Source organism: Microcaecilia unicolor, chromosome 2 (genome assembly GCF_901765095.1).
Source record: "Microcaecilia unicolor chromosome 2, aMicUni1.1, whole genome shotgun sequence".
In the NCBI taxonomy this organism is placed as follows: domain Eukaryota; kingdom Metazoa; phylum Chordata; class Amphibia; order Gymnophiona; family Siphonopidae; genus Microcaecilia; species Microcaecilia unicolor.
The window spans coordinates 246075961-246348345 of NC_044032.1; the positions used below are offsets into that span (position 1 = coordinate 246075961).

A 272385-nucleotide genomic window follows, 5' to 3' on the forward strand; every position below is an offset into this window, starting at 1 on the left:
GGTTCCAGTCCAGCCTTGCCTCGTCTCTGCTTTGAAGGTGACCTTGCCTGCCACTGCCACTCCTCGACAGTGGTCCAAGGGCTCACAAACCCAGTGCTTCCAGGGAAGAAGCCTGAAAGGATCTTCAGATTTATTGCATCCAGAATGCTTAACTCATGGTTTATATAGGCAATCAGGTGCATATCGCCATTGATCCATCAACAGCCTTTTCTTTCTCTCTTTTTTTGGGATCTTTTTTGTATATATATCTTCCAGTGTTCTTTTGTGTCCTTATAACCTATTTCTATGTATTTGCTGTCTTTATGGGATGTGTATACAATATCTCTTCCTTCACTTCATAACTTTCTTCATAATTTCCATAACTTTCTGAATGGAGGAGTAGCCTAGTAGTTAGTGCAGTGGACTTTGAGTCTGGGGAGCTGAGTTCAATTCCCACTGCAGCTTCTTGTGACTCTGGGCAAGTCACTTAACCCTCCATTGCCCCTTGTACAAAATAAATACCTGAGTATATGTAAACCACTTTGAATGTAGTTGCAAAAACCTCAGAAAGGCAGTATATCAAGTCTCATTTCCCTTTATTTAGTTACGTCAGTGCACATATTGCATACTTTATAGCAGTCACATTTTACTTAACTCATTCCCTTTCTTATTTAGTTACTTCAGTGCACATATTGCATTCTTCCTAGCAGTAAAATTTCACTTAACTGGCAGCAGAATGAAGACTTCTGGAACCTCAACCAACTTGGCCAGGTTTCGACACTTCGTCAGGGCAGAGGTTCTTTGCAAATAATGAAAATTCAGTTACTTACTCTTAGGCTATACGATAAACTTTCCCCACTATTAATACACTGTACGACCTAATAAGATAGGTTTCTCCACACCTACGTTTTACTCTCCTGCTTCAGTCTTCTTCATAGACAAAATGGCTGCGACGTTCTACTGACACCGCTATCAATATATATGCATCAGCTGATAGTGACGATTTCAGTTTTGATAGGTGGAAGCACACAGTTGACTCTAGCCAATCAAATTACAGACCACCAGTTCAACTCCGAGTTCAACCCCATCGGGTAAAATAAGAAAGCAGGAAGTTATGAAGAAAGTTATGACGTGAAGGAAGTTGCTGTTGATGGATTAATGACGATATACACCTGATTGCCTAGAAAACCATGAGTTAAGCATTCTGGATGCAACAAACCTGAAGATCCTTCACACTAGACTATATGTGTAGCATATGAGGTGTGTGCCTGGGATATGTTTTGAAAATATTGATGTACAGTTATCCCTGCACCTGTGTAAGAACTTTTGCCCAGACCTAGGTGATTTATCAAGTAATTGATTATTAGCACTGAATTGACTAATTAGTTTATGTGTGGATCTGGGATCCATGCCCATATGCAAAATCCAGGAGATAGTGCTTAATGAAGAAGAAGGGTAGTATATTTGGAAGTTGGGTTAAAAAAAAGTTTGGACGAGTTCCTGGGGGAAAAGTCCATAGTTTGCTATTGAGACAGACATGGGGAAGCAACTGCTTGCCCTGGGATTGCTAGCATGGAATGTTGCTACTAATTGGGTTTCTGCCAGGTACTTGTGACCTGGCTTGGCCACTGTTTGGAAACAGAATACTGGGTTAGATGGACCATTGGTCTGACCCAATACGGCCACTCTTATGTTCTTATGTTACCTCTGGGTCTTTATACTAAGGTACAGTAGGCCTAATGTGGGTCTACCACAAGCTAAAAGGGCACTACCACAGGATGTGCTGAGGCATCCCATGGTACTTTCCCGGGGAGTAGGCATGCCAACGCTAATCAGGTAGGGCGGGCATATTATCGCACACTACCAGATTAGTGCAGGAATAGCACAGGAGCCCTTTCAGCCTCCTAAATAGGTAGCAGTAAGGGCTCCTGTGGTAATGGCCACACGTTAATGGGGAAATTAGTCCTTGGCAATTAAAAGAAATTATGGCATGGTGGCCATTTTACCTCTATGTTAAAAGTGGCCACAGCGCACGGAAAACCCACACACTGACACCAGTGCAGGCAACTTTGTAGTGTGGCTTGGTAAAAGGACCTGGCCCTCAAGGGGAAAATCATTAAATCCAGTGGGAAAGTTGAAACCTAAGCAGATGAGATCCTATGGTTTCATCCTTCCCAACCCCCTTGTCGACTTTCTAACAATCAGTGGTTTCAAAGAGAAAACTACATGTTGTTTCTTTTTGAAAATTAGTGCAGTGTATGAGCCCTGAAGTTGGCTAAGTAGTTTGCACCTGTTCTTGTATGTGGGCAACCGAGAGGGTGACACAGTGTATATTCTTTCATAGAGACAACTGTGTGAGCACCGTCTTTCAGCTAGGCCAGGCTCAATGGGACAGCATCCATATTTTTAGCTAGCTAGAAAAAAGCAGGTTTTGGACAAGACATTTTACCTGTGCAAACTGCTATTAAGCTGGGTGAATGGCTTTAAGAATTGGCCTGCTAATACTTAGCAGGCTATGTAAAAGTATCAGAAAGGAACGTTTTCCATAGAATGTAAAGCTGAAAGGCAACACTCCAAAGGTAAGTGAGAAAATATTTTTCACCTGGAAAAGATTCCTTCTGAGGTGATAGAATTGGCATGCATGAAATAAACAACAATAACTTCGATGGTGGAGAGTGGGAGAAAACCACAGAGATCTGTGACAGCACAGTGGGCAAGTACAGACAGGCAGATGGGATGGATAAACCAAATGATCCTTTTCTGTCAACATCTTCTATGTTTCTGTGTACTTGAAAGTGCAAAAACTCCGAAGTTTATGCCTGGAACGAAAGCTTGGAGTTTAGCACAAAAGGTAAAAGCGAGGTATAAAGTATCACACATACTTTATGGCATGAGATTGTGTGGCTTAATGCTTTGTATGTCAAAAGAAGTGTGGCTGCCTGAGCAATTAACAGAAATAAAAGCTTTCTTGCCTTTTGACCGTAGCACTCCCACCCTAAATGGTAAACTAAACATTCATGAAAAATTGATTAGTTAGGAAATTAGTGCATGCTCATATTTCAGACAGTGAAATTGCACCAGCGTCCTTTCACTGGCACATAAAAGTGTGTTGATGGGCTGTTCGATTATCACCCAGTAAACCTCTTAGCTACTAACCACTCCATGCCTGGCACCTGATACAGCCCAGGATCATACAGCCACAATGCCAAGACATAAGAAGCTGGTTGCCTCTGAGAATGATGGTACATTTTAAAAACTTATTTCTCGTATTGCTTTCTTAGTTATCTTTTGTTGTTGTTGTTTTTTCTGTTTTATTTTTGTCATCCAGTTATTATTTTCTGTTTTATTTTTGTCGTCCGATTTTCTTTCTGCCTACTGATTTTTAAATTTTAGTTTATTTATTTTACTAAACGAAGCCCTTATCATGATGTCATGATGCAGTTAAATAAATCACAATAATGCAATTAGCTCGCTACAATTAGTTCAAGTTGTGATAATAATGGCTCATTTAATTGTTGGTTTTGTTTTGTTTTTTTTGTAAACTTATCTTGAAATAATGTCTTGTCAAAAAAAGGATCCATCCACTTGAAATGTGAAAAGTAACTTAGTAGCTTTGCATCATCAGAAGACATTTGGGGGGTAATTTCATAACCACACACATACATGTGTGTGGATTTCTTCAAATATCAAAAGACAAAAAATATGTGCATACTTTCATTTGATAATTCTCTCAGATATATTGTGCATTTACTTTTGTACCTGCTCTTTATCACAGGTACTTTTTATGGGTTAACTTATATTTATATATTTCAATTTTCAAAAGTATAGGAGTAAGTGAAATCCTAACCCCATCCTAAAGACAACCTCTGCTTGTTGTGGATCAGATTATATGCATACAAGTGAAATGTGTCTACTTGCTTATCAAATGAGTGCTGGTATAAAAATCCATGTCCTCAAGTGAAGCATTGTTAGAAATTCCTTTGAAAATTACCCTTTAAGATGGAAACTTTATAACTGGGTGCCTAGGAGATTTCAAAATGATTGGGGGTGCCAAACATAATATAATTTACCCTTCCCTTGACACAATGAAGGAGCTTGCTCAGTAATGGGGTGGGGATACTCAGTACTCACGGGCACTCACAGAGCTGGCTCTTATGCACAGAGAGAGATGGAAGGGGAGATTGGAGGAAATGCTGGACACAGGGGGAGGTGGAAGGGGAGATAAGTGAGATGATGGGAAGGGACAAGAAGGGAAGAGAGGAGAGTTACTGGACACAGAGGAAGAGAAGAGATGGGAAGCTATAGATAGAATCGGTAAGGAGGGAGCTTGAAGATTGGATAGTGAGAGATAACATCTGAGTGGATTGAAAGACAGTAAAAATAAATGGAAGAAAGCTGAGTGTGAAATATCACTTCCTCCCCTACATTCATCTTTGACATTGAAGAAAACAAGAGAGAGAAAAAATGGCAAATGGACAGAAGGGCTTGAACAGCAAGCTAAGAGGATAGTGGACAAGAGACTTTGACCAATGTAATTAGAAAAATGAGATCACCAAGTATTTTCCATTTAGTGACTGGAATATGCTAGTTCTGGGGATTGATATCTGCTATCTTTATATTTTGCACAGTACAGAAGAAGCACATCTCTATTTATCTGGTGTTGCCCTGCGTACAGAGTCTAACTTCTTGATGTTTCAGCTTAAAATCTACATCTACGTATTTCTGTTTTTAGTTTGTGGTCACTTATCCTGCATTTGGAGGGGGTCTATTTGTTTTTTGCATATGTGACTTGAAGCCAGGTATTGAGTGAACATTGAGTGTCTACCTGTAGTGATCTGGCTCGTTCAATTTTTTCAATAGATATATTGATGTTCTAGGAAACACTACAATATATACAGTGCTGCCTTTTCCTAGGAAGGTCCTTGCTGGTGCTGTTCTGGATGATAGATTTGTTCTATAGGTCCTGAGTGACTTTTGTAGAGTTTGTTAATTATCCATAATATGCATGCTAGTTGTGAGAGGTTATGTTGTTGTTGTTGTTGTTGTTACTGAGATGAAACCAGAATCAGAATTTTTTTGTATGGTAAATTCTATGGGGACATGCCCTAGTTTTGCTCTGCACCCATTCTGTGAGAAAGGCTTCTGTGGGTGCAGAATATATGTTTGCTTTTAACATTATGATGATGAAGGGTCAGGAGTCAGATTTTTTAAATATAAGAGATCCAGGCTACATAATTTAAAGAACAATTTTTTGTTGAGTATAACCAATGTTGGCAAAGTTTTCATGTTTTCTTTTCTAGTAGCCTGGGAATATAAATTGCCTTTTTTTCCTGGAGCAGCAGCCTCTTCTCCCTCCTCCCTGAACAGAATTTTCAGGAAGCCAAGCGGAAAAATATTATGCGGGTAGGGGGGGGGGGGGGGGGGTGAACAGAAAGAAGTGCTGCTTATAGATGTGCCCAGAAAAAAAAAGCACTGCCTGTTTGGAGGTGGGATGGGGGAGAAAAAACTGATGCCTGTATAAGGTGCAATTTGATAAAAGGTGATCTATTTTTCTTCTGTTACTGATCATGGACATCCAAAGAGAGTGACATGCCATAGTAACATAGTAGATGACGGCAAAAAAGACCTGCACGGTCCACCCAGTCTGCCCAACAAGATAAACTCACGTGTCATTTTTTGTGTATACCTTATCTTGATTTGTATCTGTCTTTTTCAGGGCACAGACCGTATAAGTCTGCCCAGCACTATCCCCACCTCCCACCGCCGGCTAAGCTTCTGGGGATCCATTCCTTCTGAGGAGGATTCCTTTAGAAGGAAGGGATCCCCAGAAGCTTAGCCGGCGGTGGGAGGTGAATTAGCATCTTGCATTACATCTTGTCATGATCTTCATACACTGTTCCTAAATCTCTATCTAATTTTGGGGCCTTTAAACTAAACTGTGGAAAAATTTGCAGCTACCACGGCATAATGTGAGATTTTATCGCACGGCAGATACAAATTTTTATTTTTTAGTGCTCGGGGTGGGTCAGGGGCAGAGAGTAGGTGTGTTCTGTGCTAATCGGTTGACGAACCTACATTGCTGGGCACTAACCAATTAGTGCGTGATTAACGCATGAGAACTTACTTCCTTCCATTCAGGTGGTGGAAGGAGCTTATGTGCTAATGGCCATCCACTAATGGGGAAATTAGTGCGTAGCCATTAATTAAAAAAAAAAAAAAGAAAAAGTGGCCATTTTACCCGTGTGGTAAAAATGGACTTAGTGCATGCTGATGTCCTGCGTAAGGATGAGCTAAGGCCACTTTTTACTGCAGTTTGGTAAAAGGAACCCTTTATGTGATACCTTTTTGGGTAGTTCCCACTATTTTGTATTGCAGGTCAGGCATTAATGTTCCCATTAGCATGCAATACCTTTAGAGAGTTAACACGGGACCACTTACTGCCTCCTATTTAAGTGGTCCTGCATTAACAGTATATTAGCTAGTTAGCGCATGGTAAGTGCAGTGTGTCATCTGGACAGTGCTTCCACGCCCATTTCCCTCCCATTCCAGACCTCTGACAATAAGTGCATGTTACTTGTATTAAAAAAAAAATTTTAACACTCAGATACAGGCAAATTACTACAAAACTTCTTAACGTGGTCACATGTTAGCTTCTTTCCGGGTGTTAACTGCATGTTTAGTACGTTATGCACTTTTGGTGCACATCCTGGACAACCTGCTGACAGGAGGAAGGCTGAAATTTTGCCTCTTGTAACCTTAGACCAGTGGGTTCTCCGGACTGTCCAGGTGGGTTACACCCTGAATTGGCGTCAGCTTCCTCCGAATTGCCCTCCGAAAGCATCAAATTTCAGCTGTCAGCACCAGAAAGTGCTCACAGTGGAACTCTCCTCCTTTCTAAAGGCATATGTAGTTGAACTCGTTCCACCAAGTGAGGAAGGGAAGGGATTCTATTCCAAGTACTTGCTTGTGCCAAAAAGGATAGGGGGGGGGGGGGGGGGATTTCATCCCATCCTAGATCTAAGGGCCCTGAACAAATATCTGGTCAAAGAAAAGTTCAGGATGATTTCCCTAGGCACACTTCTTCCCATGATTCAGACCAATGATTGGCTATGCTCTCTGGACTTAAGGATGCTATCACCCATATCCAGATACATCCAAGTCGCGGGAGGTATCTCAGGCTTTAGGTGAGGAAACACCACTACCAGTATTGTGTCCTATCATTTGGTCTCACTTCTGTTCCCAGGGTGTTCACAAAATGCCTAGCCATAGTTGCAGCATCGCTTCGCAGACTGTTTCTCTACATGGATGATTGGCTGGTAGGAAAAAGAAAGTGCTTAAGAATTAATGCAGAAATCCTTTCAGTTGTTGGAGCTACTATGGTTCATGGCTTATCTATGGCTTATTTAAAATTTGCTATACCGCTGTGACTAATTGGCAGCTCACAGTGGTTTACAGTAATTCAAAATAGTAGAGAAAAGGAAAGGAACTACAAAATTTGGTAGGACAGGAAGGGAGAGTATGCACATAGAGTGACACGGTAAAAAAAAAAAATAAGTGGATAAGGGTGACTAGTGTAAAGAAAGGGAAAGGGGAGAGAGGGGTTTGTTATCAACTAACCCCAAGACCCATCTTCTCCCAGTACAACAGTTGGAATACATTGGAGCCCTGCAAGACACAGTTCAAGCTCAGGCCTACCTGCCTCAGGTGCAGGTTGATGTCCTCAGTTGCTTCACAGATCCAGCTCAGCTAGCAGGTCACAGGTCCACAAATGTTGAGGTTGTTAGGCCACATGGCATGCATCGTGCATGTCATGCCCATGGCTTGCCTATATTTGAGAGTTACCCAATGAATTCTTGCTTCCCAGTGGTGTCAGGTCACAGGGACCTTTGCAGATGTCATCTACATTACACCGGAGTTAGCTCAGTCACTTCTCTGGTGGACAATTCAGTCCAACTTGACTCTGGGACTCCCATTCCAAATTACTCCTCCCTAGAAGGTTCTGACCACAAATACATTCAGTCTGGAATGGGGAGTTTATGTTCAGGGGCTTCACACCCAGGGACATTCAGGAGATCAAGTTCCACATCAATCAACCACCTATACTTCAGACAATATGGAACTTGCAAAAGGCTGTCAGAGATCGGCTCATGAACCAAATTGTTCTTATCCAAACAGACATGTTTGCCATGTACTATGTCAACAAGCAAATGGGTACAGTATCCTACCCCTTGTGTCAGGAACCATTCAGGATATGATAATGGATATAGTGCTCCGAGCAACATATCTGGCAGAGAGACTACAGTGTGGCGGATAGACTGAGAAAAATTGTGCAATCTCATGAATGGTCTCTTAACATGGGTGTTGCCCGCAAAATCTTCTGAGAGTGGGGCATTCCCTTGGTGAATCTTTTTACTACTTATCTCAACAACAAGGCCCCTCAGTACTGCTCCAGACTCTGATCACATGGCACGCTAGTGTCAAATGCCTTCTTCCTCAATTGGGGGAGGGTTTTCTGTATGCATATCTTCTAATCCCTCTGATGCAGAAAGCTTTGCTGAAACTCAAGCAGGACCGGGGAACGATGATTCTCACCACTCTTTTCTGGCTGAGACAGATCTGATTCCCTCTTCATCTGGAGTTGTTCTCCGATGAACCATGGAGTTTGGGTCTCTTCTGCATCTTGACCTTCAACCCCTAGCCCACACAACCTGGATGTTGAGAGCGTAGAATTTGTATCTCTCCAACTGCCTGAGGGTATTTCCAGAATCCTGCTTGCTTCTAGGAAAGACTACCAAAAGGTTTTATACTTTTATGGGGAAGAGATTTGCCACCTGATGTGAGAATAAGACTCTAGATTCCCTCTTTTATCCTATGCAAAAACTGCTTGAGTACCTCCTATAGTCTGTTTTAAAAACCAACTCTGTAAGGGTTGACCTTGGTGCAATTAGTGCTTACCATTGCTGGGTAGAAGGAAAGCCCATCTCTATATCTCTGGTTGTTTGATTCATGAGAGGTTTGCTTTTGACAAATCCCCCTATCAAACCTCCAACATTGTCATGGGACCTCAACATTATGCTCACCTAGCTGATGAAAGCTCCTTTTCAGCTGCTTGATTCCTTTCATCTTAAATACCTGACCTGGAAATTCTTGTTTTTGGTGTTGGTCACTTCAGCTTGCAAAGTCAATGAGCTTCAGTCCCTAGTAGCACATCCACCTTACATAAAGTTTTACAGTTTGTTTGATAACTGGTGAGCAGCTATATGTACTGATCTCCCCAGGTACTTTCTAGAAAGTAAACAAATGTTTAGTTAATGTTATAATTGATCCATATTTCAGTTATCTGTTATTGTTTGCTGATTGCACTTTTTATGTTACACTGTTCAATTTTTAAAACAATAAACAATTTTCAGCTTATTGCCTCTATGTCTGGACTGATAAAGAATCCTGGTAGTTTGAGTGTTGGGTCTGTGAGTGCTTTCTGGGAACTATAGGATCACTGGGAGTGTGGCTTCAGTAACCTAGAAATCACTGGATATAATTTGAGAACAGGAGGCTCACCCAGAGGCAGTTGGGACCAAGTCATTAAGTGCAGGTGGACCTCAGCTGTGCTGGAGATTGACTATCTAAGTTGCTGCGGGGTAACCCCAGGCAGTAGGCTAGGCATTTCATGACAGAGGCATTATAATATTCTTGGTCTTATTTACTATCCCTTTCCTAATATTTCCTAGCATCCTGTTTGCCTTTTTGGCCACCATCACACACTGGGCAGAAGATTTCAGCATATTGTCTACATCGACACCTAGATCTTTTTCTTGGGTGCTGAACCCTAAGGTGGACCATAGCATCAGGTAGCTATGATTCAGATTATTCTTTCCAATGTGCATCACTTTGCATTTGTCCACATTAAGTTTCATTTGCCATTTGGATGCCCAGTCTTCCAATTTCCTAAGGTCTGCAATTTTTCAGTCTGCATGTGTTTTAACAACCTTGAATAATTTTGTGTCATCTGCAAATTTAATCATCTCACTCGTGGTTCCGATTTCCAGATGATTTATAAATATGTTAAATAGAATTGGTACTGTGGCACTCTGCTATTCTCTCCTCCATTTTCTCCTCTGTTTTCTGTCCAATAAGCAGTTCCTAATCCATAACAAAACATTGCCTCCTATCCCATGACTTTATAATTTTCTCAAGAATCTCTCATGAGGAACTTTGTCAAAAGTTTTCTGAAAATCTATATACTCTACATCAACTGGCTCACCTTTATCCATATGTTTATTCATGCATTTAAAGAAATGAAGCAAATTTGATAAGGCAAGACTTCTCTTGGCTGAAACCATGCTGACTCTGACCCATTAAACCATGTTTATATATGTGTTCCGTAATTTTATTCTTTATAATAGTTTCCACTATTTTACCTGACACTGATGTCAAGCTTACTGGTCTGTACCCCTGGAACCATTTTTAAAAATTGGTGTCGCATTGGCCACCCTCCAATCTTCAGGTACTATGGATGATTTTAACGACGGGTTAGAGATTACTAACAGCAGATCAGCAATTTCATGTTTGAGTTCTTTCGGTACCTTTGGATACATGCCATCCGGTCCAGGTGGTTTACTACTCTTTAATTAGTTGATTTGGCTCAGTACATCTTCCAGTTCACTGAGATTTCTTTCAGTTCCTTCGTATCATCACCCTTGAAAACCATTTCTGGTACAAATAGATCTCTTACATCTTCTCCCATAAAGATCGAAACAAAGAATTCATTAAGTTTCTCCACTATGGCCTTGTCCTCCCTGAGTGCCCCCTTTTTTTTCCTTCATGATCTAACAGTCCTATGGATTCCCCCACAAGCTTTCTGCTTCTGATGTACCTGAAGAAGTTGTTACTGTGAGTTTTTGCCTCTGTGGCAAATTTCTCTTTATATTCTCTTTTAGCCTTCTTTATCAATGCTTTGCATCTAACTTGCCAGTGCTTATATTGCTTCTTATTTTCTTCATTTGGGTTCTTTTTCCATTCTTTGATGGATATTCTTTTGGTTCTAATAGCCTCTTTCACTTCACTTTTTAACTCTGCTGTCTGTCGCTTTACCTTCTTTCCACTTTTGTAAAAGTAGAATTCATCTGGTCTGGGCTTCCAAGATGGTATGTTTAAATAATATCCATGCCTGATTTAATAGTCTAACCTTTCCAGCCTATCCTTTTAGCTTCTTTATAACCATTTTCCTCATTTTATCATAGTCACCCTTTTGAAAATTAAATGCTGCTACAGTAGATTTCCTTTGTGGCGTCATTCCAGATAGTAGCTCAAACTTGATCCCTTCTGACTTACAATTTGGCCATTGAGAAGAGACATCTACAGAAGCTCAGGTTCTCTCCCTAGGTGGTTTCTACAATGCTGTGCTCCAGAGAGTCCTCTATGTCCCTGGATTATGTGAAGGTCTGGAATGTTTTTGAATCCTGGTGCAGGGATTGGTCTCTGTCTCGTTGGAGGGCTCAGACTCCTGATATCTTGGGGTTACTGCAGCAAGGCCTGGAGCAGGAGCTGGATTTGAGCTTTCTGAGGGTCCAGGTAGCTGCTGTATCTAGTTTTCTGGGTAAGTGAAGGACACTTCTCTGGCCTTGGATAAAGACATGGCCTGGTTCCTGAAGTGGGTGGTGCATCAGTGCCCTCTGCTTTGCTTTTCCTTCCCTTCAGGTGGTGCCATTTGAGCCTTTGTGCTAGGCCTCCATTAATGCCCTTACTCTCTAAACAGTGTTTCTAGTGGCTATCGCTTCTGCTTGTCAGGTCTCTGAGCTGCAGACCCTGTCTTGCTGAGACCCATATCTTTCTTTCAGTGTGCTTTCATACAGTCTCCTTTTTTGTCAAAAGTCGTGTCTCCATTCCATGTGAATCAGGAGGTATGTTTGCCCTCCTTTGTGTTGGAGGATTCAGCTCCTTTGGACAAGAGGCTCCACAATCTTGATGTCTGGAGAGCAGTGCTCTAGTACCTGAAGGAGACAAATGAGTTTTGCCTCTCTGACAACCTCTTTATACTTTTTCATGGTCCCTGGAGGGGCCAGGTGACCTCTAAGGCCTCTATTGCAGATGGAACAAGGCAGATACTGAGTCCGTCTGTATCTGCAGAAATTGTCCAGTACCTCAGGGGATGAAGGCCCACTCTACTAGGACTCAGGCTGCTTCCTGGGTGGAGGCTAGGGCATTTGCTCCTGAAGAGATTTGTAGGGTGGCAACTTGGTCATTGCTCCATTCCTTTTCTAGACATTACATGTTGGTCGTATTACATAAGTACATAAGTATGGACCACAGTCCACTCAGACTTTGGCAGGGAGGTCATTCAGGGTGCCTTGTTTTCCTTCACCCAATAGATCTGCTTCAGTACATCCTATCAGCGCAGAACAGTAGAGCTGACACTAAGGAAGGGGAAATTAAGTTCTACCTGATAGTTTTCTTTCCTTTAGTCAACTTCACTGTTCTGCAACCTGTCCTTGGAAGACCTTGGCTTGGGGTTCTAGGAGTGCTCTGTGATTCCTTTTCAGTTCTTTCTAAAAAAAAAAAAAGAGCAATTCTTCTTGTGATTGGCAGTAATACAGGGTTCTTGTGATATTCTTGTGATATTGCTACGGACTGGTATATGCAGGGTAGTGAGTGGCACTCTGTGATGCTTTACTCGCTTGGTTATCATTGCAGCTACAGTGGTTGATGGGCATGGGTACATTGCATAAAGGACGTTATGCTACTTGGGCAGACACATACTAGATTGTTCCAGGGAGCACCCCAGCTTATACCTGTGATTTATACCTGTGATGTCGCTGGTAGAATTCAGTTTTCTCTACCTCGAACTGCTGGTGGGGAGGGATAACTCCCGTCAGTGCAGAACAGTGTAGCTGACTGAAAGAAAGAAAATGATCAGGTAGGAAGTCATTTCTCCTTTCTCCCCACATGTGTAGCTCTGGATAGGTCAGAAAAAAAACCCTGAATTTTATGGCCCCCAAAACAATTGGTCTTTATAACAGAAATACAATCATACAACCCATGCCCTATCAAGTTCCAGTACTGAAATGAGAGCACCTAGCTACTTAATAGTAACTTTTTTTGTATTATAGGGACCATCAGAAGATCACTCTGAGCATTTAGAAGATCAATTCTCAACATCTCAGTCTTCCAAACTTCCAAATAGGTCCACTTTTTTTTTTACAAAATACTTGATGAAAGCAGTGAATAAGTCAATTTCCCAAAATTCTTATGTTTAAAAATTTAACTTCAGTCTTTATCTCAGTTCAATAATAGTTCAGAAGAAACTTATCTGTAGCTAATTGAGTGACCATAACTTCCTGGACAGTTTTAACTGTTTAACAGACTGTTCATATGAGTCCCTTCTCCTGTTTGGAAGCAGTCTGAACCTTTGAATGTACTCAAAACCTTATTAGTTTTACTCAGTGAAGACTTCTCCAATAAACCAGTTGACATCCATACCTCTTTTCACAGTGATAGGGCACACACCTTCATCTCTCCCATGTGTTCTGAACTTCCCAGTTCATGATCAGCAAACTGGGGCTTACCCAACAGACAAACTGTTGCACCTTCCAACAAAGCTTTGTCACCTCCTCCAACCATATTCGGGAAAGGGAAAGTTCACTTTCATCATCCTTGGTGCCCTCTCTTGCAGAATAGCTGTAGCAACCAGCCCAGTAGCTTGTGCAGCCTCTTGTGACTCAAGGCCGCACAGTCTTCAGGTATGGAAGGAGTCTCATTTGGACCAGGGCTAGCAAGGTTATGTTCACAAGTTTGTAGTTTCCCTTCTTATGTCCTATTGTTCCACTACACATTCTCTTCCTGCTATTATCTCTTTCCCTGTCTTATTCTCCATCTCAAACCACTACATACTGCAAGACCACAATGCTAATTTTCTAGTTTCACCACCTCACCAGCCATTTTGTCTTCTACCTCACTTTCACTTTGCTGCCAACGGGACCTGGAGACTCCCACTGACTCTGCAGCACCACTCACGTTCTCTTTGCTGCCAGCAGTACCTGAACTCGGCAGCATCATTCTAAGCTGGTGGGAACTGGGGGGTCTCCTGCTGGCTCTACAGTGTCACTTTTTCTCTTTACTACAGGTGGGATCTGGGGATTCTTGCTGGTTCTTCACTTTTCCTGCTGCTCCTGCCTGCTTTGCTTTGCTGTATGGAAGCCATGCGCATATATTTGTGCACGTGCAAACAGAGCCATGTGGATGGACAAAATGTAGACAGACAAATGGTTGGAGACTTCCTAATAGGTGCTATCACTTGGATGACAGGTGTCTGAAAAGTGAATTAAAAGCAAAGAAGTTGAGAAGGTGTTATGTGTTATGTCTACTCTATACAACTGTTTAGCAAGCTTTCTGGATTACTTATAGCTCTCTTTAAGGCACTATCTACTTTCTGAAAGAAAATCTATACTGCAAGTTATTCTCATGTCATTAATATAGCTGTTTAGGGAATTCCTCAGAATAAAGCAGGTCACAGAGCAGGTCAAGGAGTAGCACAGCTCAAAACAATAGGCTTTTCCCTTTTGACGTCAATAAAGTATCACTTCATAAAAGTCTGTCTTTATTGTCAATGTAAACTTCTATTAGGCATGTGATGACTTTTGCAAAATGTAGACCCAGATACTGCAAACAGAAGGCAAGTATCTATGTGAACAAAAGAGCACTTATCTTCACACTGCGCCTCTCAGAGTAACACATTTCTGCATAACCTTAAAGAAAATTAAAACTGGATATGCAGATACAGTGGATATGAAACAGGATACTAAAACAGTGCAGTGCTTTATGAATTGAATGTGACTTGTATGCTAAGGCTGCTTGAAGTAACCTTTCAGAGTCAACGTGGCTTAGTGTATCCACGCCTAAGATTTGGAGCACAGCATCAGACTGGATTATTTCATTGCAGAGCTGAAAATCTCTCAGATATAAAGATCGTGAATAAATCAGAGGATATGTATGGTTTTTGTGTCAGTTTGCAAAATGTTTCAAAACGGCTTTTGGTATAAACCTGGTAAAACAGGTAAAGTTTGATATAAGGGAAAAACGTTTAGCCACAACTTTTAACATTTATGTGTAAGAAAGGGTTTCCCCCCAATGTTCAGAAGGTGTGGCAGGCTGACCCAGTTCCTGGAGATGAGTGAAAGTTCTCTTTCACAAGCTATTAGGCAAAAGATCTGGGAGACAGGCAGATTTTATTGTAAGCAACTTAAAATACACAGAAGTAATGTTAAAAACACTCGGCTTTCACACTCTCTAACATTCCATGTACTGCACATGCTGTCCAGACACTTTCCAACATGCACAAAATGATCTCCCCTTAAATATTAAAAAAGAAAAGACTTTCAGCAGTTTATCTACAGGATCATGGATCCAAAAGGACTTTGCATCTTGTATCTGATCCATAGCAGACAGAAACAAAAAAAAGGCCAAGATCTGCCACAGAAATGGCAAATCAAAAGAAAAAAAGCAGATCAAAAAAGACAAAAAAATAGAACAGGAGGGTAACAGAAGAAGTGGTTTATTACAAGTTACCCGACGTGGCCACGTTTCACCCTCAGGCTGCGTCAGGGGTAAAAAAACTAATAGGGGTAAAAAGCAAAGTGAACCCCTAAAAGTAGTCCTACAACCACCTTACATAAGTGCTTCCCAAGCTTACTCAGCAAACTTCGCAATGCTATGTTGACTGGCAGCATTGTGCTCCGATGCTGCAGGCTCTTTTTTGGACATTCAACCCCGCAATAATAAAAACGTCCTTTTTGGCCGTGCTTCACTCAGCTGAGAGACCTGGAAGTCTCTGAGCCAATCACAGACCTCTCGTTAGATTTTCCACCGTTTTCCCACCGTTTTCCAGCGTTAAGGCAATTTAGTGCATCTCATTACAATAGGGTTTCTACACGATTTGCTCATCTGCATTCTGTTTCCGTTAGCTGCTGACCTCGTCGGGGGGGGGGGGGGGGGGGGGGGGAGTGCATGCCAGGGTTTACTACTTGCTCGTTAATGGCTTATTAAGTTTACTGCATCTGGCCCATAGACTCTCTCTGCTTATTTCCACCTGAAAACAGCAGTAAAGAAGCAATTTGACCTCTATGGCCCAGTAAAAACATATACCCTCACCCTGTAAACCAGGGGGTGCTAAATGTCAGTCCTCGAGGGCCTCAACCCAGTCAGGTTTTCAGGATTTCCCCAATGAATATGTATGTACTGTCTCCACTTTATGCACATAGATCTCATGCATATTCATTGGGAAACCCTGAAAACCCAACTGGTTGCGGCCTTCGAGGACAGGCATTGAGCACCCCTGCTGTGGATAGTAGACAGCACATCACACCTCAAGCTGACACTCTGTTAAAAATCTGTTTTTGTCAAAATATATTAATCAGCAAGGTATTATTATTATTTGTAATCTCTATAAAAGCACAAATGTGATCATGCTCCCGTCTGTATAGATTTGATCTTTATCACCTACCCAGCTAATTAATAAGCACTACTTTGTTAAGAAGTAGGGGGTTGCAAAAGAAGCACTTGCAAAATAGAAGATGGACTTCTGCAGCTTAACACTGGACAAAGAGAAGCAGAAATGCATTTCCACCTGTACTAAATAAAATACAAAAGCATTTGTATAAAAGCTAGTATGTGAGTAATTTTTTCAAAAGTGCATAAACAGTATTTAACATATTGGTCACTCTTACCTCTGATAATAATCTGACAATGCAAAAACACGTGAATCGCGTAATCTCCACATATTTTTTTCCGCACTGGGTCCTAAGTAAGTTGAAGGGAACGGTATCAGTACAGGATTTCCAAACGATCGTGCAGAGCCTGATTCTAAACAAGCTTGATTTTGGTAATTTGTTGTTTTTAGGTATTTCTTCTTTTTGACTTCAGGCACTGCAGGTCATTCAGAATGCAGCTGCACGATTAATTATGGAAGTTTTGAAATCTGAGCATATAACACCAGTGTTAAAAGAGCTACATTGGCTTCCTGTTACATACAGAGTTTTGTTTAAAACGCTTGTGCTGCTTCATCAGTGTATATATGGGACTGTGCCTAAATATTTCTGCAATGTTTTGAAGATGTATAAGCCAGGACGTGCTTTGAGATCTGATGTTTCTCAACAGCTTTGTCTGCCTCCGCCAAAATCATATCATTATGTGGAGACAAAACTGTGAGCCTTGTCAATTGCTGGTCCATCATTATGGAATGCTTTTCCGGGACATTTGAGAACCTGTGAAAATACTCAACAATTTAAATGTTTTTTAAAGACTCACTATTTTGTAAAGGCCTTTTTTGAAGAAAGAAATAGATTGTTAAGGGTCTGATTTTTGTTTTTGACTGTTTATATTTTTGTGTATGTGACTTTGTTTCTCGCTTTGGATAAAAGTGGGCTATAAATAAAAGTGCATCTTTGATTTTGCAAAATCTGTTCCTTTTTTTAATTACATTTTTACATTAATTGTACATTTTTAATAGCTGCATCATCTTTCATATAAATATACCATAGCACCAATCCTGAGTGGAGTAGAATGGGTAAATGTGAATCAATTATTTACTCGTTCAAAAAGTACTAAAACTAGGGGACACTCCTTGAAGTTATACAGTAATACTTTTACAACAAATAGGAGAAAATATTTTTCACTTAGCAGATAGTTAAGCTCTGGAACTTATTGCCAGAGGATATGATAAAAGCAGTTAGTGTGGCTGAGTTTAAAAAAATTTTGGATAAGTTCCTAGAAGTCCATAAACTGTTTATTAAGATAGATTTCAGGAGAGCCATTGCTTATCTCTGGAAATCAGTAGCATGGAATCCAGTTATTTCTTGGGACTCTGTCAGGTAATTTTGACCTGGTTTTGCCACTGTTGGAAGCAGGATACTGGGCTAGATGGACTTTTGGCCTGACTCAGTATGGAAATGGATGGGCTGGAGTGGGACTTCAATGGCAACTCAAGTAGTTGGAGAACAAGGCCAGTGCTGGGCAGACTTCTACAGTCTGTTACCTTGATTATGGCTAGACAGATCTGAATGGGCTGGAGTGGGCTTTGACAGCAATTCTAGTAGTTGGGGAATAAACTCCATTAGTGGAGAAGAAGACTAGTGCCAGCCAGTGGCGTAGCCACAAGTGGGCCTGGGTGGGCTGGGCCCACCCATTTAGGGCTCAGGCCCACCCAACAGTAGCTAACAAAGAGAGTCCACCCAACAGTAGCACACATTTAGTGGTAGCTGGTGGGATCCCAAGTTCGGCCAGCTGAAGACTGCGAATGTTCAGTTTTCAGTGCATGCCTGCTGTAGACTTCCAAGGTGGAAAGAAGCGTTTTCCCACCAGTTGAGATATTTTTTGGGTGGTGGTTGGGGGAGGGGAACAATTGGTGCCCACCCACTTCTTCCCTAGGCCCACCCAAAATCTGTTGTCTAGCTACGCCCCTGGTGCCAGCCAGATCTCAACAGTCTGTGCCCTGAAAATGGCAAGGACTGATCAAGAACAAGTATGCATATGTTATATTGCATCATACCGTATGCCATTAGTTTATCTTGTTGGGCAGTCTAGATGTACCGTTCCAGTTGGTTTCCATAATTTTAAGAACTATCAAGTCTCAAGTTTATTAGTTCTTGATACACCACCCATCAGAAATACCATCTGGATAGCTTACAATGACATTAAAATATAATGAGTATAAAGTAGAGTATAAAGGAGTGAAATGAAACAGAAATTTACAACAATCATACAAAAAGTATAAGGGGCCATTTTACTAAGCTGTGTAGGCACCTACGTGCAGCCCGGATGGTAATTTCGTTTTTTACACCCATCTGCTACTTATTTCGGAAAATAATTTGTATTTTCCGGCATGAGGCGGAAACTGTGCAGTAATAGTCATTGTACGCACATAGATGATTACCACCTGGTTAATGATTGAGACCTTACCGCTAAGTCAATGGGCACGCGTCAATAAACACGCACCAATTTTGATTTTGCTGCACGTCCATGTTTGGCAAAAAATTTTCAAAAGTCTTTTTTACAGACACGCTGAAAAATGGATCTGCGTGCCCCCAAAAGGCGCACCTACACTAGTGCAGATTTTTCAGCGCACCTTAGTAAAAGGACCCCTAAGTTAGGTTGACAAAGATTCAGTGCTTTTTTTGTGCCAGTAAGAACCGGAACAGTGTACCAGCACCTTTTTTCCCAGGACCGGCTCAACTGCCCACCCTCAGCTTCCCAATAGCCCTCCTTTCCTTCCTGCCGCCCTGAATTTAAATCTTTTATTTTACCTGAAGTCGCAGTGGTGGCAGTGATAGCAGCAGGCTCACCTTCCCTTCCCTCTCAGTGTCCCGCCCTCATGAAAACAGGAAATTACAGCAAAGGAAGGCAGGACACTGCCACTGCAACTGCAACTTGAGGTAAAATAAAAGATTTAAACACAGGGTGGCAGGAACAGAAAGGAGGGCTGTTGGGGAGCTGGGGTTGGAACTGGAACTTGGGGCTGAAAAGGGGGGCAGGTGGAGGCTGGGGTGAGTCACTGGACATGGATGGGAGGGGAGGATGGGGCAAAGGAGAATCGCTGGACAAGGAGGGGAGGGCAGAGGAGAATCACTGAACATAGATGGGAGGGGAGGGCAGGGTGTCACGTTTGTGACTATATTTCCTGTCGGACTTGCTTTGGGGTTCCTCCAGACAAGCTAAGTCAATGTGGAAATCCTGAAGCCTGGGTGGAAATCCTGAAATCCGTTCCAGTCCAGTCTAATCCATTCCGGGATCTTGTTCCAGCCAGGCTGTGCTCTGCTCTTATGTTGTTGAGCCCCACCCTGCTGATGACCTCACCTGTAGTGCCTTTATTAAGCACCTGGGAACTTTCAGGCTTTGCCTTTGCATCGCTATAGGTCAGTTGGTGTGCTTCTGCACTTCTGCTTCTGTGTTCTGTTTGTGGGCTTTTGCCTTTGGCTTTAGTGTTCTGTCTGTGGGCTTTTGCCTTCTGCTTCTGTGTGTCTGTTTGTGGGCTTTTGCCTACTGCCTTTGTGTGTTGGTTTGTGGTCTTCTGCCTTCTGCTTCAGAGTTCTGTCTGTTTGTGGGCTTTCTGTTTTAGCTCCCTGTGTGTTGGTGGCTGCCTGGTGTTCAGCCTTCTGTTGTGTTCTGGTCAGGGGCGTATCTGGACTCCGGCGGTGCACATATATATATATAGCCCCCCCCCTGCCATTGCCAGATCCCCCCACCAACGACTCTCCACCCTCCTCCCCCCGCCGCCAACCCTCCCCCGCTACCGTTGCTTACCTTTGCTGGCGGGGGACCCCACCCCCCACCAGCTGGGGTCCGTTTGCCGCCTTTAAAGATATTTCTTTAGCTGGTGGGGGACCCCAACCCCCGCCAGCCGACCCGACGGCTTTAAAGTTCTTCTTCGGCTTCCGTGGCCATGCTGTAGTTGATAGCTGTTCAATCCAGTTCGGAGTCTGACATCCCAGCACATTGTCCTGCACATACAACGTGCTGGGACGTCAGACGCTGAACTGGATTGAACAGCTATCAACTACAGCACGGCCACGGAGGCTGAAGAAGAACTTTAAAGACGTCGGGTTGGCTGGCGGGGGTTGGGGTCCCCCACCAGCTGAAGAAATATCTTTAAAGGCGGCAAGTGGACCTTGGCTGGCGGGGGTTGGGGTCTCCCGCCAGCAAAGGTAAACAACGGCAGCGGGGGAGGGTTGACGGCGGTAGGGGGGTCCATGGCTAAATCTGCGGGGGCCCAGGCCCCTGTGGCCCCACTCAGATACGCCCCTGGTTCTGGTATTAGGTGGTAGTTGTAGCCCAGCTTTGGGCTTAGCCTTGTCTGTCTAGTTTGTGTTCTTGTTTCCCTCTGCCTCTCCCTCCAGTCCTTGTTTGTGCAAGCTTGTTGCTGAGTCCTGTTACCTGGGGAGGTTCCCCAGTTCTGTGTCTTGTTCCTGACCCTGTTAGTCAAGCTTGCTCTTGAGTCCGTTCCCCTGTGTGTGTTCCTGGATCCTGTAAGTCCTGTCGGCCACCTGCACCTGGGGGCTCAACCCCTGGGGAATGGTGGTCAAGTGTAGGTGAAGTCTGTTCCAGTCCTGTATCCCTGCCTGTTTATCTACGTCTGTAGTTCCCTGTCATGTTGACGTGTTGCCCAGTACTGGTTGGGGGTTTGCCTGCCACTGTCGCTCTACGGCAGTGGCCCAAGGGCTCACAAATCCTGTTTCCCCTTGAGAGGCCTGACACAGGGGAGAGGAGAAATCACTGGACATGGATGGGAAGGGAGGATAGGGGCAAAGGAGAATCGCTGGACATGGATGGGAGGGGAGGGCAGGGGAGAGAGGAGAGTTGCTGGACATGGTTGGATGGAGGGAAGGGCAGGAGAAATGCTGGACATGGATGGAGGAGAGGGAAGACAAGAAGGAGATGCACATGGATGGAGGACAGGGGAGAGGAGAAATGCTGGACATGGTTGGAGTGGAGGACAGGGAAGAGTAGAGAAATGTTGGAGGGAAGGAAAGACAGAGGAAGGAGATGCACACGGATGGAAGGGGAAGGGAGAGAGGAGACATGCTGGACATGGATGGAGGGGAGGGAAGACAGAAGAAGTAGATGCACATGGATGGAGTGGAGGGGGGAGAGGAGAAATGCTGGAAATGAATGGAGGGGAGGGAGTACAGAGGAGGAGATGCACATGAATTTAGTGGAGAGGAGAAATTCTGGACACAGATGGAAGGGAGGGAAGACAGAGGAAGGAGATGAACATGGATGGAGGGAAGGGGAAGAGGAGAAATGCTGGACATGGATGGATTTTGGCACCCTTTTTTGCCAGCGCCTTGAGCCAGTGCCTCACCTGGTCCAGCAGGAGGGGATGGGCTTGAGAGAGAGGGGGTAGGTACTGGATTACATGTGTTGGGGGGGGAGGTAGTAAAGTGGAGGGAAAGATACTAGATTGAGAGGAGTGCCAATACAAAAGTTGGCGCAGGATGCCACTGTCACTTGAGCCTGCTCTGCTGGCATGTAAACATTGGCACCCACTTTATGGAATTGCTCTTAATGAGCATAGTGCCGGCCTTGATGTCGCATCCTGGTCACTTGCTTCTCTCTTCAACACGAAAAATTTAAATCAAATAACATAAGCTAATCAGAAGGAGGTTACATCATAATTTATTGGATGATACCTAGAGTTTCAAATCTTGGGCTTTCAACTGCAGAAAACTCCTAATCGGATGGTTTATGATATAAAAACAACATTGTTACTATTCACCTTCTCTTTTGTTCTGTCTCTCTTTAGTTACCATCCATGTGGACAGTGAAGGAGGAAGTTCAGGAGAAGGAGGGAGTGCAGATGAAGAGCAAGAAGACAAGACAGGTAAATTAACAATCAAAGAAATTCAACCTAGGACGGTTGATATATAAGCACACAACTCTGGAATGCACTTCCAAAAGCCGAGAAAACTACGTACGACCACCTCAACTTCCAGAAATCACTAAAGACCAACCTGATTGAAAAGGCATATCCCACTGACCCAACTTAAGTACCTGAACCCAGCAACATAAAGATACCTAAACTTGTAATGAACACTATGACCTTTACATAACTTCCCTCTCTGATTCCCTAATGTGTCTGTACATACCTATTTCATTGAAAATTAACCTCACTCTGTATTTGTTCTTCACCGTAGGTAGCTATCACCTTACGGTATTATGTAAGCCACATTGAGCCTGCAAAGAGTGGGATAATGTGGGGTACAAATGTAACAAATAAATAAATAAATAAATGGTGCCCAAAGTTACGTGCTGGGAAGATCCACACAAAAATAATATTCTTCAAAGGGCACTCTGCATGGAGCACACTTTATAGAATACTAGTTTAGTGTGGATCTCGTACCTAATTGTGGGCACTGCAGTTACACCCAGTGCATTTTTTCTAGCATAAAAAGATGCCAGTACTCAAATGTCAGGCCACCCTTCAGGGATGGGATGATCACTGAGGCACCCACCCCACAATAGCCAGCCCCCCTACAACCAGTCATAGAATCTATGACAGGGCAGAATTGGTGTGTAGAGCCTGAGCTTTTTCATTAAAACTTGGGAACCATGGGTCAATTTTAGCAGATAATGGAAAAGGTGCCGGTACTCAGTACCTCCGAGTACCCCCTCAAAAAAAGCACTGGTTACACCTGCTGAAACCTGGTGTAAATGCTGGCTCACAACTAATAAACTCAACAAATAGTAGACTCAATGTTCACTCAAAATTTATTCTAAGGGGAAAAAGGTCTCATTTATCACGGGGATTTGATATTGATTATCAACACCAAATGAATAGGTGAATCCCACTAGTGACTGTTGTAATCATTGACCAAAAACGCCCACTTACCTAGATTTGTGCATTATATCTTTTTATATGATTTTTTAATGATATCTTTCTTCCCCATTAATCTTTTATTCTTCAAAAAATCATTATTGGCTCTCAAAAACCATAACGGAATGACTGGCAATTGGCACAAAGCTCTCAAATGCAGTATCATTTATCTGAAAGCTTGTTGGATCGATGAGCTTTCAGATAAGTAGTACTGCATTTGAGAGCTTTGTGCCAATTGCCAGTCATTCTGTTATGGTTTTTGAGAGAACAAAAACCAACAAAGAATGGAGAAACAGGATCCGCTACATGGATAAAAATAGAAGAACAGCAAAAAAGTAGCAAGATCAACACGACACTCCCAAGACACCATACCCACGATGTCTTGGGAGTGTCGTGTTGATCTCACTACTTTTTGCTGTTCTTTTACGGTTTTTGAGAGACAATAATGATTTTTTGAAGAATAAAAGATTAATGGGGAAGAAAGATATAATTAAAAAATCATATGGGGTCCTTTTACTAAGGTGCACTGAAACATGGCCTGCGGTAGTGTAGATGTGTGTTTTGGATGCACGCAGATCCATTTTTCAGCACACCTGTAAAAATACCTTTTTTTAATTTTGACCGAAAATGGACATGCAGCAAAATGAAAATTGATGTGCGTCCATTTTGGGTCTGAGACTTTACCACCACCCATTGACTTAGCGGTAATGGTCTATATGCTTCAAATGCCTTTTATCACCTGCTAGCGCCGTGCGCCAGAACATAAAATTTATTTTCTGGCACATATGGGGGACGTGCATCAAAAATGAAATTGCCGCCTGGGCCACACAGTAGCTAGGCAGTAACTCAGAATCGGTGCGCACTGGGCACACGTAAGCGCTTACGCGTCTTAGTAAAAGGGCCCCCTAATGCACAAATCTAGGTAGGTGGGCATTTTTGGTCAATGATTACAACAGTCACTAGTGGGATTCACCTATTTATTTGGTGTTGATAATCAATATCAAGTCCCCGTGATAAATGAGACCTTTTCCCCCGTTAGAACAAATTTCAAGTGAACATTGAGTTTATTATTTGTTGAGTTTACCAATTTTTAGGCAGTAGACTATTGGGAAGCCATCATATTACTTTAAATGTTATATTCTATAACATTGCACCTAATTTCTAGAAATGCCCTTGACCAGCTCATGCCCCAAGCATAGCCATGCCCTCTTTTGATTTGCATGCTATAAAAGTTAGGTGCATACTTTCTAGAATAGGGCACAACGCAGATCCGTGTGTAAGCCCAAATGAGTGCCAATTAACACCAATTATTGATTGTTAATTGTTCCTTAACTAATTAGTTTGTGTGTGGATCTGGGATGAGCACCCAAATCTGGGCACTCAAATTTTGACAACCTATATAGAATCCAGGGGTCAGTGCCTCTTTTAGATGTCTTCTATCTTTGCTTTCAGAGCAATTGAAAAGCAATAAAAAACATCTAGTGGGTCAATACTGAGCCTTGTCGGTCAGTGCTCTTCTTAAATGCCACCACTACAGCTAAAAAGAAACTGGATATTTAGTACCTGTGTCCAGATAGGAGGCAATTCTATAAAGAGTGCTAAAAGTTAGGCACCCAAACTATGTTCTCTCTTAATTTTGCTGACCCATGTGCGCATGAAAAATGTTTTTTCTCGAATTCTATAAAAGTCACTAAAAATTGTGTATGCAAATTTGGGTGTGCGCTCAATTTGCGCACGCAATTTAATTGCATAAGGAGCCAAGTAACACCAATAATTGAGATCTTAACAAGCAATTATTGGTGATAATGGGAATTAATAAAAATTTATACAGGTAGATTTTGGCACAGGTCCAAAAAGGGGGCATGGCCAGGGGAGGGTCATGGGTAGATTGGGGCATTCCTTTCATTTAAGTGCATTCTTATAGAATAAAGGGGATCTGCACCTAATTTAGGCATGGGGATTTATACCAAGGTTTCATTGGTGTATATGGTTGCGCTTAAATGTAGTCACGGTTCCCTGCGCTAAGCACTATACTATAAACAATGCCTAACTTTAAGCGCCGTTTATAGAATAGCACGAAGCAATATTTTTTTAGGCACCATTTATAGAATGTAGTCCTTCATGTGCAAGTTTTCAGCCTTGATTTAATGTGTGCGGTATGGCCTATGTTCACAATTGCCAGGCATGTGCACTCCCTTTTTGGCCTCTGTATGTGTGCACATACACATGCACAGCATAGAGGGAACATGACACCCAAAATCTAGGTACTAAGGTATTATTCTATAACAGTAAATTTGTATACCTAGGGCCCTGTTTACTAAGCCATGTTGTAGGTGTGCTAACATTTATAGCGCATTCTAAAAATTAGCGTACACTAACACTAGAGACAGCAATAGGAATATATGGGTGTTTCTAACATTAGCACAAGCTAAAAACTCAAGTGTGCCTTGGTAAACTGTGGAACTAATCCGTTATTGAATACTAACATAAGTCAGCAATTAGTCATTTAAATTTAGGTATGACCACTTATGTTTGCTGTATAGGAAGTGTAAATGGTACTCCTAAATGCAGCAATTAGGTGCCTACCTAATAATATTCACTAAAACACATATTTAAATAGTTGGAATGTCCATGATCTGCCCATGCGAACTCCCCCTCTGCAGTTAAGTGCTAGAATACATAGGTTCCAAGTTATAGAATAGCACCTAAGTGTGCTTAGACACGTAACTGCTGTTTAATCCTAATTTTAGCACTTTTCTGTTTGAGTGCTGAAAGTTAAGGGGCCGATATTCAGCCGGCAGCAAGCAGCACGTTTAAAGCCCGTATCTAATAAGGTGAGAAAGACTGAGAAGACTTCAGTAGAAATGATGCAAAAAATGGACTCATTGGAGAAGAAAGTTCAAAAAACAAGCTCTGCAAATTAAAAGGTAGAACAGGTGGAGAAAGATATGAGGAAACATAACTTGAGGTTCATGAACTTCCCAAAGACTGTTGTAATGCCACCTAAGGAACTCTTTCAGAAATATCTAACTGAAGTTCTTAAAATTCAATCTGAGGCAATGCCACTATTGAGTCGAGTATATTATTTGCCATTAATAACCCTCAGGAAAGTAAGACATCAAATACCCTTTTAGAAAGTAGAAAAAAAAGTAACACCTGGAGAGCCTTGTATACCAATGCCCATAGTGTGGGAAACAAATTTCTAGAGCTAGAGGCTGCAATGATAGAAGCCGAATTGGATCTAGTGGAGGTCACAGAGACATGGTTCATGGAGAACTATGACTGGGATATACTGTAGTTATACCTGGCTATAATTTATTGAGGAAGGACAGGGTAGGAAAAAAGGGAAAAGGTTTGGCATTATATGTAAGAAAATAATATTAAAGTGACAGAGCTGCAAGATGTATGTGGTAAGGAAGAAGCACTGTGGATTAAACTGGTAAGAGGGAAAGGAAAATGTATTTACATTAGTGTAATATACAGGTCACCTTCACAGTCAGAAGAAATGGACAGAGACTTAATTGAAGCCATCCACAAGATAGCTACTGATATGTGCTTTTAATATGCTGGACGTCAACTGGGGTGTCCCTGCTGCAGGGTCATCTAGAAGCAGAGGGATTTTGGATTCTCTACAGGAATAATTGTTTCAGCAGTGGGTAACCAAACCGACATGGGATAGAGCTATTCTAGACCTGGTGCTTACAAATGGGGAGAATATTTCTGATGTTACAGTGGGAGATAATTTGGGAACTAGCGATCACCAAATGCTGTGGCTCAATATTTAAACAAAGGAGGAGAGGGCTTACTGAAAAGCCATTTTATTTTTCTTCATTTTTACCCACTGTGGTAAAGGGGGCCTCGGTGCACAGCAAATCCGGGCTCTACTGCTACCACACAGCCCCCTTTACCACAGCTTGGGAAAATGGGCCCTTTATGTGCTCACTCAGCTGGTTAGCATACTGAATATCCCTGGAACACCCCTAACCTAGCCGGTTAGGGAATGGTTGGTTAGCAGAGATATTCAGAGACACTACCCTGTTAAGTGCCGCTAAATATTGGCCTCCGAACCGCTCAGTGAGGTTCAACTGGGCAGGAGCCTCTCCTGCCCAGTTAAATCCTTTTGAATATCAATCCTTTATGTTATTGTCAAATTTGTAGCATCAATGTTTTGAACTCATTTGCAGTGGCAGAAAGTTCACATTTCTGGTATTTGTCATTTTACATCCCCTTTGTTGGAGATAGAAGTTATGCAGTGTTTGTAGTTACTTGCCATACTGACCTTGTGCTGAAGCAGCTGAGTTTGACTTAGGAATTATTTTTTGGGCAAGGAAATTATCATTTGTTTGTACACAAATAAAAAAACAATAATTTTGCAATTTTTATCCCCATGAAGGTCAAGACCACTGTGATTCAAAAGAGAAAAAGAAAGTGGCTCCGAAAGAGAGAGACATAGGACGAAGCGATAGTGAAGAGGAGAAAGATGAAACGGGCAACGCAGCTGGAAAATACAGGCACAGGAATAGGAGGGGGCAAAACAAGAGGCCTACAAATGAAGGTGGTAATGCTGAGGAAATAGAAGAGGAAGATGGAGGTGCCTATAAGACCAGAAAAAATAGGGCCAATGAGAGATCAAAGCAACAGGGGACAGCCAATAAGGCTAGAAAGGCTGGTAAAGGAAGAGGCAGAAATGGGAAGAAAGAGGACCTTACTGAAAAGAATGCTGACAAAAATGACAAGACCAAGAAAGGGAAGCAAGAAAAAACCAATAAGAAAAAGAAAGACAAGAAGAAGAAAAGTGGCTCAGGGTAATACACAGTATGAGACACAGAAACTGATTACTAGGTCATTTTAGATCCTGTCAGTTAGCATCTGTGATAGGAATGTCCTAATTGGGTTAGATGGAATGGCAGATATTTTGTGCCTGTGTGCAGGGCCGTGCCAACACGGTAAGCGTGGTAAGCGCTGCAGGAGGGCACCTGCCTTCAAGGGCGCCGCGCCGTAGTTGTATTTTTTAAAAAAACCTTACTCCTCCGCTCCATCCCCGATTCCCCGGCGCTTTAAATTTACCTCGCTCTACCTCCGACGTCTGCGCAGCGTCAGTGAAAGCTGCCTGTCTGACGTCTCTCCACCAGCCTTCCCTTTGCTCGTTCGTTCCCTCTGTGTCCCGCCCTCAAGGAAATGATGTCAGAAGAAGGCGGAACACAGAGGGAACGAACAAGCGAAGGGAAGGCTGATGGAGAGATGTCAGACAGGCAGCGCTTTCACTGATGCTGCGCAGACGTCGGAGGCGGAGAGAGGTAAATTTAAAGTGCCAGGGAATCGGGGCACGCGCGTGCCAACTGATAGTCTGCAGGTGGGCACCAACTGATGGTCAGCAAGGGGGCGCCAGAGACCCTAGGCACGGCCCTGCCTGTGTGCATGTGTTTATGTCTATATTTGTGTGTAGGTTGGAGGGTGTGTAGCCAGAAAAGTGGAAGGCAGGCTTGTGTTTTATAGTTAATCTGTCTTTGCTGAAAATGACTGAAATAGTAATCGGGACGATATTCAAAGGCACTTATCCGGGTAGCAGGTGCTGCTAACCAGATAAGTGCTAAATATTCCATCGGATTATTTCTGCACTATCCAGACAGTGCCAGGGCAGTCTATGGGCGGATTGGCGGAGCCAGAGATTATTCATTTCACAGTGGATAGCTAACTTGATAAAGTTAGGACAGTAAGGGCCCTGTTTACTAAGGTGTGCTAGCATTTTTAGCATGCACTAAATGCTAGAGACACCCATATATTCCTATGGGTGTCTCTAGCGTTTAATGGGCTCATTTTTGAAAGAGAAGGGCGCCCATCTTTCGACACAAATCGGCATAATCGTCTCCCAGGGTTGCCCAAATCAGCATAATCGAAAGCCAATTTTGGACACCCTCAACTGCTTTCTGTTGTGGGGATGACCAAAGTTCCTGGGGGCGTGTCGGAAGCATAGCGAAGGCGGGACTGGGGTGTGCTTAACACATGGGCGTCTTCGGCTGATAATGGAAAAAAGAAGGGCGTCCCTGATGAACACTTGGCCGACTTTACTTGGTCCTTTTTTTTTACGACCAGTGGTGGGAAGGGGTTAGCGACTACTGGGGGAGTCAGGGGAGGTCATCCCCAATTCCCTCTGGTGGTAATCTGGTCATTTAGGGCACTTTTTGGGGCCTTATTCGTGAAAAAACAGGGTCCAGGAAAAGTGCCCTAAAGTCTAGCTACAAACGCATACTTTTTTCCCATTATCGGCGAAAGGCGCCCATCTCTGTTCGGGTGCTAACCATGCCCCAGTCCCGCCTTCACCACACCTCCGACACGCCCCCGTCAACTTTGTACGCTTCCGCGATGAAGTGCAGTTGAAAACGTCCAAGTTTGGCTTTCGATTATACCGCATTATTCGTTTTTGTGAGATAAACGTCCATCTCCCAATTTAGGTCGGAACTTGGGCGTTTTTCTCGTTCGATTATAAGCAGGATATTGTACTGAATAGTTATCACCACTGTACAGCACAGCATACATCCATCAGTGCTATAAAACGTATAAGTATTATTATGTTTATATGATGAGCACACAGAGCACAGATGATTTGTCAATGGGTCAAAGCTGTGGTAAAATTGCAATTTTACCTCAGCCCTATTTCCATGTGAGTCACTAACCTGGGAATAACTAGTGAGGTAATTAAATTTACTGATGACACTAAGTTATTCAGAGATGTTAAATCGCAAGAGGATTATGAAAACTTGCAAGAGGGCCTTACAAGACTGGGCATCCAAATGGCAGATGACATTTAATGTGAGCAAGTGCAAAGTGATGCATGTGAGAAAGAAGATTCCAAACTATAGATACGTGATGCAAGGTTCCGCTTTAGGAGTCACCGACCAGGAAAGGGATCTATTCGTCATCGTTGATGATACATTGAAACCCTCTGCTCGGTGTGCAACAGCGACTAAGAAAGCAAATTTTAAAAAATATAAAAGAGGTGGTCCCTTGTGAATAAGAAATAACGCTTCCAAATAAATGTAGAGGAGCGTCCCAGAATAAATGAATGACGGACAAATAAATGTGAAAACGTATGAACTCGAAATTGCTGAAACTATGCATCGGCAAGTATTCAATAGTAAACAGTGAGTTTCAAGAACATGTTTCAAATAGAAATACATGGAAAAGCAAAAGCTATGAGGCATGATTAAATTTAGAAAGTAAACAACAATGTAAAACAGTGAGCTTCGGAAACTTAATCAAATACCAGAAAGTAAAAATATAAACATGAATATAAATGTATAAAAAAAAGGAACATAGTAGAGTATCGAATACGTTACCTTCAACATGTCACACCCTCCTTCCCTGTACTCACACATTGTGTCCACCATTTCATCGTTGCTGCTTCCCTACATTTCAACCTATTCCCCCACTTTTTTTTGTCTCCACAGCTTTATTTACCAAACAACAGCCTTTTTAAAGGTATGTATCTCTTATCATTAATCCTGTTCTCTCTGTTCCCACACTTTCTGACTTCTTCGTGACAATGTCCTTCATATCCATTAGTTCTTTCCAAGCACACACACCCCTCTTTCACTCATCATAATCTGTTTTTACGTTTGTGTCTCTCCTATTCATTAGTTTTTCCTTTAAATACACATACCTTTGTCTCACTCATTTCAGGCTTTATTTGGTTCACTTTCTTCAATACTATCAACCGGCATTTACCAAGTACAGGTCAGCACCATTTGTTTACTCACTCATCATAACATGTTATATTCAATATGCTATTGGATATGTTCATTGGATGGTTTTTGTGTTTTTATTTCATTCTTTCAATATGTTGTTTTATATATATATGTTTTTATTGCTTTTTGCACATTTTAAGCTTTATGTTTAAGATAGTCATATATATGATTCTATACATTTCCATGGACCTATATTTATGTATCTTATTTTAACTTGTAGACTCCTGAGGCAGGCAGTGTTCGCTGAAACACGGTGCCGTGTCGAGTCTTATCTACTATTAAAGAATATTTTGTTATCTCTCGTCTCCTTGGATTTGTTTGGAAGTGTCCTGTTGTTCACGCTACTTCCTTGCCTCTGCATTTCTTCTCATAGCGGATCCAGTTTCTCCACTTCTGTGGCTTTTTCTGTTGTAAATATCACCACACACCACTGATAAAAGAACTCAAACAAACAAACATACAAAAAAAAGAATAATTTACACGTGACTCTGCTGCATTTAGGCGCCTGAACTTTACACTAGTTCTATGGCTGCAGGCACCTAAATATTAGGCAGATTGATACTGGGTTATGCTAGTATTCTATAATGGAACCTGGGCAGCCACCATGCATTAAACTTTATTCCACAATTCTAATATGTACCGAATATTCTTTTGGCACCCTGTTAAAGCTTGCAATACCCTAAACAACTCCCTTATTGTTGTTACAAATTCTTTCATCTATTGCTTATAATGCTTCTAGGTATCTACTACTACTTATCATTTAAAGGGTCATGAATTTGATATATCACCTTTCTGTGGGTACAACCAAAGTGGTTTACATATACTATATGCAGGTACTTTTTTTTACATGGGGCAATGGAGGGTTAAGTGACTTGCCCAGGGTCACAAAGAGCTGCAGTGGGAACTGAATCCAGTTCCCCAGGGTCTCAGCACTACTAGACATAAGCAGCCCTGTACACTAAACAATATGAGACTGTCCCTGCTTACAATCCAAACTACTGATAAGGATAACCATCAAAAATACAAAACCAAAAACTATGTGCTACCAGAACGGGTAAATAGCACCGCACTCTTCCAAATACATGTGGGCATACAAAATTAATTATTTATTTAAATATGCCACCTATAATCACAAGTTGTATTTAGAGGAAAGCCCTCAGAATGAACCACCACTTTTAAGGCAATATCATTTGTTGCCTGGTGGAATAGCACCTCTATCATAGGGCTTCCTCTTTGTGTATGTGTAAGTGCTATTACCACAATACCAAAGTGCTTAACGAAATACATAAACAGTGCTCATAAAAAACGTGAACTTATCTTTAAGATGATTACTTGCTGCTTTATCTTCCTTTTGTTGATTATTTTTACTTTTTCTCTTTAAATCACTCGCTTAAACGGAGCACCTTCATTTCATTCAACTTCCAGGTCTCTCAAACATGAATCCTTCAAGCGTCCCCTAATCTCAGCGAGATTAGGGGAAGCTTGAAGGATTCATGTTTGAGAGACCTGGAAGTTGAATGTTTTGATGGATGTTTTGATAAAGACCTGTTGTTGGATGTTTTGATACAGACCTGTTTCAATCATGACTATGTCGCAAAAAGGTGCCCTAAATGACCAGAAGACCACTGGAAGGATTAAGGTATGATCCCCCTTACTCCCCCAGTGGTCACTGACCCCCTCCCACCCCCCAAAGATATGAAAGAAACAGTGCATACTGGCCTCTATGACAGCTTCAGATGTTATGGCCAATCCTATTAGAGCAGCAAGCAGGTCCCTGGAGTAGCCTAGTGGCCGGTCCAGAAAAGAGAACCCAAGACCATTTCCATTTGTGGTGGAAAGTGTGAGCCTTCCAAAACCCACCAAAAACCTACTGTACCTACATATAGGTGATATCTGCAGACATACGGGCTATTGTAGTGGTGTGCAGTTGAGTACAGTAGGTTTTTGGTGGGGTTTGGAGAGCTTCCCATACAATATAAGGGAGCAACAGTGAGATGAGTACCTGGGAGCTTTTATGTGAAGTTCACTGCAATATCCCATAGGGTACTCCACTGCTCTGCTAGGATTCTGTGTGGCCAGTTTACTAAGAATGCTGGCCCTCCGCACATCCCAGTGGCTTATTTTTGTATGTTTTTCCTTTGGAAATTTTTTTTTTTTTTTTTTCAGAAAATGGTCTAAAAAGAGAGATTTACTGAGCACAAAAGCATCTAGCAAATGGCCATTTTTGAAACAAACGGACATTTTTCTGGTTTGAAAATGGGCATGTTTGCTTTTGGGTTTTGGGACGTTTTCTGCAAAATTTTCAAAATCAGATATAGACATCATGTTGAAAACACCCCTCCACACCACTTAGAATGGGTATGTTTTTAATGAGGTACATGTACCTAGCTAAAACCTGATTTTTGGCAAGGTACCCCTTTGTGTGACGGTCTTTAAATGGCGTAGTATAATTGTAAAGTGAGTGTGCTAGTGTCCTGTTTGGATGAAGGCTAATATATTTTGGAAATAACATTAGTCTGAATTCTTATATGCCTCTCTCCCTCTCACTTGACTCTGAAGGCAGGGCTTGAATTCACTGCACTCTGCAATTTTATTTTATTTTTTTATGTTTGAAGGTCTGACTCTGAATCTGAAGAGGAGCCAATCACTGAGGAGGAGCTGGACAAACTGAAAGAAGCTGTGGAAGAAAAAAAGAAACTGATTATAACGATAAAAAATAAACCATGGATGATGAAGCAGAAACTGGAAGTTCTTAAGTATGGGGTTTTCTTTATAATAATACCACAATTATTCTAATATTTATGTTGCACTCAATTGTATTTCTAACAGGCATTTTCCACATGCATTACTGTTTATAAAGTTAGAAATCTACAGTCCTGGTGCCAGTATAACTTTATATTATTGTAAGGTATAGAAACCACCAAAGAAAATTATACTAAATAATGTTTAAATATATTCTAAAAATCAATTTTAACTATGAATTGAAAAGTGCTCAGTTCACACATCAGTCATTATAAAAGTGACTGGCTGAGTAGAGAGCCATCATCGCACTCTTAGCGTTCTCAAAAGTCCGGGTCCAATCACTTGGTGTCAATCAGCAGAAAGGCTTCAATTAATAAATTCAAACACTGTCCTATTGGTTGTATAAGTATTTATAACTGATGTTACTTGTATTGGATAGTAATACCTCATACTGTATTGGCTAGAACATTATACTAAATTAATGCTGGAACGGCAGGAGGGGCATGCTGTAGATTCAGCGGGAGGGGGTAAAGGAAGGACATAGAAGGTGAAATCATGGGAGGGTAGAAGGAAGGAGAAAGATGCTGGAGTTCCAAGAAGGGAGGAGATAGAGAGATACATCTGGTCCTGCAGTATTTCTCTCTTAAAGGGCTGGATACACATGAATCCAGCAGTAATTTTCACCAAAAGGGCTCGATCCACCGGGACCCTGCTGTAAGTTTCAACACAAGTGCTAGAGGCGCAGTATTCCCCTCCAGAAGGGCAGGATGAACCTAGATCCAATAATAAGTTTCTCCAGAAGGGCTGGATATAGTTTATCATTTATTAATTTCATATACTGCCTACTTTGCAAGCAATCAAAGTGGTTAACATTTGATGAAATCCAATAAAATCAGAAAAGAACTCCAGGGTCTAGTTCAGTCTTAGAAAAAAAATAAAAAAGAGAAGCAAACAGTATTAACTAGTTTCCATAGTGTATAACCCTTTTCCCCTATAGTTTTTAAACTGAAACTTTCTCTACAGGTAGAAACATAACAGCCAAGAGCATTAAAAAGGATAGTAGCAAGGCTCACCTTTGTCCTAAAAGAAAGTTATTTTCTGTTCTTTGCTTGCTGGAGAGGTAACACTGCTACTGACCTGAACCAGGTGTTAATTAGAATGTGAGGCAGTAGCATAGTTGCAAAGGTTACTAAGGGCAATTTGATTACTGGGTTGGCCTCAAAGGGTCTGTTTGAAGCAGTCCCCTTAGAATCCAAACTATATGGAGAGGAAAGGTCCCACTTAACATTCTTTCTGAGAAGTTCTGAGAGAAGAGGACCTTTTCTCTGGGTAAGTGAACATTATTTTGCTCTGTGTTTTGGTAACTTAAAGATTGGGGTTTAAAAGAGGAATTATAGGTTATTGATACAGATAGAATTTTTTTTTTTTTAAAAAGGTAAACTTTATTAACTAGTCTCAATACCCTTGTCCCCATAGTTTAAAAACTTGAACTTTGTGATAGCATTTACAGATAACCTGTAGAATGCACAACAGGGTCTAGTTCAGCCTTAGAGAGAAAAAAATAAATAAATAAAAAAGAAAAGCAAGCAGTATTAACTAGTTTCCATAGTGTATAACCCTTTTTCCCTATAGTTTTTAAACTGAAACTTTCTCTAGAGGTAGAAACTTAACAGCTAAGAGCATTAAAAAGGATATTAGCAAGGCTCCCCTTTATACTAAAAGAAAGTTACTTTCTGTTCTTTGCCTGCTGGAGAGGTAAAACTGCTACTGACCTGAACTAGGTGTTAATTAGAATGAGGCAGTAGCATAGTTGCAAAGGTTACTAAGGACAATCTGATTACTGGGTTGGCCTCAAAGGGTCTGTTTGAAGCAGTCCCCTTAGAATCCAAACTATATGGAGGGGAAAGGTCCCACTTTATTAACTAGTCTCATTACCCTTTTCCCCATAGTTTTAAAACTTGAATTTTCTGATAGCATTTACAGATAGCCTGTAGAACACACAGCAGGATCTAGTTCAGTCTTAGAGAAAAAAAAATAAATAAATAAAAAAGAGAAGTAAGCAGTATTAACTAGTTTCCATAGTATATAACCCTTTTTACCTATAGTTTTTAAACTGAAACTTTCTCTAGAGGTAGAAACTTAACATTCAAGAGCATTAAAAAGAATAGTAGCAAGGCTCACCTTTGTCCTAAAAAAAAAGTTATTTTCTGTTCTTTGGCTGCTAGAGAGGTAGCACTGCTACTGAACTGATTAGGTGTTAATTAGGGTGCATAGTTGGAAAGGTTACTAAGGGCAATATTATTACTGGATTGGCTTTAAAGGGTCTGTTTTAAGTAGTCCTCTTAGAAATAAAACTGTCATGCTCCTGGTGAATAATAGAGTAGTGAGCCCTTGTGCCTCTCTCTAGCGAAAAAGGTGGTCTACAAGCCCAAAGATCTTTGCCTACACCAACCACCATTCCCTGGAAGTTGAGCCCCCCAGGTTTAGGTGGCCAGGAAGACTTACTGAGGAATAGAATAGATATGGATGGGCTGGAGTGTAAATTTTAAGGGGCTTCAACATTAGCTTCAGAACTTTTAGTATAAGAACAGTGCTGGGCAGACTTCGGTCTATGCCCTGAGAAAGGCAAGTTCAAATCAAACTCAGGAATACATACAAAGTATTGCATACCATGTAAAAAGAGTTTATCTTGTTGGGCAGACTAGATGGACCATACAGGTTTTTATCTGTCATCATCTACTGTGTTATATAGAGGAAGTAATGGACGTAGACTGGGATTCATAACTAAATTAGTACATAAGTGTTGTCATACTGGAACAGACCGAAGATCAATCAAGCCCAGTATCCTGTTTCCAACAGTGGCCAATCCAGGTCACAAGTACCTGGCAAAATCCCAAAACAGTACAATACATTTTATACTGATTATCCCAGAAATAAGCAGTGGATTTTCCCAAGTCCATTTTAGTAATGGCTTATGGACTTTTCTCTTAGGAAGCTATCCAATCCTTTTTTAAACCCTGCTAAACTAACTGTTTTACCACATTCTCTGTCAACAAATTCCAGAGTTTAATTACATGCTGAGTGAAGACATATTTTCTCTGATTCGTTTTAAATTTACTACTTTGTAGCTTTATTGTGTGCCCCCTAGTCCTAGTATTTTTGGAAAGAGTAGACAAGCGATTCACATCTACCCGTTCCACTTCACTCCACTCAGTATTTTATATACCTCTATCATATCTCCCCTTAGCCATCTTTTCTCCAAGCTGAAGAGCCCAAGCCATTTCAGCCTTTCCTCATAAGGAAGTCGTCCCATCCCCTTTATAATTTTCTTCGCCCTTCTCAGAACCTTTTCTAATTCCATTATATCTTTTTTGAGATGCAGTGACTAGAATTGCCCATAGTATTCAAGGTGCAGTCGCACTATGGAGCGATACAAAGGCATTATAACATCTTCATTGTTGTTTTCCATTCCTTTCTAATAATACTTAACATTATATTTGCTTTCTTTGCTGTGGCAGCACACTGAGCTGAGGGTTTCAAAGTATCATCAGCGATGAGTCCTAAATCCTTTTCCTGGTCGGTTACTCCTAATGTGGAACCTTGCATCACATAACTATAGTTCGGGTTCCTCTTTCCCATATGCATCACTTTGCACATGCTCACATCAAACATCATCTGCCATTTGGATGTCCAGTCTCCCAGTCTTGTAAGGTCATTTTGTAACTTTTCACAATCGTCTTGCGATTTAACAACTTTGAATAACTTTGTGTCATTGGCAAATTTAATTACCTCACTAGTTATTCCCATATCTAGAAATATTCCAGAGTTTAATTACAGATTGAGTGAAGAAATATTTTATCCAATTTCTTTTAAATTTACTACTTTGTAGCTTCATTGCGTTCCCCCTAGTCCTAGTTTTTTGTAAAGAATAAACAAATGATTCACATCTACCCATTCCACCATACCAGTATCATATCTCCCCACAGTTGTCTTTTTTCCAAACTCAAGAGCCTTAGCCATTTTAGCCTTTCCTCATAGGGAAGGTGTCCCATCCCTTTTATAATTTTTGTCACCCTTCTCTATCTTTTCTAATTCCACTATATCTTTTTTGAGATGCGGTGACCAGAATTGTACACAGTTTTCGAGGTGCGGTCACACCATGGAGCGATACAAAGGCATTATAATGTCCTCATTTTTGTTTTCATTCCTTTCCTAAGAATACCTGGAGGAGGACGCTGGCCCATTGGCCAGCAATGGACCCCTAGGGGCCTGAATATCCCTGACCAAGGCCCTCTTGTGGAGGCTAAGGACTGCAAGGGGCACCGGGAGGTTGTGGATGCCTCAGTCAGCTCTGGGGTGTCTGGGGAAGACTTGATTGTCATCTTTGAGCTTGCACTCTGATTTAGAGGACTTTTCCCCACAGAAAGAGGAGGAGATCAGATCCATATGATCCACCATGAAGAGCTCTCTTATCTCATTAGTGAGGTTACAGAGATTCTTGGGATGCTTACAGCTCCGGCTGTGGATCCCTCTGAGGGTGCTCACTCTTGGAGGGCTTTGTGGGGCCCCAGAAGCTTTTCCCCCTTCATAAGGCTCTCAGCCAAATGATGCTGGCGGAACAGGAGTCCCCAGTTGGGGCTCTCAAGGGGGCTTTGACTCTTGATTGTCTTTATTCCTTCATACCTAAGGAGATGGAGAAGTATCGGGTGTATCCAAATGTGGACACCCTCATCATGCTGGTCACTAAAGTGACCACTGTCCCTAAATACCACCATTCAAAATTTATAAAAACATCATGGCAGTTTACAGAAACAAAATAATTCATGTGCTTGCCTGAAAACAAAACAAAACAGTACAAGGTCATGATATCACACAAAAAGAGAGGGTCTGCACAGCACTATATAGCAATCTTATGAAAAGTGTACTTTACAGAAACACTGGATGTAGGATGAGGAGGAACTGTTTGTCTCAACTGCTGGAAAATGTCAGAGACCAGAAAAAGAGCCCTGTTTTTACCCCAGTCTTAAATTTGCAGTGGAACCTATCCCAACATAGAGCTATGGGCGTGGAATTTCAAAACATTGGGGCCATGAACGAGAAACAAGCATGCCAAGCAAAGCCTAGGCAAATCTTGATTTGATTTTGAAGGATTGACTTTTACCTTAAAGGAGTTAGCCAGGTCGAAATGCAAGCCCATCCAATATTCACTCTGTGCTGGAAGTCCTTGTCCTAAGACTTGTTAGCAATAAGGAGTTGGACATCATCTCCATAAAGAAAGGTACTCATCCCTAAGCCTTTAATATGAGTAGCAAGGTGCTAGGAAGATACTGAATAGGGTCAGGACCAAGTCTGAGCACTAAGGAACACCAGAAGATAATGGATAAGCTACAGAGTGAACCTTGGTAAAGAAGACTCTAAAGGAGCATTGTGAAAGATAGGACTGAAACTAACCAAGACCAGTGCCAACTAGGCCAATATTTCTTTGTCTTCAGTCTTCTGAAAGATAAGAGTGAAACCAACCAAGATCAGTTCCAGCTCTGTCTTCTAACAGTAGGGAGTGATCAACAATGTTAAAGGCACTAAGATTGATATGGATCAAAAGGACAGTTTTTCACGGCATCTACTACTACTACTTATCACTTCTATAGCGCTACAAGGCATCTAGATGAGAAAGAATGTCATTAAGCATCACGTTTAAGGCTGTTTCTGTACTATGTCTCTATCTTAAAATCAGACTATCTGGGATGAAAAGTATTATTAAACTGAAAGACTCTTTGCTTTCAGTAATCCATGTGTGTCCTTTTGTGCTGGATGTACTTCTTGGAATTACAATGGCATTAAGACTTACCTTGTTCTTGTCTTGTTCTAGTCTAGTATTCAAGCCTCAGGAGCTCCTGCTAGGGACTCTGTGACAGAATTAAGCAGCTAAAGAAAAGATATTGAAATATTGACTCAGCTGCTTATTTTAGAATTGCTTTTCATGTTCTAGACGCCCATAAACTGATATTTTGGCACTCATAATGCATAAAGGTATAAATCCAAATTTTATAAATCTGGGATATAAAGGTCTAAAACTGAAGAATGTCCATATGGCAAGGGGATATGGCCTAGGTGTGTCTTGGGTGGGAGTAGTGTGGGCTCAAAAAATAGATGCTTTTTCTCCATTTCAGATTATTTATGTCCAAAAAGATTGATATTTGGATTTAGACCTGCTACCCGGGGCATTCAGGTTTTAGAAAAGTGCTCCTATTGATCTCTTTAATCCCCTAGTGTTTGGTTTACCCCCTCCTATTGGCAAGGGATACCTGACTCTGTGGTAGCTTCAAGAAAAATGAATGTTTATGTTTCTAAAATGGCTGACGTAACCATTTATGTTCCAGCATAATGTTTATGTTGCTATTTCATATAACATAAATATTCATGTGCTGCCACAGTCATGTTTATGCTCTTGTTTTGCCTCATTGATATTTTACTCAACAAAATACAATTCACAGAGAAATAGTGTATGCAAATGAAACTTCTTCAAAGTGTTCAAAATGTTTTTTACATATGTATATGTTTGCCCATATATTTTCCAAAGGCTTTCACAGGCCAACAGAGTGTGTACATAGCACATAGACATATGTCTAAATTATAGAATTCTGTCATTTATGCTTGTATATGCTAACATTGAGGCATGAGGCTATAGGGCTGGTTTACGTGATTGCACTTCAATGTAGAAGGTCCCTTCGATCGGCTAACCATCCCTACTTTACCCTCATCATGCAATGTAAACTTTTCTTCTCCCATTATTCTCTTGTTCCTTGTGTTGTGTCTTTGTACTGTGTTCTTCCCTTTTTCCCCCCAATTATTTTAGATATTGTAAACTGCTTAGATTTCTTTTGAAAATTTGCGGTATATCAAATAAATTGAACCTTGTTTTTGTCTATTTAACCTAGTATTCTATAAAGAACAGTAGGTGCCTAGTTTTTTTTATAGAATAGGTGTAAAACAAGGCCTATAGTGAGCACCCTTTTGTAGAATCACCCTCACAATCAGGTAGTTGTGGTCTACGTGAACAAGCAGGGCGGAACAAGATCGTACCTACGTCCCTGTTTACAAAGCCATGCGAACTTTTTAAATGTGAGGATATCTGTACTGGGATTCTAGGACACAGTACCCAAAGTCTTTGCCCTGCTCTTAGAAAAAGTGTAAACAATCCATGTGCATTGAATTCATCAGAAGCCTCAAGTGTTGCAGTGCCTTGTGGAGCTGATGAAAGCACTGTTGAGAATGTGCTATCTGCTACTGTACCCCTCCGATAAATAATTAACCCATTTGCGTCCTTTGCTTCATCAAATATGTATTCACTTTTTGTACTGGCAATTAGATTAATAGGGTTTTTCTGAATTTTCAAGACTTTGGCAGGTACTGGAGGAGATCAGTTGAGCCTACTTTTCAATATATGTAATGTGCCTGTAATACATGATACAAAGTGATTACAAAGCTGAGGCTTGTGTTACGGTGTTGTTTTTGACACTTCCACATTCTGGTATGGCTCTAGTCTAGATGACTTCCTCTCTTGATGACTTCCTAATGTTTTTTCTTTCTTTTATATAATTGTCCATTGGATTGCAAGCCAAAGAGATCTCTGAATGTAAGGCATTTTGGAGGTAATTTAATAAATCTTTTTGGTGTATAACAGAAGGTTATACACCAGAAGGGTGGCCTAGTGGTTAGGGTGGTGGACTTTGGTCCTGGGGAACTGAGTTCAATTCCCACTTCAGGCACAGGCAGCTCCTTGTGACTCTGGGCAAGTCACTTAACCCTTCATTGCCCCATGTAAGCCGCATTGAGCCTGCCATGAGTGGGAAAGCGCGGGGTACAAATGTAACTAAATAAATACATGTAGGCCCCAGATATGTGCATAAACCATTAGCATATCAGCATATATGCTATCACATGTGCACATATATTCATATATACCAAATATTACCTACGTGCTTGTGAGGGGGTTTATAGAACACTGCCACTCTCCTTTAAGAAAAGTCCCTCCGATAGCCTGGGCCACTTTAAAAACAGTCCCTCCAATTGCTTGGACCACCTTAAGAGCACAAAACCCACCCTGGGTGGAGGTGAGCTGGGAGGGATGGAGCCCATAGTATAGAAGACAGAGCCAGGCTGAGGATAAGGAGGCCCAGGGAGAGCAGATTTGAATCCCCAGCATATGATGTGGAAGATACTGTTCCATAACCATGACCTGGCTGAAGTAAGCCATTTGATTTACCAGATTGAACTTCATACAGGGGCGGACTGACCATTCAGGCAACCAGGCAGTGCCCAAGGGCCCATAGGCTCTGCTCGGATGCACACCGCAGACTACAGCCCTCCCTGGTCCTACCTTTAAAGGTGCACCCCTGGTGATCTAGTGGCCTGTTGGGGGGGGGGGGTGGACATGTTCTTTCCTGCCCGTTGTGCTGCCGCTATTTCCCCTGCCTGGCACTGCTATACTTTAAAAATGGTGGCCGAGGCTTCCTGTGGAAGTTTCGCGAGACTGTCGAGACCTGCGAAACTACCGCGGGAAGCATTGGCCGCCATATTGAAAACACAGCAGCACCGGCAGGCAGAGAAATAGTGGCAGCGCAGCAGGCAGGAAAGAACATGGTCCTCCCTCTCCCCCCGCAGAGACCACTAGACCACCAGGGCTCTTCAGGTAGGACCGGAGCAGTGGGGGCATCGGCTAAGGCAGTAGGGGGGGGTGTTGGGCAGTGGCTGGATGGGGGGCCCAGACCACTCCCAGTGTCCGGGAGCCCAGACCACTCTCAGTCCGCTCCTGACTTCATGTTTTGCTTTGAGGTCTGGCTAGAACCAGACATGAACCTCGGCAGAGAACCAAGAACTATTCGGTTGTGTTTGGGGCATAGGAACCCCGGCAGCTAAGACTGAAAATACTGGTCTGCAGAAGTTTCCCTACCTTATGTCTCGAGCCCTGTGAAAGGAACAGGCCTGAGGTTTCCCTTGAATAAATACTTATTTTTGGTTTCACCCCTTCACCGGCCCACGCCCAACCCTTGTTCAGGGTGTCACAGTGCTGTTCTATAAATATATAAATATTGTCGATAGTGCATAGTTAGAGAGTGGGCATACATATAGAGTCCGGGCAAAGCACAAATTATGCATGTAGAACCAGATTCAGTAAACGGTGCTCAAAATTAGGTGCCATTAGGATCCACACTGAGATAGTATTTTGTAGAGTGCTCCATGCAGACTGCTCTTTACAGAGTAGTAGCTTGGAAAGCTTCCCGTGCCTAACTTTAGGTGCGAGCACTTATGCCTGCCAAAAATGTTCTGGTCTCGACTTTGAAATTCTCAGAGGCAAATTTGCCATCAACGCAGAAGGTTTACTGTATTCCAACAAAAGAAATCCTGAGACTAATGTGCAGACTGAAGTTCAATCTGGTTTAAATGTTTCAGCTATTTTAGAATCATCTGACATTGAAATCTCATGTAGAAGTACGTTACTAGTATCCTTTGGTTTTTTTTTACAAGACAAAGAAGCAGTTCTCAGATTGTATTATAGATCTCTGAATACTAGCTTCTTAAGAGGGAAAGTGTGTTTTTCCGGATGTTTATGGGTGGACGCAACTTTGAAGAAGGAAGTTTTTGTTTATGTGACAAGCTGCTACTTCTTTAGAAGCTTCTTTTCAATCGTGTTTTCCTTGTAAGTGCTTTATTTCCTCTTAAAACAATCTCTCTATATTTTTGAACCCACAACTGCAGCTTTTTCACGAGGGAAAGGGGTATCTAGGGATAGCATTGCCACAATTACATTAGTCACTTTGACCCTGTTTAGAATTGAAGGAGGATTTGTTTCTCCTTTATTACCTTTTACATATTCCTTTATTGTATGTCCAGCTTCCTATAGCATTTCTATAGATCTCTCCCCCCTCAGTGTGGACTGATAGGTTAATATTATGTTATGTTTAATTCCTGAATTTTTTAATCAAAGTATAATCTTCTCTCCTCTTCCCCCACTCTCCGTCTCTGTTGACAACGCCCTCATCCTCCCCATCTCTTCAGCCCGCAATCTCAGAGTCATTTTCGACTCCTCCCTCTCCTTCTCTGCCCATATCCAGCAGACAGCTAAGACCTGTCGCTTCTTCCTCTATAACATTAGCAAAATTCACCCATTCCTCTCTGAACAGACCACCCAAACCCTCATCCACTCGCTCGTTACCTCTCGTCTTGACTATTGCAACCTTCTCCTCGCTGGTCTCCCGCTTAGCCACCTATCCCCCCTTCAATCTGTCCAAAATTCCGCCGCACGTCTTATCTACCGCGTGAACCGATACTCTCATATCACCCCTCTCCTCAAGTCGCTTCACTGGCTCCCGATCCGCTACCGTATACAGTTCAAGCTTCTCCTATTGACCTTCAAGTGCACTCAATCTGCAGCCCCCCATTACCTCTCTACCCTCCTCTCCCCCTATGTTCCCACCCGTAACCTCCGCTCTCAGGACAAATCACTCCTACCTGTACCCTTCTCCACCACCGCTAACTCCAGACTCCACCCCTTCTGCCTCGCATCACCTTATGCCTGGAACAGACTTCCCGAGCCCATACGCCATGCACCCTCCCTGCCCATTTTCAAGTCCTTACTCAAAGTCCATCTCTTCTCCCTTGCTTTTGGCGCCTAACCACCTTCCCCATTCATGATACCTACACTGACTACATAGTTTGTTACCTTTAGATTGTAAGCTCTCTTGAGCAGGGACTGTCCTTCCCCATGTTTAAATTTGTACAGCGCTGCGTAACCCTGGTAGCGCTATAGAAATGCTAAGTAGTAGTAGTAGTAGTAGTAATAAATAATAATAATAAGAAAGAAATCCTTAAGTTCAAAGCATACAAAGATCATCTGCCTCACAATATTTAAAACTATTTAACCAGCCAGGAACGACTCCTGGCCAGTTAAATTGCACTTAACTGGCTGTCCGGCAATATTCAGCAGGAGATAGCCGGTTATCTCCCACTGAACATTGTTGGTTAGTGCTTAGTGAATAACCAGTTATATTGCACAATATAACCTGCTATCCGCTAATATTCAGCAGATTGCAGACTAAGGACCCTGTTTACTAAGCAACATTATAGGCGTGTTAATGTTTTTAACGAATGTTAACAATGTATGCGCGTTAACCATATATGTGCCTACAATATCCCTATAGGTGCCTACATGGTTAGTGTTAAAAACACTAATGCACCTTAGTAAACAGGGCCCGAAGTTTGGCGGCCAAATTAGGCTACCAAAATAGCAGGAATATCTTTGGCCAGTTTAAACTTAACCAGCCACTGCTGAATATCGGCTTGGCCGATTAAATTTAAACCGGCCAAAAAATACCCGGATATTAAGTTCTGGTCACCAGAAATGGCCTGGATTGAATATCCAAGATAACCGCTGACTGCAGAAGTTAGCCAGGCTCCCTTCCACGGTCTGAATATCAGGTCCCTAAAATATAACAATATACTTCTACATGAATATGGGGAAAATACAAAAAGAATATCTATATAGATAGATAAATAGAAAGGGATCAATATTACTACTACTTATCATTTTTATAGCGCTACTAGACGTACGCAGCGCTGTACACTTGAACATGAAGAGACAGTCCCTGCTCGACAGAGCTTACAATCTAATTAGGACAGACAAACAGGACAAGTAAGAGATAAGGGAATTACTAAGGGGGGGATGATGAAATCAGGGTACTGAACAAGTGAGTAAGGGTTAGGAGTGAATTAACTGGTTATCTAGACTCTTATCTAGATAACTCATGCTGAGAAGGCCCTGAGGGAATATTCAGCGGCACTCATCCACATAGGTTCCAATGCTCAAATCTTCGGCGCTATACTGAAGAGTGCTGGAACAGCGTGGCAAAACACTTCCGTAAAGTGTAATGCTGAGATGCAAATATAGGTGCACTGTTAGCGTTGAGCATTAGGAATTTGTTTGGAAGTTAGGGGGAGGATGGTGCCTGCCGCATGCGCTCAAGAGTTCCGCGTTAAGCACAACTCTTCAACACATGCCCAGAACATCAGACGGGGGAGGAGTGAAGAAGGAGGAAGAGGTACTGGTTGCCCTGCTCCAGATTTGTAAGGCAGTGGCTTCCATTATGCCCTTGAATTTCTTTTCCAACATAGTGAAGGGCATCAGCTACCTGGGGCCCTGCACAACGCTCCTTCCCCCAATGCAGGTATTTACTGGGTGTCTGCTCTGGGAAAATATGGCTCTCACAGCTGCTGCTTTGGTCCTTTGCAGCTCAGTTCTTGACTTAATTTCAAATCCAGTCACCCACAGAGAACAAAAGCACACCAAACAAGGAAAGCAGACTCCTTAGATCTGCTACTGCAGCATCCTCGATACCCTTGCAGCTGTACAGCAGCGAGCAGCAGAGAGATGGGGGCAAAGGCTAGCCAGGCTGCTTCACAAACATCCTTATGCCAGCTCGGAGCTGGCGTAAGGTTTACAGCGGTAAGGGTGCCTGTGTTCAGCATTCTGTTCTCTGAGCATAGGAGAGGAATAGGAAATGACCTGATCAGCATACATTAGCATGCTCATTGCGCTGTTCTTCTGTGTGCTTATTTGTTCCTGCGCTCCAAGCCTCTGAACATTCGGCAGTAGTAAATGTGGGCACTAGTCTGGCGCTAAAGTCCTCTAGCGCCCACGTTTACTTTTGAGCATTGGCCTGTCCACATAATGTCACTGAATATCCTCTTTAACTGCTAAAGCCCAAACCGGCTATTGTGTGGGCATTCTAGGGTTAGAGTCAGAGTGGAGTTGGCACTTAATGAGATAAATGCTGATATTCAGCCCTTAACTAGTTAACTGGGCAAAGTGAACCACATAAAGAGCAGTCCTGTATTTGTCTGGTTTAAATTATCTGATTAAGGGCTATATATTGGCACTTATTTTGTTAAATGCCAGTCGGATATTTAATACCAGTACCCAGACATGGCCCAGTTTTGAAGATCTGGTCATGACTTCAGTGGTGGTGGTCAGCATTTTAAAAAACTGCTGACCACCGCCGGCTTAATATTATCCTCCAAATTAAGGAATGCCCATACAAAGGTTCTTTCAAGTTATATTATTTTAGTATATTCACTAAATAGCTCCAATTTATTTGATATAAAATATGTATCTTCTTGTGAGCGGGCTTCAGAGGAACTACTGCTGCTGCTACTCTTGCTACTCGGCCATCTCTTTGTTGTCCCTATCTCTCTGTTCATCAGCTCCTTGCTTGTCTTTTGGAGGATTAGCAGGTGAAAAGCTGAATGCAACAGAAAAACTAAAACCATCACAATAACAAATTTTACCTTTGTCTCCTTCCCTTCCTAATTGCTTTGTCGGGCTTAGTTAGTCTTGAAGCAGTGAAGCATGTAATAGGGAGACTTGTGGATAAACTCCAAGTCATAGTACAGGTTAAAGGACCTCCTGATAAACTTACTTTTTCTGCGGCTGAAAGCTCCATCCAGCTGCAGGCTCACTAGTTTCACAAGTGCTAGCCCTGTTTGCTTGCCATATTTACAACCCTTTGAAGTCCTGGCTTCTTGCTCATTCATCAAGCTTCTTGGACTTGTTTCCTGAAGCTCAGGTCTAGCTTTCCTGCCTACCTGAATGCTTGCTTTGTTTCTACTTTTCTACCTGTCTTGATTGATGTTTGCCCTATTTGTATGTATTTTTAGCTGACTTCAGGCCTGTCTGGATTCTCATTTTGTCCCTGTCTTCTGGTGTTCCTGGACTGGTCTTTTGGCTCTAACCTCAGCTTTCACCTGACTCCTTTCCTGTATGATTCTACTTTCTTCTGACTCCCCTATTTTGATCTTCATCTGAACCCCTTATTCCACTAATTGTTATGGTTCTCCTTCAGCGATCTCAGGTCCTTATCCTAAATAATAATTCTCAACACCAACGTTCTAACGTGGGACTGCCTGTGTCCATGGCTCCTGGAGTTGCTGAGCTAGGCTCCTTAGCCAGGATGACGTCACTAACAGCTGATTCCCAGGCAGGGGGAGGAGTAAGACCCCAGAGGAGCGCAGTGACGTGACAGGTGAGAGGAGGAGCGGCTGCAGAGACTGCTTTGTAAGACTTGGGCATTTGCGAATGATTTGGGCTGGGTTTAAAAACATTTATCGTTTCTTTTCTTTTTGTAGCGGCCGCTGCTGCTCAACAGGGGAAGCATCAGCGGCCAGTTGAGCATCAGCGGCCAGACACCGTTACCACTGGCAGCTGCAGGTGGTGAGTGGGGTTTGATGTGCCGGGGGGGATGGAGGGGAGGGTCGCTGGACATGGAGGGGGGAGGGGAGGGTAGCTGGAGGGGGGAGGGGAGGGTAGCTGGAGGGGGGAGGGGAGGGTCACTGGACATGGGTAGCTAAAGGGGGGGCAAGGGGAGAGGAGGGTCACTGGACATGGATGGCTGGAGGCAGGGGAGAGGAAGGTGGGGAGGGGGTCCTGAGACCAGAGAGTTGGAGGTGGGGTGGGGGGGCCCTGCGAGAGGGGGGGGGGTGGAGGCTCACACTCACTCACTGTCTCTCACATACACTCTCTCTGACACACTCCCTGTCTATCACACTCTATCTCTCTGTCACACACACACAGTCTCATACACACACAGACACTCTGTCTCTCACACACTCTCTCTCACACAAACACACACACACTCTGTCTCTCTCTCATTCTCTCTATGACACACACACTCCATCTCTCAGACACACTCTCTCTCAAACATACACACTCTGAGGAAAACCTTGCTAGCGGCCATTTCATTTGTGTCAGAAACGGGCCTTTTTTACTAGTTACTTAATAAGTGCTGTGACCAATGTTCCCACTAAGCTTTGCTGGAGTATGCCACTCAAGTTCCAACCATTGGTGTTGATGCAACAATATCATGGGTCTTCCCTGCCTTACCTGATTGAAATTGCAATATCACTGCTCCACCTCCAATGGTAGGAAGGAACACAGGTGATGGACTCTTGCACACCTTAGAAGAAATGTTGCCTGTGGTCCATTGCTCACTCATGTCTGACCTAGCAGATTGCACTAGCCAAGACTAATCTGAGATGGAAAGTAAAAGTCTTTCAGATGCAGTTCAAGAGAATTCCCAAATAACGCATGGGAAACTTCATCACCTGTCAGAGCAAGGGAATTCCTTATAGGGGCCTACTTCAGCAAGTCCAGAGACTTATGCTGGGCAGCTTCCAGATTTCCTAAAACCCATAATCCACACTAGAGAAATCTGATGAGAATGTGAAAGAATTTAGAGTCTATAAATCAATACCACTTACTGGCCAAACATAGGCTTCATAAATTGTTCACAGAGTTGAAAAAATGACTCTGGGGTATATAATTTTTCCTGCAGGATTGGCCATGTATCCATGAAAGATCATGGTATCCTCCAAATGGTCTTCACCTAAGAACATGAAGTGAAAACAGCAGATCTTTCAGTTCTTCATTTATGTTATTATTATTATTATTGCATTTGTACCCCACATTTTCCCACCTATTTGCAGACTCAATGTGGCTTACAGAGTGTTGTTATGACAAAGTCATGACAGGATATTGGATACAATCAAAAGTGCGCAGAAGATGGATGAGGAATTAGAGAAGATGGTATTAGATAGGATAGTTTAGGAGGTGATTTGTGTCTTTAAGGGGTCTCATTCTAGAATTTTCAAACCTAGTATCACATATGATAGCATTAATAAAAAAGGAATCTTATTTAATTAGAGAACAAATGTACAAGAAGGCTTCGGTTTCATACAAAATCTGTGCCAGCCTATGCTGCCACAAAGAAAACAATACGGGACTACTGGTGCTTTTACCAATCCCATCACAAGCATGGGAGTGGGTCCCAGTGAATTTTTTTTTTGTGGGACTTTCACCATGGCAGAGAAACTTCACTTTGGGAATCCTTTGAATAAAATGTTGAAATGAATGAATGAAGAAATGAATAAATAAATGAATACTGGCAGTCATGGATTTTCTGATGAAAATGGAACACTTAATTCTAACTAGGAGATTTCCATCTTTGAGACAGAATAATAAGATTACATGAATAGAACAATTAATTGTCCCAGTTCATGTCAAGGTTTTGGCACAAACTAATTATTTTTTAGGTTTTATTAACTGCCTTTATTAAGAGATTCACTCAAGGAAGTATGCAGCACATAGAGGGTTAACATAAAGCTTACAATTTTATTAAAAGATTAACAATAGTAAAAAGACCAAATATAAGCATGAGTACAATCAATGAGGAAAACTTATTGAATTAATATGATACAGAAGCTTCTGGGCAATAAAGCTGTATTTGGAACTAGCATTTAGGGGATATTTTAGTAAGCCATGGTAGCATTTTTGTTTGTGGTAGAAATCAGCTGGCGGTAACCGCCAAGGTGCCCATAAGAATATAATGGGTGTCTCGGTATTTACCACCAGCTAATTTCTATCATGAGTTAAAAACGCTACTGCGGCTTAATAAAAGACGCTCTTAGAACAGTACTTGGCGTTTCTGTAAGTTTCATCAAGATAATTGAGTCATACCTCCTGTTGACATCTAGCTGCTAACCGTAGAGCTCTGATTGTCATATACAAACCTCCCTGCTGGTGCAACAGGTTCACTGGATTTGTTTCCAAAGCCTTAGTTCTGACCTTCTTACTTATCTGAACTTCACCTTGTTTCTATGACTTGTTCCTGTCTTCCTGGATCCTTACCTTGTTCCTGCGATCTTAGATTGTTATTGATTACTCCCTGTCTAGACTCTTTTCTCATCACTTATTCCTGAATTTTATCTCAACTTTATTCCACTACTCTGTAGTTCTGCTTTCGTGATTTGCATTATATCTGCTTCAAGCCAGCTAGTACCTCACACTATTCTTTCCACCTTCCCTATCTTTGCTTCACTTATCCTGCTTAAACATTTACTCAAATCAAAAGCACAATGGAGAACTAGTTAGTGGGGTTCCTCAGGGGTCTGTGCTAGGACCGCTGCTTTTTAATATATTTATAAATGATTTAGAGATGGGAGTAACTAGCGAGGTAATTAAATTTGCTGATGACACAAAGTTATTCAAAGTCATTAACTCGCGACAGGATTGTGAAAAATTACAGAAGGACCTTACGAGACTGAGAGACTGGGCAGCTAAATGGCAGATGACGTTTAATGTGAGCAAGTGCAAGGTGATGAATGTGGGAAAAAAGAACCCGAATTATAGCTACGTCATGCAAGGTTCCACATTAGGAATTACGGACCAAGAAAGGGATCTGGGTGTCGTCGTCGTCGATAATACACTGAAACCTTCTGCTCAGTGTGCTGCTGCGGCTCGGAAAGTGAATAGAATGTTGGGTATTATTAGGAAAGGTATGGAAAACAGGTGTGAGGATGTTATAATGCCATTATATCGCTCCATGGTACGACCGCACCTTGAGTATTGTGTTCAATTCTGGTCGACACATCTCAAGAAAGATATATTGGAATTGGAAAAGGTGCAGCGAAGGGCGACTAAAATGATAACGGAGATGGGATGACTTCCTTATGAAGAAAGACTAAAGAGGCTAGGGCTTTTCAGCTTGGAGAAGAGACGGCTAAGGGGAGACATGATAGAGGTATATAAAATAATGAGTGGAGTGGAACAGGTGGATGTGAAACGTTTGTTCACGCTTTCCAAAAATACTAGGACTAGGGGGCATGCGATGAAACTACAGTGTAGTAAATTTAAAACAAATCGGAGAAAACTTTTCTTCACCCAACGCATAATTAAACTCTGGAATTCGTTGCCAGAGAATGTGGTGAAGGCGGTTAGCTTGGCAGAGTTTAAAAAGGGGTTAGACGGTTTCCTAAAGGACAAATCCATAAACTGCTACTAAATGGACTTGGGAAAAATCCACAATTCCAGGAATAACATGTATAGAATGTTTGTACGTTTGGGAAGTTCGCCAGGTGCCCTTGGCCTGGATTGGCCACTGTCGTGGACAGGATGCTCGGCTCGATGGACCCTTGGTCTTTTCCCAGTGTGGCATTACTTATGTACTTATGTACACATACTTGTATGAGCAGTTGAGTAGAGTTGCCAACTGTGGTTGAGCCTATTCTAAAGATTTCATCCTATGAAATAATGATTTTGTTATGGAGTCAGCCATTTTTCCTGCAGCCTCCATGAGGTTTACAGCCCTCCAAAGATGAGAATCATGGCCTTAGTGAGCTGCTGCAACTAGATCTCTTAAAGCAAGCAGTGTACTCAGTGAAAGCAACAAGCAACAAATTGTTTTCTATCCTTTCTTTCAGGGATGCCCAGCTTTTTGTGGAAAAATTTGAAGGCGCCCTTGGGAAAGGGAAAGGAAAAAGATTTTATGCATACAAAGTGATGATGACAAAAGTAGGTAATCAAATGAAAACTTTTAATGGAATGCCAAGCAGTCCTCTGTGACTGAATGTTCTAACAGTTATTGTCACAGTATAGATCTTGGCTTTCATGATTTTAACCTGCCATATTAAGTAGGCAAAAGAGGGCTTTGAAGACTGTCAATGTACTTTCATTTATTTAAAAAAAGGAGTAAATGGTAGTTCTAATGCCTACAATTATACTATAAGTGAAGCCCTTCATAACCAAGCTTATTAGATGTTTCACCTAAGCAATAGTGCCTTATCTGTATGTCTCCCAATCTGTATGTATTAGGGTTGCAAGTTAATCGCAGTTAACTCTGCGATTAATTAATTCATAATTACTTGCGATTAAAATATTTACCATGTTGCAGCATCTCCTGCCTCTTCCAAACTTCTCTCTTTTCTGTTTTCAACCCCTGCCCTCAGCATAATCTGGCATCTTTCCCCACACCCACGATTCAGCATGACCCTCACACACCGGTCTACCTTAAAGGTGGTCTTCTCTTGGTCTCTTGGTCCCTGTCAGCGGCAACATTGCACATAGGCTGCCTATGGCCTGGTCTGAAGCTTTCCTTCTGGCCCATCCTGCCTTCTCTGACATCACTTCCTGTTTTTACATTAGTAGAATAGGTGAGTAGGGCGTCCCTGACGAGCACTTGGCCGACTTTACTTGGTCCCTTTTTTTCTTACGACCAAGCCTCAAAAAGGTGCCCAAACTGACCAGATGACCACCGGAGGGAATTGGGGATGACTTCCTCTTAATCCCCCAATGGTCACTAACCTTCTCCCACCCTCAAAAAAGAACTTTAAAAATATTTTGTGCCAGCCTCTATGCCAGCCTCAAATGTCATAGCAGCAGTATGCAGGTCCCTGGAGCAGTTTCAGTGGGTGCAGTGCACTTCAGGCAGGCGGACCCAGGCCCATCCCCCCTTACCTGTTACACTTGTGGTGGTAAATGTGAGCCTTCCAAAACCCACCAAAAACCCACTGTACCCACATCTAGGTGCCCCACTTCACAGTTGTGGGGAGTGGGTTTTGGAGGGGGGGGGGTTGGGGACTCAGCACACAAGGTAAGGGAGCTATGCACTTGGGAGCAATTTGTGAAGTCCACTGCAGTGCCCCATAGGGTGCCCGGTTGATGTCCTGTCATGTCAGGGGGACCAGTGCACTACGAATGGCGGCTCCTCCCACGACCAAATGGCTTGGATTTGGTTGTTTCTGAGATGGGCATCCTCAGTTTCCATTATCGCCAAAAATCAGAAATGACCAAGTCTAAGGGTGACCATCTCTAAGGTCGACCTAAATTTCAAGATTTGGACGTCCCCAACCGTATTATCAAAATGAAAGATGGATGCCCATCTTGTTTCGATAATATGGGTTTCCCTGTCCTGCGAGGATGTCCCCAGGAAAACTTGGGCATCCCTTTCAATTATGCCCCTCCATGCGACCTAACAATGTCAACATCTTCTGAGCTGTGACATGCTGGCTAGTTCAGACCTGAGTAACAAGTGTGACAACAGTGTCTGCTCTCAGCACAGAGAGAAAAGCCCGCACCTGCTATGCGTCTAGCAGGACTCTGATGAACTCCAGTTGCTGAACAGGATGGAGATGGGACTTGGGGTAGTTTAAAAAGAACCCTAGTAGCTCCAACACCCAAATAGTTCTTTGCATGGACTCCTGAGCATCGTCCTTTGATGTGCTTTTCACCAGCCAATTGTCCAGATAAGAGAACACATGGACTCCCAGTCAGTGTAGCAATGCTGCAACTACTGCAAGATACTCAGGGAGCTGATACGAAGCCAAAAGGCAACACATGGTACTGGAAGTGGTCTCCCCAGTCAAAACTGATCTGGAAGTATTGGGGTGTGAGCATGAACATCCTTTAGAGAGCATAGTCAATCATTTTCCTGAATAATAGGGAGAAGGGTGCCCAGGGAAGCCATCCTGAACTTTTCTGTGACCAGGAATTTGTTCAGAACCCTTAGGTCTGGGATGGGGCACATCCCCCCTTTTTTCTTGGCCACAAGGAAGTACCTGGAATAAAATCCTTGCCCTTTCTCCCCTGGTGGGCTCGACTGCATGGGCCTTCAGAAAGGTGGAGAGTTCCTCTGCAAGTACCTGCTTGTGCTCAGAGCTGTAGTAAGATGCTTTCCGTGGACAATTTGGTGGTATGATGCCTATGTAGGACATAACTGAGACGGTCTATTTGGAGAACCCACCAGTCGGAGGTTGCAAGGGGCCACCTTACTTGTAAAAAATTCAGCCTTCCCTCCCCCTCCCCCTTCTGGTAGGTTGTCCAGGATGGTTACTTTTACTGCAGCTATGCTGTGCTGAAGCCAGTCAAAAGCTTGTCTCTGGCTTTGATTGGGGAGCTGGCTGAGATGGCATGGGAGCCCTTACTGCCACTCAGTGCAACCTTACCTTATGGCCATTTCCTTTTTCTACCTTTTTACCCACTACGGTAAAAAGGGCTTCAGTGGGCTGCAAAAACAGCTGCCGCTGCTAGTGCAGAGCCCCTTTCACAACAGCTTAGTAAAATGGCTCCATAGAGCATTAACTGCTTCTTACCTTCCATGATTAGAATGTCCAGAGATTGTTTTTTTTTTTTTTATACAATATTTTTATTGAGTCAGGGAAACAATGACATCATTTATAGAAGAAATCGCTCCAATGACAATACAGTGCAATATTCATAATGACACAAGTAAACTAAACAATGGAGTGAAACTATGGGAACTTATTCCTGACCCAAACATTTTCTCTTTTTAAACAGTAATGGAACCATATAACCCTCCCACCCACCCCTTCTCTCTACTTCTCAAGCTAGAATAAACATTCACATGGAAGCATCTTTGGTATGATCCACTGTTGTGTACAAAGAGACATATCTTGTCCATAGATCTCGGTATTGACGATGTCCTGGGGAAGCTGAAAACTTCAGGGAAGAGACTATTTTATATTTAGGAATATGCTGAAACCTTTTTTTAGAAGTATGTTTAGTTATTAATCATAAGTGGAGAGGTGTGGTAGCCGTGTTAGTCCACTCTTAAAGGTTCTCAATAGAAATCAAACAAAATAAAACGTGGAAAAGAAAATAAGATGAAACCTTTTTTATTGGACATAACTTAATACATTTCTTGATTAGCTTTTGAAGGTTGCCCTTCTTCGTCAGATCGGAAATAAGCAAATGTGTTGGCAGATAAATGTGTTGGCAGATACATGTGATGTCCCCATGCATACCCCCACCCTCCCACTCTGTCAGACTGTCAAAATGAAGCTTTGATGTTTCTCTTATATATACTATCTGCCAACACATTTGCTTATTTTCGATCTGACGAAGAAGGGCAACCTTTGAAAGCTAATCAAGAAATGTATAAAGTTATGTCCAATAAAAAAGGTATCATCTTATTTTCTTTTCCATGTTTTATTTTGTTTGATTTCTATAGTTATTAATCATGGAAGCGCTCAGATTTTTGAAAACTGAACAACATTACTTTTGATTGTAATGTTAAATCTCACTGTATTTTTGTGTGTGTGTAAGTAATTCCTGGACTACTATCCGGATATGTTAGTTTTACCTGCATTAATCTTTATTAGTATATGCAAGTTATCCATATTCATTAGGGATATTCTGAAAACCTGACCTATTGGTGACCCTCCTGGACTGGGAGTGAATACCACTGGATTAGGCAGATAGCAGAGGAGACAATATCTGAAATCAATTGGATCCAGTCATTGCTCTATGAGCAAAATAGAGTGAAACGAGGATTTATACTGAATTGGAAGCAAAATAAAGATCTTTCTTCAGAGTAGTAATATGAGCCTTAAGCTAGTACGTGACTACACATTCATAATATTATGATATGTAGGTTTGACGTCTATGATCATGTATAATTGCATCTCTTTCCTCCCCCCCCCCCCCCTTTTTAGAAATGGATGAAATTTCAGAGAGATTTTGAGAATTTCAAAACAGCCTGCATACCATGGGAAATGAAAATCAAAGAAATCGAAAGTAAGACACTTGCCAACAAAAGAACCATTTCTATGACAGAGGTCCAAAATTCATGTCCAGCATTCATTATTTGCGGGAGTTAGTTCACAACAGTGGTTCAGACCCCCTTTTAAGCTATAGCACACTTGGGTGGTAAATACAAGAACGGCTGCCTAAAGTTAGACGCCAAACATATCGGCACTACACGTCAATTCTATAATGGCAGTTCCAGTATAGAGTACTAACATAAAGCCAAATTTATGCACCTAACTCTAGGTGTCAGCACATACAGTAGCTCAAAGGCTGGAGGGTGTGTAAGTGCATATTTTGTATAACATGTGCACATAAGTCCTGGGCATGCTCCTACCCCTCCCCGGTCTATGCCAGCTTGCGGTTGTGCACTATCCAGCTTATAATCGAAAGACAAAAACGCCTATATTGCGACCTAAATTGGGAGATAGGCGTTTATCTCCCAAAAACGAATAACGCGGTATAATCGAAAGCCGAACTTGGACGTTTTCAACTGCACTCCATCGCGGAAGCGTACAAAGTTGACGGGGGCGTGTCGGAGACGTGGTGAAGGCGGGACTGGGGCGTGGTTATCACCCGAACAGAGATGGGCGCCTTTCGCCGATAATGGAAAAAAAGTATGCGTTTGTAGCTAGAATTTAGGGCACTTTTCCTGGACCCTGTTTTTTCACAAATAAGGCCCCAAAAATGACCAGATTACCACCAGAGGGAATCGGGGATGACCTCCCCTGACTCCCCCAGTGGTCACTAACCCCCTCCCACCACAAAAAATGATGTTTCACAACTTTTTATTTTCACCCTCAAATGTCATACCCACCTCCCTGGCAGCAGTATGCAGGTCCCTGGAGCAGTTGTTAGGGGGTGCAGTGGACTTCAGGCAGGTGGACCCAGGCCCATCCCCCCCTACCTGTTACAATTGTGCTGCTTAATGCTTAGTCGTCCAACCCCCCCAAACCCACTGTACCCACATGTAGGTGCCCCCCTTCACCCCTTAGGGCTATAGTAATGGTGTAGACTTGTGGGCAGTGGGTTTTGAGGGGGATTTGGGGGGCTCAACACACAAGGGAAGGGTGCTATGCACCTGGGAGCTCTTTTACCTTTTTTTTTGTTTTTGTAAAAGTGCCCCCTAGGGTGCCCGGTTGGTGTCCTGGCATGTGAGGGGGACAGTGCACTACGACTCCTGGCCCCTCCCACGAACAAATGCCTTGGATTTATTTGTTTTTGAGCTGGGCGCTTTCATTTTCCATTATCACTGAAAAACAAAAACGCCCAGCTCACAAATTGTCGAATAAAACATGGACGTCTATTTTTTTCGAAAATACGGTTTGGTCTGCCCCTTCACGGACCCGTTCTCGGAGATAAACTCCCATGGAGATAGATGTTTTCGTTCAATTATGCCCCTCCTCGTGGTCCTTTTAATAAGCTATTTTAAAAGGGGGTCTGCACTAGTGTCTGCATGTGTTTTTGATGCGCACTGAGGCCTCCTTTTACTGCAGCGGGGAAAAGGCTTTTTTAGAGGACAAGAAATGGCCGTGCGGTAAGAGAACCATTTGCCACATTGCCATTTCGAGGGAGAGCACTTACCGCCACCCATTGAGATGGCAGTAAGCCACATTGAGCCTGCAAAGAGGTGGGAAAATGTGGGATACAAATGCAATAAATAAATAAATAAATAAATAAATCCCATTCTAACCTGGTGGTAACCAGGCAATACACAGCGCTGGCCCAATTACCGCCAGGTAAGCACTGGCGCTACAAAATTGAAATATTTTTGTAGCGCCAGAAATGGTTCATGCAGGGAGTGGGAACTACCACTGGGCTCCTGTGGTAGCCTGGCGGTATTTCTGGAATAGTGAGCGGTAAGCCCATGTTTGACTTACTGATGCTTTGTAAAAGGGCCCCTATGGATTTTATGTACATATTTTGTACAATATTGACTAAGGTCATTTACACTGACTGACGTCATTTGCTAATTGGTGCTGATTAGTGCCAAGTAAAGCTACTTAGTGCACGTTATTGCTAATTAACATTAATTATTAGCTCATTATTAAGTTTCACGTGCAACTGATCTTATTCTATAACTTGCACATGCAAATTTTCATGTTAAGCTTAAAGTTGGGCACACAGGATTATAGAATTTGGGGGTTGGGGTTCACTTTGTCATGACACACTATCATTTTCCTTTTTCTTTCCTCCCCCCCCCCCCCCCCAATCTTAACATCTTTTCTCTCCTCCCAATTTTTCTTTAATTATTTCCTTTCCCTCTCATCTTCTCTTCCTTTCCTTTCCACTCTCCTGAAAGTAGCTCCTTCCGCTCCATTCTCTACCATACTCTGGCACCGGCACCCCAACATAATAGCCCTGACAAAAAACCCCAGACAAAAAAGCCTTGTTACAAAATAGCCCTTGAAAAATTGGCCCCTTCTACAAAATAACCCTTGACAAAATAGCCCCTAGATAAAATAGCCTCCTTAACAAAATAGCCCCCTAGAAAAAAGGAACACATCACAAAAAAAGATGATCAACTACAAGTGAAATCTTCACCGATAAAGGCTCCAACCAGTATTACATTGTATAAAGTAGATATAAATAAACAAAATTCTAGAGCTACCAACTGGTATTCATGATCTGTTCTGCTGTTTAAGGAAACTATTCTTCCATCAACATGCTAATTAAAAAACCCCAATATTGTCGTCATTTTCATAGTCTTACCAACCTTATCCTGTTTAGCAAGGTAAGATTATTAGGAAAAAAATGCAGTGCCATATTTTGGGCAGCCTGATTGGGCCCTTTTGTCGGGAGGCTAATTTGTCAAGGGCTATATTGTGGGCAGGCCGTTTTGACAGTGGCTGTTATGTCAGGGACTATTATGTCGGGAGCTTTTTTGTTTGGAATTTTTTGTGGGGGGGGTCATTTTGTCAGGGCTATTTTGACTGGGTACCTCTGGCACCAGCACCTTCCCTTCCTCAGTGGCGTTCCTAGGGGGGCTGACACCCGGGGCGGATCGCCGATGCGCCCTGCCTCCCCCGGGTGCAGCGCCCCCCCCCCCGGATGCAGCGCGACACCCCCCGCAAAAGAACCCCCTCTCCCGGGTGCACGCCACTGGGGGGGTGCCACGCGCGCCTGTCGTCCGTTTGTTCCATGCTTCTTATCTGCCCCAGAACAGGAAGTAACCTGTTCCGGGGCAGAGAAGAAGCATGGAACGAATGGAGGACAGGCACGCGCGGCACCCCCCCCCCCCCAGCAGCATGCACCTGGGGTGAACCGCACCTACCGCCCCCCCTAGGAACGCCACTGCCCTTCCTTTCCATTCCCCAACCAACAATTCCTTGCCTACCCTTTCCTGCCAACCACACCTTCCCTTCTATTCCCTGCTATCAGTACCTTCCCTTCTCTCCCCTCCTATCTCTGATATTAGTACCTTCTTCCTTTACCTCATCCATTCCTTCAGTCCTCTGGATTGCCTCCTGCTGTCAAAAATAATTGAGTGGATAGTGTTTCTTACCTGATGCTGTCTCCCCTTCTGCTATCTCCCCTCTATATGGGACTTTGTAACAACATAAGATATGCTAGACCCCTGGAGGTCAAAAGTAGCTTGCAGAGGAGGATGCAGCAGCAGGTAAGTACTTCTCACTTACTTTGCCCCTGTGTGGGGATGCCATAATGCAACACACGCTAGGTGAGGGCAAGCAGAAAGCAAGACTTCCAATTGCAGCGGTGGCTGTGATTGCTGTGTTCTTCCTTGTGTAGGCAGGCAAATGTTCAGGCCACACCTGAGGTTTCCCAATGGCATACCGGTTGGGAAATTTAGGAATAAAATATCACATGCAATTAAGTAATGTTACAGTCTAAAAGGGGGGAGAGGGGATAGAAATGTCAATACCTGTAAGAGAGAGTCTGAAAAATCAATTGTACTTGTCTCTGTCTTTGTAGGCCATTTTGGCTCTTCAGTTGCATCTTACTTTATATTCTTGCGGTGGATGTATGGAATAAACTTGATTCTCTTTGGATTAACATTTGGACTAGTCATGGTGCCTGAGGTAACAGCGTTTTTTAAACTTCTGGTGCTTTATTTCTTTTTCTGCATCTCTTTCACCTTATATTGTATGGGATAGTGATATTTTGTGGATATGTGCAGTGTTTTTTTTTCTGCTTATTTTTGTTTGATAATGACATGCAACAATATGTCAATGACATTTCGCATATCTTTGCAAATGAATGCCCATCCCTACTAGTTTTTGTATGACTGGATGGTTAATTAAACTGAAAATCTTATGGAAATATATTAATAATGTTCACACTTTCTGCTGCATTTGTAGCGAGTTCTGTCTGAAGGTGCAAAGAAAAAACATGACTCCACTAGTGAAGACCTACGAATTGTATTTCGTATATAAATTTGGCGATCAAGACCAAAGCTGGGCTCCCCATATTTGTTGTGTTAATCGCATGTGCAATGGGTGCCCTCTTTGTAAAGAGTGCACACTATTATTGGCAATCAATATAACAATAATGTTTATGATTTTTTTCCACTTGTTTACATTTGATAACGACATGCAGCGACATGGGATATGCCCCCTTTTGTTGGAATTCTCTCCCGTGTGAAATCTGTGCAGAATCCTCATTTAGGAATTTTAAATCGAAATTGAAGACCTGGTTGTTCACTAGTACTTTTTCTCTAAACTAACCTCGCAGTGATTCATAGCTACTGTCCTTCTTTTTCCCTAAATTAGTTCCTCTCCTGACCCCTCCCCTTTTTATGTGCGCTCCCTCCCCCCATTCTCCTCTCTTTTCCTGTGTGAGTGTGTCGTTGCTTTCCTATCATATTTTGTAGTTCTTTTCCTTTTCTGAAATGTGTTTTAGCATTGTAAACTGCCATATATTGCTAGTCAGTCCTGACGGTATAGCAAATCTTAATAAACTATAAGTATAACCATGCTAACGTTTTCTGCTACAGTTGTGATGAGTTCTGTCTGAAGGCACGAAGAAGAACCATGGCTCCATTAGTGAAGAAGGGCTATGAACTATATTTTGGATGTAAAGTTGATGGTCAAGACAAAAGCAGGGCTCCCAATATTTGTTGTGTTATTTAACTGCATATGATGCACAACAAATACGGGGTACCCAGCTTTTGTCTTGAATTAGACTGGACCTTTTGCCCATGGAGCATCTAAAGCCAAGAGAAACTGAATTTTGAGAGTTTTCTCGCTTCTGGGAAATGACCTGTGCTCAAGTTTCTCAAGTCAAAATGATGACTTCTCAGCTAGGAGCTGGGCAGTTCATTTTAGGTGCTAGCGACGATGCACCTACACTTTGCATAAATGACTCTGAGCTAGTGATTCAAACTGAATGGGAAAATGTGTCTAGGATGTGTGGAAAGTAAATGTTATAGATAGGTGGATATATGACTCATATGTGCAAGTCTGTTATTTGCAGTCTTAGTCCCTGTTTCTTACACAGTTCTAGTGTTTGTTTAATAGTAAGATGTTGCTTAGTTGACAACTTGACATCAGTAATTACGGAGCAATTGATTTATAGGGGAGGCTGAATGAAGCATAAGACGCTATGGCTGGCAGCATGATTGGAATATAATGAGTAACAGACATTTAATGTTGCTTAGGAAGTGAAGCATGGACCTAGTTGATATTTGAGGATGGGGAGGTGAGGAGGGGGGAACACTTCATTAAGTGTGACTGACTGTAACTTGATTATGTTGGATAGAACTGGGGCTGGCGGGAAATTGGAGGGACAAGTTAGAAGAGGAAAGGGAGAGGAGAGAGGGATTATCTGGTAGTGGTTCAAAAATGTTATGCTTTATGGCAGGGGTCCTCAAATCTAATCCTTGAATTCCACAACCCAGCCTGGCTTTCAGGATTGTCACAATGAATATGTATGAGATACATTTGCATGCAATGGAAGTGGTGAATATAAGTAGATCTCATAATTATTCAGTGTGAAAATCTTGAAAACCAGACTGGATTGTGGACCTTGAGGACTGGATTTGAGGACCCCTGCTCTGTGGTGCAGGATGACTATTCCACTGTATGTTCAAGGAAATGTGGGACTGGGGTGAGGGCTGGGCACCCAACCTCTAGACTCATTAAAGACTGAATTTCAGCTAGTGCCTGGATTCCAAGAGCTCCTGGCTAAGGTGCAACGTAAATTGCCATATTGGAATGTATAGTGCATTGGCTAGCCTGTAAAGAGATACAAAATCTTAAATTAATTGAGATATACCAAGGAATACAGATAGCATGTTTACTAGAAATGTGGCTCAATGATGCAGAACATCAAAAATGAGAAGGGCAGGTGTTACAATTCTATTGGTAAAATCTTTGAAATAGAATTAAAGGTAGTGAAGTATCCCAGGATCGATATATCTTCTTGGGGCTGAAGATGTTTAATACAGAGTGTCTATTAGTTAATGTCTATGCTGCAAATCAAAGTGGGCAGAGATTGTTTAGAATGTTACAAAAACATGGGCTACAATGGGGAGAACCCCCCCTATAATAATGATGGGGGCTTTAAATGGTCTTATGGATAAAAAGGCCGACTGAAACTGTTTCCGGCTGAAACTGAATCCACAGCCAAAATTTGTGGCTCAGTTTTAGCTGAAACTGAAGCCGAAAACACAAATGTTGTGCCTGCCCCCTGCTCCCTCCCCTCCCGACAGAAGACAGGTCCCTCCGGGCCATAACCGTCACTCCCCTGAGCTTCCAATCATCATTGGGCCCTCCCCAGACCTACCTTAACAAGGCCTGGTGGTCTAGTGGCGTCTTTGGGGGCAGGAAAGAACTCTACTCTTTCGTGCCCGGTGCAACTGCTCATTTAAAATGACTTCCACAACAGCCTTACAAGATTGCTGTGTGAAGTTCCGGCAGCCATATTGAGATTGCTCTTGCTTATGTTGGTGCCAATCTCTAATCACTCTTGATCATGCCAGTACAAATCTCAAAATAGCTGCCAGAACCTCCCACAGCAGACTTGAATCTGAAACTAAAATTCAGTTGACCTCTATATGGATGTCCACCAGAATGCCAGTAGGGGATGAAGCACAAACTCCAACTTTGAGCTCCATGAGGGGATTGCCATGTCTGGTAGATACCTTGAACTTAGCAGACACCTGGTGAGTGCTGCATCTATTGCAACAGGATATACATAGCCCATTTGATTTGATTTAATAATTTAATATACCACCTTACAGACAAGTTTTAGAGCAGTTTACAATAACAAATAAAAAAGAGCAAAATAAAATAAACAGATAAGACAACTGAAATTAAATCCCACCCATCAATATTCATAGTAAAACCTCAGAAGAGGATGCAATTAAAAATCACCAAAGGTGTAAATGCTGGGTTAGGTGCGCTGAGGCCTTATTCTATAATTCCGCATGCAGCTTTTTGGAATACCCCTGACGTGCCTATGGCCGTGCCCCCTTTTGAGTTATGTGCTAGTAGTTACAGTGGGGGAAATAAGTATTTGATCCCTTGCTGATTTTGTAAGTTTGCCCACTGACAAAGACATGAGCAGCCCATAATTGAAGGGTAGGTTATTGGTAACAGTGAGAGATAGCACATCACAAATTAAATCCGGAAAATCACATTGTGGAAAGTATATGAATTTATTTGCATTCTGCAGAGGGAAATAAGTATTTGATCCCTCTGGCAAACAAGACCTAATACTTGGTGGCAAAACCCTTGTTGGCAAGCACAGCGGTCAGACGTCTTCTGTAGTTGATGATGAGGTTTGCACACATGTCAGGAGGAATTTTGGTCCACTCCTCTTTGCAGATCATCTCTAAATCATTAAGAGTTCTGGGCTGTCGCTTGGCAACTCGCAGCTTCAGCTCCCTCCATAAGTTTTCAATGGGATTAAGGTCTGGTGACTGGCTAGGCCACTCCATGACCCTAATGTGCTTCTTCCTGAGCCACTCCTTTGTTGCCTTGGCTGTATGTTTTGGGTCATTGTCGTGCTGGAAGACCCAGCCACGACCCATTTTTAAGGCCCTGGCGGAGGGAAGGAGGTTGTCACTCAGAATTGTACGGTACATGGCCCCATCCATGCTCCCATTGATGCGGTGAAGTAGTCCTGTGCCCTTAGCAGAGAAACACCCCCAAAACATAACATTTCCACCTCCATGCTTGACAGTGGGGACGGTGTTCTTTGGGTCATAGGCAGCATTTCTCTTCCTCCAAACACGGCGAGTTGAGTTCATGCCAAAGAGCTCAATTTTTGTCTCATCTGACCACAGCACCTTCTCCCAATCACTCTCGGCATCATCCAGGTGTTCACTGGCAAACTTCAGACGGGCCGTCACATGTGCCTTCCGGAGCAGGGGGACCTTGCGGGCACTGCAGGATTGCAATCCGTTATGTCGTAATGTGTTACCAATGGTTTTCGTGGTGACAGTGGTCCCAGCTGCCTTGAGATCATTGACAAGTTCCCCCCTTGTAGTTGTAGGCTGATTTCTAACCTTCCTCATGATCAAGGATACCCCACGAGGTGAGATTTTGCGTGGAGCCCCAGATCTTTGTCGATTGACAGTCATTTTGTACTTCTTCCATTTTCTTACTATGGCACCAACAGTTGTCTCCTTCTCGCCCAGCGTCTTACTGATGGTTTTGTAGCCCATTCCAGCCTTGTGCAGGTGTATGATCTTGTCCCTGACATCCTTAGACAGCTCCTTGCTCTTGGCCATTTTGTAGAGGTTAGAGTCTGACTGATTCACTGAGTCTGTGGACAGGTGTCTTTCATACAGGTGACCATTGCCGACAGCTGTCTGTCATGCAGGTAACGAGTTGATTTGGAGCATCTACCTGGTCTGTAGGGGCCAGATCTCTTACTGGTTGGTGGGGGATCAAATACTTATTTCCCTCTGCAGAATGCAAATAAATTCATATACTTTCCACAATGTGATTTTCCGGATTTAATTTGTGATGTGCTATCTCTCACTGTTACCAATAACCTACCCTTCAATTATGGGCTGCTCATGTCTTTGTCAGTGGGCAAACTTACAAAATCAGCAAGGGATCAAATACTTATTTCCCCCACTGTATGTGCCTTGTAGAATAGTGTGCGGCCACAATTATTGATGTTATTTGGCTCAGTTCTGGGCACCTTACAGTGGCATATCCATGGGGGAGCCTTAGGGGTCTAGGCCTCCCAATTTGGGCTTGATCCCCCTGAAAAATTGAGGCACAGTCTGCTGTTTTGGCTGGCAGGGATCCCCAAGCCCTGGCAACAGATACCCTCCTCTTTGCAAGTTTTCTTGGGTCGCCACAGCACCGGCTGATTCCCCCCTCCTCCCACTGTATATGCTTGTTTTTTGTGAAACTGAGTTCACGAGGGAGGCCTGCCCCCTGTGCATGGTTGTTTTTTTGCACAAGCACAGGGGAAGGGCCTCCCTCGCATATGCTCAATTAAAAAAAAAAAACAAGCATGTGCACGGGGCGGGGGGGGGGGGGGGGGTGTTCGACCGGCGCAACAGTGGTGGCCCAGGAAAAGTGCCACCAACTGCCTGGCTTCACGAGGAGGAGGGCCTCCACTGGCGGGGCTTGGGGACCCCCACCAATTCAAGTATGTGGGTATGGGGTGGGGCAAAATTGTGTACCCCAACCTTGGGCTCAGGACCCTCCCAAATTTGAAAGTGGCTACACACCTGGCACCATATATAGACCTCTACTGTGGGGAGGGGGGCTGAGCCCAATGTGGGGGGGGGGCATTTTGCCCTTCCCTCTGCAACCCCACATACTTGGGCTGGCGGGGGTCCCCAAGGTCCGCCAGCAAAAGCTTTCCTATGGTAATATTCGGTGCCACGCTGCCTGCCCTAATTTCCTGCTCCGGTATGCATGCTGGATTTTAGTGAAATTGAAGCTTGCGCATGCTCAATTTAATTAAAAAACAACATGCACACAGGGGAGGGGGAAACAGGGCAAGCAGCGAAGCAGTGAATATCACTGCAGGAAAGTTTCTGCTGGTGGGGCTTGGGGACCCCCACCAGCCAAAACCAGCAGACTTTGGGGGTTCAAACCCAAATTTGGTGGGCCCAGGCCCCCAAGGCCCCCCGTGGCTACACCACTGGTCATGTTTACTGTGCAGACATCCTGTGTATCATATCTATGTTCTTTAAAGTGTTTCATTTGTATTGTGCTAACATTGTGAATATTATCATCTGTGGTATATAAATATTCTTTCCATGCTGTCTATTGATGTATCATTTGCTGTCATTTATCATATTTTTTTATGCTTGATCTACTGTGCTGTTTAACTGTGTATATTTCTAATATTGTATCTTGCTACTCCTATTTCAAGGATTTAGTTTGCCATCTCCATGTTTTCCTTATTGATTGTATTTATGCTTACGTTCGATCATTTCACTATTGTTATGTTGTTAAAAAAATTTGTAAATTTTATGTCAAGATGTACCTGCTGTGCACTGCTGTTGGTAAATGTTTACATAAAGGAGGGATGTTATCAACATGGGCTACTGTTAAGATATGTTATTTTACTTTAACCTCAGTTATTAGTAACGAGATCTTATTGCATAAAATGGGACCTGTGGTAAAATAGCTCTAGTTAGTGGTAAAATACACGTCTTAACAGTAGCTCACAATAACTACACCCCAAAGGCAATTAATCCCAATACAATAAAGTAAAAATGAATTATATTTTACATTGATTTACTTGTATTATTATATTGTTTTATATTTGTAATTTCATTATGGATTTAAAATTGTGATTGCAGAACATAAATATTTTCATATAAATAAGCGAGCAAATAAATAAATACATAGAAATGGCAATATTCAGCCATTGGATGGATAACTTTTCTGTTCAACTCATACGGCACAAATTTCAGGTATAAAATTAACTGGATAACTAGTGCACGTCTTTATCCATATATTTTCAATGATCCGACTTGCATGAACAGGATTATTGAAGATATATATATACAATTAAATGGACTAGTTATCCTTTATACTTTAAATGGTCTCTGCTGCTGAAACTTGATCTCACTAGGGGGTGATTTTACTAAGCTGCATAAGCGCCTACACGCGCTCTATTTGCACCAATTCTGAGTTACCGACCGGCTACCGCATGGCCCGTGTGGTAATTTCATTTTTGACACGCGCCCGATATTTTTATTTTCTGGCACGTGGGCGGTAATCGGCATTTGGATGCACATTGACCATTACTGCCCAGTTAACACGTGAGATTTAACCGCTAACTCAATGGCAGACGGTAAGGTCTCAGACCCAAAATGGACACGCACCAATTTTCATTTTGCCGCACGTCCATTTTTGTCCCAAAACCCCCCACAAAAGCATTTTTTACAGGTGCGCTGAAAAATGATTCTGTGCGCATCCAAAACACATGCCTACACTACCACAGGCCATTTTCAGCGCACTTTAGTAAAAGCACCCCTAATTCTATAGTTAATACTATCAGGCAAAGGTGTTGATTGCTGAAGTTTTTTGCTTGCGTAAATTTTCTTTCCCCATTTATCCCCCCTGTTTACAAAGCCCCACGGCAATGCCAACACAATTGAATGGGCTGTATCGGTATTAGCACACCGGCAGCTGCTAGCATGGCTTTGTAAACAGAGGGGTCAGTTTTCTTGCTCTGCGTATTCTAAATACAAACAAGTGGCTAGCCTAATGGTTAATGCAGGGGCTGAGAACCTGGGGAATTGGGTTCAGTTCCCACTGTAGCTCCTTTTGACCCTGGGCAAGTCACTTAGGGGCCCTTGTACTAAGCTGCGTTAAAAGGTGGACTGGGCTATTACTAGTGTGTGAGTTTCCCACATGCTGAGGCCACCTTTTAACATGGAGGTAAAATGGGCAATTTTTGTGTATTGGCAAAATTGGCCATGTTCTAATTTTTCCATTAGCGCATGTCCATTAGCATGTGAGCCCTTAACTACACCTATTTTCTCGACAGTAAGGGCTCACACGATAATCACATGTTAATAGGATTGTGTGCTGCAACTTCCAAGCACTAACTAATTAACATTGTACGTGCCCACTCTCCGTCCCAAAACACGCCACCAGTGCTAAAATACTACCGCCAGCCCGATGCGGCCTCCAGAGGTAGTTTTGCCTCAAGCGTGCACTATTTCTGGCCCAACAAAAAATATTTTTGTAGTTTTTACAGCGGAGCTAACCCGGTGGTAATCAGGCAGCCACTGGGTTACCACCTTAATGGGTGGGGGTAAGTGTACCCCGCCACATGACCATGCAGTAAGAGTAATCTTATCGCATGGCCATTTTTTTAGGAGCTTTTACCTGCTGTAGTAAAAAGGGCCCTGGAGAGCTGGAAAATGGTCCCCCGCTGCTACCAAAGGGCCCTTTTTTACCCCAACTTAGTAAAAGGACCCCTTAGATTGTGAGCTACTAGGTACAGGGAAAATATTTGCATAATAAACTTAAACCACTCGTTGCACCACAGAAAAGCAGTACAAATCCTCGACTCTTTACCCTTTAATATTATTTAGATAACAATATTATCTCACACATGAAAGCCATCTTCTGGCTGAAAAATATAAAAACACAGCTTTATAGCATATTCCATTCCTAGGTCAGAAAATTACCAAGACATCATTTCAAATGTTTTAGGATTATCTTTTTTCTCAAATCTTTGTCAGATAGACAATGATCTGAGTGAAGTACTAATAGCTAGAACCTTTGTTAAGGAACCTTGATCTGCCTACTACACTTCTATTATTTGCAACACAGCAAACTCAGAAAATCTGTTGTTACTCTAGACTTTCGGTATTGTGCTAAATAGTTTTTTTCCTGTCATTGTGGGGAAAAAGGCGCTGATGGGAAAACCGTATGGATCTATGCCCAGGAAAACTGTTCCAAGATCCGAAGAAGCAAGTGCTATGAACTTTGCAACTCTGTGGGACTTCAGTGTAAGAGAATCAATAAATACAACTATACCAATCCATGGTCATATTTATACCGCTGACCTTTATGCATACGCTAAACAGAAAGGGTGTCATTATTTTAAAACATTTATAAGTTTGGCACTGGTATAACTCTAGACCTATAATTAATTACGAAGGTCATTTTAGAAGCCTTCCACAGAATCTACACATGTAAATTGGGGTGTGTAGTCTACAAATTATTATTTAATTTCCCATGTCATTTATGGGAATTTTTGTTTTGTTCAGGTTAAAAAAAATTGTTTTGGAAGCACTATCATTATTAGTGTACACTAGTTTTAAAAGAATGCCCACTATTGGAAATTAATGACCACTCCTTTGAAAGAGCGTGCACTTTTCCCTGGGAGTGTGTACAATCATGCACTATTTATACTTATGCCCACCACTGAGAAAGAGTGTGCACTATTTAAAATACAGGAAACCACTTCCCAAATTTGGGTTTTTTCCCCTGTCATGTCAAGAAAAAAAACCACAACATGGGGAATGTCATTGACATTTCCTATATTGTTTCAAATAAATGCACGTCCCTACATGTAAATATATGTATAGATTAAGTGTGTGCATGAGTGGCAATTTCTTAGTGCTGCTATTTACATATATGGAAAGCCCCGCATGCACAGATTTTAAGAGTGTGTGTCATTGAGTAGTCCAGAAAAGTATGCTTATTTCCTAGTTAAGAATGGGAATACTTATATCCGCAATATAATTTTCCTGCTGGCTTTTGCATCTCTTAAGTCATGTGCAAATTTAATAGAAGTGCTCATTTCAGGCAGGGCTTTAACTGAAAGAGTAAGGAGGCAATTTTCCTTAATCCACTCCTTTCATTTTTGCCTGCAGAGTTAAAAAGTGCATTTTTGGAGCTTTGCTGGTTAAGTGGCATCACCTATATGTATCATTGTTTTTGTAATCAGGCCACTATACATATATGTGGAATTTATGGAATCACATAATATCGCTGCTTTTTTTATCTGTGGGCATTTTTATAACATTGCTGTTCCCACTGTATTTGCCAATGACCTTTTATTTATTTTACAAAAGGTTCAGTGTTTGCAGTCTTTTGTAAAATACCAGGGAAATGTGAATGACCCTATTTGCATATCCCAATCCCTTATAGTAAATGGGGCTCAGAGCTTAAGATAATCTACGGGCTGGCCTGGCTGAAAATCTGGCTCAATGTTTATAGCGAATATATAGTCTTTGGATACTGTGGTATCTTTTATAGACATAGCAAGAAAGATGTAAAAATATACTTTTCAGATCCTACAGACCTATGGGTCTTAAATGCTCATGTACAACATCTTTCAGTTCTTTGAAAAGTTTCCTAAGCTATAAAGACTTCACTTTGCTGTAGGACGGATGGCTCTACTAGAAATATATGGTACATCAATGTGCACTGATTGATTTGAATCATTCTGTCTAATTTGTGATCTCAGTTCTGACTCACTATTAAAACTAGAATTGATTATGCTTTTCAAGGAAATAATGTCATGATTACGGAACGGGCCATTTTACTAAAGCTTAGCGTGTGCTCAGTGCCACGTGGCACATAGGTATAAGGTAGGACATGCAGCATTAGGCATGTGCTAATATCTGTTACTGCAGGCTAAGGGGTCCTTTTGCTAAGGTGCACTGAAAAATGACCTAACGTAGTGTAGAAGCATGTTTTGGGAGTGTGCAGATCCATTTTTCAGCGCTCCTGCAAAAAATGGCTTTTTAAATTTTTTTGCCAAAAATGGATGTGCAGCAAAATCAAAATTGGTGTGTGTCCATTTTGGGTCTGAGACCTTACTGCCAGCCATTGACCTAGCAGTAAAGTCTCACGTGGTAACCGAGCGGTAATGACCTACATGCTTCAAATGCCACTTGGCACACATCTGATACGTGCTTCCGAAAATAAAAAATTTTTTTCGAATGCGTGTATCAGATGTGTGCCAAAAAAGAAATTACCACACGAGCCATATGGTAGTCGGGCGGTAACTCCATTTTGGCACACGTTGGGCGTGCATAGATGATTACGTGGGTTAGTAAAAGGGCCCCTAAGTTTTCAATAAAAAGATTCCCAAAATATTCTGGTGTGGTGCTTTTCTTGTTTTATCTTTCAAGCTGTTCACAGTTTTGGAAATGTTTATGGAAAAATTAAATATTTTTTGTTCTCTTTAGGGTTACGCACAGTATTCTGTCCTCTTTTATGGCTATTACAACAATCAAAGAACAATAGGGTGGCTGCAGTTCCGCCTGCCGCTCTCCTACCTTCTAGTGGGAATCGGAACCATTGCATACAGTTTTATGGTTGTCATCAGAACGTAAGTTTCTCTCTGCCTGGGCAGAAATAAAGTTTGATAAGTAAAATAGTAATGATATTATTTTCAAAAGAGAAAATCATCCAAAAAATGGCAGAAATCTGCATTTGGATGTTTTTCTCACAAAAACATCCAAATTGGTATTTTCAAAACCAATTTTTAGACGTTTTTCTATGAAGTCCGTCAGAAGTGCGTTCAAATCACAAGGGGGCGTGTCAGGGGTGTGTTACGGGCAGGATCTGGGATTATGGCTGAAAAATTGGACATTTTTAGGCCATAATGGAACAACACAAAACCGTCCAGGACTAAAATTAAGACGTTTTGAGCTAGACCTGTTCTTATCATATATAATACTTTGCAACTCCAACATTCCATGTCTGGCTGCCTGGGTTCGTAACATCTCCTGACGTCAGCCAGCCTCCTGCGTTCCATTCCCTCTCACTGTCCCGCCCATATGTCAAGACATAATGATGTCAGAGGGTGGAACAGTGAAAGGTAAGTGAATGCTGGAGGCAAGCTGACGTCAGGAGGGATGTTACGAATGGAATGGAAGCCAGCACCAGATAGCCAGAGAACGTTCAGGTACAAATCGAGGGGTGGAGAGAATCGCGGGACATCGAGGGGAGGGAGTGAGGAGGGGAAGGGAAGGGGAGGGCAGGGCAGGGCAGAGGAGAATGGATAAGATGGGAGGACAGTAGATGAGAGAATCGTGGGACACGGATGGGAGGGCAGGGAAGAGGAGAATCGCTGGACATGGAGGGGAGGAGAGGGAGGAATTGCTGGACATGGAGGGGAGGGCAGGGGAGAGAGAAAAAAAAAGCTTACATGATAGCCTTCCTAGGGCCCATTTCATTGTTGAGGAAACGGGCATGGTTCCACTAGTAACAAAGCACAAAAATGTGCTCTAAATTACCAGATGACCACTAGAATGAATCAGAGGGGACCTCCCCATACTCCCCCAGTGGTCACTAACCTCCTTCCACCCACCCCATCCCCCAAAATATGATTAAAAACATTACTTGCCAGCCTCAGATGTTATACTCAGGTTCATTACAGCAGCATGAAGGTCCCTGGAGTAGTCTAGTGGTGGATGCAGAGCACTGCAGACAGGTGGACTCAGGCCCATATCTCCCCCTACACTTGTGGAGGAAACTGTGAGCCCTCCAAAACTCACCAGAAACCCACTGTACCCATAAATAGGTGCTCCCTTCACCTGTAAGGGCTATTGTAGTAGTGCACAGTTTGGGGTAGTGGGTTTTGGGGGCTCAGCAGACAAGATAAGGGAGCAATGGTGAGATGCGTACCTTTGAGCATTTTATAAAGTCCACTGGAGTGCCCTCTAGGGTGCCCCATTGCTTTCCTGGGATGTCAGGGGGACCAGTCTACTAAAAATGCTGGCTCCTCCTACATCCCAATGGCTTGATTTTTTGCGTTTTGCACTTGGACTTTTTTTTTTCAAAAATGGACTAAAAACAAAACATCCAAATCACAAATCTTGTGCAAAACAGTATTTTTTTAAAAAAGTTATTTTTCTTGTTTTAAAATGATCTTCTTTCCTATTCAGATTTTACTTCCAAAGTTGGACTTAGATGTCATATTGAAAATGCCCCTCTGTAAGTTAAAACCTTTTAGTTGGAGTAACATACCGCCAAACTTTAAGGCTTGAAATTGGGCATGCAATTATAGAATGGGCCACGTCCAGGGCCAGTTATATACATCATATAATTAACTAATTGGCGCTAAGGGGTACTTTTATAAAGATGTGCTAAAAAGTGACCTGCTCTACTTTTTATTAACATAGCAACCACACTACTTTATCTTAAAGTAAAAATAAAATTCTTTTTTTCTACCTTTGTTGTCTGGCCATTTACTTTTTTTCAATTGTGTTGGTCCCAGTCTCTGGTTTCTTGTTTCCTTGTCTTTTCTTAACTCTTTTGCCAGGGTTTCCTGTCTGTTTGTCATTTTTCTCTCCTCCTTTTCCTTTCAGCTTTCTTCAATTTTTCTTCTGCCTCTGTCCAGATTTAATTCTTTCTTACTATCCTGTCTTTTGTTTCCCTCTTTTTACTGTCGACCTACAGCTTGTCACCTCTTTCCCTCACCCTGACTCTCCTATTTCACTTCCTCTTATTCCTTAGTCGTCCACTAAAGCTATCCTCTTCCCCTCCCCATCCAGCATCTGCCCTCTTTATCTCCTCCTTCCAGTATCTGCTCTCTCTGCTTCCTTCCATCCAGCATCAGCCCTCTTTCTCCCCCCTTCCATCCAGCGTTTGCTCTCTTTCTCTGCTCCCTTTCAATCAGCGTTTGCACTTTTTCTCTCCCCATGCCATCTAGCATCGGCCATCTTTTTCCCCCTTCCATTCAGTGTCTGCTCTATTTCTCTCCCCTCTTCCATCCAGTGTTGGCACTCTTTCTTTCCCCCTTCTATGCAGTGTTTGATCTCTTTCTCTGCTCCCTTCCAACCAGTGTCTGCTCTTTTTCTCCCCCCATTCCATCTAGCATCTGCCGTCTTTCTTTCCCCCTTCCATCCAGTGCCTGCCCTTTTTCTCTTTCCCCTTCCATCCTGTGTTGGCACTCTTTCTCTCCCCCCTCCATCCAGTGTCTGCCACTTCTCCCCCTCCTTCCATCCAGCATCTGCCTCTTATCTCCCCTATTCCATCCAGTATGTGCCCTTTTTACTTAACCCTCCATTGTCCCAGGCACAAAAAAATTAGTTTCAGAGCCCACTAGGGACAGAAAAAGTACCTGCATATATAATATGTGAACTGCTTTGATTGTAACACAGAAAAGTAGTATATCAAATCCCTTCCTCCCTTCCATCCAACATTTGCCCTCTCTCTCCCCTTTTCCATCTGGCATCTACCCTCTATCTCTCCCTCCTTTCATCCAGCGTTTGCCCCCTCTCTCCTTCCCATTTCCTTCCAGCATCTGCTCCCTCTCCTCCCCCTTTCATCCAGCGTCTGCCTCCTCTCTCTTCCCCACTTTCTTCCAGGGTCTGCCCTCTCTCTCCTCCCCACTTCCATCCAGCGTTGTCCCTCTCACCTCCTCACTTCCATCCAACATCTGCACTCCTTCGCACTTCCATCCAGCATCGTCCCCTCTCCTTCTGACTTCCATTCAGTATTTGCCCTCTCTCTCTCTCCTCCCCATTTTCATCCAGCGGTGCCCCCCTCTCCTCCCCACTGCCTTCCAGCATTTGCTCTCTCTCCTCCCCACTTCCATCCAGCCTCTGCTCCTTACCATCCAGTGTCTTACCTCCCCACTTCAATCCAGCATCTGCCTCCTCTCCCCCGCCCCGTTACACTCCCCGTTGCTGCTGCTGCTTCTCCAGACTAGCAACAACAGTGGCAAAACAATATACAGCCACCATAGGACTACACTGTGTAAACCCACTCCTGGCTCTGCCCAAGAACAAGAAGTGGCGTTGGAGGTGGCGGGATCGGAAGCCATGGGTTTACACAGTGTGGCCCGCGATGGCTGTATTTTGTTTTGCAACTGCTCTTGCTAGTCTGAACAAGCAGCAGCAGTAGCAGCAGATAGGTGGGACAGGTTTCGGTGCACCTGCTGTGTGGCAGGCCCGACTTGCTGCACGGCTCCTGAAGAGAAGTTGTGTGGCCACGCAGCTTACAGGGAAGCCTTTAGGTAATGAGAAGTGATATGGAGACTACAGGGTGAGAGAAAGTGAGAATGAAGGTAAAATCAAATGGGCAGATATAAATGCAGTGAAGAGAAGAGTGGGGGAAAAACACATAAAATGAAAGATCAGGGTACAGGAGAAACTACATATTGGTGCTGTAGGGCCCAGTGTAATATTTATAGCACTGTCTTTTCATAGGTGGTTTAGGGCTTTTATACTCCATAAGTACATAAGTAATGCCACACTGGGAAAAGACCAAGGGTCCATCGAGCCCAGCATCCTGTCCACGACAGTGGCCAATCCAGGCCAAGGGCTCCTGGCAAGCTTCCCAAACGTACGAACATTCTGTACATGTTATTCCTGGAATTGTGGATTTTTCCCCAAGTCCATTTAGTAGCGGTTTATGGACTGGAGAAAAATAGCATCTTATGATCTCCAGAAGAAAGCTTTCTATGGTGTGATGCAAGTTTTTTAATGAGCGTTAGTGGTAAATTTGATAGGCTGAGATCTTACCACGCATACTCTAGCATGGTTTATGGCCATACAGATAAAGCATTTTATCAGAAATGTCTGTTTCCAGAAATACTTTGCTGTTTGCTCTTAAACTATCACAAAACAATTTGCATATTAGGAACTAAAGAATCTTTGCCATATATTAAAAAAAGTAAATAACAGGTGTGGACCGACAGTGGGGTCTCTGGGCACTAAGGGTCATGGGTCCCTAACAACCTATCAAAAATGATTAAACTAGACGGAAGCTAGGGGAGAGTGAGCACCCACCTACTGTTGTGGGCCCTCAGGCACTGGCATATTGTCTCAATGGTCAGTCCGCTCCTGGGTGGTAATAGTATGAATGCATAATACCCCAGATTCTATATATGGCGCCTAGTTACACGCGAAAATCAGCATGCGTAGCGGATTTAAGTATGTAACTTAAGCCAATCAGTGCCGATAATTGGATGTTAAGCAACTATCTACACTAATTGACAATAATTAGAATTTATTTTCACTACTCGCTAAGCATATTTAATAAACTAGTCTGCACAAATTCTACCATGTAGACCTCAAAACAGGGCATGTCATGGGCATTCCTAATATTTATGTGCAGTGTACATAAGTACATAAGTACACAAGTACATAAGCAATGCCACACCGGGAAAAGACCAAGGGTCCACCGAGCCCAGCATCCCGTCCACGACAGCGGCCAATCCAGGCCAAGGGCACCCGGCAAGCCCCCCAAACGCACAAACACTCCACACATGTCACTCCCGGGATTTGGGATTTTTCCAAGTCCGTTTAGTAGCGGTTTATGGACTTGTCCTTTAGGAAACCGTCCAACCCCTTTTAAAACTCTGCTAAGCTAACCGCCTTCACCACATTTTCTGGCACGTTGGGTGAAGAAAAATTTTCTCTGATTTGTTTTAAATTTACTACATTGTAGTTTAATCGCATGCCCCCTAGTCCTAGTATTTTTGGAAAGCGTGAACAGACGCTTCACATCCACCTGTTCCACTCCACTCATTATTTTATATACCTCTATCATGTCTCCCCTCAGCCGTCTCTTCTCCAAGCTGAATAGCCCTAGCCTCCTTAGTCTTTCTTCATAGGGAAGTCGTCCCATCCCCGCTATCATTTTAGTCGCCCTTCGCTGCACCTTTTCCAATTCTACTATATCTTTCTTGAGATGCGGCGACCAGAATTGAACACAATACTCAAGGTGCGGTCACACCATGGAGCAATACAACGGCATTATAACATCCTCACACCTGTTTTCCATACCCAACATGACACAAACCAAATTAACATACAGACTCTGCATGCAGCACAATACCAGAAAAAAACAGAACATTGCTATACATTGCAAAATAAGACTGCAGATGTAAATTCTCAAATTGGACATATTCCAAATACTAAAATGAAAATAAAATGATTTTTTTTTTGTTGTCTTGTGACTTTGTTCTTCGGATCATGTTGGTCCCAGTCTCTGATTCTGCTGCTCTCTATCTGCTCCCTTAACTCCACTTCCAGGGCGTCCTTTCCATTTATTTCTTTACTTTCCTCCTTTCTTCTTCATTTCTTGTCCTACATCCACACATCCACAGGTAAAAGTTGGGTCCTCCGCGGACTTTATTGGAGGAGGTATAGAGTGGATCCAGCTTTTGCCTATTTTCTCCAGCCATGTGCAGTTTTTCTCCTCTTTTCACTTTACTTCATCTCCATCAGTATGCATCTCTTTCCGCTTTCTTTCTTTCTTTCTTTCCTCCCCTACACCCATATGCATCTCCTTCCTCTCTCTTCCCTCTCTTCTATCCATGTGCAGCATTTCTCCTCTCTCTCCTCCCCTCCATCCATGTCCAGAATTTCTCCTCTCCCCTAAATCCATGTGCATCTCCTCCTGTGTCTTCCCTTACCTCCATCCATGTCCAGCATTTCAACTCTCTCCCTTCCCCTCCATCCATGTCCAGCATTTCAACTCTCACCCCTCCTCTCCATCCATGTGCATCTCCTTCCTCTATCTTACATTCCCTCCATCCATGTCCAGAATTTCTCCTCTCTCCCCTAAGTCCATGTGCATCTCCTCCTCTGTCTTCCCTCCCCTCCATTCATGTCCAGCATTTCTCCTCTCCCCCTCCCCTCTATCTATGTGCATCTACTTTCTCTGTCTTCCCTCCCCTCCATCCAGGTCCAGCATTTCTCCTCTCCTCCTCCCCTCTATCCATGTGCATCTACTTCCTCTGTCTTCCCTCCCCTCTATCCATATCCAGCATTTCTCCTCTCCCCCTCCCCTCTATCCATGTGCATCTACTTCCTCTGTCATCCCTCCCCTCCATCCATGTCTAGCATTTCTCCTTTCCCCTCCATTCCTGTGCATCTCCTTCCTCTGTCTTTCCTTCCCTCCAACATTTCTCCTCTGTTCCCTGCCCTCCACTCTATCCATGTCCAGTATTTCTCTTCTTTCCCCTCCCCTCCATCCATGTGCACCTCCTTCCTGTCTTCCCTCACCTCCATCCATGTCCAGCATTTATCCTGCCCTCCCCTCCATCCATCCATGTCCAGCAACTCTGCTCTCTCCCCTGCCCTCCCCTCCCATCCATGTCCAGTGATTCTCCTCTGCCCTCTCCTCCCATCCATGTCCAGCAATTCTCCTTTGCCCCCTATCCTCCCCTCTCATCCACATCCAGTGATTTTCCTCTGTCCCCTGCCCTCCCTTCCCATCCATGTCCAGCGATTCTCCTCTGCCCTCCCCTCCATGTCCAGTGTATCGCCCCAGCCCCCCTTTTCAGTTCCAACCCCAGTCCCCACCTGCGCTCTCAGCTTTCCACAATCCTCCTTTCCTTCCAGCCACCCTGTGTTTAAAAAGTCGCAGTGGTGGTGGCATCAGCAAAAAAGCAGGCTCGCCTCTAGCCTTCCCTTCTTTCTCAGTGTGCTGCCTTTCTCTGATGCAATTTCCTGTTTCCGGTTTCCGCAAAGGCAGCACACTGAGAAAGGAAGGCTAGACGCGAGCTTGCTTTTTCACTGACACCGACGTCGCTGCGACTTTTTAAATGTAGGGTGGCTGGAAGGAAAGCTGAGGATCGAATGGTGGGAAGCGGGAGGAAGTGCCGCGGGGCCCTGGAGGTGCAGGGCCCTGTGCGACTGCTCCTGTCGCCCCTGCCTAAGACTGGCCCTGGTTTTGAGTGTCTTTTTTTGCAGGATTTTGTGTTATTTAGCAAAGTGTCTGGACCTATTTGAAAGCAGGCTCTGGGGCATGGGCTGTCTCACCCAAAATAAAAATACTCAAGACCAGTGGTCTCTGCATCTTGTGTTGTCATCACCAAACAAAAATCCATCTGGCAGTGGAAGGAGTGTGTGCTGTTCTGGAGGTGGTGATCACAATTTGAATGTTTTTATATGGTGAGTTGTAAGAGGGAAGAGCTCCATTGTTGGTAAGGAGATTTTGGAAGAGTGTTTGGAAACAAGTCTGGCAATGGACTGGGGAATAGTGGGCTAACAAATGGCTGGCATGCCTTTTGAGCATTGCAGAGCAGGGGCTTTCTCTTGGACAGAGCCCCCCAGGAGTGGACCACCTGTTGATACTTGCTGCTAAGATGTGTATTGCGAAGTCTTGGGGACACAGGGAAGGCCCTAAGGAACTTGTATGACATTGGGCCGTACAGGACATCAGAAGATTTGATAAGATTACATGGGAGCTGAGTGGAAATGGGGACACATACACTCAACTATGGAGGGAGATTGACATCTGAGGTCCTCAAATTACTTAGGCGTACTCACACTGATGGAGGGGATGGCATAGGATTAGGCATAAGAGATCTCGTATTCCAGGAGGCAGTCGGGACAGATCTCTCTTTTATAAATTTCTTTAGTTAATCACACAGAACCATAAGCTCAGCACAAGGGTAGAGTATGTACTTTCTCCATTGGGGAAGGGGGGGGATGAAGGTGGAGGATGGGGGGGGGGGGGGAGTGAACCTTCATGAAGTCTAGTTTTGACCATAGGGTGCGACATCAATGACTTTGAGCCAGTAGTGCAGTAAGTATTTGGCTTCCAATTCTCAATCATTTGTTCCTTGGAATGCTTAAGTCACGCCCTCTCTTCAAAATGATTACTTCTATATCAAAAGTTTTGTGGCTTCAAAAACCACAATTACTTTTTGAAGAATTTTTTGATTTGCATTTAAACTCCATTGTCCAAAACCATCAAAAATCCTTAAACTTTAAGAGGCTATATAAGCTCTTAAAGTAAACATAGCTAAAAAGCTGTCAGCTGTGATTACAATAATGAGCTCCAAGAATGGTTAGTTGAAAAGTCAAAAGCCTCCAGGTATCACATTGAAAACCCATTGCACACAGTAGGTAAACGGGCTTCTCTCTTATCCTGATTTCTTTTATTCAATGGTGCTGAAGCATTTATCTTGAAGTTTACTTCCAGCTCCTGCTGTGATTCACTCAAGAAAAGCCCACACTATAACTTGAATCAACTGAGACGTTGTGCTTGTCCCTGCTTTAGAGGTTGGGGAGGGCTTCTCCCATCAACATTCCAGCTATAACAGCAAATTACACAACTGCAGCTGTAACAATCCTTGCTGGTGCTTAGTTTTCTTACTACCATTAAGCTGAATATTTTAGCATCACTGAAGAAATGTGGAATGCGGGTGGGATTGTGGATGGGTTGTAAGGGTAGGTCAAAGGTGGGGATGTGTATTAGCAGGGGTGGCAGATGCAAGAAGCACATCCCCAAAAGTAAAGCATTTCCTAACATTATCATTCAATATTGGCTTCAGTGTTGACTCCAACAACTCTCCTGTCTTTGAATAGGAGTGATTGGGAGATGGTGGGTCAGATTGAAAGTCTGATTAGGTGACAGTTTCTGGGAGGTAGTCTTGTCTTGGGGGGAAGATACCTCAGTACCATGGTGAGGTGAGTCACTGCCTGCCTGAGCTGATGCCTGTCCTCAGGGGAGGGAGTAGAGTGATGAGTCAGCGGGACCGCCTGCTATGTGCCTAGGCATCCCAAATCTCCTCTAGATTCCTATGTTCGGTTTCTCTTCCCAGTTCCACTTCTGCAGGTTACACCAAGTCAGCCTGAGAGACTTCTTCTGTCTTGGTTCAAAGACCCAATCAGTCATGAAGGGAGGCAGCTCCCTGTTTTTTTCTGAAGCTTGGAGCTTCTTAGACTCTAACAGCTGCCTAGGCCCAAAGCTAGTGAAGCCCCTCAGACCCAAATTAACAGAGCCTTTCATAGTTACCTGAATAAACCAGAATAGGACCTCCCACTATTGGTGATAAACACTTCAGCCTATCTTTCATTTAGGGGTCCTTGTGACTCTGGGCAAGTCACTTAACCCTCCATTGCCCCAGGTACAAATAAGTACCTGTATACAATATGTAAGCCGCATTGAGCCTGCCATGAGTGGGAAAGCGCAGGGTACAAATGTAACAAAAAAAAATTATAATGACTTTTAATGCATTGGTGCCTATGAATGCTTCTTTCCTATTTTCTCCATCTTGATCTTGCTCTCTGTTCTATTGTTTTTCTTCTTCCTGTGTTTCTTGCACAGGCCCATGTTTGATCTTATTATTTGGTCTGTGTCTAATTGCATGTGGGGGATGGGGTTTCCTACAGAATGGCAAAGAATGCTAACGACGAAGGAGGTGGAGATGATACCAGTTTTAATTTTAGCTGGAAAATGTTTACAAGTTGGGATTACTTGATTGGCAACCCTGAAACAGCAGACAATAAGTTTGCATCTATCACAACAAGCTTCAAGGTAAGTTGTGAATCCAGTGATGTTTTCTTAAGGCCCGACATTCAAAAAGAAAAGCTTAGCTGCTAAATTTATGCTCTTAAATTAGGATCCTAAATTTGTACACTATTGACTGTCAAAAAATTCATCATAAGTTAGGAGCATAAAAGTTATGCTCATAAATTTAAGCCTGCCATTTGTCTGCCTAGATTTAATTCATGAACCTTGAGCTGAAAATCAGTGCTAAGCTCCTAACTTCTTTTCCCCACCCTAAATCTGCCCCTGTAACCACCTACTTTTTATGCTCATAAATTCAGTTCAGGGAACTGCACTCAGCCCTAGAGAATTTTCAGAGGCCAATTTATGAGCATAACTCTCAAAGTTAGGCGCATAAATCCTTCGTATATCAGGCCCTGTTTACTAAGTCGCACTGTAGGTGCACACACTTTTTAGGGCATGCTAAAAATTAGCACGCACTAAAAATAGAGACACCCATTGTATTCCTATGGGTGTCTTTAGCGTTAGTGCGTGGTAATTTTTAGCACGTGCAAAAAGTGTGCGTGCCTACAGCGCTGCTTAGTAAACAGGCCCTTAATGTTTGCACTACCAGTGAATTGGAGGAGGCCTGATTTAACAAAGGCTTTCTCTTCTGTGTCATCTTGTAATAAGCTAGATCTTCATTTTCTTATCATCGAGGTTTAAAAGAATATTACACATGACCACTCAGCTCAATTGGTCAAACGCACATGCATGCTTTTTTATTTTCTACAGGTTAAAGCACTTTCAAGCCAAGAACAATAATGAATAATAGGGTGGGAGCCTATTGCTAAATCAAACTAAATATCCAACACCCAGTAATAACAATAGATGCCAACAGCTCATATGGACCTCAGTGGCAACTCATTTCACAGGGGTACTAATAATCTCATGGCTCATCTGCCACCTCACTGATCCTTGAATTCTAACATCATCATCATATGTCCTATTTTTCTGGAAAACATTTTACAAATTCATGTTATATCAATGCTTACTTTCCTTGTTATATATACTACTGTTTTAAGCATTTGTGATAATATTCCCCAGACTGGCCCTATTGGATGTTACATTTCTATCTGCTTGAGGTTTTTTTTGGTCTTTGCTGACTAACATTGTTTTGTGCTTTTGTTTTATCATTCAATAATTCAATAAAAATTTTGTGAACTTAAAAAAATATGTATATAGAATCAAACTTTTCTCTGAACTTATATTTCTCTAACTAAATTAATACAATTAACATCTCTATCAAGGAATCACCGCCAACATGGACCATGTTTCACCATGTGTTGCTGCAGAGTGCGGTCCTACAACAATAAACTTATTAAATATGTTACCATAATTTAAATTTTGAATGATATTTTACAAAAATTCAATTATTAAAAAAAAACCCACTGTGACTCACATTCATCTCAAATGTCTCAACTGTTTCCAAACTCAAACGTTTTCAAAATGGCAAACAAACACAGACACTCCTTTAAATACAATCAGATGGTGTGAGCGAGCCAATGAACAAGTTGGTTTCAAATTCCAACGCAATTCTAAGTTCAATCCCTTAGGGTATATTGTGTCTAAAGTGAACATCCATCACTGATCCTTGTAATTTGTCAATTCTTCCAGAAAACCACCCTCCCACCCCATTTTTACTTGATGTATAATGTTCCAATGGATATCTTTAACTAAGTGATGTTTATTAATCCAATGAGCTACTAACGGAGCTCCCATATTCACAACAGAAATACATGATTTATGTTCATTAAGTATAGAACTAGACGATCTCCCCTTATATATCAAATTACAGGGGAACACAATAATATAAAAAACATTATTTCTGTCACAATTACAATTTTCCTAGAAAAACTAGTAATACTCAATTGAACTCCCTCCATCATGAAATCACACCATTGGAATTTGCCACATTTAATGTGGCCTCTCAGTTGTTCACTAGTGTCCATATAATCCAATTGCTTGTAGGTCAGTAGCTCTCCCAGAGTCTTACCTCTTCTATATGCTACAGTTGGACACTGTTGAAAGCAACAGTGTATTGTTGACACTTGTCAATACTTAAAAAAAAAAAATCAAGGCTGTGACTGCAGAAATGTGGGCAGAATAGGGAAAAACCAGAACTAATGTGTTCTCTTGAACCTTCTCTTTATAGCACAACTAGTATAAAAGGCCCGTTTCGGTAGACAATAAAACGGGCGCTAGCAAGGTAATCCCCCCCCCCCGCAGCGTCCTTCCTGTCTCCCCTGCCCTCCTTGCAGCCACCCATCTGGTCTCAGGACCCCCTCCCCACCAACCCTCCTCTGCCCCTGCAGCCACCCATGTCCAGCGACTCTCCTCTCCCCCTGCCCCCCCTGCAGCCACCCATGTCCACCAACCCTCCCCTCCCCCTGCAGCTACCCATGTCCAGTGACCCTCCTCTCCCTTGCCCCCCTGCAGCCACCCATGTCCAATGACCCTCCTCTCCTTTCCCCTTTCCCCCCCTGTAGCCACCCATGTCCAGCGACCCACCTCTCTCCCCTGCCGCCCCTGCAGCCACCCATGTCCAGTGACCCTCCTCTCCCCCTGCCCCCCTGCAGCGTCCCTTCTGTCTCCCCTGCCCTCCCCTGCAGCCACTCAACTGGTCTCAGGACCCCCTCCCGACTTCCCTCTTCCCTGCCCCCCCCACAGCCATCCATGTCCAGTGACCCTCCTCTCCCCCTGCAGCCACCCATGTCCAGCGACCCTCCCCTCCCCCTGCCCCCCTCCAGCCACCCATGTCCAGCAACCCTCCCCTCCCCCCTCGGCGCATCACCCAAACCCCTACCCCCCCCCAGCGCATCACCCAAGCCCCTACCCCCCCCTCGGGCACATCAACCCCCTCGCCACCCGCAGCCGCCAATACTAACGCTGTCCGGCCACTGCTGCGTCTCCTGTTGAGCAGCAGTGGCCAGTACAAAAAGAAAAAAGCCAAAAATAGATTTTAAACCTGAAACATGGCTCCGTAGACAGCCATCTGGCATTGGCTGTCATCTCTGCAGCCGCTCCTCCTCTCCCCTCTGACGTCGCTGCACTCCTCCGGGGTCTTCCTGCAGGGGCAGTGACATGAAGGGGAGAGGAAGAGCGGCTACCAGATGGCTGTCTACGGAGCCGCATTTCAGGTTAAAAATCTTTTTTGGGCTTTTTTCTTTTTGCACCAGCTGCTGCTGCTCCACAGAAGAAGCAGCAGCGGCCGGGTAATTTTAGTATTGGCGGCTGCGGGTGGTGAGGGAGTTGATGTGACCGAGAGGGGGGGGTAGGGGCTTTGGTGATGCGCCAGGGGGAGGGGCTTGGGTGATGCGTCGAGGGGGGGTAGGGGCTTGGGTGCTGTGCCGGGGCGGAGGAGATTGGGTGTTGCGCCGAGGGGGGGCACTGAGAGCTGATTGGTAGGCAGGGGGAGGAGTAGGGAAACACGCTCCGCGTGTTTCCCTACTTCTCCCCCTGCCTGGCTCGCAGTTTTGCAGGGCAGGGGCTTGGGTGTTGCGCCCAGGGAGGGGCACTGACAGCTGTTTCCCAGGCAGGGGGAGGAGTAGGGAAACACCCCTTGCCTTGGAATCAGCTGTCAGTGACATCACTGACGTCAGTGCATTCTAAACTGCCTAGCAGACCACTTCCGAGGGAGCCACGGTACCAGGCACATTAGAACGTTGGAGGTGAGAATTATTATATAGGATAATACATCTCGTTGCACAAACTTTGCTCTCAAATATGTATTCTTGATGACAGAATTCGTACACTGTCTATTTAACGATCTTTCTTTTATTTGTTGAGCTTAGTCTGTTGAACTTAAAATTGAATTTGAATTTACTGTAGTGAAACTAGCTTGTTCGTTGGCTCGCTCACACCATGTGATTATATTTAAAGGAGTTTCTGTGTTTAATCGCCATATTGAAAATACACATGAGGATGGAGTTGAGACATTTTAAGTGAATGTGGGTCACAGCGTTTTTTTTATAATTGAGCTTTTGTAAAATATAGTTTAACATTTAAATTGTGTTAATGTATTTATTGTTGTCGAATTGCACTCTGAAGCAGCATATGGCAAAACATGGTCCATGTTGGCGGCGGTTCCTTGATAGAGATAACTTAATTGTATTAAATTAGTTGAAGAAATATAAATTCAAAGGTAAGTTTGATTCTATATACATATTTTTAATTTTTTTTCAGAAAAACAGCGCATATGATGATGATGTTAAAATTCAAGGACCAGTGAGGAGGCATGTGAGCTATGGGGTTATTAGTGGCTGTGTGAAACAAGTCGCCGCTGAGGTCCATATGAGCTGTTCGCATTCACAGATATTACTGTGTATTGGGTATTTAGTATTTAGTTTTTCTACAGGAGCACAGAATGCATCTCTTTTGGAGCCTTTGATGATAATGGCCCTTATTTTAGAAGCACCATCATGTGTATATGGTGGCTTTTAAACATGTAGATCATCTACACATGGAAATAGTGATTTTCAAAAGCCAGGTTTTATATGTAGTAATCCATAGCAAGGTGGTATGGTTAGGGCTTGGAGAGGAAATGGTTTGGGTGGCCTAAAGTACCAAAGTGTATTTCCTTGAATAGGAAAAATGTTTTATGTTGGCATTTGCACCACCCCAAGGCATGTATAAGTGCTTGCACAGAGGAGAGGTGCAAAGGCCGAGGGCAAACCCTCTTCTGATCCTCCTAAACATCAGCAGCCCTTTTGGTGTCCCCTCCCCCCCCCCACACACACACTCACAGTACCCCTTCTAGACAAGAAACCTCTATCCCTACCCTCAGTTCCACTCCTTGCTCTTACCAAGAATCCCTTGTATCTAAAATGGAGCAAAAGCAATCCTCAGTCTCTCTTGCTCCATCAGATTTCCATGTTCAAAATGATGCCAGCAACCCCTAGTGGTAGTCTCACGGTATCACTGCTAGAGGGTCAAGCTGCTGTAAGGGATTGTTGCTAAGGTCTTGAGCACGATTTTGAACCTGTGAATTTGAAAGTGCCGGAATAAATGGGGATTGTTCCTTTTCCTCACTAGACACCAGGGATCCAGAGTAAGAGCCAGGAATGGGATTGTAGGTTCCTTGCTTTGTGGGGATTGGAAGGAGTATTGATGTGTGTATGGGATCAGAAGAGATGTTGATGTGTGTGGGGGGTTCAGAAGGGATAATGATATGAGAGGATTAAAAAGGAAATTGATATGTGGGTTACTGATGTCTTCAGGTTGTGTCAAGAGGTGAAGGCATGGCTGCTGTAAGAAGCAGCAATATGAAATAACTACTCCTACAAACATGTGGGGTATAAAAGTATAGTTTTTCCCCACATAAAGCTGTTCAAAATCTTATGTTGTGTCATATTCATTTACTTGACCTTGGCTGACTAGTCTTTTTTTGTTAATGTACTCATAGGAAGCCATCGTGGAAGAACAAGAGAGTCGGAAAGAAGAAAACATCCACTTGACCAGATTCCTTCGAGTTCTTGCTAACTTCTTGGTGCTGTGCACCCTGGCTGGAAGTGGTTATCTCATTTACTTTGTTGTGAGGAGATCTCAAAAATTTGCTTTGGAAGGGATGGAAAAATATGGGTGGTGGGAAAGAAATGAGGTAAGTGTGACCTAGTACTAAGAAGAAATGTGTTTGAGATGATCTTTTTAAAGGTGGCTATCCATGACAAAGTGTTGATGTCTCTACTTTTTCGTAGACAAATGTTCTTGTTGTCTTTGTCTCTCTTTCACCTACTGTAGGTACTCTGCAACATTATCTCATACAGGAATCTAGTATTTCTGTCTTTCCCTCTGATTGAAGGGTTGACCAATATTCAAAACTAATGGAGTTGTCTGGGGGCCATTCCTGGATTTTTCAGGCACTGAAAATCATTACAGACAACCCCGGGATTTTGTGGATTGCCCCAGGTGGTCTGTCAGTGGAGCCAGGGTGGTCCTGTTACTTATCTGGTTAACAGTAATATTTAGTCCGTTAACTGGGTAGCTAATTGAGTAAAGTTAGAACAGCAAAAAAAGGCTTTCCCCTAACTTTATCTCCTTCTAACACATACATGTAGATTATCCCTGAGTAATTTTACATCTACAATAAATTTCCATGCTTCTATAAGGGACTTAGTTAGGTCTGCTTTTGCCAAGGGGCAGTTGTCTCAGATTCCTGCTGAAGGGGGCCCCAGCTATCCATAGGAGGGGGGGGGGGTCATCAGATCACTGTTGTGCCTCTCAGTCTGGACCTGCAGGAGCAATCATAATGGACTAGAACCCTATCTAGAGTGTGGAGCAGGGGCGTAGCCAGACACCCAATTTTGGGTGGGCCTGGGCCCAAGATGGGTGGGCAGAAGAACTCCGCCTTGCCCCACAAGTGATTTGGTCTCTCCCTCTCTCACCTGCATGCCATATGGTCTCTCAAACATCCCCCCTCCCTCGCATAAAAAGCAGATTTTCACTGGCAGCAAGCAGCAACTAATACACTCTGCTCATGTTGACCCCACAGCTTTCCCTCTGATGCAACTTCCTGTTTCCGCATAGGTGGGAATACGTCAGAGGGAAAGCTGTGGGGCCAATGCGAGCAGTATGTATCAGTCGCTGCTTGCTGCAGACAAAGATCTGCTATTTACAAGGTATGCAGGAGGTACAGTTGTTGGGAATTTTCGGCTGGTGGGGCTTGGGGATCTCTGTCAGCCACATCATAGGTGTGCTGCTACTGGGTGGGCCTGAGCCCAAAGTGGGTGGGCCTGGGCCCACCCAAGCCCACCCTTGGCTACGCCACTGGTGTGGAGGGCTTAACTTCCCTGATTGTTATCTCTTTCACACCTCATTCATATTGTGATATGGCCTACATTTCCCATGGGATAGGAGGCAATGCTCTGTTGTGGATTATGAATTGGTTGATGGATAGAAAACAGAGGGTAGGGTTAAATGACCAATTCTCTCAGTGGAGGAGGGTGAATAGCGGACTGCCCCAAGGATCTTTACTGGGACTGGTGCTATTTAACATTTATTAATGATCTGGAAATGGGAATGATGAGTGAGGTGATTAAATTTGTAGACGACACAAAACTATTCAAAGTTGTCAAAACACATGCAAATTGTGAAGAATTTCAGGAAGACCTGAGGAAACTGGAAGACTGGAAGGGCCGGTTTTAGGCAGGGGTAACAGGGGCCATCATACAGGGCCCCACACTCCTAGGGACCCCACATCCCTGGCACATCTGTCTTCCTGTCTCAGAACACCTCCCTGCTCTGTACCTTAATGTGTATCCATGTTTCAGTAGAGAGCGTTAGGCAGCAGCAGCGATTTTTATATCCCATAAGTGGATGAGTCCAGAGCCTCCTCACTGCTGCATCCCGCCCACTTTTGTTGTCACTTCCTGCTTCCACAAGGGAAGGATGCAGTAGTGAGGAGGCTCTGGGCTCGGCCACTGACTGGATATGAAAATCGCTGCCGCTGCCTGCTGTTCTCTACTGAAACATGGTGAAAGCGCATCAAGGTATGGAGTGAGGTGGGTTTCTGAGAGTTCTAAGGGCCTCTTTTATCAAGCCATGCTAATGGTTCTCGCACAGCAATGCTGACGGAGCCCATTCAAAGTGAATGGGCTTTGTCGGTATTACTGCACTGGGAGCTGCTAGAACAGCTTTATAAAAGAAGCCCTAAACCTCCTTTTACAATCTGATAAATTATGGTGGCTTCAGAAAAGTGTGAGATGATTAATTGATGTGATGTAATTAACTCTCTGACCATTTCAATACGACATGATATGGCTGATCTTGTCTTCTTAGAACAAGAGAGAGAAAACTGGGGAAGAAAAACTTGGCCACTTGTGACTATTGATAATGGCTCTTTTGCAACAGCCAGTGCTTTATCACACATTACGTGGGGCTCAGAACTCTGCAATGTGGTTCTCTAGGAACATGCTTTTATATTCTTGACTGTTATTACAACACAGCCTACCATTAGTACTTATGAATGCAGAACTTCCTGCAATTTCACCCTTTGAGTACACAAGCATGTAGCCAGTGTTGATAATATCACAACTGCATGGTCACCACTATGTTCCTCTGGTTGTTACCACTTGAGAAAACATGGTTTAATGAACACAGTAACATAGCAAATGATGGCAGATAAGGACCCTCATGGTCCATCCAGTCTACTGGACAAGGTAGCCAGAGCACACCCACTACTGTTTGCAGACCTCAGCCACCCAAGCTTAAACACTCTTTGTCAAGTCTTCACCATGCCAATCATACAGGCAGCCAAACATGGTGGAGGCTTGGTTATAGCCACATATCATCCCCAAGTATTGCTGACAGTATTCAACTTACTAGTCAAGATGTCTTCTTCTCTCCCCTAAGCTGAAAAGAACCCTCACTCGCAGTACGTGGCAAAAAAGTGATCTACAAGACTGGAGTTGCCGAAACGTCACCTGTCTTTTGCCATTTGTGGGACACAAACCGTAGAAGTCTGTCCAACATCAGCCTTAGTTCCCCTTTGCTGGATTTGGCAGATCTTCTTTTAGTCTTTAGCCATTTGCAGGACAAAGACCATAGAAGTCTATCTAGCAATGGCCTTAGTTCCCCATACTGGATTTGGCAAATGTTCTTTCAGTCTTTTGCTGTTTGCGCGACTCAGACCATAGAAGTCTGTATGAGTTTGGCCCTAGTTCCCACTACTCTTTCCCAACATAACACCTCAACAGCCACGTTGTGTTTCCATCCTCTTTCTATTTAGTTATCCCTGTATCTATCCCATGTATTTTTTTAATTTGCTCACCATTTTTGACTCTACCACCTCTCCAGGAAAGGCATTCCAGGCTTCTACTACCCTCTCTGTGAAAAAGTATTTCACGACATTACTCCTAAGTCTATCTACCTGCAACGTCCATTCACCTCTTCTAGTTCTACTGCCCCTACATCTCTGGAAGAGGTTTGTTTGCATATTAACATGATTAGCATTCCTAATTAGCAAGGAACTGTATTTCCAGATAGTTACAACTGGTCAAATGCTGCAGAGTCAGATCTGATCCTGTGCTCTGCCTCCTGCAGACTTGCTGAGCTTGCACTCACTTCTTCGTAGATGGACCATTGGTCTGACCCAGTATGGTTATGCTTAAGTTAACTTGAGCAAACTACTGCTTGGCCAATTCCTATGTCATTATTTTAGGTTATGGCTCTCCCTCCATCTCTTCAAGGCCATTATATGCTTTCCAGTACCTGTCTTTTATCCACAGCTTGGAGGGACCCTCTACTGAAAATCAATAATAAACTGATTTACTGAAAGACCTGGTTTAGTAGAGTCTAGTCTCTTAGTCAAATATTTGATGGCTTTATAATTATGAGCTTCTTATGGAATCCCAAGTAAACTTCTATTTCAGTGGCTTCAGCTGTAGCACTGCTTTCAGCAATCCTCCATAAACAAATTTGCAGTCCATGGAGAGCCCACTGTGTTGCAACTCAAAGCAAAGAGTAAACCTTTTGATCATGCTGCCTCTTTGTGCTATAAAATCTTGTGAGATTTGCTCCAGTCAAAACATCTTACCATTCAATCACAGTGGGCATTCCCTTGAACCATCCTACCCTTTCATTAGGTGAGAGGTTGGATCACAGACACGGTGAGAAGTCCTGGACATCACTGCTGCTATTCTTTCTATCTTTTTTCAACTTTCCTGTGTGTGCTTATAATATATTATAAGTATGTGTGAATCGCTCAGATGGTTCTGATGAGCACTATAACAAATAATAAAGAAACTTGGAAACTTGGCTGAAGATACTCAAACTCTACCAGAGTCTGTTGACTGAGATAATTTCTGCAACTCTACAAATAGGCCAACATCTTCATCCAGCCTAATGCAAACTTTGTTCTTTCTCTTTCATAAGACTCCATGGACACCGTGCAAGATGTATAGGGTGGGTCTACAAGCATCAGCAACTTGGCCACAAGAACCCTGAATCACATGCTTTTTGAGTGCCCAGATATACATGTTTTCTTGGTAATTTGGGAAGCGATTAAAAAGCTTTTCCTAGCCATCTTCAGCCCTACTCTGTCCATACTTATTTTTCGCTCATATCATGAGCAATTGGAAGCTCTCTGGGTCCAATAATGCCACCTTTTGGTGGAACTTCATTTTTCTATGCTACAGGTTCAAAAGAGTAAATTTAAACTTAATCGATTATCCATGGTTGAAAATTTTTGGAAACCTTTATTTGAAATTCTGGGAACTGACTGCCTTTTGTTCTGCTTGTGTCATATGTTCTGATGGGCTGTCTTCTCTCATTATTTTGCTATTCCCAGCCCTTTGGTTGGGTTCAATCTTTATTTGGAGCCATTTATCTCTGTTTCTCATCTACATCATGCTGTTGTGAACTGCAATTTGCCTACTTTATGATTCCCTGGTGATTAGCTTAGTAGTTTGATGTTTGTTTTTCTTGCCTTTGTACTGATTTATGCAATAATTAATAAAAAGTTAAAATTCTGTATTGCTCATACAACTTAATTGTCTTAATAAGCCAATCAGCACTTGCCACTTAACAAGCAATTATTGACACTAATTGACTTTAATTAGACATTATGTGCACAATTTTCTAGGCATTTTCTATAATGTGATGCGTGTAAATTCTAAGGTGCATATTGGGAGGAACCCCTGAGGGTCAGGGAAGAAGGGATCTGGGAGAGCAGCAAGATGGGTAGGTTTCATACCTGGGATTCCAACTACAAGTCTCAGGATCCTAGGGGCTGGGAAGCCACGCCCCCATGGAGGCACAAGTTTCCCAAGAGCCGGAGAAGGGAGGAGGGCTACAGTTCCCATGAACTACTACTACTACTTAACATTTCTAAAGCGCTACTAGGGTTACGCAGCGCTGTACAATTTAACATAAAAGGACAGTCCCTGCTCAAAGAGCTTACAATGAACCCCTGCAAAGCCCTGGGGGCAAGCAAAGGGAGCAGCAAGGGAACTATAATTCCCAGGATCCTGAGGGAGAGGAGAGGGATTGGCTGAGGAGGAATAATCAGGAAGGAGAGGACCAGCTGGGGACCATAAAGGGAGAGGAGCCCATGGAATGGGAGGTGGAGAAAGAGGTCAGAGAGGAGATCCAAGTCCAAAATGACTAGGGAACTGAGCCCATGGAGATTGCTGCTCTAGCTCAGGTACAAGGGAAGAAGTTGAAAGGCTTCATAACAAACCTTCTTCGAGGCTGGGGAAAGCTTGGAGGAAAAGTTAAGCAGCTGTTCCACTGTAAAACAGTGAATGATTTCAGCTGTGGCCAGAAGTCATGCCATGCTGGGGAAGCAGTGAGTGATTTTAACTGTGTCCAGAAGTCATGCCATGCTGGGGAAGCAGAAAGTGATTTAAACTGTGTCCAGAAGTCATGCCATGCTAGGAAGCAGTGAGTAATTTAAACTGTGTCCAGAAGTGGTGCCATGCTGGGGAAACAGTGAGTGACTTGAACTGTGTTCAGAACACTGCAATGCTGGTGAAACAGTGAGTGATTTAAAACTGTGTCCAGGAATCAGGCCATGCTGGGGAAGCAGTGAATGATTTAAACTGTATCCAGAAACTGTGGCTGGCGGGGGTAAGGAACAATGGGTGATATGTGCTGTAACCAAGGACTGTGTCTGGAAGAGGAAATGTCTTGGCCTTGCTGATGGAATAAAGTGGTTTTAAGCATATTTTTGGAGTCTGCTTCTGGGAGTGCTGTGTCCAAGGAAGGGCCCTTCCAGGGTCAGTCGAGTTCATACCTACAGGAAGGCCTAAAGGTGGGGCCTGCTGACAGTATCTGAAAAGGGGGTGTGGCCATGGGCTGGTCATGGGCAATCCTAGAATTTACATGCAGTGTTATAGAATATGCCCATTCCATGCATAATTTAGGTGTTAGCATTTACACCAGGTTTTCATTGGTGTAAATGGCCATGACTAAATATAGTCACAGGAAATGGGTTATAGACATATTCTATAAACCGCGTCTAAATTTAGGCACGGTTTATAGAATATGCCTAAGCGTATTTTTTTTGTTTATAGAATATGCCTAGGCGTATTTTTTTTCAGCTTTTGATGCATCATATGTAGAATCTAGTCCTAAGTGCATAAGCACTAATTGCAACCAGAGTACCACACGCTAATGGATATTTTAAATAAAGAACTGCCAAAGAACATGCTGTGTCCAGCTCCAAAATGCTGAGTCCAGTGTTAGACTTGCACTGACTGCACGTTAATTTTTTTATGTTAAGGTATGGTAACTGCAAAATCTAACACACTTTAGTAAAAGGGATCTTTAGTTTCCAATAAATTGATATGTATAATTTTTCTCAAATCCAGAAGGATATTAATTTTCTGTATATCTAGTTAGCCCTAGTGGGGAAAAGACCTTGAGATGCACTTTGCACAATGCTTTCAAGTATTGTATTTATTGTCTCTATTATTTAGGGTCATATGTAAATGCCTTGGTTTTGCTATTTTTGTATTATTACAACTTTGGCATATGGTTTTTCTGGCTCCCATTCCTTTTCTCTTCATGGTTTTCGTATTGTAGAGTCACATGTTTGAATTCTGTACTTGTTTCCTTTTCTCATATGAATATTGCAGGCCGTGTTTCTCCAGAACAGCTGGTTATTGATCTGTTTGATTCAGAAATTATTTGATATACTTCTTTACTGATGTTATATATTCATGCCCTACAATATTTAGTTAAATACTAAATTAAAAGATTATTTTCTTTAGATGATGGGTCTCTATTGTATTTTTCTTTCAGGTAAATATGGTCATGTCCTTGTTGGGTATGTTTTGTCCTACTTTATTTGATACAATTAGCAATTTGGAGAATTATCACCCTCGAATAGCTCTGAGATGGCAACTGGGGCGTATCTTTGCTCTTTTCTTGGGCAACTTATACACATTTCTTATTGCTTTAATGGATGAGATCAATCTTAAGGCAAGCAGATTATAGCTTTTTATTTGTTCTTGTATATTTATTTGAAGTATATTCTTTTTAGTCTTATGCAAACATTTCATAGTCAACACTTTAAACAAATTTGCTTTTCTAGCGGGAAGAAGAAAAGATAGTGAAATACAACATGACATTATGGGAAGCTAGTCTTTACAATGGTACATTATCTGAAAATTCTACGGCTCCTTCTGTACATGTAGATCCTGCAGATATTCCCAGAGGACCATGTTGGGAAACAATGGTGGGGCAGGTAAAGTAGGAATTTTACTTAATTCATGTATTTCACTTTGAGGAGGGGGGACAACATAATGGTAATTGGCATAAAACCTAGCCCTATAAATAAATTGATATTAAATGGAAAAAAAAAATAGGAGAAAAGGTACATGTCCTAAGAAAACCAGATTCTCCATTGTAATGATATCCCATTTCAAGTTGTTTTATATTTTTAGGGAAAGAGTTACTGGATTCTGAAATTTCAGTTTCCCCCCCAAGGGAAATACTTAGGAGTTTTTCTAGATTCTGTACTTAGTTTACAGCCACAGGTGGCTACTCTTGCAAAGAAGACTTGGTGGAAATTATGAGTGGTACCACAACCTCGATCCTATTTTACTCCTCATGTTTTAGAAGAGTTATACAGTCATTTATTCTCAATCAGATGGAATATTGTAATGCTATTTATGTAGGACTTCCTCAGAAACATTCATCTAGGCCGCAACACTTTCAGAATTTTGCTGCTATAATGAGTATTTAGAGAGATAGGGTCACTCCTTTGCTTCAGGCCCTGCATTGGCTTCAAACAGAGGCTAGAACAACGCTTGAAATGCTTTGTACAAAAATTCACACAAAAAGAAATACTCCTATGAAATGTTGCACCAAATCAACCTTTACGTTCGAACACTAGGGTTCTATGACGTGGAGGGTTACTTTCGATATAACGTCTAAATCTGAATTTGGACCTTTTACACAAAACATCCAAATTCTGAACAGGAAAGAAGGTCATTTTCGAAAAAGAAAAATTACTACTATTACTACTACTACTACTATTTAGCATTTCTATAGCGCTACAAGGCATACGCAGCGCTGTACAAACATAGAAGAAAGACAGTCCCTGCTCAAAGAGCTTACAATCTAATAGACAAAAAATAAATAAGTAAGCAAATCAAATCAATTAATGTGAACGGGAAGGAAGAGAGGAGGGTAGGTGGAGGCGAGTGGTTACAAGTGGTTACGAGTCAAAAGCAATGTTAAAGAGGTGGGTTTTCAGTCTAGATTTAAAGGTGGCCAAGGATGGGGCAAGACGTAGGGGCTCAGGAAGTTTATTCCAGGCGTAGGGTGCAGCGAGACAGAAGGCGCGAAGTCTGGAGTTGGCAGTAGTGGAGAAGGGAACAGATAAGAAGGATTTATCCATGGAGCGGAGTGCACGGGAAGGGGTGTAGGGAAGGACGAGTGTGGAGAGATACTGGGGAGCAGCAGAGTGAGTACATTTATAGGTCTACCTTTTTTGAAAACCCTACGGACGTTTTGTATTTTGGATTTTTTGTCATTTGGACATTTTTTGGTTCATTTTGGAAAAAAAAACCGTCCAAGTGCAAAATGTCCAAAATCAAGCCATTGGGATGTAGGAGGAGCCAGCATTTTTAGTAGACTGGTCTCCCTGACATCCCAGAACAGCAATAGGGCACCCTAGGGGGCACTGCAGTGAACTTCATAAAATGCTCCCAGGTAAACATCTGACCATTGCTCCCTTACTTTGTCTGCTGAGCCCCCCAAAACCCACTACCCCCAAATGTACACCACTACCATAGCGCTTACGGGTGAAGGGGGCACCTATATGTGGATACAGTGGGTTTCTGGTGAGTTTTGGAGGGCTCGCAGTTTCCTCCACAATTGTAACATTTACTGGTTTGCTATTCTAAACGTTCATTAGCAAATAACTATATATATCAAATATGAAAAAGTCTTTCAAATGTCATTATAGGAGTTTGTACGCCTGACGGTTTCTGACATCATGACAACATATATTACCATTTTGGCTGGTGATTTCCTGCAAGCAGTCTTTGTCAGATTCTTTAATTACTGCTGGTGCTGGGATTTGGAATATGGATGGGTAAGAGTCTAATTTGGGATTTTTTTTAATGCATCTTTTCTTTTATTAATGTCTTTGTTTCATGAAGAACAGTGCAGTGCAGGACATATTCATTTATTTAAGGTCATCTTTATGAAGAATTAAGGTAGATTCAAGCAAAATGTCACATGTTTGATTGTCTTTAAGTTGGTAAGCGGTCATAAGTTTGTACTTGGTGCAAAGACCTGGTAGCACTCAGGGAACAGGTCCAATCCCCAGAGGCTAGAGCAACAGACTTGGAGGAGCTGAGGCAGACAGGTTTATAGAAGAGGCCTACAGGGACATAGTAGAGAAATATCATCTCCATCTGGCATTCTATGTGCTGCCACGGAGGAGAAAGTTCACCTGATGGGAGAGCATCACCTTGGAGACGCAGGAAGTGATCCTATAGCCAGAACCTGCCTTCCAGGGAATATCCTCTTGCACCAAGGATGTATCTTCAGAGGCTTCTGCCCTGGAGGGAAGGGTTAGGATAGCAGTTTTAGATGGAGATTCCATCATTAGGCATATAGCTGGGTGGCTGATGGATGTGAGGATCGCTTGGTCACTTGTCTGCCTGGTGTAAAGGTGGCAGACCTCATGTGTCACCTAGATAAGATTTTAGATAGTGCTGGGGAGTAGCCTGTTGTCTTTGTAGATGTGGGTGCCAGTGACATAGAAAAATGTGGGAGGGCGGTTCTGAAGCCAAATTTAGGCTCTTAGAAAGTTGAAATCCAGAACCTCCTAGGTAGCATTTTCAGATATGCTCCCCATTCCATGCGCAGAACACAAGAGACAGGCAGTCTCAATGCATGGATGAGACGATGGTGCAGGGAGGAGGGTTTTAGATTTGTTAGGAACTGGGCAACATTCTCAGGAAGAAGGAGCCTTTTCCAACAAGCTGAGCTACATCTTAACTAGGGTGGAACTAGGCTGCTGATATCAACATTTGAAAAGGAGATAGAGCAGCTTTTAAAATCTTGGGGGAAGGCCGAGAGTCGTTCAAAAGCGCATTGTTCAGGACAAGGATATTACCAAAACAGGGAAGATAGGGCATCCTGATAGTGAGGTTGTAATAAAGGCCATAGTAGTCCAGATGTCTTTAAATAAATAGCAGACAGATTTTAAAGATTGTAAACTATCACTATCAACTCCTGAGCAAGTTGTAAACAGGAATAACAAACATTGTTTGAAATGTCTGTATACAAATGCAGAAGTCTAAAACATAAGATGAAAGAGTTAGAATATATTGCACTAAATGAAGAAATAGATATAATAGTCATCTCTGAGAGCTTGTGGATAGAAGATAACCAATGGGACACTGTCATACCAATGTACACATTATATTGCAGTGATAAGGTAGATTGAATTGTGGAGAATTATAAGCTAAAGAGGGCCTTGAATCAGCTAGACTAAAAATTCTGCAGGGCACAAAATGCACCTTGGAGTGCTTATGGATAGAAAGTCCATATATAAAGGGGAAAAGGATAGTGATAGGAGTTTACTACTGTCCACCTGGCCAGAATGAACAGACAGATGCAGAAGCTAACAAACTGGATAACACAATAATGAAGGGTGATTTCAATTACCCTGATATTTACTGGAAAAATTTAACATCGAGACATGCTAGAGAAGTAGTTCCTAGATGAAATCAAGGATTGTTCTAAGAGCAGCTGGTTCAGGAACCAACAAGAGGGAGATCAATTCTAGGACCTAGTCCTTAGTGGAGTATATGATCTGGTGCAGGAGGTAGTGGTGCTGTGGACACTTGATAACAGTGGTTATAACGTGATCAGATTAGATTTAATAACTGGATTGAGTATGTATAGGAAATTCAATACACTAACATTTAGGGGCCCTTTTAGAGAGCGGCAGTAAGCCCAACGCGGGCTTACCACTCGCTCTTTCGGGACTACTGCCGGCCCAATGTGGCCACTGGCAGTAGTCCAGCCCCTAGCCTATGCCACTTCCAGGGGAAAAAGAAACCCCCCGGAAATGGCTTGCGTGGCGGTAACCTGGAGGTAATTGAGCATCACCGCATGCTGCCCGGTTACCACTGGATTAGCACGAGAGCCCTTATTGCTACCTCAGTGGGTAGCAGTAAGGGCTCCCTGTTGCATGGCCATGCAGCAAGAGTTCATTTACCGCATGGCCGTGTGTGCTGGAGGCTTTCTTACCCATTGGGGTAAAAAGGGTCCTGGCGTGTGGGAAAAATGGCCCCCGTCACCAGCTCAGGGCCCATTTTCCCACAGCTTGGTTAAAGGGCCCCTCAACTTTCAAAAAGGAGACTATGATTATGTTTATGTTTATTAGTAGATTTGATATACTGCCATCTCAAGGAGGTTGCAGCGGTTTATAAAACAAATTCCAAAACATAAAATAAGAAAGGAACTCCAATTGAAAACAGGAAAGGAAGCTTACATCCTAAAACCAAACACACCACAACACAGCACAAGACAAAGCTCAGAAACAAACACAAACAACAGCATCTTAAAATAAAAGTACATGGAGTACTACTACCTGAAAAGGCCAAAAGGAAACCAGAGGAGCATCTGCAAAAGGTCAAAACTTTATATCGGACTTGAATGTTGTTTAAAAATATCATCCTGGAAGTTCAGATGAGACATATTCCATGTATTTAAAAAGGCAGAAGAAAGGCCAAACAGCCTGCATGGCTAAAAAGTGAAGGAGGCTATTAAAGCTAAAAGAACATCCTTCAGAAAATGGAAGAAGGACCTGACTGAAGATAATAGGACACAAGACAAAGGAAAACAATCCTTTCACTGTCAATTGCCAGTCAAGCAAACAGAGTGGAAGACACCAAGACAAAGAATCAGGACGGGCACAGGCTCAGTTTATTCATAAAATCCAAAGGGCATGTGCAAAGTACAGTCTTTCGGTGCAGTACACAGGTCGCGCTTGATACCAAAACCAGGTATAGGCCATGTTTCAGCAAGTTATGCTTTCATCAGGGGTCCTGTTGATAACACAACTAACTCTAATATACTAGCAATGCAGTATTCTGAAAGCTGAAAGTGTGGGCAAAGAAGATGACACTCCCTGAAACTTGTGAAAAGCAGTAGTGCCATCCTGTGTCATCAAAGATGTTGCTATCATACTACTACTACTACTTAACATTTCTAGAGCGCTACTAGGGTTACGCAGCGCTGTACAATTTAACATAGAGGGACAGTCCCTGCTCAAAGAGCTTACAATCTAGAAGACAAGTGAACGGTCAGTCTGATAGGGGCAGTCAAATTGGGGCAGTCTGGATTAACTGAACGGTAAGAGTTAGGTGCCGAACGCAGCATTGAAGAGGTGGGTTTTAAGCAAAGACTTGAAGATGGGCAGGGAGGGGACTTGGCGTATGGGCTCAGGGAGTTTGTTCCAAGCATAGGGTGAGGCGAGGCAGAATGAGCGGAGCCTGGAGTTGGCGGTGGTGAAGAAGGGTACTGAGAGGAGGGATTTGTCTTGTGAACGGAGGTTTCGGGTGGGAACGTAAGGGGAGATGAGGGTAGAAAGGTAGTGAGGGGCAGCAGACCGAGTGCATTTGTAGGTAAGAAGGAGAAGCTTGAATTGAATGCGGTATCTGATTGGAAGCCAGTGAAGTGACCTGAGGAGAGGGGTGATATGAGTATATCGGTTCTGGCGGAATATAAGACGTGCAGCAGAGTTCTGAACAGATTGAAGGGGGGATAGATAGCTAAGTGGGAGGCCGGTGAGGAGTAAGTTGCAGTAGTCAAGGTGAGAGGTAATGAGAGCGTGGACGAGAGTTCGGGTGGTGTGTTCAGAGAGGAAAGGGCGAATTTTGCTGATGTTAAAGAGGAAGAAGCGACAGGTCTTGGCTGTCTGCTGGATATGCGCAGAGAAGGAGAGGGAGGAGTCAAAGATGACTCCGAGGTTGCGGGCAGATGAAACGGGGAGGATGAGGGTGTTATCAACTGAGATAGAAAGCGGAGGAAGAGGAGAAGTGGGTTTTGGTGGAAAGACGATGAGCTCGGTCTTGGACATGTTCAGTTTCAGGTGGCAGTTGGACATCCAGGTAGCAATGTCGGATAAGCAGGCTGATACCTTTGCCTGGGTCTCCGCGGTGATGTCTGGTGTGGAGAGATACAGCTGGGTGTCATCAGCATAGAGATGAAACTGGAAACCATGAGATGAGATCAGGGAGCCCAGGGAAGAGGTGTAGATTGAGAAGAGAAGGGGTCCAAGGACGGATCCCTGGGGAACACCAACAGATAGGGGGATGGGGGTGGAGGAAGATCCATGAGAGTGAACTCTAAAGGTGCGGTGGGAGAGATAGGAGGAGAACCAGGAGAGGACAGAGCCCTGGAACCCAAATGAGGACAGTGTGGCAAGAAGTAAGTCATGATTGACAGTGTCAAAAGCGGCGGATAGATCGAGGAGGATGAGGATGGAGTAGTGGCCTCTGGATTTGGCAAGGAACAGGTCATTACAGACTTTAGAGAGTGCTGTTTCCGTCGAGTGTAGAGGGCGAAAACCGGATTGAAGTGGATCGAGGATGGCATGAGAGGAGAGAAAATCAAGGCAGGGGCTGTGAACGGCACGCTCAAGTATTTTGGAGAGGAAGGGTAGGAGGAAGATGGGGCGGTAGTTGGAGAGACAGGTAGGGTCAAGTGATGGTTTTTTGAGGAGAGGTGTGACTACGGCGTGCTTGAAAGTGTCAGGGACAGTTGCAGTGGAGAGAGAGAGGTTGAGGATATGACAGATGGAGGGGGTGACAGTATGAGAGATGATGTTAAGTAAGTTGGTGGGGATGGGATCAGAAGAGCAGGTGGTGCATTTCGAGGAGGAAAGAAGGCAAGCGGTTTCCTCCTCGGTGATGACAGGAAAGGAGGAGAAAGAGGCCTGGGTTGGTTGGTTGAGGGAGAGGGTTGAAGGGTGAAGAGGAGGAGATGGCTTGGTAGTGAACTCAAGGTTGATCTTTTGCACCTTGTAGCGGAAGTAATCAGTCAGTGATTGAGGAGAGAGCGAGGGGGTGGGGGTGGGAGCGGAGGGCACTTTGAGGAGGGAGTTAAGGGTGGCGAAGAGATGACGAGGATTAGAGCTGAGGGAATTAATCAATTGGGTGTAATAGTCCTGTTTGGCAAGGAATGGGGAGGAGTGGAAGGAGGATAGCATGAATTTGTAGTGAAGGAAGTCTGAATGGGTGCGAGATTTCCTCCAGAGGCGTTCATCAGATCGGGCGCAGGAGCGAAGGTAACGGATGCAAGGGGTCAGCCAGGGCTGGGGATTAGTACGCTTTGTGGGACGGGAGGTGGATGGTGCAAGGGTGTCCAGAGCAGAGGAGAGAGTGGCATTGTAAGCGGAGACAGCCTTGTTGACAGACTCGGAGGACATGATGGATGGGAGGAGATTAGAAATACTAGAGGATAGGGTGGGAGGATTAATAGCCTGGAGATTCCTGGAGGTAGTGGTTAGAGTTGGACGGGGCTGAGGGGGGGGGGGTGAAGAAGTGTGAAGGTGATTAGTGATGATCGGAGAGAGGAAGCGCTGAAGCATGGAAATTGGAGGGAGAGGTGGAGGAGGAGAGGACGAGGTCAAGACAATGGCCGTCTTGGTGAGTAGGGGTGGTGGAGCATAGCTACATACAGCTACATACATAGCTACTACAGGAGGGCGAGAGTAGTAGCCCGACGCCTCCACCGCGGCCAGCTGGGCAGGGAGTGTGGGAGAAGAGATAACCTCCATGACAAAGGGCCGTGACTGAGGCAGAGTCGTCAGGGGAGAGCCAGGTTTCAGTTAGGGCGAGCAGTTGAAGGGAACGAGAGATGAAGAGATCGTGGGTGAAGGGCAGTTTGTTGCAGACCGAGTGGGCATTCCACAAGGCACATGAGAAGGGGAGGGAAGAGGGGGGAGGAGGGGAATAGAAAGGAGATTGGAGACGTCACGGAATCGTTTGCATGGATAGGAGGAGGACAGGTGAGGGGGGCCTGGATTAGGATTAATGTCTCCCACGGATAGCAGGAGGAGGAGCAAGAGAGTGCGGAGGAGGGTGGGGGAGGTCGGGCGATGAAGGCGATGAAGACGGGGTGCACTTAGGAGGAATGGTGATGGGTTAATGGCAGGAAGGAAGTGTTGAAGGTTAAGAGCTAGGAAGGAGGAGGGGGACAAGAGAGATGGTGAGGTGGTGAGGGATGGGGGTGAATAGGGTATTGCCGTAGCGAGCAGGACGGGAGGGGACATGGGTGGGCAATGAGTTCCAGCGGTAGACAGCGGTAGGGGGAGGGGAAAAAGATTAGGAAGGGACAGGGCAAGGAAGAGAATGTGGACAGGGGCCATAAGTAGTGATTGCGGTGTAACAGGTGTATGTGTAGGGACTGAGGTGAGAAGCAGATAGATAGAGCGGAAAAACTGGATTGGAGGCTTGGAATTGGAAAAGCTGGATTGGAGGCTTGGAATTGGAGGGATTGATGGACTGGAGAGCAGGTAAGTCAAAGGCTGACAAGTTAGCAGGCAGGCAAGTAAATCAATGGCTGACAAGCTAGCAGGCGGGCTGGAGCATACTGGTGCAGATGGACAGGAACAAGCAGGGAGAAGCTGGAGAGCAGGTAAGTCAAGGGCTGACAAGTTAGCAGGCAGGCAAGTAAGTCAATGGCTGAGAAGCTAGCAGGCGGGCTGGAGCATACTGGTGCAGATGGACAGGAACAAGCAGGGAGAAGCTGGAGCAAGCAGGCTGGAGCAGATGGACTGGAACAAGCAGGAAGAAGCTGGTTCAGGTGGACTGGAACACGCTGGAGCAGATGTACTGAAGAAGGCAGGCTGGAGCAGGTGTACTGGAGCAAGCAGGCTGGAGCAGATGGACTGGAACAAGCAGGGAGAAGCTGGAACAGGCGGACTGGAACACTGGAGCAAGAAGGGGAAGCTGGATTGGCGGACTGGAACAAGCTGGGATCGGGCGGACTGGAACAAGCTGGGATCATGCAGACTGGAACGAGCTCGGAGCAGGCGGATCAGGCGGACTGGAACACACTAGAGCATTTGGACTGGAACAAGCAGGCTGGAGCAGATGGACTGGAACAAGCAAGGGGGAAGCTGGATCGGCGGACTGGAACAAGCTGGGATCAGGTGGACTGGAACAAGCTGGGATCAGGCGGACTGGAACACGCTGGAGCAGATGAACTGGATCAAGCAGGGGGGAAGCTGGATCGGCGGACAGAAACAAGCTGGAACCGTTGGACTGGAGCAAGCAAGCAGAGAGAAGCTGGCTCGGGTGGACTGGGGCAAGCTGGGGCAGCTGGGCTGCTTTCAGAGCAACAGTGCTGGGCTGCATTCAGAGCAACCGAGCTGGGCTGCCTTCAAAGCAACAAAGCAACAGAGCAGCCAGGGCGTTTGTGGAAGACTGCCTTGTTACAGATCCATTGTGCTTTACCTTAATTGCTTTAGTCTGGAGGACTCGGTCACTGTGGTGCAGGTAGGCCGCGCCACGCGGCAGGAAGGGCAGTGTGGGAGTCGGGCTGCTGGGCCTGGGATTGCCATGGTGGTGTGGTGGGTCTTTGGACCGTTGGGCCGGGACCACGCAGGTCTACGAGCACCTATCATGGGGGTGGGGGTGGAAGAGATTTGCTATTGAGGGAGGGCGGCTGCTATCCAAGGTGTAATTGCAGAGGGGGGCTTCAGACTGAGGTATTAGTTAATCATTGGGGGATGATCAACATGTCTTAACTGGAGCCCACATTGATAACTAAAATCCATGGGGGAAAATTATCAACGTAGGCTACCATTAAGAGTCCCTTAGGGGTAGAGTTACCAATGTGGAAAAGAAACGGATGAGGGAGATATGATTGAGGTCTACAAAATCCTGAGTGGTGTGGAACGAATAGTTAAGCTCTGGAACTCTTTGCTAGAGGATGTGGTAATAGCTGTTAGCGTATCTGGGTTTAAAAAACGTTTGGACAAGTTCCTGGAGGAAAGGTCCATAGTTTGCTATTGAGACAGACATGGGGAGGCAGCTGCTTTCCCCAGTATTGGTAGCATGGAATGCTGCTAATAATTTGGTTTCTGCCAGGCACTTGTGATCTGGCTTGACCACTATTTGGAAAAGGGATACTGGGCTAGATGAACCATTGGTCTGACCCAGTACGACTACTCTTATGTTCTTATGTTCTGTAAGCCACAACCACAGCTTCTCCACCCCCTTTTCCCAGCTGTTTCATGAACCTCAGTCCCCTATCAGCCCCAGCCTTCTTCATGCCCCAGCAACAGCCTCAGCATCAGTCCTCTTCCAACCCAGCCTCCTGATTAGTTCTGAACACAGTGGCAGGAGCTTGTTTCTTTGCTGCTGCCACTGTGCCATTCTATGATCAACACTGCAGCAAGGACTGTGGCATATATGAAATGCAAGTACAAGAACTTCCTATATATTTGTGAGAAACAGGAAGTGCCTGTAGATATTAGGAGAATTATAGATTTTGAAAGGATATGTGACATCTGATTTTTTTTTTTTTGTAGAATTTGCTGTGCCAGTAGAGGTGCCAGGGGTGAATGGTGAGGTAGGGTTTTTGGTGCCCTTAAGCATCACCATCCTGAGCCACTGCCTCATTGGTTCACCCCTTAAGCTGCCTTTGTGCCTATGTACCATAGTAAAAGCAACTCATACCATGACCTACAGTAATTTTCAAATGTGCTTGTACGAATTTACATCTGCTCTGAAAAAATGTAAATGTGTATGTATTCTATACATGTACACACATACATTACAAAAATATGGAAATACTTTGTAGTTTCACCCCTGCTTCACCAAAATTATCCCCCTGGGAATGCCTGTTTGTGGTGTGCATATAAGTACACATTATCCTGTCCACGCACAATTTTACATGTGCCCATTTCTGATTGTAAAACATGCTTTACATGTATACTCATAAAATTACTTCCAAAGTCACTTGACTAAGGGGTCCTTTTACTAAGCCACAGTAAAAATTAGCCTGTGGTAGTGTGCCTTTTGAGTGCATGCTGGGCCAATTTTTTTTTTTAAATTACATTTGTACGCTGCGCTTTCCCACTCATGGCAGGCTCAATGTGGCTTACATATATAGGTACTTATTTGTACCTGGGGCAATGGAGGGTTAAGTGACTTGCCCAGAGTCACAAGGAGCTGCCTGTGCCTGTAGTGGGAATTGAACCCAGTTCCCCAGGACCAAAGTCCACCACTCTAACCACTAGGCCACTCCTCCATGTCTGAGAAAAAGGGCTTTTATTCAATGGGCCGGGAAAAGGGCCTACGGTAAAATTAAAACCCGCGCACGCCTATTTACATCCTGAGCCCTTAATGCCACCCATTGAACTAGTGGTAAGGGCTCATGCACTACACACGTGGTGACCAATCGGTGCGCGCCAACTGCCGATTAACGTCAGAAACGCTGCTGCGTGTGGTAGGAAATAAAAAAAATAATTTGTTCAGGTGTTATGGGTGTGCACCAAATCCGAAATTACCTCCAGGGGTGTGCGCTAGCCTGGTGGTAGTCTTATTTTGGCGCACCTAGAGCTTACAGCGCCTTTGTAAAAGGACCCCTAAGATCTCACAAATTGGATGAATTTTTGGAAATTAAATGTGCTAGCAGCATGCTTACAAATCATTTTGCAAAGCCATGTGCAAGGCTCACAATTGTTTTTGTTTATTTTTTTCCTTTACAGCCTTCCTATTGTGAGTTTGATATCAGTGGAAATGTGCTGGGCTTAATCTTCAACCAGGGCATGATATGGTAGGCATCATGTTTATGTCACTTTAGTTTTCAATATTTCTGCTGGGCTCCTACAGAGTTCTGCGGTTGGCACACACGAACAGAAGCAGTTGCTCAGCAGTGTCTTGGCGGCAGACCGTCAGAAATGTAATGACTGATGCACCGATCATTTGAGTACAAAATTATCGAGGCACATTAGAAGCACTGTTATGCAAACCATGCCATTATTTCTGCAAAGTGTGATAAACAGAGCACACTTAACGTGTCCACGGTCTTGGAAATGAGTAGAACAAATGATAGCTGCAGAATAAGATATATAAATACAGTGCCAAAGCCAGAGAGACTGGAGAATTCATATTTTAGTAAAAGCTGAAAAGCAACACCTATTAAATCTTCAGGAGGTACCAGTCCAAAGAATTAAAGAAATACTGAAAAGTCTATTTCTTGGTTTAAGCCATGCAGTGTGATAGTCTTAAATTAAAAAAAAAAAAAGAGTTTCTCTTCATTTCTTAGAAGGAGCTTGTCCACATCTCCGGCTCTCCAGGATGCTTGGGGCACAACTAAAACACATGTCTACAAATGGAATTCTTCAAGAAACATGACCTTGATAGGAAACACAAGTAAACTCCCTAAATCCTCTGTATTATCACCATGAAAACGTATAAAAAACAGAAATGTGATTTTGAAATATATATGCGAGTTTGGCATAAGTCAATGTTATTAGTTTATAAGGAGTATAGCCTTTTCCTAATTTAAAAATCAAATCTCGCAACAGTATTTTGCAAAAGCTGCAGTCTGCTCTGCAATTTTAATGAGATCAAATTGTATAAAGAATTACAGTAATCCAATGGCGACAATATTGCATTTCCAATGAAGAACAATAGATTGTAATTTGCATGTTAAAGAAAAAGTTTCTCGATAGTTTGTTCATCTGACATTCAAATATTAGATTAGAATCCAGTATGATCCTTAAGACTTTGGATTTATTTTCCATTTTTAATATTACGACTGCAACTAAATCAAATTCTTTAGATAATGCTTCGGGAAAGTTCCTAAATTAGGCAAGTTTTGTTTTTTGCTCATTTAACTTTAAAAAGTTAGCATGCATCCATTTATCTATTAAATGAATATAAGTTTGAATTTGCCTAATAGTTTTCTCAATGACTCTTGTTCTGGACATAGAAGAAAGATAATCATCCACGTAGGACAAAACAAATATTCCCAATTTTGTCAGAAATTTCCCAAATGAACTCAAGTAGACGTTGAACAACAAAGGCGAAAGTGGGGATCCCTGTTGGACTCCACATTCAGACGGCCAAGAGGAAGATATGACTCCAATTTTTCTCATGCAATACTTCCTATTTCTCAAAAAGCACCCAAAACCAATTTAAAACACTACCCACTAATCTCATCTTACTGAGCCTTTCTAATAAAAGAAGGACCTTTAAATTAGGGACCAAACAATGTAAATCAGAAAGAGCCACCTAAATTCATTTCCCTGATCTAACTGTCTACTTGACCATTTTGGGGGAATCTGCGTGCTGCCCAGTTACCACTGGGTTCATACGGGAGCCCTTACCGCCACCTGAAATGGGTGGCGCTAAGGGCTTCCCCCCAAAATGGCCGCACGGCAAGTGCTTTATTTGCCGCCCGGCCTTTTCCTTTAGGGAGTTGAGACTTCCCTTTTCCCAGCTGTGGTAAAAGGATGCCTCAGCGCACATGTAAAACACGTGCCGAAGCCAGCTCCAGCCCCCTTTTGCCACATCTTGGTAAAAGGTGCCCTTGAGTTTTTGAATATCAGGCTTGAAATATTTTAAAATTACTGGATTAAAGTTTGGGGAGATTAAAGACCATGTTAAAGTAATATGAGATCAATGGGTCCAACAAATATATAGTATACATGTTTGTCAAGTTGTCATAAAATATTATTAAAAAGTTATAGCGTTGTATGAATTAAGGATGTACATGCATTAGCACACATTCGCTTCATTAGTGTGACTGGAAAATTTTAGGTACTAAATTGATTTAATGCTTGTTAACTGACAAATTAACACACATCAAGGCAATTAGCACGTTACAAATTCTAAGAAATGCGTGAAAAAAAAACATGTTCAAACATTGAAGGAAAAGCCCAAACAAACCAAAAATGACCAAAGGTTTCTGCCTTGTTCACATCACTTTATGAATGGAGCCTCAGAAGAAACACATTGCTCTTTCTTTTCTTTTGTTTCCAGGATGGGTTCTTTCTATGCTCCTTGTCTCCCAGCCATCAATGTTCTCCGGCTCCACACCTCCATGTACCTACAGTGCTGGGCTGTGATGTGTTGCAATGTACCCCATGAGAGGGTCTTCAAGGCCTCCAGGTCCAACAACTTCTACATGGCCATGTTGCTTTTCATTCTCTTCTTGTCCATGCTACCGGTCATCTACACAGTAGTGTCCATCCCACCGTCTTTTGACTGCGGTCCATTCAGGTTTTTCACTTTTATATCTCTATAATTACTGCAGAGTATCTGTAATCATCTTTTATGTTAATGACGGTGGTATTTGGTAAGTTGAAATATGTGAGCATAAACTCCCCGATATTCAAAAGCATTTAACTGGCCAGGATCAGCACCTGGCCGGTAAATGCCCCATAACCATCTATCCAGCAATATTCAGCGGGGGAAAGTTGGCTGTTCCTTGCTGAATATTGCCAGTTTATGGCTAGTGAATAACCGGTTATATCCGGCGATATAACTGGCTATCCACCAATTTTCAACCCGAGTTTAGCGGCCAAATATGGCTGCGTGAAAAAGTGGGATATCTTTGGCCGGTTTCAAGATAACTGGCGAACTCTGAATATCTACTTAGCCGGTTATGTTGAAACCAGCTAAAAATAAACTGGATATTCAATGCCGGTCACCAAAAATGACCCGGCACTGAATATCTGGCATCACCACGGACCGCAGGAGTTAGCCGGAATGCCGAGGGCAGCATACTGTATAGGAATCGCCGATGAGGAGCTTGTTAAGGTAGATGGGGAGAGGGTGACACTTTGAAGAGAAAAGCCTTGTTAAGAGAAGGAGAAAAAGAGATGCAGGACCACAGGAGCCCAGCTTGCTTTCTCCATGACAGTTGTCAAATGTGCACCGCTGTTGGGTAAGCCTGAGCCCAAAGTGGGTAGACCCAGGCCCACCCATGGCTACACCCCTGATCTGCACATCATTTTATATCAATATTTTGCTTGCACTAAAAACAGATGAATACATTTTTTTATACTTTCCCCTAGATTCTATATATATAGCACCTAAAGCTGCACACACAAATAAATTGAATAAAGAGGTCTGAACCATCAATAATTGGGTGCTCACAACCAACTATTGAAGTTAATTGGCATTCATTAAAACTTGCACACCCATCTGGATGCACACTATTATGTAAGGCCCAGTGCCTAACTCCCATGGTGCACATCTCAAAAGGGGTGTGGCCATGGGCGTTTTGGGGGCATTCTGAAAAGTTGCGTGTGGAATTACAGAACACTGCCTAAACGTACCTAACTCGGGTGTCGGCATTTACACCAGGTTTCAACAGGTGTGTCCAGTGCTCAAACGTTAGATGTGGGATCCACACTAAACACTATTCTATATAAGGCATGCATCCTTTTTAGAATGGCACTTATCACTGAATTTTTTGGGTGTCTTAAGTTTCAGCATCATTTATTGAATTCCTTCTTTCGTACCCATGGTAGTTTATAAAAGGCAAAGTACATGCATACTTTTGGAATTTGGGCCAAAGTCCACAGTAAAAACTACTCAGAGACTCTAGACCAAAGCAGACCATTAGAGAACTACCCGATAACGTCTCCTCTGGATATATGCAGTATAAAGCATTTAAGAGCTCCATGGGTATAAATGATGTTATTTTGAAGTTTTATTTTTTTTTTTTACTAATACAGATGCTATATGTTACCATGAGTGGGATAATGTCAAGCTGTGTAGCTGAGTCATTATCAGTAGTATGAGAAATCGCATTTCCCAGCTGATAAAACCTACTCCCTCTACATGAGCACAGGCTCTTATTATCATCAGCACTGCCCACCAGATGCCAGGAGGCAGCACACGATGCTAGCCTGGATGGTTTCTACGTATAATATGCAAACATTCTTTTAACAGTCCTCGAACATCTGCTGAAGTCATATAGATCACGCAGTAGGCGGCAGTGTGCTGTGGTTTCTAAATGTGTCCTCCACTGCTAGGAGTAAAACCTTAAGATATTTTTCTTCTCAGAAATGACACGTGCTACTAGAAGAACTAGGTTCAGTATCTATGTAGCAGCATTGACAAATTATAATTATTTTGTTGCGCTAACGTCTTTCCTTGTTAAAACAATGAGTTGTGCTAGTTTTGCCTTGTCAAGGCCAATACTCAAAGGCCTTAGGCTACTAACTTTGGGGCCCTTTTGCTAAAAAAACGTTAAGCACTTAGGCCTAGATTCTGTAAATGGCGCTAGCTAAGAGTGAATTCTGTAAAGGTAGTACCACACAGACCTGTATTTATAGAATACTTGGTTAAGTCATTTTTGGGCCTAACTTGAGACGTGAGTATTTATGCCTGCCAAAGGCTGGTGTAAGTGCTCGCGCCTAAATATTGTCAGGTGCAGAAATGGGAGTATTTTATAACTCCTCACCTAAATCCTAGGAAAGCCCATGCCCCTCTTTTGGCTATACCCCCTTTGGAGTTGTGCATCAGATGAATTGGGCATGCAGGTTATAGAATAGGCTGTGCATAACCAGTAATTGGTGACAATTGACTTTTTAAGGTCAATTTAAGGTCAATTTTGGGCGACCTATACAGACTTGGGGGGGTTAATTTGCTTGTTTCTATACATTAAACCACACGTTACTAAATTTTTCTGACAGGGAATGTGGCATGATGGAGAGTAGGAATGCAAGTGTTATCCACCTTGCATTTACACATACCTCATGCCAGGGGCATAGCCAGATACCCAATTTTAGATGGGCATGGGCCCAAGATAGGTGGGCAGAAGAACTCCGCCTTGTCCCACAAGTGATTTGGTCTCTCCCTCTCTCTCATGCCTGCCATATGGTCTCTCAAACATCCCCCTCCCCTGCATACCTTTTAAATAGCAGATTTTCACCGACAGCGAGCAGCAATTAATACACACTGCTCATGTTGGCCTCACAGCCTTCCGTCTAATGCAACTTCCTATTTCTGCATAGGCGGGAATACATCAGAGGGATGGCTGTGGGGCCAGTGAGAGCAGTATGTATCAGTCGCTGCTCGCTGCAGGCAAAGATCTGCTATTTAAAAGGTATGCAGGAGGGACAGTTGTTGGGAGATTTCGGCTGGTGTGGCTTGTGGATCCCTGCCAGCCACATCATAGGTGTGCTGCTACTGGGTGGGCCTGAGCCATAAGTGGATGGGCCGGGTCCACCCCGGCCCACCCTTTTTTTTTTGTATTGTTACATTTGTATCCCACACTTTCCCACCCATTTGTAGGTTCAATGTGGCTTACATAATTCTGGAGCAGTAGTAATAGACCCCGGGGTAAGCAGTTACAAAGTGTGAAATATAGTATAATAGATCAATTAAGGACCGTTCCGAGCAGATCACAAGGGGTAGGATCCTGCTGCAGGGGGTTTGGTGTTGTTCAGTTCCTATTTTCAGTGCTGTCTTTCAATTTTTGGTGACTATGTTGGATCTGTGAGGTATACCTTTCTGAAAAGGTGAGTCTTTAGGTTTTTTTAGAAGTTTAAAAGAGTGTTCTTGGTTTTCAAGTCTTTTGGTAGTGCATTTCAGAGCTGTGTGCATATGTAAGAGAATCCAGACGCATATGTTGATTTTTATTTCAGTCTTTTCCATCTTGGGAAGTGAAGGTTTTGGTATGTCCTTGCTGATTTAGTTGTGTTTCTGGTAGGTAGGTAGATCGATCGATCAACTCAGTCATATAACCTGGAGCTGGGCCATAGATGATTTTATATACCATAGTGCAAATCTTGAAGGATATGCGTTCTTTTATAGGTAGCCAGTGTAGTTTTTCGCAAAGGGGTTTCGCGCTTTCGAATCGTGTTTTGCCGTAGATGAGCCTAGCTACGCCACTGCCTTGTGCTAACTAGCTAATAGTTAAAGCAGAAACACTTAGCACCTCCTAAATAGGAAGTAGTAAGGACTCCAGTGTTAACTGTAATGTAATATATTTCCTGTATCCTGCCAATTCCTACTAGTAGTGGTTCAAAGCAGGTAACAAAATGTTAGTAAAAAGTAAAAGAAAAAAAATGTAAATAATTCTAATGAGATAGAAAATGTTTATACAAGTAACCAAGGAATCACATGCTAGTTGCCACTTTAATGTGGAACCAGCAATAGAAAATGCTGGTTCTGCCCTCACTAGGTGTTGGATGTTACTGCGCAGTATGTAGTGATTGCTGTGAATGGGCAGACTGGATGGGCCATTTGGCTCTTATCTGCTGTCATGTTTCTACAAATTCTACCTTACTTTTAAATAAATAGGTTCCTTTGAGAGTTAAGTTCCTACATCAGCCTTTGAAAATTTACTAGGACTGAGTGCTTACATTTATGCTCAAATGTTTACTACACTCCTAAATATAGGATTCTAAAAAGTAGGGGTAGACAACAGGGGCATAATAGATATACTGGCTCAGACCAATGGTCCATCTAGCCCTGTATCTTGCTTCCAACAGTGGCCAAGCCAGATCGCAAGTATCTGGCAGAAACCCAAAACAGTAGCAACATTCCATGCTGCCAATCCCAGGGCAAGCAGCGGCTTCCCTATATCTGTCTCAATAGCAGACTATAGACGATTCTTTCAGGAACTTGTCCAAATCTTTTTTAAATCCAGATATGCTAACCACTGGTACTACATCCTCCTGCAAAAAGTTCCAGAGCTTAACTATTCTTGAATGAAAAAATATGTCTTCCTATTTGTTTTAAAAGTGTTTCCGTATAATTTCAATGAGTCTTTGTACTTTTTGAAAGAGTAAAAAAATCAAGTCACTTCTACCTGTTCTATACCACTCAGGATTTTATAGACCTCATTCATATCCCTCTGTTTTCCAAGAAGAGCCCAAACCTCTTTAGCCTTTCCTTATATGGGAGGAGTTCCATCCCCTCTATCATTTTGGTTGCTCTTCTATGAACCTTTTCTAATTCCGCTATAGCTTTTTTGAGATACGGCGATCAGAATTGAATGCAATACACACAAAGAGATCGCACCATGGATCGATACAGAGGCATTATAGTATTCTTGGTCTTATTTACCAGCTTTATGGCTGGAAAAAAGTTACAAAATTGTGAGCCCTAGGGACAGAGAAAGGTACTTGCATGTAAACTGCTTTAGTTGTACCACAGAAAGGCAGTATATCAACTCCATGACCCTTTACCCCTATACCTAGCACTGATTCCAAGCATTAGGCACCTAAATTAGGTTTACAAATATAGGCAAATGAACGGCAGGACTCAGTTTAAATTTTAAGCTTCTAAATTTAGGTAAATTTTCAGCAGAGAATGTAGACTGAAAATAGTGGAGGAGTAGCCTAGTGGTTAGTGCAGCGAACTCTGATCCTTGGGAACTGGGTTCAATTCCCACTTCAGCTCCTTGTGACTCTGGGCAAGTCACTTAACCCTCCATTGCCCCAGGTACAAATAAGTACCTGTATATAATATGTAAAGCGCTTTGAATATAGTTGTAAAAAACCCCACAGAAAGGTGATATATAAGTCCCATTCCCTTTCCCCTAAACCTCTAACTTAGGGGTCCTTAAACTAAGCTGTGGTAAGTTTGAGAGCTTGCTTTCCGCAGCTTAAAAGGGCTTACTGTGCTATACACTGAGGCGTTCTGTGGTAAAATCACAATGAGTACACACAAACCACACACACTGAACCCCCCCCCTCCTAAATTTCTCTGGAAGGGGGGGTGTTTCAGGGAGCAAAAAGTAGGCATTATAGCGTGAATCACTTAGCTCAGCCACATTACTGCGCACTATCTGATTAGCACAGGATTAGCACATGAGCTCTTACTGCCTACAAAATGGGTGGCGGTAAGGGCAAATGCGCTAATTTTTTTGTTAATAATGGCCACATGCTAATGGCAACATTAGCACATAATAGACTACCACGGAGAAATTACACTTCCACTAATGCTTAACACTAAGGGCCCTGTTTACTAAGCCACACTATAGGCACACTAGCTAATGTAATGTGCGCTAAAAATTAGCACATGCTAACACTAGAGACACCCATAGGACTATATGGGTGTCTCTAGCGTTTGCAAGCGCTAATTTTAGCGTGTGCTAAAAGTGCTAGCACACCTTAGCTAACAGGGCCCTAATAACGCAAAGCAACAAACTGTGGATATATTAGAATCACTGGCTGAAAAAACGCCACCTCTTAAAGCTTTAAACAATACTTATGAAAATATTTTTATATTCAATATTTGAAAGGTATTAATCTGCAAACAAACCTTTTCCAGCGATGGGAAGGCAGTAGAACTAGAGGACATGAAATGAGATTGAAGGGGGGCAGATGCAAGAAAAATGTCAGGAAGTATTTTTTTCACGGAGAGGGTGGTGGATATGTGGAATGCCCTCCCGCGGGAGGTGGTGGAGATGAAAACGGTAATGGAATTAAAAAATGTGTGGGATAAACATAAAGGAATCCTATTCAGAAGGAATGGATCCTCAGAAGCTTAGCAGAGATTGGGTGGTAGCGCAGGTGCTGGGAGGTGGGGCTAGTACTGGATAGACTTCTACGGTCTGTGCCCTGAAAAATGGCAGATACAAATCAAGATCAGGTATACACATAAAGTAGCACATATGAGTTTATCTTGTTGGGCAGACTGGATGGACCGTACAGGTCGTTCTCTGCCGTCATCTACTATGTTACTATACGTTCATATGAAAGTAGGATTTACTTATCTTATGCAAGTGATTCCAATGAGGCCCGATTCACCCATGGCTTCGTCAGGCGATCTGGTAACAGTCTGAATTCATTGTATACTCAGTCCCCATTGAGATTGAAAGCATTAGATAAGTCAATCCCACTTTCATTATTTTGGTTAAAGAAACACAAATTATTGTTTAAAGCTTTAAGAGATGGAGGTTTTTCAGCCATTGATTACAGTGGTGACATTTTGATTGGTTCCTGAAACAGGGATGGAAATTTTGTTTCACCAATCAATTTCTGAGGCTTTTCCTGCACTTCATTTCTATTTATATTCAATGAGTGAGTTCTAATATATCCACAGTTTGTTGTTTTGCATTATTAGCACATAGCCATTAATTGGGAAAATGGAAAATCATCAAATTTCCAGCTGCAGTAGAAATGGCCTTAGCATGTGGGAACGCTAAGGCCACTTTTTTACCGCAGTTTAGTAAAAGGATCCCTTAGGAACCTAAATTTAAGAGTTCATCTTTGATGAATATTGGGCTCATTCTAGTCAATATCCAGCCAGCGGCAGACCGTGTTTTTTACGTGCTGATTGTGTCTGGTTAAATTAGCTCCAGATGTTCAGTACCAGCCAGGTACTTTAACTAATAAAGACTGTGTGTCTGTCTCCAGTTGGAAGACCGATTCACTACTCCATCTTTTCTACTTCCTGCAGTACCAGACACTGGCGTTTAGTATCTAGGGTATATTCTGCTTGCAAGCCTGAAAGCTATTGAAGTTGTGTACGTTCAGGTACAGTAGGTATTTTCTGTTCCTGGAGGGCTCACAGTCTAAGTTTGTACTTGAAACAATGGAGACTTGGCTAAGATCACAGGGAAGATTTGAACTGTGCTTCCCTGGTTCTAAGCCCATCGCTCTAACAATTAATCTACTCCTCCACTGGCTGGGACCTGCAGAAGAGGATATCAACCCCCCCCCCCCCCCCCGCCTCAACTTGGACCCAACCCCAACAATATCAGCCTATCCTACATGGCACAACTTTCCCATTCTGCTCCCCCTCCAAGAACAAACCCAACAATAGAAGCCACCCCATGTTCCAGTATGGCTTCCTCCCCCCAGGCCTACCTGACCATTCCTGGTATTCCAGTGGGTAAGGTGGGCAGAAGCAAACCCTACTTGTTCTTGCTCCTGCTGGCTTCTAAGGACAGAGGTGGCCCTTCAGTTGGCTTGTGATGGGAGCTTTTGGGGAGGGGTATATGATATGGAAGGAATTTCAGTGGGTATGTGATGAGGGGCTTTAGAGGGGACATGTCTGATGGGGGCTGGATTCACTGTAAGGGGGCAAATTAATCCCCAACCCCTTTAAGAAGAAGCCTGAAACCTTAGTGTCCAATGCTCCCAGGCACTATGAATAGTGCAGTTTTCAAAGTTGATTGCAAGTTGCATTTTTCATGTACCACGGGAATCAATAACTTACAGTACTGAGATAGCACAGGTCTTGCATTCCTGGCTTTCTTCTTAGGGGGTGTAGTTATCAATGTGGGCTACCATTAAGATGGGTTATTTTACCACTAACTTGTGCTATTTTTCCACAGGTCTCATTTTATGCAATGAGTCCTAGTTACTAATAACTGGGGTTAACAGTAAAATAACACATTTATTTATTTATTTTATTTTTGTTACATTTGTACCCCGCACTTTCCCACTCATGGCAGGCTCAATGCAGCAGGCAATGGAGGGTTAAGTGACTTGCCCAGAGTCATAAGGAGCTGCCTGTGCCGGGAATCTTGTAGCCCATGTTGATGACTTCCTTCTTTAGTATTCTGATGCATTCCTAGTCAAAATGTGTTACGTTAATTAAAAACAAAACAAAAAAGTATCTTTGTTTTATTCCTATTTATTAACCTTTAAAGTGAACTTAAACGGCAACCACATTATTTTGTCAGTTTTTGAGGTAGGAGATGGTGCCACCTAGTGTCCAATTTCTATAATTCAAGTTTTCACTGAATTCAAAAGATAAAACTATCTTTAGCAAACACGAGAGACGTAAAGGTGATAAAATTAAGACAGTGGGACTTTTATAATAAATAAATGTTTTTTTCAAGAAAGAACTATACATCATCAAGAAATTTGAAATGAGGTGATATCAGATTTCATGTACGAGTATGCAAGCTGAAAATATTTATTTGATTTTTCATTTTGTCTCAGAGGATTTTTATTTTGTTCCATTTAGGGGCCCTTCCACTAAAGTGTTTTAAATTTTGCATTTAATGTCCCTTAATGCAGGAAATTGACATGCACCAATTGCAAAAATGAAGTGGCACCTACTAGGGGGCGTTCCCTGCATTTTCCATTACATTGTGGGTTAACATTTGGATTAACACACAGTACCTACTACTACTACTACTACTACTACTTAACATTTCTAGAGCGCTATTGCTCCCTATTAGCACAGAATCAATTAGCAGCTACTATTTAGGAGGTAGTAAGTGATTATGTGTTAAGAGGTCCTTTTACTAAGGTGCACTGAAAAATGGCATGCAGTAGTGTATGCGTGTGTTTGGGCGAGCGCAGAATCATTTTTCAGTGCACCTGCAAAAAATGATTTTTTTAATTTTTGCTGAAAAAGGACATGTGGCAAAATGAAAATTGCCACACATCCATTTTGGGTCTGAGATCTTACTGCCAGCCATTGACCAAGCGGTAAAATCTCACGTGGTAACCGGGCAGTAATGACCTACACACATCAAATGGCACTTGGCATGTGCCCAATATGCGTGTCTGAAAATAAAAACTATTTTTCGGATGCCCGTATCAGAGGTGCACCAGAAATTGAATTACCACAATAGCCACATGGTAGCCAGGCAGTAACTCCATTTTGGAACACGTTGGGTGCGTGTAGATGCTTACGTGGCTTAGTAAAAGGGCCCCTAACTCTGTGTTATGCAGTTAGGGGTAAATTCTATAAGTGGCGCCTAAAACTCAATGCTAAAATGTTATGCACTGAGCCCTATTCTTTAAAGGGTATGCATCCTTCGTAGAATAGCGCTTAGGGTATAAACTGTGCCTAACTTTAGGCACTGAAAATTAACAGGTGTAAATGTGGGCACCTAAATTAGATGTGGTTTGGCTGAATATATTTATGTGCGTAAAATTTTGGAACACCCCTAGCCATGACCCCCAAAATTTACGTGCATTAGGATTTATGCATGGATCGTTAGAGAATATGATCTGCATGCAAATCTTAAGGCCAATTAATGCTAATAAATAGTTGTTAGCAGACAATTATTGCCGCTGATTGGCTTGTTAAACAATTAAGTTGTGTGCGCAAATTGGCTACAGAAGCTGATTTGTGCATGCAACTTTAGTCACCGTTTATAGAATCTGGGGGGTTAGTGTGTGGGACGTGCAAATGACTTGCACACCCATTCCCCGCCCATGCCACACCTTTTGGCACAAAAAGCACTTAATGCCCTGTTTACCATGCACTAACTAGGAAAATACAGCAAAGCCCCTTAACGCTATGTTAGTTGAATGTTCTAATACATGCTTATTAGATGTATTATTAGTATTATACTAACATTGTATCATATCTCTGGTATTTGAATTCCAGTGCTATTAAATGTGTATATTTTTGATATTGTTTCATGGTAGTTCTATTATTAGGTTTCAATTTACTGTTTTCAAGTTTACCTCATTTATTGTATTTATGTTTATTCTTGGTTACTTTACTATTATTATGCTGTTAACAAAATTGTAAGTTTTATGTTAAATTGTACCGCTGTACACTGTATATAGTTGTATCAGATCATGCTCCCATCACCTTAAACATAAACTCAGTACCAGACTTGCCAAAGTCCCCTGTTTGGAGACTAAATATGAAACTTCTTTCAGACAACAGGATAAAAGAATGTGTTCAAAAATTCATCCAGGATTTTTTTCAATTTAATTCCCAACCTGAGTCAGATCCCTATAGTTTGGGAAACCTTTAAGGCTTCCCTCCATGGTGAACTAATTTCAATAACAGCATATAAAAATAAGGAAAATGTTGTCCTACTCAAAGAACTAGAGGCTCAGATGAAAGATCAGGAACAGAAATAGAGAGAACAAAATAATATATCAGACCTAAACACGCTGCTTCAATTAAAATATAAATATAGCAAAGTCACCAGGCAATTCAGGAGATATATATAACAAGAACAAAATATTAATTAGAAGGCAATAAGAGCAGCAAATTCCTAGCAAATTATCTTAAAAGGAGAAAATCCAAAGTACAAATGCCCACAATTAAAAATCAGACACATCAGATAGTCTCCTCTGTGTCTGAAATATCAACTGGTTTTCAAAAACTCTCTATTTATCTGCATCTTCAAGCGATGATGTCTCTACTAATAATTTCATTAAAACCTTAATACATCTTACTAGGGATGAATCAGATAATAATATTTTAAATAGGAAAATTGGAGAGGACATCCTTTTAGCCCTCAAGGACCTCCCTTTTGGAAAATCACCAGGTCCTGAAGGAATTCCTGTAGAATTCTATTTAGGAATACTTCATTGCCACACATACAATAAATATTTAATCATCTTTCTCCCTCCACTGTAACAAAATCATGATCCTACCAAAACCCAACAGAGACTCACAGCTTGTCCAGAATTATAGGCCGACTTAATTATTAAACACTGATTACAAAACTTATTTGAAAATATTTGCAGAGTTAAAAATGTGATAGGTAAAGCTATTTCTCCCCAACAAATAACTTTCATGCCCAGAAGGCTTATAACAGACAACTCCAGAATGTTTTTTTAATTTGTCAGAATTGTCCAAAACTGAAGACTACCCTGTCATTGCGATATCAGTCAACACTGAGAAAGCCTTTGACAGGATGGAGTGGAAATATCTCTTCTACTTCCTGCAATGGTTCAGAGCTCACCCCAATTTTATTGACAAGATCAAAGTCCTTTATACAAATCCAAAAGCTCGAATTTTTAGCAAAAATCATTTATCCGACACTATACTTTACACAGAGACACCAGACAGGGATGTCCTTTCTCCCCTTATCTTTTTAACCTAGCATTAGAGCCTCTTATTTTAGCCATTATGTCTCATCAAGGCACAACAGGCCTGACTTATCATAAGATCCTGACATATTTTATTTTGTTACATTTGTACCCTGTGCTTTCCCACTCATGGCAGGCTCAATGCCATGAGACTATGGAGGGTTAAGTGACTTGCCCAGAGTCACAAGGAGCTGCCTGTGCCTAGAATTGAACACAGTTCCTCAGTTCCCCAGGACCAAAGTCCACCACCCTAACCACTAGGCCACTCCTCTAATCCCTCTGCATCTCTTCCCCATTTATTCACTTTAATAGCTACATGCTCCTCTTTTTCAGGTTATAAAATGAATAGTCTAAGACAGAATACTTCTCTTAAACGGCAATGCTAATCCTAAAACCATTCATCCTTATAATTTAGTATGGACTCTAAGTAAACTTAAATACCTTGTTATAGACCTACACACAACATTTTCTGAAACAGCTAAACATAACGGAAATAAAATTCTTCAGTCCTTGAAATCTTTACTCTCTTCGTGGCATCCATTGCACCTCTCTTGGCTTGAAACTCTCAAGGTGGTGGTATCTTCAAAAATTAATTATATATGAAGTATGATCTCAGCCTTGTTCCTCAAATCTTTTTACTCCTAAATTGAAAAACTATTGTTCTCCTAACAGAAATCAAAACTTCCTAAAATTTTCCTTCACAAATTAAAGGGTATTTTTATTAAGGCGTGCCGAAAAATGGCCTGCGCTGGTGTAGGCGTGGGTTTTAGATACGTGCAGGTCCATATTTTGGTGTACCTTAGTAAAAGGACCTTTAAAAAAGGCCTTTTTTTTCTTGGTGACTGAAAATGGATCTGTGTCAAAATTAAAACCAGTGCGTGTCCATTTTTGGCCTGAGACCTTACCGCCATCCATTGACTTGGTGGTAAGGTCTCACGGGCTAACCAAGAGGTAAGCGTCAGCATGCAAAAACTAGTGCTTACTGCCAGGTAAGCGCCATGTGGTTGAAAATAGAAAATATTTCCTAACACGTGTTTTGTACGTGCGTCAAAAATTGAATTACCACACGGGGCACATGGTAGCTGGGTGGTAGTTCCAATTTCATGCACATTGGATGCGCTTAGGTGCCTACACGCTTTAGTAAAAGGGCCCCTAAAAACTCCGAAAGACAAATTTGGAATCTTTTTTTTCCAGATTTATTTACAATACCACAAATCCTTCATTATCCAACAAGCCTGTTACTTGTTCAATACAATTTCTTCCTATATCCCCTTGTGGCTCCTACTTGAACGCTCCTTACTAGACCCAGTTCCTACCCGCCTTGCTCTGTCAATAGCACTAACAAACTCACAGAAAATTAGCTCTATCATAGATAATACCCAAAAATGTTTACTGGAACTTGATAAACTACTTGGTTATCCTACAGAAAACTCAGACTCTGTATCAATATGGTTCAACCCTAAAATAGAGATTAGCAAATCTTGTTATTGGAAGGCTTGGGCCGACAAAGGTATTTGGACTATAAAAAAATCTTATATTCTGACAATAATTTGAAACTACTATCATTTCAATAACTACAACGCATATACTTCCTTCTTTCCTTCCTTCTATACAGATCTTCAAATGGCTACAGCTTTCACATTCCATTAAAGCCTCTCAGGTATTAAGTTCCTGTTTAACTGCTAAACCATCTAGTTTTACAACTGCACATTCTCTGCTAGCCAGAGGACACACGGCATCATCGATATATAAAATTCTACTGGAACAACGATACACATCGTAAAGCTTTCAAAGAGCCACTTGGAAAGCTGAGGTCAGATGTCAAGTACCTAAATTTCTACATAACAACCTATGGCTCTCAGTTCTCAAACCTCTATCAGCGGCTACCTGTCTACAATCAATGCTGTTCTTGTACCATAGAGCTAGCTGGCCTCCCCGAAAACTTCATGTTGCTGGTTTATCGCACTCAAACTACTTCTGGCACTAAGTTGCAGATTAGAACCTTGTCTCATATGATATAAGAATGTTTGCAAATCCAACCTTTTTGGACTGCAGTATGGAGTATAATATCTTCAAACTTGACACACCTGTGTCTATTCAAATTGCCATCTTCAAGTCCTGTACAGACAGAGAGGGTAATACAGTATACAATCAGAGAAACCAAAAGAAAAAAGCAACACTGGGCCTTCAAGAATGAGACAACAGGAGTACTTTAATAGCCAAAGACCCGACACGGGCCGTGTTTCGGCGCCAAAAAGGCGCCTGCCTCAGGGGTCAAATTGTAGATATAGCGATCGTACAGAGTTCAAGTTGTAAGTGCCTTAAAGACAGCCTGGGTAACTTGCATTAATTTCGCTATAGCGCGAAAAAAGGGGCTCCGGCGAAGGAGCCTTCTCCTGTTTGGTCCCTGACCTCCATAAAATACTCATATAAACCTTAATAACTATAAGTCAACAGTTAATTCTTCATCATTGGAAAACGTCTGATAATATCAATCAGTCCCACAAACTTGAACTGTCCTCTGCTTCTTCACATGGATCCATTATCAAGAAGTAAAGAATGTGGTCTTCTTTAGGAGAATACTTGAAGAACCAGACTTCTAATAATCCATCATAAATACACTTGCGTCTTTATGGGATCTGTATTTGCTGTTTCATTGTCTTTAACATGTATCTGACTATGGACATCTCATGTTTTTGCATTTACTTCTATGTAATTGTATAGTTATACATTTTTTAATTAATCCTTTTTCTGTACTATTTGCATTTGTACTGCTGTTTTTATATGCACAAAATCAAAATTTTGAGGAAAAAAAATGATTTACAGACAAAAAACAATCTGTGATTTTTAATAGAAACAGAAAAACTACTGTCTTATCAGGCTTTCTCTCTTCAAAGCACATGCTTTGTCATATTTACTACTTCTTTCTCAAGTATTCAGTGGCCTCAAGTAAGACCAGCTCCCTTTAGACTATAGGCTGTTTTCTCTATTTTTCCTAATATTTCCAGCTCACAACTTATCACTTGCTTTACCAATGGACACAAGGCCTAAATTTATATTTACAATGTCAATACACTTATTTTTACACTGGTTGGAAATTTATAACTGGCCTGTTATAAATGGCCACATAGGTTTATACAATTACCCCCTTATCCCCGGATTCTATATAGCATGCCTAGAGTTCTGCATGGTTCTGCACATAAATCTAGGTGTGTTCTATAACTATGCATGTAGATTAATAGTTTTAACAAGCTGTTAAGCATTCTTAACAGCTCTTAACAAGCAATAACGAGTACTAATAGGCAAAAAATTCGAACGTGTGCAGGCAAATAGGGGCATGCTTAGGGGCATGGAAATAGACATTTTGTGGGCGTTCCAAAATCTACCTGCGTTGTTATAAAATATGGGCCAGTGCGCATAAATCTACACACAGGGATATAGCCAGCTTTTCGTTGGCATAAATGTATGCATGTAGATTTAGTCACATGAATTACACCTAAGCGTGTCCTAAATATCACACATAGATTTACGCACGGTATTTAGAATACTCTTAGATGAAATTGCCTAGCACGTGTTAATTTTAGGTGCCATATATAGAATCGGGCCCTTAATGTTATACATTGTTTCAGTGGCAGAGATCCATATAAGGTCCATTTTGAAAATTTAAATAGAACTTTAAGGTGGGAATTCATCAAGCCATATTAGGGCCTTATGTTGCATTATTTGTGCCTTCACATGACTTAAATGGCCCTAACTCTGCTTGAACAAATGTGCTGCAGCAATATTTAGTTTGCCGCGGGTTAGGTATGAACGAGGTACAAAATATGCAAATGCAGCTGATGATTCAGAGATAACTGCTTTTACCACATTCTCTGGCAATAAATTCCAGAGTGAAGAAATATTTTCTCAGATTCATTTTCCCTTCGCCATGCCCCCCTTTAGAGTTGTGCATGAGAGAAGTTAGGTGCTCAGTTTACTGAATAGAGGTGCAAGTCAGTTACACACACAACTGCTAATTACTGCCAATTAATGCTTATTAGCACAACTTATTGGTACTTCTCTCCAATTAAGTGCCAATTTAGTGCCAGTTAGCTAATTATGTTGTGCACGTTACCTGACCCTATTCTATAACTGGGCACGCATTTGCATGCCTAACGTTAGGTGCCATTTATTAGAATTTGAAAGATCATGTGCATGGAAGGTTTGCAGTCCTCTGAGCAGTATTGTTTTCTTTATGCATTAAATGTGAATCGACTTACACCTGACACTTTTATCTCAGATCTTATCCCTTCAATAGTACCTGTGCTGAAATCTGATCCCAATTCACTCCCCAGACTATAACACAAGTATTCCAGCATCTTAATGCCACTTTTATTTAATTCAAGCTCTTCCTTTCTGCCCATTAATCAGCTCCTTAAAACTATTGCGTTTCTGATTGACTGTTATCCACCAGATCTAAGTCCATGATGATGTTATGCACAATGTTCTACTGTTATTATGTACTGTTCCTTAATGTTTGTTATGTAAGCCACATCGAAATTGAGGTTCTCTCGGGACAATGTGGGTTAGAAATGTCATATATAAATAAAATAAATAAATAAAATATTTTTATCTTCCCTCCCCCCCTTTTGCATTTAGTGGGAAAGACAAAATGTTTGAAATCATTGCAGAAACGCTGGAAAATGACTTCCCGTCTTGGTTTGGGAAAGTATTTAGCTATGCATCCAACCCTGGACTGATTCTTCCTTTCATACTGCTTATGGTGTATGTATACAGCAAAATCTCCTTGATGTTTCTCATCCCACTTGCTTCCATGTCATGATTTTGCTACCCCAGGCAGTCACTTAGGGGTCCTTTTACCAAGCTGTGGGAAAAAGGGCCCTGAGCTAGTGCCGTTTTTCCTGCACACCAGGGCCGTTTTCCCCGCAGCCAGTAAAAGCTGAAAAAAATGGCCATGCGGTGAGATAACTCTTATCACGTAGCCATGTGGCAGGGAGCCCTTACCGCCACCCATTGAGGTGGAGATAAGGGCTCCCACACTAACCCAGCAGTAACTGGGCAGCACACGGTGATGCCCAGTTACCACCGGATTATTGCCTTGCAAGCCATTTCTGGAAATTGCACATGCTCAGAATGGGACTACCACCAGCAGCCGCGTTGGGCGGGCTGTAGTCCTGGAGCAGAGAGCAGTAAGCCCGTGTTGGGCTTACCAGCGCTCTGTAAAAGGGGCCCCTTACACTCAGCCCTGCACACCACGGACTGTTCTATGTGGGATTTTAAATATTCAAAAGTGCTTTCTGTATTTAACTATCATCTGAAGGGCAATGTGGTTGGTTATTTTTGTCCTCTGCCTCACATATCAAGCAGTTAGCTGTCATGATAACAAATGACAGTTTTGATTAATTATTAGTTGAATAAGAGTTAATTGGCTCAAGAACGTGCCTGCTTTCCAGGGTGCAGATCATTAAATGAAACATTTCAATAATGTTCTTATGCAATATGATTTAGATGCCAATCAGGAACAAGTTAAATTTTCTCCTGCAAATATCAATAATTAAGGGCTTTGGAATGGAATTATGGAAAGAATTGCTGGAAATTTGACATGCACATCACAAGCATTTGTGCTAAAATATGAAAGTACTGCTGGCCTCATTATTTCTGGCAGGGGAGATGCATGATATGTGTAACTCTTGCCTTTACCTTTTTCACAAGAGTATTCCAAAACTGAGATGCAATATGAATGTTCTGCTTGTGAAGTACCTATGCCCAAACTTGAAGCTGGGTAAAAAAAAAAAAATAGAATTATTATTATTATTTGGCTTAGTCTATTCAAAAGCATTTATCTGGACAGATGCACCTGCTGTCCAGGTAAGTGACACTGACTAGATCAGACAGAGGCATTATCCAGTAATGCTGCTAAATATCCTTGCAGACCACCTTGCAGTGCTGGCTCAGAATTTATCCAGATAGTGTCAGTATTCAGTCCACTATGGATTTGGGATTTTGTTCACACCTTTCCAGAACACCAAGGCAAGTTAGAGTGAAAATAAAGTCCTAAATTATCCAGATATATTATCCTCTCAGGTACTCGGCCACCTTTGGTAGAAGCACACAGATTCCAGTTGTCCGAACTAACACCATCCTGCTTATTTTCGAAGGAGAAGGGTGCCCATCTTCCGGCACAAATCGGGAGATGGGCGTCCTTCTCCTAAGGTCGCCCACCGTCCTGTTCTACTTTGACCCCACCTATGCTCTCAGTCCTGCTTTCTATTGCCCTTCACAACTGCCCCAGGTATGTCCCTCTCATTTCTTCTTTCTGTTACTCTTCACCAGTCCTTTCAAATCATGATTTTTTTCTTTACCTGAAACATTTTAAGATTTCATCATGATTTTGCTTGGTACTGCCTCTGCTAGTAGGCTCTTCCAGGGATCAGTCACCCTCTCAGTAAAAAAAGAGTTCCTCATATTTCCTCTGCACCTTCCTCCCTGCAACATGATATCATGAAATATGGCTCACTGGCTAATTGTGTCCCTGAAGGAGTTACTTTTATAACCTAGTGCTTCGGGTAAGTGAGCAAGAAGGTGCCTAATTTGGCTCTATGTTTATAAAATCATATAGACACTATTGTGACTTTATAATATATTAGCACACTCCCAGCAGCATTAGGGCCTACATTCAAAGCATGAGCCTTGCACCCACTTGAGAGCCGCAGTAAAATAATAGCATGTATTTAAATATGTAAATTGTGACTCCATTCATGCATGGCCCACATTCCGTCCATGTGTACGCCTACTGTTAAAGTGTGTGCGGCTTGCACTGCATTGACATTTAGGCGCAACCTAAATTTATATGAGCCCATTTACATGCCCAATCCAGCATTTACCCTCCACGTGCACAGATAGTAGTAGGAATATTAAACAATATCCCCTCACTCTATAACTTTAGCACACAAATGTCAGTATCATTTGCGTGCTACAATGATAGAATATTAGCACTTACGCAGGTGGATGTACATTTTCATGTGTATTAGCTGAATGCTCAGTGCACAATTTGTGTAGCACATAAATGCAAACAGGCGTACACAGGGGTGGAATGTGGGCAGGGCATAGACAAGGCTCTCACTTACGCACATAACTTACACTGCACTGTAAGTTACGTGCCAAAGTTTCTCAACTCAGAATCAGTTGTCCATTCCTACATTAGCACATACTAGACTAGGCCTTTTTCTCTATAAGCTCATCCCTATGGAATACTTTGCGTTTTTCCCCTTTGTACGAAATCATCCTGCCAATGTCTTAAAGTTGCCTTGAAGACTCACTTATTTACTAACCCCCCCCCCCCCCCCCCCCCCCCCCCCGTATACTAAGCCACGCGGCAATGCTGACATAGCCCATTCGAAGTGAATGGTCTGTGTCGGCATTAGTGCATCGGCAGCCGCTAGCATGGCTTAGTAAATACGGGGGATAAAGCTTTTCATGTTGATCCCTGAGTTGTGGTAGACTGGTCAGTTAGTGGGCAGTTGTATGCTCCTTACTTTGGGGCCCTTTAAAAAGGCATGTTAGGCTCTACATACGTGCAGCACGCACCTAAATGAGACTACCGCCATGCTACCACACCCCCTGGCGGTAATTTCAGATTTTGGAATGTGCTCATAATGCCTGGATGATTTATTTATTTCCTCCCACACGCACTGTTTCCGGCAGTAATCGGCAGTTGGCGCAAGCCGACTGGGCACCGCATGTGTAGCACGTGAGCCCTTACCGCTAGATCAATGGGTGGCGTTAAGGGCTCAGGTCAGTTTTAGGCGCTCACTGGATTCAGTTTTACCCCTTGCCCGTCCCATTTTTTTTAAAAAGCCCTTTTTTTGCAGACGTGGTAAAAACTGGCCCGGTGCGTACCCAAAACACACACCTACACTGCTGCAGGACACCTTTTACGGTGGCTTAGTAAAAGGACCCCTTAGTCTTTTCTTTATTTTCTAGCTTTGCTAACTTCTCTTTAATCTCTTTAGTTGGAGTTCCTTTCCATTATCTTATGCTTTTATAATTTTATTGTGAACCGCCTTGATTGTATGAAAGACATTATATTAAGTCAAACTAACCTAACCTAAACTAATCTGCATTTAGGCATGAACATTTAATCCTCTTTTTGACATGGCGTAAGTGGGCATTCGCCTAGTTGTAGGCATATAGATGCTTACATTGGTATTCTATAATGGAATCTAGGTGCCCAAATGGCATCATGGATTTGCACTCTACATGCTACATCTAGATGCCTAACTTTGGCTCCCAGTTATATGTTTCTTTTCAAATGATCTCAAGGACAGTAGTGTGTTGAAGTCCATGAGCCTGTTTAGGTTCATCAAATGGTGTTTGGGAGTCTAGCAACAGAATCTGGTATACAGTATTGCTGGATTCTATCTGTAGCTAGAATATAACACAAACATAACCCCCCCTTTTTTACAAAGCTGTGCTAACAGCTGCCGGTGCTGTAATGCCGACACAGCCCATTCAAAGTGAATGGGTTGTGTCGGCATTTCCACGTGGCTTTGTAAAAGTGTGTGTGTGTGTTGGGGGGGGGGGGGTAGTCTTATTTCAAAGAAATACATTTATTATTATATTTCTGGACTTGCAAATTAGATAATGCATTTTTGTTGTCTTTTTACTTTCATTTAGTATGAGTATCTATTACCTCAATGCTACATCGAAAGCATACCAAGCAACGATCCTGGAATTAAAAAAGAAGCTGCAAATGGTAAGGAAAAAAATAGTTGATGTATTTTCCCCTGGACTCTGCTCACTCATAAAGGTATTATCATTTTTTTTTCAATTAGCAAGCTGAAGAAAACAAAAAAAGAAACAAGCAAAGAGCAGCAAAAGCACAGGATTTGGTAGAGGATGAAGCACAGCCACCGTCCAACCAAAAAACATTGAAAAAGGAGAAGACACCTGAGAAAGGTAAGCAGAGATCCTCTCAAAATAGGTTTGGAATTGGTGTTACAAATAACAGTTTAAATGAAATCCAACCAAAATTTGCCACTGTTGTATCTCCTCACATTTATCCTGGAAATCCATGGACCCATATGCAGAAGCATTTTTATGAGAGGTGGCAGTGTTGTCTACATTTTATTTTTTTAATCTGGATGATTAAATCATCATATGGCCAAAGTTTGCATTCCAAAAAAGGGATAATGTTTAGGACATTCCATGGGCAGTGCCACTTAGACATCGCTCAGACTGTTTCAGCACTATTGGAGTCAGTCCGGGCGGAGGCAGGAGTTACCCAGTTAACATTGATTTTCAGCCCACTAATTGGGTAACTACCTGGATAAAGTTTAGGACAGCACTATCCACCTCCAAATTCTTTTGTCTCATGTTTAGAAATATTTTAATCAAACATAATAAATCCCCCCTCCCCATTAGAATGGGCATGATGGCAATAAAAAAACCACTGGAAGCCCACTAGTAAACAATAATAACAATCCAAGAAAACAAGTGGGGAAAAAGAGGAAGAATAACATTAACTGTGGCCACCACTACAGATGTAAGAGTTGTTAACAAAAATTGGGAAAAGACCTCAGATGCCTGTGCTTCTTTAACGCTGAAGTATAATACAGCAAATATAGCACAGTGCTGGCTTCGATCATAGGTCAAAAACCCAATAATGCAATTTTTTATAATTATGTAGTGATGCAAAAAACACTTTTCATTTCTTCCAAAGCATGAAAAAAATCAATAAAAATCAACTTATTTTGTAGGCAGTGATCCGTGGCAGTAGTCATACCCAGGTGGACACAACAGTTCTAGTGTTTTATAAAGACTGAGAAACCTAAGGTCCTTATTTTAGAAGCTCTATTTGTGTCTTGGACCTCTGAAAAACAGAATTTAGACACTCATATTGCACTGATGTCCAAATCCTGATATTACAATGCTGTTTTAGGGGTGCCTAAAACTGCAGTATGTCCTTATGGCAAGGGAGGCATGGTCTGGGCATATTTTGGATGGAACTAGGGAAAGGCCAAAATATGGATGTCTGATTTCAGAAGGGGAAAGGATACTCTCAGTATATCCAAAAAGATGGATACTGGTATACAGTATACAGTAAGAAGGGTAGTGGGAACTGAGAACTTGTTGGCTGTAGCGTACTATAAGACCTGATTTGTGTCATCTTGAAACTGGGACATACCCCCCCCCCCCCCTGATATTCCAGAGTCCAAGAAGTCAATGCCATTGATGAATATGGATTTGAAGTTGTTTGTGATCATTATGACAGATAGGTTAATGGAATTTGTCCCTAACTTAGCTGGGGAGATACAGATAGGTTTGTTCAGGGTAGAAATGGGGTCACCAGCCTCTGTAAGATTTTACTTGCAAAGAAGAAAGCAATAGCTTGACACATTCTAGTTGTGATGCTGAGAAAGCCATTGATCGGGCACATCAGGCCTTTCAGTTTGATGAGACATTCTTAGATACAGTATATACTTTTTATCATGGGCCTACAGGGTCATGGGGGTTAATGGAGTGGTCTCGGAGGCCTTCCCTTTAATTTGGGGCATAAGGTAAGGCTGTTCCCTGTTCCCACTACACTTCTTACTGTATTTGGAGACTTTGCTGTGTTATACTCAGAGCAAGGTAGAAATTAATGGGATTCAAATGGGCCAGTGTTCACTCAAATGTTTAGTTTTTATTTCTGATATTTTGCAACCAAAGCTGCCTTGTCAAGAAGCAATAGTGGTTTGCCAAATATTTAGGAAATTGTCATGATTGCACTTGAACCAAGATAAGGCAGAAGTGCTTCCTGTGTAGCAGGAGCTTACAAATGATTGGAGAGCAGGATTTCCACTATGATTGTCAGGGGGTCTCTTTTAAATAGATGAGGGTTCAGGTCCTAATGGAAGAGCGCTTAAGGGAGCTTAATGTGAGACTGCTACATGCACTTGCTGCAAAGATGGCAGACATATCCTTTAAATCAACCAAAACTAGGGAACAAGCTGGTAAAATGTCAAAGCTATAAATATAAAGCCATCCTGATTAATGAGAAATTTAGCCCACAGTTACAATCATTCTCAATATGTTTAAGTTTAAAAAAAAACAAGACCTCAAAGCTTCCTGTTGAGACAATTCAATATTGAATAATAGCCCCTTCATTTTTCATGAGGAGCACCTCAACTTTCCTTGAAGCAAGATTTTATCATCGATCTTTTTTTATCAATAAAGAGGGGGGAAAAAAACGAACCAACACAAAAAAACTCTTCTTACAGAGAAAAATCATTGGTTCCAAAAAAAATCCCCCTCTAATCTATCGTAGAAAACTAATATGACATGCAATCTAAAGAACAAAGTCATAACATCAAAAAAATATATATGTATGGTAAAGGCTTCTAAAAAACACCTGTTCCCCAGAAAGGAGTGCCAAATTGGACTTATCTGAAGCGGGGAGCCCGGTTCACAAGACCCCAATTGCTTCCTTCAATTTTTAGAATTTTTAAAAATTGAAGGAAGTGATCAGGGTCTTGTGAACTGGGCTCTCCACCTCAGATAAGTCCAATTTGGTGCTCCTTTCTGGGGAACTGATGTTATCATGGCATGCGCAACTGGGATAAGATTTACTTTCTCAGTGTTAGGAGAGAGGCAGCATAGCTGTCGCAAATAGTAGAAGCAGCTCTTGAAGGTTGCTTGAATTTGGAGAATTTGAGTAAGTGCTGAATCTATTTGTATTCTAAGGTTCCTGACTTGTGATTTGAGGGGGAGTTTGTATTTCCCAAAACAGATTTTGATATCAGGTATGTATCCACTTGTGTTAGGGACCCAGAAAAGCTCAGTTTTACTTGGGTTCAGGCAAAGTTTGTTGTGTTTAGCCCATTCTTGAATTGATGTTAGACAGGTAATCCAGTTTATTCAAGGCTGTAAGTAAGTCAGAGGTTCAATGGGTATGAGTAACTGCACATCATCTGCGCAGATGTAGAACTGAGTGGCCATTGACCAAATCAGCTCAGTTAGTGGCTTGAGGTAGATATTGAACAGAATAGGTGACAGTATCGATCATTGTGGTACCCTGTAGGTCATTGCCCATGGTGGTGATGAGTTGCTGCCAAACATTATGGATTGTTGCCTGTCTGATAGATGCTAGTATTCTATAAAGAACAGTAGGCACTTACTTTTCAATATATAGAATAGGCTTTAGATGGGTACATTAGTGATGCCCAAATCTGGGCACCCCCTTATAGATTTACCATCTATCCCCTAATTTTATAAACGTGGGTACCCAATTTTACACTTAGCATGCAAAGTTGCACATGCAAGTCATAGAATACCATCAGTTGCACATGTAACTTAATATAATAATTAGCTGCTAATTGGCATTAATTCTTATTGGTTATAATTGGTGTTAGTTGACATGTAACTACTTTTACTTGGGATTTTGCAAATTGCAAGCACAAATTATTTAATGTGCAATAGGAAGGAGGGCATGGGTGGGTCAGGGTTCTGCTTAGCACTTACAGAAAAGGTGATCCAAAGAATAAAGAACAGACAGGAGTTCACCTAAACAAACTTTACTGAAAAGGGATCCAACTTGGCCAAGTTTCAGCTTTACCTTAATCAGGGGTCACCAAATTCTTCAAATCAAAGTCCAAATGATTCACTTCAGCAGAAAAAAATCCCTGCTCATCCTGTTACCTGTCATGGCTCCCACCTGGTGTTTTCACTAGTATAACCTTTCCCGCAAGGAGCCAAGTTGGATCCCTCTTCAATAAAGTTTGTTTTGGTGAACTCCCATCTGTTCTTCATTCCTTGGATCACCTTTGCTGTTTGTGTGGCTTTGTGTGCTTCTGCAGAGGTTTTTCTTTGGGCTTGTTCCTATCACTTACCTGCATGGGTTATAGACTACTAGCAGTTGTTCACCTGACTGCCCAAATTTAGGCACAAACCTTTACACCAGCCATTGAGCATAACCATTAGGCCACCTGAAGCGGGGAACGGTATATCCCCCCTTCCTTCCTTCCTTCACTCCATTTCCTGATTTTACCTTCTGTTTATGCTTTGTAAAAGCCAGCGGCGGCAGCAATTCCCTTGCGCTGCCCTGCTACTAGCACCCCCCTCTTCCCTTTAATGCGGCTTCTTTCTGAAGTAACTTCCTGTTTCCTCAGAGGCAGCCGCAGTAGAGAAGAAGCCGGTGCCAGCAGCAGGTCAGCTCACAGGAATCTTTGCTGCTGCTGGCTTTTAAAAAATGTAAAAAGAAGGTAAAATCAGAGAACGGGATAGAGGAAGGAAGTAGGCAGATGCCAGAACTTGGCTGCGGGGGGAGAGGCAGCATCTAAGCCCTGCCTCAAGTGGCATCTTGCCTTGGGCCACCCCTGCATTGGGCTAGCGTAGGTGCTGACGCCTAACGTTAGGGGCATAACTGTGGACTTATGCTATTATTCTATAATAATTGTGCACACAATTGCCTTTATAAAATTTGCACTCATTGCACATCATCCTGATGCCTAACTTTAGGTGCACTATGGAGAATTGTTCCTATAGGGTTGAATTCTATAAACTGAGCCTAAATAATTGGCACTGAAAAAAAAAATGCTTAAGTGCTATTCCATAAGCCACACTTAAATGTAGACATGGTTTATAAAATAGCACTTAAGCACAGAGGGTCTCATGTAAATTTAGGTGCATCCATTTGCACCAACGAAAATGTGGTACAAATGCCCATGCCTACATTTATGTGCAGAACCCCCTTATTCTGTAATTGCATGCGTAACTGGAATCCATGCCCATGCTTCGCCCCGAAACAACCATGACCCTCCCAGTTCCACACCCCCTTTTCCCGGATGCATGTAAAATTTAGGCATGGATCACAGTAATTGATTTCAATTAGCGCCAATAATTGCTTGTTTAAAAGTCAATTGGCACTAATTGGCTTGTTATTCAATTAAATTGCATGTGCAAATTGGGCGCACACCCAAATTTGGGCGGGCAATTTTTGATGACTTTTATAGAATAAGGGGGTATATATACATGCATTTTCAGATACTTATCACTATTCCATTTTCTTATTATCTCATTTTCAATGCATTTTTCAACAGAACTGGCTATAAAGTTCAATGGAGTCAGTACTGCAATTTGTTGTACCTGATATGCAGTCTAGATTTCCTAAGTAATGCATGTAATTTTTATAAAAAGTAAACACACACTTGACGGTGTTTTTGATCTCTTTCAGAAAATCAAAAAGGAGGAAGTGACACTGAAAAGAAAAGAAGTCAAACTGAAGCAGGTTTTCCTCAGTGTTTTACAGGTCCAGGTCCAGGTCCAAGTGGGGCTAATTCGTTTGATGGCATGAGCAACAACAGGATGCTGCATCCACAGATAGCTGTAACTCAGCCTCCAGAACCAAGAGGACATGGAATACATCCACTCAGACAGCCATATAGGGGGGGATTTTATGCATCTCCACCAAGAATGCCAGGAAGGCCAAAGGGCCCAATAAGGAGATAATGTATAGAAAGACCTGAGATAAAGCATTACTGATGTCATAGACTAGTGTTTCTAAGAGTAAGGCCTTGGATATACTAAGCCAAAATGTGGATTTAGATTTAAGGCCCTTTTACTAAAGCTTAGAACGTGCTAAGTGCCAAGAAGTCTATTTTATACCTGAGGGCTTCTTAGCAGTTAGCATGTGTTAAGCTTTAGTAAAAGGGCCCCAAAGAGAGATTTGCTTGTATTTGGTGGGAAAAATCAGGACCGTGTGTATATATTTTTTGAACCTGGCTGCTAATGTGAAGAGTAGGCTTTCACCACAGATCCTAAGTGTTATCATTTATGAAATTAGGATGCACTTCTGGACCTGTTCATGTGATTTCACAGAATTTTAATCTAAGCAACATTTTTCATTTTGCTGACATTAAAGTTGTTTATGTTCCTAAGATTAAACTGCACTAATAATCTTCCAAAATGTCAAACTTTTGATTTCACAGATGGTGAAATTCTTGGCAGTTTAAAACAAAAATGACACACTTTGAAATCATCTCGATTCCTCCTTGTTTCATAAACTTTGTGCCAGTTTTATTTGTAGGGCAAACCTTCAATAGCAGACACACACACACACACACACACATATCTAGGTAGGAAAGACACATGCAAAAAACCCCAGATTCTAAATTGTCATGGCCATTTACGCCATGTTTTACTTGGTTTAAATCCCAATGCCTAAATTAGGTGCAGAGTGAGTGTATTCTATAATAATTTGCACAGATTTTAGAAATGCCCATGCCCCACCCATGGCCACACCCCCTTTTCAACTATCCAGCTTATTTTCGAAAGTGATAGCCAGCCATCTTCCGACACAAATCGGGAGATGGCCGGCCATCTCCTAAAACCGGCCAAATCGGTATAATCGAAAGCCAATTTTTGGACACACTCGCCGGCATTCCGTCGCGGAGGCGGCTAAACTTCAAGGGGGCGTGTCGGCAGGGTAGTGAAGGCGGGATGTGGGCGTGCTTACGAGATGGCCGGCTTCAGCTAATAATGGAAAAAAGAAAACCAGCGATGACGAGCATTTGGCCGGTTTTACTTGGTCTATTTATTTTCATGACCAAGTCTCAAAAAGATGCCCAAACTGACCAGATGACCACTGGAAGGAATCGGGGATGACCTCCCCATACTCCTCCAGTGGTCACCAACCCCCTCCAACCCAAAAAAAAACCTTTAAAACATTTCCTTCCTAGGAGGGGAAGCCAGTCGGCCAGCTCGTTAAAAAAAAAAAAAGGATCTTGCTGATCAGTTATGTTATGACTTACTTGTTCTGGAGTGCTGTATTTTGTGATACTGTTTTGAGAAATGTTCAAGAAAGACTTCATACAAATTTTAAAAATCCCTGCCGTTCATTTTCCCTTGATGGCCGTCCCTGACGTGCACTTCCCTTAATAGCCGTCTTTCTCTCCGAAAGTGCACTTCTCTTAATGGCTGGCTTTCTCCCCAAACAGGGAAATCAAAACAGTTTTTTTAGTAGTAACAGTGGGATTTGAACCAGCTACTTCTGCATTACAAGATCAGTGATGTAACCACTTGGCCACAGCTCCACTTACTTGGCTGTCCCTCCCTTTTGATTATACCCCTTCAGGTCTCTCTCAGCAAATCACAGTGCGTTAAGCTGTCTGTGAGTGGCTGAGAGAGACCGGAGGTGTATAATCAAAAAGAAGGGACACCAAAGTAAGTGGAGCTGTGGCCAAGTGGTTACATCACTGGTCTTGTAATACGGAGGTGGTTGGTTCAAATCCCACTGTTACTACAAAAAGAGCAGTGTGCAAAAACTTTTGATTTCCCTATTCAGGGAGAAAGACGGCCATTAAGAGAAGTGCACTTTTGGAGAGAAAGACGGCTATTAAGGGAAGTGCACGTCAGGGACGGACATCAAGGGAAAATGCACGGCAGGGACTTTTTTCATTTGTATGAAGTCTTTCTTGAACATTTCTCAAAACAGTATCACAAAATACAGCACTCCTGAACAAGTAAGTCATAACATAACTGATCAGCAAGATCTAAACATCCAGAAGTACCAGTGCACTACGAATGCTGGCCCCTCCCATGGCCAAATGCCTTGGATTTGGCCAGGTTTGAGATGGCCGGTTCCAGTTTCCATTATTGCTGAAAAACAAAGTCGGCCATCTCAAACCCGGCGATCTGTGGCATTTGGCCGGCCCCAACCGTATTATCGAAACAAAAGTTGGCCGACCATCTTTTTCGATAATACGGTTCCGGCCAGCTGTTGCGGCGCCGCCAAAATAGATCGCCAGCGATCAATTTCGCCAGCGCCGTTCGATAATGCCCCTCTATGTGACTTAGAATTTACATGCACCACATTAGAAAATACACTCAGCGAGCTGTGCGAGTAAATATTAATTAACGCCAATTTGTGCTGATAAATGCTTGTTAACATCCAATTGACAGTGCTGATTAGCTAGCCAATTAATTTACATGCATTGATATAGCATACGCTTCGATTTCCATGCAGAAATTAAGGCTCGATATATAGAATCCCGGGGCTCATAACTGCCATTAGTTGGACACCTATACAGTGGCGTTCCTTGCCTGGATGGCACCTGGGGTGGAGCGCCGATGTGCCCCCCCCCGGGTGCAGCGCACCCTCCCCCCACTAAATTACACCTCCCCCCCGGCGAAATGACACCCCCCCCGGGTGCATGCCGCTGGGGCGGGAGGTGCCGCGGCACGAGCCTGCTCCGAGTTCGATAAACTTCTTCGCTCGTTCGCTGCAGCTCCCTCTGCCCCGGAACAGGAAGTAACCTGTTCCGAGGCAGAGGGAGCTGCAGCGAACGAGCAAAGAAGTTTAGCGAACCCGGAGTAGGCGCGCGCCGCGGCACCCCCCAGCGGCGTGCACCCGGGGCAGACCGCCCCACCGCCCCCCCATTGGTACGCCACTGCACCTATACCAGCTTTTGACAGGCATAAATGTTTGCACCCAAAGTTAGGCACGAGTCGAGATGTGAGTTAAGCTACTATTCTGTGAAGCTTGTTCCACACAGAGCATCCTGTGCAGAATACTAGCTTAGTGCAGATCATCCCAGCACTTAACTGTGGGTGCCATTTACTGAATTCACCCCTAAGTGCATGCGTTGAACTTATGTACTTTTATAACATGGACTACACAAAGCTCCTGCACAAAATTGCACTAGATCTGAGGCAGGAGTAACTTTGTACATATTCATGCAGGTAAGAACTAATGTTTCTGCATGTATTAAAAAAATAAAACATAACACATACATAAATGCTGATTGTGCCCCATTTTACCTATTTTTGGTGCCCTGGAACATCTACCACATAAAGTAGGCCCTGTCACCCTGATTCTCCAAATATTGTGCATGCAAATTTGGGTGCGTGCCTAATTTGCGCACACAATTTAATTCGTTAATGACCTATTAGTGCCAATAATTGGCTTTTTAGCAAGCAATTATTGGCGCTAATTAAAATCAATTAAGATTTAGGCATATGATCTGTGTCTAAATTGTATATGTTTTCCAGAAAAGGGGGCATTGAAATGGGCATTTTGGGGCAGAGCATAGGCATGGATTTGAGTTACGTGTAGAACTATAGGATAAGGGGGTACCCTGCATAAATTTAGGTGAAGGCATTTGCACCACATTTTCATTGGTTCAAATGGATGCACTTAAGTTTACACATGACTCTAGCGCTTAAGCGCTATTCTATAAACCGTGCCTAACTTTAGGTAAAACTTATAGAATACGCTTGTGGGTTTTTTTGGCACAAGTTTATTAGGCACGATTTACAGAATATTGCACTGTATTTCTCGAGCATATATCCTCAGGGCAATTTTTATAAGAAACCATTTTAGTGCATCAAACACTATTTTACATGGGGCATAATCAAACGGTGCCGGCGAAATCGATCGCCGGCGATCTATTTTGGCGGCGCCGCAACAGCTGGCTAGAACCGTATTATCGAAAAAGATGGTCGGCCAACTTTTGTTTTGATAATACGGTTGGGGCCGGCCAAATTCCACAGATCGCCGGGTTTGAGATGGCCGACTGTTTTTCAGCGATAATGGAAACTGGAACTGGCCATCTCAAACTCGGCCAAATCCAAGGCATTTGGCCGTGGGAGGGGCCAGCATTCGTAGTGCACTGGTACTTCTGGATGTTTAGATCTTGCTGATCAGTTATGTTATGACTTACTTGTTCAGGAGTGCTGTATTTTGTGATACTGTTTTGAGAAATGTTCAAGAAAGACTTCATACAAATGAAAAAAGTTCCTGCCGTGCATTTTCCCTTGATGGCAGTCCCTGACGTGCACTTCCCTTAATAGCCGTCTTTTTCTTGATGGCCGTCTTTCTCTCCGAAAGTGCACTTCTCTTAATGGCCCTCTTTCTCCATGAACAGGGAAATCAAAAGTTTTTGCACACTGCTTTTTTTGTAGTAACAGTGGGATTTGAACCAGCCACCTCTGCATTACAAGACCAGTAATGTAACCACTTGGCCACAGCTCCATTTACTTGGGTGTTCCTCCCTTTTGATTATACCCCTCCGGTCTCTCTCAGCCACTCACAGACAGCTTAACACACTGTGATTGGCTGAGAGAGACCTGAAGGGGTATAATCAAAAGGGAGGGACACCCAAGTAAGTGGAGCTGTGGCCAAGTGGTTACATCATGGCTCTTGTAATGCAGAGGTGGCTGGTTTAAATCCCACTGTTACTACTAAAAAAAAAAACTATGAGCAAAAACTTTTTTGATTTCCCTGTTTGGGGAGAAAGACGGCTATTAAGGGAAGTGCACATCAGGGACGGCCATCAAGGGAAAATGCACGGCAGGAACTTTTTTCATTTGTATGAAGTCTTTCTTGAACATTTCTCAAAACAGTATCACAAAATACAGCACTCCAGAACAAGTAGGTCATAACATAACTGATCAGCAAGATCCTTTTTTTTTTTTTTTCGAGATGGCCAACTGGCTTCCCCTCCTAGGAAGGAAATGTTTTAAAGTTTTTTTTTTTGGTGGGAGGGGGTTGGTGACCACTGGATGAGTATGGGGTGGTCATCCCCGATTCCTTCCGGTGGTCATCTGGTCAGTTTGGGCATCTTTTTGAGACTTGGTCGTGAAAATAAATAGACCAAGTAAAACCGGCCAAATGCTCGTCATCGCTGTTTTCTTTTTTCCATTATCAGCTGAAGCCGGCCATCTCGTAAGCACGCCCACATCCCGCCTTCACTACCCTGCCGACACACCCCCTTGAAGTTTAGCCGCCTTGGCGACGGAATGCTAGCGAGTGTGTCCAAAAATCGGCTTTCGATTATACCGATTTGGCCGGTTTTAGGAGATGGCCGGCCATCTCCCGATTTGTGTCGGAAGATGGCCGGTTATCACTTTTGAAAATAAGCTGGCAAGTCACTTATAAAATTACCCCTTAAGAAGCCCCCACTTCAGTGAAAAGGTTTCGATTAAAGCAATCTGCTTCAGATAGGCTGTTTTCTATCTCATTGACAGGCATATTTTCAAAGCACTTTGGGAGGCTAAGTTCCATAGGTTTTTATGGAACTTTGGGAGGCTAAGTGCTTTGAAAATGAGCCCGTGAGTCAACTAGTGGTTGTCAACGAATAAAACTTGTGTACAATATTCTTCGACTCGCTCATGTTTTTGGAAGTGTCATTTGTCTGCACTACTCCTTTGATTACCCCTCACCATTCATAGTGTTCTTCGTTCATTCACCTTGGTGGTTGACCTTCACATCCCATTCCTTTACCACTCCAGTTATCTCATCTCTGCCTCTTTATTCTTGCCTATCTCTCTCTCTTTTTTTGTTCCCCTTTAAACTGCTTTCCCTCATCTCTGTTTTCCTATCAGATTGTTTTAGTGCAAATGTAAACATGATTGCAGGGTAACTCTAAGCCTCCTCTCACCAATGCTTTGAAAGTCACTCTATTTACTTACTGTATAATATTTTTTCAATAGCTAGTTATTAAAGTGAATTTGGAAAAACCTATCTGCATATTCTTGGAATAAGCAGCATGAAATGTATTTTACTCTTTTGGGATCTTGCCAGTGGTCAATTCTGTGACATGGATTGGCTTGATGGACCCTCAATCTGTTCCAGTATGGTGGTGAACAGAGGGAATGACATAATGAGTCAGTCCAAAGGTTCATCAAGTCATGTATCCTGTTTCCAAAGATGGCAAATCCAGATCACATGTGCCTGGAAGGATACCAAAGAATCAGCTCTTTTCATGGATAATCGGTGGCTGCCCCAAATCCACCTGACCAATAATGGTTTACTGATCTTTCCTAAAACAATATATCAACAGTGCAGCAAATTAATAATAAACCAACACACTCAACACAAATCTGCCTACCAGTGGTTACAACAATACAGAGGAGAAAAAAATCTCTCAAAACTTTATAGCCCTGTGCCAATATCACAAGAAATAGCTTTGAACTATAAGGTATAATCATTGATCAAAAACTCTTGTGCTATATCTGTGAAAATAAATCCATAAATCAGTGTAGTGAAATATTTATCTTCATTCAATGTAAGGAGGGGAGACAAAAACTTCTTCAGGTATATTAGTGAAAGGAGAAAGACTATAAAGGGAATTGTGAGACTAAAAGATACAACAAAACGCTATGTAGAAAATGATGAAGAAAAAGCCAATTTGCTAAATAGATACTTTTGTTCTGTTTTCACTGAAGAAAACCCTGGGGAAGGACCGAGAGGGACTAGCAAAAGTACACCTGAGAATGAGGTGGATAAAGCGCCGTTCACGGAAGAGAGTGTGTATGAACAACTTGGAAAGCTGAAGGTGGACAAAGCCATGGGGCCGGACGGGATCCACCCCAGAATACTGAGGGAGCTCAGAGAGGTTCTGGCGGGTCCTCTTAAAGACTTGTTTAATAAATCCTTGGAGACGGGAGAGGTTCCGAGGGATTGGAGAACGGCGGAGGTGGTCCCTCTTCACAAAAGTGGGGATAGGGAAGAAGCTGGAAACTACAGGCCGGTAAGCCTCACTTCGGTTATTGGAAAAGTAATGGAAGCCATGCTGAAGGAAAGGATAGTGAATTTCCTGGAAGCCAATAAGTTGCAAGATCTGAGACAACATTGTTTCACCAAAGGGAAATCGTGCCAAACAAATCTCATTGAATTCTTTGACTGGGTGACAGGAGAATTAAATCAAGGACGTGCTATGGACGTCATCTACTTAGATTTCAGCAAGGCTTTTGACATGGTTCCCCACAGGAGGCTCTTAAATAAACTAGACGGCCTGAAGATAGGACCCGAAGTGGTGAACTGGATTAGGAACTGGTTGACGGACAGACGCCAGAGGGTGGTGGTGAATGGAGTTCGCTCGGAGGAGGGAAAGGTGAGTAGTGGAGTGCCTCAGGGATCGGTGCTGGGGCCGATTCTGTTCAATATATTTGTGAGTGACATTGCCGAGGGGTTACAAGGTAAGGTTTGCCTTTTTGCCGATGACACCAAGATTTCCAACAGAGTGGACACCCCGGAGGGTGTGGAAAACATGAAAAAAGATCTGAAGAAGCTAGAAGAATGGTCTAACGTTTGGCAATTAAAATTCAATGCGAAGAAATGCAAAGTGATGCACTTGGGGAGTAGAAATCCAAGGGAGACGTATGTGTTAGGCGGGGAGAGTCTGATAGGCACGGACAGGGAGAGGGATCTTGGGGTGATAGTATCTGAGGACCTGAAGGCGACGAAACAATGCGACAAGGCGGTGGCAGTAGCTAGAAGATTGCTAGGCTGTATAGAGAGAGGAGTGGCCAGCAGAAGAAAGGAGGTTTTAATGCCCCTGTATAAGACGTTGGTGAGGCCCCACCTGGAGTATTGTGTTCAGTTTTGGAGGCCGCATCTTGCGAAGGATGTTAAAAAAATGGAAGCAGTGCAAAGAAAAGCTACGAGGATGGTATGGGATTTACGTTCCAAGACGTATGAAGAGAGGCTTGCTGACCTGAACATGTACACCCTGGAGGAAAGGAGGAACAGGGGTGATATGATACAGACGTTCAAATATTTGAAAGGTATTAATCCGCAAATGAATCTTTTCCGGAGATGGGAAGGTGGTAGAACGAGAGGACATGAAATGAGATTGAAGGGGGGCAGACTTCACGGAGAGGGTGGTGGACGCTTGGAATGTCCTCCCGCGGGAGGTGGTGGAGATGAAAACGCTAACGGAGTTCAAACATGCGTGGGATATGCATAGAGGAATCCTGTGCAGAAGGAATGGATCCTCAGAAGCTTAGCTGAAATTGGGTGGCGGAGCAGTTGGGGGGAAGAGGGGGTGGTGGTTGGGAGGCGAGGATAGGGGAGGGCAGACTTATGCGGTCTGTACCAGAGCCGGTGATGGGAGGCGGGACTGGTGGTTGGGAGGCGGGAAATACTGCTGGGCAGACTTATATGGTCTGTGCCCTGAAAAGGACAGGTACAAATTCAAGGTAAGGTATACACTTATAGGTTTTTCGTTGGGCAGACTGGATGGACCATGCAGGTCTTTTTCTGCCATCATCTACTATGTTACTATGTTACTATGTAAACATTATGTACTTATCACATAGTAATCTTGTCCCAACAGAGACCCTTGTTTCACTGTTGCTACATCAGGGGATATAATCTTCTTCTCTTTTATAGTATCAATTCAAAGCCATCTCAGGCTCCACCTCTGGCTACAATCGCTGCTGCAGTTATTTAATGTTATTTCTAGCTACTTTCATTGGTGCTTCCCCCATTTAATAAAATCAGGCAGGCAAGTAGTCAAGTGTGGAGCAGGCAATCATCAAGTCACAAAAGAAAATGTAGCAGTGATAAATTTGTTCAGTATGGAATTAACATCTGAGCAGATTTCGCTATTATCATGTTTTTCCTGTTGGTCAGCAACTTGGTTTTCAGTTCCATGCACATTTGGAGGGATTTGTGCAAACATTGCAACTGAGACTGTACTTTTCATCTAAATTTGCCCCTGAAGATAGATCTAGGGAAAGGGGATGAGACTTAGTAAAACCACCTTTCTGTGGTTACAGTCAAAGCGGTTCACATATTATATACAGGTTCTTATTTTGTACCTGGGGTAATGGAGGATTAAGTGACTTGCCCAGAGTCACAAGGAGCTGCATGGGAATCAAATCTGGTTCCCCTGGCTTCTTAGGCCACTGGATTAACCATCAAGCTACTCCTTCACTCCTATTGTGAGAACTAGGTCTACTTGCTTTCCAGCAACATCTAACTGGTCAATATTCAAAACAGTTAATCAGCCAGAAACAGCCACTGAGAAGGAGAATCTGTATGTGGTGCCTAAAGAATCAGCAAGGAAATCAATGCCAACTATGCGTATTCTATAAGTGGCACCTAAATTTAGGTATGGCATATAGAATATGCTTAGTTGATATCAGTACCTTAATTACGTGTCTCCATTTACACCAATGAAAATGTTGCGTAAATCACGGTGTGTCGATTTAGGTGCACTGGGCCATATTCTATGACTACACGCATAAATTTCAGAACACCCACAAAGCCCATTTCCCTGCCTATAACCACACCCCTTTTTGCCTGTGCACCTTAGAAGTTAGGCGCACTGCATTACAGAAAGTGCTTAGGGAACTGTGCGTGTAAATTCTAATTATTGCCATAAGTACATAAGTATTGCCATACTGGGAAAGACCAAAGGTCCATCAAGCCCAGCATCCTGTTTCCAACAGTGGCCAATCCAGATCACAAATACCTGGCAAGATCCCAAAAAGTACAAAACATTTTATACTGCTTATCCCAGAAATAGTGGATTTTCCCCAAGTCCATTTAATAACGGTCTATGGACTTTTCCTTTAGGAAGCCGTCCAAACCTTTTTTAAACTCCGCTAAGCTAGTGCTCATTATTGCTTGCTAAGAGTTGTTATCAATGCTGATTAGTTTGTTAAGCCAATTAAGTTATGCGCGTTGATATAGAACCTGCTTGAATTTTTGGTGTAGATCTCTAGGCATGTTATATACAATCCAGGAGTGACTGGTTAAATGGCTTATTTGGGGCTGTCTGCTAATTTTCAGTGGCACTTGACTGGTTATCACTGCTGAACATTAGCACTTAGCACTTAAGGGAACACTAGCTATTTTGAGGTTGTTCTGGGGGCGGGATCAGCGGTTGGCCAATTAAGTGCCAGTATTCAGCACTTAACCAGGCCAGGGTAATTGCATAAATAGGACCACATAAAACATAGTCCTCTCTTTATGCGATGACCCATAGTTTCTGTAATATGTCTTTTGGTTGTAACACTGGGGAGAAGCCTGTATGAAGTCTTTTCCTGTCCTTGAATCTGAGGCTGTTGCAAAGCAGGCCTCAAAATACAAAGCAAGCAACACATGAGAAAACCACTGCAATCCCAATCTTTAGCTCCAGTCTGGGATGTCAGTCTGGCTTCTCAAAGAAAAAAAAAGAAATAACTTTCAATAATCCTTGCTAGAGGTAATTCTTTTATATTGCACAGCACTCTGTAATGTTTGTTCTCCTATTGTTAAACCCAAAAGAGAGACACACTTCACTCTTCCTCCCCCTCAGTAAAACTCCTGGACAAATAGTTTGTTAAGGCTCTGTCCTTTTTGCAGGACTTGAAAGAACTCTTTAAAAAACTTTAAATGTTTTCTGAGAGCAGTCTTATCTCACAAAACAAGCTCACAAACAGAGCCCAAGGCAATACTACTGATCATCAATCAAAGTGCATCTCACAGTTCACAACAGTTCATTTCACAGTTCAAATTAGTTCATTTTATAATTTTTTTAAAAAGTTAATGGCTTTTCACACTGTTTGCCAACAGCCATAGCATATTATAATGCTGGCAGGTCCCACCGCCCTCATTACCAGTTAACACATTGGTCCTCCCACGGGACTGTGTGAAAGCAAAAAATAAAAAAAACATAGAGTTTTCAAACCGTTGTACCTCCCCACAGCTGTTTTTTTGTTTTTTTTTTATTTAATCTCTGGAAATACTTCCATTCTCTCCTCTTCCTCAAGCATGTTTGCTTCTGGAGCAGTCTGGGAGACTGATTGATCAACCCACTCAGTGGCGTTCCGACCCTAGCTGACACCCGGGGCGGATCACCGATGCGCCCCCCCCCCCAGCGAAATGACACCTCTTCCCCCCCTGGCGAAATGCCCCCCCCCCCCGGATGCACACCGCTGGGGGGGGGGGTGCCGCGGTGTGCGCCTGTTGTCCTGTCTCTGAGAAAGTTCGCAATTCGCATGTGTTCACTGCTCCCTCTGAGTCTGCCCCGGAACAGGAATTAACCTGTTCCGGGGCAGACTCAGAGGGAGCAGTGAACACATGCGAATTGCGAACTTCTCGGACTGAAACAGGGCAACAGGCGCGTGCCGCGGCACCCCCCCCAGCGGCGTGCACCCGGGGCGGACCGCCCCCACCGCCCCCCTTGGTACGCCACTGAACCCACTCCATCTCCATCTCCGTCTCCGTCTCCTCACTTCCTGCTTCCTCTCTCTTAATGGCCACTGGGAACCGCTCCACCTCCCAGCTGCAGCCTGTGTCCGTGTTGTACTGCTTAGTCAGCCAGGATGCCTGAGCTAAATTGGGATCCTGGTCTGCCTGTAAGGATTGTCCCTGAAATTGCAAGGACTCTGTCTGTCTGGGACGCTTCTCTTTCTTTTGCTAGGCCTTATCCATATAGAAGTGATTCCTATTCAGACAGTTAAGTGTTGTTGAGAGAGATATTCAGCAGTACTAATCAGATACTGCCACTGAATATTTCTTGTGACTGCCTCAGCACTATCCGGGTAATGCCGAGGTGGCCCGTGGGCAGAATGTGGGCGAAACTGGAGGTTATCTGGTTAGCAGCAATATTCAGCCCCGCTATCCAGATAACTATCCAGATAACTGAAGACAGCAAAAAAGCTGGTTAATAGCAGCTGGTTCAAAACAGTGTTACATTTCCAGGCTTTAGTGAGCCCAACATACATATCTGATACTACCCCTGCATTTCATGTGAGAGTATGCTCACTAACCTCTTGATGGCCATCTTAACGTACATATTAAGGCTTTACTGAATAGCATGCAATTTTTAGCATGTACAAAAGTCCTCCTTAGTAATGTTTGCCATAAATAATGCTGAATCTGTGCTGTAACAAAACAAAATATAATAATTAGAAAAATACTCTGGTCTTTTCAAGGGAACAACTAAATAAAGGATCTGGAATCACTCCTCTGTCATGAATACTTGCACAAGCTAAAGCATTATTAGTTTACCTAACCAAGAAAATATAAATCTCAAAGTACTCATTAAGATGTCAGGCTGCAGATTACGTTTATACATAGGGCAACCAAAACACAACAGCATAACTAAAAATCTAAATCAATCAAGCAAATAAACATACAAACAAATAAAGCTAGGAGTTAAGCTGAAGAGCACAGATGTTCTCACACAGGTCCATAAGCTCAACTGTAGCTCAAGGGTATGAATATCCACATCGTTACCCAACAGAGGATAGACGTGCAAAAGCTAACCAGCACCTGAGAATAAAGAAACTGAGGAGGATGTCCATCAGGGGAAGTGTCCTCATGCTCAGTAATAAGGTGTTCTCTATGCTACAATATGCAGCACATGACTGCATCAGGGGCTACTCTTCAAATGATATGTACAATTAGACCAATCTTCAAATGATATGTATAATTAGCCCTACAGATACTGGTATTTTAGTTTGTCACATGCATATGTGAACACATACATGTGTAAATAACAGTAATCCAGATACTCACTATTCTGTAAATATATACATATCTTCGATAGCATCTACTTTGCATATGGATATTCACATGGGTGGAGCCTGGGCAAAGTATGGGTGCAACCATTTACACCAACTTTATGGCTGGCTAAGTGCCTGCTCCTAAACACATATGTACAAATGTACCTAGTTACACTAATATTTTATAAAAGAAAGTAGGTACTTTCCTTTTATGGAATAGGCTCCAAATAGGCATCCTGTAGACACATAAATGTAGGTGTCCCTTTAAAACAGGGGTGGGCAACCTCAATCCTTGAGGGCCACAACCCAGTCAGGTTATCAGGATTTTCCTAATGAATATGCATGAAATTTATTTGCATATACTGGCTGTGCCCACTCCCTCAACAGGAAGTGACATACTAACCTTGTTGTGCCTTCTCCTGCCTCCTGTTGGTTGTGGCCACGCTCACTACCTCAACAGGAACTGACATTAGTACTTGCTGGGTTAAAGGCAACTGTACAGTGTGGACCACGCCACAGGAGCATGCCTAAGGAGCAAGCACAAGGAGCACTCCTTCATGTGCGAATGAGTGTGCGATTTCCTAGGAGCCAGACCAATATGTTCTTCCCTGCCCCAGTGCTTACCTCAGCTGTGTTATCCATTTTTGTGATCTACCTCATCATGAACTTTTCCTATCCCTTTCTGGTCCATTGGGGCCAATGCCCAGGATGCATACTCCATGATGGTTGTCCCAGGGTAAAACAAGTCATTGCTATTCCCTCCACCCATCTCCTAACCCTTTGTGTGCATTCAGACTACTCTGTTAGGTCTCCTTAATGTTCATTCCCTTCGAGAGAACATGGTCTTGTCCACAATCTTATTATCCAACATTCCCTAGATATACTGTACCTTGTTCAGATGTGGCTCACCGAAAATAACACCTCCTACTTAACCTAGTCCTGCCCTCTGGGTTACTACTTCTTTAATTTGAATAGGGAGAGAAGGGGGGGGGGGGTCTGGCAGTCTTTTACTCTTATCAACTGTGTGCTCTCTCTAACACCCTTCCTTTTTTGACAGTTCTGGCTCTTGTGATAGAATTTCTTTCATTTTGCTTAGTGGTCACTGTCCCATTTGACTTTCTCTTGATTTATCTCCCTCCACCAGTGTCTCCCTCTTCTTACCATTACCTACAGACCCTTGTAAGTCAACATACTTTACAGTCTGTGACCTTAACATTCATTTGCATGATCATTAGGCTCCTTTTAGTGCGGACGTCTCTGATTTCATTCAGGATCTGTCTCTTTTTGTCAGTGTATGGTCTCCTCTGATCATGCTGGTCATCTTCTTCATGACCTTATTGCTCCTTCTGTCTGTTCCTGTGATCTTTCACTCTTCGGTTCATTGCTGCCTCTTTGGGCGGACCACTGTCTTCTCTGCTTTTGTATTAGGACTACTGTGGTCTCAGGAAGCCATGAGCCTCTGGCATGGCTGGCATGTAATTTTAGGAAATTGGTATCTGCAGCATTTGAGAGCCATTTGCCATTCAGGGTGTCCTCATTCTCAGATCTATGTCTGGATGATCAGGCCAAATCCTGGAGCAGAAGATTATCCATTACTTATGATCATTTGGCTCCCTCACATCGAGATTCCAGCCATCATGTGGATCATGTTCATAAACCCTGGTTCGCCCCTGAGCTTTAGTTATTTCAGCATCGACTTCACCAGGTGAAACTCCTCTGGCATAAGTCGTGTTGTGCCCTTGCCTTTACTTTCTTTAAGGTTTTGGTATACCAGTACAAAATGTCCCTGGCTACTGTCAAAAAGAACTATTGTTCTGACCAGATTTCTTGAGCCCCTAACTCATATCATATTTTGCACTCTCTTACAATGGTTGCTAAGTCACCCGGTATCCCCAACACTCCGCCCAATGCTTCTCACTTCCTTACTTTGGTACCCTGCGGTCAGTTCTAGCTGCTGCACTGCCACCCTCCATTTCTACTACTTCAGCAGCTATTCCTTCCTGTGATGCATCTAGATCTTGGGATACTCTGGCTTCTTTCTCCCCTCCTTCTCTTATAACCCTAGCCCAGACACTGTCTGTTGTATGGTCAAACACTGCTCCCCAAGATCATTTGCCCTTTACCTTTGTAAAGCATTTTAGCTCTTTCCTGCTTTGTTTCTTACACGTCATGATTAGTTCATCCTTTCTCCATGTCTTAGCTCTAGAAGTCTAGAAACTTGCTTGCACAGTACCTCGTGTTAAGGACCCTAAACTGGGTTATACAGCTGTGCCCAGTCATCATCCCATTGCTCAACTGCAGTTTGTGGCTAAGATTGCAGAACAGGTGGTTCGTTTTCAGTTGGAAGAAGGTCAGACTGTCCATCTGCATCAGATGGGTTTCCAGAAGTTTCAGAGCACTGAAACCAACCTATTGAGTGTTACAACCTTCATTCTTCAGCATATGGATCATATTGAAGCCATGGCACTAATCTATGTAGTCCTCACGGCTGCCTTCAACTTGGTCAACAATACTACTCTTCTAGACTGCTTTCACTTGGTAGGAATGTGGGACAAGGCCCATGATTAACTGCATTCTTACTTGAAAGGTAGTCTCTATCATGTTGTTTGGCATGATTTGCATTCACGCCCCAATGCCTTAGCATATGGAGTTCCTTAGTGTTCTCTGTTACAAGCACCTTTGCTCTTTAATATATTTCTTTCTTCTCTGGTCTCATTCATTCAGTTCCTCGGTTTGAAGGTATATACTTATGGTGATGATATTCAGATCCTGGCTGGCATTGACCTGGGTGATATACAGTCTATCAATGCCCTTAATCATAAGCTTGACAAGATATTAGACTGGCTTCATACCCACACCCTTAAACTCAATCTTGAGAAATGCAGTCTCTTTGGTCACTCTGGGATACCTTTCAACGTTTCTCCACTTTTTCTGTATAGTTGTCAACTGACCCAAAGTGAGTCCCTAAACGTTTTGGGCATGATTCTGGACAATACTCTCTCCATTCAACAGCATGTCTTTTTGGTTATTCGGGCTTGTTCTCTTCGGTTATTCGTTTGTTTTCAGATTCTGCCATGCGTATCCTTATTCACTGACTGGTGCACTCTACCCTAGATTACTGTAATGCCTTGTTTCAAGGCATTAGGTGTAGGGACATTCACAGGTTTCAGCTGGTGCAAAATGTGACTGTGTATCTGTTTACTGGAACTTCATGCTTTGACCATGCGACACCCTTACTGCGTTCAGAATATCGGCTTCCTGTGTCCCATTGTATCACTTTCAAAATACTTTTACCGGTGTATAAAATCTAAAATCAAATACACAAAGGATATTTACCAACACAGAAGGATATAAACTTTTAAAACTGTAAATCAATATTAAATAATATAAAAGTGTAAAGCATGTCAAAGAAAAAGATCTGATAACATATGAGGAGAAAAATGACTAACCTGTGAGTGTGCGGCCTCAAGTATATCTCAAGTATATCCGATTACACTATACTTTTTAAGAACTGTGTACATGTATATACCCCATTTTAGAAAGGAAATACCTGTGCATGGGGAAAAATTCACAAATTGGGATTTCCACCTGCTCAATTGCATGTACGAGGTTTTAAAAAGTTCTTGTTTCAACCATCCTTTTATAGGAGGGATTAAGGGAGTTAACATCCTTAATCCCCCAGTGCACATTTCTTCCTTTAAATAGAAAATGAAAAAAGATTGCAGACTCAGTAGTTCATTAGCAACAGTGACAATGTAGGTTTACAAAATGGCTCATATACATGCGGCTGTGTAAACTGAGCAATTTAAACAATTGAGTGGCAGCACTCGACACATGTAAGTTTCTGCTTTTCCTCTGTTGATTTTTTTTTTTCATGTGTACATTTGTGAAATAGATGCTTCCGCTGCACATGGATATATTTTAGAAAAGGTTCCTCATTGGCAGATTCTTTTCTAAAATGCCATTGGAACCGAGCCATCACTTTTGTAGCATTAAAAACCAGTGCTGAGTAATACAAGATCTTGGCATCCTTTTAATTTTTGATAGTAGTTGTGCTTTCGCTTCTATATCCCCAAAGTGGACTATGAACAGAAATAAATGGCATCCGCTAATCTGAGATCTGCAGCAGTGAAAATTGTGACAGACATCCTTGAAGAATAGGTATAGAGCAATGACCTTAGCTCTGTGATTCAGTGCATCTGATGTTAATAATTTACAGAAATAAATTGTGGCATAAAGATTAAACAAGATGTGTATCTATATTGAGCAACATGCATTTTATCATTCTTCTTTTAATATTCTTTTAAAACTGGGTCGGAATACTATACAAGTTAGTTGAAGAATAACGCAGACTATTAGAAAACAGCAGATTTCCGGCAGATTCTGAGGCAATATGCAGCCAGCTTCACAATCAAAGAGTAGTGTTGTGCAGGAGAAAGGATCAATGTTGTATGAAGGAAGTTGAGTTGTATACTCATTTACCCAGGCTAGTAGAGAAACAAAAGTGAAGATAACAAAAATCGACTTGAATAAGGAACAGTTAGAGCAGGGGCGTAGCCAGACACTCAATTTTGGGTGGGCCTGGGCTCAAGATGGGTGGGCAGAAGAACTCCGCCTTGTCTCACAAGTGATTTGGTCCTACTCTCTCTCTCGCCTGCATGCCATATGGTCTTTCAAATATCCCCCTCCCCCACATACCTTGTAAATAGCAGATTTTCACTGGCAGCGAGCAGCAGCTAATACACACTGCTCATGTTGGCCCCACAGCCTCCCTCTGAGGCAACATCCTGTTTCCGCATAATCGGTAATACATCAGAGGGAAGGCTGTGGGGCCGGTGCGAACAATATGTATCAGTTGCTTCTCGCTGCAGGCGATGATCTGCTATTTACAAGGTATGCAGGAAGGACACTTGTTGGGAGTTTTCGGCTGGTGGGGCTTGGGGATCCCTGCCAGCCACATCATAGGTGTGCTGCTACTGGGTGGGCCTGAGACCAAAGTGGGTGGGCCTGGGCCCACCCGGGCCCACCCTTGGCTACGCCACTGAGTTAGAGACGTTCATGGGATTTACTTTTGCTTCTTTTCATGTTGTTTTTTAGAATTTAGAGATTTTTTTTTCATTTTATTTCATTTAGTGGGTACTTAAAACATAACCTATTTTGCCCGATTGAAAGAAAGCTCCTGAAACCTCCAGGCTCCTTTGCAGCTCAGCTTCATAGCTGGGAGTTCATAAAGGGGCAAAAGTGATCCACAGTTCTGCCTGCCCCACAGACTTTGTATTTCAAATGGCACTAGCTGACCTAGTGCCATTTTCAAATTGTTGTTATTGATTTGGATTTGGTTCGTGCCTTTTTTAGTTGTACTTCAAGGGGAATTACGTTCAGATATAGTATATATATGGTAGTGGTGAGGAAAGAGCAATTGGGGATAACTCCTGACCCTCTTTAGACTCCTGAATATGGAGTACCGTATTTTTCGGACTATAAGACGCACCGGACCATAAGACGCACCTAGGTTTTAGAGGAGGGAAAGAGGAAAAAAAAAGTTCCTCTTTCCCTCCTCTAAAACCTAGGTGCTCCGGTGCGTCTTGTCCGGGTTTTGGACCTCCGTCCCGTACTTACAGGATTCCATGTTCCCTGGTGGTCTAGTGACGTCGGGGCAGGAAAGAGCCCCCTCTTTCCTGCCCATCGCGCTGCTCTCCGTGCTTCTCAATGCTTTCTGACGGTCTCGGCGAGATTCAAAATGGCCGCCGAGAATCTCGGCGGCCATTTTGAATATCGCCGAGACCATCAGAAAGCATTGAGAAGCACGGAGAGCAGCGCGATGGGCAGGAAAGAGGGGGCTCTTTTCTGCCCCGACGTCACTAGACCACCAGGGAACATGGAATCCTGTAAGTACGGAACGGAGGTCCAAAAACGCTACCTTCGGACTATAAGACGTACCCCCCATTTTCCTCCCAAATTTTGGGGGAAAAAAGTGCGTCTTATAGTCCGAAAAATACGGTACTTTTACTAAGGTGCACTGAAAAATGCGTGTTTTGGGCACATGCACAATCATTTTTCAGCGCACCTGTAAAAAAATGCCTTTTTAAAATTTTTACCAAAAATGGACATGTTGCAAAATGAAAATTGGCATGCATCTATTTTGGGTCTGAGTCTGAGACCTTACCGGCAGCCATTGACCTAGCAGTAAGGTCTCATGCAGTAACCAGGTGGTAATGGTCTACGCGCATAAAATGCCGATTACCGCCCACGCACCAGAAAAGAAAAATATTTTCCGGTGAGTATATCGGACGTGCACGTAGGCGCCTACTCAGCTTAGTAAAATGGCCCTTCTGTGTGTAGGCAGAGAAGGGATCTGCAGGAGCTCTTATTTCAGGTGGTGCTTTTAGTCTATTGAGTGTAACCCAGCTTAGAAACAAAATGAAAAATAAATAAAATGTTGTCCAGTTTTCATTTGTATTCTTTACAAAATAAAATGAAACCTTTCTTGTTTTGTTTCAAATGAAAGCACATCAGCTGCAATGTTATAGTACAAACCATCAAGCTTTCAAGACTGCTAGCTGAGACAAAATCTTTAGTAGGGCAGGATTAATCCTTTTGTAGTGCATGTCCTCCCCTAGTTAAATTGCATTGGCTTCCAATAAATTCTTGGATCACCTTTAAACTTTGAGTACTTGTTTATCAAATTTTGTATGACCTATTGCCTAGTTACACGCAGAACCTGGCAGATCTGCCTTTAAGAAATGCTTTTCCTAAGTATAGGGAATATCTCATGCTTCCCTATCAAAGTAAGAATCTTCCCTATACATCTATTCATACTGCAGGTTTAACCTACCAGTCTTCTAAGAAAAGGTACTCTTTGTCACATGCATTGAGATGTGTTACTGATTATAATTTCGTAAGTTGCTGAAGGCATTTCTATTTGATCAATCCCTCACCTGCACTAGTGCTTGTTAGTTCCTGAGCATGTTAGGTATCTTACAGCCACTTAATAAACTCAGTGGCGATCCTTGGTCAGCTGCCACCCAGGGTGGATTGCCGCTGCACCCCCCCCCCCCCCCCCCACTGGGTGCAGCGGCATCCGTCCCCCCCCCCAGGTACAGCACAACACCGCCTCCGGCATATCACCCATGCCCCCCCCCCCCATGGGTGCATTCTTACCTGCTGGGAGCAGCCGTGTGGCTGTCTGTTCCTCTGGTTCCCTGCTCCCTCTGCCCCGGAACAGGAAGTAACCTGTTCCGGGGCAGAGGGAGCAGGGAACCAGCAGAGCCCACAGCTGCGCAGCTGCATTCTGCACCCCTCCAGCAGTCTGCACCCGGGGTGGACCGCCCCCACCGCCCCGCCCTCGGTACACCACTGAATAAACTCCAACTCAATTCAATCCCAGACTTCTGTTACTCTCGGACGGGATACCTTTTCCACTATTCTCCTCAGGTATATTTACCAAGACATTTTCTTTCAGGGGTTATATACATATTCACAAGGCTCCTATCCATGCCTATCCCAAAGAATATTGTCCTAAAGACTGTGATTCTCACTTTTACATGTTCAGACCCTTCTGGCCTGACCTCCCTCCAAGGTGACCTTTGTGTTGGCTCACCCTGGTCTTGGGATGGGCACTACCTGGCTCCTACCCCACACTCTCAGGCTGGGTCTCTCCTCTGCCCATCCGTAGCTCTCCTCTGTCACAGCTGTGGTGTAGTTTAAGCCAAAACTCCTCTTTACAGCCAATGGTCTGCTTCTCTTAAAATGGGATTCCCCTTTCTCCTCCAGGTCAGTGGCAGGGGACCATCAGGCAACCAAAGACCACTAGTTAACCAAGGCTTGAGGTAAAACCAGGGACACTTTTGGTACCCAAATCTGGAGGCAACCAAGGACACTTTCCCGCTCTCACTTCTTCCTTTTATTTCCTCTTAACTCGTCTCAAATATATCACTAACCCCAACATGGGCACTATCTTTCTGTATTTTATTCCATAAACACTCCCATGGGCTGGACTTCCTCCCACCCAGGGACCTCCCAGCCACTCCCCTTTGTGACTCCCTACCAGGGACTTACTCTCATCAGTAATCCCAACTTAATCAGGGATTACAATTACTATACATCTACTCTGATAGAGCAATTGTGGATGTTCCTTAGCTGCTTCCTTTGAGAGCATGCTGCTACCGCAGCAATTTAGCCACCGCTGAATGAGGGTACTTAGAGCTGGGTATAGGTCATGATGGGACCCGGTGCACCCGTTCAAATTCCAGGGGTTCTGATGTGTTGATCTTGAGTAGCTTCAGTAGCAACTCAGACTGAAAGTGTATCATGTCCTGCCCTTCCGATCCTTCTGGTAGTCCGAACATGCAGATGTTATTCCTACAGCTCCTGTTCACCATGTCTTCCACATCTCTTTGAAGCTGAGAAATCGCTTCATCGTGTTCGTCCAGTTGTTTCATTCTCGTCTCCAGACTTACTGTTTTCTCCTCAGAAGCATCCAGCCAAAGTTGTTCAGCTTGAAACTGAGTATTTAGCGCCTCCAGTTTGGCACATACACCTTTGTTTTGGGGAAAGAGCTCGAGAGCACTCGCTACTGTTTATAATTTAAGAGCAGATGCTGTATTTATAAGTTTTAGGATATTAATTTCTCCACCAATCACCAAAGGTGATAATTGCAATAAATTAAATAAATTAAGTATCAGAACACAAAGAGACCGTATTTAGCTTCAAAAAGGTTGATTTAATATACACTTGCACACGAGAGGTAGGTTTTAAGAGATCTTTACAGGTAATCTGTGCTTAAAATAGAACAAAGTAGCAGGTAGGTTAACTTACAAGTCCTTGTTACAAGCATGCTGTGGTCCAGCTGATTGATGAGCACATGTTTCAGGACAGGAGGTCTTCTGCAGCTGAAGAGAATCTGACTTGCTTGCAGTGAAGAGAAACTTGCTTGCAGTTGAAGAGAATCTGAATCTTGGGGAAACAGCTTTTGCTTTTATATCTTGCAAGCTGCAGGAGGATATGCCATGTGGATCTTTGTCCTGATTTCCTGGTTTCCACACGACCCCTGAGCATTTGCAAAGCATTGTGGTATCTTGGTCTCATGTCTGCACACGACCCCTGAGTCCTGGTATGACATCACGAGACTTACAGTCTGGATTTTCTTTTGATGTCCTGTTCAGTCTCTGGGGCAGATACACATTACAAGTCCTTCCTTTTCTGCACATGTCTGGAAGCTGATGGGAGGGGCAGGTATACCTTTGACAAGCAAATGTCCTGTTTATGCTTCTCCTGAGTTCTTTGTTTTATTCAGGTGTCCACCTTAGTCCATCTTTTGTTAGGTGGGAGGGCAGAGGAAGCTCTTTTGTGTTTGTTAAGTGTTTGTGATTCCTGCTCTGAGAAGTTCCCAGAAAAAGGAATGGAGAGAGAGGGGCTTGAAATGAAACTATTCTCCAAAAGCTGCACAAACATATATTTTTAAAAGATACACAAATATATTGGTGTATATATAATCCAGCAAATATGCTACATATTTCAGTAATAAACTGATACCATTACAGTAGTATCTACTTGTTCCTACACTAAGCCCCGTAAGGCCTTAAGTTCTTGCTTAATAGAGTCCAGAGATGCATCCACTCCTTTCAGTGCCATCTTATCCAGGGACGGTGGATCCATCTTGTGTCATTTAAGACTGAACGCCACTACAAAATGGCTATAAATTGTACCTCCCTTTGTCACGGACATAAGTGGTATGAAGATAAGGTACTAATAGGATGCAAAAGTAGCTGGGGTATACATCGTTTTTCTAGGTTTGCAGTGAGAGCACTCACTCCATGCATCCTGCCAAAGCCCTGTTCAAGCTCCGCTGCACATCAAAATATTTTTGTTAAAATGAATGTGTAAATCAAACTGAAAAAAACAAATGTCTGAAAATCAGGAAAAAAAGTCCTGAGCAAGCAGAAAACAAACCAAAATTGTTGCCATTTGCAAATCATCAGACCTTCCACATGGAATGGAGAAATAAGGCACAATCTAAGAAGACTCAAGAGTTTGGCAACTAAAATTTAATGCAAAAAAGTAGAGTAATGTTGTTGGGATTCTGAAATCCATCAAGCCCAGTATCCTATTTCCAAAATGGCCAATCCAGGTCACAAGTACCTGGCAATATGCCAAAAAAGTAGAACAAATTTTATGTTGCTTATCCTAGAAATAAGCAGTGGATTTTTCCCAAATCCATCTTAGTAATGGCTGATAGATTTTCCTTTAAGGAAATTATCCAAACCTTTTTTAAACCCTGCTAAGCTAACTTTTTGTCACATTTGCTGGCAACAAATTCCAGACTTTAATTACACGTTGCGTGAAGAAATATTTTCTCCAATTTGTTCTAAATTTAATACTTAGTAGCTTCATTGTGTGCCTCCTAGATGGCCAGCGTTTCGAAAGGCTGTGTCAGAGTCAACTGGTCAAAAACTTTTTAATCCTGTTCACAAACTGACAGAACTCTGTTTCAGTGGCGTTCCTAGGGGGGACGGTGGGTGCGGTCCGCCCCGGGTGCATGCCGCTGGGGGGGTGCCGCACGCGCCTGTCCTCCGTTCCATGCTTCTTCTCTGCCCCGGAACAGGTTACTTCCTGTTCCGGGGCAGAGAAGAAGCATGGAACAACGGAGGACAGGTGCGCATGGCACACCCCCAGCGGCATGCACCCGGGGGGGGGGCGCTGTACCCGGGGGGGGCGGGGCACATCGGCGATCTGCCCCAGGTGTCAGCCCCCCTAGGAATGCCACTGCTCTGTTTTAATCCTGTTCACAAACCATCAGTTTGTGAACAGGATTAAAAAGTTTTTGACCGGTTGACCCTGACACAGCCTCTCGAAATGCTGGCCATCATTGGTCACGTTTGACTCTGTTACAACTGGAAAGAAGAGACCTTGCAGCTAAGTTTTTAAGCTTATATTTGACATTAAGTAGAGCAAACGTTTTTGATACAAAAGTAATTAAGGAGGTTTTTTGCCGATGATGAAGAAGTCCTGCTCGTCAAGTTTATAATATACAGCTGAGAGCTTCTCTATGGCTTTTTCCTCCTTTTAATTTAATTTTTTAACCTGCTTACATATTGATTAATGAGGAACCATTTTTCTTGTGTTATTGTGACATTTGAGTTTCTCCTTCTCTAATACTGTAAGAACATAAGAATAGTCATACTGGGTCAGACAAATGGTCCATCTAGTCCAGTATCCTGCTTCCAACAGCGGCCAATCCAGGTCACAAGTACCTGGCAGAAACCCAAATAGTAGCAACATTCCATGCTGCCAATCCTGGAGCAAGCAGTGGCTTCCTTCATGTCCATCTCAATAACAGACTATGGACTTTTCCTCCAGAAACTTGTTCATACCTTTTTTTAAAACCCAGATCCGCTAACTGCTGTTACCACATCCTCTGTCAACGAGTTCCAGAGTTTATTTGTGAAGTGAAAAAATATTTCCTCCTATTTGTTTTAAAAGTAATTTTATGTCCCCTAATCTTTGCACTTTTTGAAAGAGTGAAAAATTGATTCACTTCTACTTGTTCTACACCACTCGGGATTTTGTAGACCTCAATCATATTAGTTAATTTTTATTTCTGTCTATTCAAGTGGACTAATATAGCAAATACACTACTTTGCGAAGCCAGCATAGGAAAGTTAAATGCTCTGGGAAGTAGATCATTCTCTATCCTGCACAGGTGCCAGGATCATGCTTCACAGGGATGGAACCTGGAACACCAGGAAAGAAAAGAACAACAAACAGCAAAGTGTCAGAGCAGAAAAAATAAACATGTTTCATTTTACATAACTATTAGTTATGCAAACATACCAGTGAGATAGCACACAGCTCACACCTATCTGCTAGATCTCAGCCAAAGTAGCGTGTATTTTGCACTGAAAGTATCAAAGTATCGACCTAGATATGTCACCCTTCAACACTAAACCTCATCCATCATTAGCCCATCTAGCCCAATCAATATTATAATCCGTGACAAAGTCTTCCCTTATGTACTTAATCTTTTCTTGTATGCTTTTCTTCAAACAATGTATCTTATCACCAGCACTGTCACCTCTACAGCATTGTAACCTTCTACTCATGGCACTGCCATCTCTGTTACCTTGTAAACCATCTATCATTGTAAGCCACATAGAACCAGACTTCTCTGGATAACGTGGGATATAAATGCTGTTATACATAAATAAAAATAAATGTGACTCATATGTGGTGTCAGTTTCTACTGTACAAGGGTATGGGAAGTGCGCAAATTTCAAAACTACTGCAGGACACCTAAGGGTGTCCTACGGTAGTGCCTTTTTAGCCTGCGGTAAGTATTCACTAATACCTACCGCAGCTTAGTAATAAGACCTTGAAGCTTTTTATACTGGAGCACCTTCATTCTTGTACACCGTTCTTGTGTTGTACTGTAACGTAGGGTTAGGGGAAAGAAGGAAAAAAAGTTTTTTTACCTGGGGGATCTCGTGGGGGAGTCCGGGGCCGCCTTGGGCCAGGTGATTGGTTGTTTGGGGCTGTCTTCGGGTTGGGGCAGCTGCGGTGATGTTTGGGCCCGTTTTTGGGCCAATTTCGGGGAAGGTGGGTGGTTTGAGAAGGCAGGGGACAATCGCAGCCAATTTTGGGCTGGGGCAGTCAAGGGAAGAGAGAGAGAGGGCTGGGGAAGAGATGCGCTGAGGGAAGCAGTGCTGATTGGTTTTTTTTGGCCAATTTTGGGACCGTAGGGACAGGGCCAGTCTTAGCAAGTGTGGGGCCCTATGCAGACCAATTTTGTGGGGCCCCATCCTAGCTCCGCCCCACCCTAGCTCTGCCCCCACCCTAGCTCCACCCTATTGATAAGATTATTCCATTTTTAGAAAATTTTATTTATGAAATTTCAAATAAAGACAAATGAAGCTAAACTTGTACAAAAAACTGATTGAAATAATAAGCACAATGCTATCATGAAACCTCCCCTCCCCAGAAATTATTCAGTTCAAGTCCACTACAATTAGTAGTTCCAATTCTCATAACAAAGGAGAATAAAGGAAAAATATTAAGAAAAGATCCAGTACTTTCAAATTCCCCTATTACTCTGTAACCCATCAAACCAGAGAGGCAAGTAGCCACATCAGTTACTAAAATAGTTTGAACTGATTGTACCTACTTTATATCAGATTTTGCTACTTCATGATTTCCATTCTAAGATTTTAGCTTAGTAATCTTTTCTTCCTGTGATTGCAGTCTAGCTTCCAAATGATTAATTCGAGGTGTCATATCATTAATTACTGGAAGCAGTGTTTTAGCTAAATCTGCTATTGCAATCCAAATTTTTATCAGGAGAAATATCTGCAGATCTATGTGAAAATAACCCAGATATGTTAGAAACAGCCTCTTCCAAGCCAGAAGATCTTACTTGCTCAGCTTCTTCAGCAACTAATGTTGTTGGGCCAAATTCCTCTCAGGGAGGCAGACATTTCCAACCCTTGCACCGTCCGCAAGCATCGTTAGATGAGAGAGACACTTCTCCTGATCTCCTGCCTGCATGGAATCCGATTTCGATTTGGCATAAGTGCACAACTGTTGGCGTCAGCAACAATGGCTCAACTCACGTCCTCACCACCTCCGACCAGGGTCCAGCTTTTCCCGCTCAGTGACTCCCGCCCTCGCGTCCGGAAACAGGAAATACATCAGAAGGCGGGACATTGAGCGGGAAGCTGGAGCCTGGAGGTGAGCCGTCGTGCTGCAACTGTCTGTCATCGCCATTGGGGGCGGAGCCGTCGCTGCCTGGGCTGGCTCGCTGGCATCGCTCAGTTTGTCGCCGGGGTCCAGGGACTCGGGAGCTGACGGCGGGCTCAGCGGGCACAAGCCGGGGGTGGGCGCCGCGCCGGTGGTGGCGGGAGCGGAGTGACTGAGCCGCGGGAATGGGGATCATCTCAGGCGACTAAGGCGAGCAGCGGCGGAGGTCGGAGCAGAGGCACGAGTGAGGCAGAGTTGAGGTGCGCCACGAGGGGCCCTCTTAGGTGTGGGGACCTATGCGGCCACCTTGGTCGCCTCTGCCTAAGACCGGCCCTGCATAGGGAACAAGGCCTGAGGCGTTGGAAAGATCAGGGCGTCGGAAAATTGAGGCGGCCGGAATTGGGAGCTCTGGGCAGATGGAGGAGAGGCTGTAGCGAAGGGGAGGGCCGGAAAGAGGCACTGCTGGAAGCGCCGCTGTTTTAGGGTGATGGGGACTGCTCAGGGCTGTTTTTGGGACAGCTCTGGTGTCCGGAGCGGGCCATCCGTGCCGTGGTAGGATGGCTCGGGAGTGGAGCGGCGCAGGAGGAGAGCAGCCATGTCTTTGGGTCTGGTTTAGGGCCATTCGTGCTGGATTGCGGGGTGTCCTGGAGGACCGGGACGCTGTGGCGTACCTGGTGAGGGGGAGCGCTGGTGTTTTGCGTCTGCCGCAATAGAGCGGGGATGCCAAAGACAAGCCAAGTCAAGGGAGGAGAAGAGGAAGATGGTCGGCGAGGAGAGTAAAACGTGCGGGCGCGCTCCTGACGAGGTGCGTGCCTCATGCACTAATCGGGAGCACGCACCAACCTGTTTCGGAGGAGCTCCGGCGAGGCCTAGAAGCCTGGGCCTCGATTTTTAACTGGAGCTGCAGGAAAATGGCCGCTTTTGGGGTGTTTTTTTTTGTTTTTCCTCCGTTTCCGTGTTGGGACAAGCGGGACTGGAACCGGTGGCAGCCATCGAGTGAGGGGAAAATCCCGCACCAGGTAAGGGGTTTTTAAACCCAAAACTTTAATTTGTTTTATTAAAAATTGTATAAATTGGATTTTTTATTTTTAAAAATTAAATGGTTGAAGCTTTTTAAATTCTGTTTTTAGATTTGGGGTCGGGGGATTTTAATTGATTTTTCTGTTGAGTTGGTTTCGGGGTTTAATTAGTTTAAATGGTAGTTTTGGTGTGGGTACTATAATAGAGGTTTGCAAAGGGTTAAAATTAATAAAGTCGACAGTATAGGTAGAAAAGAAGCCGGTTTAATTTTTGATAGGGTTTAATTTAATTTTGGGATTTTGAGGGGGTCTTTTGGGGGAAAATAGTAGGGCTGTTGTAAATAATGTGTAAATTTAAAAACTAAGTTCATAGGTCAACGGAGGGGGTTGTGCTTAACATTTGGGGTGATTTTGGGACAATTTAGGTGAATTGTGTTTTTGTAATTTGGTTTTTAGTAATTTTCCCATTATTTCCTATGGGAAAAAATAAAAGTAAAATGGAGATTTCAGTTGGGCTGTACAGAATTCCATCGCTTAGAAAAAAAATTGGAATTTTGAGGGGGATCTCCAATTGGCTGGGGGTCTTCGGAATTCCAGCCGAGGTTCCATAACCTAGGAGACGGAGTGACTTGGCAGTGGGAAGAGAGGCTGCAGCGCTGCAGGAGAAAGGTTGTGTTTTTGCATGCTCTGTGCAAGAGAGTGAGGGAATGATGTTAAAGTTATTTTGAAAGGTGTTGGGGTGAAAGTAAATGAATGGGAACTAGTTTAGGGGCGATCTGAAGGTGAGTGTGACTAAGTGATGTCACTGGGAGAGAAGGTATGAAATTTATGAGAGTGTGCCTGGAGTGAGGGGGGAATAGAGTTGGGGATGATTTTGGGAAAAGGGAGATAGTGGGTTTTCATGGAAAAACAGCTACAAATCCTAATTGTGAGCGGAATGCGGGGTTTATAGTGGCTGGATGAGTAACTGAGGGATGGAATGTGGTGTGAGAGACTGAATCTGTCCGGATTGCTGGTGAATTCAGTGCAGACGCTCTCTCTCCAGCTCTCTAGAATAGGGACGGTTCAGTGAGAAGTAGATTTGAAAGTATAGAAGTATTCCAATTAATTTTGTTTTTGTTAGCTATATGGCCCCAGTCTAATGTAATGTCCCTAAAGTCCCCCGATCAGGATTGGAAGAGAAAGGAAGTCAGGGTTTTGCTTCCCAATTTGGTTTAATTATTAGAGAGGTTTAGGAAGAAGAGAAGTACTGTGCAGAGGAACCGTGAGGAACCGGTGAAGATCCCGGACCAGCAACAAAAGGGCCCCCACACAAGAAAGACAAGTTGCAACACCCGCTCTCAACGGCAGAATTGTATTCAGCTAAGTGATTCTTTTTGGGTAGCCCCACAAGTTGATAAAGCCTGTGCTTACCTAATTGCTCTGAAAGCAGATATCAACTGAAACAAAGTGGATAAGGAAAAGAGAAAGCAGAAAAAGATACATACTTACCTGTAAGTTTGATCTGAGTATTGTAACTCCTGGAAAGGGGTTAACCTGTAAGACAAGAAGTTGAAACAAAGAATCAAACTCTTTATAGGAACACCAAAGCACGAAACAAATACCAAGTAGAAGTGAAGATATATGAGAGCGTAGAACACAGATAGAACACTTATCTGATAGAGGTTCAGGGATGAGTTTTGTCCTGTGGGGAGAAGCACAAACAAAAGTAAATGAGGGTTTCTATAATTTGACTGTTTACAATATTATCCTGTGTATTGTTAGGCACTAAGTAGAAACATGGTTGTTTAGTCACTGGTACAGACTTCAAAGCTTATACGGTATAACTGTTAGAACTTGTTATATGAAGTTAAGTATCTTACTATGAAACATTTTTCTATTCAACTGGAAAGAAATCTGGTGTGTCTTTTCCAGAATCAGGGAAAATCCCTACAGTTAGATTTATTTCCCTTCGTGTCCTTTGAGGGCATGAGGCATGGTTAGTGAATTTGTTCTCCTTCCACTTCTGGGAGCTGGGTTCTGGAGCCACAACTACATTCGATGAGTGAAACAAGACCTGGAGTTTAACACACAGCTCCACCAGAAGTGAGGGGGAGTAACAGTACACCCCCTCCAGATCTGTTTGCTCCTCCTGGCAGCATCTGTTGTTATTCCTTCATATATGAAAATTTGCTTGGATTGTGCCCACCATTTTTGGTTCCAAGTTGTATCTCCAATGCTATGGAATGGATTACTATTATATATCCACTCAGAGGTATCACCTCTCGCTTAGACTATTGCAACTTGCTTCTCACAGGTCTCCCACTTAGCCATCTCTCTCCTCTTCAATCTGTTCAAAATTCTGCTGCACGACTAATATTCCGCCAGGGTCATTATGCTCATAATAGCCCTCTCCTCAAGTCACTTCACTGGCTTCCTATCCGTTTCCGCATACAGTTCAAACTCCTCTTATTGACCTATAAGTGCATTCACTCTGCAGCTCCTCAGTACCTCTCCACTATCATCTCTCCCTATATTCCTCCCCGGGAACTCCGTTCACTGGGAAAATCTCTCTTATCTGCACCCTTCTCCTCCACCACTAACTCCAGACTCCGTTCCTTTTATCTTGCTGCACCATATGCCTGGAATAGACTTCCTGAGCTGGTACGTCAAGCTCCACCTCTGGCCGTCTTCAAATCTAAGCTAAAAGCCCACCTTTTTGATGCTGCTTTTAACTCCTAACCCTTATTCACTTGTTCAGAACCCTTATTTTATCATCCTCACCTTAATATTACCTTATCTCTTGTTTGTCCTGTTTGTCTGTCCTAATTAGATTGTAAGCTCTGTCGAGCAGGGACTATCTCTTCTTGCTCAAGTGTACAGCATTGCGTACGTCTAGTAGCGCTATAGAAATGATAAGTAGTAGTAGTAGTAGTAGTTTAAGACTGCATTAAAAGCTTACTATTACACTCAGGCTTTCTCTTTTGAGTGATTCCCTGGGGATGACGCCTTTGCTGGTAATGCAGCTCTGTGATAGCTACCCTTCTGGACTGAGTCTTGTATCTATGTCCTTCCTGTGTCCCTCCCTTTTTCTTTAATATGCTTTGCTTCTTGCAACATATTATAATTACATTCTAACTTTTCCCTTTCATGGTTTTCTTTTTCTTTTTGTGTGTTGACCTTTGATTTTTGTCTATTTTGTAAACTGCTTAGATATAGTTTTGATTCTGCAATATATCAAAGAAATGATGGTGATGATGTGAATTAAATTAAAATAAATATTAAAGGTATCTAAAGTGTTATGTGTAAATAAGCCCCAAGTCAGTTTCAGCCTCTTGAGAATGAAATAGAGAGTCTGTATTGAATGTGACAAAATATCAATATAAACCCCTTGACTCTCAGTTCTGTAATAATGTACTTGTCACATTTCCCTTCACAGCTCACCAAACAAAATATATAAATATTAAAACTGTCATGTCTTGGATTAGATGTATTCATTTTATATACTGCCTTATATCTTAGTGCCAAAGCGGTTTACAAATACAGGGGCTCTTTTACTAAGGCGAATAAGTGCCTATGTGCGCCGAATGTGCATCAAATTGGCGATACTGCCTGGCTACTGAATGCACCGGGTGGTAATTCCATTTTTGGCACACCCCCAAAACATGCAGTAGAAAATATTTTCTATTTTCTACCATGTGGCACTTACCTGACGGTAATCGGCAGTTTACGTGTGTTCAACCCTTACCACCTGATTAGCGCATGAGATCTTACTGCTAAGTCAATGGGTGGCGGTAAGGTCCCAGGCTGAAAATGGACCTGCGCTGGCTTTAATTGTGCCACACGTCCATTTTCTGGCACTAAAAAAGTGCCTTTTTTCCAGGTGCACTGAGCAAATGGACTAGCACACGTCCAAAACACGTGCCTACACCAGCGCAGGCCACTTTTAAGTGCGCCTTAGTAAAAGACTCCCACAATTACATAAAATAAAATAACCATTACAATAAAAAATGTAAAATTCAACATTACCAGGAAAACAATATCTACTACTACTACTTATCATTTCTATAGCGCTACAAGGCATACGCAGCGCTGTACACCATACACAAAAAAGACAGTCCCTGCTCAAAGAACTTGCAATCTAGATAAGACAGGCAGACAGACAGAACAATTAAGGGTAAGGGAATAAAGAGGTGAGGATAAAAGGATAAGGCAAGTGAGCAGTGGTTAGGAGTCAAAAGCAGTGGTAAAGAGGTGGGCTTTAAGTTTGGATTTGAAAACGGCCAAAGAGGGGGCTAGATATACAGGTTCGGGAAGTCTATTCCAGGCTTGAGGTGCAGCAAGATAAAAGGAATGGAGTCTGGAATTAGCAGTAGAGGAGAAGGGGACAGATAAGAGAGATTTATCAACAGAACGGAGTACCCGAGGGGGGGGGGGGGCGTAGGGAGAGACAAGAGTGGAGAGGTACTGGGGAGCAGCAGAGTGAATGCACTTATAGTTCAATAAGAGAAGTTTGAATTGAATGTGGAAATGGATAGGGAGCCAGTGAAGTGACTTAAGGAGAGGGCTAATGTAAGCATAGCGACTTTGGCGGAAAATGAGTCGCGCAACAGAGTTTTGGACTGATTGAAGAGGAGAGAGATGGCTAAGAGGGAGGCCGGTGAGAAGCAGGTTACACTAATCAAGGTGAGAGGTGATAAGAGTGTGGATAAGGGTTTATCTGCAATAAATCAAACATAATATTGATGAAACATCCAAGACTTTAAGGGGCCCTTTTAATAAAGAGTTGGCACACGGCAACGGGCTTGCCATGCGCCAATCCAAAACTACCCCTGGGATACCACAGGAGCCCAGCAGTAGTTCCCACCCCCAGCTCGTGCTATTTCTGGCACTACATGTATTTTTTAAAAGATTTTTGTAGCATTAGAACGTAACCAGCAGTAATCGAGCAGCACTTATTGTTGGGTTAGCGTGGGAGCCCCTACCGCCATCTCAATGGGTTGTGGTAAGGGCTCCCCACCGAAACGGCAATGCGGTAAGTGGTTCACTTACAGTGCATCAAAAGCAGTGATTTATATGATCACATGCCCATGTGGATTGCGGTATATAGGACAGACGAAACGAATGTTCAAAGTGAGACTTTCAGAACATAAACATGCTATACAGTCCAGAAAAGTTCATATGCCTTTGGCTAAACATTGTATAGATAATAATCATGAATTTAGTCAATTGCGATGTATAGTAATAGAGCAACTTATAAATAACCACAGAAGAGGTAACATTTCACGCATTTTACACCAAAAAGAACAAAAATGGATTTACCATCTACAAACCATCCACCCGAAAGGGCTAAATGGACCAATGGAATGGGAAGCATTTTTTTGATAGAAGAATGCGTCTTTTCGATATAATGGGAAGTTACAGAGGATCACATATTCGTAAGATATTGATTTCATTATGAATCTACGCTTTATGAATATATGTTGAATACTCCTTTTGGAACATGTTTGTAGTTTTTCGAAGATTTTTTGTGTATTCTTTGGACACTTTCTCTTTAAGTTCTCTGAGAATAATGGTACGTCAGTTATAATTGAGTCGTCCGTCTTGCTGATTGGATACAAGAGAGAATACTATCTAGTGGGATCTAATTGATGATTGGATACAACAGCAAATACCTCCTAGAGGGTGGAGCTAGATTGTTGGCGTCCTTTATTAACATTCGCCATTTTCTGAACTGGTGTTCGCGATGGATTGAACGAGAACAATTTTTTTGTTTTTCGACATTCTCCTGATGAAGATTGCGAAACAGTGGGTCCCTTGCTGTCGGGAAAATCTGTTAAACATGGAAGTAATGCTTCGTTAGCATTACCCACCTTGAAAAATTTCTACTCTATAACCGGAAGAGTGCGTGAATGAAAATATTGAACTAGTTTACTGACAACGTGGAAGCAGGTCATTTTGTCCATATAAGAGACATAAATCTAAGGTTCAAGATAAGTGACTCTTTGTTTGTTAAGTATGAACTCTAACTGATAAGTTTATTGCATAACTGTTTCAGTTTTAGTAAACTGGTGATACTTCACTTAATTCTAAAGGTTTACAGAGTAATTATGAAAGTTTTGTTCTTCCATTCAATACTCTCTGCAGTGTTGTGCATTAAGATGGACATTACAACAATAGATTAAAATACTCTATTTTCCGTTTTTTGTTCACAGTGCCTTTTTCTCCCCTGGATAGGGAGTTTTTTGGCATCTGTGAGTTTTTTCGGAAAGTAGTAGGTGCCTATGATGTTGGCCAATTCAGTGGAGTCCTAATTAAAGGTTCCCTGGGCTATTGAGGCCACTTTATATGTATATATAAACAATTTGTTGAAGTCCCCAATTCTGCACGAACCTACAGAGTGTACAACAGGAGTGAAGCTTTGAATTTTGTTATACTTTATTGCACTTCAGACAATTTAAGATTTATCACTTACAGTGCAGCCATTTCTTTTCCTCAAAAATGGACAACCTTTTACCCGCTGCAGTAAAAGTGGGCCTTAGGCTAAAATTTCCAAAGGGATTTTTTTTTCCAACAGATAAGAAGGGCATATGTCTAAAGGACATGGTTTATTAGCACGTTTTTTCAAAGTTGTCTGAATTTTTAATTTCCTGATCAAAGGAATTAACTGTTTTATGTAATGGCTCTTCCTGTGTCCCCGCTTGATACTGTTATAGCTTCTGTTCCTTCTTGTGAAAAACAGGTTAGAAAGTGGGGGGGAGCCCGCTACTAACTGATTCCTCAGCTAGAGAAGGATCTACCTCCCTTTGCTGCTTATTTTTCCGCTATATTTATAGATCATAAAGAGGTCATACAACATGTGTATGTGACTTATGGTGTACTGGTACCATGGACTTCCCCTTCCCTCTCTGCTATCTACATACCAAATATGATCTGCCTCTTTTGTCCTGTTTCATGTCTGCAATGTCTCACCACCTCCGTACCGTGGTTCAAGAAAAACAAGGAACCCATGCTGGTGCAGAGGACATCAAACCTGTCACTAACCATCTCAAAACTTTCCCTTATTTAGTTTACTCTCTCCTGTCTGGTTCTTCTTTAGGTCCTTCATTTAACTTACCTTATAGGCTTCATTTACTAGTTTATTAGGCCTTATCCATAGTAACATAGTAGATGACAGCAGAAAAAGACCTGCACGGTCCATCCAGTCTGCCCAACAAGATAAACTCATGTGTGCTACTTTTTGTGTATACCTTACCTTGATTTGTACCTGTCCTTTTCAGGGCACAGACCGTATAAATCTGCCCAGCACTATCCCCGCCTCCCAACCACCAGCCCCGCCTCCCACCACCTGTTCTGGCACAGACCGTATAAGTCTGCCCAGCACCATCCCCGCCTCCCACCACTGGCTCTGCCACCCAATCTCGGCTAAGCTCCTTAGGATCCATTCCTTCTGAACAGGATTCCTTTATGTTTATCCCACGCATGTTTGAATTCCGTTAGCGTTTTCATTTCCACCACCTCCCGCGGGAGGGAATTCCAAGCATCCACTACTCTCTCTGTGAAAAAATACTTCCTGACATTTTTCTTGAGTCTGCCCCCCTTCAATCTCATTTCATGTCCTCTCGTTCTACCGCATTTGCACCTCCGGAAAAGGTTCGTTTGTGGATTAATACCTTTCAAATATTTGAACGTCTTTATCATATCACCCCTGTTTCTCCTTTCCTCCAGAGTATACATGTTCAGGTCCATACAATTTCCATGGGGGCAATTCTGTAAAATGTCACCTCTTTTTTGGGACCCCATGGGGAGCACTAATTCTATAACAGCATCAGGGTATCCCAATGCAGGTATTGAATACTAGCGCAGAAACTGCATTGCTGTGCCAAAAATAGCAGGTGTAAATGGGTGAGTCTAAATGCACCTGTCAATGTGCACATCTTATAGAGGCATATTTTCAAAGCACTTAGATGTCTAAGTCCAACTTTGGACGTTTTGCTAAAAACGTCCAAAATTCAAGTGGGAATATATTCATTTTCAAAACAGAAAAATCTCTCTCTTTTTTTTTTTTTCGAAAATGGCCACTTGCTAGATGTTTTTGTGCTCTGTGCATTTATCTTTTTGGTCCATTTTTGAAAAAAAACAAATGCACAAAATTAAGCCATTCGGGATGCAGTAGGAGCCAGCATTCTTAGCAGACTGGCCACACAGACATCCCAGGAGAGCAATGGAGCACCCTAGGAGGCACTGCAGTGGACTTCAGATAAATACTCCCAGGTGCACATCTCACTGTTGCTCCCTTATCTTGTCTGGTGAGCCCCTCCAAATCCACCCAAATCGTACTACTGCAACTGTACACTACTATAATAGTCCTTATGGGTGAAGGGGGCACCTATATGTGGGTACAGTGGGTTTATGGTGAGTTTTGGAGGGCTCACAGTTTCCACCACAAGTGTAGCAGGGGGAGGTATGGGCCTGGGTCCACCTGTCTGCAGTGCACTGCACCTACCACTAGACTACTCCAGGGAGCTGCATGCTTCTCTAATGGACCTGAGTATAGCATCTGAGGCTGACATGGAGGCTGGTAAGTAATGTTTTTAATCACATATTTTGGGGGGGTGGGAGGGGGTTACTGACCACTGAAGGAGTAAGGGGAGGTCATCCCTGATTCTCTCCAGTGGTCATCTGGTCATTTAGGGCACTTTATTGTGGCTTATTCGTTAATAAAACAGGTCTAGACCAAAATGTCCAACTTATAGCCCTGGAAATTTTTGTTTTGTTCCATTATGGCAGAAAAACGTCCAAGTGTTAGGAACACCCAGATCTCGCCATTAACATGCCCCCTTGTGATTTGAATGCACTTCTGATGGACTTCATAGAAAAACATCCAAAAATTGGTTTTGAAAATACCAATTTGGACGTTTTTGTGAGAAAATATCCAAATGCGCAAATTTATGCCACTTTTTGGACATTTTTCCCCTTTGAAAATGAGCCCCGTGGAGGGGCATAATCGAACGCGAACGCCTATCTCCATGGGCGTCTATGTCCGAAAACGAGTATGTGAAGAGGCCATATTTTCGAAAAAATGGACGTTTTTCAGCTGGGCATTTGGTTTTTTTTTAGCAATAATGGAAACTAAAAACGCCCAGCTCAAAAACGTCCTAATCCGAGCCATTTGGTTGTGGGAGGGGCCAGGATTCGTAGTACACTCGCCCCCCTGACATGCCAGGACACCAACTGGGCACCCTAGAGGTCAGTGCGGTGGCCTTCAGACAACGCTCCCACATGCATAGCTCCCTTACCACGGGTGCTGAGCACCCAACTCCCTCCCCCAAAACCCACTACCCACAAATGTACAACACTACCATAGCTCTTAGGGGTGAAGGGGGCACCTACATGTGGGTACAGTGAGTTTTGGAGACCTCCCATTTACCACCACAAGTGTTACAGGTAGGGGGGGATGGGCCTGGGTCCACCTGGCTGAAGTGCTCCAGGGACCTGCATACACACAGGCCTCTAGGACTTGTTGCTGCTATATAACATTGGCACACCAGTTGACACCTGAAGACTAATCTCTCCGAAAACGTCCTTTATTGGAATAAGCACACTTACTCACAGTTAACTGCAGATCAGAGGTTGTGCCCCACTGGCATCGAGTCTCCCTGATACTGAGATGAGCAGTAGGTCAGAGCTGGCAGAATGGTGTGCAATGCCCTCTTTCAGCCACATTCAAGGTAAGAACTAAATTCTGTAACGTGGCTAACATGTGAAAGGGATCTAAAACTGGCTACAAAAACTACCTCATGGACTACCGGAAACAAAACAGGGCACACTCTGACCCAGTAAGCAGGGGGAAAAGCACCATGGGAGTAGAGCGTACCAACTACCAACATCGTGAGCATTGAACACAAGCTAGTGGAATCACGGAGCCCAATACCCTACACCCACCACAATGCATTGCTGAGGTGACTCTGCAGTGCGCATAACAGAAAAGGTGTCACACTCACCCGAGAGCCACATCAGAACCAGGGAAAGGCTGTCAGAGGATAGAACACATTCTGCTGTCATGGAGGTGGGTACGGCATTTGAGGCTGGCATAGAGGCTGGAAAAAAAGTTTTTAAAGTGTTTTTTTTTTGTGGGAGGGGGTTAGTGACCACTGGGGGAGTCCGGGGAGGTCATCCCCGATTCCCTCCAGTGGTCATCTGGTCAGTTGGGGCACTTTTTTGGGACTTGTTCGTGAAATAAAAGGGTCCACAAAAAGTGACCCAAAATCGCGGTAAAAACGGCTTTCTTTTTTCGATTATCAGCTAAAGATGCCCTCGGACGATAAGCACGCCCCAGTTCCGCCTTCACCACACCTCCGACACACTCCTGTCAACTTTACCCATTTCTGCGATGGATTGCAGTTGGAAACGCCCAAAATCGTCTTTCGATAATACCGATTTGGGCGCCCACGGGAGAAAGATGCCCATCTCCCGAATTGGGTCGCAATATAGGCGTTTTCTCTTTCGATTATAAGCAGGATAGTATTCTATAAGATGTGTGTGTTGATGACTGACATGCTGTCATCCCACCCATGCTCCTCCTCCATGCTCCTCCCCCATGCTCCCCTCTTACCAATTGTATGCTATGCTATTACGCACGAGCTTACAATACAGCACTGAAGTTGAGGGTGAGCATCAGTGGTGCCTATTCTCTATTTATGTGCAAAAAGCACATACAAATGCAGGACTGGAATTCCCTGATGTAATAGGGGAGTGGGTGTAGCTTTGTCTGATTGGGTGGGGATCAGCTGATTATAAGATATTTAAATACGTGATGCGTGCTGCCATTCTAAAATTGATAGTTGAATGGTATGCCAAGTTTGGTGAGTGCTGTCTAGAAATAATTAATTATACTGTTTCTCATTTCTCCCTACACTCCCCCCCCCCCCCCCATCAACTCCTCTCTCTGAACAAATCTCTCTTGTCGTCCCCCTTCTCCTCCACCGCTAACTCCAGATCTCGTTCCCTTTATCTTGCGTCACCTTATGCCTGGAACCGTCTTCCTGAACCCATACGTCTAGCTCCATCTCTACCTGTTTTTAAATCTATGTTGAAAGCTCACCTTTTCACTACTGCCTTTGGCCCCTAACCGATACTCATTTGCCCTCCTCCTTCCCTGTTCCTCTTTACCCTGTAATTCCCTTGCCCGTAATGTCTTGTCTGTCTGTTTTACTTAGATTGTAAGCTCTTTGAGCAGGGACTGTCTCTGTATGTCAAGTGTTCAGCGCTGCGTGCGGCTGGTAGCGCTATATAAATGTTATTATTAGTAGTAGTAGTAGTACTGTTCTCTTTTGAATTTTTATTAATGGTTTCTATTACATATTTTTCAGAGGACCAACCCCTGACGCAGCTGATGCGAAATATGCCATAGGTCGGTAGATGTTTCCTCATATGATTAAGATAAGTCCTTGGTTTTAAGGCTTCTTATGATAAAATGCAAAAATGTATAAAACGTTTTCAAAAATTATATAAAGTTTTCTAATACTAAAAAATAAAATTAAAAGTAATAAAAGTCTATACAAACCAATGAGAAGGCAAGGTGAGTCAAGGGCATTGTGCCCTTCTGAAACAAGTCGCCACTGAGGTCTGTAACCATGATTCATTACCAAGAAAGTTACCTTGTCTATGCAGCGTGAATGTTTTGAGATGTTGGGTTATTATGTACTGTTGATATTCATAACCTCCGTGCATTGAATTTTGCAAAAGCTGGCTTATTAATTAAACTGCATGTGTTTAATTAATAATTAATAATTAATAATTAATAATTAATAATTAATAATTAATAATTAATAATTAATACCACTCAAAAAGTGGTAGTCAGTATGCAGCACACAAAGCTGCATAGAAAAGATTTCAGTGATTGCATTGTGTGTTATAAGGCAAAGGACTAAGGACAGAGTTCAAAAATGACTGTCTTACATTTGAATTTTTTAAAACATTACTATTAACAAATGATGTTTCAATTACCATATCAGGTGACAATGCCAGAAACAGCATTTGTTTTACATCTGGATCCTTCTGTATTCATATTTTTTCATTTATCAATCTAATATTGGTGACCTGGATTCTAGTGCCATTGTAGGCGTGAGATTCCTGCAGTGAATCACAGTGCAACTTTGACTTACTTTTAAATGTGGATCATCAGGTAACTATGCCTTTTATACTGGTTTCTATTTATACAAGAAATGATTTTTTTTCTCCTTTCAGAAACTACAGGAAGCCAAAGCTTGGAAATGATGTTTCATTTCCATATTATAAAACTAAACTGATTTGTCAGCTTGACTCTGGGCAAGTCACTTAACCCTCCATTGCCCCTGGTACAAAATAAGTACCTGAATATATGTAAACTGCTTTAAATGTAGTTGCAAAAACTTCAGAAAGGCGGTATATCAAGTCCCATTTCCCTTTCCCCTTTCCTCACTTTTTTTTGCTCTGTTCTGAAATTTGAGACGGGCAGGGCTTTGAAATGACACGGCTGCTGGGACGGAGGTAAATAAAAGATTTAAACCCCCAAGGGTGGCACGGTATGGTGGCGCAGCACCGCAGCGGCACCCTTGAAGGCAGGTGCCCCCCTGCGGTGCTTACCCCGCTTACCGGGTTTGACCGGCCCTGCTAAAGGTGTTCAAAGCATTTTTCCTATGGTCACAAAGGAGACAATATTCAAATAGCCTACGAAGATGCAAAGTATTGTTTTGAAAAAGGGCAAGGACATAGTATGCATCTAGAAGAGTCTTCATACTATGTACCTTCTATTTGTTTGGATGGAAGTGGGACAGACAAAACAGGAGACAGATTTGTGTGTGTGGTCCAGTTTTTGCCACGTGCTGGAAAAAGGGCCTTTTTTTAAGGGGCCCAAGAACGGCAAAATAGCAAAATAAAAACTAGTACATGTCCATTTTCAGCCTGAGACCTTACTAACACCCATTGACTTAGCGATAAGGTCTCACACGCTACCCGGGTGGTAGGCATGCAGCTCGCTCCCACTGCTGTTTACTACCGGGTATGTGCCACACAGTAGAAACTAGAAAATATTTTCTACTGTGTGTTTTCGGCACGTGCCAAATTGAGAATTACCGCCCAGGGCATGCGGTAGCTGGGCAGTAATGCTGATTTGGTGCATGCTGGATTCACATCAGCTTTTGCACGCCTTCGTGAAAGGGCCCCACAGCATGCATAATAATCATGAGAAGGGTAATTTTCACAAGGGACCTACATGTTTAACCAGAGTTCAGCTCCTACATACTTGGATTTGAAAACCTGCCAAGCAGAGTTTACAAAGTAGGTATTGCCAGGGTGTGTTTGGTACATAGAAGAAAACTATCTGCTCCAATCTGAATTTTATTTTCTAGTGTTATAGGCCCCTGATGGAGCCCCTTAGGGTGAAACTTGGCTAAGTCAGGGGCTGCTTACCCCTTTCGCTGCTGTTGTCAATAACTTGTTTGGACTACCTGTCCTCTGTTTCACCGGTCTTTTGATGCTGAGCACTGGCATTAAATATCCATTAATACACATATAGGGGATACTCAAAGATAAACTGGAGCAAATATCACATTAGCACTTATACATAAATATGCTCCAGAGCACCATTACTACAATATGAAAATGTTTATTCCAATTGCTATTTAAATATCACTCCTAGCTCACTCATATCATTTGCCCATCTCACTCAAAATGTTTTATATTTAAATAGCAATTGGAATAAACATTTTCATACTGTAATAATGGTGCTCTGGAGCATATTTATGTGTAAGTATTAAATATCCACGTCAACCATTGATCCTGAAGTTATGCATGTTCTGGATGCTATTTACTGCTGGCATGCACATACCTAAGCCTTTTGTGCAGTCCTATCTGCCACTTAGTATGTGTGCACTGGAACTGAATATGGCTGGTGCTTGCATAGCTGCTGACTTTTCTGTGACTTGGCCCATGGACTACCCTGTCACTGCCCTCACAGGGCTTCAACTGTCAGAGGGGATGTTCCACAGCACTGTGCATTTAAGTGTTGCTGAATGTCTGGAGATGATCCACTGAGTGAGATTTAAGCAGGCAGGTGAAGACATTATCCTTGTGGTCACTGATCAGTTTGTTCAGTTAACATGGCCAGTAAAACCATTATTCACCCTGCTACAGGAAAGCCATACCATTTGAGACATTTTTCTAATTGCAGAACTGAGGAATAATTTATGCAGGGCTATGCTCCTGTGGCCTGATGTTTATTGGTAAAACTAAAATAACACTCAGTCCATGACTCATTGAACACCGCAGTGCAATAAAAAGAAAACATTTAGAGAAACCTTTGTTAGATTGCTCAATCCAGTGTAAGCATTCCTTTGAAGACTACAGATTATTTGTGCTTAATTAACCCAGGATTCGAAGGAGAGGGGGGAGATATGGATAACATCCTGTACAGAATAGAAGAAAGATTTATTTTTCAATTTAGATCTGGATTTTTAAGTGGTAGATTAGATGTAACTCTGGTTTTAGAACACCCCCCCCCCCCCCCCCCCCACACACACACACACACACTTCTTTTAAGCATATACTATAGCAAAAATCAAGCACCATCCTATTCTAGGAGAAGACAGAGAAATCTTGTAGGCCCATTCAGTGTGGCACCATGGCTTATTTGGTTAAAGCACCTGTCTAGTAAACAGGAGATCCTGGGTTCAAATCCCAGTGGTGCCTTAACTTTTGGAATAAAGGAGTAGCCTAATAGAGCAGCAGGCTTTGATCCTGGTGATCTGGCTTCAGTTCCCACTGTAGCTTCTTGTGACTTTGGGCAAGTCACTTAGGGGTCCTTTTACTAAGCTGCAGCAAAAGGAGGACTTTGATGTGCGCTGAGGCCCCCTTTTACTGCAGTGGGTAATTATAATACATTTATTTATTCTATCTCTGGAGCTCCACATGTGTTTGGTTAACCTACATCCCTTCCCTACTTCTTTGGATAGTACATTCTCCATAGGGTTCCTTCCTTGTTTATCAAATGCGCTAATAGCAACATTATCATGTGGCTATTAATTTAGAATATGGAAAATCGGTCTTAGCATGTGGGAAGGACCCATGTAAGGACACGCTAAGGCCACTTGCTACCACAGCTTTGTAAAAGGACCTCTAAATGAGTTCCTTTTGTTTCAATATTACTATAGTGATTTTGACTAACTTTAACCCAGAAATTTTCTTATGAGTTATAACTTGATGTCATATATCACATTTTTAACAGTTGCTTTTTATTCACTATCTACTATAATAAAACTCACCCTCAACGTTCTGAGGACACTGACGTCAGTGAAGCCAAGCCCTGACTTCCTTCAAAAAGGTTCGAAGGTTCATGATGGTGAAGCCACCAAAATCGCTCCAGGCCCCGCCCTCGAGGGCAGAGCAATGGCAGAACAACGAAGGGGTTGGCAGGGAGGGAGGCAGGGAGGCGGGGGGGGGGGGGTTGGTGGGAAATCGCTCCGGGCCCCGCCCTCGCATCAAACGTCATGATGTTGGGGGCGGAGCTATGGCAGAACAACGAAGGGGTTGGCCAGGGAGGGGGGGTGTTCGCGACGAAAACCTTGCTAGTGCCTGTTTCATTTGCTCTGAAATAGGCCTCTTTTACTAGTTTATCTATAAATAGAAAGAATGTCAGTCCCCAGTAGCACAAACCTTATCACTAAAGAGAAGAATACAGCAAAAAATGGCACAAATCCTAACCTTAACTGTGGGAAAGGAGAAATACTTGCATCCCCTGTACCACATCTTGCAGGGACACGACCACGTGGACCTAAGCCACTTGGACTTCCACCTGGTTATCCAAAACCTAAGGCCTATCCACATGGCAACCAAAAGCAAAGGAAAAACACCCTATGTGAAAAACACCTGAAGTGTGTGGGGGAGGGGGGACCAAAAGCACTTTGTGGTTTTATACCATTTATGCAAAAGCTGTTTGACATCTCTCCAGTAGGATATTACTGTCTCCACTGGATTTGGCATTTTATTTCATCACTTTTTTTATTCCAGATACATCCTGACAGAACATTTGTGACCTCTGAAGTAGACAGTTTCCTGCCAAAAGAAGGTCCCATGTCAAGTCTTTTTATTGGTCCTTTGTCCAAAAAAGTATATCTTTTCACATTCGACTGCTGGAAGTTTTTTTTTGTTCCTCTTACTACAACTTCAGGCTTATCCACAAGGACCACATCCTGGAATGGGCAGGGGCAACTGCATCATATTATATAGTTTATGCTTTTAAATCAATTCAGTGTACATTTTTCATTATAATAAAACACATATAAATAATACAAGTCTGGTTCTGTTAGACTAAATATTTCTGTCTTTACAGTTACTTCTATGTGTGTGCCTGTTAGTCAAGGTAACCCATGCAGCAGTTGGTATCCTCCACATCACCCTTCAAGTTGAGGAAAAGTGTGATTGACTAGTTAGTCTTTAGTTTCTGTAAAAGAGGAGCTTCAAATACCCATATTCGCCTTTATCAATTACTCCTACCCCACCTCTATGACTTTCACCCAAGTCTGAAGGTGCATTTTATAGGAGGGATATGCATTTGGTAGCGTAGACTTGGGGCCCTTTTACTAAAGCTTAGTATGTGCTAATGGAACTAGCATGTACTAAATGCTAAGAAGCCCATTTTATTCCTATTGGCTTCTTGGCGTTTAGCACGCACTGAGGACCACTTTTACAAAGGCGTGCTAGCGTATTTAACACACGCTAAAAATAAGAGTGCGCTAAATGCTAGAGATGCCCATAAATTCTTATGGGCGTCTCTAGAGTTTAACATGCGCTAAAAATGCTAGCGTGGCTTTGTAAAAGACCCTCTAACATAATTAGCACACGCTAAGCTTTAGTAAAAGGGCCCCTTGGTTTGTTAATGCATCATAAAAAAAAAACTTACAGGACCTTTTACTACAACATGTTAAAATCTGGGCTTAACACATTTTAACGTGGGATTTTCCTGTGTGTTAAGCTCACATTGTCTACACACCTTATTACATCCACAACCTCTTTAGGATAAGAGGGAGATAAAAAGAGGTCCCCGTGACATAGACCATTTCCTTAATGTGATAGGTCTCATATTTTCACTAACGTGAGAATGGTTCCTTTAAGGGACTAGAAAGCTATCTACCAACACCACATCACAGTCTGAATATTCAGATGTGTTGTGACCACAGTTTTCTGGTAACAAATATTGTAGACATATTTCCTATCATGATGTACATACATTAAAGAAGATCCATCTATATTGCTTTTTTTTTTTACCTCATGCCTTTGAAGTAGCAGTTCATGGTAAGTTACATTCAGATACAGTAGGTTCATCCCTGTCCCTAGAGGGCTTACAATTTTGATGGTCAATATTCATTTAGTAGGGGTCACTATTTTTTAAGACGCCGACCCTGATATTTAGTGCCAGGCCATGTACTGACACTGGCATTGAATATCATGGCATGAACAGGAAAGAATATGCCCCCTTATTAATGCAGGTGCCAGATGAATATCATCTGGGGCACATATAAGACAATATTTTTATTTATTTTATTTTTTGTTACATTCGTACCCCGCACTTTCCCACTCATGGCAGGCTCAATGCGGCGGGCAATGGAGGGTTAAGTGACTTGCCCAGAGTCACAAGGAGCTGCCTGTGCCAGGAATCAAACTCAGTTCCTCAGGACCAAAGTCCTCCACCTTAACCACTAGGCTACTCCTGCCAGTCTGATCCCCCATGATCCCTTTAGTGTTATCCCCCCCACCATCCACGACCACCCTTGGATCCAAAAAACCCCTGAACCTTCTCCAAACTTGATGTCCCTCCACAATTGCAGAATCCACCCCTCCCTGGATAACACCAGAACCCACTTTCGTGCCCATATCTAGTGGGATGCGGCTGGAGAGTTCCCCTTTCCGCACCTGCCCCATCAGCTCCAGGTCTAAAAACAGCAGGGCAGTAGTGGTATTCTCGCGGAACTAACTCCAGGAACCATACATATCCTGGACTTAAGAATAGTTAAGGAGAGGAGAACTGAAACCTAAGGTTGAGAGATTGATAGTTGCAGTGCAGGACAGTGGATTATGGACAAGATGGTCCATGGCAAGCATAGAAAAAAACTGGTACAACCAACATCTGTAGGTTCTGTAAAATAAAAAATAAAAAGATGGATACAGTTACTCATCTCATAGCTGTGGAGTGCTAATGGTGGAAAATGTTTATACTGATAGCACTTGCTGGAATTTGTGGATTTGCAGACCAAATCTGTCTCCCTTTCTGATTATACAACCGGTAAGTAATTGCAGTTTCAGATCTTTCCTAGCCAAAGGGAAATACCAGTGCTCTAACCTTGAAGACTTAAGACATGGAAAACAAGAGGGAGGATCTCAAGATAAGGGCACCTTAGTGATAGATGTGGAATTTTCTTATTTATAAGCATGAGAACAAAGGAGCTATACACAGATGTGCAAAACACAGCAAATGTCATTATCTCTACAAAGTCAGACTGCTTCAGTAACTATATTACTAACGAATGTTAACACACTACCACCTTATTTCTCATGCCAAAATGAACTGATTATCTAATTTAATCTATAATTTACCCTACCATCTATGTACTTAATGCAATACCACATTGTATTTCTCATTCCGGAAATGGCGATCGCCACTACGGCATACTGTAAGCCACATTGAGCCTGCAAAAAGGGGGGGAAATGTGGGATACAAATGCAACAAATAAATAAATACATGATTATACCAATTTTCAACCAAGGTAATGATGTCTAGGCAATTAATTGACTTCTCACCATGTCTAGAAACTAATGTACTAATGAGGATGTAACACAGTATTTAAATTTGTTACTTGTTCTTGTAGTGTATATACTATGCATCACAAAGACAGCACCTTTTCCTCTTTCTGTATTTTTACTTGCCATGTTTTTCTGTATCGCTGCCTCTGCTGTCTTGTGTTTCTTCCTGTATATATAGTATGTTTGCTGTAACTGGTAAGTTCCTAACACAAAAGTGAAATACTAATTATTCTGCAAAGACCATCTTCTTGTGATATCTATGTAAAAAGATGGGCCTAGTTGATGGAATTACAGATTCAGGGGCTTATCTGTTCATATTCAACCTTCTTGTGTCTTAGAAAAAACATCTACTGCTCTTTCCATCTCCTTTTGGGTTGCTGAAAAGCCAATTTCACATTCTGGACCATGCAGGGGCGTAGCCAGACAGCAGATTTTGGGTGGGCCTAGGCAAGAAGTGGGTGGGCACCAAGTGTTCTCTCCACTCCCCCCCACCAAAAAATATCTCAGCTGGCGGGACAATGTTTCTCTCCATCTTGGCAACCTGCAGCAGGCATGCGCTGAAAAATGAGAATGCGCTGGTGCCAGTATTGTGGAGAGCAGCATTTTTCTTACCATCAGGATGAAGTCTTCAGCTGGAGGAGCTTGGGATCCCCAACAGCTACCGCTAAACATGTGCTACTGTTGGGTGGGCCTGAGCCCTAACTGGATGGGCCTTGGCCCACCCAGGCCCACCTGTGGCTACGCCACTGGGACCGTGATAAAGGATCATTTCTCTCTGCTCTAGCCAGGCCTGTCTTTAGGCAAATACCAATGATGCAACCACATTAGACCATACAAGTGGTGAGGCCCCACAGCTGTTGTAACTGCACAGGCCCAAAGAAGGATTAATGGGGCACCATTTACCTTCATACAAAGCTGCTGAAAGGAGGACATGCAATTTACTCCATGCAAGGCCACTGGCAGGAAGAGGTAGGATAAAGTAGGAACAAGGTTTCAAGAAAAAAGCCTTTCTCTCCTTTGGAATAATTGAGCACAAAAACTGGGGGAGGCAAAAGGAAGTGTGTCTTAGATGCTACTAGTGCTGCTTTTTCCTTCCCATAGAGTCGACCAATCAGCTGCAGAAGGTGGGGAAGCAGTAATGGTCCAAAATTGCTTCCTCCTGCTCCAGTAACTGAGAAAGAGGTATGAACAGGAGGTGCCATGATAGCAGGGGAAGAAGAATGAGAAAAGCGAACAAGGATGTAAAAGAAATGAAATCAATGGGAGGAGAACAAGGGAGGAGAAGGATGAGACATGGTAGCATCAGGAAAGAAAGCAGGCAGAAGAGGATGGAAGTTAGGGATGAGAAAGGTGAGGGAGAGTAGCCAAAAGTAGGGTTGGGACAGCAAGGGAACAGAGAAGGAGACTGAAACATGAGAGACTAGGAGGATGAGAGGTGATAGCAAAGAATGAGAGAATTGGGAGGAGAGGAGAAATGTGAAAAAAAGAGAAGCAAGTTAGGGAATAATAGAAAAGAAGCAAGAGCAGGAGAAGAAAGACAAGGGGAGGGATAATCAAGGAAGAGAAAAAAAGTGAGAGAAGAGATCAGAGAACAAAGGGCTGAGAGAGATAGAAAAGAGAAGATAAATAAGGGGAGGAGGTGGAAGAGGTATAAGCAAGAGGCTGAACAAAAGGTGAGCAAGAAAAGTGAGAGAGTTACAAGCAAGAGGGAAGCTCGAATACGTATCTGGTGCAGTAGCAAAAGGCAAGCCCTTGCATTTTACTTACCATGCCAGGCCTAAAGTAGGCTCCAGCCAAAATGAGCAATATCTGTGAGCAAGACATACTATTGGGTTCCCCTCTTTGTGTCAGTGGAAGAGTTGCTCAATAATCCACTCCTTTGTGTGTGCTGCATGCTGTACCACCTTTGTGTCCATCCCTGTCTACCAAAGCCAGACTCAGGAGCAATGGAGGTAGAGGAGAGGGATGCAGAGAATGGGGAAGTGCTGCATTTCAGAGAGCTTGCCTAATATTTCAGCACTTCAACTGGTAGGTGTAAAGGTGTGCTGCAGGGATGCGGTATCACAACTCCTGTGGATGCTGGATGTTGTGAATGTCTGGGTTTATGAACTGATGGGATTGTGTGTCCTTTTTTCTACAGCTCTCCCAGGGCATGACAGGTTTGGTTAGGTAGGGCCCCTTTTCACATTATATCTAGATTCGTGATTCTGTTTTGACCTAGTTTAAATCTTTATGAGCTAGTAGGGAGTGCTTCTCTTTGGAGTAAGAGAAAGGAGTACTTGGCCATTTGTGAAGCTAGAGTTGCACTTTGACAGGTAAAGAAGCTGGATAAAGGATGTTTAGGTACAGGTTTCCCTTCTATCCTTGTATTTCATCATATCTCCACTTAATACATTTTCCATGTTTTTTCATGAGAATTTTCAGATTATTTCTCATGTGGGTGGACCTGCTAACCACCATATAAATGATGCCAAGCATGGGCAAGTGATTTTGCCTTCTTGTCCATACATGCACTAATGTCTTCCCTTGAACATGTTTCATCTGCTTCTTCTATGCATTTATGGATGTTGCTGATGTCATCATAGCATCTTTGCATATCCAAAACTCCAGATTACTCGAGGATTGGATCAGTCTGGATTTTTGAATTTTCAGGCAGTACTTTTAAAATTCAAATCCAGTGTTTCTCTTCCCCATCCAGTGTCTCTGCTCCCCATTCAGTGTCTCTCTCTGTGTTTCTTCCCCATCCAGCGTCTCTCTTCCTCAAAGGAGGGGGCCCAGGCCCCCAAGGCCTCCTGTGGCTATACCTCTCCCTCCCCCCTGCCTGATCCGGCATCTCTCCCTTCCCTTCCGGCCCTGCCTGCAGCTCTCTCTTACTTCTCTGGTGTACAAATACCTTTTCAGAAGTCTTCTGTTCTACAGCACCAGTGGCAGCTTTACTTACAGGCTGTCTGAGATCTGAAATGGACTTTTTCTTCCACCCTTCTAATACAACTTCCTATTTTTGGAAGGGTCAAAAGGGTCAGAGGGAAAGGCCTGGTGCAGGCTGGAGGCAAACTGTAAGTTTGCCGCTGGTGCTGCAGCGTGGAAGATGCCTGAAAAAGTATTATACACTGGGGGAGTGAGAGAGAGCGCCACAGGCAGGTCCAAGAAGGGAGGGAGAGATGTCAGACAATGTGTGTGTGTGTGGGGGGGGGGGGGGGGGGGGGGGGGGGGAGGAGGGCAGAGAGAAGATGTGCAGCACTTGTAGTCTAGATTTTTGGGCGGTCCGGATATTTCCAATTTTTAGGGGTCTGGATTCTCAGGCAGTCTAGATTTCTGGCATCCGGATTTTTGGACTTCTACTGTAAAAAAAAAAAACAACTTTATGCCTGATATTCAAAGAATTTATGCTTCTAACTTTGGGGTCCTTTTACTGAGCTGCGGAAAGTGCTAGCTCACGTTTACTGCAGCTTGAAATGGCTTACTACCCGATGCACTGAGGTGTCCCCCAGTGATTTTGCACTGTGCGTATGCACACCATGCACTAAAATGTTTTTTTTTTTCTTTCATGGAGGGAGCATGTCTGAGGGTGGAGGGTGGGTGTTTCTATGCTAATCAGTTAGTGTGTTGGCACAGTAGCTATTTTTCAAAAAAAAGTTTTTTTTTGCAGGGGGCGTGTCGTGGGTGGATAATGCAAATACTCACTTGAAACACCACAATATATTTGACTGATAAGTTTCACTTATAATTATAATAATTTTATTTATTTATTTGTTACATTTGTATCCCACATTTTCCCACACATTAGCAGGCTCAATGTGGCTACAATTCGCCGTATTTGGGAGTTCCAATACGGCCGATGTTAAACAAATACAAATAGAATCAGGGTAAGGGAAGGCAGGGGCAAATGGGAACAATAAATGGCAAAGATATAAGAAATAACAGTGTCTTTTAAATCAGTGCAGAGGTGAGGTTGCTAATCAGAAACAGCAGGGTAGGCCTTACAAAACAGATACGTTTTCAAAGTTCGCCTGAATTGTAGATGATCATGTATCGTTTTCACTGCTTTTGGTAAAGCATTCCACATTTGCGTACTTAAATAGGTGAAATTGGATGCGTAGGTTGCCTTATATTTAAGGCCAATGCAAGTAGGATAGTGAAAATTCATATAGGTACGAGATAAGCTGATACTATTCCTGGCTGGTAGATCAATGAGGCCAATCATATAACCAGGGGCATCACCGTAGAGTATCTCGTGATTTCATCCCATTCATCTTATGATCCTACATTCTGCTGGGGCAACAGGTTTACAAAATAGGGAAGTGCATTCAGCTGAAATGTCAGAGGACAAGTCCATGACTTAGAGGATTTTCCTGTGTCTGAAATACTATGCACTTTTTTGAACATTGCTTCCAAAACAAAATAAAGGTCCCTTTTACTAAAGGGTTGCCTTGCAACGCGGCAATGTGGAACTACCACCAGCCCAACTCAGGCAGTGGCAGTAGTTTCACCCCGAGTGCGTAGCATTTCCGGCGCTAGCAGAAATATTAGAAAAATATTTCCGCAGTGGGTTACTGCCGGGTTAGCACAGAAGCCCTTACCTCCACCTCAGTGGGGGATGGTAAGTGCTTCCTCCAAAATGGCCGCACAGCAAGTGCTAACTTACCACACAGCCATTTCTTTTTGGGGTTTTGTTACCCACTGTGGTAAAAGGGGCCCTGGTGTATGGCAAAAATGGTCACCGCTGCTAGTGTAGGGCCCCTTTTACCACAGCTTAGTAAAAGGGTCCCTAAATAAAGAAAAATAAACAAAAATTCCCATAAATAGCATGAACAAACAAAAAAGCAGAATTAGGTCAAAAGGTTTATTAGAACAATACCCGACGTGGCCATGTTCCGCCCTCAGGCTGCGTCAGGGGTAAAACTATCAAGAGTGCATATAAATATATTATATGTTCAGTCTTGCTAGAGTATGAGGAAGGAAACAATTGGAACTTGATTTCTGGACATTTTTTGATCCTACTACAAGTGTGTATAATATATTTATATGCACTCTTGATAGTTTTACCCCTGACGCAGCCTGAGGGCGGAATGTGGCCACGTCGGGTATTGTTCCAATAAACCTTTTGACCTAATTCTGCTTTTTTTGTTTGTTCTTACTATTCTGCAAGCAGTTTTGTACCTTTTGTTTTCCATAAATAGCATGGAAAACTAAAGTTTTGACACTGCCCATGTTGCTTCTGAGAATGTTAGTTTTGATTGGGGACCTTTTTTTTCATTATGTCGTTACAGGAGTAATGTGGCTAAGAGTGTGTGTTCTTTTGGGACAAACACACACTATTCACAAAGGGGCCCTTTTTCTAAAGCTTAGCTCACGGGAATGGAATTAGCACACGCTAAATGCTAAGGAGCCCATTTTACACCTATGGGTTTCTTAGCATGTAGCACGCACTAATTCTATAACTGCATACTAAGCTTTAGTAAAGGGGCCACAAAGAGCGTACACTCTTTCACACATGCATGACGGCTTGTGCATTCATGCAATGTGCACTCTTTGGACCGGATTCAGTAAATGGTGCTGAAAGTTGGGTGCTGTAAAAAATCAGCAAGGATCACTATTGTGTCAAGGATACTCTGAGTTCAATGCTCTTTAGAGCCTATTCCTGTGCCAGAATTTGGGCGTTGCTATTTACACCAGCTAAAAACTGTTGTGAATGTTGGCGCTCAACACTTGGCATTTGGGTACGGGAATGGCAATAGTCTATAAGTCTGCACACAATTTTATGGACCTCCCCTTTTCAGTTGTGTGCTAGGGGATTTAGGCACAGGGTTACAGAATGCTACGCAAGCAAATATTTAATAATGCCAAATAACAGCAATAATTGTTAACATCAATTTATTGCAATTGATAGGCTCATATGCCAATTAATTTGCATGCTCATTTTCAATCGGTGCCCAACTTTGGATGCCACATATAGAATCCAGGGGTTTGTGAATAGTCCAGATTCTTTAAGAATCTGGCTGACATTTATAACTATTTTACCGGCCAGCAAAGTGCTAATATTCAGCTAATATTCAGCTCGAGACAGCCAGCTATCTCGGCTGAATATTACCACTTAGTGTCTAGCCCGGTCATCGGTTATATCACATGACATAGCCAGTTAGCACCAATATTCATTGGCTGACCGCCTAAGTTTAATGGCCAGAAAGACCCATGTAAATAGCAGGTCTATCTTTGGCCACTATAACTTAGTTGGTCAGCTGATGAATATTGTTTTTTTTTTTCACATTTCCAAATATTTTATTAATTTTCAAAGAATACAAATAACAGGAAAACAATGATGGAAAACCTAGGAAGCAAGAAACACAACAGGTGGGAAAGGAAAAAAAAAAGAGAAAGGAAAGAAGAGAAAAAAGGAGGGGAAAGCATCCAGGTGTTTAACAAATAAGTCCTTTGTACTGGTTTAAGGTGTGGCCTGAATAGTTTGGAGGTAGTTGTCCAAAATAGACCAAATATTTTTCTTAGATACTATCATCCAACTTTTCGCAGCCATGGCAAGCTCAAACTTCTGATGCTGCAGGACTGTATTCCACCAGAAATAAATATTCAGCAACTGTGCGTTTTTCCAGTTTTGCAAAATATGCTGTTGAGCAATAGTGAGGAGAATGTCCAATAGTTTTGATTGCGGGGGAGGTCAAATCAAAAGTTGCATGAACGGACTTAAAAATTACAATTGAATAAGTCAGATCATCAGTTATGGGCAAAAGTTTTTGTATAATATTCCAAACAGCCTTCCAGAATTGAAAGATCGGAGGACACTCATATAGCATATGAGAGAAAGTACCCACTTGCAGCAAACAGTGCCAACATTTGTCTGATGAGCTCAGGCCAGCAGTAGCAAGTTTTCGAGGAGTCCAATTGGTTTTATGATACAAAAAAAACATAGACTGCAAAACCGCTGCAGAGGAAAGAGGTTTCATAACTTTAGACCAGAAACAGAACCACATATTTTCATCTACCACAGACTCTGTATCAAGCTGCCAATTATGTTGAAGGGCAGTATTGAAGTTGTGTGTTGCGTTAATAAAAATTTTATAAATAGATGAAGCTGTGTGCCCAGCTAATACTAGTGTCTGGGCGTTGGCAAATAAAGAAGGCAGCTGAGATGACAATGATGCCAGCTCAACAGATGCCTTCACACTATGAGTAAGTTGCATCCATTGAAAGAACATAGTAGGAGGTAGAGAAAATTTGGATACCACCTCAGAAAAGGACCAAAAACTATTATCAGCATTAACAATATCAGACAGATAGAAGACTCCCTTATCTATCCACTCTTTCCAAAAGAATGGAGCCTTATTTATTAAGATATGCGGATTATACCAAAGTGACTGATGTGATGACTTACTGAGAGGTATTGCTTGAAATTTGTCGAGATCCAATAAACATTTGACCGTGGAGACTATAATCTGATTAACTCTATGTGATGGAAATGAAGAAGCAGTAAGAAGAAGCGGTAAAGTGAGAGGAGCTACCATGGCCTCCTCCAATTGCAGCCACATGGGCTTGTATTCAGAAGCGCGGAAGAACCACCTGCACCCCTGCTGTGAAATGTAAGATTTATGATAAGTGAGGAAGTCGGGAAATAAAACTCCGCCTTTTTCCCTGGTGCATTTAAGTTTCCTCAAAGCAATCTTTGGAGGGTTATTTGACCATAGAAAGGAAGATAATAATTTGTCAACTTGTGAGTAGAATGGAAGGGGGAAGACGATCGGAAGCATACTGAGGATATAATTAATTTTTGGAGATATCATCATTTTAATAGTTTCAAGCCGGCCCCACCAGGACAAGTGTAGAGGATGCCAGGAATGCAGCAAAGCTTTAAGGGTTTTCAAGATTAAGTCGGAGTTATGATGAATAGAATCTATGGCGTTGACGTGCAATTCTATTCCTAAGTATTTAATTTTTGGGGTGGCCCACACCAAGTTAAAAGACTGAGCTATATTCGGAAGCGCTAATGCGTTGAGAGGAAATAATTCCGTCTTCTGCTGATTGATTTTGTAGCCCGAAAATTTGGAAAAGTGAGCGATTAGGTCCAGGAGCACTGGGATAGACTGATTTGGATCAGAAATATAAAGTAAGACATCATCTGCATAGGCAGAGTACTTAAATTCTAGATCTTTATAGACAATTCCATGTACACATGCATGAGATCTAATCGCAATTAGAAGCGGCTCTAATGCAATATTGAAGAGGTATGGGGATAATGGACAGCCTTGCCTGGTGCCACGGAGCAAAATAATGTTCTCTGACAAAAGGTTATTAGTGATTACCTTGGCTACTGGTTTTGCATAAAGAGACTGAACTTTAAGCACAAATTCAGAAGGGCAGCCGAACCAGGTTAGCACTTCAAAGAGAAAGTTCCATTCAACCCTGTCAAAGGCCTTTTCTGCATCCAATGATAAAGCCACAATTAGTTGGGGCTGGAAAGAGGCTATATGCGATAAATGAAGAAAAAGCTTTGCGTTATCGCTAATAAGTCGTCCAGGCATGAAACCTACTTGACAGGGATGAATAATTTTATGCACAACTTTTTTAAGACGGTTGGCTAGAATTTTAGCGTATAGTTTATAGTCCACATTGAGTAAGGATATAGGCCAGTAATTAGACACCAAAAGAGGATCTCTATTCGGTTTAGGAATGACCGTTATGACTGCCTCTGCGAATCGACTGGTAGAGGTGGTTTCCGGAGACAGGTCATTGAATAAAAGTAAGAGAAAAGGAATGAGGTCAAATTTAAAGACTTTGTAAAACTCTATAGGGATCCCGTCTGAGCCTGGGGACTTCCCTAGAGGAGAGTCTTGGATGGCCACTCTAATTTCTTTTTCAGTGATGGGCTCCAGAAGGGGGATGACTTCCTGCTCTGTCCATTTAGGACATTGTAGAGGGGTTAAAAAGTTTTCCGTTAAGTGAAGTGATTGAGGGGCTTCTGACTGGTATAGTTCTGAATAAAAATGATGAAAAGCCCTGGAAATATCGGTTTGAGAGGTGACAATGCTATGCTCAGATATTTTAATGGCAGAGATCTGCACCTTGGATCTTTTTCTTTTTAGATAATTATTGAATATTGGTTTAACTGGCTATGTTTTAGTGGCCATAACCCCCCCCCCCCCTTCCTGGAAATTCAATGCTGGTTGTCGGATATGGCCTCGGTATTGAATTTCCAGGTTTGCTGCCTCCCGCAGTCTCAATATCGGCCCCAGCATGCACTCTTTTGGAAGTGTGTGCACTATTCACAGCGCACAAAAAATAAACACAAAATTTTGAGTCTTTGCTGATCATTTTCATTTGTCAACAACATGAAATGACACGGGTAACGTTGTTGACATTTTCTATGTCATTTCAAACAAATTCATCTATCTTTTTTTTCTTCTTCTCATTTAATCTTTCCTTTATATTATGTAATTCCTTTCAATTTCTCTTTTGATTGTACACTGCTTTGATTTTACAGAGAAAGGTGGTGTATCAAATACCAAATAAACTAAACTAAACTAAACAAAAAATTCCAGCATACTGTGCAATGTGAGGTTAAACCTCAAGCCTGGAGGATAGGCTCGGTATTTTATGGATCTTCTTGCCTGTATTAGTGTTGCTTAGAGCTTTTAGTATTTCACGTTATGTGTGAGTACTTCAAGGATGAATATAAAGTTTACTGAATTCCTACAGTTTTTAGGACAAAGCCACCTTTGTTTATTGTATACAGTGTTCCTCAGAGTGTTTCAGGCACACAGAGGAGACTCGGCCTTATATTCAGGCCCTGGCTTCATCAATGCTAGAGGCATCTCAATACATGTCTTTATGATATGTAGAAATACAAGTGGCTGGTCTTAAAACAACTCTGTGGAAGTTGGTTCAATTAAATCAAATGAAAGACTGCTCCTGAAACATTAACACGAATGGACTTGAATTTGTGTGCTTTTTCCAAACCCAGGTGAGTTACAGTCAGGAAGACAAGCTATTTCATTGTCCAAGTGGAATTACCAGTGCTGTACCTAAAAGTATGAAGGATCAAGTGATTAGCCCAAGGTTACAAAGAGCATCAATGGGAGAAGCAGGATATGATCCCTTGTTTCCCTGGTTCTCAGCCTAGGGATCTAACCATTAGGCTAGTTCTCACAAAGGTGCCCTCAGCTCGAAACCCATTTCTCTTGCTTCTTCCAGTTTCCACTATGATCTACAGTACATAGGGGCCCTTTTACAAAGGCGTGCTAGTGTTTTTAGCATGCGCTAAAAAAAGCACACGTTCAACGTTAAAGACACCCATTAATTTCTATGGGCATCTCTAGCATTTAGCATGTGCTAATAACGCTAGTGCGCCTTTGTAAAAGGACCCCTCAATTTCCAGCTAAAATTCTAATTCTAGTTGTCAAAATTTCCATGTATCCAAATCCATAAGCACTGGCAATTACATAAGGGGAATAAACATAAGAAGACCTCACATTTCAGTTAAAACAAATCAAATCACAGACACCAATTGGTTTCAGCTTTTTATTTTTTGAAGAGCTTTTAACTGGAGTTAGCGTTCTGTGGAAAATTCTGTAAACACACTGCAGTGCTTGATACTTCTAGTATCTTAGAACACCATTCACAGATAAGTGGTTGGGGAATTGAGGCAAATTTAGTTGACTTCACAGACCATATGAGTAAGCCCAGATTTATGATGGCATGAAATAAGAGCATTTGTTTCTTTTTATTTTTTCACAGGTTGTGCACTAATGTTTGGATTAGTGTGTGATACTTGCAAATAAATAATACAGAAGCACTTACTACTTCCCATTTAATTCCACATTATCCAGTTAGCACAGGCTAATGTGAACACACTAGCTAGATAACACTTTCATGCCCATTATTCACCCATAAACTTGTGAACTGGCAAAACATATATTGTGGTCAAATATCACAAATACTCACTTATAATAATAACAGGAACCTCAGAGGTGGTGCTTGACAAGTAATACTTTTTCGTCAAGCTTCATCCACCAGCCAATGAAGGAGCCGATGAAGAGGTTGGTAGATGAAGCTTGACGAAAAAGTATTACTTGTCAAGTACCATTGCTGAGGTTCCTGTTATTCTGATACAATTTGATAACCAGAATTAAATTTCTTAGAAAACACATACTGTAACTTTCAAACTCTATACAGACATCTGATGACTCTATAAGGAGCCCTTTAAACTGTGTTAAGCACTTAACACAGGGTTTACACCGCATGGCAATTACTAGTGGCTTTGCGATGTTTTCTGTAAACTCCATGTTAAAAGTGGTTTTTTTGTGTGTTAGGGGGTGTATCATGGGCTGAGAATGGGCATGAAAGGCGTTTTGCAATTCGTGTGCTGCAAATGATCCCTCCTGTTTACTAAGCTGTGCTAGCAGTTGCCACACGGAAATGTCGACACAGCCCATTCAAAGCGAACAGGCTTTGTCAGCATTAGTGCCAGGCAGCCACTAGCATGGCTTAGTAAATGGGGAGGAGGGGGGGGGGGGGGGGGAAATGTGCTAATCGTCACTTTTGCATTTACTGTGGGACCATTAACCACCTTCTAAACAGAAGTTGCTAAGGTCTAGAATCTATATATGGTGCCAAATAAAATCAGTGCCCAAAAATGTGCTATTCTATAAGCCACCCTTGACATTCAGTGCAGTTTACAGAATAGCATTTATGCCTGGCACCCTTTTTTTCACGAACAAGTCCCAAAAAAGTGCCCTAAATGACCAGATGACCACCAGAGGGAATCGGGGATGACCACCCCTGACTCCCCCAGTGGTCACTAACCCCCTCCCACCCAAAAAACCAACTTTAAAATCTTTTTTCCAGCCTGTATACCAGTCTCAAATGTCATACCCAGCTCCATCACAGCAGTATGCAGGTCCCTGGAGCAGTTGTTAGTGGTTGCAGTGGACTTCAGGCAAGTGGACCCAGGCCCCTCCCCCCTACCTGTTACACTTGTGGTGGTAAATGGGAGTCCTCCAAACCGCCCCCAAAACCCACTGTACCCACATCTAGGTGCCCCCCTTCAGCCATAAGTGCTATAGTAATAGTGTAGAGTTGTGGGGAGTGGGTTTTGGGGGGGATTTGGGGGGGCTCAGCACCCAAGGGAAGGGAGCTATGGACTTCAGAGGTAGTTAACTTTTTTTAAAATTGTTACAAGTACCCCCTAGGGTGCCCGTTTGGTGTCCTGGCATGTGAGGGGGACTAGTGCACTACGAATCCTGGCCCCTCCCACGACCCAATGCCTTAGATTTGTTCGCTTTTGAGCTGGGCGCCTTCGGTTTCCATTATTGCTGAAAAACGATACCGCCCAGCTCAAATCCGCACAAATCCGATGCATTTGGCTGGCACAAACCGTATTATCGGAAAAAAGATGGACGCCCATTTTTTTTCAAAAATACGGTTTGTCCCGCTCCTTCACGTACCCGTTCTCGGAGATAGACACCCATGGAGATGGGCGTTCACGTTCGATTATGCCCCTGCACATCATCATCATTGTCAAGTGCTATATAACTCATTATTTGCTTCTTCATCTTCATTGTTATCATTGTCATGCTGTTCAATTACATAGAAGGCTTTCACAAAGTTGAAATCATTGTCTGTTGTTGTTCTAACAATTTCTCATCTGATGACAAAGTCTGTTTGAATATCTTCAAGAACTGATGCAAGAATATCAAATGTATGGGAATCCTTCAGTCTTAAGGCCAGACAAGCAGACTTCCTCTCTAAAGACTCTATCAATCTAGTGGACAGTCACCCCAATGTAACATTTTCCATTGGATGACCAAGCAGTCTGTTGCTGTAGAGAGATATGTCTGTTCACCATCTCCACTTTATAGTGACCAATTTTGCTGTTCAGTGAATATAGCCTATCTGAACAGTGGAGTTGCCTGTCTTTGTTGAATTGGTAGGCTACATTCACTGAACAGCAACATTTTAAATGAAATGATACACTGTTTGTGTGGTGAAGTTTGCAATAGCAAAATCCTGTTCCAAGTTTTGCTGTTTCGTTGGGTTTACAGAGGAATCATTATTTACATCTCGCTTCTGCTTTCACTTTTAACTGCAAGCATCAGATGTAACTGAGTAAAAGTAGTAAAATTTGGTGAAATTGTTACTTCAGTAAAAGTAAAAAAAAAGAAATGTTATCCTGTGCTACTTTAAAGTAAAAGTGACAAAACGTTTACTTAAGTACAATAACTAATTATATGTACTTAGTTACTATACAACACCGATCACTACAGACCACCCCAGCTAACGCCGGGGTGGACTGAGGGCAGAGTCTGGGTGGAACTGGAAGTTATCCTGGGACCAGCTATATTTAGTGACTATATTGGATACCTAACCAGAGAATTTAGGACAGGGAAAAAGCTGAAGGATATCAGCTAGTGCTGAATATCCAGGTATATCTTCAAATACCGTGGATGGTGTTTAAATGAAACATTGATTCAGGAGTCGTAATATTGACACGTGAGTGCTTATCAGTGTTTTCACAGTAACAAGTTCCATTGATTGGCACTTTTTGGGACACTGCCAGGTACTTGTAACCTGGATTGACCACTGTTGGAAACAGGTTACTGGCCAGGTGGATCCTTGGTCTGACCCAGTAGGGCAACTCTTATGTTCATATGTACCTTTTAAGGTGCAAACAAATATTTACATTTGTATAGCTGGGGGGTAGTTAGAATGGGAAAAACACAAAACAGAGTGAAAAAGCTCAAGATAGGCAAATAGGAGAAATGAGAAAGCACTAGGGCAGTGATGGTGAACCTATGGCACACGTGCCAGAGAGGGCACGCAGAGCCCTCTCTGTTGGCACGCGCGCCGTCACCTCAGCCACTTCCAGCCCCCCTCCGAATAAGTCATACCTGCATCAGGCCGGCCTCCCTCCCTTCCACCCAGCACCAGGCCCCCCCCCCCCTCCGAAATTTAATGGTCATACCTGCTCGGGGTTAAGGCGGCAGCGGCAGTGAAAAGCGCTGGCTCGGTGCGCCTTCAGCCTTCCCTCTGTTTCTCAAGCGCTGGTCCCGCCTTTGCGGAAACAGGAAATGAGGGCGGGACCAGCACTTGAGAGACAGAAGGGAAGGCTGAAGGCACGCCGAGCCAGCGATTTTCACTAACGCTGCCGACATCGCCTTAACCCCGAGCAGGTATATGTGTTGATTTCCTTCCCCCAATCTAAACACATCCACAGAACCCTTCCTTTTCTTGTGGCTAAAAATGCACATGCTCTGGAAGTTCATGCACAGTTGTACCCCTTTAAAACTGCCAGGAAACGGGGCAGAGCAGGGGGAAGGGGAGGACCAGGATGGGTCAAAAGTGCATGAAGGGATTTCATTTTGAAATCCTGGAATGCTGTTTACTTTGTACCTGGAAAATGTGTAGGACAAATGATTCCTGCTGTACCACCCAGCCACTCCGCTCACATGTCCCCCGACACCAAGTACCTGTAGATCTGCATGGATAGTTCATACTCCATGGAAATTAGCTATTTATAGACACTTGTTATACCATCAATCACACCAGACTGCTGCTGGGCGCTTGACAAAAATTAAGCTCAGTGAAAGGAACTTATGATTGCAGAGAGGAAAATGCCAGGGGAAAGAATTAGTGACAGAATAAGAGAGAAGAAAATGGAGAGAGAAGAGAGGGAATCACAGGGAGCAAGGGGAGGGAGGGATGCCTGGTGCCTGGTGGGTGGGAGGGAGGGATGCCTGGTGCTGGGTGGGTGGGTGGGAGGGACAGAGAGATGCCTGATGGGAGGGAGGGATGCCTGATGCCTGGTGGGAGGGAGGGAGGGAGGAAGGGAGGGAGGGAAGGAAGCCCTGGAAATGGAGTTAAGAGAACAGATAGAGAGCAGCAGAATCAGAGACTAGGACCAATATGGACAGAAAAACAAAATCACCAGACAACAAAGGTAGAAAAAATCATTTTATTTTCATTTTAGTGTTTGGAATATGTCCAATTTGAGAATTTACATCTGCTGTCTTATTTTGCACTGGGTATACTGGAGCTGTAACAGCTTACAGAAATGATTTATAATGAAAAAAAATCATGTTATTTTTTTCTTCTATACTAGTATAATATTTTCAATGATGTCTGTTTATATGCGCCATGGCTGGTGTAAGGGGTGTGGCTATCATAGGGGTGGAGTCATATGTGGTGACCCCGCCCATAATGAGTACCGGCACCTGTTATTCAGGTTAAATTGCCCTGTTGGCACTTTGCGATAATTAGATTTTGGGTTGCTGTTTGGGCACTCGGTCTCTGAAAGGTTCGCCATCACTGCACTAGGGGAAGTGGATTTTTCCAGTGTTTATCAGTTTAATCCTAAAATCAAATGCGCTAGATGTAGAACAGGACAGGGTTTTGTTTTGTTTTTTAACCGTTTTGCATTTATGACATTTAATGGAAAAATAAAATGAAAAGGAAGGTTAAAATTCACTAGTTTTACATAAGTCTACTAGTACAACTATAAAGGCAATATGGACAAGAAAGCAGATTTTCAACAACGGATAAATCACAATAAAATCATTTCTTTACCAATCTCATTTTAAAGTATTAAATTTCACTGAATTATCAGAGGTTAAATGCTGTTTAGGCACTGGGCAAGTTTAAAGATATATAGATCTTATACTATACATAAATGCATTTCTAAAATTGTAATACGAAAAGAGAATGTCACAAATGTAAAGCCGTTGGTCAAAACACACATCCTTTGTGTATCAGGTGCTTCGCATTAATTTCTGCTCTGGAGCAGGCTTATGAATTCTTCTGGGAAATCTTGATTACAACAGATTTCACTTCTGTGTACTCTGCAAGGCCATATTCACCCCTAGAAAATTAATCAGACAGAAAGAAGCTAGTGGTAATTCTTAAACACATTTTTTTTGTCTTTTTCCCTGTCTTCCTGCCCAGGTGCACTTTGTTGCATCTCTCTTCCCAGGCAGCATGCCCTTACTGTTCAGAAGATTGGAAAGGGTTGGCTCCTAAAACCCACCTGTAAACCACTTGTTGGCCAGTAGGGGCCGCCAGACACACAGCTGCTGTTATTCCTCTGTTCTGTACTACCTCCATAGCATTAACCAGTGACAATTCCTATTACATCTACCAGCATACTGACAGAGAAATAAGTATAATGGAGTAAATATTCACCAGCAATAAGCATTATTTTGGGTCTCTGCCAGCATTATGCAGCGATATTCAATGCTGGGCAATGTCTGGGTACCAGCATTCAATATCTGGTTATTTGTGGGCAGCTATCACTTATGGGGTTAAGGGGCCCTTTTATAAAGTGGCGGTAGAGCTACTGCCGCTTTGTCGAGTGCCAATCCGGCACTACCACTGGCTCACCACAGGAGCCACAGGTAGTGGCGGCCCCATCGCGCTCCATTTCTGGCGTGACCAAAATTTTATTTCACCGCTGGGGAGTTACCCAGTGGTAATCAGGCAGTGCCGCGCGCTGCCTGGTTGATACCGGGTTAGCATGGTGAGCCCTTACCGCCTCCTAAATAGGTGGCAGTAAGGGCTCCCCTTGGAAATGGCTGTGTGGCAAGTATTTACTTACTTCACAGCCATTTCCTTTTTTTTTGGCTTTTTACCCGCTGCAGTAAAAGGGGCCTTGGCACACGGAAAGGAGCCCTAAGTGAGATATTCAGCATGTAACCTCCTAAGTGAAACCAGATAAAGATAGGGCTGAGTTTTATGTGGTCCAATTGGTCCGGTTAACATAGGCGATTAAGAGCTTCTTTTCTAAGCGGCAGTAAGCCCAACGCAGGCTTACCACTTGCTAAACAGGAAGTAAAGCCGGGCTACTGCAGCAGCCCGGCGGTACTTCCCACCCCTAGCGTGCCGTCATAACCAGCGCTACAAAAATATATTTATTTTTGTAGTGTCGGGGTGTACCTGGCAGTAATCGGGCAGTGCGGCGTGCTGCCTGGTTACCGCCGGGTTAGCGCGGAGCAGGCCCCTCCCCCTGAAATGGCCGAATGTTATTTGAGTGTCCTCCTATTCGAAAATTTTGGTCTGAAATATGGAGATTTATTCAACAGGTTTCAAGATCTAATGAACCCATCTTGCTGGGCTTTAATTTTTCTATGTGCGCTTCGAGAATTGAAATGCTCTTCAAAATTAGTAGATATTCTTATATTTATGGGGATTCAAATGGTTTTATCCAGCTGGAAAGCAATATTTCTTTTTATGTAGAATTTTTGTGGAACTGCGTATGTCAATTTCACAAATAGGAGTTACATGCAGCGATTAAAACTGGAACACATGGCACGTTGAAATCTCTCTGGCAATCCATGGATTAACTATATAATTTGATTATTTACTTATTGTATCGGATGTCGAGTATGTCTTTTGTTGGCTGGTGACTTCTGTTTCTTGTTTGGTTTTATGTACATACTATAATGTACATTTTCAATAAAATAAATTGAACTATAAAATAGTCTTCTTTCTCTTTTCCCTTAACGTCTGCAAAACTATAAATATTGCTGCCACATAACCAGTGTTTCAAATCATCAATATGTGCCATCCTTTAGCATTAATGTTGGGAATGCGAAGTAATCTCCACCATGAGGTACTGAATTATAGGGGATTGGTCTGCCTTATGACTTATGCTTACAGAGCCTTGTTCATTAGGAGTTGCTCTCATTCCCTAATTTTAAGGAACATCTGTTATATGTACAGTCCATGGCAGTATGTTCTAAGTTTCAATAAGAAGTCATTTGGAAACGCATGGAAAGTTATTTCACATAAAACTATTTTACTACTTCAAGATGGGTTGTTTACTTACATTTCTCGTCCATTTCCTGACATTTTAAATCCACCAAAGGGGCACTGAGGTGACAATGAACCGTAGCAGTTAACCCTAATAAAGAATGGAGATAAGATTATAACCCAGTGTAATACTTTTACAATTTGCAGTATACACGACTTTGACTTCAGAAGTCATTATTGTTCATGTAGACAGACAGATTTTCTACTTGTTACTGCCTAACAAACATTGACAGAACAAACTCTGTTGCCATTCTTAAAACACCAGTGTTTTATTTTTTAGCTTTGACAATAAACACATCTTATTGGGTTGAGATTTGGATTTAGCTCCTATCCTTTTCAGTAGTAGCTGAAAGTGAGTTATATTCAGGTACACTGGGTATTTCCCTATCCCCAGAGAGCTCACAAGTTTGTACCTGAGACAATGGAGGATTAAGGGGTCCTTTTACTAAGGTGCACTGAAAAATGTCCTGCAGTAGTGTAGACGCCTGTTTTGGACGATCACAGATCCATTTTTCAGCGCACCTGCAAAAAATGCCTTTTTTATTTTTGCCAAAAAAGGACGTGCGGAAAAATCAAAAATTAGCGCGTGTCCATTTTGAGTCTGAGACTTTACTGCCAGCCATTGACCTAGCGGTAAAGTCTCACATGGTAACCAGGCAGTAATGACCTGCGCGCATCCGATATATGTGTCCGAAAATAAAAATTATTTTTCAGATGCACATATCGTACGCACGCCAAAAATGAAATTATGAAAAAGCCAAGCAGTAGCTCTATTTTGGCGCATGTTGGGCATGCATAGATGCTTACGCGGCTTAGTAAAATGGCCTCTAAGTGACTTGGACAAGGTCACAAGGAGGGACAGTGGGATTTGAACCTGACATTCCTGATACTTAGCCTGTTGCTCTAATCATTAAGCTACACATCCACTCCCCTCATTAAGTCTCGGGAAAAAAAATCTTCAGTAACATTTTTAAATGTTAAAGTCTTGAAGAAAATGTAGAGATTAATATTTAACAGTATGCAGAGCATTTATTGGGGATGATGGAGTATAATCTACTGGTATAATTAATTTACATGGACTGAGAAACGGAAGAAAATATACCCTGTCAATTTCCCACTGTGGTCCAGAGTGCAATGGCCATTTGTGCCACCATGCCTGGAGAAAGTCATTCTTGCTTGAAGCAATTCCTTATTGTACTGTGTCCTAACCAATGTGCCATGGAAAGCCACTGTTTACAAAACCTTGATATGCTGCCTTTCTGTGATACTACCAAGTGGTTTACATACATGTATTCCACGTATTTGCAAAGGTGGAAATAAGAGAGAACGACAGCCGGCTTGGTTAAAAGGGGAAGTAAAAGAGACTATTACAGCCAAAAGATTGTCCTTCAAAGAATGGAAAAAGGATCCAAATGAATAAAATAAAAAGCAACATAAGCACTGGCAAGTCAGATGCAAAGCATTAATAAAGAAGGTTAAAAGAGAATATGGAGAGAAACTTGCCGCAGAGGCTAAAACTCACAATAGCATCTTTTTCAGGTACATCAGAAGCAGAAAGCCTGTGAGCGGATCCATGAGACCGTTAGATAATGAAGGAGCAAAAGGGGCACTCAGGGAGGATAAGGCCATAGCGGAGAAACTGAGTGAATTCTTTGCTTCGGTCTTTATGGAAGAAGATGTAAGAGATCTGCCTGTACCGGAAATGGTTTTCAAGAGTGATGATGCGGAGGAACTGAAAGAAATCTCAGTGAACCTGGAAGATGTACTGAGCCAAATTGACAAATTAAAGAGTAGTAAATCACCTAGACTGGTTGGCATACATCCAAGGGTACTCAAAGAACTCGAGCATGAAATTGCTGATCTGATATTAATAATATGTAACCTGTTGTTAAAATCGTCCATAGTACCTGAAGATTGGAGGGTGGCCAATGTGACGCCAATTTGTAAAATGGGTTCTAGGAGTGATCCGGGAAATTACAGACTGGTAAGCCTGACGTCGGTGCTGGGCAAAATAGTGGAAACTATTACAAAGAATACAATTAGACAACACACAGACAAACATGATTTAATGGGACAGAATCAGCATGTGTTCAGCCAAGGGAAGTCTTGCCTCACCAATTTGCTTCATTTCTTTGAAGGCAGAAAGCTTTTGATAAAGTTCCTCATGAAAGACTCCTGATAAAATTAAAGAGTCATGGGATAGGAGGCAAGGTTCTGATGTGGAATAAGAATTGGTTATTGGATAGAAAACAGAGGGTGGGGTTAAATGGTCATTTCTCTCAATAGAGGAAGGTGAACAGTGGAGTGCCGCAGGGATCAGTACTGGGACCGGTGCTATTTAACATATTTATAAATGATATGGAAATCGGAATGACAAGTGAGGTGATTAAATTTGCAGATGACACAAAACTGTTCAAGGTTGTTAAAACACGAGCGGACTGTGAAATAGTGCAGGAATACCTTAGGAAATAGGAAGGCTGGGCATCCAAATGACGGATGAAATTTAATGTGGACAAATGCAAGGTGATGCACATTGGAAAGAACAATCCGAAACATAGTTACCTGATGCTAGGGACCACATTGGGGGTCAGCACTCAAGAAAAAGATCTAGGTATCATTGTGGATAGTATGCTGAAATCTTCTGCTCAGTGTGTGGCGGTGGCCAAAAGAGGAAACAGGATGCTAGGAATTATTAGGAAAGGAATGGTGAATAACACCAAAAATACTATACAAATTGTGGCAACACTCCGTAATACAAATCCCAGGACAAGCAGTTGCATCCCATGTCTGTCTCAATAACAGACTATGGACTTTTCCTCCAGGAATTTGTCCAAACCTTTTTTTAAACCCAGATACGCTAACTGCTGTTACCATATCCTCCGGCAAAGAGTTCCAGAGCTTAACTATTCATTGAGTGAAAAAATATTTCCTCCTATTTGTTTTAAAAGTATTTCCATGTAACTTCCTTGAGTGTCCCCTAGTCTTTGTACTTTTGGAACGAGTAAAAAATTGATTTAATTCTACTCATTCTACACCATTCAGGATTTTGTAGACCTCAATCATATCTCCCCTCAGCCGTCTCTTTTCCAAGCTGAATAGCCCTAACCTTTTTAGCCTTTCCTCATATGAGAGGAGTTCCATCCCCTTTATCATTTTGGTCCCTCTTCTTTGAACCTTTTCTAATTCCGCTATATCTTTTTTGAGATACGGTGACCAGAACACCATGGAGTGATACAAAGACATTATAGTGTTTTCGGTCTTATTTAATTCTGGTCACCGCATCTCAAAAAAGATATAGTGGAATTAGAAAAGGTACAGAGAAGGGCGATGAAAATGTGAAAGGGATGGGACAATTTTCCTATTAGGAAAAGCTAAAGCAGCTAGGGCTCTTCAGCTTGGAGAAAAGATGGCTGAGGGGAGATATGATAGATGTCTATAAAATAATGAGTGGAGTGGGTAGTCATGATCACTTGTTTACTCTTTCCAAAAATACTAGGACTAGGGGGCATGCAATGAAGCCACAAAGTAATAAATTTAAAACGAATCAGAGAAAACCTATCTTCACATGTGTAATTAAATTCTGGAATTTGTTGCCAGAGAATGTAGTAAAAGCAGTTAGCTTAGTGGGGTTTAAAAAAGGTTTGGATGACTTCCTAAAAGAAAAGTCCATAGACCAATATTAAAATGAACTTGGGGAAAATCCACTGCTTATTTCTAGAATAAGCAGCATAAAATGTATTGTACTATTTTGGGATGTTGCCAGGTACTTGTTACCACTCTTGGAAACAGGATGCTGGACTTGATGGACCTTTGGTCTGTTCCAGTATGGCAATACTTATGTACTTATGTAATGCCACACAACATTTTTTTTTAATGTAGATGTGCCTTGGGATTGAAAAGGCTGGGGAATGTTGCCTCATAGTACTTATAATTTTTAAAAGCACCCTTGGCACCTCTTTCTATAGCTGTAGACTACAATTCACACATTAAAGAGCAATAATCACATTAATACCCATCACCCTCTATGTCATTTACCTCCATTAATGATCCCACCTTAAGATTATCTTGAGAGCTTATATGGCACTCAGTATTTAATCCTCTAATTTACTTTGGCAGTATTTGAACAGTGTCATACAATAAGGATCAGTTCAACAAGATCCAGTAGCCTAAGGCTTAGTTAGTGAATTTACAGTTCCTGAACTCAGTATGTGAACAGTGAGACTGTAGTTATCAGCGCTATTTCCCATAGCAGACTGGGTGCAGTTGAAATCTTATATCACCTTAGTTTGCGTTCAAGATCTGCACAATTGTACACAAAATCATTCATGCAGATGCCCCAATCTACATGTTAAACCTCGTGGACCTACCACCCAGAAACGCCACAAGATCATCTCGCAAATTTCTCAACCTGCACTATCCCAGCTGCAAAGGTCTGAAGTACAAACAGATGCATGCCACTACCTTCTCGTACATGAGCACGCAGTTATGGAATGCACTACCCACAGACTTGAAAGCAATCAACGAAACAACTATCTTTCGAAAATTGCTGAAAACATTCCTCTTCAATAAGGCCTACAATGAGCACCCACAACCTCATTAACTCACCTCACCAACCCTCTCAACTATGAAAGCTTACCCTTTACAGCTATCCAATTCACTCCCTCCCTTCTTCCCTCTTCCCTTCTTGATCGCTACACACTACTAACTGTATCTGATATCCTGATATGACAATGTCAACAAATCTATGTAAGCCACATTGAGCCTGCAAATAGGTGGGGGAATGTGGGATATAAATGCAATAAATAATAATAATAATAATAATACCTAGTACTTAAGAACACAAGACTTGCCATACAGGGTGAGAGTAAAAGTCTATGTAACTCAGCATCCTGGCAAAAATCAAAGTAGGCAACAGCTTCTATGGGGAAGGCAGTTGTATATACTAAGCATCAGCATTTATGTGCTCCTGGCACTTGAAAAATTTATATAGTACTAATGCCTAGGTGTGTAAGTTTACAGTTTTCAGGGAAAGTCCCAGCAGGGCACCTAAGTGCTATTCTAAAATATCACATTAAACTTATATAGTAATAAAAGCAACATAAGCACTCTGCAAGTCAGATGCAAAGCATTAATAAAGAAGGCTAAAAAAGAATATGAAGAGAAACTTGCTGGAGAGGCTAACACTCACAGTAACAACTTTTTCAGGTACATAAGAAAGCCTGCGAGGAAATCCGTGGGACCGTTTGATCACAAAAGAGCAAAAGAGGCACTCAGGAAAGACAAGGCCATAGCAGAGAAACTGAATGAATTCTTTGCTTCGGTTTTAACAGAAGATGTAAGAGATCTGCCTGTACCGGAAATGGGTTTCAAGGGTGACGATGCAGAGGAACTGAAAGAAATCTCGGTGACCAGGAAGATGTACTGACCCAAATTGACAAATTAAAGGATGATTGGATCAGGGAGTATCTTGATCAGTGCAGTGCCTGGGCCCAGGGGTGCTTGGATTGAGTGAATTGACAGGATTCAGAGGAGTAGACAGGTGGTTGGCTTTTGGGGGGGAGGGGTCTTGATTAGATGGTCAGTCTGTTCAGGTAAGGGTTTATTTGGGGGGGAGAGAATTGGAGGATGACAGCATCATTTGTTGCACCAGTCCCTTTAACATGGCCTGTAGGAATATTGAGCTACATGCTAGCATACTCCTGGAGAGAAAAGATAATGCCAATTCAAAACTGAAATTATTTTCCTTCAATAACATGACATGTGAGGTTAAATTCAAGCTGCATTATTCAATTTTCATAATGAGGCACTGTGTGGGCAATTTTCAAGGCATTTCTGTGGGCATTTAGACACCCTAAAGCTGCACAGAGAGCATCAATTATATAATAGCATCTGAACACCTCAATTCTGTTACAATATATTAGCATAATCCTGCATTGGTGCTCCTAAATTTAGGTGCGACTCTTTACTCCATCTATGGCTGCCGTAAATAGGCGAGTCTAAGAGCACCATGTAGCACACGTAATGCAACTTTTAGTATTCCATAAGTTGCACAAAAAAGTTGAAGACAAGCCCATGTCTTTCTCATGCTCCGCCCCCTTGCAGTTATACACTATCCCCTGGATTCTATATATCACACCTTGTATTCCACGCCGAAATCCAAGCGCATTCTATAACAACGCGTGTAATTTAATTGGCTTAACAAGCTAATCAGCGTTGAAAACAGCACTTAACAAGCAATAATGAGCACTAATCAATAATTAGAATTTAAGCACACAACTCACTAAGTGTATTCTGTAACACAGAGCGCCTAAATTCTCATGTGAGTAGCCAAAAAGGAGTGTGGTTATGGGGGAGGAAATGGGTTTCGTGGGTGTTCCAAAGTTTACACACATTGTTATAGAACATGGCCCTCTGCACCTAAAATCTATGCGCCAGTATTTACACTAAGTAAAACGTGGCCTAAATGGTCGCAACCAAATTTGGTTACATGGAGAGGCGCTCGGCATATTCTGTGGAAATTTAAACCCATTCTATAAAATTTAGACGTGCTTTAGAGAATACGCCTAGGTGTATTTCTTTACCATGCAGGTTCTTCAGGCACCATAGAATCTGTTGGGATCTTGCCGGGTATTTGTGACCTGGATTGGCCACTGTTGGAAACAGGATGCTGGGCTCGATGGACCTTTGGTCTTTCCCAGTATGGCAATACTTATGTACTTATAGCCCTCTTGTATTTATGTGATATCTTATAAAATAGAGCACAGTGCATTTAAGCACATAAGTGTTGATATTCTGTGTGTTTATGCTCACATATCTATATGGCAGAAAACATTAAAGGTCGATATTTGAAGCAATTTAACCAGCCAGAAATAGCTCCTTGCCGTTTAAATCACATGTTTGGGAATAACCGCTAATTTTCAACAGCACTTAACCAATTAGTAAACTAATTAGCTAATTAGGCAAATACAATCAATTATTGGCTTCAATAGATCCATAGTTAACTCTTAATTACTGCCAATTAACAAGCACTTAATTAGCAGCAATAAGGAGAAACATACGAATCTGCTATTCTATAACATGCAACTCAAAAGGGAGTGTGGCCATGGGAAGGGCATGGGCAGATCAGAGGCGTTGCCAGAATTTAGGTATGGTGTTAAATAATACCTGCATTTCTGTGCCTAACTACCATTAGTTGAGTGACAGCATTTACATCATCCTTTGGAAGGTGTAGATCTCGTGCCCAAAGCTGGGGGCAAAATGTATGCAAAGCTAGTATTGTATAATTCTATAAAGGTCGTTCCACTCAGAATACTAGTTTAGGGGCCCTTTTAGTAAGGTACATAGGCGTCTACGCACATCCAACGTGCGTCAAATTGGCACTACTGCCCGGCTACCGCATGCCTCAGGCGTATTCAAAGGGCCCCTTATCCAGTTAACTCGAAAAGTTAACCAGATAAGTGCTTTAGTATATACATCAAACACAATCTTATGTTATATCAGTGTACAGACTAGGATATTATAGTCACCTAACAGCTGAAAGCCTGCAGTTTATTTTAAATTATTTGATGCTTACCATACAGTACCAGCCTGAAGAGCGGTTGTAAAGGTCAATGCTTTATCGAGATCTTTGGTGAAAATTCCCGCTGCCAGTCCATATGTAGTGTTGTTTGCCCTCTTGATAACTTCATCTATCGTTTTAAATTTCATAATTTGTTGCACTGGTCCAAATATCTATTTCAGAGAATTTTGAGACAAAAACAAAATGGTTTAAGCTTCATAAAACATACCTGATTCTTTTCTTTCGTACTCTATAGAGCAGCATGGAACTTCAGATCAGCTGATAAACATTTGATCGAGGTTCAACGCATCGTAGGATTAGGCTCCTCGGCCTCCGTTCCTCGACTTTTCAAATGATAGACCCTACTGTGAAAAGCCTTGCCCATGAAATTGCACAAAACCGAGTCACTTTTGACATTTAGGAAACAAAAGAGTATTTGTTTCAACAGGCCTTCGTAGGATATTATTGGCGTTTCTGGTAGATTGTGCCCTATCTGATATTGAAGGAATTCAAATGTAACAATTTGAAGGCTCTCGTATGTAAACAAGATATTTGTGTTCATAGCCGCCGAGAGGGGGGGGCAAATTTCCCCAGGCCTGGGCCTCCGGGGGGGGGGGGGGGGGGACCCGGCGCAGGGGTCTCTCTCTCTCTCTCCTACTCCTGATGGAACCCGGGTGATCATGTCCCGACAGGAGCAAGAGAGAGAAAGCTCCAGCACTGGGCCCCCTTGCATTGCCAGCCTAGCAGCTGCTGGGCCCTCAGGCAGCGCATGCTCAATTTTGAGACTGAGCATGTGCGACCTGAGGAAAGCAGTCGCAGGGGCAGGCAATGCTGGGCAGAGGAAGAAGCCGCACTGCCTGCAGCTGGCGGGGCCAGCCAAGGTGCCTTGGGCAGGTGGGCAGGAGGGAGGGAGGCAGTGGGTGATGACAATTTGGGAGGGAGTGGCGGCGATGACAATACTGTCCCCGGTCTCAGCGGCAGCGGCCCTACCCCAGACCAGACTCAGTCTCTCAGTAGCCCTGTTTGTATTGTTTGGATATATATATATATATATATATATATATATATATATATATATATATATATATATATATATACATTTTTTTTTCTTTAAATAACTACTGGTAAACAGTAGGAAAAACACACCATAACTTTCCATTATTTTTCAAAATACCTCTGGTGTATGAGCTCAAACTTGGACAACAGCAAGCATAAACAGCCGGGAAGCAATGTATCTCAGATGACATACATAAGAAACTGAGTCTTCCACACAGCAATGAGACTCTTAAAAGAAAACTCACACCATACATCCAGGCATGACCTCTGTTCATTTTACATTTTCTCCTACCCTTCCGTCTTCCCAGATCCATTCTATTCCTTGTGCCTTCTTTAACCACACATTTGTAGGTGTATATGTGTGTGGGGGAGGGGGAATTAAAATCTAAGGATTCGTTTATTAAATTGTGTTAAGGTTTTGCACTTACTATGCATTAGTTTCAAAACTAGCACCCAGTAAGTGCAAAGCCTGTGTGGTAAATAAAGGGGGAGTGCATAGCATCTGCCCAGCAATTACTGCTCAAAGTAGACTGTACAGCACCATGTTAACTGCAGTGGCAGACAGTGCAGGAGCGCCCATGCTATTTGCCAGTGTAGGTAACATGATGTGGGCTCACTCATAAATAAAATACAGCTCTGCTGTAGTCATGGACCCCTGACACATCTCCCCCACATCTGATCCACCTACTAATACCTCACCCCCTGATCTGATTCTCCACCTGATATTTTATCCTACACCCCTTGTGGCATCCTCCAGCTGATTCCCCTTGCTCAAACCTCATCTCAAAATTTCAAACCCTACCTTCTGAAGTTCTAATCCTGCCCATGGAACTAAACACCCACTTTGAGCTGCACCCTTCTTTCACTCCTCCGACTCCCTTGGGAAGTATCCAGTGGTCTCCATTGGTAGGTAATTCAGTAGGCCTGTGCAGGAGCAGTACCCCTTGGCTCTACCCAAGACTGTGCTAGGATACAAAATGGCTACCATGATCCCTAGCAGTAGTCTTGTGGTATTACCACTAAAGGGCATCTCCTCTTGAGGAAGCGGTATGTGCAGCTGCACTATTGGCAGTCATGACAGTGCATGGTACCGACCCACATGCTAGTTGTCACAGCTGGCTACTCCTCTAGTCCTCCCATGTCAAATCCAACTCCCACCCCTACCCATGTTAGACATCTAGTGCGGGTTGTGTTATGGCACCGCTGGTTTTAATGCACCAATGTTTGGTGAAACCTGTGCTAACTGCTCTTTAGGCTGTAAACCGCCTTGTCCTATGACTCAGTTAAGGTGGCATAGCAAAATAAACATAAACATAATTAATGCGCATACTGTCAATTTTCATGCATTAAAATTATAATATATATTTAAAATTTTATTAACAGAAATGTGCACAATGAACAACAACATAAAAAAAATACCCTATGAAAATTGGGGGAAAAGACAAATCTTTTCCTTTTGCACATCATAGGTTCTGAAAGGTTATGTGAACTACCCATATGCACCAGGCTGAAGTTTTCCATGACTATCCATTGAGGTTCTTTATGGTATCATGGGTGGCAGTCAGGCATAGAGCCCCAACAAACTCAATCTCACAGACATAGAAAAGTAAAACATGCAGTGGCATTCCTAGGGGGGCTGACACCCGGGGCGGATCGCAGATGCGCCCCGCCCCCCGGGTGTAGCACCCCCCCGGTACAGCGCGACCCCCCCCCCCCGGTGAAAGGACACCCCCCCGGGTGCACGCCGGTCAGGTTTGTTTGTTTCCATGCTACTTCCGGGGCAGAGGGAGCATGGAAACGAACGAAGCTGACCGGCGCGCGGCACCCCCCCAGCGGCGTGCACCTGGGGCGGATCGCCCCCACTGCCCCCCCCTTGGTACGCCACTGAAAACATGTTCCTTTCGCAGGAATAATAAATTGAGTGTCACAGACTCCTGAAACTTCACAGTCTCTGTGTGTAGTACTCTCCACCAGTAATCAAAACCAGGCCTGGTTCTAACTAGGCCTCAAGGATTAGTGATTTTCAAGGTCCAAGGTAAAACTTGAATGATGCTTAGACATATGTGGTGAAAAGACATATGCTGGAGGGCTTCTCTTGTCTTCCCTAGGCCTCCTTGTTCTGTCTAGGCTCAGAGGTTTTCTCTTACTACCTGCACTGTGCCCTCCTTGCCCTACCTTGCTGGAGTCATGCTCTTTAAGACAGTTCTGTGAGGAAGTGTTGTTAAGGGGAACTGGTAATTTCCTAAATACTCCCTCACATCCTTGTAAAAAGCCTAGAGAGATTATTTATGTATTTATTTTTACATTTCATATTACACCTTTCCAAAAGTATAAGACAAATTAGATCTCTTGCACTGGATGAGATTGCATTTTTAAATGATTGAAATGGGTTTCAAACTAGAGTCCCTGGGATATGTTTGCACATGATTTGAAATAGATTTGACCGCATTTACAGAGGAGCATCAGGCTGTGATGGAAGAGAGTGGAACATATGAGATTAAATAACATTTCTTTTTTTCTTCATGAGTCAGAAAAAGTAAAAAAAAAAGAAATGGATGAAGCACTGCTTCTCAGGGAGAAGCTTTTTCTACACGTGTCATGTCTTAGCTTTTCAAAATCTTTCTTATCTTTTACTTTCCTAGAAAAATCTGAGCTTAGTGCATGTTCTGTGCCAGAAAAGGACTCCTGTTGCTTTTCATGACCTCTAAAAGCATATTGCAGGAAACAGAGTTTTCTAAGCTAACTTACAAATTTATTTATTTATTAGGATTTATTTATCGCCTTTTTGAAGGTATTCACTCAAGGCGGTGTACAGTAAGAATAAATCAAACATAAGCAATAGACAATTACCACAGTAAAAATATTCAAATAACAATACAAAGTATAGCATGCTATACAATTTACAATGTAAAAAGTTGTGGCACCATTTTAATAGTACACCCCCCAATTCTGCCGCACTCAGATGGTATTCTTGTAAGACATTTGACATTCATGTTAAAAAGACCATTCTCCACAAGTTACCCAGAGCATCAAGTCTAAAAGTGGGCTCGGTTTCTTTTTACCTCTTCCTTGGCGATGCGCATTTCGTCAGTGACATTGGAGAAGACCGTGGGCTGGATGAAGAAGCCTTTATCTCCCCAGCGACTGCCTCCACATTCCAGCTTTGCTCCTTCTTTTTTCCCACTCTCAATTAATGTAAGAATCTTTTCAAATTGATCCTTATCAATCTGTAGAAAAGGATATCAGAGGAGAAATAATTAGCACACTGTACTCCATCTCGATCCCTCCCAGGAACATTTAACAACTTTGCACTTCCTCTGGTTTCAAGACTTAAATGTGAACAGGAACATAAATTTGGTTAACATACTCATTTGACAATAACAGACCTGCCAAGTTTCCTCCTTTGGCAAGTTATCTCCCACCCTCCTGGAGATACTGGATGGAGGGGTGGGAAGAGAAAGGGGAGAAGCTGGATGGAATACTGGGGAGAGAAAGAGAGGAGATGCTGGATGGAAAGGGGATAGGACAGAATTAGTGAAAGACTGGAGAATAAGAGGAAGGGGCAGAGGGTGAGGGTGAGAGTAACATGAAAGGCAATAGAATTAAGAGAAAATGAAGGAAAGAAGAAACTAGTGACTGGGACAACACGATTAGAAAAAGAAAATCGCTAGACATCAATGGTGAAAAAAATAAATTATTTTTAATTTAGGATAAAGTGATGTGGTAGCTGTGTTAATAAAGGTTGATAAATACAAATAAAACACAAAATGGAAAATAAGTTGAAACCATTATATTGGACTAATTTAAATACATTTTTACTAGCTTTTAGAGACCAACACTTCCTTCCATAACAGCAGTGTACTGTCCTGACCTGACCTGAGGCAGGAGGTTTTGACCTCTGAAAGCTAATAAAAAAATGTATTAGGCTAGTCCAATAAAAAAGTACCATATTCTATTCCATTTCCAAGTGCCTGAACTGAGCATGCGCGGGAGTGCAGACATCACTGACTACCGAATTGCTCAAACAGCATGGTAGGGGGCAGAGCCATGAGGTAGAATAGGCAGGGAGAACCAATGTAGCATGATATGAGGAATTTTCAGAATTATTGATTTTGCTGGAAAATATATATATATATTTATATATTTATAAAAGCTTTACCAATGCAATATGTTCAGTATCAGAAATGGGCCCCATTCCCCTGAAGACCACTGATACCAGTGTAAGAAAAGTTAGCCGGGTGGATACTAAAAGTCAATCACCATATCTCCAAAGGACAAAGTCTGCATATTGACAGCAATCACAGAGACTGGAGTTAGCAAAAGACAACGAAACTCCCACCTAATCTGACAAAAGAAAGCCCATTTACTCTCAGACTATGACTCTTTTAATCCTGTCAAATATAGATGTGAAATACAGTAGACAGACAGCCAGGAACTCTTATGATGTCATTAGACATGTGACCAGCTACCCTGCTCCATTTTCAAAAACCAGAAGAGAAAAACCCTTGAACATTCTCAGTCCGCTCTCTGTTCCCCTCTCTGCTTCTTCCTGATCTACACCTCTGTGGACCTTCACTGAATCCCTGGGCCTTGCTGGACTTCACACACATCCAAGATAAGACTTTCCCCAAGCTCCAACAACAACTCTGAATCAAAAAGACTTCTTTTCCAGCAAGGACCTCCTTCATCACTCCAACCAGCAGCCTCCATCAAAGTGAGTTACTATTAATCCAGCCTAACTAATTATTCAGACTTTCTAACAATATTCATCTTGTGGCACATTTCCCTTGTGTAAAATCCCTGAAAACTGCCTTTTAACATTATTGCACTACCTGTATTGTAAATAAACATTTTAAAGGTAAATTATCTGTTTTTTATGTTCTGAGCACATATACTTAAACATTACAGTGCAGGTTAATGCAATTCCCAAAATATATCCCTTCATCACTCTTCATTCCTCCCTTCCCTCTTTTTACATTTTTCACCAAGAGGCACAGGTTCAAATCCCACTTCATCTCTTTGAGGTTCTTTTACTAAGCTGTGTTGAAAAATGGCCTGCGCTAGTGTGTGTGCGCGAAATTGATGCACGCTGGGCCATTTTTTACCACAGCTGGAGAAAAGGCCTTTTTTTAATGGGGCAGTAAATAGCTGTGTGCTAAAATGAAACGTGGCATGCGGCTATTTACTGCCTCAGCCCTTAATGCCACCTATTTGCTTGGCAGTAAGGGCTCACGTGTTACTCCTGTTGTAATCAGGCAGCACGTGGCAATGTGGTAACGCTGCTGATTACCACCGGGAAGTCCCTCGAGGTAGAAAATATTATCTACTGTGGAAAACAGCCCATGCCAACTTCAAAACTACTGCAGGTCGCCCGTGCTACTACCCCTGTGGTAGGGTCGAATTGGCGCATGCTACCCGCACGCCTCTTTGTGAATTATTTTTAACTGTGAGCCCTCCAGGGACAGAAAAATATGTACTGTACTTGAATAAAAAGCCTGCAAGTCTGAAGGCTATTGAAGCAGTGTTCATTTGAACCCTGATCCCCTGGTTCTTAGCCCACTGCTCCAACCATTAGACAACCCCTCTGCCCTGCATGGATATCTATTTGGCCATTTTATATCATAGATGTTCCTATATTGCCACAAAGACGTCCACGCCACTCCACATTAGCCTTTCAGAGCCAGAGCACAAGTATTAGAATGAAAAAGTTATCCCTTAATGCTTAAAACAGCCTTTTCATTCTAATACAACAATAACGATGCCTGACGCAGGCGCTGTGCGCCAATACACGACCCATGTCGGGTCATTTTTGCAAGATTGTTGTCCAAGTTATGTGATTAAAGTAATTTTGTCCCAATTTTGAAGGCTCTTGGTGCTTTCTTTTGCTATTTGGACTTTGTTCTGTACTTTCAACCCTCTCTGTGCTGTGCTGTGCTGTGCAGTGCATAGATAGCTAGCATATTGTCATTTACATGCATATCTGATGCCTAAAACTATCTGGCTTCTTATAGAATTACCCTCATAATGTCATAATCTACAGATAAAACGTGAATGGAAATGCAACGACTTGACCCATCACGTTGTTTGGGGGCAATTTTCAATTAATCCGCGTACAGATGCTTTAGTATTTGTTCTTAATGCTAATTTTCAAAGAGGAGGAACGCAGGTATGTTCTTTTTGAAAATTAACACAAAGTAAAAGTGCTAATAGTGTCTATATAATTTACACCCTGGCTTTTGTTGGGATGACTGAGAGAGGTCAAATAGTGCACATGCATGTAAATTATGGGGGGGGGGGGGGGTAATGTTCGATAGGCAGCGGTCAGTGCTTTTTTAAATTGCCGACCGTCACTGCCAAAATTATGTTGAGATATTCAATGCTGGGCCATGTCTGGGTACTAGCATTAAAAATCTGGATATGTATGATGGCTGGCACTTAACCAAGGTAAGTGCCAATATTCAGCCCTTAAGGGGGGAGGTTCTATATATGGTGCCTAAAAAATCCACACAGAACACATTGAAAAGTAAGTGTATTCTGTAAGTGGCATCTATATTTAGGCGCGGTATATAGAATATACTTAGTTGTTATTCCAGCGCCTAAAACTGCCTTGGTTAGTGCGAGTTAACCAGATAAGAGTCTCTCTCAACCAGTTAACTCATCTTGAATATCGACCCCTACATTTTCACAAATACTTTTTTCTTCCTGACCTAACCATGCTTCTGGGAATAGCTTTTCACAGTCCTGCTAAAAGGAGACATTCTATGAAGACCATAAAAATATTTAGCTGACCAGAAAGGGCAATTTTCAGTCAGGCCATTTTATCCAGGTAGCATTTCAATGGCACCTATTTAGTATTTTCACATTTAATTAAAATAATCATCCATTATAGGTCTTGTAATATAAATCGCTAAACCAAGAAGGTGCTATGCATTCTAAGTTTAAAAGGTGGATAAATTGTGCAACTGGAAGCTGTATGCCTATTAAATGCCAACTAAATAGATCCTACCTGGGGTCCCTGGGAAATTCCAGCCTTTAAGGGGTCTCCTAACACACGTTTCTTAGCTCTCTCAACACTCCGACGAACAAATTCTTCATAAATAGACTCTTCCACAAAAAGCCTAGATCCAGCAATGCAGCACTGTCCTTGATGGTAAAACAGTCCATGATGAGTTTGCTCTACTGCCTGGTCCACTGCAAAATAAAAATCATGAGTACTTAAAGATGAATCAACACATAATCAATTTCCAGCAATAAAATGGGTGGCCATGAGAGCTCCAACTGTCAAGTCTAAATATAAGCAATTGAAACCTCCAAGGTGAACAGGATCTAATTTGGGCCTATGTATGCTTCCTTTCCTAGCAGTTAAATACAAGGCGATCAGAGTCTGTTAGATATTATCCTGGAGCATTCGAATTAGGAATCACATTTGGAAACTTGACTCACAATGAATTGAGCCAAATATTTTAATTTTTTTCAGAGATATTCCTAAAGGTTCAAACAGTTCAGGATGAACAGTAAGTCAAATGGTGCAGGAGGCTCAAAAAATTTAACAAAATAAACAAAAAAGAGGAAAAACCTTTCAGGGCACTGGTTTCAACAAAAACAAAAGTGTCATTCACCATATATGTAACTATATAATACTTTACTGAAGAGTTTTTCAACACATACCTAAAAAAAAGCAGCAATCAAGAGAGATTGCTCTGCCAGCCATGGGTCCTTCTTCCTGCCACATCCCGCTCCTGTGAAGTAACTTCCTGTTTCTGCATAGGTGGGACGCGGCAGGAAGAAGGACCCGTGGCCAGCAGAGCAGTCTCTCTTGATTGTTGCTGCTTGCCATTCAATGACTCCAAGCAAGTAGAGGACGAGGGAAGGAGAGAAGCTGGATCTCAGCTGGGCTGCCATTGTCGGGCCTCCCTTGGAGGCTGGGCCCGGGGAAATCTAGCTACTGATAACAAGCACTTTCTACATAATTGTTTTCAGTGTTCCCACCTACTGGACAGTAACAATGAATATATATTTTTTAACAACACTGGGGTCGATATTCTGCCGGTGGCATTTTTGTATCCACCACCGGATGTATTCCTGGATATTTAATAGCAGGCCATGTCCGGGCATCGACACGGAATATCCGGTTGAATATTGTATACTGCACTTAATTGCTAAAACTTATGCAGTTAAGTGTAGTATTCAGCCCTTAATTGCATAAGATGAGGAACATTGCTGTGACTGTATTGGCTATTTGCCAGTTCTGTTTGGAGGGGTTTTCATCCCAGTCCTTGGGACACACCCAGCCAGTCAGGATTTCAGGATTTCCACAACGAATATCATTGAGATAAATTTGCATGCACTGCCTCCATTATGGGCCTTATCCCATAAAGGTTATGCTTCTAAAATTTATTAGCATAATTTACGCTCCCAAATTTATGCTCCTAAATTAGGAGTATAGGGCCTTATTCTATAAAAGGTTATGCTCCTAAATTACATGCATACTCTATGCTCCAAAATAGATTATTTTCCTAATTTAGCAGCATAAATTTTAGGATCATAAATTTAGGAGCATAACCTTTATAGAATAAGGCCCTATGTGCAGATCTCTCTCATGCATATTCATTGTCGGTATCCTGAAAACCTGACTGGCAAGGTGTGTCTCAAGGACTGGACTGAGAACCACTGCTCTAGAGGGAAGAGTGTTTTAGTGGTTCCCTCTAGTTGTAAGCTCTTGAGCAGCCTATGCTTAGGCGAAACGTGGCCATGCCGGGCACTGGACACTGTTTTATTTAATTTGTTTTATTCTGAAATCCAAGCTTTATAAATCTATGTTATGCTATGTTATGTTATGTTATGTTATGTTACACAACTTTTCTATTCCGCACTAACCAAAACATAGTTCTATGCAGATTACATAACTAAGGGGTCCTTTTACAAAGGTGCACTGACAAATGGCCTGCGGTAGTGTAGGCATGGGTTTTGGGCAAACGCAGAATCATTTCTCAGCGCACCGGTAAAAAAGGCCTTTTTTTGTTGCTGAAAATGGACGTGCGGCAAATTCAAAATTGCCACGCGTCCATTTTGGGTCTCAGCCATAGACCTAGTGGTAAAGAATTTGGGCAGTAAGGACCTACGCATGTCAGATGCCGCTTGGCGCGCATCTACGACGCGTGCCAGAAAATAACAAATATTTTCCAGACGTGCTTAGCGGGCGCATGCCAAAAATGAAATTACCACAAGAGCCACATGGTAGTCAGGCGGAAAGTCCATTTTAGCGTGCGTTGGGCAAGCGTAGGCACCTACACAGCTTAGTAAAAGGGGCCCTAAGAGAATCAGACCAATAATCTGAGAATTAAAAAAAAATAATTATTATAAACCAATTTTAGAGATATTCTCCAAATAAGTAAAAAAAAAAAGTAAAAATAAATAGTAGTACTAACAGTCTGCATCTGCAAGTACAATGATAGGGCTCTTCCCGCCAAGCTCAAGTGTGACCCTCTTCAGGTTACTTTTCCCGGCTGCCTGCTTGATTAGTGTACCAACCTGAAACAAAGAAAACACAGTGATAAACATGACTTTAACTCTTCTATTCACTATTACAGGATATTAGATGGACTAAGAAAACTGAAATGTGGAGAGAAACCCCAGGGAATAAGGATAGAAGAAAAAGTGTGAAAGAACTAAAGTAGTAGAAACAAAAAAAAAATCAGGAGAGGAAAAACTAGATAAAAACACATTCTAGATATAAAAATGTGAGTGATGTAAATAATGAAGCAAAAACTGAGAAGTGTAGAAAAGCTGAGAATGAGATTAAATATTGAAAAGATAAGAGAGAAACATATTGGGGAGGAAAATAAGGAAGAACAATTTTGTGTTTCAATAATTACTTGATTTAAGACAGAACAACGAAAGATATGTGATGCTCCGTTTGCACCGGGCATGAACATAGGAATTGAGACATCCTGGCTAGGAAGTTCACAGTTCCCTGAATATTTTTAGCAAAGTGTCTGCCAAATGCCAAGTCTTTTTCAAAATATAGCATCTCCAGTGGCAACAGTCATTTCTCAAATAAATACAATAAAAAACGGCAACATCATGAGAGATTTTACTCATGCAAGAACCAGTTAACTATACATGCAAGTGATGCTCTAGCACATAAGAAAAAGTTAAAACAACCTTACAGATGAACGTGCAGCAAAACAAGAGTAGGGATGGACAAGTAGCCTTCCAAAAAGAGACCCAAAGGATAAATATAAGTTCAGCTTTATTGATGTCACCAGTTTATATCAGGATTCTGCATGCAATCAGACTCAACGCGGACCCGTGTTTCGGCACCTAAGTGCCTGTGTCAGGAGTCATTTGATCTTATAGAAATCCTGCTTTGTCACTGTTTTTTCACTGTGTGTTATAAAACAATGGGGCCCTTTTACTAAGCCACGTAGGTACCTATGCGCCCAACACGTGCCAATTCTGAACTACCGCCCGGCTACTGTGTGGCCCGGGCGGTAATTTCATTTTGTAAGCACGTCCACGAAGTGCGCTGGAAAAGATATTTTATTTTCCAGCGCACGGTGCTAACTGGGCAGTAATCAGCATTGTATGTGCACTGACGACTACCGCCTGGTTAATGTATAAGACCTTACCGCTAAGTGAATGGGTGGCGGTAAGATCTCAGGCCCAACATGGAAATGCACCAATTTTCATTTTGCCACACGTCCATTTTCAGCCAAGAAAAAAAAATGACCTTTTTTGCAGGCATGCTGAAAAATGGCCTGTGCATCTACAACAGCGCAGAACATTTTTCAGCGCACCTTAGTAAAAGGACCTCAATGTGAGTAAAATAGCTCCAATTATGAGCCTCGCTATCTCAAACTGACAGTTGAGACTATAGACGTGTCGCGAGGCTTTGAGTATATAGCTGGTGACATTACTACTACTACTACTACTATTTAGCATTTCTAGAGCGCTACAAGGCATACGCAGCGCTGCACAAACATAGAAGAAAGACAGTCCCTGCTCAAAGAGCTTACAATCTAATAGACAAAAAATAAATAAAGTAAGCAAATCAAATCAATTAATGTGAACGGGAAGGAAGAGAGGAGGGTAGGTGGAGGCGAGTGGTTACAAGTGGTTACGAGTCAAAAGCAATGTTAAAGAGGTGGGCTTTCAGTCTAGATTTAAAGGTGGCCAAGGATGGGGCAAGACGTAGGGGCTCAGGAAGTTTATTCCAGGCGTAGGGTGCAGTGAGACAGAAGGCGCGAAGTCTGGAGTTGGCAGTAGTGGAGAAGGGAACAGATAAGAAGGATTTATCCATGGAGCGGAGTGCACGGGAAGGGGTGTAGGGAAGGACGAGTGTGGAGAGATACTGGGGAGCAGCAGAGTGAATACATTTATAGGTTAGTAGAAGAAGTTTGAACAGGATGCGAAAACGGATAGGGAGCCAGTGAAGGGTCTTGAGGAGAGGGGTAGTATGAGTAAAGCGACCCTGGCGGAAGATGAGACGGGCAGCAGAGTTTTGAACCGACTGGAGAGGGGAGAGGTGACTAAGTGGGAGGCCAGCAAGAAGCAGATTGCAGTAGTCTAAACGAGAGGTGACAAGGGTGTGGATGAGGGTTTTGGTAGAGTGCTCGGAAAGAAAGGGGCGGATTTTACGGATGTTGTAAAGAAAGAAACGACAGGTCTTGGCGGTCTGCTGGATATGAGCAGAGAAGGAGAGAGAAGAGTCAAAGATGACCCCAAGGTTTCGAGCTGAGGAGACAGGGAGAATGAGAGAGCCATCAACAGAAATAGAAAATGGGGGGAGCGGGGAGGTGGGTTTGGGGGGGAAAATGAGAAGCTCGGTTTTGGTCATATTTAATTTCAGGTGGCGTTGAGACATCCAGGCAGCAATGTCAGACAAGCACGCTGAAACTTTGGTTTGGATGCAAGGTGAGATATCAGGGGTAGAAAGGTAGATTTGGGAGTCATCAGCATAGAGATGGTAGGAAAAGCCATAGGATGAGATTAATGAACCAAGGGAAGAAGTGTAGATAGAAAAGAGGAGGGGACCAAGAACAGAACCCTGAGGTACGCCGACAGGCAGAGGGACATCCCTTATTGCTGCAATTTGGAGCTGTTTTACTGTTGTTGTTTTTTTTAATAACACACAGTGAAAAAGCAGGATTTCTATAAGACTGAACGACACCTGGTGCAGGTGCTTAGTTGCTGAAACACGGGTTCATGTCTAGTCTGTTTACATGTGGAATCCTGATATAAACTGGTGACATCAATAAAGCTGAACTTATATTTATCTTCAAGTGTGTCCTTTGGGTCCCCTTTTGGAAGGCTACTTGTCCATCCCTACACGTAAGTGATGCTCTGGCAACATACATGTGAATTTGCCGGTACTTATATACAGAAGTCCTGGATTCTACAAAGCTACACGTAAAGTTAAGGTGCTAAGTGAAATAGCTCTTTTTCAGAATTTTTGAGGTGGTGTTTTCTTAACTGAGGTACGTGCAGGTACCTCAGTGCCCAGCTCCAAACAAGCAGATAACTGACATGCTAGCATCGGAGTAGGTGTAAATGATGACAGGGAGATTTTTAAAAAGGTACATGTAATCCTGTTGTAAAATTGGAAATACGGGTATATTTTCTTGGACAAAACAAACCCAGCCCTGAACCTGCCTTCTTTAATTCTATGCATCTACATGTGTAAGTAGAGATATTGTAGTATCAATATTTACCCATGTATGCCATATATATGTATACTACTACTACTATTTAGCATTTCTATAGCGCTACAAGGCGTACGCAGTATAAAAACCTCCAAATCTTTCTAAAATGACCTGCTTATGGTCTTTGTACTAGATGTTTGTCCCATAAAGGGGGTTAAACCCAGGGCTTTTTTGAGGGAGTACTTGAGGGTACTGAGTACAGGCACCTTTTCTATTGTCTGCTAAAATTAAACCATGGTCCCCAAGTTTTAATGAAAGAGCTCAGGCTCTACACACCAATTCTGCCCAGTAATAGATTCTGTGACTGGTTGCAGGGGGCCTGGTTATTGTGGGGTGGGTCCCACAGTGATCACCCCACCCCTGAAGGGTGGCCTGGAATTTGAGTACCGGCACCTTTTTCGCTAGAAAAAATGCACTGGGTAAACCTTTCATCATAGGCCCCTAATTTGCTTCATGAGGATGGATGTATCAAAGGGCCACAGTTTTAATTTCATTTGGCCTCATAAGCAATGACATTTTAACTGCCCAAAGGGACACAGATGTTATAACTAACACCTAAAGATTAGCTATTCCTCTCTAGTAGAAGCAAGAGAGACATTAAGACAAAAAGTGCCACATCCTCATTTCTATGTGCAAATTTGATTGCAGAACTAAACACTAATGGGATAATTCCAGTAGACGCTAACATTTCCATGCACGTTTACCCCCAGTTCTACGTGAACTACCAAGATATGCCTGCAAATTACTTGGTTAACAAGCTCTGAACCATCAATAATGGGTGCCAACAGCCAATTACTCATGTTAATTGGCACTCATTAAAATTTGAGCATGCATCAGGCTGCATGCGATTCTATAAGGCAGGGAGCCTAACTCCCATAGCGTGTATCCCAAAAGGGGGTGTGGCATGGGGGTGTAAGGGTGTTTTGAAAAGTTAAGCGAGTAGTTATAGAATACTGAGCAAGTGCACCTAAATTGGGCACCAGCAGGTGTAAGTCTGGTGCCCACAGTTAGGTGTGGGAATCAGCGCTACGTGTGATTCAATAAAGGGCACGCACCCCCTTTAAAAAATAGTACATGGGGTGAATTATATATATGGCGCCAAGAAAATCAGCACTGATAAAAGCACTATTCCATAAACCATGCTTAAAGGTAGGCGCAGTTTATATAATAGCACTTATACTAGGGAATCATGGCTAACTTTACACACGGCCATTTGCACCAACTGAAATGTGGTGTAAATGCATGCACCTAAATTAGGCGTGTGCCCCCTCATTCTATAACAATGCACAGAAATGTTAGGAACGCCCCCCATTCTGCCCATGACCCTCCCATTTCCATGGTCCCTTTTTGAAATCGCACGTAAAATTTAGATGCAGATCCCACACCTAAATGTATGCACGCATATTTCAATGAAATCTAATTAATGCCAATAATTGGTTGTTAACAAGCCAATTATCAGTGCTATTTAGCTCAATAGTCAATTAAATTATGCACATAAATTGGGCACATGCCCAAATTTGCGCATGCAATTTTTAGAGACTTTTATAGGATTGGGAGGATTGCACTAATATTTTCCAGTGCCCATTTTTGAGCACCATTTACCGAAATCCCCCCGGTGTGCATTAATATTTAGAATACTAACATATATGCACATATGTGTGCACTTATGTGTATATATGCCAGCATGTCAACTAAGCACTACTGTATAAATACCTGCTTGACTTCCATAGCATGTATTTACAAAAGAGAGCATACACGGGGGTGGACCATGGGCAAGATAATAGCCAGGAGTCCCATTTCACATGCGTACGTTACAGAATGGTGTGAGTTACTCACATCCCTGCCATACTTAGGCCCTCATACTCCTGTCAGCTCTGTGCTTGGTGTTAGTGTTCATGCCTGCAGGTTATGCTCCTACATTTACGTGCCTAAATTTATGATGAGCATAATTTATGCTCCTAAACTTAAGAGCATAATTTAAGTTCATAAGTACATAAGAATTGCCACACTGAGACAGATCAAAGGTCCATTAAGCCCAGTATCCTGTTTCCGACAGTGACCAATCCAGGTCACAAATACCTGGCAAGATCCCAGAAAAGCTCAATACATTTTATGATGCTTATCCCAGAAATAAGCAGTGGATTTTCCCAAGTCAATTTTGTAATGGTCTATGGACTTTTCCTTTAGAAAGCCGTTCAGACCCTTTTTAAAAGCTGCTAAGCTAACCACTTTTATCACTTTCTCTTGCAACGAATTCCAGAGTTTAATTACACAATTACACAAAGTTTCTCTGATTTGTATTAAATTTACTACTTTGTAGCTTTATCGCATGCCCCCTAGTCCTAGTATTTCTGGAAACAGTAAACAAACGATTCACGTCTACCCATTCTACTCCACTCATTATTTTATAGACCTCTGTCATATCTCCCCTCAGCCGTCTCTTCTCCAAGCTGATGAGCCCTAGATGCTTCAGCCTTTCCTCATAGGGAAGTCGTCCCATCCCCTTTATCATTTTCGTCATCCTTCTCTGTACCTTTTCTTATTCCACTATATCTTTTTTGAGATGCGGCGACCAGAATTAAACACAATATTTGAGATGCGGTCGCACCATGGACCAATACAAAGACATTATAATGTCCTCACTTTTGTTTTCCATTCCTTTCCTAATAATACCTAACGTTCTATTTGCTTTCTTAGCTGCCACAGCATACTGAGCAGAGAATTTCAACGTATCATCAATGACACTGAGATCCCTTTCTTAGTTGGTGACTCCCAACGTGGAAACTTACAATACGTAGCTACAATTTAGGTTCCTCTTTCCCACATGCATACTTTGCGCTTGTTCACATTAAACGTCTTCTACCATTTAGACGCCCAGTCTCGTAAGGTCCTCCTGTAATTTTTCACAATCCTCTCATGATTTAACCACTTTGAATAACTTTATTTCATCAGCAAATTTAATTATCTTACTAGTTACTCCCATCTCTAAATCATTTATAAATATGTTAAAAAGCAGCGGTCCCAGCACAGACCCCTGAGAAACCCCACTATCTACCCTTCTCCATTGAGAATACTGACTATTTAACCCTACTCTCTGTTTTCTATACTTTAACCAGTTGTTAATCCACAGTAGGACACTACCTCCTATCCCATGACTCTCCAATTTCCTTTGGAGTCTTTCATGAGGTACTTTGTCAAACGCCTTTTGAAAATCCAGATACACAATATCAACTGGCTCGCCTTTATCCACATGTTTGTTCACCCCTTCAAAGAAATGTAATAGATTGGTGAGGCAAGATTTCCCTTCACTAAATCCATGTTGGCTTTGTCTTATTAATCCATGCTTTTGAATACGCACTGTAATTTTGTTCTTTATAATAGTGTCTACCATTTTGCCCGGCACCAACATCAGGCTCACCAGTCTATAATTTCCCGGATCCCCTCTGGAACCTTTTTTAAATATCGGCGTTACATGGGCTATTTTATTATTATTATTATTATTAACATTTGTATAGCGCTACCAGATGCACGCAGTGCTGAACACCTGACACAGAGAGACAGTCCCTGCTCGAAAGAGCTTACAATCTAAAAATACAAACAGACAAGACAATTAAGGGCGAGGAAAGTACTGGGTGAGAAGGAACAAGGAGAGGGGAATTGAATTGCTCCCAAACAGTAGGGGTGGCTACTCTTAAAGCAGTGTTTCTGCAGCTGATCATGGAGTATCCCTTAACCAGTCTGACTTTCAGGACATCTACAATGAATATGCATGAGACTGATTTGCATGTGCTCCAATATGCCGGTACCATGCTCGATTTTAAAGATAATTTACATATTACTAACAATAGTTCCGCAAGTTCATTTTTCAATTCTATCAGTACACTGGGATGAATACCATCCGGTCCAGAAGATTTGCTACTCTTCAATTTGTCAATTTGCCCCATTACATCCTCTAGGTTTATAGAGATTTCATTCAGTTTCTCTGACTCGTCTGCTTCAAATACCATTTCTGGCACCTGTATCACTCCCAAATCTCCCTCGGTGAAGACCGAAGCAAAGAATTCATTTAATCTCTCTGCTATGGCTGTGATTTCCCTGATCACCCCTTTTACCCCTCGGTCATCTAGCGGTACAACCGATTCTTTTGCCGGCTTCTTGCTTTTAATATACCTAAAAACAAATTCTTACAATGTGTTTTTGCCTCTAACACAATCTTTTTTCAAAGTCCCTGTTTGTCTTCCTTATCAGCACTTTGCATTTGACTTGACATTCCTTATGCTGTTTCTTGTTATTTTCAGTCGGTTCCTTCTTCCATTTTTTGAAGGATTTTCTTTTAGCTCTAATAACTTCCTTCACCTCACTTTTTAACCTTGCCGGCTGTCGTCTGGTCTTCCTCACTCCTTTTTTAATACACGGAATATATTTGGTCTGGGCTTCCAGGATGGTATTTTTGAACAGCATCCACGCCTGATTTAAATTTTTGACCCTCACAGCCGTTCCTCTAATTTTTTTTTTCACCGTTCTTCTCATTTTATCATAGTCTCCTTTTTGAAAGTTAAATGCTATCATATTGGATATCCTATGTATACTTTCTCCAAAGCTAATATCAAATCTGATCATGTTATTATCACTGTTAACAGGCGGCCCCATCACCTTCACCTCCCGCACCAAATCATGTGCTCCACTAAGTTCCTAAATGTATGCTAAATTTTAGGGATGCGTTTAGATCAAAATTTTTAAGCACAATTAATCGGTCGCTCAAAACATTTTAATCATGATTAATTGCACAACTACAGTTTGCTTTTTATCTGTGTTTTTATTTATTTCCTGCTACAGCCCCTTGTGACTCTGGGCAAATCACTTAAATCTCCATTGCTTCAGGTACAAAATAAGTACCTGTATATAATATGTAAACCACTTTGATTGTAACCGCAGAAAGGTGGTATTTCAAATCCCATCCCCCTTCCCTTCCCTAAAGGACTGATAACCAACCTGCCTCCTGCCCTGCAGATCCAAGATACCTCCCTTTCTCTTCCTTGCCTCCTTTTCCTGTTCCCCCAGGTGCATTATCTCTTTCTTTCTTTCTTTCTTTCTTTCTTTCTCTCTCTCTCCCTCCTATTGTTCAGCACCTCACCCTCCCTCCCCTTCACCCTGATGGGTAGCAGCACAAACTTGGTGGTGAACAACACAAAGTTTTTTTCGTGGCTGCTGGAGCTTACTGCTTTGGAAATAGATTCCATTGGTGATGCCTCTATTTCTGTTTGCAGGTCTGAAGCTCACTCCACTCCCCCAAATCAGGGTTCGGTATCTGACCCCTCTCAATTCCCCTCTCCCTCCAGTCTTCCTTCAAGGTGGTTTTCTGTTGGTCCCTGGCAGCTGCTGCCTGCAGCCAGGTCCGAAGCTTTCCCTCTGACCCATCCTGCCCATGCAAAAACAGGAAGTGATATCAGAGGAGGCAGAACAGGCCAGAGGGAAAGGTTTGGAACAGACCACAAGCAGCATGTGCACCACTGCCTATGCTGGGGACCAACAGAAGACCACTGTTAAAATAGGCTAACATGTGGGGGATGATGTTGAATCCTGGTTGGAGGGAAAGATGCTAGATCATGCTGAGGACAGGGGTCAGGAGTAGAAGAGAGCAGAAGAGACATTTGGAGAAGACAGGAGATGTTGCAGTGTGATTAAATTCTCTAATTGCGATTAATATTTTTAAGTGTGCCTGATGATTGATTATACTTGTAATGTAGGAGCATACATTTAGGAGTGCATAAGTACATAAGTATTGCCATACTGGGAAAGACCAAAGGTACGTCAAGTCCAGCATCCTGTTTCTAACAGTGGCCAATCCAGGTCACAAATACCTGGCAAGATCCCCCAAAAAGTACAAAACATTCTATACTGCTTATTCCAGAAATAGTGGATTTTCTCCAAGTTCATTTAATAATGGTCTATGAACTTTTTCTTTAGGAAGCCATCCAAATTATGCTCATCAATCAGGAGCATAATCTATTTTGGAGCATAGAGTATGCTCGTAATTTAGGAGCATATTTAGGAGTATAAATTATGCTCATAAATTTAAGAGTATAAATTTAGGAGCATAAATTTTAGGAGCGTAAATTTAGGAGCATAACTTTTGTAGAATAAGGCCCTAAGTGTGTATATACCAGGTTATGCTAGTCCTATATAATAATTCTCACCTCCAACGTTCTAATGTGCCTGGTACCGTGGCTCCCTCGGACGTGGTCTGCTAGGCAGTTTAGAATGCACCGATGTCAGTGATGTCACTGACAGCTGATTCCAAGGCAAGAGGAGGAGTAGGGAAACATGCGAAGCGTGTTTCCCTACTCCTCCCCCTGCCTGGGAAACAGCTGTCAGTGCCCCCCCCCTCGGCGCAACACCCAAGCCCCTGCCCTGCAAAACCGTGAGTCAGGCAGGGGGAGGAGTAGGGAAACATGCGGAGCCCCCTGCCAACCAATCAGCTCTCAGTGCCCCCCCTCGGCGCAACACCCAAGCCCCTCCGCTCCGGCGCAGCACCCAAGCCCCTACCCCCCCTTGGCGCATCAACCAAGACCCTCCCCCTGGCGCATCACCAAAGCCCCTACCCCCCCCCCCTCGGGCACATCAACTCCCTCGACACCCGCAGCCGCCAATATTAACGCTGTCCAGCCGCTCCTCCTCTCCCCTCCACGTCACTGCCCCTGCAGGAGGAGCGCAGTGACGTCAGAGGGGAGAGGAGGAGTGGCTGCAGAGATGACAGCCAATGCCAGATGGCTGTCTACGGAGCCGTGTTTCAGGTTTAAAATCTTTTTTTGGCTTTTTTCTTTTTGTACCGGCCGCTGCTGCTCAACAGGAGACGCAGCAGCGGCCGGACAGCGTTAGTATTGGCGGCTGCGGGTGGTGAGGGGGTTGATGTGCCCGAGGGGGGGTAGGGGCTTGGGTAATGCGCTGGGGGGGTAGGGGTTTGGGTGATGCACCGAGGGGGGAGGGGAGGGTTTCTGGACATAGGTGGCTGGAGGGGGGAGGGGAGGGTCGCTGTACATGGGTGGCTGCAGGGGGAGAGGAGGGTTGCTGGACATGGATGGCTGCAGGGGGGGGCAGGGAAGAGGGAGGTGGGGAGGGGGTCCTTAGACCAAATGGGTGGCTGCAGGGAAGGGCAGGGGAGACAGAAGGGATGCTGCAGGGGGGGCAGGGGGAGAGGAGGGTCACTGGACATGGGTGGCTGCAGGGGGGCAGGGGAGAGAGGTGGATCACTGGCCATGGGTGGCTACAGGGGGGACAAGGGGAAAGGAGAGGAGGGTTGTTGGACATGGGTGGCTGCAGGGGAGCAGGGGAGAGGAGGGTCGCTGGACATGGGTAGCTGCAGGGGGAGCAGGAGAGAGCGGAGGGCCGCTGCACATGTGTGGCTGCAGGGGCAGAGGAGGGTTGGTGGGGAGGGGGTCCTGAAACCAGATGGGTGGCTGCAGGGGGGGCAGGGGAGACAGGAAGGACGCTGCAGGGGGGGATTACCTTGCTAGCGCCCGTTTCATTGCCTACCGAAATGGGCCTTTTATACTAGTATTCTATAAAATAAAGTAGTTGCTTACTTTCCTTTATGAAATTGGCTCCTACAATGTACCCTCTCTGTGCCTAATTGGAGGAGCCCAGTTATAGAATTGCCCCATAAAACCAATAGGGGCACAATTTTTTGAGCAATGATTAGAAATCTACCAATTCTGAGAAGGAGGTGTAAATGGGACACTTAATAATGGAGGAAAGGAAGGCATATAGGACTTTCCATAGCTTTTTCTTTAAATCAATATGATCTGCTTCCTGACTGGAGTGGCATCAGGGTTGAAGTTTATTTATTTATTTATTTGTTACATTTATATCCCACATTTCCCCACCTATTTGTAGACTCAATGTGGCTTACATAGTACCGGAGAGGCGTTACAGACTCTGGTGTAAACAAATACAAAGTGATGTTGTGGTAAGATAAAGTTCATGTGGTACAGCCACAGTAGGGAATCGTACAACGGAATATTTTAAGCTCTGAAAGCCAAAATATTGAATGAATTCAACTTTGTAACTGCTCAGATTTTTGAAAGGCAAAACAATAACTGAATATTATAAAAAAAAAAACAAATAATTTGGGGCCATAATACATTTGTATCCTACAACTTTTTGAATATTTCACTTTTTGAGGAGGTGGAGAAGATTAAATGAACCCCACAGGGTTTGTTGTTTTTGTTTTGCAAATCCCTCTTTAAAAGTAATTAGTTCTGTAAGTGTGGTCATGGGGGGAGGGTGGTGCCCCCTTAAATGTTGCTGATAACTAATTTTTTTTTGTTACATTTGTACGCTGCACTTTCCCACTCATGGCAGGCTCAATGCAGCAATGGAGGGTTAAGTGACTTGCCCAGAGTCACAAGGAGCTGCCTGTGCCTGAAGTGGGAATTGAACTCAGTTCCTCAGGACCAGAGTCCACCAACCTAACCACTAGGCCACTCCTCTCCCTGCTGTCAATTTGATTTCCTGTCCTTTAAACCTCCTCCCCCAAATAAGGAGGTAAACTACACTGATTAGCTCCTGAAGTTTTATGGCATAATGTGCCACACAGAATTCTCCAGTTGTCTTATAGCTTTACTCTTATCCTCTGAGAAAGTCACAGATGGGCACATTAACATATTTAAGATTCAGTGCCAGAAACCTGTACCAGGGGCGTATCTGAGGTTCGGCGGTAGGGGGAGCAGGGGCTAGAGTGAGGGGGCACATTATAGCCGCCGCCCCCCTACCGCTGTCAACCCTCCCCCCTACCGCCGTTAACCCTCCCTCCCTCCCCCGCCTACCGCCGTCACCTACCCCCGAGGTCCGCTTCCTCCTTCCGGCTTTTTAAAATGTTGCTTCAGCTGGCGGGGGACCCCAACTCCCCGCCAGCCCAGCCGCGGTCTGACGTCGCAGTATGTTGACGCGACGTCAGACTCCATCCAACTGGAACTAAGGATGCATGCAGCTTTCACAGCACGACGAGGATGAAGAAGTTAAAGAAGACCGCGGCTGGGCTGGCGGGGGGTTGGGGTCCCCCGCCAGCTGAAGCAATATTTTAAAAAGCCGGCAGGAGGAAGCGGACCTCGGGGGTAGGTGACGGCGGTAGGCGGGGGAGGGAGGGAGGGTTAACAGCGGTAGGGGGGTCCGGGGCGAAACCTGCAGGGGCCAAGGCCCCTGTGGCCCCATGCAGATACACCCCTGGTAACCACACTCTTGGACTTTAATCCTAAACCTTGCCCATAATCCAGTTGTTTGCCACCTGCTAAGAGCTATTGAACTGCAGAGATCAGAGTTTAAAAAAAGTATCTGAGGAAACTGTTGAAAAACAGTAACAGCCTCAGATTATATCTGTAATTGTTATTTCATAGTCTTTTCTAATTGTGAATGCCAATCTTATCCCCTATACTTTGCCCAAATGGTTTGAATTATTATCTATTGCTGTTTCAAGTATGCAAAGTGGTGTTAATTTTAAACAAAGGGTAGGCAACTTCAGAACGCTAGGACTTTTTTCTGCCATAATGGAGCAAAGCTAAAATTTAGGGGGCTAAAAGCTGGACATTTTGTTCGAGACCTGTTTTGATAACGACTAAGCCACAAAAAAGTGCCCTAAATGATCAGATGATCACTGGAGGAATAAAGGAACGCCCAAATCCCACCCTTAACATGCCCTCGACACATCCTTTTGTGATTTGCACGCACTACAGACGAACAGCAAAGAAAAACATCTAAAAATGAGGTTTCGAAAATAACAATTTGTATGTTTGTTGCGAGAAAAACATCCATGGTTTATGTCACTTTTTGTGTTTTTTTCTTTCAAAAATGAGCCCCATAGTGCTATATTTATATTTAATTCTACATTTTGAGGCATTACTGTAAAGCAATGTGTTAAAACTACACTTTAGATAACCATAGGAATCAGAAATGCAAAAATGTACCTCAGTAGACCCAGTGAAGGCCACTTTGTCGATATCCATGTGATGGGATATTGCTGCCCCTGCAGTGGGTCCATACCCTGGAACAATATTTACTACTCCAGGTGGAAATCCTGCCTAAAAAACAAACAAAAACAAATGAAAAATGAAATTATAAAACATAAAACAAACTAGAAAGTAGCTTACAAGTTCAAGTAAATTGTGGATAAAAACTTGTAATGGTGCAGTGTCTGTTTTTTTTTCCATATCACATCACCCCCAAATGCATTCCTATATTGGCCTGAACTAGATCAGCAAATTAGGACAAAATTCTTTAATATGGCTCTTTGCAGTATAGCTGACACAAAACCTGAGGTCCTTCCCAATCTAAAGACATTAGAGTAATACGTGAGCTGGAGGGAGGCCCCCTCTTCTAGTTGAACCAAGAGGAAGCAGCCAATATTTCTGAAGCTATAAATAAATACTTCTCTGTGGAAATGACAGAAACCTATTTATGTTGCACAGCACCAGTATTACCTACTCTCTCCATGGATTCTTAAAAAGCAGTCTGGCCAATATTCAAAACTATTTAACTACTACTACATATCATTTCTCTAGTACTACTAGACATATGCAGTGCTGTACACTAACAACTTACAATCTAATCAAGACAGACAAACAGGACAAATAAGGGATAAGGGAATTACTTAAAGTGGGAATGATAAAACAGATATTGATAGTGAACACGTGAATAGGAGTTAGGAGTTAAAGGAAGCCTCAACAAGGTGGGCTTTTAGTCTAGATTTGAAGACGGCCAGAAATGGAGCTTGACGTACTGACTCAGGAAGTCTAAACAGGCGTATGGTGCAGCAAGGTAAAAGGAACAGAGGACAAGGGTGCAGAAAAGAGAGATTTACCCAATGAACGGAGTTCCCAGGGAGGAGTGTAGGGAGAGATAAGAATGGAGAGGTTCTGAGGAACTGCAGAGTGAATGCACTTGTTAGTCAATAAGAGGAGTTTAAACTGTATGCGGACATGGATAGGGAGTCAATGAAGTGACTTGAGGAGAGGGATAATATGAACGTAGCGACACTGGCAGAATATAAGTTGTGTAACAGAATTTTGAACGGATTGAAGGGAAGAGAGATGGCTTAGTGGAGACCTGTGAGAAGCAAGTTGCAGTAGTCTAAATTGAGGTGATAAGTGTGGATAACGGTTTTGGTAGTGTGCTCAGAAAGCAAAAGGAAAAGTTTTGGTGATATTATAGAGAAAGAAACGACAGGCTTTAGCAGTCTGTTGGACTTGTGCAGAGAAAGAGAGAGAGGATTCAAAGATGACCCCAAGGTTATGACCTGATGAGACAGGGAGGATGAGAGTGTTATTCACAGAGATAGAGAATGGGGGAAGAGGTGGGTTTAAGAGGAAAGATAAGAAGCTCAGTCTTGGCCATGTTTAGTTTCAGATGGCGGTGAGACAGCCAGGCAGCAATGTCAGACATGCAGGCTGAGACTTGGGCCTGGATTCCTGCTGAAATGTCTGGTGTGGAGAGGTAGATCTGGGAGTTATTAACAAAAAGGTGATACTGAAAACCATGGGAGGAGATCAGAGCACCAAGGGAAGAAGTATAGATGGAAGAAAGAAGAGGGCGATAGGAGAGATAAAAAGAAAACCAAGAAAGAACAGAGCCCTGAAATCCAAATGAGGACAGCGTATCAAGGACTAGATGATCAACAGTGTCAAAAGCAGCAGATAGATCAAGAAGGATAAGTATAGAATAGACCTTTGGATCTGGCCAGTAACAGCAAGGGCTGTTTCGGTTGAATGTAGAGGGCTAAAGTCAGATTGAAGTGGATCAAGAATAGCTTGAGATGAAAGAAAGTCAAGACAATAGCGGTGAACAGCACATTCAAGTAGACTGGATAAGAAAGAGAGGAGGGAGATGGGGCCAGTTAAATAGTGTTTTAGCGCCTAACTGCGGATATTCAGGAGGAGATAAATAGTGGACTACTGCACCTGAAGCACCCCCGCAGCCCTGATGATGGGTTAAAATGTAAGAAACAACTCCTTCAAAGCCCCGTTTAACCCCTTTTATAAGTGAGGTCACCCAGACCTCCTTGGCCCCTTATCTCCCAGCACCCTGACAATGGGTCTGGGGATGGTGTTGGGTGCAGGAACAATCTCCACCTGCTCTTGCCCCACAAGCGCTTCTACTCAAAATAATGCTGGCTGACAACTAGTGGAAGTCTCATGGTACTACTGCTAAGGGTCAGATTACCATATAAGACGTAGTCAGGAATGTGCAAAATTCTCGGCAATGAGAATGCAAATAAAATACTTTGTGATACTTAGGCATTAGATGCAGATAAACTAGGATCTCATTTGAATCCTTAGCTTAATAATGCAAAAACTCGCAACACACCATAATGATAGATGAAATGGTGGTATCAACATTTATCAAATAATATTTCTTTCACTAGTTTCAAATAATTTTTAGGTAATCCTAGATTGTAATGCTTTTCACACACATTTGCATTAACTATGATTGATCCAACTTGTGACAAAAGATTGATTTAAGTTCACAAATTCTCTACATTTAGATGAGTCCTTAACTAAAAATAGTCACTTGTTAGTTGTCTTTTTATGAAAACAGGTATTGCTTTAGATAAGGTGGAGGTAAAAAAAAACCTTTTCTGGTTTACTAGTTGCTAAATAATTTACAGGGAAACAGATTGTAGCTCACAGCAATATGCTACAGGTTAACTTGCACAAACCTCTTTAACTAAAGCACCAATGTAGAGTGCAGTCAGTGGTGTTTGTTCTGCTGGTTTTACAATAACTGTGTTTCCACAAGCAAGAGCTGGGGCAATCTTCCAAGCCAACATGACCAAGGGAAAGTTCCACTGGAAATCAAAAGAAATCAAGAGCATGATTTTCATTTGAACATAATCATACAGAAGAGGTTACTCTATACCAGTGGTTTTCAACCCTGTACTCAGGGACCACCTGGCCAGTTGGGTTTTCAGGATACCCACAATGAATATGCATGCAGTGGATGAAGTGCATTCTAATACATTTCATACGTTTTTGTTGTGGATATCCTGAAAGTCCAACTGGCCAGGTGGTCCCTGAGGACTGGTTTAAAAAAACCACTGCTCTATACATATTCCCCCCGATATTCAAAACTATTTAACCAGCCAGGATCAGCTCCTAGTGGGTTCAATAGCATTTAAGCACCTAACCGTGGACATTCAGCGGGAGATTATCCCAGTTAGCGGCTAGCTGCTAAACGCCTATATCATGTGACATAGCTGGTTAGGTGTGGATATTCCGCGCCAAACCGGCTATGTTGAGCAATCAAAGTAGGCCGCTTAAAAAGCAGGCCTATCTTTGACTGTTAAAAAGTTAACCGGTTAGCGCTGAATATCAGCATAGCTGGTTACATTTTTAGCAGCCAAAATAAACCCGGATATTCAATGGTGGTCACTGGAAATGGTCTGGCATTGATTATCCAGGTTTAATGCCGGCAGCGGACAGCAAAACCACTATCCACCGCTGGCTGAATATTGGGCCTTCCCTATATAATACATTATGGGGCCCTTTTACAAAGCGTTGGTAAGCCCAATGTGGACTTACCGCATGCTAAATCGGAACAACCACTGGCCCAAAGCAGCCGCCGGTGGTAGTTGTACGAGTTTGCGCCATTTCTGGTGTGCTAGAAAATGTTTTTTATAGCGCAGCACTGCCCAGTTACTGTTGGGTTACCATGAACGGCGGTAAAGGGGTCCTTTTACTAAACCATTCTACAAAGTGGCTGGCATGCTGCAATTAGTGCATGGCTTTCCCATGCACTCAGGCCACTTTTAGCACAGTAATAAAATGGCCTTTTTTGGTTATTTTTGTAATGGCCACATGCTAATTTTCCCATTAGCATGTGGCCATTATCACCAGGAGTTTTTGCTGCCACCTATTTAGGAGGTGGTAAGGATTCCCGCACTAATTGCCCTCGCTACCCAATTAGCATAGGCATGCCAACTCTCTGCTCCAGACACACCTCCCATGCCAAAAAATAAAAAATATCTTTTGATGTAGGATTAGTGCACTTTAAACCCAAAATTACCGTGGGATGTTTCAATGTGCCTTGCAGTAGTGCCCTTTTACCATGCTGTAGGCCCACATTAGGCCTACCGTGCCTTAATAAAAGGACCCCAAAGTTACTTAGACAGTTAGCAGACAATATCAGTGTTAACCATCTAAGCTGATGCTCTGCCCATGCTCTGCACCCAGCCCATCCCTAACGCAGCCCATTTGTGGTGATATTCAGTGACACTATCCGGTTAAATGTCCTGAATATCTGGGAATGGCTAGTTCAGTGGGGTTTAATATCAACCCCTATGTTACTATGAACTACAAATATTATATAAATGATTTTCACTTACAGGAATAATTTGTCCACATACACCAACAGGCTCATGTCTTGTAAATGTAAAGAAATCACCATCTAGAAGAAACCATTGCCACTGAAATGTTACAAAAACTATATTGATTTATTTATTTATGACATTTATACCCCACATTTTCCCGCGCAACTTCGAGTTCGATGTGGCTAACAAGCTAGAAAAAGAAAGTAAAAAATATGGAAATAAAAATTATAATCCCACACAGATCAACAAAGGAAAGAATCGTAAATACATATGCCAGGGGGCGGGGGAGGGGAGAAAAAATTAGGCATCAATATCAATTAACAGAAATGTTTTTTTAAAAAGGAAAGATTTCAAAAACTTGCAAAAAAAAAACCTAAGGGCCTCTTTTACCAAGCTGCAGCAAAAGGGGGCCTGCGCTGGCATCTGCACATGTGTTTTTGATGCATGTCAAGGTCCCCTTTTTACCGCAGCGGGTAAAAGGTAGGTCTTTCTTTTTTTGAGGAAATGGCTGTGTGGCGCCACATGGCCATTTCAGGGGGGAGCCCTTACCGCCACCCATTGCGGTGGCAGTAAATGCTCCAGCGCTAACCTGGCATTTACTGGCAGCATGTGGCACTGCCTGATTACCCCCGGGTCCACACTGGTGCTACAAAAATAAAGATATTTTTGTAGCACGGGATATAACGGCATGCTGGGGGGTGGGAACTACCGCCAGGCTGCTACAGTAGCCTGGTGGTACTTCCTTTTTAGCAAGTGGTAAGCCTGCATTGGCACCACAAGCATGCCCAGTTCTTGCAGCCTGTGAGCATGACATAGGCAGCACCAGATTAACCTATTGGAACTTCTTACATATTTTGTGTCCACATGTTTAGAGGGGCCCTGTGAAATATGCTCAGGACTGAGGATGTTAGGATTGCCAACTGGCTGGCTTTTTTCCAGAAGTCATCAGAATCTTTAATTAGTGTCCAGAAGGTGGAGGGACATTTTTCAGAATTTAAAACCTTTGTCTACAATTCTCCGCCCCCACCCCAACCCTTCCTGCTTTCATTTTGTAAGTAGCAGCAGAGACTGCAGGTAGGATCCATCCAACAGGCAGTCAGTAGAGATGGAGGACTGGAAAGCATCTGTAGTCACTGGAAAGGAGAATGTGATCTGGAAGAAGTTTCTGTGCATGTGCTGGGGGTTGGAAGAGAAATTAACCCGCTCCATAAAATACCCCAATACATTTATATAGGAGAAGCAGTTCCAACAGCTGCCGCATACAAACACTGATTCACCGTACCATAGTGATTAAGGAATTGTACCTTTCAAACTACCGTCTGGTCTCATTTCCTCCCCTGATCCTGACATACACTTACAAGTATATGTACACACACATACACAAACATACATGCATTAAAACACACAAACATGCACAAATACACATCTGCCAATCCCTCCCCACCCCCCCCCCCCCCCCCCCCCCCAACACACACAAATGCATATACGTACAGAGTAGTTAGGAAGAATTCCACAAGCCATGCTCTGCATACTTTCCCCACTTGTCTTTCTAACAACAATGCCCTGTTGGGTTTGTGTTGTCTAGTTTTCTAGTATAAATATTCTCATCTCATTTGCTATGGCCAATTGGACCTGAGGGCATATCATCCTACTAGGCAATGAGTACCACCAAAGTATACCATGGAAGAGGAAACTTTGGTCTAACAATGGTCCCAAAACAGTGGTGGTAAGAAAGGAACAAATCAGCCATGTATCTTATTGAAACTTATCCATAGTACTTGTGAGGGGAGGTCCCCTGGACTATGCTTTGATACTAGTTCCTCTTAGGATGGGAGTCCATATGCTATTTTTCGTTTGCTATGTTCTGATAGTTGTCATTAATAGTTAAGGTCTTATTTTTTGTACATTTGACTAATGTATTTTGTACATTTTTAGTGTTTTTGTTCTGCCATTTACAGAATTGTTTTGAGTTGTTGCCTCTGAAGCAGGAATTGCCAAATTTTGACCAAGTTGACCATTTCTTTTTTTTTTTTTTTTACTATTTTGATCTTTAGTAATAAAGGTTTCAAGAAGAAATGTGGCTACTTTGTTCCTGTCTTTCCTCTTTTTTTTTTCTTTTTACTTTTATAGGGATAGAGGAGTGAGAAAAACTAATAGGGATAAGAAGAGAGCAACATATCTGGTAAGACAGCAGATAAGCTGATGTGAGTGGATAAATTCCCTCATACTTGAAAAATAATGAGATACTGAAAATGAATTAAGTTACCCACTTTGCTTATGAAACCCTTTTCTTAATGACACTCACCCATTGGGATGGTACGACCTTGATTTTTGTCAGCCCAGCCTGCACAGTAACGTAAAGATTTAATGGCACCATCTAAATCGGCAACGTAGGCAGCGGCAAATGGTTTTCCGCCATTAATTGATTCCATTGTCTAGAGATGAAAGCATAAACAATGCCTACTGTTAGTAATTGTTCATTCAGTTATTTCTTCCTGCACCTAGCATGCATTGGAGGAGTGGCCTAGTGGTTAGAGCATGAATCTTGACATCCAGTGCTGCTCGTTCTGATCTTGGGCAAGTCACTTAGGGACCCTTTCACTAGCCGTGGCCTGTGCACGCCTGGCCGGTTTTTACCGCCTTCATGAAAAAGGGCCTTTTTTTAAGGGACCGGAAAATGGCCATGCGGCAAAATAAAAATCAGCGAATGTCCATTTTTGGCCTGAGACATTACTGCCACCTGCTGACTTAGCGATAAGGTCTCATGCGCTACCCAGGCAGTAGGCATGCATCACACGCCCACTGCCCTTTACTGCTGGGTAAGCACCATACGGTAAAAAATAGAAAATATTTTCTACCGTGTTTTTTTGGCACATGCCAAATTCAGAATTACCACGGAGGACACGCGGTAGCCGGGTGGTAATGCTGATTTGGCGCGCACTGGACACGTGTAGGCTCTTACTTGTCTTTGTAAAAGGGCCCCTGAACCCTCCATTGCCTCAGGTACAAACGTAGGGCCTTGTTTACAAGCAGCAGTAAACCCAACGTGACCTTATTGCTCGCTAAACAGGAAGTACCGCCGGGCTACCGCAACAGGTTTCTGCTGGCATAAGTCCTCACGCCCGAAGTTGGACGCAGGAATCTGCTCTAAATGCTATTCTATAAAACGGCACTCAGCCTGGAGCACCCATTAGTGTAGATTTTGCCTGGCACTTAGATTTAAGTAAAAGGCAACCACCAAAGTGGAGAAACTGGATCCGCTATGAGGGACAGTGCAGAGACAGGGAAGTAGCGTGACCAACAGGACACTTCCAAAAAACAAGGAGACGAGAAATAAAATAATGTTCTTTAATGTGAGATAAGACTCAACACGGCACCGTGTTTTGGTGAGCAACGCCTGCCTCAGAAGTCTACAAGTTAAAATAATATGCATAAATTTGAGTACATAGAAATCCATAAAAACATAAATAGTATAAGGAATATGAATATATAATGATAACACATAAAAATGCACACGTATAGATAAATGACATTCTAAAGAACAAATTATCCATATATTGAATAAAAATACGGATAGCCATCCGAAACACATATAAAGGACATATTATTGTGGTTGAGTGAAGAAGTAGTGCTGACCTGTACTTGGTAAACGTCAGTTGATGTAACTGAAGATAAACTATTTATGTTTTTATGGATTTCTATTTACTCAAAATTATGCATTTTATTTTAACAGGTTTTCTCTTTATAGAACTTCAAATAGAATTGAAATGATATCCACCAAAATCTGTTTCTTATCTATTTGCCTTCGTGTATATATTGTTTCTTATTTACCATGCTACAAAAATTACTCAACTACATTTTAATACAAATAAAATGTTTGAATATCGTTAACAATATTCAATTATGCATTCTACAAATCTAATAATAGACTGAAAACTGCATAGTCATAGCATATTCCATTTCACAGGAGCTTAAAGTACTTGGACTTCAATTTCATGCCTCACATTAAAAGTCATGCATATATTGTATCCCTCCTTCCCCCTGCTGCAATAGACCTATCATCATCTTTTAGGGAGTCACAGCAGCTAAAGAAAAGCCATTAAACTGTATCAAGGAAAAGGGCAGTATGGTAATTTGCCAATTGCTAGTCACTGTCAAACTAGACTAGCATTTTTCCTCAAGGTCGGTACTTACTTGGGTTATGGACCAGGCATGAAAGTATTATTCCCCTTAACTCCCACCCCCATTTTTAACGGCAACGCTATCACTCACACTTAAAATCAATCGGTCCCTTTCAATCAAATCAGCCAGTTTGTTTAGGAGCGCTCCTCTTTTTGAAGCATCCAACCTACGCCATGGTGACCCGAGCTGAAATGCCGCTCTTGCTGCCTTCACAGCTTTCTCTACATCTGCCTACAAAAAACAAAACAAAAATAAAAAAAGCCAAGATTAGGAACTGTGATATCAGAAATTATTTGTCTGTTTTACTATATCAGATATAGCACTTGCTTCATGTAGATTATGCACAGAGTCATCCATACTCTCATGTATTCATGTCATTTTCTCAAGTATGCAGTAATATAGATATAAAAAAACATAGATCCCCTTTTACAAAGGTGAACTAGCGTTTTTAGCACGTGCTAAAAATAAGTTTGCGCTAAATGTTAGAGACGTCCATATATTCCTATGGGAGCCTCTAGTGTTTAGCACACGCTAAAAACGCTAGCGTGCATTTGTTAAAGAACCCCCCCCCCCCCCCCCCCCCCCATAGTTATTTCAAAGAAAGCCACATTTTATTGCTTTGGATTTAACTCCCACCTTTTCTTGGTGAATCAAGGCGACTTACGTTTCAATATAATATTTCTTTGCTTGTCCCTGCAGGACTTACAATCGACAGTGGCAGTTCAGTAAGCTGGTGCCTTCTGTTTGGCACCCCAATGAAGTGCATCGCGCATCCAATGCACACACCCACACTACCGCAAGCCACCTTTTGGTGCGCCTTTGTAAAAAGGCTCCTAAATGCAGTGCCACCCTTAGGGGGGGCCCTTTTACATTAAAAGATACTACCTCATGATGCGCTCAAGCGTTCTGTGGTAGTTCTGGGATTGGCGTGTGCCAATCCTGCACAAAAAAAATGTAAAATATTGTTTAGCACGGGGGCATGTTGGGCGGCGGAGAGTAAACATGCCCTGTGCTAATCAGCCCAGGCAAATTACCGCAGCCTGACAATTAGTGTGAGATTAGCATGTGAGCCCTTGCTGCCGACAAAATTGGTGGTGGTAAGGGCTCATGCAGTAATGACCATGCGCTAATTGGGAAACTGGCACGTGGCCATTAATGGAGACAAAGAAATTGCGGCCATTTTACAACTGCGCTAAAAGTGACCTCAGAAAGGAAACCCACACGCTAAAAATAGAACAGGCCACCTTTTAGCGCAGCTTTCTAAAAGGGCCCCTTAGTCTTTTTCCCGGTGGCCAAAATCAAAGCTGACAATTATCTTGGATTTATAGCCAAGTGATGGGTTTTAAAAGGCTCCAAATATTTCTTAAGTAGAGGATTTTCCAGAGGGCATCAAAAATCTTACCTAGAGTACTGTTGCATCACTGACAAATACAATTCAAAGGGAGTGAGGGGCCCTGGGATGCAGGTCCTGGTTATGGATAACACTGTAGCTTTGTAACACAGTGGAAGACCTGGAACAATTTTCCATTAGATTTTGGCCCTTGCTCTATACTCCAGTTGGGTTCAGCCTGGCAGGAAAAGAGTTTACCTTGCCTACTTACAATAGACCACATGGTACACAGGAGTTTGGCTTCAGTACAGATTTGCATCTTGTTTGTTTAAATAAAAGTGTTGACATCTTTTCCCCCTATGAGCACAGCCTGCTTATTGTGTTGTAATGTTTGGCATTCTGATTGAAGGAGGAAGTGGCTATCCATGTTATTACAGTGAAAAATGTTGTATCGTGCTTTTACCTTGTAAGAGAATGGTTGAATGGTTCAGGGCCACTGTGTGTGTGGGGGGGGGGGGGGGGGGCAAAATACCCCAGGCCCGGTCTCCAAGGGGGGCCCATGCCTGGCACTGGTATTCTTCTTTCTGCCTTTCCTGCATGCCGCCCAGGACCCAGATGATTGCATTAGCGTGATATTGCATTAATGCAATCATCTGGGTCCTGACTCCCCACACAGACAGAAGCAGGAGAGGACAGACTGTGGGAGCAGGCAGGCAGGAAAAGGCTTGCTGGTGCCGCCCCCCCCCCCCCCCCCTTGGAGGCAGTTACAAAAAGGTAACGGGGGCAGGCTCGTGGGTGAGAAGAAGCTGCAGCGCAAGTGGGAAAGGGGGAGCAGTGGCGCACGTGGGGGCAGGAGTGGTGCATGGAGGTCCAATTCTGTCCCGGGCCCAGCTGTGTTTCTCGGCAGCCCTGGAATGGTTGAGCTCTTATGCGCAGAATAACTAACAGATCCACATTTCAGTATGGTAGTAGTAGTACTGTTTCATTGAAAATACAACATTAGCTGAACTAATACTCATCCTCTTTCTCCATGTTAAGTGGAATCAGTCATTATGGACTAAATTCTATAAATGGCATCGAAAGATCAGCACCAAAAAAAAATAGCACCAACTACAATTCTATAAACGGCACTTAGTTAGGTGCCATTTATAGAACAGAGCTTAGCGCTGGGATCCGCAACTACTTTTAGGTGTGAGCATTTACAACAACTGAACCCCGGTGTAAATTCTTGAGCCTAGATTAGGCATGGATCCTCCTTATTCTATAACAATGAGCATAAAAAGCAGGAATGTCCCTAATCTGTCCATAACGCTCCCATGGCCATGCCCCCCCTTTTTGAAGCCACACGTAAAATGTATGTGCGGATATGGGCGCATAAATTTGCACATGTAAATTTCAATTAACCCCAATTAGCATTGATAATTGATTGTTAGGGCTCAATTATCAGCACCAATTGGCTCGTTCATCGATTAAGTTGTGCAAACAAACTGTGTGCGTGCCTAAATTTGCACGTGTAACTTAAAGTGCTATTTATAGAATTTGGGGGTAAGTGCATTGTGGAGGCAATTTCTATAAAGGAGCACTACATTTACATCTGAATAACAACTGGATTCTGTAAATGGGCACCACAAAAATGAGCACTAAGGGCTAGATTCTATATACGGTGCCTGAAAAATCTGCACGGAAAAAAATTAAGCCTAGGCATATTCTCTAATGCATGCCTAAGTTTTATAGAATAGGCTTAAATTTCCATGTGGTATATAGAATACACTGAGTGGCTCACCATTTAGGCCATGTTTTACTTGGTATAAATCCTGATGCCTAAATTAGGCACAGTGTCACGATCGCCACGGAGAAGATCCCAGGGTTGGGCGCGGGGACACTCAACGCACGAGACCACTGATGCTTCTGCCTCAGACCCGGGGAATACGAGGGGCTCCACGAATGAGCACGCCCTGAAGAGAGCAGCGCGCACGACTTCCTTCTGGGTGCGGGCAGATTCCCTGACGTCAGACACCTTCACCATTTAGGCACCGAGTGGCCAGTGTTCCAGTGCTTCAGCTACTGCTTCGCTGCAGCTCTTCGGTACATCTCTGTGACTTGCCTGCCTTAACCAGCAAGCCTGAATCTGACTCTGACCTCTGTTAGCTGCCTGCCTGAACCAGTAAGCTTGTACCTGACTCTGACCTTGGTTAGTCGCCTGCCTGAACCTATCGCCCGAACTGGAACCTAACCTCTGATAATTGCCAGCCTGAAAAACCGTTAGCCTAAACCTGACGCTATCCGTTGTTGCTGCCCATCTGTACTGTACAGTCCTTCCTGGACGCTACCCTCTGGGTGCAGTCATAGTCCAGTCTTTTGCCTCTGCTGTTTGGACTGGCAACCTGCTTCTGGTACCATTCCCCATAGTGTGTTCTTGCCCAGATCCTATTCCAAGTCCTATCAGCCACCAGCACCCAGGGGCTCAACCGCTGGGGAATGGCGATCATCACAGGTGAAGCACTGGGCTGCCCGACTGCTGCTTCTGGAATTGAACTCGCACCCTTTGGCCTGGTACCCTGGTCCCAGAACAGCACAAGGGCTCACAACTGGTGATAGTCACACAATTGTTGTGACTCCTTGACACACAGAGTGGTTGTATTCTATAATGATGCACTTAGATTTTAGAAACACCCACACCCCACCCATGGCCATGCCCCCTTTTCCCGGGGTAAGCGCTATTCTAATAAATGGCTTAGCACTAAGCAACCTTTAAAGAACTACACTTAGAGCAGATTCCCACACTCAACTTTGGACATGAAGACTTATGCCTGCTGAAACTTGGTGTAATCCTTGTGCCCCACTGATGGCAGTTGGGCATGAAAAATCCAAGTATTCTATAAGATGGCGCCTAATTTCTGGGAATGCCCCTGACCCAACCATGCCCCTCTCATGGTCACATCCCTTTCTGAGTTGTGTGCTATGAAATTTAGATGCCCATATTATAGAATAGGGCATAGGGCAGATGAGCACATAACATATAAGTAGTGTCAATTAACTCCAATAATTAATTGTTGGCATCTAAATAATTAGTTTCTGCATGAATCTGAGATCTGCACCCAAATTTGGGTGCCCATGTTGGGGTGGCCTTTATAGAATCCAGGGGATGATGTTTGGGGGGGGGGGTGTAGATTAGGGGCCTTAAAGTTGAGTGGGGAGGGGTTTAACCAGTACCCTTGCATCGGATGTACTATGGGGCTATGAAAGGGTATGTCTTTAACTTTATTCTGCAGCACTCATGCTTCTCCTGCTCTGCCAGATCAACTGTAGAAGTCTGGGCAGCAGCACGCCATAAGGGATCTGGGGCTTTTAGGTGACCGTACGAGGTTTTCAGGAAACAGAAGGAGCATGTTACCTAACAGTCCCCTGCAGGGATGGTGCAAAGACATTCAGTGCCTTAGATTATCAATAGAAATCAAACAAAATAAAACATGGAAAAGAAAATAAGATGATACCTTTTTTATTGGACATAACTTAATACATTTCTTGATTAGCTTTCGAAGGTTGCCCTTCTTCGTCAGATCGGAAATAAGTTATGTCCAATAAAAAAGGTATCATCTTATTTTCTTTTCCATGTTTTATTTTGTTTGATTTCTATTGATAACCTTAAGAGTGGACTAACACGGCTACCACACTCCTCCAGTGCCTTAGATGAAACTTTATTAATGTTTAAGGCCTTGTGAATCGGCACCCCTTCCTATTTGTTTTCTCTTACGATACTGTATTCAACTGCTTGAACTCTACACTCGTTGAACGATCACTATTTAGTGTTGCCCAGCCCTAAATTTGCCCATCAAGAACAAACTAGACATCGAGCTTTCTTTTTCTTGGCCCTATCCACTTGGAACAGAGCCTGGCTATTCCTTCAACAAGAGCTACCCCTCATCAAATTTAAAACTCTTCTCAAAACTTTGTTATTTTCACAAGCCTATGGAGTCCTATCTGACGAAGCCTGATTCTGGTGTCTCTGTCTATTTGTTTTGAAGAACTGTTTGAGTGCTGATCTTGAATGACTGCTTTCCTCTATCCTGTCAAACTAATGGAGTTCCTTTTCTCATTTTACTTGTTTGTATTTTTGAATTGTAAACCGCCTTGGTCCATCCGTCGGTTACGTGCAGTACAGCAAATTAAATAAACCATAAATCCTGTGCCCCCCCCCCCCCCCCCCATTAACTTTCAGGCCCAACATCAGGGGTCCTTAAATCTACATCAGGGGTCCTTAAATCTGTGTGAGAATAAGCTCAATGTGTTTACACAAACACTAAGCTCCTCACATAAGTTGATCCAAGAAAGGCTTTGTTGCACCTTTATGAACATTATTGAACAGAAATATTTCCTAAGTTCACGACTATGAACACATGAGCTTGTGAATTCTTTGTATTCATCGCTCTGAAAGGTGCAGCAAAAGCCTTTGTTGGATCAACTTATTGTATGAGGAATTCAGTGTTTGTGTAAACACATTCAGTTTATTTTCATAGGGGCCCTTGTACCAAAGGGTTGCCGTGTGGCAACCCGAAACTACCACTGGCCCAATGCGGCCACCAGCAATAGCTCTGACTCAAGCATGCGCCATTTCCGGCGCTATGGAAAATAATTCCATAATTTGTAGCGCAGCACTACCGCTCGGTTGCAACAGGAGCCTTTACTGCCACCTCAATGGGTGGTGGTACCTGCTCCCCCCCCTACCCCGCATGACCACACGGTAAGAATAATCTTACCACATGGCCATGTCTTTTTTAGGGGCTTTTTACCCACTACAGTAAAAATAGCCCTGACGCATGGCAAAAATGGCCCTGCCGCTACTGCAGGGCCCTTTTTACTGCAGCTTAGTAAAAGGACCCCATAGAAAATTAAGGGCCCCTGACACAGGCACTGGCTGAAACAATAAATTATTAACCTGAGTGTGGCTCCAGTGATATCCTTATCCCGTTGGGCAGCTCCACTTTTTGTTCTTCCTGCGGAACATTTTATTTATCTCCTCTTCTCTTCTAGCTCTCCAGGTACGACAGTAAATGTCAGCCATACCCTGATAACTTCTGGGTGCTGCCAAAAATCCAGATATTCAATGCAGCTACCCAGATAAGTGCCAGCATCAACTATCAGAGCTTAATTTTTCCCACAATTATCAGTGCTGTGAGAACATTAATCGGCATGGGCTGACTATTGGCCAGCATGATTTCAAATCTGCTTCTTCTAATCTAGGTATTCAACCCAGACCAGATAGTATAATTCTAAGAGAAACAATACAAACATAGGCAACTGTGGGTAAAATGAGCAATTTCCAAAGTGTATGATGACATGGTGGTTTTCACTCTGATTTCCTGGATATTATTGAGATTAGCAATTTAGAACCAAACAACCCCCTCCCTCTCCCCTTATCCCAGGGGCGTAGCCAGACACCCAATTTTGGGTGGGCCTGGGCCCAAGATGGGTGGGCAGAAGAATCCCGCCTCATCCCACAGATGATGTGGTCTCTCCTTCTCTCACCTGAATGCCATATGGTGTCTCAAATATCCTCCCTCTCCTACATACCTTTTAAATAGCAGATTTTCACCGGCAATGGGCAGCAATTAATACACACTGCTGATGTTGGCTCCATACCCTTCTCTCTGATGCAATGTCCTGTTACCGCCTAGGCAATAATACATCAGAGCGAAGGCTGTGGGGCCGGTGCCAGCAATATGCATCAGTCACTACTCACTGCAGGTGAAGATCTGTTATTTACAAGGTATGCAGGAGGGACAGTTGTTGGGAGTTTTCGGCTTGTGGGGCTTGGGGATCCCTGCCAGCCACATTATAGCTATGCTGGTACTGGGTGGGCCTGAGCCCAAAGTGGGTGGGCCTGGGCCCACCTAAGCCCACCCTTGGCTACGCCACTGCCTTATCCACTGAATTACTCCAATGTCTTCCGATGACTAGGCCGGAGCTTTTTTAGTGATCTGCAAACAGCCAACAGTGGTGCATTGATTTCATACAAAAAAATAGATCCCAATAAGTACGTAAATGGCTGGGTATTTTTTAAATCTCAGTTTCTTGCTTCCTGGGCTCAGCTTTCACTGGTCTTTTAAAGGTAAAGTATCAGCTCATGAACAACACAGGGGCACAGGTGTACTTTATTACTGTATATACCAGTGGAAAAGTGTTTGGAAGCTAAGCCACCTCTCCTCCTGACTGTGACAGTAGGTGCATTTAATTTTCAAAAGGGCTACTATAATAAATTGAGGAAAATGGTTTAAAAAAAAGCTAAAAGGATCAGCTGCTAAGGTTAGGACACGTGGTGGGGCATAATCGAAAGAGGCGCCCAAGTTTTCCTGAGGACGTCCTCGCAGGACGTCCTGGCGAAGGGGCGGGAAAACCTGTATTATTGAAACAGGATGGGCGTCCATCTTTCGTTTTGATAATACGGTCGGGGACACCCAAATCTCAACATTTAGGTCGACATTAGAGATGGTCGCCCTTAGAGATGGTCGTCCCCGATTTTCGGCAATAATGGAAACCGAGGACGCCCATCTCAGAAACGACCAAATCCAAGCCCTTTGATCATGGAAGGAGCCAGTAGTCATAGTTCACTGGTCCCCCTGACATGCCAAGACACCAACCAGGCACCCTAGGGGGCACTGCAGTGGACTTCAGAAATTGCTCCCAGGTACATAGCTCCCTTACCTTGTGTGCTGAGCCCCCCAAAACCCACTCCCCACAACTGTACACCACTACCATAGCCCTTATGGGTGAAGGGGGCACCTACATGTGGGTACAGTGGGTTTCTGGTGGGTTTTGAAGGGCTCACATTTACCACCACAAGTGTAACAGGTAGGGGGGATGGGCCTGGGTCCGCCTGCCTGAAGTGCACTGCACCCACTAAAACTGCTCCAGGGATCTGCATTCTGCTGTCATGGAGCTGGGTATGATATTTGAGGCTGGCATAGCGGCTGGAAAAAATATTAAAAAAAAAATTTTTTGAGGGTGGGAGGGAGTTAGTGACCACTGGGGGAGTAAGGGGAGGTGATCCTTGATTCCCTCCGGTGGTCATCTGGTCATTTAGGGCACAGTTTTGTGGCTTGGTTGTAAGAAAAAAAGGGCCAGGTAAAGTCGTCCGAGTGTTCATCATGGATGCCATTCTTTTTTCCATTATCGGTCGAGGACGCCCATGTGTTAGGCACACCCCAGTCCCGCCTTCGCTACGCCTCTGACATGCCCCTGTGAACTTTGGTCATCTCCGCGAAGGAAAGCAGTTGAGGATGCCCAAAATCGACTTTCGATTATGCCAATTTGGGCGACCCTGTGAGGACACCCATCTTGCGATTTGTGTCGAAAGATGGGCGTCCTTCTCTTTTGAAAATAAGCAAAATGGTTTAATGGGACAGAGTCAGCATGGGTTCAGCCAATGGAAGTCTTGCCTCACCAATTTGCTTCATTTCTTTGAAGGCATGAATAAACGCAGATAAAGGTGAGCTGGTTGATGTAATGTATCTAGATTTTCAGAAAGCGTTTGATAAGGTTCCTCATGAGAGACTCCTGAGAAAATTAAAGTGTCATGAGATAGGAGGCAAGATTTTAGTGTGGATTAGAAATTGGTTATTGGACAGAAAACAGACGGTAGGGTTAAATGGTCATTTCTTTCAATGGAGGAGGGTGAACAGTTGAGTGCCACAGGGATTAGTACTGAGACCGGTGCTATTTAACATTTTATAAATGATATGGAAATCAGAAAGACAAGTGAGGTGATTAAATTTGCAGATGACACAAAACTATTCAAGGTTGTTAAAACACTTGCGGACTGTGAAATATTGCAGGAAGACCTTAGGAAATTGGAAGTCTGGGAATCCAAATGGAAGATGAAAGTTAATATGGACAAATGCAAGGTGATGCAATTGGAAAGAATAATCTGAATCATAGTTACCTGATGCTAGTGTCCACCTTGAGGGTCAGTACTCAAGAAAAAGATCTAGGAGTCATTGTAGATAATACACTGAAATCTGCTCAGTGTGCAGTGGCAGCCAAAAAAGGAAACAGGATGCTAGGAATTATTAGGAAAGGGATGGTGAATAAGACCAAAAATACTATAATAAATCTGTATCACTCCATGATGCAACTGCACCTTGAGTATTGCATTCAGTTCTGGTCACCGTATCTCAAAAAAAAAAATATATAGCGGATTTAGAAAAAGTTCAAAGAAGAGTGGCTAAAAACGTTAGGGCTCTTCAACTTGGAAAATGTGTAAATGGCTCCTCCCACTGCATGTGTTGGTTGTTCACTCCTGCATGCATTTTAGAAAAGGCTCTGTGTCAGCAGTTCTTTTTCACACTGCTGGAACTGTGCTTGTCCCTACCTGGACAACAAAATTCCAAACTGTTCATTCTATGGAAAACGGGGCTTCTTGATATACCAAGAGAAAACCTCTCATACATTTACCCCCGGTTTCTATATATGTCGGCCATAATTACTCTCCCAATTTGTGCACGCATTTTAACTGAGTTACGACCTAACTAGCAATAATTGGGTGCTAACAACCAATTATTGCAGTTAATTGGCTCCAATTAGGATTTGTTTGCACATCTTGCTAAACACTATTCTATAAAGATCCGCATGCAAATCGTTTAGCGCACAACTGAAAAGGGGGGGGCGAGGCCATGGGAGGGGATTCACGCAGTACGACTGAATAACAGGGATCTGCGCCTAACTTATGTGCCAGGATGTACACCAGGTTTCAGTTGGTGTAAATCCTCACGCCCAAAGTTGAGAATGGGTCCCGGCGCTACACGCTATTCTTTAAACAGTGTACATATTGGAGCGCCATTTATAGATTTTTAAGTGCCCAAATGTGGGCGCTAATTTCTGAATCTAGTCCTTAGTATCTATTGATTTTAGAAAACTCACCTTGTCCCCTTCCTCTACATCACAAATCTTTTCTTCCGTTGCAGGGTTCAATACTGGAAATTTCTTGCCACTACAAGAATTATGCCATTCGTTGTTTATAAATATCTGCAAGAAAACAAGACACCAGAGAGATGTTAAACCTATTGCCTGTTAAATTTGCTGGCTTGAAGGAAGCATTTCTCCTGCAGGACAATCCTTGCTGTCTAGTCCGAAAACTCTCCAGTATCTATTAGAAGTTATTGCTATAGCTTTAATGCAGTAACTAAAGCATTACTATATGAATAATGCAGCATGATCAGCTTATGCTTGTGCACTTATAGTTTAATGCTCAGTGATATTGTCATGGGGGTTACAGTAAAAGGGAGAGGGCAATGTTTTACCAAATAATTGCAAAAGCTTTTTTCAAGCAGACAGTTTTAATGAAGTGGTCCAAGTTATTTATCTCTTTCAGTAATTCACAGTATTTTCAGCCTCAGAAATACATTAAAATGCAGACCTCATTCACAACATATCCGGCTGATATATAGGTAGATGCTGGGCACTGAGCTGATAAGGACTACAAGGGCATTCAGTCATAAGTACTTAAGTATTGCCATACTGGGACAGACCGAAGGTCCGTCAAGCCCAGCATCCCATTTCCAACAGTGGCCAATCCAGGTTACAAGTACCTGGCAAGATTCCAAAGCAGTACAATACATTTTATGCTGCTTATCCCAGAAATAAACTTCCCTAAGTCCATTTTAATAATGGCTTATGGACTTGCCTTTTTAGGAAACTAGCCAACCCTTTTTTAAACTTCGCTAAGCTAACTGCTTTTACTACATTCTGTGGCAATGAATTCCGGAGCTTAATTACTTAATTAATTGAGTGAAGACATATTTTCTCAGTTTACTACTTTGTAGCTTCATTTCATAACCCCAAGTCCTAGTATTTTTGGAAAGAGTAAACAAGCGATTCGCCTCTGTCTATTATCCCCCTCCCAGTACACATCTCTCACTTGTTCAGTAATCTTAGCTATGCTTACAGTAATACTGTCAGGAAATACCTAGTCACCCGCCTGGGGTTACCCCGTGGCCACTTAGAGGGTCTATCCCCAGTACAGTTCAGGTCCACCTGCCACTTGTGCTCTACACTACCCTCCTCCCACTACCCTCTACACTACCCTCCTCCCACTACCCCTACCTCACCACTGCCTCTGGGCAAGTCTCCTGCTCTCAAATTATCCCCAGTGATTTCTAGGTTACTGGAGGCCACACTCCAAGTGGTCCCACAGTTCCTAGAAAGAACTCACAGACCCAACATACAAACCACCAGGATTCTTTATCAGTCCAGACAGGCAGCGGCAATAAACAATTATTTATTGTCTTAAAAAATTGAACAATGAAAAAATAATGTGCAATCAGCAAACAATATCAGGTAACTGAAATATGGATCAATTAAAACACTAACTAAACATTTGTCTACTGTCACAAATACATTCCCTGAAACCTCCCATTTACCTGTCTGTGCCTCTTTTCTTTGTACATATTTACTTGTATTACAAAAATCATAAGTAGCAGTAGTAATCTGCATTTTCCCACTCGTTCTTTTTCTTACAACTCCATTTTGATTTCTTCTCCTCTTGCTTCCACAGGAAACTGGATTCATACATCCATCACCATTTATATGTGTAGCATGAAGGGTAATTCTATGAATCCGGTGCTCCTATTTACACATGAATTAAGCACATATGTGTACACACACACATGTGAATGTGAATATTCTGCCAGAATGCTATTATGTAAATACCTGCTTACCTCACACAGGACTAAATTTGGCACTGAAGAAAATATGTGCTCAATTTACGTACTGTTTATAGAACAGCGCTTAGTGCCAGGATTCATGTCCAACTTTCGGTGCGAGGATTTACACCAACTGAAACCTGGTGTAAATCTTCATGTCTAAATTAGGCGTGAAGTTTCCGTATTCTATAACCCTGTGCACAAATTCTAGGAACATCCCTGACCCACCCATGCTATCCCATGGCTACACCCCCCTTTAGGGCCCATGTTTAAATATTTATGCACTGATCTTTATAAAATAGCAACCAGAAAGATATGCATGTAAATTCAAACTATTGCCAATTAGCACCAGTAATTGATTTTAGCACCCAATTATTGATGCTAATTAGATTGTTATTTAAGTAAATTGCATGCACAAATTAGGCACATGCCCAAATTTTCCTGTGCAATTTTGAGCACCATATATAGAATTTGCAGTGGGATGTACAGTTCAGCAGAACATGGGCGGGACACAGGTAGGCTCCTATTCACATGAATATCTTGCAGAATACTACATGGAGCAGCTCGTGCAATTTTAGCCACCTTACAAGGCAGACTAAATAAACCATACTGGTCTTTCTCTTGTCATCATTTACTATATATCATTTCTCTTCCAACAGCCCAAAGCATTTCCATAGGAAAGTTTTGCCTTAGCAGTATTAACATAGAATACATTAGTTAAAGCAACACCTGCTTTTAAGACACATTGTACACAAGAGCATGCTGTACTGGGTCAAACCAGAGGTTCATCTATCCCAGTAGCAGACAGATGAAGCAGACCAACAGATAGCAGAGTTAAGAAGTTTTATTAATCAAAAGTGAGTGACGTGATCACGTTTCATCTTCACACAGGCTACATCAGGGGCAAACTACCTATTCAGACATATAATTAAATTAAAACCAATCCAATAAATAACACATAAAAACATATATGAATTAAATCAATAAATACTGATAAAAAAAACAGTACACAACAAAAGCTCTCCACATACAGTTTGGTAATGCAAATATAGTCAAAAGTGTATGAGACACAAACACTAATAGAAAATAAACTAAACTTCAAAGGACTATAACAGGTAACAAATTTATGGAATAAAGTCTAATGTGGGTTGTAAGCGAATCATACACAAAGTCTGTACAAACTTTACAAACAGCTCTCTATTGCACTAGTGATTAAGATTTTAAAAAAAGGACACTTGCCTATAGGGGGTCGAAAATAATCCTTCCATTACTAGTCTAAAAGTATGATTTAATGCATGACCACCTAAACTTCAGGAAATCACTAAAACCCAACCTCTTCAAATAGGCTTACCCCACCGACCCACCGTAAATCCCCAAACCCAGCAACACAACACAACCAATGATCGTAATGGACAACATACAACCTCCATTCCCTTCGACCCTCATGATGCCTGATACACATCTACCTCATCCGACCACATTATAACCTTGTATTTGTTATCAACCGACTTGGCGATCACCTTGATGGCACTATGTAAGCCACATTGAGCCTGCAAATAGGTGGGAAAATGTGGGGTACAAATGTAACAAATAAATAAATAATTGATATATATATATTTTTTTATGTCTGGCACTTTTGATTAGTAAAACTTCTGAACTTTATAATCTTCTGGTCTATTTTGTCTGTCCACTGGTCCAGGATTTGCAGATCGTTGTCTCTCTCTGCTTGTACAGAAGTGGAGAAACTGGATCCGCTACGAAGTACAGAGATGGGGAAGTAGCGTGATCAATAGGCCACTTACAAGAAAAACCAAGGAGACAAGAGATGGCAAAATATTCTTTAAATAGTAGATAAGATTCGATACGGCACTGTGTTTCAGCGAACAATGCCCGCTTCAGGAGTCTGTATATAGTGTTCCTTTGTAGACGCTGCCAGAGAGATCTAGCAAACCAATTCAAGCCTTTAAAAAGACTAATGAATGGTAAAGAATGTCAACAAGTCTGGAGTAGGATAGTTTCTAAAAGGCTCAAGCTGGAAAAAAACGCTGTGTTAGTCTTTTTAAAGGGCTGAATTGGTTTGCTAGATCTCTTTGGCTGCGTCTACAAAGGAACACTATACAGAGACTCCTGAGGCAGGCATTGTTCGCCGAAACATGGTGCTATGTCGAGTCTTATCTACTATTAAAGAATATTTTGCCATCTCTCATCTCCTTGTTTTTTCTTGGAGGTGTCTTGTTGATTATGCTACTCTCACATCTCTCGCTCTGCTTCTGCCATCTAGCCCAGTATCCTGTTTTCTGCAGTGGCCAATCCAGGCCACAAGTACCTGGCAGAATCCCAAAAAGTAACAAGATTCCATGCAGTGGTTTTCCCCAGGTCTGCCATAATAACAGTTTATGCCAATGGTTCCCAAACCTGGTCCTGGAGGTACCTCAGCCAGTCGGGTTGTCAGGATATCCATAATGAGTATTCATGAGAAAGAGCTGCATGCAAATATCTCTTTTGAGTATTCATTGAGGATGTCCTGAAAACCTGACTGGCTGGGGTGCCTTCAGGACCAGGTTTGGGAATTACTAGTTTACTCATTATATTGGGCGTTAACTAAGCTGCTAACACATGTTAAAACTGGTGTACTAATCTGTATTAATAACCAGTTTTGATTCCTAAGTACCACTGATATTCTACAGATAATGTGCTGTAATTTGCATGAGTCTTGTTTCTTAAAATTCTGGGTCTTGTAGATTATTATTTTTTTTTAATGCTTTATTCCAAGTTCGAAAGAAGGCTCATGATGTCTCCACTCAGGATTACACTGAGCTACAGTTGCACTCTGTGTGACCCACCCACTAGCGTCCCCACCCCACCAGCTTTGCCGCTGACAATGAGAGGAGATGGGCTGGGAAAAATGTTCACTTTCCTCCATATTTACGCCCTGTATAGCTGCACCCCTTGCATAGGCCTTGGTTTGGCACTGGTGCACGCACTAGGGTCATTTTGTTTCACTGTGGTTTCTACCGCTAGAAATCCCTGCCATGGCTCTTAACAATGGATCATGCTTTCTACTCTCATTAGTATCTCTCTTTCTATCATTATGTCTGACAGGACAATATCTGTCTGTTGAAATTATGAATACCTGGAACAGTGACAGAGAATCTTGAGCTCCTTATATAAGTATGGAATGTGGGCATGAAGATGAAATGGGTTTGTCAGCTCAAGTAATAATAACAAGGTTTGTCAAACTTTTGGTAAATAACCCAACTGTGGAAATCCACAATAAAATGAGAAACAAGCCACCACAGCTGAAGAACATATAGATACAATAGTACTTTCCTAAGGTACCATTTGCAACTTTATAGCATCTTCCCATCCCCCTCCCCCGCACACACATAAAACATGATGACATTTCCTTAAAAGTTTAAGGCCTGAATGAAAAAGCATATGCTAAGGGCCCCTTTAACTAGAATCTGGCCTTGGCGTGTTTTAATGCGGGAATTTCCCACGCGTCAGATTAAGTGTGGCATAATTGCAGGCTTTTTTAATGTTTTTTTTCCTGGTCATATGCTAATGTTCACATTAGCATGCAGTTCCACTAAAAACACTGGAACCCTTACTCAGTGGTGTGCTGGAGCCGGCTCGCACCGGCTCACAAGAGCCGCTTGTTAAATTTTGCAAGATCTTGCGAGCCGGCTCCAGTGAACGAGGTAAGCATGGCAGGAGGGCGCCACCACAGTCCATGCTTACCTCCCCTCCCGCTCCCATCCATGTCAAGCGAGTCTCCGTCGCGAACATCCTCCCCTCCCGCTCCCATCCATCTTTTTGTATTACCTCCATTGAAACGCCGCGTTATTTAAAGCCCTGCTGCCCATCTCTAGCCTTCCCTGTTTGCTTCGTGATGAGTTAGTTCCCTTAGTCCCACCTTCTGATGTCATTCTGACATCATTTCCTTTTTCCACGAAGGCGGGACTGAGGGAATGAACTCATCATGAATCAAACAGGGAAGGCTAGAGACGGGCAGCAGGGCTTTAAATAATGTGGTGCTTCAACAGAGGTAATAAAAAAAGATGAATGGGAGCGGGAGGGGAGGATGGGGGCAACAGAGAATCGCTGGACATGGATGGGAGCGGGAGGGGAGGGCAGGGGAGGGAGGAGAATCGCTGGGTATGGATGGGTAGAGGGGGGCAGGGGAGAGAAGAGAATTGCTGGGCATGGATGGGTAGAGGGGGGCAGGGGAGAGAAGAGAATTGCTGGGTATGGATGGATAGAGGGGGGCAGGGGAGAAGGAGAGTTTCAGGACATGGATGGAGGGGAGGGCAAGAGAAATTCTGGACATGGATGGAGGGGAGAGAAGGGAGAGAGAAGAAATGCTGGACATGGAGGGAAGATAGAGGAAGGAGATTAGATGAGGGAAAAGGAAGTGAGGAGAGAAACTGCACATGGATGGAGAAAAAAGGCAGAAGCTGGATCCACTGTACAGTCAAGTCTGCGGAGGACCAGAAATGAAGAAGAAAGGAGGAAAGAAAAGAAATAAATGGAAAGGAAGCCCTGGAAACGGAGTCAAGGGAACAGATAGAGAGCAGCAGAATCAGATACTGGGCCAGCATGATCAGAGAAACAAAGTCACCAAACAACAAAGGTAGAAAAAAATAATTTTATTTTCATTATAGTGTTTGGAATATGTCCACTTTGAGAATCAGGTGCTGAACGTTAAAAGTTTATATTTATTTACTTATTTATGGCATTTTATCCCATATTAAACATGAATTAGATTGGAACCTGGGATCATTTAATTTTTTTTTCTTGGAGAGAGTAATGCATTGCCCCCCCCCCCCCCCCCCCCCGGCTATAGCCAGCTCTGCAATTTGGGGGGGGCGCAGAGGTGGACGGGGGGGCCGCAGTGGTAGATGGGGGGGGCGCCGTGGTGGACGGGGGGGGGGGGGGGCGCCGAGATGGACCGGGGAGAGAGCCTGTTGTTAAAAATTTACCAGCATGCCACTGCCCTTACTGCTTCCATGCTCATTCCCCACCCATGACATGCCCCTCCTGAAAAAAATATACAAAAAAAAAATAGCACACAATTAGCATAAGCTAACAGGCAAATTACTACAAAATGCTTTCATACATTTTGCAGTAAGCCTTTTTTCCTATGTTAAGTGTGTGTTAGTGCTATGTTTTCATTATGACAGCCCTATGGTACAAAGATAAGAATATAAGAGTAGCCATACTGGATCAGACCAATAGTCCAATTTGGCCCAGTATCCTGCTTCGAACAATGGCCAATCCAGGTCACAAATACCTGGCAGAAACCCAAATAGTAGCAACATTCCATGCTACCAAACCCAGGGACAAGCAGTAGCTTCCCCATGTCTACCTCAACAGCAGACTATAGACTTTTCCTCCAGGAACTTGTCCAAACCTTTTTTTTAACCCAGATATCATAATCACTGTTACCAAATCTTCTGGCAACAAGTTCCAGAGCTTAACTATTTTTTGAGTGAAAAAACATTTCCTCCTATTTGTTTTAAAAGTATTTCCATGTAATTTCAATGAGTTCCCTGGTCTTTGTACTGTTTGAAAGAGTGCCACGATTTGGGTTTCTGTCAGGTACTTGCGACCTGGCTTGGCCACTATTTGAAAAACAGGATACTGGGCTAGATGAACTATAGGTCTGACCCAGTATGGCTACTCTTATGTTCTTATGATTCACTTTCTACACCACTCAGAATTTTGTAAACCTCAATCATATCCCCCATTCAGCTGCCTCTTTTCCAAGCTGAAGAGCCCTAACCTCTTCAGCCTTTCCTCATATGAGAGAATTTCCATCCCCTTTATCATTTTGGTCGCTCATCTTTGAACCTTTTCTAATCCCGCTATATCTTTTTTGAGATACGGCGACCAGAATTGAATGCAATACTTAAGGTGAGGTCCATACAGGCACTATCTCACAAGCTTCCACTTGAGAGACTTATTCCCTCTTGCCTCTTTCACACGACCTCAGCTGTCCTCACTCTCCCTTTCACTCTGATTTTTTTCTGTCTATGGCTGTAGCAGTTGCTCACTCTTTGTCTGTAACCATGGTCGTAAACACAAATCAGAAACATGCATTTCACAAAGAAGCAGAAGCCATAAACAGTAATAGCAACCAAAAATCTTTATTAGTGATACAGCCTTAAAGGTCCTTTAGGGCCTTAATAAATGTTTTTGGCAATAGTTATCACTTTTTCTGGCTTCTAGTTATGTTCATGTTCATGCCTGTTTAGATCAGGCTTTATTTCAGCTGCCAGTAATCCTGGCTATGTCTGTTTCCATAAATGCTTTGAGTAGCTTAGACGCAGTAACAGCTAGGGGAATTAGTAAGGAGTAGAGGGAAATGGACTAAGTATTCTGATGCTGATTTTTTTTTTAGGTCTTCCTAGTTCCAGGAAAACATCCTCCTGTTGTGGAGGAAGGGGAGAGGCAGCGGGATCCACCACCTGCAAGGGAAGCTGGAAGAGATTCATTCAGAACATAGGACCAGAGAAAGGTCAGTCCTGTTTTTATGCAGGAACCCATATCCAGTGGTGCTGAATATCACACTTAACAACCCTGACTCCACAAACCCGCCATTGAATTTCCAGATTCAGCACTGATGGCGGTCAGCAAAATGCTGAGTGCTACCGCTGAATATCAACCCCAGTGTCTTCGATGAAGAACAATTAAAAAAAGGACCCAAGCTTTTATTTTTATTTTGCCATGCACCAACAATCTACTTAAATGTCCCATTTATGTGGATCTGGAATTTGCAGAATTGGCATGAAACAGGTGGTCCAGCAGTTTTTATAGAGAAAACTACACCCAATTCATAACTTTCATTTCCCAGACTTTTCAGGGTGGCTACCTCAGTCTCAAATGAGACAGGCCCAAAGCAAGCTTGCGTGTGAACTTAGAACACCTGCAAACAAAAGGTCTATGAGCTGAAATATAATATGGGCTCAATAGAATGGAGAGTTGATTTATTTACTTTCTTATGCTTCAGCATCAAACAACGTGGCAGGGAGCCAGGTGTTACATCTAGTTAAAGATTTTCTGCTGGCAAAGGATGGGAGTGGTACAGAAGCACTTCCTCGTGGGACGTTTATAATGTGAAATGCAAAGCTTTTAATCATTGAAAGTGCTAAGGAGGTAATTCTCTTACTGGGAGCCTCCATTTAGGCACCCAGAGGCTGTACCGTGGGAGCCTGTTCTATAGCAGGAGCAAAGCCAGGTTGCTTTATACACGGTGTCCAGAAAAAAACGGGACCCCATTATATAGTTTCAAAACACTTTGGAATTGTTTAGCATGACCTTTGAAAATACATTAGTCCAACCTTTATTAGGACTCTCTCTTAGCAAATGCTTAACACTACATGCCTTATGATGTCACAAAGATTTAATCACAACTACCCTTTTCACTAAACTTCATTTTGCTAAAATGGATCTTAATGGTCACTTCCTGAATGACGTTATTTTGAAAACAAGGATCATCCAGTTTTTACATCATCTTGACTATAATAGTAATATTTTTTAAATAATAGTACATTTGTTTTTGGGTTATTTGGAAAAAAGTTGGGGTCCTGTTTTTTCCAGCACTATGTTGATTACAAGTGTAACCTAGTATCAGTTTGCCCAACATGCAGGTGCCCGTACTAATGCCAGCCACAGAGTTGGTGTAAGTGTGGCCACCTAAATGCAGCAGGGACACAAGCAAATTTATTGTAATTTGCAAGTTACATGCATTAAGTGGGAGGCATGCCCACCTCCTGCCTAGAGGCTGACCAAATTTCAGTTTCAGTTTTGGTGAAAGTTCGGTCAAATCGGTGGGACCAGCTGCAAAGATTTCTTTAGAATAGTGGAAGGAGCCCAAATAGTGGGTGGAGTCAACTGAAGAAGACAACTGTCTTACTCAATCATCTGAAGCAGTAAGAAAATCTTTGGCCATAACTGTCTGTGTTCATTGTGCAGGATACCGTATGAATGCTTAATGAGGCCTACGGAACTTAGACCTGCTGCATAATCCAAGATATAAGGGGGTCACCTGCAAAATGACATTTATTTGAACCTAGGCTATGAGAGAAAAATATCATTTACAAGACAGTTTTCTTTAAATTGTGAAATCTTAAATCACAGGAGGTTAAAAATAAATATTGACCTACAGGATAACAAACCTATTGACCTAAATATATGGGATAACACCAAAGACTCATCAAGGCTACCACACAGCTAACCTGGCAGGTATATCTGCAAACCTCATCACGGAATCTATGTGAACAAGATGGCAATGGCTCGGGTTCAGTAGTGCTGCATCCTAGCTTACTGTAGCTTTCACAAGCAGATCTGATTCTGGTTTTTGGTAACCCCATTTTACTGCATTCTGGACCTTTCCATATTAAGGATTAAAAACAAAACTGTTAAAGTTTCAAGATGTCAGGGAATTAAAATTTGACAAACACCAGAACTGAATTAACGAGTCCCAGTTAACTTGGATCAGAAACAGCCCTAGACTGAGCCTGCATCACAGGCTCTACAAGCTATTCCAAAGTCTACGTGAGAAGCATTTCAATAAAATATTACACCGTTAGCATGAGCAAACTGCTTTCAGCTCAGTGAGTCTTATTGTATGCCTGCTAATGTTTTATTTCGAAGAACTTCAGATCAGTAAGAAAACTTTTTACTCAAAACATAAGAGAGAGAGAGAAAGAGAGAGAAGTGGCATGATGATGGCCAGGGTCTGATTCCTGTTCCTGCCACTAATCCTCTCTCCAAAGAAAACCTTTAATGGGAGGTGCCAGCACTCCTAGCCCTTGTTTTATCATCAGTTGTAGTATATATTGGCCCTGTATTTAACATTGTATAAAGCTGAGTGTTCTGCCACACTGATGAATGAGGCACTGTTATTTACTCTTTACGAACATAAGAACACAAGAGTAACCATACTGGGTCAGGCCAATGGTCCATCTAGCCCAGTATCCTGTTTCCAATAGTGGCCAAGCCAGATCTCAAGTACCTGGCAGAAATCCAAATCATAGCAACACCTCATGCTACCAATCCCAGGGCAAGCAGTTGCTTCTCCATGTCTGTCTCAATAGCAAACTATGGACTTTTCCTCCAGGAACTGGTCCAAACTTTTTTTTTTAAATCAAGACATGCTAACTTCTCTACAATGTCCCTATAGGTCGTCTCTATGTACCTCTCAGCCTCCCTCAGCTCCTCAAGGTCTGCTACTCTAGCCTCAAGAGAATGGACCTGTTCTCTGAGAGCTAGGAGCTCTTTGTATCAGGCACAAACATGTAACCTCTCACCAAATGGGAGATAATCATATATGTGACATTCATTGCAAAAGATTTGATAGCACCTCTCGAGGTTTGGACTGCTGTCTTTATTTTTGAGTTTTCAATCATTTAAAACTTGCTAAAGTGCTAAGAATATTAATCTAATATAGTTTATATGGTATATTGTGTGATTTATTTAGTGTTTTCTTCTTAGAAAGAAATGAAATGTAATTAAAACTCTGTAAGAGGATGCCTCCCTTGTTATCCTAATTGGAATAATTAACTATAAATGAAGAGCTGTGCTAGGGGTGTGTGGGAGTTTGGGAGGGTGGCTGGGACTGAAGACTAAACTAGGTCCTGCTGTGCCTTCTAGAGGCTGTTAATGTTCCATATATGTTATGTTCCATGTATGTCCCATGTATGTATGCACCTAATGCAACACCATTTGTAATTCTGTCACCCGGAAATGGCAACCGCCATTACGGCAAATGTAAGCCACATTGAGCCTGCAAATCGGTGGGAAAATGTGGGATACAAATGCTACAAATAAATAAATAAATAAAACAAGCTGTGGCACAAAGTTCACGTTTTAAAGTTTTAAAACTATAGAGGAAAGTGTTTTATACTATGGAAACTATGCTGTGCTGCAAAACTAACGTTAAATCTCTATACTGGAATTTCTTGTGACTATCAGTTCTGTTCTACACTGATGCTATGGTGAAGTCTAGAATAGTCCCTTAACTGCTAGCCTATTAAACTGTAATAGAGACTTTAAATGCTAAATAAAGGAAACCCTAAATTACTTAAACTGCCTTTGCTAAATAAGTAGAGCAACAAAAAAAAAGACACTGAGATAACCTATTTAACTCTAAATCTAACTTTCCCCAAGTTTAAAAGCAATTTCCCAGAAAATAACTTAGCAATAAAGATTTGTCCTGCTCTGGAAGTCCTCACTTCTGGACAGAGAAGAACTGAAAGTGTGGCTTCTTATGTGCCTGTGTTGTTTAGATGACTCACACTGCAAACAGTGTGATACTATCAGCTCTGTATTCCTTATTTGAACTGGCTAAGTTGTGCTGCAAAACTAAAGTTAAATCTGCCAGATGGCAGACTGATTGTGGCTGTTGTATGCATGTAAGCTGCACCTAGGTTTTGTTGTTCTTTGACTATATAGTGCTTAATATTCAGCTAATGTTGATCAGCATTTTGCTGACTGTCGTTGGCCATGTATGTTCTTTTGGCATTTTACCGACAGCGTCTTCAACCTACTTCGGATCTGGTTTGTCCAAAGTTTTACCGACAGCGTCTTCAACCTACTTCGGATCTGGTTTGTCCAACATTGCATGTTATCTTGGAACTGTCATCTACCTTTGTATAACCTACATCACGAGACTCCTGAGGCAGGCATGTTTTATGCCCGTTGTACATCAATGACCCGACACGTGCCATGTTTCGGCGCACAGTGCCTGCATTAGGTGTCTGCTTAGCATCTCAGCTGAAGGCAAAAATAGTACCCTTATCCAAATACTGTGTATTTATCCCATCATGATGTCGCCTCTGGGGTATAGCAGAATCAAATGATCCCTGATACAGACGCTGTGCACCGAAACATGGCCCGTGTCGGGTCATTGATATACAAGAATGTGTGATTGATGTACAAGACTGATCTACGCTGTGGAATAAAAGGACATGTCCCGTTTTTTAAGGCTCTTGGTACTTTTTGTGTTTTGGATTGTGCTTTGTTCTGTGAACCCTCTCTGTGCTTTTTTGATGTTCAATGTATGTACAGTAATGTTATTGTTAATTATTGTGTATATTCCTATGCCTTGGTGGAAAGGTTATTCACAGAAAATAAAAACAGCTGCTCTCTGGCTCCGTTAACTTATTGTCCTGCCAAATATTTCTTCTCACCCCAAACCAACAGGTCTTTTTTTTTCCCCCAAATCCAGATTGTCTACCTGTTTGTGAATATGATCTTTGCCTTTTCAGCCTGTGCCCACCCTGCCCTTCCCTTCACCAGCCCACACAAGCATTTACCTCACAGTGCTGCCTTGTAATACAAGAACAGAGTGGAATGCCAATGCCTTGCAACTAAGTTCTTGAGAAACCCAGTCATGCAGAAAATGTTGGAACAGGCTGGTGGTTGGCAAAAGAAACTGAGAAGAGGCAGCCTGAGGTGATGGGAGAAGAGAAGAGAAAATAAAAAAAAGTCCCATGAATAGAAAAGAAATAGAGAGCTAAAGAAAGAAGGGTGGAGACGGCCTTGGAGAGAGGCAGGGAAAGGGGATAATGTTATAAAGAAAACAAACTAGCTGGGAAATAGACAAGACTGGGGAAAGAGAGAGACTGAGAGACAGGCAGTGTATAATGAGAGAATTGTCAACCTTGAAAAGTTAAGAGAAAGCAAAAAGATTTAAAGGGAAGAGACTGAGAAAATGTTAGTAAGAGAAGAGAAGGCGGGAAAAGGGAAAACAAAAAGGACAGTAATAGTAGAAACAGAGAAAAATAGAATTTTGATACAAGGATTGTAAAACTTTAAACTTTAAAAATATAAAAAAAGAAAGATTTTAAATAAAATATGACATTTAGGGGTCCTTTTACTAAGCTGTGGTAAAAAATGGGCTGTAGCAGTGTGTGCGCATAAAATTGACAGGTGCCAAGGCCACTCATTACCGCGGCTAGAATTTCTATTATTTTAAATGGAAGTATTAAATGGCCGCGCGCTAATAAAAAATATTGGCGCGTGGCAATTTACTGCCTGAGCCCTTACCGCCATCTCTTTAGAAGGAACTAAGGGCTCATGCGCTAACCTGGCAGTAATTGGACAGTGCACAGCAACGGCTGATTACCGCCGGGCATGCATGCATACACCACACCCCCATGCTAGAAAATAGAAAAATATTTTCTGGCACCAGAAATGCCGCATGACAAACACAAAACTTCACAGGGTGCCTGGTTGTGCCCCGTGGTAGTGCGGTTTTGCCATGTGCTACCCGCACAGTAGCTCTACCACAGTTTAGTAAAAGGGCCCCTTAAACAAATCAAATCACTCACACACATGAGTGACACGGGCTGCATATACTGCAGCAGGACATGTTTATCCACCTCTACCCTAGCTGAGATAATATTTAACCATCTCTCTGACCTCAAGTGCACCTTATTTTCTAACTCCTCTTACTTTTTTTCCTATCTGTATGTTCCATCTTTGCCTTACCCTTCACTGTCAATTAAAATGTTCTATTACGTATTGTGTTGACATTGTAAGTAGTATACTATTACCAAAAATCCAAATAAGTTTGAACTTACTTACTGGTTTTGTGTCACCTCTCCCAGAACCCTCCGATTCAAAACGCTGAATCTAAGAAGTTATTTATATATAGCAAACGGAACCTTAAACGCCACCCAATAGGGAAAATACTATGAGTATTTGAACAAAATCCTATTCATGTAGGGAGCGAGGTACTATCACCGGTCCCAACAGGGCACATAAGGAAAAGAACCATCCGAAAAAAAACTCCCCAACAGGAGAAAAACGGATGGTTGAAAAACCTTATGCCCAGATAAAAGGAGGGACAAGGAGGTGAAAACACAAAATAAAAAACAAAAAACCTAACAGTCCCGTGACTCCTATGTGAACAATTCACACCCAAACAAACTTGTTCATTTGACCCGGGGCCAGTGCTTACAACCAGGGACAATTCAGACAAAACTCTGTAAGGTGAAGAAATGAAAAAAGTACTTATACTTATGATTTGTGATGTCAAGAGTCCCGATCACATTTGAGATTCCAGTGCCCAGCCGTAGTTCCACCCTCAGCATGCGGAATTTCCAGCGCTAGCAGAAATATTCAGAAAATATTTCTGCAGGCGGTTACCCAGTAGTAATCGGGCAGCACTGCGCGCTACCCGGTTACTGCCGAGTTAGTGTGGGAGCCCGTACCGCCACCTCAATGGGTGGCGGTCAGTGCTCCTCCTCCACCATAACCATGGAATATGAACAAACTTACCTCATGGCCATGTCTTTTTTCGGCCTTTTTACCCGCTGCGGTAAAAAATGGCCTCAGCCACTAGCGCAGGGCCCTTTTTACCACAGCTTAGTAAAAGGCAGTGATGATCCTAAGTCGGTTGCCACCCGGGGCAGATCGCCGATGCGCACCCCCCCCCCCCCCCGGGTGCAGTACGACACCCCCCCCGGCGCATCACTCCCCCCCCCAGGTGCACTCCACTGGGGAGGAGCACAGAGCAGCCACGCCTACATGCTCCGCTGGCTCCCTGCTTCCTTTGCCCCGGAACAGGAAGTAACCTGGTTCGGGGCAGAGGGAACAGGGAACCAGCGGAGCCGACAGGTGCGCGGCCGCTCTCTGCACTCCTCCAGCGGTGTGCACCCGGGGCAGACCGCCCCCACCACCCTGCCCTTGGTACACCGCTGGTGAAAGGACCCCCTTTGTACGTGCAGATTACGAAATTACTGCAGGATTCCTGAGTACTTCCCACAGTAAGCCATTTTAAGCTGCGGTAAGCGTGCAGTAGGGCTTACCACAGCTTAATAAAAGGACCCTTTTGAGAATTATGCTCCTAAATTGGCCTTTTTGAAATGCACTATGACTGAGCGCTTAAATTTATACTCATAATTCACTAAATGGTCCTACTAAGGTGCACTAATGGATTTAGGGTTAGATTCTCTATATGGCACCTAAAAAAATCAACGCTGGAAAACCCCCCATGTAAGTGGTATTCTATAAGCTGTGCTTAAAGTTCAGCGTGGTTTACAGAATTGAAGCTTAAGCAGAGAAGTCGCACATAAATTTCGGCGCGGCCATTTCCACTAATAAAAAATGTGGTTTAAATACCCATGGCTAGATTTACGGGTCGAGCACCGCTATTCTACAATTACGCAAACAACTCAAAAACCCAATTCACCCCGAAACGCCCATGACCCTCCCATTTTTGCGCCCCCTTTATTGGACCAGGCGTAAGATCCTGCACCTAACTTTGGAGGCCTTTTATTAAGCTGCAGTAAAAAGTGTCCTGCGGTAGTGTGGACGTGTGCATTTGATGTGCGCTGGGCCATTTTTTACCCCGGCTGGGAAAAAGGACTTTTTTTTTTAGTGCGGCAGTAAGTGGTCATGCGCTAGAATTAAAAGTAGTGAGCAGCTATTTACTTCCTGAGCCCTTACCACCACCCACTGACCTAGTGGTACGGGCTCACGTGCCACTCATGCGGTAATCAGGTAGCACGCGCCAATGTGGCCGCATTGCTGATTACCACTAGGAATGCCCCCCGTGGTAGAAAACAAAAAAATATTTTCTACCACGGGAAACAGTGCACACCAACTTTGAACTTACTGCCGAGCGCCCATGCTAGCCTGGTGGCAGTGTCAATTTGGCGCACGCTACCCGCATGATAGCCCTACCATAGCTTAGAAAAAGGGTCCCAATTAAATCTAATTAGTGCCAATAATTGCTTGTAAAAATGCCAATTATTGACACTAATTGGCTCATTATTTTATTAAATTGCATGCACAAATTGGGAATACACCTAAATGCTAATAAGCCCAAAGATAAAAATGGGCTTGTTAGCATTTAGTGCATGCTAATTCTTAGCATGCACTAAATCCGCTAGCACATCTTAGTAAAAGGACCCCTAAATCATAATTTTAGGAGCTGAAAACTTGAGCAGAAATAGGATTTATATTTAGGAGAAGGAATAAAAGTTTAGCAGTTTAGTGCTGATTTTTATAGATTCATTAATTAGACTCATAAATCTTGGCAAATGAATGGGAGGTATAAGTTTATTTGGAGCTCAGCTCTTTTTGAATATTGGGCCAATGGAGCTCAAAATTTAAATATATATATAGATAATCACATTTTGCAGAACCAAAGGAATGCTTGGACACACCAACACCAAATATATATATTCTCTAATTTGATTACCTTTATTGTTGAAGAATGCATACAAATATATACTTGTGCATAAACAGTTCTATGACTTCTACTTGCTAGAAGTTCAAAAACAAAATCTGCATGTACTATGGGATTCATTCCTTGAAGAAGTGACACCCTTGTGGTTAGAATAGTGGGCTAAGAACCAGAGAAGCTGCGGTTCACATCCACTTTTCTCACTGATGTTCCTTGAGGAAGTCACTTTCTCCTGTTGCCTCAGGTACAGGGCCTTCCTTGATGGACTGGGAGTTTGGAGGCATGACTGTGGCACGTGTGGGAGCCTTTCACCTGCTGGGCCTGCCGCTGCCACCTCCCCCCTTCCTCATTTACCTATACCAATCCAAGCTTCAGGAAGAAGGTGCACTGCACAAGTACCCTAAACACAGGCAGGGCTGACCCAAGAGTAAGCTGTGCGGTCCCCAGTGGCAGCTCAAGGCTTTACCAACCTTCCCCCCCAACTGTTTAGAATCTCCCCTTCCCCTCTCTCTTCCCACCCCTAATTGTCAGCATCTCCTCCTCCCGTCTAACCCCCCTGTCCCAGTTAGCCAGCATCTCCCCTACCCCTCTGTACTCTGCAAGGTTACTAGCATCTCCTTTTCCCTCTAATCCCCACACCTCAAGTCCATCATCTCTCTCCCTTCTTCAGTCTCCACTTCTGGTCTGCTGTCTATGCTCTTCTACCTCCTTCCATACCTGCCCTAACCATAAAGAGGAATGAGTGTTGCACGGGTCCTCTGAGTGCAGGGTTGACCTGAAGTGCTGCCTTATCCCTCCTCCTCTGAGGCAGTATTGTTGTGGGACATGGCAGCACTTCGAGGGCCCATGCAGTGCTTATTCCTCTTTTAAGGTTAGGGCAGGTGTGGGAGGAGGTAGAAGTGCAAAGACAGAAGCTCGGAAGTGGAAAGGGAAGAAGCAGGGACGTAGCTACAGGTGGGCCTGGGTGGGCCCAGGCCCACCCGATCTCGGCTCAGGCCCACACAGTTTTACAGCAGCTGAGCAGCCACAGCCTTAGTTTCTGCCCAATCTGCTGTCATGGTGGCGGCCCGCTCAGCCACCTTCCACCTGTTTTTCTCAGCAGTCACACTCACTGGCAGCTCCTCCTTGGCCAGACGCTGGGCCTCATGTAATCTCGCATTAAAGTTTTGCAGAGTTGCAGCCGCTGTCATTCGTGTCTAGTAAGCAATCTCAGCTGCACGCGCCGGCGCCACTCATGCCACCACGCTGCACTGCCATCTCCCCCCCAGCCTGGCGCTGCACCACATGGGAAAGGTCACAGGCTCAGCTCCAAGTCCACCCTGTGCCCTGTCCTGCCGCCTGGGCCTATGATTTTCAGTCGGTTCTCTTGGGGAGTCAATCAATCACAGTCACAGCAGCAGCAGTAGCACTCCCCCGCGGCCCCACACAGCTACAGGAGCCAGGTAATAAATACATATATATTTTTTAACGTGTCATGTAGTAATTGATTTGTGTTTGTACTCAAAATGCTTGCTGGTGGTGGTGGGCTTCTGGGTGAGGTAAGCCTAAGGCAAAAAAAGGTATATTTAACGATTACAATATACCTTTTTTTTGCCCTAGGTAGTGAAGAGCCCACCCCCACCCAGAAGCCCACCACCAGCGAGCATTCTGATTACTCTTGTAACCAAAATGATGGCTCTGGTGGTAGACGTCTGGGTGGGGTGGACTCGTTACTGCCTAGACTAGAGCAAAAAAAAAAAAAGTATATTTAATTTTTATATATTTCTCTTTTGCCCTAGGCAATGAAGACCCCACCCCCACCCAGAAATTCACCAACAATAAATTTTAATAGTGCCCAGGTTAATTTTTAAAAAGTCTATTTCTCATGTTGGTGGGTTTTTGGATGGCAATGGTCTCTGCAGTGCCTAGGTTAAAATTAAAAAAAAAAATTGTAGGTGGTTTTATCTGGGTAGACCGGTGCGGTGGAGGTGGGCTCTGCAGTTTCCAGAACATTAAAAAAATCTTATACTTAATGCCATGGGGATGGGTAGGGAGTAGGACAGGGCTGATGCTAGGCGACAGGGAGGGGTGGAGTGGTAGGATAGGGCTGATGCTTAGCTATGGGATGGATGGTGGGAAAGGGAAGGATTGATACTGGGCTACAGGGATGGATGGGGGGGGGGGGGGTAAGGTAGGGAAGGGCTGATGCCAGGCTGCTGGGATGGATGGAGGGGGGATAGAGAAGGGAAGGTCTTTATGTTTTGTGTTTTTTGTAATATGTTTTAAAATTATGTGTGTTGAATTGTGATCTGCTTAGAATTGCAGATAGTGTGGCATAGAAATTTAGAAAATAAATCAATACATTTCTAATTTTTGGTCCTTTATTCTGTAATTGATGAGGGTTGTTCTGTGGTCTGCATGTGACCGAGCAGGTGAGAATTTCTGCTGGCATGTAGTTTGTATGGGGATCTATGAGTCTGACTTTTCTAGCTTTTCCAATGGGATGCGTATTGCTGTTGTGTATATTCACTGCTGCCTTTTTTAAAGTACTGTTATTAGAACTGGTGTTATGGTTTGCAATATAGGCTCTAAAAAGCCTCCTTGCCGGAATTAGTGTTACTTCACAAAGTACTGGCAGTGACAGGATTTTGTTGCCATTATTGAGATGCTACCAGAATTTGAATACATTGTTCTATGTCATTGCTGTAATTATAATGCAGGATCCTGTCATGCACTAACCATTCTAACCCCCAAATGACCCCTAAATTGTAAGCTTTTTGTTGAAATGCCTAGCAGCCGACTATTTGCTGTATAAAAATAAGCTTTATTGACACTAGAATGGAGGTTTAATATTGAGACATTATTTTATAACACCTCAGTCTGTCTGTCCTGATTTAGATTGTAAGCTCTTTAGAGCAGGGACTGTCTTTTCTTCATGTTCAATTGTGAAGCGCTGCGTACGACTGGTAGCGCTATAGAAATGATTTGTAGTAGTAGTAGTAATAGGAAACTTGAGAGCCTGCAGCAGTTTTCATTCTACAGTAACACATGCTGGCTTGTTTTTCATGCACAGACGCACTTTTCTATACACTTCACCACCTTACATAAAAAATAAAAGTGAAGCATCTACTATTGGCATTTCTATGTTCTAATTGCCTTAAAATACCTTGCATTTACTGCACCGAACAGTCTGTCTGGATTGCAAAATGACACAAAGTTCAAAGGTATGTGGAACTGCTGCCTCAGAGTTCAAGGCTTTTTATTTTCACGCTGCTGCATAAAACCAGAAGTTTATCAGCAGTCAGCCTGGAAGGGGAAGAGGAAATAAGAGAGCTGGGGGGGGGGGGGGGGGGGGGGGGGGGAGGGAGGTTATGAAATCTAGCTCAGGGAGAGGGGATTGTCCTACCAATTCATCTGCAGGATCCACGCCTTTAGCTCCTCAGTGGCAGCAAACAGCTGTTTATTTTGGGAACAAGAGGGGTTGCCAGTTCAAATCTCGCCAATCCCCTTAATAGGAAAAGTAGTCATGGCAGTGAGATGTGTGTTTGGAACACTTGGGAACACTTGGAAATATACAAAAGAGGCTGTTTTTTTTTAAGATGCAACTGTCATTTCTTACTTCTAGGAAATGACAAGTTCATCAGCTCTCATGTGTTTGATCAACTCAGAGATTTCGGCTACAGCATATCAGATTTTACCCAGGAAGCAGAGATGGGAAGGTTAGTTACACTTGCAAGCCCCAAGGGAGTACATAATTTCTAACATTATTATCCTCATCGTTATGATTATGAAATGCAGTTGGTATATCTCAATAAATATTGCTCTAGTAAAACTGTGCTGCACATTGCATGCTGAAAACATTGCTTCACTTGAAACGCAAAAGGCATTGGAGCCCTGCTTATTTAGCAGAAACATGAACTGTTAAGTCTAGAGGGACAAACTCATCCCTCAAAAAAAGCTTTTCAGGAAAGAGGATTTCCTGAAAGAAATAATAGTCCAAGAAGTTCAAACTGTGCTGCATTTAAATGAACACCCTAGCCAGACAGTAAAAATATAGCAATTGTCAAAACATGCAGGAAACCTTTTGCAATGCAAGCAAAGCTAGTGCATTTTTGCAGAGATCCCGTTGCTCTTACTGACCTTGGTATACTTAATTTCCAGGTTCTTGAGTGGTTCTGGAAAAGCTGGAGCACTCCTTTGATCAGACATCTTCAGCCTGCTTCCTGAAACACAGGTGAAATGAACTTATTAGCCAGGATCTGTGGTTTAATCCTGACTGAAGCCTCAACTTCTTTATGCCTTTTAACCCAGTAGGCTTATAATGTATTCTGTTGCAGGGGGAATGATTGGACGAACACATCAAGACTAAAGCTACAGCTTATTTGTCACACCTCCTACAGAAATGCTTTTTCACTTTGAATCAGCATTTCTAAAGCGTGGTTTCTCCTTGCCAAAAGCATGCACTCCCGTGAACTGCTTCAATCAAATAAAAGCTGCTGTTGAGTTCAGTACTTCCAAAAAGTTAAGCAACCTAGATTACAGTGACAAAGAGGCTGGAGCAGTGCAATTTCACATCCCAATATGTGGATATTAGTACGTGCATTTATTTTTTATTTTTTTTTAATAGATGAGGCCAATTAGATAACTTTACTTGATATCCGTACTTCCTTTAATGTACTAAGGGGCCCTTTAACAAAGGCACCCTAACCCGGAACTACCGCCGGACCAATTCGGCCAGCAGCGGTAGTTCCATCTTGAGCGCATGCCATTTTCGGCACACTGTAAAAAATTATCTATTTTATAGCATGACGCTAACCCAGTGGTAATCGGGCACTGCCGCGTGCTGCCTGATTACCACTGGATTACCACAGGAGCCCTTACCGCCAAAGTGCTCCCCTCGCATGCAGTGGCGTAGCTATGTGGGGCCATGGGGGCCTGGACCCCCGTAGATTTGGCCCTGGCCCCCTGCCTGCCGACGACCCTCTCGACCCCCCTCCCGCCGCCAACCCCCCCCCCCGCCGCCGTCGCCATGGTCTACCTTTGCTGGCGGGGGACCTCAACCCCCGCCAGCTGAGGTCCTCTTCTTCCGGCGCAAGGCTTCATTCTGTTTCTGAGTCTGACGTCCTGCACGTACAACATGCAGGACGTCAGACTCAGAAACAGAACGAAGCCTTGCGTCAGAAGAAAAGGACCTCAGTTGGCGGGGTCAGGCAGTGGCGGGGGAGGGTTGGCAGTGGGAAGGGGGGTCGAGAGGGTCATCGGCAGGGGGGGGGAAAGTTGGTGATGGCGGCGGCGGGGGGATCGGCAATGGCGGGGAGGTCAGCTGCACTGCCGGGGGGGGAGCTAAAATGTACCCCCTCACCTCGGGCTCTGGACCCCCCCTCCCGCCGAAGTCTGGCTATGCCCCTGCGCATGGCTACGCAGTAAGAGTAATTTTACCGCATGGCCATTTTTTCAGGGACTTTTTACCCACTGTGGTAAAAGGGTCCCTGGCATGCGGGAAAAAATGGCCACCGCCGCTACCGCAGGGCCCTTTTTCCCACAGCTAAGTAAAAGGACCCTTGAATTAGTATACGCTAAATAATAGAAAGTCCAACGGTAATGGGCTTCTTAGCATTTAGGGGTCCTTTTTCCAAGCTGCGCTATAAAGGGGCCAGCACCGGTGTTAGCACATGGGTTTTCCACGCACTGTGGCCACTTTGAGCACGGCAGCAGTAATTGTTTTAGCACTGCGCTATGGCACATTGCCATATGCTTTGTAATGGCCACAGGCTAATTTCCCCATTAGTGTGTGGCCAGTACTGCAGCAGCCCTTACCGACACCTATTTAGGAGGAGGTAAGACAGCGTTTTTCAACCAGTGTTCCGTGGCACATTGGTGTGCCAACAGCTAATCCCCAGGTGTGCCACGGGAGTTGGGCCAGCTTAATTTGTGCCAGAATGGAGTCGATTTTGTTTTCTTGTCTCTAGTGGTTGGCAGCAGAGAGCAGTGATTCATACAGCCTGCTTGCACCAACACTGGAGCCTTTTATCTGTCGCTTCCCACCTATATGGAAGCAGGAAGTTACATCAGAGAGAAGGCTCCGGAATTCGCGCAAGCAGGCTGTATGAATCGCTGCTCCCTGCCACAGACCGCTAGAGAAGAAAACTTTTAAAAGGTAGTTGGGGGGGGGGGGGGGTCAAGAAAGACAAGGGGAGATGACTGGTTGGTGGCTGGAGAAGGGGACAGGAGGGAGAAATGCTGGACAATTTTGGTGGGAATGGGGGGAAGAGAAGGTAAACGCTGTACTGTTTTCGTGGAGGTGGGGGTGGGGGAAGGTAAATGCTGGACTCTTTGTGAGGGGATGTGCCTTGTCAATTTTAGTGCTGTATAGGTGTGCCATGAGGTGAGAAGGGTTGAAATTCTCTTAGGTAAGGGCTCCCACACTAATCACATAGCGCACAGTAATGTTCCCAAGCTACCTGGTTAGCGCAGGCATTCCTACCCTCCACCCATGGGCATGCCTCCTGTGGGAACCTACCACAGGATACCTCAACGCTTCCCACATAATGTCCTTTTAACATGCAGT

General features: G+C 42.8%; 2 protein-coding genes and 1 non-coding gene across 3 annotated transcripts; 2 read left to right on the forward strand and 1 right to left on the reverse strand.

The window, feature by feature from the left end:
- The first annotated feature begins 11397 nt into the window (after positions 1-11397).
- Positions 11398-149947, forward strand: TMC1 (transmembrane channel like 1). Its single transcript, XM_030191978.1, has 20 exons — positions 11398-11575; positions 22268-22345; positions 27732-28143; positions 33699-33839; positions 52135-52225; positions 56164-56245; positions 60188-60294; positions 69066-69164; positions 71358-71500; positions 81255-81399; positions 86816-87010; positions 94153-94332; positions 94445-94597; positions 96326-96454; positions 106106-106173; positions 108387-108626; positions 124757-124882; positions 128795-128873; positions 128953-129076; positions 149610-149947. Exons 1-20 carry the CDS (start codon positions 11398-11400, stop codon positions 149945-149947), a joined length of 3108 nt encoding a protein of 1035 aa, XP_030047838.1.
- Positions 149948-176764: 26817 nt separating this feature from the next.
- TRNAT-AGU lies at positions 176765-176838 on the forward strand. The gene has a single exon. It is a non-coding gene; the product is annotated as a tRNA-Thr (tRNA).
- Positions 176839-196614: 19776 nt separating this feature from the next.
- On the reverse strand, positions 196615-270133 carry ALDH1A1 (aldehyde dehydrogenase 1 family member A1). Its single transcript, XM_030193868.1, has 13 exons — positions 269958-270133; positions 248856-248960; positions 238700-238840; positions 236733-236862; positions 234443-234504; positions 232778-232906; positions 230031-230144; positions 216796-216898; positions 214374-214558; positions 210430-210594; positions 206327-206484; positions 198770-198844; positions 196615-196807 (listed from the first exon to the last, which is right to left on the reverse strand). The coding sequence occupies exons 1-13, from the start codon at positions 270024-270026 to the stop codon at positions 196735-196737; spliced, it is 1509 nt and encodes a 502-aa protein (XP_030049728.1). The 5' UTR covers positions 270027-270133; the 3' UTR covers positions 196615-196734.
- Between the last annotated feature and the right edge of the window lie 2252 nt (positions 270134-272385).

What these genes read in the sequence shown, in the direction of transcription:
- ALDH1A1 (XM_030193868.1), bottom strand. Translation starts at nt 270,026, where the DNA reads ATGTCTGATCAAAGGAGTGCTCCAGCTTTTCCAGAACCACTCAAGAAC. An exon ending in GGGACCGATTGATTTTAAGT is followed by an intron (nt 236,863 to 238,699) that starts GTGAGTGATAGC and finishes TTTCATCTCTAG; the next exon opens with ACAATGGAATCAATTAATGG. An exon ending in TCAGGAAATGGACGAGAAAT is followed by an intron (nt 196,808 to 198,769) that starts GTAAGTAAACAA and finishes TTAATTTTCTAG; the next exon opens with GGGTGAATATGGCCTTGCAG.
- TMC1 (XM_030191978.1), top strand. Translation starts at nt 11,398, where the DNA reads ATGTCCCTGGATTATGTGAAGGTCTGGAATGTTTTTGAATCCTGGTGC. An exon ending in AAGAAGAAAAGTGGCTCAGG is followed by an intron (nt 28,144 to 33,698) that starts GTAATACACAGT and finishes TTATGTTTGAAG; the next exon opens with GTCTGACTCTGAATCTGAAG. An exon ending in CAGAAACTGGAAGTTCTTAA is followed by an intron (nt 33,840 to 52,134) that starts GTATGGGGTTTT and finishes CCTTTCTTTCAG; the next exon opens with GGATGCCCAGCTTTTTGTGG.